This window comes from Xyrauchen texanus, chromosome 5 (genome assembly GCF_025860055.1).
Source record: "Xyrauchen texanus isolate HMW12.3.18 chromosome 5, RBS_HiC_50CHRs, whole genome shotgun sequence".
Lineage (NCBI taxonomy): Eukaryota > Metazoa > Chordata > Actinopteri > Cypriniformes > Catostomidae > Xyrauchen > Xyrauchen texanus.
This window is the reverse complement of record NC_068280.1, coordinates 46998621-47285956: the sequence shown is the minus strand read 5'-3', so window position 1 is coordinate 47285956 and position 287336 is coordinate 46998621. Positions and strand designations below refer to the sequence as shown.

The 287336-nt window shown below is 37.8% G+C and overlaps 1 protein-coding gene across 1 annotated transcript; it reads left to right on the top strand.

Annotated features, from left to right (window-relative positions):
* The first annotated feature begins 93420 nt into the window (after window positions 1-93420).
* Window positions 93421-220618, top strand: LOC127643565 (receptor tyrosine-protein kinase erbB-4-like). The gene is made up of 27 exons (XM_052126349.1): window positions 93421-93463; window positions 123946-124097; window positions 141056-141242; window positions 161078-161212; window positions 162783-162848; window positions 165617-165735; window positions 165960-166101; window positions 166344-166457; window positions 167252-167378; window positions 168899-168972; window positions 169667-169757; window positions 173638-173837; window positions 178480-178612; window positions 182543-182636; window positions 182849-183003; window positions 186291-186335; window positions 186759-186891; window positions 189957-190079; window positions 190548-190646; window positions 193496-193681; window positions 208198-208353; window positions 208639-208714; window positions 209914-210060; window positions 212155-212252; window positions 212369-212539; window positions 214913-215216; window positions 216967-220618. The coding sequence occupies exons 1-27, from the start codon at window positions 93421-93423 to the stop codon at window positions 217830-217832; spliced, it is 4236 nt and encodes a 1411-aa protein (XP_051982309.1). The 3' UTR covers window positions 217833-220618.
* The last annotated feature ends 66718 nt before the right edge of the window (window positions 220619-287336 follow it).

The following is a 287336-nucleotide window of genomic DNA, read 5'->3' as shown; positions in this document are numbered from 1 at the left end:
TAATATTAAGATGTCTCAAAGGTGATACACACATTCTATATTCATCCAAAGAATTCCCTTAAGTAATTATTCACTCATCTGGTAGTTTGATTAAAGGTATTAAAGATGTTATTTACACTGCAACTCTTGCTTTCAGGATAATTATATTTTAAACATGCATAAGACTCAAAATATTGGCATGAAATAGGACAAATGCAGTATATGTTGAGATTGATGCTGTCAGTCGATATTTTTTTTATAATCGTGATTAATCGCACAATTTTTGTAGTTAATTGCGATTAATCACAGATTTTAAAAGTGCTGAAATTTGACACTAATATATATATATATATATATATATATATATATATATATATAATTATTTTCCTTTCAAAATGCATTTATTTTCATCTTAGGAAAGAAAACAAAACAATATGTAACATTATAATGTTTATTAACATTTTCCAATCAAAGCCTTCCAACATAGAAATACCATAAAATAGCACCAATTCAAGTAACATTAAATGTTTCCCAAAGTCTAAATGGGAGCTTGACTAATTTAAAGAACTAGTCCCCACATAGGTTGCATATTCATTGCAATGTGCATTAAATCTCTTAAACTCTCATCATCCACAATATTAATCTGCCGGTAGACTGTGGCTATCCACTCTGTTACAGCAATCGTGAAGCTGCGTTCATGATTCGCACCAGAGCGTCACTTTGAACTCCACATGAAAAGCACTTGCGGACAAATTGTCTCATTCTGCATTTTGGTGATAATTAAGACTTGCTTCAGTGGTAATTTATATGTGCCTTACTTAAGCTGACAAATACTTGATTTCTATCACAATCCCATCGCATTTAAGTAATTCTGACAACTCTAGTTGAGATATATGAAGCAAAGTTCTGGGTAGATAAGTAAATACTTAACAGATAATTAATTTGCCTTAGTTTGTAAAAACTAGCAAAAATGCACATACAATGGAAATCTATGGGGCAAGACATTGTGGAGGGTTTAAAAAGGTGCTTGTGAAGTTTGTATTTTTGTTAAAGAGCTTTTATAAATGTTTCTTTAAAATTTTTTAATTGAGCTGTAAAGTTATCTAAATCACTCTTATGGAAGGGACTACTTTTCTAGGCTGTGTTACTAGTGTGATTGCTTTAAGTGGATTTGTCTCTTTGTAAATTGTACCTTTCTGTTAGGTTAGTAGTGATTTTATCATTCTAGTCCCATGTTAACACATACAATGTAAAATCTTGTGGCTATACTTGCAAAATCATGTGTTTTTTAATGGTTATCCTGGTGCAAGGCCTAGCCCCATCGACATATGTTGTAAGTGTATTACTGTAAACTGAAGTTTAGTTTGTTTTTATAGCTGAGGGATGAGTCTAATGTATTTTCTGCTAAACTTGAATTGAACCTGGAACATTCCTTCAGAAGTACGTTCTCTTTTTCTCATAAAAGCCAAGAAGACTTGAACTTGTTGTGTCCACTATTATATTAGACAACATTCACCTCTCTTTTCATCAGCGTTTGACTGTGGTGCCATTTTGGCCCCTGGCCAATGGGTCCAAAACAGTCAGAAAACGTATTCTTTTATTCAGCTGAACTCATGCTGTGCTCAGTCTCTCAGCCAAAGCAAATGGTTGACTGCTATTTTAACATCCTTTTTTCTCCCTGGCACTTAAGAAACAATGACATCTTGGACTTCCTGAATCTTGGGTGCGAAGTAAACCAATAAAGCTTGTTGTATTCCACAGACTCACCATTTTTTCTTTTAAGCAAAGGCAGAAAGGCATGGAAAGCTGATCGGATTTTCTTTTCAGTGGCTGTAGGGTTTGTTTCTCTACCACTTGTAATTCCTCTCAGAAAACAAATGCCTGCAGGCCTCTTTATGTAGGACAGGGTAGCCAATACCCCACAACTCCTCCCCTCTCTGAGTCTTTCAGGCTTGCTTTCACCCTCCCTCTGCTTTTCACCTGGCAATGTGCCCTCACAGTCAGCTGTAATTCTAGTCCTCTGCTCATCCTGTGTTTGTTGCAGTCGCACATTTCTTATTGCGCTTTATCTGAAAGCGTGTGATTGTTTGTTATACAGGTGTTTAGGCACATTAAGCAGGTTTATCATTGTCTTGCCAAGCACTGAATATCATAGAACCCGCTGGGAATTATTAAACAGAGATAAAGTATGTTGCATCGCCCTTGTGGTGTAATAGCTCTGCAATAACTACAGCTCTCCTATGGAATTATTTAAAGTTAAAGTTAGCTATATCTGTAATGCATTACTGATCCGTATGATGAAACTCTGCTTTAAATAGTTCCTTTTAGAAGAAAATGTGAGTGGTGCTTGCAGGTGAAAAACTTCCACGTGGTGCTTGGGTATTGTGGGTGCTTTCCAGGACGTTGATATGTGGTTGATATTGTTTATTAGAGCATTCTCATGCGGTTGCTACCTGTAGGTAGTTGCTAAAGGAGTTCAAGATGGCGCCGAGAATGGCTGCTGCATTGCGAGCTCCGACCCAATATAGCAGTTTTTTGTTTGTTTTGACTACAACGCTTATGTTGTTTTGTAGACAAAATAATTTTGGACATTGGTTTTGTAATAGCACACTAAAACTGGACTTTAAATACCTCAATGCCGACCCACTGTTTTCAAACACGACAGCTAAGCTTTGTCTGGGCAGCCCAGCCGCGGAACTGTAGCCAGAAAAGGGTAAGCAGAGCCGCTGTTCTCGTCAGACTAAGACGTCACGCAAATCAACCCCTGCTACCCAGCATTCTACTGGCAAATTTTCAGTCTCTGGACAACAAGCTCTGCAAGCTGAGAGCGCAGATCTCTTCCCAACAAGAGACGAGGGACTGCTGCATTATCTGCCTTACAGAAACTTGGATGTCTGCAGAGATTCCAGACTCAGCCATTGAACCCATGGGGTTCTCCGTGCACTGAGCGGACAGAGCGAAAGACCTTCTCAGGTAAAAGTTGAGGTGGTGGTGTATGTTTTATGATCAACCAATCCTGGTGTGATCAGAGGAACTTGTATTCTATCAAGTCTTTCTGCTCTCCTAATCTGGAATTTCTCATGCTTCTTTGTCGACCATACTGGCTACTGAGGGAATTTACAGCAGTCAATATCACAGCCATGTACATCACGCCACAAGCCGACACAGACCGGTGGATAAGAGTGGTGGTGGCGTAGTAAGCTAAAGCACACAACTGTTAATCAGAAGGTCGCTGGTTCGATCCCCACGGCCACCACCATTGTGTCCTTGAGCAAGGCACTTAACTCCAGGTTGCTCCGGGGGGGATTGTCCCTGTAATAAGTAAGTCACTTTGGAGAAAAGCTTCTGCCAAATGCATAAATGTAAAATGTAGACCGGGCACTCAAGGAACTGTGTGGGAGTATAAGTGAGCAGGAGACCACACACCCTGAGGCTGTGTTCATTGTGACCAGGGACTTCAACAAAGTCAACTTCAAGTCAATAGCACCGACATACTACGAGCACATCAGATTCAACACACGAGGGGACCAGGTTTTGGACCATTGCTACTCTCCCTTCCGGGATGGCTACAAATCCCTCCCCCACCCACCATTTGGCAAATCGGACCACTCTTCCATTCTGCTTCTACCCGCTTACAGGCAGAAACTGAAACAGGAAGCACCTGCCCTCAAAGCGATCCATTGCTGGTCGGACCAAACAGATTCTATGCTACAGGACTGTTTTGATCACAAGAACTGGGAGATTTTCCACCTCTGAGGACGACATAAGGGTCTACACTGAAACCGTAACGTGTTTAATCAGGAAGTGCATAGATGATATATTGCAGACCAAAATAATACTGATCTACCCTCGGCACTTAATGCACGAACCTCCGCTCTTAATTCCAGGAATGTGGAGGAGCATAAACAAGCCAGTTATGTCCTTCACAAAACTATTAGAGCAGCCAAACACTAGTACAGGGACAAGATTGAGGGACAGTTCAACATCACTGACTCTAGAAGCATGTGGCAGGGAATTAATACCATCACAGATTTCAAAGGGAATAAAAACTCTGCCATGAACACTGCTGCCTCTCTCCCGAATGACTTTAATAATTTGTATGCTTGTTTAGAGTGAAACAACACCACCCTCGCAGAGAGAGCTCTCACGGCTGAAGTTATAGAGGTTAGTTCACTCTCCGTCTCTGTAGCGGATTTAACCCATTTCTACCGACAGGTGAATTCTCGTAAAGCAGGGGGTCCAGATGGCATTCTGGGCCGCGTCATCAGAGTGTGCGTGAACCAACTGGCTGGTGTTTTTACGGACATTTTCAACCTTACCCTCTCCTTGTCTCTGGTCCCCACATACTTTAAAGTGTCCACCATTGTGCCTGTACCAAAGCAATCCAAAGTCACTTGCTTAAATGACTCGCGGCCTGTTGCTCTGACCCCCATCTTCAGCAAATGCTATGTGTTTGCAGACTACAGCTCAGCATTCAACACCACAGTGCCCTCCAAGCTTGATGTGAAACTCCGGGCTCTGGGCTTAAACTGCTCACTGTACAGCTGGAACCTGGACTTCCTGTCAAGCAGACACCAGGTGGTTAGAATGGGCAGCAACATCTCCTCATCACTGATCCTCAACACAGGAGCCCCACAGGGCTGTGTTCTCAGCCCACTGCTGTATTCTCTGTACACACATGACTGTTTGGCAACACATAGCTCCAATGCTATCATTAAGTTTGCTGATGATACAACTGTAGCGACAATGATGAAATAGCCTACAGAGAGGAGGTGCGCACTCTGACATGCTGGTGTCAGGAGCACAACCTCTCCTTCAACGTCAGTAAGACCAAGGAGCTTGTGGTGGACTTCAGGAGAAAAGACAGAGAACACAGCCCCATCACCATCAATGTAGCATCGGTGGAGAGAGTCAGCAGCTTCAAGTTCCTCTGTGTCCACATAGCTGAGGAACTCACATGATCGGTCCACACTAAGGCTGTTGTGAAGAAGGCTCTCAGCAGCTCTTCTTCCTGAGACAGCTGAGGAAGTTTGGAATGAACCACCACATCGGTTCTATACCAGCACTGTAGAGAGCATCATGAGTGGCTACATCACCTCTTGGTACGGCAACTGCACCACCCTCAACTGCAAAGCCCTGCAACGGGTGGTGTGAACTGCCAGACACATCTTCCCTCCCTCCAGGACATCTACCAGGCGGTGTGTGAAAAAAGCTCGGAGGATCATCAGAGACTATAGCTACCCAAGCCATGAGCTGCTCTCACTGCTACCATCAGGCAGGCGGTATTGAAGCATCAGGACCCGCACCAGCCGACTTCATGACAGCATCTTCCCCCAAGCAATCAGACTTTTGAACTCTTGATTGCTTATGCTATATATATCAGCACCGCACTTAATTAGCCTCAGACTGGACCCACATATATATTATATATTATATTTTTTTGTATACAGTCTTCTTATTTTGTGTATATCGTATATTACTGCAAGGAAGCAAAAGACTTCAGAGGGAGTTAAGGATGAAATAACAAAAAAAAGCAAACCAACTACTCAAAAGTACTAAAGATCCTAACAAAATAAATCAAACGGAAATACGGAAAACTTTCCTAACTCTTTAACTTACATAAACAGGAGAGAAAAACACTCACTAGAATGAGAGAGAGAGAGAGAGAGAGAGAGAGAGAGAGAGAGAGAGAGAGCAACCACAAAATCTACGTCCTCAGATGTAACACTATAAAAAAACAATTCTGGCAAAAACTATGGTTACTACAGCCAGTATTCAATATAACTATAGTAAAACCATAGTTAAACTATACTTATGTGTATAGTAAAACCATAATAACCACAAAATTATGAATTTTATTACCACAGATTTAGTTTTATCTGTATTATCTCTACAGTTTCACCATAAATATAATAGGTAAAATATGGTTACTGTAGTTAAACCATGGTAAATGTATGTGTATATATATATATATATATATATACACACACTCACCTAAAGGATTATTAGGAACACCTGTTCAATTTCTCATTAATGCAATTATCTAATCAACCAATCACATGGCAGTTGATTCAATGCATTTAGGGGTGTGGTCCTGGTCAAGACAATCTCTTGAACTCCAAACTGAATGTCAGAATGGGAAAGAAAGGTGATTTAAGCAATTTTGAGCGTGGCATGGTTGTTGGTGCCAGACGGGCCGGTTTGAGTATTTCACAATCTGCTCAGTTACTGGGATTTTCACACACAACCATTTCTAGGGTTTACAAAGAATGGTGTGAAAAGGGAAAACATCCAGTATGTGGCAGTCCTGTGGGCGAAAATGCCTTGTTGATGCTAGAGGTCAGAGGAGAATGGGCCGACTGATTCAAGCTGATAGAAGAGCAACTTTGCCTGAAATAACCACTTGTTACAACCGAGGTATGCAGCAAAGCATTTGTGAAGCCACAACACGCACAACCTTGAGGCGGATGGGCTACAACAGCAGAAGACCCCACCGGGTACCCCTCATCTCCACAACAAATAGAAAAAAAGGCTACAATTTGCAAGAGCTCACCAAAATTGGACAGTTGAAGACTGGAAAAATGTTGCCTGGTCTGATGAGTCTCGATTTCTGTTGAGACATTCAGATGGTAGAGTCAGAATTTGGCGTAAACAGAATGAGAACATGGATCCATCATGCCTTGTTACCACTGTGCAGGCTGGTGGTGGTGGTGTAATGGTGTGGGGGAGGTTTTCTTGGCACACTTTAGGCCCCTTAGTGCCAATTGGGCATCGTTTAAATGCCACGGCCTACCTGAGCATTGTTTCTGACCATGTCCATCCCTTTATGGCCACCATGTACCCATCCTCTGATGGCTACTTCCAGCAGGATAATGCACCATGTCACAAAGCTCGAATCATTTCAAATTGGTTTCTTGAACATGACAATGAGTTCACTGTACTAAAATGGCCCCCACAGTCACCAGATCTCAACCCAATAGAGCATCTTTGGGATGTGGTGGAACGGGAGCTTCGTGCCCTGGATGTGCATCCCACAAATCTCCATCAACTGCAAGATGCTATCCTATCAATATGGGCCAACATTTCTAAAGAATGCTTTCAGCACCTTGTTGAATCAATGCCACGTTCTGCAGTGCGAAAGGCGAAAGGGGGTCAAACACAGTATTAGTATGGTGTTCCTAATAATCCTTTAGGTGAGTGTGTGTGTATATATATATATATATATATATATTTACAATACTTCCAGTATGTCCAAGGTATGATGGTTATTTCAGTAGTTTGGAGAATAAGAATTGAAAGTAAAATAGAGTGAAGACACTGCACACTCTGAGATATTGCTTATCTCAGTTGCCCATGTGCAGTGGTTTATTTTGTAAGGTGTTTTTGTGTATTTCACTCTTTATGGCCTTGGGTTTGTCTGTGTAGGTGAGAAGGGGTGGATGTGGGGGCAATAGCCCGGTAAAGATATCACTGCTGTTTCCCTGACCTTGAAAAACTGAGAGACCATCACGTCAAATCTTTATGTTCTTAGAGGAGAGCTGATGTACATCTCCACTCGTTTCCCTCCCGAGCAGTAAATATCGCACTATATTTCAAGATGAGCATTACTATCATTTAAAGCAAGACAAAGGCAGACGTCACTAATTTTAATTTGATAAGCAGGCAATCGCTGGGGCAATCACTGTATTACTCTATTTAAATTTAAATCAGCAGAAATGAAAGGCATTACCAAAGGAGTACTATTATGAGGTAAAAATACTTTATAAAATGTTAATTATATATAATATATAATATAAAATATGTCATAAAATGTCACAATGTAAAATATCTTAATGGCCCTAAAAATTGGCTTCAATTTCTATGTGCTAAATATAATTTCTTATGTGATTTTGGATAATTTCTTTCTATAATTTCTTTTTGATTTTGGAGTAAAATATAGGGATTTCCTGATAGGTTCTTTTGAGAACCACCAATATTACAATGAAGTGATTTTGCTGGAAATTAAAAAAATAAATAAAAATAAAATAAAGGTTGACATAATCATCATATTAACGAGATAATGTCTGTTTTACATAAAACTGTGAATTAAATACTTTATAAATGAAACCATGAAACCAAAATGTTTCTTCGCCACATACATATCTTAATAATTTCCGATGTGTAAACGGTATAGTAAAATCTCTACCAGTTTTCACATTTCTACCGTTGCACCATTTAAATGGTCTTTTACTCACACAAATCTATCATATGTCTTCATAAGACTTGGAATATAGTACACAAGTCATATGGACTACTCATATAGACTGCCTGATACTTAAGAACTGCATGATTGAACATTAAAACTTCTTTATTTGTGTTGCATGGCGAAAACATATTCAGAACGACATAAGCGTGAGTAAATGGTGACAGAATTGTCATTTTTGGGGAAACTATTATTCTTTAAAGATGGAACAAACACTCTCCTATTCACATTTGATAAATCCAGTCCCTCTGTTCTTACTTTAATAACTCAAGCAGGGTTGAAAAACAATCCCTTGGGGCAAGGTGAAACAATGGTGGATCTGTTACAAAAGGAGAAACCGAGAGAGCGAGAGTGCGAAAGACTAATTTTAGCTGTCAAGATCAGGCAACAGGGAATATGGTGTCGGTGTGTGGCTGAGTTGACAGGGCAATGGTTGCCCACTCCCACCCCGCCGCATGTGAACCATCGTAACTTTCACAAGCACTAGTCAGGCCAATTAATCACATTGTCTCTGAGGATATGGTTTGTGTGGGTGTGTGCAGCATCAGGGTGTGTAAAGGATAAGAGAGAGTAAGAGAGTAATTTTCGAATAACTTGTGATGTGATTCGCTTTCTTTTTTGTTCTTTTCTCCCCAATTTGGAATGCCCAATTCCCAATGTGCGCTAAGTCCTTGTTGTGGCATAGGAAGTACAAATTTCTGTTGCCTCCACGCCTGAGACTGTCAATCCGGGCATCTTATCACGTGACTTGTTGAACGCATTCTCTGCGGCATCTGCGCACAACTCACTATGCACCCCACCGAGATCAAACCACATTATAGCAACCATGAGGAGGTTACCCCAAGTGACTTTACCCTCCCTAGCAACCGGGCCAATTTGGTTGCTTAGGAGACCTGGCTTGAGTATGTCCTGGATTCTAACTCGTGACTCCAGTGGGTGGTAGTCAGCATCTTTACTCGCTGAGCTACCCAGGCCCCTGTGATTCTCTTTCTTGAAAGAAACACTTTTTCAACAGTATATGACTCATAATGAGATTTATTTTTGGAAGACCAAATTGAGTTTTCTTATCCCTGCAAAAGTCGCTTCCACAATGCTAGGTTGTTGCGGGTGGTTGTCTTGCCATTGCTATGCAGTATTTTAGGAGTTATTTTAGCATGTTTCTTTGTGGTTGCTAGGGTGTTCTAGGTGGTTACTAGGATGTTGCCAGGGATTTTTAGGGTGTTATGGGTGGTTGCTATTGGGAGCCCCAATTCGCTTTAATATTTTGTTTCCTAGATGTGGCTCGGGTCCCTCCATCACTATAAGTTTTGCGGCTGAAGTCAGTCTGTGCTTTCAAATTCGAACTACTGCTACCAGTGGCTGAAGCATTAAGTGTTGTTGAAATTATGTGCAAGCGTGAGCTCCAGTTCCAGGGTGAAATGTCCACAGACTGCCAAAAGTGAGTTGTAGAGTATTTTTAGTTGTAAATGATATAATAAAGTCATTAGGAATGCATATTTTATGAAGTCCACCCACAAACCCAAACCCCAACCCTGAACCTAACCGTCATTGGAGTAAAAATGTTATTTAATAATGAAAACACAACCTCTGAATCGTGCTCACCATTGCTTATGTGAACGCGATTACATCCTAGTTCCCACAGAACCAAAACCCATGTCTCGGAGGTCCCACGTGCAACATGCTATCAGTAGCATGAGAGGGAAAAGTATTCACACTTGAACTGATGCAAAATTTCTGATGGGGTATGGCGCTTATCACTAATTTTGCTGAAAGTGGTTGATTTCAGGGTATGTGAACATTCGGAAGCAACATGTCGGTTTTCAGTGTATTGATGTCGATTTTTTTCACCCATTGAATTGTCTGAAAATCCAATTGCTTATAAAAGTTAAAACTCTCCTCAACTAGCCACATGATTTGAGGTATCATTCATGTCCATAGTACAAATAATGCGAGTTACTCTTGACTAGGCAAGCAACGCTAATTGTGTGTCCCCTCATTTGCAATATGCTGCACATTTATGCAAAAAAATCAAGGCCATTTTACTGCAAGAGATGAGTACTGTGAGGTGGGACTTCAAATGAGGTTTCTCATTTTAAATAGGACTATAAAGTCTCAAGACTTGTAAGCCCAGTCTTTTTTGATTTTCAGTTTAACTCCCTCACGTTTTCTCCGAACAGGCAAATGAACATACCGTCTCCTTTTACAACATTTAAAACCCTTATCTTTGATTATTCATTTTTCTTTAATGCATGAATCCAACAATAGCTGAACATAGACATTAAATAAATTTTTTTACACAGAGAAAGAACATCTTAACACATTTCCTGCACACTCTGACACATACCGTTTACTTTCTAATAATTAATTTACATTCTTAACCCAGTTGCTCACCTGTAGAAATAGAGAGAAATATCATAAAACGATAAGAGGGTGCAAGCTCTGGCAGTGTTTAATCGAATCTGGCCAGATCATGCAGCACCTCTTATACTCCATACATGCAGCCTAAGCGCCCTCTACAGGAGGCCATAATAATTTAAACTCAAACCTCTTAATTCATAATTTCTTTTTTGGATATAATTTCCAGTCTACTACAATTGCTTCATCACAATATTCACAAAAAATGTGTACAGTATTTAGACAGCTCAAACTTTCAAGGACATGTTCACTAAACTGTTGCCCTATTACTGCCTATAGAGTGTTTTAAGAGGGTTATTTAAAAGAGATGTTTGTGTTATATTTTCTACTGATCATGTGGCAGCAATTTTATCTACAGTAGGTGAAGATTTGTTGTATTTTTTCTTTCATGTGAGAACCTGTGCTGTTTAGGTTTTCCAGGCTAGTGACATCAGATCTTTTAATGCTGAAGTATGTATATTTTTCCGTGATAAAATAATTTCTCCTATCCCAGCTTAATATACAGGGACAACAATAAGTAAGCCATTCATAGATTCATTTTCTCTAAAACTGTAAACACTGTGTCTCTGTGGTGCTATAAATATTACTGGGTTTGTTTTGAGGGACCCGCTTTGAACCGCCCCAACAACGTTACTCAGCCAATGGTGTGAGTTGGGGTCGGGACTATCTGACTGTTTGAACAAAAGCAGACGAGGGGTGTATTCGTAAAGCTCTTTTGAAAACATTGTTTATTTCTTCAGTTCCATTCGATGGCCCCAGTGTTGCAGAATTTACATACCTCAGCTTTAAAGATATTCCAAATTTCTTTAGAGGCTTTTGGAAGCAAGTAAATTGGTTGCTTTTCATTCCACTCAATTGTCTTTCAGTTTCATGGCCAGGTTAAGATGTTAACTGGACCAGACTGTATGCTGATAGTCAAAAGTCTGGCTGTGCAATACTAACTATCCTAGACTCTGAAGTTATAATCATGTACAATTCTTATACCAGTTCTTCCTATCTGCCCTTGTGTTATATAATATTATTTTTTTTACCTTTAAATTCTTTGGTAAGCCTATTGTAATGATATGTCAGCTGAATTATATTTGTTTGTGAATGTGTTCCTTCACAACAGGAGGCATTTAAAGATGCCTCATCCTGTTTGTTCCAGGCGTTGATGTTACAAGCAAGAATGACTGTTTGATGTAGTTCATGATTGAGTTCCTTACATTTCCAGTGGAAGAAAAAGATTTTAGCATGTCCTGTATCCTACAATAGATTAAGACTGACGTAAATCAAAGCTCAGTGTGAGAGACATTATTCTGAAGATCTTTTCTGAAACTCTAGAGTCTTTTTGAGAAGCAGTTCAGCAAAAATCTTCATTTGCTCTACTTTTAAAGGCATTGCTGTGTATTAAAAAAAAATTGAGATATATTAAAGAAATCTCATTGGGTGATGTTTCTCTCCTATCTATCAAATGTTTGAGGCAGGATTTTTGCCTGGGGAATGAATGAACCCAGACAACCTAAAAAAGCCACAACACAGCTGCAACAAACCTTTGATTTCATCAGCAATGTGTGTGTGAGTAATATCTTGCTCCCTCTAAAACGGCTGTCATTTTCGGATAACATCACAAAGCCCTGTTATTTTTTCAACCCCTACTCTCTACACTGTAAACCCTAATATTGTCATTACTGGAAAAAATCAAGTTGTGTTAAATTAAACATTACTTGAAATGTCAAGTTTTGGGCTTATAACCATAGGCGGTGGGTGAACGAAATGCAGGGTAAGCCCCCACCCCAGCCTCGCCCAGCCTTACACCCGATGTGCCTATGCTTATAACTCAAATATCTATGCTCCTTGAACTTATTTATCTTAAAAATCCATAAACTGTGGACCCTGTTAATTCTATCTTTGTTCCCTTACAACTCTGTACACTTGACATTGCTTTGCTGACACATATTGGGAGTGTCCTTCCACACGACCTAGTTGAAACCTCTCTACAATAACACCAATATTTTAACCTTTAAGGTGTGAAGCTGTCTGTTATAAAAGCAGGCATGCAAACACTATTCCTCAGAATTTTCTTCCTTCAAGATAGCGATTCATCTCTTGTCTAGAAGCCCTCTACTGCTTTTCCATCGACTAGGCTTACATCTTTCAGTTGGCGGGATCTTTACAGCAACGAGAAGACTCTCCGTGCCGCTGCACTGTTCCAGCGAACATCACTCAGCCTCGCCTCTTGACGCTTCACTGGTGAATGGGCCGCTTCAGCATCCTGATTCCCAGCAGAGTTTCGGCAGGATTTGTGTATCCTTATAAGTATTGTAAATTGTTATATGTGTGCACGCAAGCAACGGAAGCAGCCGTATCATCGCACGCCCTGCGCCGGTGGATAAAAAAAAACACCACAAAGCAAAAGCGCTCTTGACGGGCACAGCCCTTTAATGCAGAATGCAGAGCTCGCTATTCCCTCTGGGTTTGCTCTGAAGAAGGCTCGATTGGAGACACACAACACTGTTATTTCCCCACTGTTGTTTGTTGGGAAAGGAATATTACTATTCACAATATTGTTCAAAATGTTGCTTCTGTGTCTCACATTCATATGAATGCAATACAAAATGCAATGAATACAAAAAAAGAATACAGCGCATGTTGCACATGCACAAGACGCTCACACATTCTCAATAAAGAGCTCTTTTCCTCTTCAAAGCCCACACATTGCGTATAACCGCTTCCCACTGGCGAGCGGCACGTTACATCATACAATGAATAAACCAAATTGCCCTCTGTCCAGTTAGGCTGACACATGGCAAGCCCTTATGGGTATTTCAGATTGGGTGCTAAAAACGATTGACCATCGGTATACGATCCAATTTGCCGCGTTCGGAATTTAACTGCGGCAGCAACAAGTGAACATTAAATTCTGATATGGCTTGTGTCCATTTCTGGGCTTCATAGACCACGTGAATCTCAATCAATAGCCGTCCAATGTCAGACCATCTGACTTCTCCTTCGAGTGGGACGTGTGACGGGGGGTGTCTTAAAACAAAAGTTAATTGGTTGCTCCCATGTGTCAACTGTCCAATGCTTTTTTTTATACTCGATTGTCAAATGGATAAAGAAAAGCCATTGGCAAACAGAAGAAGCAAAGCAACTTGCAAATGGATTAAGAAAATAAATAGCCAAATGCTTTTGTAAAATGCAAATTAAAAGGTACATTTAAAAATGACTTATTAATGTGCTATTTAATTGTTAGATTTAATTGCATTTTAAACATGAATTAAATACACCATTTATTAACGCACAATTTAATAGTTAAACATAATAAAAAAAGTTATGTGAATTAAATACATTTAAATGTGTCTATTTATTTGTCCATTTATAAACTGGTTAATTTATTCAAATGTTTAACTTCAATTAATAGATTGATCTATTTATTCATTCTTTTTAAATAGGCTCTTAAATAGTCCATAATCCTACACCTACTCAGGTACTTAAAACATTCCTTATCTGCTATCATTACACATTTTACACACTTACTCAGTAGATCCCTTGCCTCTGGGATAGTACCACTGGAACTAAAAATGGCTGTAGTTAAAGCTGTGCTCAAGAAACCATCTCTTTATTCATCAGTATTGAGTAACTACAGGCCAGTCTCAAACCTCTCTTTTGCAGCAAAAGTGCTGGAGAAGGTGGCTGCTTCTCAGTTAGAGGCATACCTAGTCAACAATAATCTTCACAAACCATTTCAATCTGGTTTTCGCCCACTCCACAGCACTTAGACTGCTATCTTCAGGGTAGTAAATGGCCTTCTAATGTCATCTGACTCAGGAGCCCTCAATATATTAGTCCTTCTCAACCTTATCGGTCTTTGACACAATCTATCACAATATACTCCTCTATAATTTATACACCATAGGTATCACAGGCACCGCCCTCCCATGGCTAGAGTCCTACCTTATGGATAGGCAGCAATTGGCAGAAACAGTTCCTGTTTCAAGAGGTGTACCTCAAGGTTCTGTTCTCGTTCCTCTTCTATTTTTAATTTATATGCTTTCCTTAGGTCCGATTATATGACAAAATGGCCTAAGGTTCCTTTGTTATGCTGATGACATGCAAATCTACATCAGTTCACGATCTATTTCTGTATTCTCACCTATCTCCATAACCCATTGCATTCATAGTCTAAAAAAGTGGATGGATTCAAACTTTTTGCAACTGAAACCTGATAAGAATGAAATCCTGCTATTTGTTCCCAAACATCTTATTTCTACTCAGTTTGATCTCTGTTCAGATATTGATGGTGTTTTGGTTAGGCCCTCATCTACTGTCTTTAATCTGGGAGTGATATTTGACTCTTACCTCTGTTTTGAACCCCAACATTTACCACCTTATCAAGTCCTGGTTTTTCCATCTACAAAATATTGCTGGTCTTCGCTCCTCCCTTATCTGTAAGGATGCAGAAACTGTTATCCATGCATTTATTACCTCCCACCTGTATTGCAACTTTCTTCTAATTGGTCTACCAACTAAATTACTTCAACTTTTACAGAACTCAGCTGCACATGTTTTTACACACACTAGCAAATCATCCCATATTACACCAATACTGCATCAACAGCACTTGCTCTCTGTTTTCTACCGCATACAGATTCAAATCCTTATTTTAGTTTTCAAAGCTTGTCACGGTTTAGCACCATCATATCTAAATGAGTTGCACAACCTCAGATCATCAGGTGCCAAATTACTTACAGTTCCTAAGTTTAGATTGTCATCTATGCGTGGGAGATCCTTTAGTGTCAGTGCCCCAAAACTCTGGAACATTCCACCAAATATCTGTGAAATTTCAACCCTTCAGATCTTTCAACTGAAATCGAATTTCTTTACACTCTGCTTTTCAAATGTTTCTTGCACTTAACACTATAGTAGCGTTTTCCTTCATCTCTTCTTCTCATAATCTAATTTCATTGTCTCATGTGCTCAGTTCAACATCTCATTCATATTTTTTATTTGTATTACTGTTTTTTGTTCTCCCTGTCTGTATTTTGGTTTATTTTTGTATTATTCCTTGTTTTATTTGGTTTGTTGATTTTGTACTTCTCTTTATATTTGTATTTGTGTCTGTTTCCTCTGCTTATCCCGTATGGTGTATTGCCACTGTTTGGTTTCCCCTGCGGTGAATGCTGTGAATTCCCCTCGGTGAGCTCCGCTCTGCCTCAGCCATTGTGGCTGTGTACCCGCTCCATAGATAGGGTCATCCCCAGGGGTTTCGTTCCATATGTGAGCTTCCTGGTCAGTAAGTCCATGTGAGGTATTCTCCACGTGTTAACCTCCCTCCGGTAGGATGTGGTCTCAGTTGTACTCTCCCTCCTGAGAGGGAAGATCACTTTGCCAGTGCTATTCTATCAGGAGATTGTGGGAAATTGCTCAATACAAAATCAGGAAAGGCCACCGGCTGTGCCTCCTTGGGTAAGTGCCTCCTCCCACCCTTAACGGGACCAGTGAGACGCCTCACCTAACTTGCTGGAAGGTTACAGCTTGCCCGTGTCCGCTCCCCCGTACTTTGTGACATAGTTCAGCGCCTGCTGTGTTTCGTATAGGAAACCCTAGTGTCACTACACCGACACAATGTCGAGTGAGTGACAGACAGGAAACGTCTTGGATACTGATGTAACCCCTGTTCCCTGATGGAGGGAACGAGACATTGTGTCCCTCCTGCTGCAGTGCTGAACTGACCACTGACATGGCCGGGACACTCTCTCGGCTCCTCAGCACAAATCTGAATGAGTGGTGCACGCAATCTCCTTTTATACCAGTATGTCCGGGCTGGACATATTGGTATAATCTCCAAATTCCACTTGCCAACTTTCATTGGCCTTCTCTGAATAAATCAAAGGTGATTGGGGCTCTCAAGAGCAAACCCCATGTGTCATTACATTGACACAACTTCTCGTTCCCTCCATCAGGGAACAGAGGTTACATCAGTAACCGCGACATTCATATATTTTTAATGATAGAACTGTATGAGTTACATTACATTACATTTGTTCGATTGCTGTTTAGTTGGAACGTTTGAATTGAACATGCTAGCTAACATACCGTAATACAACATGCATATCAGCAATTACTGAGCTAACAAAGGCAACATGATGAAACTCATATATAAAAGGTAACAGGCATCCAAATTGACAGAAAATTTAATAAGAGTAATAATTAATTAACACTTGAATGTAGTATTAAGCAGAACATTATGTCATATTTAAAATCATTTAAAATCATGAGTGTATTTTTTTACACAACCATGGATGCAAAAATGTCAAACAATGAACAATATTATTCTGCGTCACATTCAAACACTTGATGACAAACGAAGATCCTTGACACTTAAATCTTTTAAAATTCAATGCAGTATGATGCATGTTGTAACAGTAATTTGTATTTTGTAATATTGGGTTGATTTGAATTAAACTGTCCATTGAAGATGTGAAATGTACTTTCTGGTATTTGTCTTTCCTCTAATGTACAAATAATCTGTCTTTTCTATGTGCACAAATATATTTACAGTATGTGTGTGTGTGTGTAGTGTATTACAGAATGTGGATTGCTTAGGGGGCAAAACAAAAGTGAAGAAAATAACATAACAAGTGGCCCGAAAGAATTTCACTAATTAGTTAGGTGAATTAGCCGGAGAACAAAACAGAACAATAAAGAGAGCGCTCTTATGTGGCGTGACAGTTTTCACTGGTGGCAGCGTGCTGCCTCATTATAGGTGGTATTAACAATTTTCTGCCTTATCTGGCAGATTGCTCATGTTGACTGGTTGGTTTTATGAAAGCGGCAGAGCCCAGCTGAGTTCACAGCGCTTTATACTGTGTCTCTATCGCTGACGGTTCAGTGTGTGCATATGAAACCTGCACTGATAAGGAAATACAAACAGTTGCAGGCACATCAAATGTGCTTATTTGCAAGCACATACACAGACACACACATAGGATGCCTTTGAATTATGGCTTAATTAAGAATGTAATGAAATTCTCTGTTGGATTGTAGTTGCTGCTGTTACAGACCTGATTTGCTCTGTTTCCCCCCTTCCCATACACAGGTTTGTTTCACTATATTTGAGGACATCCATTGACTTCATAGACTTCCACTGATTTCATACCAGGCTAATGACATTTTCCATCCCCTAAACCTAACACTCCCAAAAACCTGTCCGTATCACTAGATTGAATGCTTAACATGATTTGGCCAATTTTGAGCCTTTTTAACAAGTGAGGATCACCTAAAATTTTCAAATTTGGACCTCACAAATATAGTGAAACTTGTTCACACACACGCATGCACAGACACATTTGTACTACATTTAGCTATCTACAGGACTACGTACCATAGTATTTTAAGTGTTTTTTGTATAAACCTAATTACAGAAAATCCCTAACCCAAACTTTTAGCATTTTTAGGACTTTTTTCAATTTTCTTAATGGTTTCGCTTTATATATTTATCGTTTACCCAATTCAGGATGTCCCTGAATGCCCAAAGTTCAATTAAATCAACATAAAATAAAAAAGAGAAAAATAAAGAGAAATAAAAAGTTATTGTTTCAAGAAAATGAAGCCTATACAAGACCGTTGTAGGATTTCTATTTGCATTTTTACGAAAGCCCTGTGAAAACAAAACACTAGCTGAAACTACACTTTTTAGTTGTCTTAAGGCCTTCCTGAGGCTTTTTTTTTTATCTCAAAAAATTCTCACATTTTCTTTCTTTCATTTTGAGAGAAAATATTTTTTTGTTTGTTTGATGAAAAAACTTGGCATCCCAACTGGAACCAACAATCATGCCACACTCCAAATCACTGAGATACATTTTTGCACCATTCTGAAGGTAGATGTGAAGCTCCCGCATCTGCTTGATTTTATGCACTGCACTGCTGCCACACTATTGGCTGATTAGATAATCGCATGGATGGTTGTTGGTATCAGATGGGCTGGTTTGAGTATTTCTGTAACTGATGATCTCCTGGGATTTTCCCACACAACAGTCTCTAGAATTGATTCAGAATGGTGCCAAAAACAAAAAGCATCTAGTGAGGGACAGTTCTGTGGATGGAAATGCCTTGTTGATGAGAGAGGTCAACAGAGAATGGCCAGACTGGTTCGAACTGACAAAGCCACTCTGTGCAATTGTGGTGAGAAGAATAGCATCTCAGAATGCTAGTCTGAGAAGCGTGTTGGCACTGGTTTGGTGGCACGAGGGGGACCTACAAAATATTAGGCAGGTGGTTTCAGTGGATCAGTGTGTATATACATATAAAAGATCCAAGCAGTGTTTATGGGTTAATGGTGTTGAGATGATTTTATACTACTGCTACTCCATGACTAAGAAGATTTATGGGGATATTTAGACTTGGTCACTTAATTAGTTTTTTCTGCTACAGGATAAAATGAAAAAATATTTGTCACAATACATAACTTCTTTTGAATGGGCATCAAAGAGGCTTTTTGCTCCCATAATGGTGCACTTACAGCATCTACCAGCAGGGGCTAACTAGATCATGGTATGCAAACCTTGACCCCTGGTCCATGAGTAGCAACAAAGAACTGCTCATGGAATTTCTCAATCGAACAATTGGAGGTATTTGAAAGAATGAGACATAGAAAAGAGGAGGACAGCCTGTGCCTCCTATCAGTCTCACATCATCTGTCAAGAAGACTTTTAGCACAGTGTCTTTTTTATAGACATGGGTGACCTTTGCTTTTATGCACTGTGTTCAGAAAGCATTCTCTCATATTATAGAAATGTGTGCGTTTATATGTGTGAGTATGAGATAAGAGAACAGAGCTGTGGTTAATTTTTATTGGGTCAAAAGAGTCAGTGTCAAAATGTTTTTTTTAAATACTTAATCTTTGTTTAAGTGTATGAAGTCATAATGAATGAAAACAGCTTGAAAACTGAACTTTGAAAATGTTAGGTTTTGTCCCTTCCCCTATACTGATAGGTCTATTGGTCAAAATCTCGATCCAGGTTGGGGATTCTGATCCTTAATTAGTTAGTAATAGCAGAGTCCCAGAAGCCCTCACCTCCATTTTGCTTAATTGGAAGTTTTGCATGTCCAGGAGGTAGTTATTGATTGTGTAGAGACCTGGAGGGAGAAGGTTAGAGGATTTTGCGAGTTTCCCTCATTACTGTTGGACCAGAGGAGGTTTCTTTCCTTAACTAGATTGTTCAAAGTTAGCCAGCCTTGTCCTAAAGAGACTACGTAGTTTTAGAAACATCTCAATTGCAAGTACAGTATACAAGCATATTGTGTTAAAATGATGATTGGCTTAGACTTGTCAAAGCATGCATTGACTAAATTTTGATTTGGATGATATTTAGTTTCTAGGTTAAATAGAGTAGCATTTAATGTGAGTTTCAATTTTAGTACATTTACATTTATGCATTTGGCAGACGCTTTTATCCAAAGTGACTTACAGTGCCCTTATTACAGGGACAATCCTCCCGGAGCAACCTGGAGTTAAGTGCCTTGCTCAAGGACACAATGGTGGTGGCTGTGGGGATCGAACCGACAACCTTCTGCTTACCAGTTTAGCACTCCAGTGGTAGTAGTAAATAGTAATAGTATAGTAAAATAGTAGTAAAAAGTAGTATTAGTAGTAAATCAAATTTTATATTTTATTAACTCTACCTCCTAACCCATAACCCAACCTTTAACCTATCTTTTGGAGGAGTAAAAATTTAAATTGTCAGCAAAAATGCATTCCCGGAATTGCACTCAACATTATTTATGTGAACGCAAATACTTCCTGGTTCCCAAGGGACCAGAACCTGTGTCTTGGAGGTTGCTCACATAGCGTGGTATCAGTAGCGCTAGAGGAAAATGTGATCACACTTACATTTATGCTAAAATCATTGTAAGGTCTGTTTGGTTTTGGCACTTGTCAGTAATTTGGGTGAATATGGTTGATTTTAGGGTACTTTAGAGTGTGATCATGTTGACATATTGCGCCTTTTAATATTCGGTGAAACTTTAATTCTATGGTTCATAGGGAAAATTACATTGATTGAGTATTCTTTATAGCAAATTATGTCTGATGTATTTACTTTAGAAAATATACATGCATAATTGCTAACACATTTGATCACAATATACTTGTAACTTGAGTCAGCCTTATTTTAGTGCAAATATTTATGCTCAGCTTTGTGTTTCCTATAATGCTGTAGCATATACTTTATTCTTACTTTTATGTATGTGTATATATATATGAATATTTTATGTATACATGTTTTAAGGATCCTTAAAAACCATTTTGGACATTTGTATCTCTGTGCACTATGCATCAATATTATTATTCAGCAGTCAACACATTGCATTAGCATAATTTTCAACACCCAATATAATATGTACATGTTGGAGTAAAAAGATCATTGTATGCTTTTCTGTGCATAAATGCAATATCATTGAATTTTGATGTATTCCAATAAGCACATGTGCATCACTGTGACATTTGTGAACGAGTGCATTGTCTGAAAAGCATTGCATTCTATTTTTAGGGTCACATTTGTGTGCCAATTGTCATTGCTAACATCCAGCAGCGAATGTTTATCGACATATTGCAGACAAGCAAGCGGTCTAAAAATGTAACAATTTCTAGATGAAAGCATGCACATCGAGTAGGAGACATGCGTATGCAACCAAGGCGCTACATACCATACGTTTCTGAAAATACACAGTCTGAAATGTGTGCTAGTTTCCATTTCATACAAATTTACAGATGCTAATTTTAATGCTCGCACATACCCAAACTCCAACACACAGATTTACCTCGAGAAAAGAGTCCCTTTTTTGTGTTGTAAGTGAACATATTCCCTGCTATCTAGTGTCTGACGAGTACACTTGCGTTTCAGTGAAGCTCAATGCTGTTAGCATTAAACATGCTCCTAATTGGACCTGTGTCGGCTAATTATGTCTGTGACGTACGGTCCTCTGGGTGGCAGGACTGCTAATTTTAATAGGAGTAAACAAGCACTAGGTCTTTACTGACATACACGTTTTTAATTAGAGGCAGAACCAACAATTGCGCTGACATAGCATTGCAGAAAGGGACAGGAAATCAACATTGTTAGCATGATATCTGTTTCTGTCAACCAGTCGCAAGAGCCGTTCTATCTCTCTTTATCATGTCCTTTAGCTCCCGCGCCATCTATTGAGCGAAACGTAGCTGCTTCCATTTTTTTCAGGCGCTGTTTGTCTATCGTCCTCTTGGGGTTCCATTGTATTTTAAAAAGGGCACCTCAACAGGATGTGCTCTCTATCATTGCAATACATTGCTAACAGGAGCTGAGTGAACCATAAAATGATCTCAGTTTGGGTGAAGCCTCTCAAAAACTGTCAAGAAATGTCCAGGTCATATTTCACCCCAAATTCAAAAGAAAATAATATGGATTTATATAATGCATAATTAAGCCTATTTTTTTAGGACCATTGAGATTTTGGTGCATGATAACAGTATTTGAACAAACCATGTAAAACCTATGATTTTTTTTTCTTTTTATTTTAGGGTGAAATATGACCCATACATTTCTTTGTGAGATCACATTTGAAGTAAAGGCTTGATTTTATGTCATTGTATGAAATAATGATTAGGGTCACCTTGAGGTTTAGAACCCAATCTAATCTTGACTGGTTTAGTATTAGCTCTCATTATTAGCATTTTACAACACCCCCCCACCCCCTTCTCTTTCTCTCTCTGCCTCTTTTACGAAGAGATGTTTTCTGTACAGTCATACTGGTTAAATCTCAGGGTTATAATCCAGTGCCCACTGTCATTTAATTAAAAAGTGGAGCACTGCACTTTTTTATTATGCCAGACCGGTGTTCAGCACACAAGACACTGATTTGGCCGTTAAGCACGGTGTCGGCCGCTCAGAGACTCATAAACCTTTTTAACATTTTCAGAGGAGTGCGGAGCTTTTTTTTTCACCCCTTCAAGATTAATGGAGTCATAGGGTGGCAATACGTAAGTGGCCTTTGCTCCAAGAACCCCCCCAAAGTTGCAATGTGACCCCAGCTAGGAAGTAATTAGATTTTTTTTACATAATAAGTATGTTCTGTATTTTCATCATTTCAGGATCACTGTTATCATGTTGTTACCATGTCTCATTCCGATGTTTTAGAAACCTTATTAGCACATCCAAAATGGTACCTATGATGCCGTCAAATGTTTTGCCACGTACATCTTTCAAAGTACAGTTTTTACAAATAACATAAACAGTATTAGTGACAAAAATTTAGAGGAATTGATATAAAGACTTCAGTATTCTTCACAATAATTCACCATTCTGAATTCACTGTATGATAAGGCTGTATGATTAATGTAAAAATAAATAACTGCCATTACCAGTGATCTAGTCGTAAGTCTGCTTTACATGTAGGAAACCTACACCTAAATGTTATTATGACATTAAAGGGATAGTTCACCCAAAAATTTACATTCTCTCATCATTTACTCACCTTCAAACCATCCCAGATGTTTATGAACTTTTTATTTATGCTGAACACAAACAGATTTTTTAGAAAAAAAATCTCTGCTTTGTTGGCCCATTCAATGCAAGTGAATGGTGGCCAGAACTTTGAAGGACCAAAAAGCACATAAAGGCAGCATACAAGTAATCCATTAGACTCCAGGGGTTAAATCCATGTCATCAGAATTGATATGATAGGTGTGAGTCAGAAACAGATCAATATTTAAGTATTTTTTTATTTAAATATACTGTACACTTTCACATTCTTCTATCCAAAAAGTTCTGCTTCTTTTGTTTTGGTGATGTGATTCTTCGTGCATATCGCCACCTACTGGGCAGGGAGGGGAATTTATAGTAAAAAATTACTTTAAATGAATCTGTTTCTCACCCACATCTATCATAAGCCATAGGTCTCTTTATTTTTTCTCCATTATAAAGAAGTTATATTAATATGTATAAAATGTTTATCACTTGTGGTAAATTGCACATTGTTGCCAGTGAAGTAAGTCTAAAAATATGTGAACGAGGAACATTCTGCTTCAGTCCATCTTTTGCTGGTAAAAACCAACACAAATGCAGATCACACTGGTTTGACCGTACCCCTCTGAGCCCATCCTAGTGTAATCACACCGGTTTGATTGTGCTTACGAAAGGTGTGGTCTAGTATTTTTTTAAAGCATTATACTGCGACGTTACAATACCTAACTGCAACCAAAATGCAACATTGTTAAATTTTCAAAAAATGTTTTGTGCTTGCTGAGAAGTGTAGGGCACCAAATGTTGAATATGGTGAATTTTACTGTAGCACTCATTTCTTGCACTTAAAAAATGTCCAGTCTCATATATTCGGAGAAGCAAGTATTAAACTGTGTATTCTCGATATTTTGAGACTGTATTAAACACCTGAGCTCCACAGGGAAGAAAGCAGTGCAATAAGTGAGCATGCAATTGTTTGTGTGTGTGCGGATCCGATTCAAGATTTATGGGCGTAATAATGGCGACTCAGTGGGTTCAGTGGAATACATCGACACGCTCCCTCTGTCATCATACATACTTTATGCGTCAAAGCCAGAGAGGGAGAGAAAGAGACTATGTGTGTTACCAAGTGTGTCCTGTCACTTCAACCAACAATCAATATAATGCTCTCAGTGTCTGCGTTTTGCCATATGCCACAGCTAGCAATGTTTTTGCATTGTAGCGTCATGAGACATTTCTTGAATAGCAAAATAGTAATTGATGTTTCCCTTTTGCTTGAACTGACTTTATTTGTCCTTTCAGCACCAGTCTCTCTTTCTCTTAGGCCTGAAATCGATAGCACATTGCGCAAGCATCCTCAGAGAGATGGGTTCTGATCCCCTGGAAACTAGGAAGTAATTGCATTTACATACTCAACGATGAGCGCGATTCGGAGATTGCATTTTTCCTCTAAAATGTTTATTCTTCTGACGTTTAGGTTGAGGTTGGGGTTTGGGTTAGGGTGTATGCTTAATAAAATATATGCATTTCTGTTGACTGTATTACATCATTTACAACTAATAACTTTCTTTCTTTTCAATTAATATTTTTTATTGATTCATAGATATATCAGAAAGTAAAAACACAACATATATAGATTGAATCACATTTAACTCCCACTATTACCCCTACCCCATCAGCCAAAGAGTCTGAGGCAAAGTGAAATTTGAGTGCCCAAAACATCATACGCAAAACTCATTCAAACAAAAGTCTTGGATCTTAACACACCCCCAAAAAACATGGGTTGTGTCTCCATCTTCTGATATGCATCGCCAGCAGGTGGGTGTGTCTTTAAGACCAAGCCTATACAATCTAGAGGGTGTCCAATAGAATCTATGTAAAATCTTGATTAGCATAAGGCGCACCCTTGCTTCTCTAGATGCAGACTTGATGTTTTTTAGAATCCTAGCCCACACTCCCTCCTCCAGTACCAAGTTTAAATCTTTCTCCCACAATCTCTTGAGAGAAGTTAAAGCTCTGACCCTCAGACTCTGAATTAGCATAATACACTGATGCATCATGACCTTTTGCAAAAGCAGTAATCACCTCTGCAAGAGTATCTGCCACTTTAGGGGTGTGTGTGCTACTCCCAAAAACAATAAGGAGCAGGTGGTGCAGCTGTAAATACCTATAGAACTGAAATCTGGGAATCCCAAAATGTTGAACCAAATTTTCAAAAGATCTCAACACTCCACTCTCATATAGGTTACTGAGTGTAGTAACCCCCCTTACAATCCACTCTGACCAGCAGAAAGGGGACTTATTAATACATAATTTAGGGTTCAGCCATATGCTTGAGGCAACATTTAAATAAATATCTGAATTAAACACTCTGGACACTTTTGTCCATACGAGTGCAAATGTGAGATAACGGGGTGTAACTTCTCCAATTAGATTGATAGAAAGGCTTTGCAATGGCAAAATAGGGGCAAGAACTTCCTGTTCAGTACAGAACCAGGTAGGGGCTCTCTCAGGTGGAAGCAACCAATGAGTCAAATGTCTGATACTGAATGCATAGTAATAAAAATCTTGGGTTAGCCTAGCCCATCTTTGCCAATCGGCCTATTTAACTTATTAAACTGTAATCTAGGATGCTTACCATTTCAAATGAAGGACTTCGCTATGCTATAAGATTGCTTGACATAAGAGAGGGGGACATCTACAGGGAGAGATTTTAAAAGGTAGTTACATTTTGGAATGCAACTCATTTTAATAACATTAACCTTCCCAATCATAGATAAATGTAATGAAGCACACCTGTCCACAGCGCTCGAAAACCTTTTATTAAGGGGTCAATATGAACTCTAACTAAATCAAACAAATGTGCTGGGAATAAAATGCCCAAATACTTAATGCCCTGTTTGGGCCACTGGAAGGCACCCGGCTGGAAAGCTGTTACTGGGCAGTATGCTGTCAGAGCCAAATTAGACCAAAAGATTGTGTATCCTGAGAATTTAGAAAAGGAATTATATGGAGGCAAGGCATAGATCTAATGGGGTTGGAGATGAATAATAAAATATAATTTGCGTAAAGCAAAATCTTATGTGCCACACCTCCCGCCACCACCCTGGAAAATCATCTTCCCTTCTTATTGCGGCTGCTAATGGTTCCAGGGCAAGACTGAACAATAATGGGGAAAGAGGGCAACCCTGCCAGGTGCCCCTATTCAGAGTAAAATAATCTGAAATGAATCCATTTGTTTGTACTGCCGCTACCGGTTGTCTATAAAGTAAATGAATCCATCCAATAAAAGTATTCCCGAACCCATATATTTTCAAAATCTTAAAAGGATAATCCCATTCTACCATATCAAATGCATTTTCGGCATCAAGTGAGATGGCCACGACCGGACTCTGATCATTCGCCACTGACCACATAATATTGATGAAACACCTAATGTTGTCAGAAGAGCTGCAGCCCCAAATAAACCCCACCTGATCTATATATATATATATATATATAAGAGAAGTCATAACTTTACTTTTTTACTTTTGACAATATTTTTACGTCTAGCTGGATTAGGGAAATTGGACGGTATCTCTTACAATCACTTGGATCTTTTTAATCCTTTTTAAGAATCAGACTGATCCGAGCTTGTGTCATGGTTGGCAGAAGCTTTCCATTCTTTAATGATTCCGTATAAACTTCTAACAAATGTGGAGCCAGTTCTGTAGCATAAAATATAAATAATTCAGCGAAAAAGCCATCAGGCCCTGGAGCCTTGCCTGTAGCCAAGGCCTTAATTACCTCGCCAAGCTCCTCCAAGTTTATCTCAGTATCAAGAGAATTTGTTTGCTCATTCATCAATTTAGGGAGTTTTAATGGTTCCACAAAGTTTCTAATCTCTTCATCAGTGGACAAATTCGTGAAGCTCTAGATATAATTCTTTAAAAGCATTATTAATATCAATGGCTGAGGTAAATATTTCACCACCAGCAGATTTCACTGAGGGAATGGTAGAAAAAGACTCTCTCTGCTTTATATATCTAGCCAAAAGCTTCCTTGCTTTGTCCCCCAACTCAAAACATGACTGTCTTGCCAAAACTCCACCTTCTGTGACAAAATAGTATTATATCTGTATTTCAATCGGGTCAAAAAATCGGGTCAATTATCTGAGGCCATCAGAAGACATTCGGCGCTTCAGTTCTGCCTCGGCACTTTTAATATTCCCTTCCAACTCCACAAGCGTTCATGCTTTGGATTTATTGATGAATGAGGCATACTGTATGATCCGGACCCTAAGAACTGCCTTAAATTTCTCCCAAGTCACACCCACAGAGGATACTGAGGACAAGTTGGTCTCCATATAGACATTGATTTCAGCCCTAAGCATTTGTTGGAATTCAGAATTTTACAAAAGGGATACATTAAAGTGCCAACTATATGATTTCTTTTTCTCCGTGTGTGGCAATACCTCTAAACTCACCAGGGCATGATTTGAGATTAAAATGTTTCCAATTGAACAATCAACAACAGATGAAATGAGGGACTTAGATATATAAAAAATCTGTTCTAGTATAAATCTTATGTACTGATGAAAAAACTTTTATAGTCCCTACCAGATGGGTTCAAAAGTCTACAAATATCTGTAAGACCAAGATTTTTACACATCTTGTGAAGCCTCACTGTTGCTTAGGGGGCATACTCACTTTTGCTTCACTATGATCAAGGAGTCCTGAGTCCATCAAAAGATTACAGTTTCCTCCCATGAGGGGTGCCAGCAGCTTGCAACATTCCTTCAAGATCTATAAAAAAGCCCTGATCATCAGCGTTGGTGCATAAATATTAGCCAAAATCAACCTTTGTCCCTGAATTTCTGCTAAAACAATAATGACTCTCCCTAATTTATCTTTAATCTGTTTGAGACATTTGAATTGTGGGTGCTTACTTATCAATGTAATGACTCCCCTACTCGGGAGTAGAGCAGCACTAAAGAAATCATGTCAACCCCATATCTTCCTACATTTTTCAGCTACCTGCGGGGAAAGATGCGTTTCTTGGAGAAACACTTTATCACATTTCTTACGTTTAAGAAAAGAAATATCCTTCCCTCTTTTTATGGGGAACTCATTCACATGTCACGTGGAGAGAGATAATCCGCTCATATTTAAATTTGACATTTTGACATATTAGAAAAAATTTATTGCATGTCAGAAAAAAACCTGAAAAAAGTGTGCATTAACCCGTGCACGACAGAGCTAACTGGTGTCCATCCCTCTAAACTCAAACAGTCCATGTATGCCTAAGAGAGGCCCCGCGACAACTTTGCCATCGGATTGCTCAAGTCCGATGATTCTATACAAAATTTGTGAGATAGAATTACACTAATTTATAACAATGATCTATAAAACAAACTCCACAAGGAGCATGTAGATCCACACAACTGTCCCAAAGGTTACAGTTTTCCACAAAACAAACTCCACCCGCTAGGCAGAACCAACACAAAAAAACAAAAACAAAGGTGCACTGCTTCCTCAGGCAGTCAAGTGAATGTTTAGTGAGTCAGGCCCACTCGGCTGTTACATGAGTGCAACAACTGACCTAATCACTCCAATGTCCTGCAAGAAATATAACACAAAACAAAATCCAGCCAATAGGAGACATAAGCACAAAGAACGTGCAGATTCATCCACAAACTGTCCCAAAGGAGTGTTATTCCACAAAACAAACTCCAGTTGCTAGGCAGAACCAGCACAAAAAGAAAAGGCGCTCAGCTTCCTCGGACAGTCAAGCGAATGTTCATAAAAATATATAAAAATATAGATCCCCTTTCACAGAATACATAAGCAGATGCAATACACGTTTACAAGTCTAGCTACCCATTATTTGTAATTGGCTTATAAGCTAACATTGCATTAGTGCTTCTGCTTTCTAAGCGCTTATCTGCAATATTTTGAAAGACTAAGGCAATGATGTATTTGCAAAATAATAAAAACCCACAGAAAGTCAAATTTACTGTTGTAAAACATTAATATATTACCTACAAATGTGGCCTGATCAATCATTTTGGGTTATTTTGACCCCAAAACACATTTTGATTAAACGAGAATAGTCTCAGCCATCAGATTAAAAAAATATATATAATTCACATATACAAATTATTGCACAAATGTAATATTATATTTAATATTTTGGCAATATACTCCTCTCAAATTTACTGTTTAAGTCAAATAAGGAACTATGGGCATTAGATGAGGTAAATGTTGTACGTTACATACAGTTGAAAAACAGATTTGGCATGCAGATTACACATTTTAGTAATGTATACTGTATCTTTTAAAATCTCTGATATTTTCCATTTTGTGCTACTTGTAATAATGTACATAAAATTATACACCCGTGGGCCACGAGTGTTGCTTAGTGATGCTGCTTGAACTTGAGACAAAAACAGTTATTGGTGGTCATGGCAAAGACTGTCAAAATAACATTTATGTTGTGAATTTCATGATTAAAAAAAAATTAAAATAAAATGAAAATCCTTATGTCTAATTTTGTTGGAGTAGGTCACAAATGTATCTTGTTTGGCTCAATTTGATTTCATAAACTTTTTAAAATTACATCCAGTAGTTACACTGCGAAAAATATTTTTCTCAAGATATATTAACTTGATTTCATTTACTCAATATAATATAATATTGTGTTTTCAGGGTAATTTATAAAAATTCAACAAGGTTTATACTTAAAACAACGCTCCAGTCTCAGCACAGAGAACATAAATATGCGTACTTTTTTGCATCACAACCTACCCTGACTTGTTATAGAGTATGAATCTGATTTGACATTTATTTTAAAATTTTCAATTATATTAAAAACCATTCTTGAATTTTTTAAACTTTTTCAAACTTGTTTTTATTATTATCTTATATTTATGTTTATGTCATCCTTAGTATCTTTTCTCAGTTTGGCCTGGAACATCAGTGCAACAGCGACCTTCCGTTGATGTAAGAATTTCTTGTATTCCATGAATCGATCACATTTCTCTCTTGTTGAGTTCGCAAAGTCTGGGAACAAGAAAATGCTGTGGTTTTTCCAAGAAAGCCTTCCTTTACTCCTCGCCGCACGTAACATGGGATCTTTATTGGATGATCTCAGAAATTTGGCCAGAATTGATCGGGCGTGTCTCCCTCTGCGGATCTCTGAGCCGGAACTCTGTGAGCTCACTCGATTTCCAGCTTATGGCCTGTCATGTCTAGCAGACTCGGGAAGAGCCCAACTAGGACTTTCACATTTATCTCAGCCTTCTTCGTCCACAGGAATTCCAAAAATTTGGACATTGTTTTGCCAGTTACGATTCTCCAAGTCTTCCAACTTTTCCCAGACAATCTCTAAGTCTGCCTTGGTCGCTAGCGGTTTAGCAGCTAATTCCCTCTCAGATGACTCCAGATAATCGATCAGTTTCTCAACATCCTCCACTCTTGTAACCAACTCAGTGAATTTCATCTCCATGGCAGTAATCAATCGACGTATTACAGCAAGATCCTCCAAATCAGCAATGACCTTCATCAGCATTGCCGACACATTCATCAATTTACACCAAATTTCCTTCACTTCACCTCAAAGTCCAAATTGAAACCCGGACTTGCGGCCTGCTGCTCAGGGGCTTCAGCTTGAGCACATAAGTGTCTTTTAATATCTCCAGAGCCTGAGGATTTTGAATTCTTTGACATATTGTCTTCCTAGAACAGTTAAGAATCAGGGTGTATCGAATCTAACCGGTTTATGACACAAAAAGTACCAAAACTAGCAAAGTGCGCACATGTGACTCTCTAAAACAACTCGCTTTTGGTGCCACTCTCCCTGAAACTCCTCACACATGCCCATACATTCAAAAACACCTCCAGCTTCAGCAACTGGGGCAGTGATTCGAATTTCGGTAAGCACCGATTGAAGCAGCAGAACTTTCGACATAATGTCGCCGAATTCACTGTGATCAGTCTGTAACAGCAGACTGTTCTGATTGTTGGTTTGAAAATGTAAGTATCTGCTAATACAGTTAAGAGGCATTCATGAGATGTAAAATGATACATTTTAAAAGTAACTCTACCAACTCTGTACACAGACTAGTTTAACAAATGAGGCTAGTTTGCAATAATACAACATGCAATAATCCCACTAATAATTTTCCTTATCTCATTATTCTTTAATCATCCTGTATAGAGTGATTTAACATTTTAATAACAGCCTGGAAATGTGTTATATACTGTAGATACTGACGAAAATATATCCGTCCTACAGCTATGGCACATAAACTTTAAGAAGCTAAAATGCTTGCATCAGAAATGATGGATTTGCTGTCAGCTGCAATATGAAAGACTGTTTGAGACATAAGCGCAAACATGTCTCTGACTCCATTGCTTGTCGTTTTAATAGATGGAGGAGTCTTTACAACTTTACATTCAGGGTTTTGACCTCCCAATGGCCCGGAAACATAATGCTGTTTCATTATCCCATCAAAGTCCTCTAACTCTGAAACATAAGATGGACGGCATTGTTTGCTCTCATTTCCTTTGTGTGTTGAGAGAAATTTTGGGAGCTTTGCCTTTTTAATAAAGGAGGATTAATTTAATTAGGCAGAGCTGCAGTCCGCCATGCAAGGTTTGATCCATTTCAAGAGTGGAAATCTGTTGAATTAGCATTAATACTTAAAGTTTATTGGGGAAACTTGGTAAATGTCCATGTTTCTTTATTAATATTTGCTTCTTTGTAGGGATTTGATGCTGTGATGCTCTAGCCAGTAAGTGCGGTTTATAAGGAATATTTTTTTATTACTGATACACACTAAAGCTAGGTTTGTTGCATAAAACAATCCTAGAGTGTCACTTTTAAGGTTCTATTTCAATTCGGTTGATTTCTCAGAAGGTAACTGACCATGTAGACAGCAATTCAGACCTTACAAAACAAATCTAAGCTAGCCGCATATTTGGCACTTATTATTTTTACATGCAAATGATTTTATTCGCTACAAATGTTTGTTAGAAGTTTGCAGCTCTTCACCGTTAGTGGTGAACCTCCAGAAAACCTCTGGTAACAATGGACAATTTTCCGCAAGTTTGCTGCAAAATTAATTTGCATGTGAAAATTATCAGTGGCGAATTAGCTGCAATTTTGCTGCAAATTTGCCACGAACTCTTGATTTTCATAAGGGAGCTCACAAGCCTTGCTGTCTACATAGTCAACTACTTTCAAACGCAGCGTCTGAACTGAAATAGAACTTCATAAGTAAAACACCCTAAAAAGTATACAACTTTGCTCAACTCACATTTGATTCCAATAGAGTTTGACGTTAGCATGTTGCTAAGCTAACACGCATAAAAATACATAGCACACAAAAGTATTGGGTATTTATACTGCATTTGAAAATAAATTGAACTTCTTTTGTTGATAATTTATTTGTATTTAAAGCAATGTTTCGGGTTCAGTATGCGTTAAGCTCAATCGACAACATTTGTTGCATAATGTTGATTCTTACAACGGAAGTGAATGGGGCCAATCCACACTGTTCAAAAGTATAGCCACAAGATGTAAACATTGCACATGTAAACTAAATCTCTTTAGTGTGACAGTGGCAATGAAGTTGTAACATTGGAAATAACTTCACACTAATAAGGTTAGTAAATTATTTTGTCGCACTAAAATCATGTTAACATAATGTTGTGGCTGTACGTTTGAAACGATGCATATTTTGACGTTAATGGACTGTCCCCATTCTCTTCCATTCTAAGTGCCTCACTGTAACTGCAATTTTTGCTTCTTTTTGTTTTAAATAACAGAGGGACAAGTTGAATTTTGTGTGTGTGTTGTGTGGTAATATACATTATGCCCCAAATGCTGTTGATTGAGCTTAACTTGGACTGTACACATCACACTCCTTTAAATGAGCTATAAGCTAAAATAAAAAGAAATAAAAAAACGTTTGAGGACCACTTTTACTTTTTTGTACTTTTTGTTAGGGAGAGTTACCAGTCCGTTCTCTTCACATAAAATGTCTTGCATTCAGCGGATCGTTAAGCAAACATTATATAAACCTGTACATTATCACTCTTAAACCTATAATACAGAAGAAAAAAAATGATTCAAAGCAAACTCCACTAGCTGCTTTTTCTTGCAGGTGCTTAAGCTTAAGATGTTAGCGTGTAGTATTGATCGGTCAGTGACCTTTGAGCCTTTCTTCTGAGTAACAAAATTACCTCCCAGTTGCAGCTGGGTCATGACTCTGAAAATGTCCACCACATTCCCCATGTCACCTTAAAATTGATCCACAGGGGCCCTTTGCCATAGTTGTAAAGGTAGAAAAGCTTTGAGAAAAGTTTTGAGCAGCTGCAGATAGAAAAAAAAGATATTTAGTTTTCCAAAAGGAGTTTTATTAAAATGGATGTCTTGATCCTCTCTTTGTTCATGAAAGCAATATTTTCTGCATACCGATAAAACATCATCCACATTTGTTAGCTGTTTTTACTTATTTAAGTTATTTCTAAACAACTATTTTTTTTTTTTCACTTTATTTAGAAGACGTGGTGGGAGGAAAAATATTTCGTGTGTTACAACATTTTTCCTCACAATACTCTTAATATTCTCAATTCTGTGATAGTTTTTCCATTGATCAAACAAACACATAGTAAGTAAAGGATTGCATCATATCACAGTTTTTAATCACAACCCTAATAACACAGGTACATCACCCAGACGTGTTTGTTTACATCTGGAAGTCTTTTTTTATGTTGTTTGCTCATCTAAACTAGGGCAGAAACTAACGATTATTTTAATAATCGATTAATCTAACGATTATTAGATCAATTATTTGACTACTCTGCGATTATTGCAACCATTAATCATTAGCTCTTAACCGATTATTCAACTTGTGCGCTGACTTAAAAGGTTGTATTAAATGTGCTTACTAAAAATAAAGAGAACAAAACCATCTTTTAAAAATACCTCCAAATGACATTCACTGACTTATTTATTTTAATTAAGTTTAATTCAATAAAAAAGTTCACTGCAAAAAATCATATTATTATCAAGTGTTTTTGTCTTGTTTTCCATTCAAAATTGTCTAAAAATCCTTAAAATAAGGTACATTTACTTGAAAAGCAACATATACTGTGGGGGAAATAAGTATTGAATGCATACATTTTTTTCAGTAAATATATTTTTAATGAGCTTATTCACATTATATTTTCAGCAAACATCAGTATTAACTCAAGAAATCCGCAAATGTAAAGAATTCACAACATTAAAGTCCATAAGTAAAGTTTTGTGTAATAAATAAAGTATTGAAGACACTAAGAAAAAGCAGTTCTTCAAGGCAAGGTAAGGAAAGGAACCAGCTGAAATCCATAAGTAGTTAGAAAGTAATTATACCTCCTATCTGTGCAATATAAATAGGCTTTTCATTACCAAGGTTTCACACAAGAAACATCTCATGATGGGTTAAAACAAAGAGCTCTCAAGACATAATCAAGAAACATATTGATGGAATCGGATACAGATGTATTTCAAAACTTCTGAATCTTCCATTAAGCACCATTAGGGCCATTATCCGCAAGTGGAAGCAACTCACTTCGTCATCAACTGGCCACGCACAGGAGCTCCTTGCAAGTTTTCTGACCAGGGAGGCAGAAGAATAGTCAGAAGAGTAGCCCAAGAGCCAAGGACCACTTGGAAAGAGCTCCAGAAACACTTGGAGGCAGCAGGTACCATCGTCACAAAGAAAACGTCATGGTAACTGTCGTAACCTCTGTTCCCCAAGGGAGAGAACGAGACGTTGTGTCGAATGAAGTGACACCAATCAACCGCATCCAGGAACTACACAGATGCGGAAAGACATCTTTAAAAAGACGCGTCCTGAAAAGGCCATTCAACGCCTGCTGTGTATTGTTCTTTTATGAGTGGGAACTCAAACTCTTTTAGAGGAAATGTACTCTTTTTAGGAGGAGAAACACTCTTTCAAGCAATGAAAGCGATGTCGAAGTGCCCAGGGGCGTGGACTGCACAGCGTGCAGAGAGAGAGAACGCCAGCTAGAAACGCGCCGTTGATCCAACAGCAGGGCTTCTTGCCAACAGATGTGGGTGGAACAGTGGTGAACTCAGCTTTGTTGTTGCACAACCGTTCGGCTCCAGAGAAAAATTCTGACTGACACTCGCTGCACCGCTTTCCTTTATACCTGTATGTCCGTGGCGGAGCATGTAAATTCTGTCTGCCATCTTGACATAGGCCTTTTCTCAAGTTCAGATGTACGTTTGGTGTCCCAGGAAGACCCCTTGTGTCACTTCATTTGACACAACTTCGAGTGAGTGACAGAAGGGGAACAATAGGCAATGCACTCCACCACCATGGTCTCTATGCACACTCACCCCGCAAGACTCCATTACTAAAGAAAAGGCATGTCGAAACTCGTTTAAAGTTTGCTAAAACTTATTTGGACAAGCCTATGAAATACTGGGAGAGTGTAGTCTGGTCAGACGAGAGCAAAATTAAACTTTTGGGCTGTCATACTACACACCATGTTTGGAGAAGAAATGGCACTGCACATCACCCTAAAAACACTATACCAACAGTGAAGTTTGGAGGTGGAAGCATCATGGTGTGGGGCTGTTTTTCATCGCATGGTACTGGCAGACTTAATATAAATGAAGGAACAATGAATGGAGCTCTTTACCGGGAGATTCTGGAGAAGAATCTGCTGCCATCCACCAGGATGATGAAGATGAGATGTGGGCGGACCTTCCAGCAGGACAACGATCCAAAGCATACAGCAGAGGAAACTCTCAACCGGTCTCAGAGAAAAAAATGAAGGTGTTAGAATGGCCCTGATTTGAATCCAATTGAACATTTGTGGAATGAGCTAAAGATCAAGGTTCACAAGAGGGCCGCCCTGGAATCTTCAAGATTTAAAGACAATATGTTTAGAAGAATGGGCCAAAATCACACCTAAATACTGCGGCCAATTAATTTCTTCATACAGGAAGCGTCTTGAAGCTGTCATTACAAACAAAGGCTTCTCCATCAAGTATTAAATACATTTCAGTTAGCGTGTCTAATACTTTTTTCCTGTGTCATTCCTCTTTATTACACATAACTTCATTTATGGACTTTAATGTTTGGATTTCTTTACATGTGTGGATTTCTTGAGTTAATACCAAAGTCTGGTAAAAAGTTAATGTGAATAGCCTCATTGGAAATATATTTACTGAAAAAAAAGTTGACCCATTCCTATGAAACAAGTATTCTCCTCCCGGCCCTCCACCAGGGGACGGAGTGGTCTTGGTTCCAGCTAAGGTGCGAACATCTGACTGCATGGGTCGCCCTTCTCAGGAGCGCTTTGGAGCTTTCCTGGTCCTAGAAGGGGTCTAGGAGATGGGGGGCGTACGCCGCCTGCGAGGTGCTCAATGCTGGGGCTGAGAGCTGGGCCTGGGTTGAGGTGGAGCTATCTGTTGTTTAGCCGCAGAAGGACGCCCTCGGTCCTGGAGATGGGGGCGTATGCCACCTGCGAGGTGCTCGACGCTGGGGCTGAGAGCTGGGCCCGGGTTTTGGCAGAGATACCTGTTGTTTAGCCGCAGGAGGATGCCATAGGCGAGCAGGCGGGGTGCGCTGGTTTGGCGGTTGCTGCGGCAATATGTGCGTGCCTTACACCCCATCTGCCGGCAGGTCATCCCCGTCTACCTGGATGAGGGAGGGGACATGGGGAGGGAAACAGAAATAATTAAATAGGGGGCTACTACCTGTAACAGTGTAGTACCCACCAAAAAACACTGTAAAATATAAAAGTGAGGGAAAAGGCCTACGCGGAGCGGCAGTGATAGAGAGAGAGAGGAGAGAGAGATGAAAAAAAAAGCCGGTTCTCTGATACACCGTTGCATGGTCCTCGATTACTCCTCCACCTTCTCAGGCGAACGACAGCCGCTCCTCCCCGGGCGGACCGGAGTCAGGCTTTTTTTTTTTAAAGGAATTTTTGATATTTAAAAATATTTGTATTTTTAATATTATATTCAATATTCTCAGATAAAAATAAAATTCTTCTGCATTATAGCTGCTAAAGAAAATGTTAATTGTTTTAATTGAGTTTTAGATATTTATACTGGAAAACAATTATGTAAAATGATCTCATGTTACATAAATGAGATCAAATTTTTGTCTACAATTTTTTATTGTCAACATTGTCGATAATGTTGACTAATCGTTTCAGCCATAATCTAAACACGTAATTTACCATATTATCAAGATATCGATAAAATCATATTGCTACATGCTAATTTCCGGTGCTAGTCATGAATTGTCACAAGCCAGATTTGAACTTGCGCTGCCCATTTAAGCACCACAGTGAAGGTTATGATAATGTACAATTTTATTTTGCTGCATTCATTTGGCTCAATTTCATAAATTAATGTAATAGTTTATTCATTACTTTTTCAGCAATCCCATCTGTTTACTACTACATATATTTCCTGGTTAGATCTGAAAGCGATATTCCGTCTATGTCACAACAGCTGTGACTAATACCTGTGTCCTTTTGCAAAATGTATCTGATTATTTGATGCGGCTGTTACATATTCAGTGTGCCTTTTGTTGCCGTTCCCATTTCCCCCTAGAGAACCATATTCATAATGTGATATTAGTCATACTTCATGTTAATAGGTTACCCCTGAACAAACAGATGTGTATCCATCACTGAATAAATACCTTATAGAATAAAGAATAAACCTTGACTAAGTTGATAAACAGATGTTTAGGTGAAACAGACTGGTTCTAACCAAAGTCAAGAAAGGTAATGGATTTGCAGTGTAAATATTTGCACAGAGATACCAAACCTCACACACTTTTACCATGGTTCAAGGAATATTTCAGGTTCAATACAAGTTAAGGTCAGTCGATAGCATTTGTGGCACAATGTTGATTACCTCGAAAAATTATTTAGACTCGTTCGTCATTTTCTTAAAAAAAAAGAAGCATAATCAAAGTTACCCTGAGGCACTTTCAGTGGAAGTGAATGGGGCCAACTTTTGGAGGGTTTAAAGGCAGAAATGTGAAGCTTATAATTTTGTAAAAGCACTTACAATAATTCTTCTGTTAAAAAACAATTTATTATTTGAGCTGTTAAGTTGTTTACACAGAACAACTTTTCCACAGAAAATTTAGTAAGCCATTTTATCACACTATATTCATATTAACACACATACTGCTATACTTTTTAAACAACTTTTTAACATTTACAGATTGGCCCCATTCACTTCTATTGTAAGTTCCTCACTGTAACCCAGATTTTAAAAGGAGGGGAAGGTATATATATATATATATATATATATATATATATATATATATATATATATATATATTATGGTAATCAATATTATGCCACAAATGCTCTCTGATGAGCTTAACTTGTACTGAACCTGGAATGTTCCTTTAAGGTGTGTAGTATAAGCTGTGTTCATAAGCATTGTATAATAGTCAATACTCACCATACATTAATTGCATTCTATATTTATATCCCAAGTTACTACAACCCAAACACAAACCTCGGCCACACATTCTATATTTATTCACCAAATTAAAACATGACTTGGCAACCTACAGTTAGACTAATGAACTACATTACAATGGCAAGATAATTGGTCTTTCCAGTCATTAATATTAATGAATGTGACTATTTATTGAACATGAGTGCTTTCACTTTGTTTCATACCTTAGAAAACACCATACCCTTTGTAAAATCACTGTAATGCACAACCTCTTGGACTTTTTTTACAGCACGCCCAACAACTGATAATGGATGAATACAGTATAATTAAGACTTTCAAACTGTGTTCAGACACATAACAAATTAATACATTCATACTGTATGTACATTATATACAGGTACTTATAATTATATTCACTTGTATCTCTAGACATGTGTGGTATCTAGCCATCTCCAGAGAGAGAAAGAGAGTATGAGCTATCACTATGAGTCATTGGAGACAGTCATGGCTAGACAAACTTCTTAAAGTCTGACATCACCACTGGGCTTTGCCTGCCTTTGCAACCCATTGGAAATGCTCTACAACTCAATCATACAAGGCTTTGTAAAATCTGTGATGTAGGGATGTAAGAAAAGATCTTGGAAAAGTGAACATCTAGATGATCTTTACCTTATCTTGACTCAAAGTTGGAGAGATGTGAGATGTGCTGGAGTTACGTCAGTGACTTTTGTTGGTGTCTATACTAGAACATGGTTAGAGGTCATAAGGCTGTGATTACAGGAAGTTTTCTACTCATGACCTTTCAGAACAAGGAATATCTGAGCTGCAGCAGTTGTGTAATGAATGAAAGGACAACTAGCTGAGATGTTAAATTGGAGAAACTCAAATGAAGGTGCTTAAACGCTTGTTTGCAGCACCTTAGGTGTTTCTTATAAAGATCCATTTTCCACTGTATAGGATTCTTGAGTTGGTTATATGGTTCTTTTGAGATTCAATTTGTTATTGAATTTACATTATAGGTTCTTCAGACCAACATATTATGCCATGTCCACACTAATACATTTTCATTAGAAAATGTTCTCTAATGAGACTCGACTCTTTTCTCCAGTGAAAACTAGGCTTTTCGAAAACACTCTCTCAAGTGGATAAACGTGCTTTCTAGGACAGGGAAAACAGAGATGTTTGTAAATGATGACATATTTGTTGTCATGTGACCCTTTCAACCAAAACAATCAAGATGGCGGCCAGTGTTGTAGCGGCATTGTTGTGCCTGATATTCACTTTGATAGCATTGTTAAAGTTACATTCAGACATTTTTTCCTCATTAAAAATGTATAAGACATGAATTTAAATTTTGAAATGTAGGAAATGTAGTTTTCAAATGTACTTGCTTTCCAGGTTCAATACAAGTTTAGCTCAATCCCTTTTAGTCCTGAAGAAGGCCATTGTGACAAAATGCGTTGGCAAATAAAGTTTTATTCCTTGTTATTCTCCATTCCACAAGTGTTGCTGGATTTGCTTTTTACTAGTGCTTCGTTTTTTCCATGCACCTTGCTGGTTTTGTGAAGTTGCACCTGAACAATCAACAGCATTTATGACGTAATGTTGATTACCACAAAAAAAAAAAAAAACATTTGGCGTTACATCATCAAGTCAAGTCGTGTGTATTTGTACAGCGCTTTTCACAACATAAATAGTTTCAAAGCAGCTTTACAGAAAATCATGCATTGACAGAAAATGAAACTGTTATATCTATAAAGTCTTAGAGTCATCATTGTGTAGTTTGATTAAATATAATTGTAAATTGTCTCTAAAAATAAATAATTAAATAATTATATTTAGAACCCCAGTGAGCAAGCAGAAGGCGAATGTGGCAAGGAACACAAAACTCCATAAGATGTTGGTAAATGGACAAAAAACCTTGGGAGAAACCAGGCTCACTGTGGGGGCCAGTTCCCCTCTGGCTAACCAGTATGAATATAATGCCAATATATGCAGTGCAGGTCATGGTTTAAAATTATCATCATGACAACAAAGTTGCTCAACATTTGACAAGAATTAATAGCATTTTTCTTTCAACATCAGAACTTCTGTATAAGTCTCTCTAATCTGTGTACAGTAGATAAATAACATCATAAGGTTTATTAATTGGTCTTACATTCTATTAGAGGTGTATTCTATGAAGGTATGTGAAGATTTTACTGCCTATCCATAATAATAAAAATAGAAATATCCATTTGTTTTTGCAATGAGATTATACATTTGGCCTGACAGTCTCATCTTACTTTAAAGAGATGCAATAGTATATATTCTTTTAGATTAGAATTTAGATTTCTTTTTCTTTTGGTGAATAAAGCATACACTATATTTCCATTTTTATTTGCGTCTGTATTTTCTTCGTGACTGTACTGTACATATGCACATTTTGCAGATGCTTTGTTCAAATTCAGTATGGAAGCATGCCAAACTGTTCTTTGTAGTGTTATGAAAGTCTCATTGTGGTGCTGAGAGGGAAGTGTCTCTGTTAGTCACAATAGATTAATGTATATCTCTTTAGATGTCAAAATTTGAACATTTGACAAGATATATGTATGACTCTAAATGGGCAGGAAGAGCTGGTGAGATCAAATTACTCGATTTTTTTTCTTATGATAAACGAATACAAAGTATATTTCAAAATATTCAGAAAGTTTGAGGGTATAGGGTGACCAAATTGGTGCGTCATGAAAGTGGGTGGTTGCTGCAGGTTGTTTGCATGATTCTTTGATTGATATTTTGGTGGGATTTTCCCCCTCAGGATCAGGGGTAGTGTTGTTCTTCACCAAGAATTCGGCTTTTAATCACTTTTTAAATTACGTTGAAATAATTCAGACTATTGGCTTCAACAGAAGCATATACCATTTATTAACCTCGGAGCTCATGATGCATCATTAATAATTCCCCTATATGGAAAAAATTTATGGATTTCTACTTCCAGAGCCAGATTTTTATTTTAATGAGCATGCATCAACGCTCCTCCTGTTATTCTTGGCTGATTAATGAGCAAAATATATCCAAAATTGTACCTAACTACCCAGAAGGGAGTGTTTGCTAAGCATATTGACTAACTTAACCCCCTGCTGGGTGTTAATGAACCACAAACAAGCACAATAGACGTAAGTCGATACTTGCGAGTAAACGAGTTTAAGAAGTGTTTAAGAACTTGTTTTCTATGCTGTTCATATTTGGGTAATGGGGATAAGTACTACATGCTACATGAGAGTGAGTCTTGTATACTTTTATCAAATGGTGTTGCCATGTGCTGCAGTTTTTGTGCACGAAAACAGCATTCATTGCTAATGCTGCATGGCTTTGTTCCCTCTACCCCATTAGAACAACATATTGTTCCATGACAACTGCAATAGCACCTCAACACAAACAAGATATTTGATATGCCATTGAGAGAGGATATTTACATCTCTAACAATAGTGCACAATAAATGGCCCTTCTTGAAGACAGGGGTATGATTGTCAAACTAATAACATGGGGTAGACAGGAATGTTTGATTTGCTTCACAGCAGGACATGAATATATATCATTCCCTAATAAATCTTTCAATAATACTACCAACAAATTGCTCTCGACTTGATATTGTGCAGCAAAATGAGTAAAACACTAGGACTTCATAGTGGTGGAGAAAGAATACAGTGTTTACGTGTTTTGCTAGCACACTGACTTTAGAGAAAGTAAAGTGTGGAACCACAATTGTTTTTCACTTTTGCCACATTAACTGCAGTCTCAGTGTATGGGGACACCTGTGGTTTGGGAAACTTAGCTCAGGCTCATACTGAGCCACTCTTTATGGATATGGTTATAAATAGTACTGTAGTAAGAAGCAAGTTGATTGCATATTGTTTCAGAGTGCCTATAACTAATTTAAACATCCTGTGGCAGGGCGGGGCCGGGTCATGATTCTACACACCCGGTCCCTTATCAGGCTAATCAAGCCTCCGAGAGGTATAAAGGCCAACTGCGGAGGATTGTGCGAGAGAGAGAGATAGTTTACGGACATGTGTGGGTTTGTGTCTTTTGTTTTTATTAAAGTTTATTATTCAAATATGATTTATATTATCAAGCCGGTTCTCGCCTCCTCCTTTAACCGACCAAACGTTACACATCCTTTTAGAGTATTGAATCACAGAGTTCAGAGATGATACGATTTTCATAACCCAGGTCTGTTCTGATATGGCCATGGACTGTGTGGAAAACAATGCTAAACGCCAATTGTTAAATGCAACTAACTATATAATTGTGCATAATTAGAATAGTAAAATAAATAGACTAATCAGCTTTTAAAGGACAGGTGTAAACACCTCTCATATCTTTTGTGTCGAAGTCAAAAGCTGAGTGTCCAATCAAACTCTGTATCATGCTGCAAAATTTCACTTCGTCACTTGGTAGAAGCAAGGCAAATTAGGCAGATGCCAATATCAGGTTACATGTCAAGCCCTCATCCCCAAAAACAGTGAGTAAATATTTACAATGCCACACTTACATTGAGGATGGTTTGAATCGATTTTGTTTTGTGCAATTAATTATTATTGGCTGCCGTAAAACATGAAACCATATACATTTTAACATGATCACGTGGGACGTTGGCATTTTGCACCGAATGTTCCAGTACCCTGACATTTACCCCATTCTGCCGAGTTACAGACATTTACATGTAGGTCTAGCTGCTGGCCAGAGATCTCCAAATGTAGGCGGAATCTCCAAAAGAGGGCTTGGTTACTCCAGAAGGGGTCGGGTTACTCCAAAAGAAGGTTGCATCGACTACAAAAGGGGGCATCAAGATTAGGGTTATGTTAGGTGCCCCCTGTATATTTGCTGCCGTTTTGGTGCTCCTGCCCCTTTTTGGAACTCTGCCTGCAGCTATATCCTTCTCAGTGTTTTTGCTTTAGGGCTGGAGTTTTGGTGGAGTTAATAAAATATGCATTTTTCTTCAATGTACTACATTTTTACAGCTAAAAACATGCTTTTGGCACGCTTCTTTGGGCATTTCACCTGGAAACTGGAGCTTACACGTGCCCTTACAATCAAAAACACTTCTGGCTTCGGCCAGTAGTGACAGTGCTTTAAAATTCGGTAAGCACAGACTGAGTTTAGCAGAAGAAATGTCAACCTGCTGATTCAGAATATAGTCGGTGAAATTTGACCTTTGAAAGAGACATTAAAATACCAAAATTGTAAATTTTCGTATTCAACCTATGTCATGTTTATTATTTTGCATATTGTTTGGCAACTAACCATATAATCATTCACATAATTAGAATAGTAAAATAAATTGGCCCATTAGCTTGTAAAGGGCAGAAAAAATGCTTTCGATATATTTTGTTGTTGACGTCAAAGACAGTCTATCCAATCAGAACCCTACCCTATTTTGCCATAAATTCCTTTAAAAAAATTTTTTTTTATTAATTGTTGGTTTTTTTATTCAGCTTATGTCATGTTAATAATTTTTCATATTCTGGGGCCTGTGCAGTTCATCATACTATTAATTAATTTCATTGTTTAATCTTAAGTAAATTGTTTTCTACTTTTGTACAATGAACAATTTTGGTACTGTGTTGGCTCGCCACTTGATGTCCTATGACAAATGTCTGTCCTTAGTTCAACCCACAATTTTAGCAAATGAAATTGATAATAACAACATTTCATCCATGTGTTACGTAACAAATATGTGTCAGCTGCCTTGTCAGGTGCTCTTTGTGATGTGGCAAATATATTGGGCTTGACTAACAATAGTTCACTCACAATGCCATTTTTATCTCGCTATGAAAATGCCCTTGACCAACCATCATTTAACATTCTTACAACTCCTGGCAACCTGTGTTTATAGACACAACAGCTCTATTTGCACTCCTTTAAAAAGGGCCATGTTAATCTGGGAAAGCATCTAAGGTTTCATACAAAATCTCTAACATTAACTATGAGATTGTAATGGCTGATGCTCAGTTTCACTATTGGCAGTACTATTAGAACTTGCTTTGTCCCATGAAGGACAAAAAAAAGCTAATTTTACCCATTTTTCCTCATTATGTATCCTGTTTCTCTTAGAAATCTTAGAAGTTTGAAAAGAGTTCTATATATCCCAGATTTAACTAAAACCCCTAAATAACCAGTTTAATTGCATTATAAAGCACTGTTAATTGCACTTAATTTAAGCTTTTCAGAAATATTGGATGTCTTGGATTAAATATTTAGTTTTATTTTGCTCCAGAACTGAAAAAGGATCCATTTCAGGACCACACTTGTAGCCTGGCGGCAAAGATACCAATGAAAGCTAGTGTTAGGTGGTTGAAATGAATGTTATGTACCTGAGTGGGCTAAAAAGATACGTTTTGGTTAAACAGTAGACTTTTGCTTAAACAGTGCCTTTAATAGTTCTCATTCTCACCTCCTCTGTGTAAATAGATAAATTATCTGGGCTCTAGCACAGGAGGTGAAGCATTAATAGAGGTTAAGTGTTCTCACTGCCAACAGCCATACAATAATGAAGTAAAATAGCTACAGACAGACAGAACCAGACATCACAAGGTTTGAATTGCTTTGGTAATGAAGGACCTGAATGGGGTGACTTTGACAAGGAAATGGGCTCCATCATTGCACTGCAAGCTGGTCGCTGTCTGTTAGGTCTGTAGGGAAAGAGAAAATTAAGGGAAAACCGTGGATGGACTGAACTCTGTTGGCCAGAGTTTTGTTCTACAAACTTTAAATGCAGATTTTTGCTGTTAGGATGAGTAAACATAACAATTTTTTCATTATACGGTATCTGGAATGTTGCTACAATTATTTCTGTCTAAATTTATAAACAAGTGCTGTTTGCCTCCTGTAGTTTGGCGTGTGCTGTCAGCAAGGCAGTTGGATGTTCATTTGATAATTTTGTGGTGATGGTGACGTGGCCAAGTGGTTTGCAGAGAGTGAGTCCGGGAGAGACAGAACGTAAGGATTGACACCTGTGGCAAATAAACTCTAACAGCTATTTTGTGTTTGTAGTAAGATTGGAGAGGGATAAAAGTGCAACCTCCATGACTTGTAATGGTGAGAGGTGGTCTCCACAAGTGACCGGGAGGAGCTCGGACCGGAGGTAAACTTAAAAGCCACCAATCAAGTCACCTCGGTCACTTGCGGAAACAAAACAAAAACACAAAACAGCTGTTAGAGGTGATTTCCCACAGGTGTCAATCCTTACCATTCTGTCTCTCCTGGTCTCACTCTCTGCAAACGTTGCTCGGCCACGCCACCGTCACCACAGATTTGTTCTTGGATGTTAGTAGTTTTGCTATAAATACAAACAAATCTTTTTCCAAAAGACTTTTTCCAAGTTTGTTTATTTTTTGGTGTTTTATGAGTCTTTTAAGCCAAGTGATTTTAAACTCGAGTGTTGTCTTAAGCCAAAATGCGCTGCCATTAATAGCGTATGATCGGCAAACTCCATTGAACATTACATTTCTGGTCGATGAGCAATCTCACTGGGTGTCGCTGGATGCTTATTGCACTCCACCACCGCTGCTGGCGGCCGTGCCTCCCTTTCTGCGGCACGTGCCGTGTTTGCCGACTGGAAGGAAACGCCAAAGGTGAAGAGGGAAAAGAGGTGGTGTTGCTGTTCAGATTAAGCTTACCCTTGCGAAAAACCGGGAGAGGTATACCTTTTGGAGTTCCTCTATCAACGAAATTGACTGCTGTCATTTCATAAGACGCCGTTCATTGGAACCATCATATGCTTGGAACATTCTGATCTCCCCGACCTCGTCTGGATTGGAGCAACTGTATCGCCCGCCTCGACTTCATCGTGGTGGTGTGAGATCGTGCAATATTAGACCTTTGCGCCGGATATCTCAAGTAAACAATGACCCGGTAAAACTGAGGATTGCCTTGATCAACGCAAGATCAGTGGTAAATAAGACCTTTTATTGAATGAATTCTTTACCGCGAGCGGTTTGGATTTTATGTTTATTACTGAAACGTGGATCACGCGTGGAGAAATAAGCCCTTTCTCTGAACTTCTACCACAGAAATGTAAGTTTTATAATACTCCTCGTTTATCTGGTCGAGGAGGAGTGTTGGCTTCTATTTTTAAAGAGAAGTTTAACTGTAGACAAATAGTGACCGAGGAATATCAGTCGTTCGAACTGCAGTTAATGATATTAGACATTGACAACCCAGTGGTAATAGCAGTCATATATAGGCCACCTAAACAACATAAGGACTTTACCAATGATTTTGGAGATTTTCTCGGAGGTTTGATATCAAAGTTTGATAGACTGCTTATTGTGGGTGATTTTAATATTCATCTGTGTTGTTCTGAAAATTCCCTGGCAAAGGATTTTTTAGGTTTGATTGACTCCTTTGGCCTAACTCAGGAAGTTAAAGGCCCAACCCACATGCATGGCCATACATTAGACCTGGTACTAACACATGGTTTTCTTGTTGAGGACTTAGAATTAAGTGATTACAGTATCTCTGATCATAAACCTGTTTTGTTTACTATTCCTGTTGTCTGCCATTTTAACAACCCTGTAAAATCTAGTCAGTATTTTCGTAAGTTTTCATCTACAACCTGTGCAGATTTTACTACAAGGTTCAGGGAGGTGTACAATGTGTCAGACAGTGGTCTTCAGGACAGGGGAGTGGATGATCAACTGCTACACTTAACCTGTCAAGAAGTGTTGGATGCAGTGGCTCCATTAAAAAGTAAATATTGTAAAAATAGGTCTGATCCCTGGTTGAATGATGATGAGATACGGCGCTGTAGACAAGCTTGCAGGCAGGCAGAAAGAAAATGGAAAAAGGATAAACTTCAAATCTTTTATAATATTTTTAAGAAAACTTTAACACAATTTCAGAGAGCTGTAAAATCAGCTAAATCTAGATACTTCACAGAACTTATAGAGAAAAACTCGAATAATCCGAAAACACTTTTTAATATTATTAATATTGTAGTAAATCCTTCGCCTAAGGTAAAATTAACTCCGTCCCCGTCAGTATGTGAGAACTTTCTTGATTATTTTATTTCTAAGATTGATGCAATTAGACTGGATTTCTCACCGATGATTTATAAACCATTAAGTCCTGTTCGGCATATTGCAGTTTTTGATCAATTTGAATTGGCTACATTTCAGTGGTTACAAAAGGTGGTAAGTAAATTAAAACCCACAGGCTCCGATGGAGATATGGTCCCTCCATGGTTTTTTAAGGAAACTATTGAGGTGATTGGGCCTGGTACCTTGCAAATTATAAATAACAGTTTAGATACTGGGATATTTCCAAACATGCTGAAACAGGCATGTGTGCAGCCTTTACTAAAGAAACCAAATCTGGACCCGACTGTCCTGGCTAACTTCAGACCAGTATCTCATCTTTCATTTTTATCCAAAATTTTAGAAAAAATTGTTTTTCATCAATTAAATAACTTTGTAGAAGAACATAAGATCGGTGAAGTCTACCAGTCTGGTTTCAAGAAACACCACTCAACTGAGACAACACTTGAAAAGTTTTTAATGATTTGTTGATGACTGTTGATGTTGGAAAGTCTGCTGTGTTAGTTTTATTAGATTTAACCGTGGCTTTTGATACAATTGATCACTCAGTGATGATCTCACGTTTGGAGGAGTATGTGGGGGTTCAAGGGAAGGTCCTGGAGTGGTTTAAATCCTATCTGACTGGTAGAAGTATGGTAGTGAAGATCGGGACATGTTCTTCTAGATCAGCACCGATCATGTGTGGTGTGCCGCAAGGCTCCATTCTTGCTCCTATTTTATTTTTTCTCTATATGATTTCGTTGGGAAATATTTTCAGGAAACATAACATTAAGTTTCACTGCTACGCTGATGACGTACAAGTGTATCTGCCACTGTCACATGAAAATGGTTTAGAACCACTTATGGCCTGTCTTAAAGATCTTAAAACATGGTTGACTTTGAATTTTTTACATTTAAATGAAACCAAGACTGAGATTATTGTCTGCAGTACTAGTGGAGCCAAGGGTATAGCAGAAATAGACTTTGGCCTTTTGTCACCTCATGTTAAAACATGTATTCGAAATCTAGGTGTAAATATGGACAGCTCTTTAAAACTAGACAAACAGATTAATTCTGTTGTAAAGTCAAGTTTTTTTCACTTACGCAATCTAGCAAAGATGAAATCATGCTTGACGTTTAAAGGCCTTGAAACCGCGATCCACTCTTTGATAACATCCAGACTTGATTATTGTAATGCGTTATATACGGGAATTAGTCAGTCATCTATTTCTCGTTTACAAAAAGTTCAAAATTCAGCTGCTAGACTTTTAATGGGGATTAAAAAATCGCGAACACATTACTCCTACCCTGATCTCCTTGCACTGGCTTCCGGTTTATTATAGGATTGATTTTAAACTTTTGTTACTGGTGTACAAATCTCTCCATGGACTCACACCGGCCTATCTGTCAGATCTTTTAACTGAATATCAGACTGAACGAAGTTTAAGATCAGCGACTCAGAAGCTACTCAAAATACCTAGGACACATCGAAATAAAAAAGGTGATCGTGCCTTTGCTGTAGCAGCGCCTAAACTTTGGAATAGTTTGCCTGAACATATTAGAGATGCCGCTAATGTGCAGGATTTTAAAAGACAACTTAAAACACATCTGTTTTCAATAGCTTTTAATCAGTGATAATTTTTTTTTTATTAAACGTGCTGCTGCTTATGTGATGCTTACTTTTAAGATTAGATCTTTTTTACCTACTGTGTTATGTGTTACAATGTAAAGCACTTTGGTCAACTTGTGTTGTTTTTTTAAATGTGCTATATAAATAAAGTTGCTATTGCTATTGCTATTAACATTAGCTGATCAGAGAGAAAGACCGACTGTAGACAGTTTATGCTAATGCCTACTATAGATCTCATATATGCCATATTGAATTTCATGTGGATGAAAATGAGGCTCTGAGAGAAATGGTGGATTCAAGTCATGTCGGAATGATAGTTGAGTGCACACGAACGCCACCACAAAGTCATAATTACCTGTTGGAAATTCAAGATATTCTTTGAGCCGACTTTCAAATACCAAAGCAAATTGGTATTGGTAATAATTCAGTTTTACATGTGGATTTTGACTGTACAGTTTGGATTGTATGCATTTGTTATACTGTTAATGAAGAATAGCGGTAAAGCCTGCGAGACAATAAGACTAATTTTGCTAGTTTATGAGGCGACAGGCCTAGTAATCAAAACTACATTGCTTATTGTTATATAGGCACGAGAATGATAAAATAGATAGATAAGGCATCAATTTCACACCTAATGTCTGGCTTTGCTCTTCATTATGTTGCATTGGTGCTAAAAAAGCTTCTTGTCTTTGACAGTAAGTGAACGAGAGAGAGAGATTTGAAATCGCAAAACGCATGAACGCATATCGAATCGTATAGTATTACAACTCAATCGGTTGGTGTAAAAGTCTTATGATTTCATACAAGCGAACTTGTAAGATTTCATTTGACTTCACCATCTTGTACGAATTGTCATGAGACTTTGTTGTGTATATACGACTTCTGACCACATAAGTACGAGCTTCCCAGGAGGACATGAATGCAGAAATTGACTAACAGTAATGTCTGTACAATGACATGCATTGTATAAATGTCCTAGATCACATTTAATTTTCAAAACCCGATCAATAGAATGTACTTTTATCCTTAACAGCCTCACAGTTTTCATTCTCATTAAAAATTCAACAAGATATTACTATGATGAAGGTCCACAGTGCCCCTTGTGGCAACACTGAGAATGCAGCATGTCTTGCGCTCTAAATTGTAGTCTTAGACATTTCAGAATGCAACGATGAATGAAATCAAGCTTGCATGAATCAAAATCTTTTTCATTCGAAAATTATACCTACAGCTAAAGTTAAATCATGATGGTTAAGGCATCTTAACTGTTCAGCGATCCGTGCGCGGTAATAAATGGCCATTTAGCTCACTACCGATTCTTAAGGCTGTTCTATTTGAATATAAATAATATGCCTAGTTCCACATATTTTCCTTCAGTTTTTTAAAGGGGGAAGGAGCTTTGCGCTCTATGAAGCCCTCCTCTGCATCGACGCATCAAAGTTTTATATTTTTTAGACTTTGCTTGGAATCAAATCTGTAACAGCTTGTGTTTAATTTCATGCCTCTGAGCTCTTCTTATAGCATGCGTGAGATACGAACTATGAGTGGGCGAGACAGAAGCCCTTATGGTCACCCCATGTGTCTGAACAGTAGTGCGTTGTGGATGTGAGCAGTGGTGTATATCCTCCCTTGGGTGTGCTCACCACTGGCGAGAACGCCTGGCCATTGGTAGTTTGCAGGAACTAATAGGGTTCTGAGCTCATTCGGACATAAAGCTGAACCAAGGTGTTGAAAATTGTCATCATGGCTTTTTTTATTGCATTGATTGTAACATCTATTTAAAGGTAAAGTGTGTCATTTTTTAAATTTTAAAATACTTCCTATTCCAGAGACCACAAAGACAAAAAAGTAAGCCATTTGTAGGTTCATTTCGCACAGTGTAAACACTCTGGTGTTTTTAAAACTCTTTGTTTGTAAATCAGTTCATTCTGGCTCAACCTTTCGGGCAGGACTTTCTTTTTGAAGTAACAAGAGAAAATGGAGGCATGGCAGAAGGGCCGGAAGCAGTGTTTTGGAAACCTTTTTGGAAACAATCGTTATTAGCTGTGCATGCTAACCCTAAGTTTGAGCACTAGTGATGTTGATGTTTGCCTTGTAAAGTACCACTAATAAAATGTATTCTATGGTATTACAAAATCCTATATGTCAAAACATCCTAAATGTCACACATGTGTTATTCTTACAATGCAGTCAAAGTATTATTTTGAAATTGGCATGTAACATTTTTTTAAAGACAAAAACTTGGCAGCTGTGTTTAATGCACACTGATAGGGCTTGTAATGTTGCTTGTAATGTATTTTTCACAAAGGGAGGTTGCCACAACTGCTATAAATCAACACCAACATACCACAGCCAAATCACACTAACATACATTCAGTTAACGGTCAACTGAATAATGAAGGCAGTTTTTTTGTTTATTTTTTAATGAAAAGTTGAACTGCGTTCTCAGGCCAATGGTATTTATTTATTTTTTGATAAATGTCCAGTTGTTACGGTGTTTAAATGTTATATATTTATGAATTACAATATTTGTTGGCCAAAATAATGGTTTGATATTTTTGTATGTTCTCTTTTGCAGTTTTATGAATTGACTTGTGTTTCATAATTGTGTTCATTATTTGAAAGCCTGTAATATGCTGCTTAATGACATATTACATATTATTGTGACAGTGTACCCCATATGCTGTGACAACCAGTGTCGGTTTGTCATTATTCACTGTAAACCATTTTTTACTGTAAACTAATTACTTTTTTTAAGTTTTAAGTTTTAAACTTTTTTAAATGATACTGTAAATGCATTGCATTTTAAATCTGTGTAATCAGATTACAGGTTCTAACTTTCAATTAAAGGGATAGTTCCTCCTAAAATTAAAATTGTCTCATCATTTACTCACCCTCATGTCATCCCAGATGTGGATTACTTTCTTTCTTATGCAGAACACAAACAACATTTTTTAGAAGAATATTTCAGCTTTGTAGGGCCATATAATTGTGAATGGTACCAACATTTTGAAGTTCAAAAATGCACATAAAGGCAGAATCAAAATAAATCATAAGATTCCAGTGGTTAAATCAATATAGTCTGAAGCGATATGATTGGTGTGGGTGAGAAACAGATAAATATTTAAGTTCTTTTTACTATAAGTTTCCCCCCTGCCCAGTAGGTGGCGATATGCACTAATAATGTGAATCACCACAAACAAAAGAAGAACGTGAAAGTAAAAGAAAATGTGAAATGAGGTTAATAGAGATTGAGATTAATGGTTTACGTGACAATTAACAAGGAGCAAATACAGACATTATTTAGAAATTTGTTAAACAGAAATAAAACTCGGCGTAAAGTGTGTTAGAAAGTTACTTGAAACAAACTTAAATCTAATTAGTAATGTGATGACTCACCAGTGAAGTAATGAGTAGTGTAAAATGATTAAAATTTTAGTATTGATATTAGTAATTTGTAGTGGAATTTGTATTGGGACATGTTGTCACAAAAGGTCAAAAGGTGCGTGTTCAGTGAACTTTGTCTTTTTAGCTGGGCAATAATGGTGAAATATTTCATAGCTTTTTGGTAGACATCACTTAAATGTATTGACTTAAAATAAACCTACCCTGAGAAATATTCACTGGAGTAAAAAGTGTGACAACCACCTGTTTCAGCATCACTGTAATAAAGAACAGTAAATTAAAACAGTAGATTATCTAAAGTTTAAAGGGCACATGCCACAAGACCTTCTAATCAAAACATCTCTATTTCGCCAACCGGTCATGCCACAGACGACAGTCTAATGTCTCGGCAAACCATGAACGGTGAGTTACAGCACAGCTCATCCCCTACTTTCTCAGAACGCCAGCGTAAAGCTTCATTCCACGGGCGCGATGAGGCCATATTAAAGGGCATGTCAGTTAACCTGCCCACTGGATTCTGTCAGAGTTACTGAGTAAAGGAGGGGCAAAATAGCCTTTGTATGACAGACAGCACTAAATTACCGGGTCTTGATGGGTTACACAGGGCAGCGGGACAGTTTGTGTGGTAGATAGCTGACAAGATATACACGATGAGGAAAACCCATTTCATCATGGGTGGAGATTGCTGAAAGCATCATTTAAAAAATAGACAGAGCAAATAAATTGGACAGATTCTGAACTCTGTATTTTTATCCACTGGCCTTTTAAAAAAGGAATAATTACAACAAAATGAGGCCAGTTGCTGTATGTATAAAAATATATGGTATCACACACACACACACACACACACACACACACACACATACAAAGAATTTGGCCTCTGATAAAAAGCATCTTGTACAGAAATACAACAGATAGACACAGAATTACAGGATGAAGCCTTTATTTATTTCTTTTTGTCACACATTATACATTTTCACATATACATTGACATTTTTTTTTTTTTTTTTTTTTGCATATCCCAGAGCGCAGGGTCAGCCATGATACAGCACCCCTGGAGCAGATAGGGTCAAGGGCCTTGCTCAAGGGCCCAACAGTGGCATCTTGGCAGTGTTGGGGTTTGACCCCCATGTCCTTCTGGTCAGTAACCCAGAGGCAAGTCACCACTGCCAGGGATAAGATGAATAGTATATGTAGAGTTTTTATACAGGAATGTGCAAAGGAATTTTTTTTCAAATGGACATGGGATTGTAGAGATAAAAGTATAAATATGCAAAACAAAATGTCAAAATTGTGATTTTTCATTTTGACCACATGGGTTTTTATAGGTAGCATGTATAAATATTGTATTGCACTATACTGTACCATGGCTTAGATAAACATAATTTGATTAGTATTTTAGATGATTTGTCTATGACAATATGCTCTGTCCATCTGGATGAATTGTTTTTTACCTTAAATGTAGCAAGCTACTTTTGGCTTGTAGTGTAAATAGCTACTTTCTCTGAGGTGTAGCTTTTAGCTTAGCTTAACAAATTTTTTTATTGAGTAGTTGGTAGCTTGGCTAGCTAAATTTTTTAAATAGCTTGCCCAACTCTGGCAGTATGTGCATGTGATTTAATCGGGTTTAAGCTGGCATGTTCACGGGAAAACAGATGCACGTGCAACACACCCAGAAGTGCAGCGCTGTTTACAACTGAGTAGGAGGAACCCTGTACATAACCTTTGTTGGTTTTGGTTTAGATCTGTATTTGTATATGTTTGTTTACTTACAATGGTAAGTTTGTGTGCTCGTCCTGGATATCTCAAGCGAGAGAAAAACATGAGATTACCTCCATAACATGCCAACGTGAATAATGAGAATATTTATATTTTTGGGTGAACTATCCCTTTAAGAAGCGTGATACAGCCAGTATCCCATGCTGGTATCCAGCTATGCCAATCTTTTAAGCTGGGTTTTATTTTATAAGTTTGATTTAATGTGCAATATCACCACAAAAGTTTAGTTGTTGGAACTTTTACTTTAAGATCGAACACAAGGATTGAGGATAAAGCGTTTAGGACAGCTGTGAGATGGGGAACTTTTTTTCCTAAATTCATTATTGCAAAGTGCCTGCAGCATTGACACAGATGTAGCTGCCAGTTGGTTTGCACCCCACGAAAGCTGTCTTCTATCTTCCTTGTCCCAGTATGAACCTATTTTTTTTGTATTTCAGCAACATGGTCCATTAGAAGGACAAAAAGTCTTGCTCAGCCTTTGTCTGGACAAATTATCAAATGACAGTACATTTTCCCATTACCTGGCAATGGCACAGTGTGTACACAATGAAGCCCATGGCAGGGTTTGGCTGTCTATGCCAGTTACCATAGTTTTAGAAAGGTCAGGACAAAATAGTTGCAGAGTGTGTTCTGAGTCTGTCGGTGGGATGAAGAGAAAATGTTGTTGGATATTTCTCTCTCTCTCTCTCTTTGTCACTTGTTTCACCTTTTACTATCTTTGATTTTGTGGGCAGGGAAAGATAGCCATGGAGACTGAGGACCAAAATGAGTGTTTGAATGATAATGTTTGGAAAAAAGTTTGTGGATCTTAATTTTAAGGGTTCTGGCTGATGTTGGTACATTTTATGTGATAAGCATATTCATGTTTAACCTTTCACAATGGTTGGTAAAGCTTCACATTACAGTTATATAGTTGCAATAGTTGGATAGTTCACCCAAAAAATAAAATTATCTGATCATTTACATGCCATCACAGATGTGTATGACTTTCTTCTGCAGAAAACAAATACAAATTATTAGAAGAATATCTCAGCTCTGTTGGTGTGATTTTTGGAATATCAATTATATTATATTTATATAAAATTATATTATATTTTTCGTGTTTTAGATTTTGTATTTATTGTTTTAATTATGTACTTATTTTATGTTGTATTATTTATACATTTTATAGATATTATATACTATGTATGTCATTTATAATTTGTACATATAATAGTTTAATAATTTATAAATATTATAAAATTTTTGAATAATTAATAACAATTATAATATTTATTATAAAATACTTTATTATTTTAGTAATTATATATATATATATCTATATATCTATATATCTATATATATCTATATATCTATATCTATATATATATATATATATATATATATATATATATATATATATATATATATATATATATATATATATATATATATATAGATAGATAGATAGATATACAACAGTTAGTTCCGGTCCTTGCATCTGATTGGACGAGAGACGTTCCATGAGCATTGATGGTCTGACACCATCAGCACTCTTTGCTTCACTGTGTGTGTGTATCACTCCGCTTGTGTTCGTGTCATTCTAAAGTGTAAGAGCAGTGCAGATCTGTTAAGAGCTACTGTTTGTCTTTTTTTGACATTACATATGTTAGCCAGCAGGTGGTGTCAAAAGATAATTTTTGTGTGTAATATGAGCCAGTTAGGTGAGCCAGTGTTTACATACAACAACTCTTCGTGATCGCTTACTACACTATACTACTAAAACTCGGAAATAGCTTTAAAAGGCTTTAAACGAACAACTTCAGCATTATGGCTCATCACAGCTGAGCGACACAACAGACTGATTATTTACACAATGGGTGCTCTTTAAAATGGCAGAGGACATTGGGGTTTCTATAGTGATCGACTCTTGCGCACTGGCTACCACGAAATAGGGAGAAATACCCCCGCTTGGACACTATTTTTCCACTGAGAAAGCTGATCTTCAGAAAGCTGACAGCATCACTGCTTGGGAGTGGCAACAGGTAATTGCCATTTTTGAATTACTAACAGAGGCTTGGACGCATCATTTGTTTTGAACCAGCAACGGCAGATTCTGTTCCGCCACGTAAGAAAGTAGTTCCATGCACAAATGCGTTTTTATGACCGTACTCAGTTTTTCTTAATTTTTTAAAATGTACTTGTTCAGTGAACTGTTGTATATAAGCAATATCACACTCGGAATCATGCTATATGGCCCTAAATCAGCACTGCTGTGATTAATTGCGGCACTCAGCCTGCGGCCGAATCACAGCAGTGCTGATGTAGGGCCATATCGCACTCTTGCTCGTGTGGTGTTGCTTCAATATATAGAGATTTAAAGGGTCCATAGGAGATACGTAATGTTTGGACCCCTTTCAATTTAAATTCTGTCATCATTACACATCATACACCCTCGTGTAGTTCCTCAGTTGTATAATTTTTTTTCTTCCATGGCAAAAAGGAAATGTATAGCGGAATCTTCACAGTGTTCTTTTCCATATGATAAAAGCAGGCTATCAAGCTCAAAAAATTATAATTACCATAAAAGTAGTCCATATGCTACATTCAAAGTCTTCTGAAGCAAAACAAAACAATAGTTTTGTGTGAGGAACACAAACATTGGTCAATAAAAATCCCTTTGCCGTAGCTCTCAAATATTATTTGCATTCTTGTGTATTCAGATATGCTGTGTGATGACACGTGTTGCCAACTTTGATGTCAGTGGGGCTAAACGCCATTGGTAGTCACACCATATTACTGATTGGGTCGCAGCATGTCTGATCTTTTGAGTGAAGCAACCTTTTCACACTTATGAAATTTGAAATTTGCTCGGCTCGTAGCTCACTCAGCGACTAGTAAGATATGACTGCCATTTTATATAAACATGGAGCTGTTCATATCTCTGGTCTAATATTAGATCATGGATTAACAATGTTAGGCAAAGTAAAACATTTAAATAAAAATACGAAAGGAAAGCGCACGCACACACGCACACACAAAAAATCTTTGAATGATGCTTTGAGAGTTGTGTGTGTGTGTGTGTTTGTGAAATGGGTGAAGTGCACCTTTCAGGCTGGTCAGACGGCAACAGCCTCCTCCATTTGTTCAGTGGGAATATGTTTGATCCTGTTCTCACAGACTTCTATACTACCGGTTCTTTTGATTCTGCCTTTTCATGGCTCCTTTGAGACCCAGCAAAGATTTAAGAGTATCTGTTTCTGATCTCAACCTCTATCATGGGCCAGCCAAACTGATATACTCATTGGTTTCTTAAACCGAGAGGCCAAACCAAGGGCTTCACTTGCATTTAGACTCTATATAGATATCTCGATTTTGAACTACATGCTACTCTGTTTTAGTCTCCCGTCCTATCTATTCCTCTATTTTTACATCTTTGTTGTATTCCCATCTATTTCTCTAGTATTTTTTGACTTCTGGAACTTTTATACTCTTTCAGTGCTTACCCTTGTATACAGAGTCTTTTCTTAAATTTTTCTATTTATCAGAATTGTACAGAATATTTACCCTGTTGACTTCCATTATAAGAGTTGACACAATTACATTGTATATGGATTACCTGAATGACTAGCGGACTTCAAGGGATCTTTTGGTTTGAATCCGTCAAGTTCCAAATATAATGAAAAAATAATTATTATTTATTATTTATAAATAATATTATAAAAAAATATTTATTGTGATATAAACTCAAACTGTGATTTTGGTCAGCCCCCCATAAACACATTATATTGCATATCAATACCAGAGTGTAAAATTGTAAACATACAGTCACAGCATGGTGCATTTTTTACATATAGCTAAGCTTGCATTATAGAGAGTTAATGCAATGTAAGCATTCTACATGTAGCTTTGCATCAGTGAACCACTACATCCTGTTCATTTCCCATTCTCTTTCAAAATCCCCCTTGCTGGTGGTCTTGATTTAGCACTTTTCTCTATTGATCTGTTATATTTTTTTTACCAGTCAAAGTGCTCTGTTTTACAGAAAGATATACACTGCTTTATATAATATCAGTATATTATTTAAGAGATATTATGTGAGCGCGTTCCCCAATAACAAATCATATTCTAGTGGCTGAGTAGCATACATGCACTGTTTATCATATAGTACTAACTGCAAACCATATGAGATTTTAAAATGCTTTGATAACCATAATTTTGTAGTGAATCAACACATATTTGCTATCTGCCATGCTGCGCACATATATATATATATATATATATATATATATATATATATATATATATATATATATATATATATATATAAATAAAATAGTAATGTTGGTGTCGTGGGACGCTGGAGTGGAACGAAACAATAAACTAAACATCACAACAAACCATTAAACATAACACATCATCAGCACAACATAAAACTTCAAGGACTGACAACTGAATGAACAAAACTAGAGGGAATATATACACAAGGCGCTAAATGAGGGAGTGGAATACAGGTGAGAATGATGAGAAGCAGTTGGAAGGGATAAGGACAGTGCACTATGGGAGATGTAGTCCGGAGGAAAACTTCAAAATAAGAGTCCTTGAAGAACATGAGGTAGACACACACACACACACACACACACACACACACACACACACACACACACACACACACTATATATATATATATATATATATATATATATATATATATATATATATATATATATATATCTCAAAATATTACGGATAGTTTTGAAGTTATGTCTGCATTAATTTACACCAAAGTAAGAAACTATGAAAAAACACTCATCTAGACATCACACATTCATATTCTATCAATGACCTTTCAATGCACAACACATAGTTTTAAATATTTCCATGATTGTACAAAATGTTGTACAAGCAAGAGTCTAAAATATGTTTATTATTTTGATATTTTGTAGCAATGTTTACCTTGCCAATAAATGCACCATGTACATATTTTATTAATGCTCCTTATTGACTTATTATCATGCTAAACTAAAATATATTTGGAAACACTGGTAGATATAGTTTCACTACAAATCTAAATGAAACAGTGTTACCAAAAACGTTCAAATATTGCCAGTTTTCTGACTAACATGGTTTTATATTTGTAGCTATTTATTAAATGTATAGTTCAACCGTAAATGAAAATTCTCTCATTCTTTACATCCCAGATGTGAATGATTTTCTTTCTTCTGCAGAATACAAACAAACATTTTTAGAAGAATATCTCAGCTCTGTAGGTCCTTACAATGCACGTAAATGGTGACCAGACCTTTTGAAACTCCAAAATGCACATACAGGCAGCATAAAATGTATTAATAAGACTCCAGTGGTTAAATGTGTGTCTTCAGAAATGATATAATAGTTGTGGGTGAGAAACAGATCATATTTAAGTCCTTTTTTACTGTAAAATGATGAGTAAATAATGAGAGAATTTTAATTTTCGGGTGAACTACCCCATAAACTATTTATTAAATGTTCAATTATTAAAATGAGAAATAAAAAATGCTATTTTAAATGCTTATTTAACGTAATCTGACACAATAAAGTGGCGGTCACACTAGATTTTAAGCATGCAAAATCATTTCGGACACAGCAATGGACAGGATATGATGTTTTTCACAAGGCCTTCTGGTTTTAATAAAAAATATTATAAAATAAAAGCAAAATAAACCACTTCAGGGTGATACAAGACCCCTCCACTTTGCCCTGTAGTCCTGACCACCCTGTTGGGATTTCCTTTGTGAAAAATTACTTACTTTTCTGTACACTATTCTGTACACTTACTGTACACCATTCCTTACACATTTCGTTCTGTTCTTCATACAAATCATATCACTCCAAATGACTTGTGTCTCATAAAATAAAGGTCTCACAAGTTTGGACATCATTAGGGTAAGTAAATACTGTTATAACATAAGTTTAGTTTTGTATGAACTATTCCTTTAAATGCAACCAATCTCATCACAAATGCTTGAAGTGCATCTTCTTAATACCAAATGTAAATTTAATAGGCCTCATTAAAACAAATGAATGAATCATAACATAAGACCGCAACAATGAGTATCTGTTTCCTCCCTTCGAACCTGGCGGCCTTGTGGCTGGAGCTCTGTAAAAAGCAAAACAAATATTAAAAGCACTCTGTTGAAGGTCATGTGCTGTGACTGTCTGCTCCATGGAGGAGAGAGAGACTAATCCCTTTTAATGATCAGATACAAATGCGGGCCTCTCTTGGCCCAAAGAAACCACGCAAGGCATTGATATGGTGAATGTCTCCACTAGTTAATACCTCTGAGACATTGTGTGGGCTGGTAATCTATATGATGAGTGAGAGAGAGGGGTTAGACTGATTAACAAAAGCCTTGTCACAAGATATTGTGTGCAAGTAATTTTTAATTTTTATGGATTAAAGTACACTCGAGTTTGTAAAAGGGTTTAGACGGGCAAGGAGAAGGCGAGAACCGGCTTGACAATATAAATAATATTTTAATGAAAAACTTAAACAAAAGACACAAACAGACACATGACGGACAGCTGCCGGTAAACGATCTCTTTCTCTATCGCACCACCGTCCGCAGTCAGCCTTTATCCATCTCAGAGGATTAATTAGCCTGATAAGGGGCCGGGTGTGTAAAATCACGACCCGGCCCCGCCCTCAGCCCTGTCACAGAGTTCTTCCCTCTTCACCAGTCAGTTATTTTATTCATTATAGAGTGTAGCTTGGGAGTAACTAACTATAAAAAGGGGCACTACTAACTTTAAATACTTTGTTCAGGTATTAAACTCCACATGGCCCAAGCTGATGTTGAACTTGTTATATTTTCGCCAATCAGCTCGCTCACATGACATAAGCTGATAGGTCCTTTGACATGTAATCGGGTTGTCAATCAACTTGCATACTTTCTCTTTGCCTAACTTTTACATTTGCTGCATCTGAAAGCCAGTTTCTCTGTGACATGCTGTGAGATTTTTCCCTGAAACCCTCCTCCACCCCAGCTCTACTTGTCTAGATCTGCTACAATGGGATTGCATTCATGTCTAATTGTGCAGCAGTATGTCATATATGCTTGATGCAGAATGTCTCATGTTTTTCTAATTGTACAACAGCAGCAGCATGTCCACATGCTTAACTCAGTATGTCTGTGTATGTTCTAGTAGTAGCAAGTCTCCGTAATTTGCAGAAGCAGTGGAGCAGATCTAGTCTGCCAATACCAATATCCTATCAATATGTTAATGTTAATAATATATTAACATGCTAAATCTTTCCAAGAGTTGTCATGACTGAACTAAATTATTTTAAGTTGCATGAAAATAGGTCAGCTGTTTTTCTTTTAACAGTAATGAGCTACTATTTACCATAGAGCGCAACATTCTGGAAGAAAAAATCCATTAATTTTCTCCATAGGGGAATAGATTTTTAACAATAACATATAATCGTTTGAAGACCAACCTACCTTGCACTCAGAGGTTCTTAGTCTATGATATATGCTTCTGTTGAAGCCATCAATCTGTGTTACTTCAACTTTATTTAAAAGTAAAGTTGTGTTTAAAAGTGCAATTTCTGGTGAATAACTTCACTACCCATAATACTAAATGAAAATGATCCACCAATCAGAGAATCACAACATACAAGCTCTGCAGCGAACGGCCACCTCTATGATGGACACAATTGAGTCTCTTTACGCTCTCAAAATACTTACAGTTAAAGTACATGTGTCTTTATCTGTTTCTGTGGCAAAAATATCTGGATCTGTATTTTGACTTAATCGGATGTGAGCGGGCTTAAACCGGAATTGAAAAACAAACTAAATGAAAGGTCAATTTTAAATGTAACTCTGTTCCATTTATAGTTTCGATGTAGCAAATATGCATTGTATAATTCATAATATTATTTCCTATTTTTATAATAATAGTAATTTTATAATAATCATTATTATTAATGTTATATTTAGGCTAATTATGTTATTTATTTTTCTTGTAAGATAATGCTGAATGTGTTGTCAACTGTGGATTGCTCTGCCTCATCATCCATACTGTCAAACAATCAAACAAAATAAGCTAAAAATATATTATATTAATAATAATAATACACTGTATAATATTATTATAATACCATAATAGTTTGTTTTTTTCCTCAAATCAAATCTTGTAAAGCCCTGTCATCTCATTTTCTGTGATATTATGTTTTCTTTATTTTTTTATATTTATATAATAACTTGTAGTGGTAATAAATGTTAGTAATTGTGCAAATGTGTAAAGCTGAAACCTTCACAGACCCACCATTACATTCTCAATTTAGATATGTTTATCTAAAATATTGCTCTTTCCCTGTGCTTGCTGGATAATCAGTCTAACTAAAAATAATACATTTTTGCCATTGTGTTTGGTCACTCTAGTGGGGCAGAAATTGAACACCTTAGTTTTAATGGGCCAGTTTAAGAACGGGGCAGACTACTTTACTGTGCACAGTCATTCTGTCTATGCAGCTTCCAAAATAGACCCTAAGGAGTTGAGTAAATTAAGCCGAGTGTAACGTTCCAGAATAGCTGAAAAGCTCTTTGCCTGTTGCCTAATTGATTGCAGCAGGTAAACGTAGTCAGTGTTACAAAACTAACTAAAAGTAATGGCACTACTAACTCAACTAAATTTTTTGTGACAGAAGCTCAGCTGCTTTCAAGCTTTTTCAGTGACATGCAACATAATCACACAGGAAATAACCACGTAGCTTCTGTATGTTCATGTACCCTGAAATCATCCCTGTGCTGCTGAATTATTGACAAATGCCATCCCCCACCAGACACATTTGCATCTTTTCACCCATGGTCACCTTTCCGTCTAGCGCCACTGGTAGTGTGTTGCCTAACAATGGTAAGTGCAAATCAGAGGTTTAATTTATGTTCTCTAAGTACATTTTCCTCCACTGGTTAGGTTTAGCGTTGCGGATGATGTCTAAAAATAAAACTCACTTTTGGCAATCAGCCTCTGAGACGTGAGATCTGGTCCTATGGGAACAAGGAAGTAATCAAGTTCACATAAACAATGTTGAGCGTGAGTCTCAACTGTTGCACTTTTTCTCTAAACTATTTTTTTTTACTCCACCTAAGACAACTCACTTTACCACTTGCTTTTGGCTCCACTCTGTGGAAGCACACACATGCCCATACATTCAACAACACTTCCAGCTTCATCCACTAGGGGCAGCAATTGGAATTTTGGTAAGCTCAGACCGATTTCATCTAAACAACTTTTGACCTACTGTTGCCAAATTCGCTGTGTGATCAGTCTGTAAACATAACGGTGTGACACAACACTACATTATTAGTTTTAAATGCTCATTTTATTGCGCATACAGCTCTACAGTGGAAGCAATAATCATATGGACGCTACAGAATCATGTCCTCAATTTCACTTTATATGGCACTTGAAAGTTCTATTTTTGCAAATCAGTTCAGTTGAACATAAACAATTTTTTACACAGCATTTTACGTCTTCTGTTTTGCAGTGAAATACTTATTAAAATACTGATTTCCAACACTATGTTTCCTGCTCATTTATAAAAACAATTGTGTACTGTATTCTAGTTATAGATTAGGTGTGTATAGTGTAAATGTACATATTCAGTTTTAAAGTTGTCACCCTACTTGACATCATCATTGTTTTTGAGCCATGTCAATATACAGTAAAAAAGAAATCCCATCATCTGCACTGAAAAAAAGTTTTGTTATGTTGAAATTTCTGTTGTCTTGGAGTCTTGGTGGTTACCATTATGGTGAAGAGTGGAGCTTGAGCTAACGATGAGGACAGGTAGATCTCTCACATTAAATTGATTGCGTAATTCACTGAGCAAATGCTATGCTAAAAACAGCATCGTTACTAAATTACACTCTGTAGTGTTTCTAACTAGCATGTATTTAGCATGCTAACATTCACTTTCGCTAGTTAGTATATAAATAAATAAAAGAGATTTATTTGATTTACATGGAAATGTCTAATTTTGTTTGGTTTTCCTAATTCAACTTGGTTCTTTCTATACAACGTGTTTGTGTTGGGATTACTTTATAATTTTAAGTTAAGAAAACTAGTTTTTTTTTTGTGTGATGGTTATATTTATTGTCCTTTTACATAGCTTCACAGCAGGTACTTTTTGTTAGTAACTTGTGGTGTAGTAAGCTACTTTTCAAAAGGGGTAGCAAGACTGTAGTTGAACTTCAATTAGCTTGTATTTTGGGAAACTACAGTTTCCCAAATGCTAAAAAGGAAAATTTAACCCAAAACAATTTTGTCATTATTTACTCTGTACGACTTTCTTTCTTCTGTGGAACACAAAATGTAATAAAAAAAAAAAAAAAAAAGGTTTTCACAGGGTTTAGGCCTATTTGCTGAAAATGACTAAAGCTACAGTAAAATAAATCAATATGTTTCATGAATTGTATTTCAAGCCATACATTCACAATTATATCATTAACAAAGCGTTTCAATTGAAAATGGCAGCTATATTGATAACGTCAAAACTCATTGGTTCTCATCGTATCTCGTGATGGAACGTGCAGCATGACACATCAAATCAAATTAAAGGCCTGGAATTAACTGTTGCGTTTTAGTCAATATCAACTCCAAAATAGACCATAAGGAGTTGAGTTAAAAGACAAAGCCAAGTATTACATTTCAGCGTAGCCGCAGAGCTCTTTACTCTAGCTAAATGGAGCACGGCATGGAAACTCGCTAACCTAGATGGATTTATAGCATCTAGCCCCATACACACACTCAACCACAAACAAACTGACCTCTTGAGTCAGAAACAGCAGCACTTGAAATTAGAGCAGGCCATCAAATACCATAGAGCCAACGTTTGTACTCCATGAATGTTCAGTTGTCCCCTTTAGAATGATGAACTAAGGCCTGACACTGATGTAGTTTGCCATGGGAGCACGTTTTAGAGGATATAACTCTTGTTAGTGCGAGTGTATCCCTTGTGCAGATGCTATCTTTAAATTGCTATTGTCTTCTCGCTGAGTGTGGATCGGGACCTTTGCAGGTGAGAATGGATGACGTAGGTTTTTTACCTACATGGTTACTCATCTGAAACCTCCACAGAACTGCACCGACCTTTGTTAATCAGGTGACAGATTTAGGCAATACAACAAAAGGAGTCTGCTACCTGCCTTAATTTTAACAATACACCTGAAAGAACATTGATAAATATCTTAATGGGATTGCGTCTTTACATTTTAAATCTCATTATTAGCTTAGCTTAGCTTAGCATGCTTGCTAAACTCATGCTAATGTTTAGGGATTTGAACAAACAGGTTAACCAGTAAAGTGTTAAAATGCACTACTATCAGATTTTTAATCCAGATCAACTTTAATTTCGGTTTGAAACAACAAAACTAGAAGCCTACAAGCTAAGAAATCTATTTACTTGAGGCTTGACCATGCACTTTTATTAAATTGAGCAGAGCACGCACCTGAACAGGATATGATTTTCATTTTGACACTTTAAAATAGGGGCTATCGTTGCCAAGACACTAATATTTCTTCTGTCACTATTGTGTTGAGCGATACTCTCAGTCTCTTTAGCTCAATAAACAGGCTTTGGCTCAATTTCATTTTGTTATTCTCCTTCTGTTTAATAAAATGCAACACTGTTTATTTCTTCTGCTGTGACAAGAGGCTCACTTGGTGGCTTTTGTATAACGCATAGTTTTCCCTCGGTCCTAAACACGAGGAGTTTTTGAAGAGCCATTGACATTGATTTCTAACAATGAAGAGTCTCTTATAGGCAAGGCCAAGAAAATAATCATAAATGGATGTGCTGGTTATTTACCATTCAGAATAAGGGACTGAGTGGGGAATTCACTAAGAACGAACTGCAAAATTTAAAAGCTCTGTTTATTTTCACAATTCACTAAAGAAATTACATGTATGTAAATCTGGTGACAAAGAAAACTGAGTTTTGGGCAGACTGGTAGACTAGTTTAAACCAGCTGAAGATCAATTTCAAACAAAAAGGGTAGTTAGTGTATAAAACCCTATACCATGTGCAAAAGTACCATAATGTTTCTCTCTTGATTGTCAGTGGTTTTGCGAGCATCAATGACTTGACTGAATGTTATTGACTGATTAGTGTTTCATAATGAACTGCTTCAAGCTTCTTATTGAAGTGATGTGCCCTCCAGGGCTTTAGTAGGGCTAAAAACCAGCACCATTCTGGAAGATTTATCTATACACTGGGTGGCTGCCAGGCGCAGGCACTCTGCAGTAAATTCTTTTATAGGTGGGCGTTCAACAAAAGTCACTTGTAATTCAGACTCAGTCCATCACATCAATGAGAAGTATGTTGAAATGTGATTTAGTACACTAATTAGAGATGCTAATTGTTTTCCTCCATCAGGCTTTGTTGATGGGTGACTGTGGAGTTGTCAAAGGTTGTTGTGTTGCCTCTAGGAGGTGGATGTTTCCGACAAGCTTTGGCTGTATCAGTGTTTTATCGTTTGGCAAAAACTGAAATTAAAACTAAATGAAAAATTTTTAAATGAAATAAAGAAATAATGAAACAATTAAATAAAAAACTAAAACTGAAAATACTAACAAAATACATTTTAAATTGTAAAAAAAAAAAACTGAAGCACAGAAAATTACTAAATTTGACATTTACAATCTGCCTTCATTAAGCATGAAAACGGCATTTGATCACAATAACACTTAAAGGGATAGTTCACCCCCAAATTTTTATCCTCTCATTGTTTACTCTGCCTTATGCAATCTCAAATGTGTGACTTTCTCCCTTCAACAGAACACATCTAAATATTTTAGATCAATATTTCAGCTCTGTAAATTCTCACAACCAGTGTTGAGTGTAATCCAATTACAAAATTCAAAAAAAAATCTTGTAATCAGATTACATTTACTGACTTTCATTTAATTGTATTACTTTTAAGTACATTATAGGGTAATGCTTATTTCTAATACATTATTTATGTAGAATACATGAATTATGGATCCGTAATGGGTCAATGTGAAGGTGAAAAGTGAGGTGCTGAGTGTGTGATGTGTGTAATAATGAACTAGAAAGAAATATTTACATAATTTTTTATTGATTACTTTTCCAATGAAGTAATCAATTAAGTAATCTGATTACAATTTTAGAGAAATAATTATTAATTTGTAGTGGATTACTATTTTTAAGTAATTTACCCAATACTGCTTACAATGCAAGTGAATGGTGACCAGAATTTGTATCTTTTATTATATGACGGTGGAATAAAAGTAATCCATACGACTCCAGTGGTTAAATCTATATCTTCAGAAGTGATATGATAGATGTGGGTGAGAAACATTTAAATCCTTTTTTTTTCTAATAATCTCCACCTGTGACCAGACCTGACCATTAGGTGGCGATATGCATTAAGAATGCGAATAGCCAAAAAGCAAATGAAGAAGAAAGTGAAAGAGGAGATTCATTGAAAAAATGAATGTTTCTCACCCACACCTATCATATTGCTTCTGAAGATATTAATTTAAACACTGGAGTCTTATGGATTACTTTTATGCTACCTTTAAGTGCTACCTAAAAATATTTGTCTGTGTTCAGAAGAGGAAAGAAAGTCATAAACATCTGGGATGGCTTTAGTGTGAGTAAATGATGAGAGAATTTTAATTTTTGGGTGAACAACCCCTTTAAGCATTTTGAAATGTTTAAATCCATGCCAGCATTTTATTTAAATGATAACGGCATACAAAACTAACATTAAAATACAAGCTAAATATACGGACAAATTTACAGTAAAATAAAACGAACAATCATCGAGGGAAGTCTAATGAAAATTAAACTAAATAGGGCAAGTTGAAAATAATTTATAATAACCTGTAACTGTAGGTTCAAAACACAAGATTTGCTGTGTTCTGGATGCGGTAAATCTGTATGGCTGATTTTTGCATACTGACTTTCATCCAGCAAACATTCATAAAATGGTATCAGTGTTTAGAGTTCATGTTGGAAATGAACTCTTTATTGTGTAATAACACTATGAAAGGCCTGTAGGACCGATTTCATGGTTTGGCGACTTGAATCGATTTTTCTATATGGAGCGTGATTTTGGACCAATGAGATTTCACAGTGGGCAGGGCTATAAAGTGTGACATTACAAAATGCAAACCAAACATTAATGTCATGTTACTTTATCATGATGTAACGATTTAGGCCACAGTGTCAGAATTCTGAACATCAGGGTAGATGTCTGCTAACCGACCCAAGCCCAACAGAATCTGACAAACTGGCCAAACATGCTCATGTTTAACTTTGGGTTTGTGTCAGATTTGTAATTAATGACAAATATTTGATGTATAACGTAGACATTTCTAAAAGTATCGCCCAATGTCCTTACCAGAAGTGATGCGACAAGTTTCAGACTCTGATGTCTTTCCACACTGAATGTGAAAATGCTGCGCAACGTGACACAATCACAAGGGATCAGAATGCTTTTGATGTTTAATGTACGGTTATGTGGAGATAAATATTGGACAAATGTGATTTCATGGGCCACCCTGTGCAACGCAATGCCCCAGAAATAGAAACTAAGCGATTGACAAAATGTCCTTTGATATGGCTGATTGGGACAAACACATATAAAACGTTTAACGCCCTGTCGCTTTATTGCATCATGCCTGGTTAGGACATGGTTATTTAATGATTGCTACTGTAGGCCCTTGCTAAAATCAACAACAACCTCTCGCTATGCTTTCAAATTTGTTCTCCTTTTCCTCAACATCGGCTGTCTTTTCAGACATTTTCAGACTTAGTCAAAACACTTTTATATTCCATTTAATAGTCTGTTTGTAAAAACAAAATCTTCCTTTTGTTAAAGAGCTCTACAATAATTAATATTAAATGTCATCATTGAAGAGGTTATCGTGCGTGCTTTAAAATTCCTCTTTTCTCATGATTAAAAACTAGCTTTTTGCATATTGCATGCTTGCACATAAGAAAATGCCCAGCAGGGGTGGCGAGACTGGATTTTGTTAAAGAAACATCACAAGAAAACCAAGCCAATTTGCAATTCTCACTGATGAACAACAAACAAAGCTTGCATGAACACATAATGTAGACTTTGAAAGCCGTAGCATTCTAAAAATATAACTAAACAATAAACCTCTCCAGAGCATTTTATTGAGCGCTATATCTCTTAGCGTAATTCTAGCAAAGGCTGTTCCTGAAATAGCTTGTGTTCAGCTTTGAATAAATTATTCAATTTCATTTTTCTTAATACATAAAGATTTCAGCTCTGCGAATGATTGATGAGCGTTGGATTAATAATTCAGAAATTTGGGAGTCATGTGGAGAGTCATGCTAACTGAACTAGGAGTTAAAAATGAAAAAAAAAGAAAAGGGGACCAACGCAAGAAATCTAAGAGAATATGCCCACATTTTAAAAGTTTTAAAAGGAAAAGGATTCTCTTGGGTGGAAGTGGATGACAGATACGGGTTTTTCAATGGCCGATGCGATACTGATTTCTAGAGAGCAGGATGGCCGATATTAATGCAAATAAACAGAAAACATTTTAACAATAGGAAATCATATGGACACACAATTTCTAAAGTGAAACAAAGACTTATCTTATGCCATTTTTACTACTGAAAGAAAAAAACTTTGAAAACAAAAAGTGTTGACAAGGGCCATTTCTGAGCATATGGGGGCCCTAAGCGACCCACAAGGGGGGCCCTAATATTTGTCAAATTGAGCCATAACAGCCGCCATAGACTTACTCAGTATATAAATATATAACAACAGTATATAAAACACTTTGCTTTGCAGGGGCTCGGGGGCAGTCGCTTATACCGCTTATGGCTTAAACAGCCCTGGTGTTTACTATCCATTGACAAATCTATTGGTAGGTTTTGACTAACTACCCTTTTTATTTGAAATTGATTTTCAGCTGGTTTAAACTGACAAATGGAAAAGTTAACACTGTTAATCAGTCTATCACTAAAACAAGGCTTGTGAGCAGCTTTTCTTTTTTCTTTTTTTAGCTGAAATTTAAATTACTGCCCTCTGGAGTAAACAGGTGGTACTACAACCTTGCATTTCTCAGGAATCTTCCTTATTACAATACGGGGGCATTGCAAATAATTTTTGTAATAAAATTAATCGCACAGAATTAACGCGTTAAATTGACAGCCCTAATATATATACATACATACACTCACCTAAAGTATTATTAGGAACACCATACTAATACTGCGTTTAACCCCCTTTCGCCTTCAGAACTGCCTTAATTCTACGTGGCATTGATTCAACAAGGTGCTGAAAGCATTCTTTAGAAATGTTGGCCCATATTGATAGGATAGCATCTTGCAGTTGATGGAGATTTGTGGGATGCACATCCAGGGCACGAAGCTCCCGTTCCACCACATCCCAAAGATGCTCAATTGGGTTGAGATCTGGTGACTGTGGGGGCCATTTTAGTACAGTGAACTCATTGTCATGTTCAAGAAACCAATTTGAAATGATTCGAGCTTTGTGACATGGTGCATTATCCTGCTGGAAGTAGCCATCAGAGGATGGGTACGTGGTGGCCATAAAGGGATGGACATGGTCAGAAACAATGCTCAGGTAGGCCGTGGCATTTAAACGATGCCCAATTGGCACTAAGGGGACTAAAGTGTGCCAAGAAAACATCCCCCACACCATTACACCACCACCACCACCAGCCTGCACAGTAGTAACAAGGCATGATGGATCCATGTTCTCATTCTGTTTACGCCAAATTCTGACTCTACCATCTGAATGTCTCAACAGAAATCGAGACTCATCAGACCAGGCAACATTTTTCCAGTCTTCAACTGTCCAATTTGGTGAGCTCATGCAAATTGTAGCCTCTTTTTCCAATTTGTAGTGGAGATGAGTGGTACCCGGTGGGGTCTTCTGCTGTTGTAGCCCATCCGCCTCAAGGTTGTGCGTGTTGTGGCTTCACAAATGCTTTGCTGCATACCTCGCTTGTAACGAGTGGTTATTTCAGGCAAAGTTGCTCTTCTATCAGCTTGAATCAGTCGGCCCATTCTCCTCTGACCCCTTTTCGCCCACAGGACTGCCGCATACTGGATGTTTTTCCCTTTTCACACCATTCTTTGTAAACCCTAGAAATGGTTGTGCGTGAAAATCCCAGTAACTGAGCAGATTGTGAAATACTCAGACCGGCCCGTCTGGCACCAACAACCATGCCACGCTCACAATTGCTTAAATCACCTTTCTTTCCCATTCTGACATTCAGTTTGGAGTTCAGGAGATTTTCTTGACCAGGACCACACCCCTAAATGCATTGAATCAACTGCCATGTGATTGGTTGATTAGATAATTGCATTAATGAGAAATTGAACAGGTGTTCCTAATAATCCTTTAGGTGAGTGTACATTTATACTTTAGATATTTTTATTGTAAATAAATAAATTCTTGAAAAAAGGTTTTTAAAGGGAATCTGTGGCACACACTACTGTTTATAATTACGTAGTTAACAGCTTAATGATTCTTGATAATTTCCTCATTACAACAATTATCCACACTGACAAAATATATTCAATATGTCATTAATCACTGTCTGTGCAAACTGCTCAAAATTCAAAGAGAGTGTATTTGAGCCATAAACTAGTGTATACATTTCAAAGTCAAAATGATTTTTTGATGTATTAGTCTACATTTATATTTCATCTTAAAGACCTAATAATATCGCTTAACAACAACAGTTGTATATCCTGTGTTGATACAGACTGCACATTTTAATGTGAATCTGGTAAAAGTGATTTTTGTCAACTTTTCGGAGTACACTAGAATATAGATGGATTTAAATCTACTAGACATGGACTATAGCCCCAGAATTCAAATTTTGGTCTCTAAGCACTTTGTACGTGCAAATGAGATTTCACATCTGCAAATAGCACTGTTTTGTATATCCTTGTAAGAGGAGAAATTACTTGAAATGTGACATCAGTGTCACAATTATGGACCATTTAGTGGGGAATATTGACTTAATAACTATCATTACCCTTGATAAGCAACAATAGACCTGGGAGTGATGTTGTGTACCATGCAGTGAGTGCAAACTGATTTGTAGACCCGTGAACACCTGTATTTACTCATAGATTTGTGCGTGGGTGCATGTTTGAAGTATAATCGCTGCACTTTTCAGATACGGAAACCCTGACTGTGTTAATCACAGCGGCGCTGAGCTGACATCAAACATTTTCATCAGTTCACCTGCGAGCCCCTGCAGGCCAAATCCCATTGTGAGGGGCCTGTGGACACACACACAAACACAGATGTACACACTTCCCAAGGGCACTTTCCCCTGTGCTCTCGCTGAATACTCCCACACTTGCATCCTTGGTGTACATACTGCAGACCAAACTAAGGAAGTGTAGACGGCTGTTGCCTTTGAATGCTCTGCTAGAGCACGAGTTATTGCATGAAAGGAGTACCAGTTGCAACCCTGTTACCATTCTGGTATAGTTTTTTATTTAATGGAAGTTAATTTCAAATTTTTAGCATTTTGAGCATTTAGACAGGACAAAAATTTTGGTAACATGTTAAAGTTGCAAACCTTATATATATATATATATATATATATATATATATATATATATATATATACAGTACAATTATAGATATAAAAAAACTGCATTTCTTTTGCTAGCTTTAGTGCAAAATGACCGTAAACACACACTTGTTTCTATATTTATACACACAAGATTCTATATTAATACATCATGGCAAGCGTGAACTGCCACAGTTGAACTAATAAACTATATTATTTAGTGAAATATTTTTTTATTCCGTTAATTATTAATTATACATTTATCTTTATATTCAGAATTGATATATTTTATTGAATTGCTCTTCTCGGAGATATAAAAGCAATAATCCACTTGAGTCTGTGCGTTATAGTGATTTTTACCTTTGTTACAATCACTGTAACACATGGCCGCTTGTGGCTTTATTGTACAAGAGTAAGCAAAAATGCCCTTAAAGGGATAGTTCACCCAAAAATAAAAATGATCACATCATTTACTCACCCTCATGCCATCCCAGATGTTTATGACTTTCTTTCTTCTGCAGAACACAAACAAAGATTTTTAGAAGAATATCTCAGCTCTCAAGGTCCATAAAATGCAAGTGAATGGTGACCAGATCTTTGAAGCTGCAAAAATCACATAAAGGCAGCATAAAGTCATATGACTCTAGTGGTTAAATATATGTCTTCAGAAGCAATATAATAGGTGTGGATGAGAAACAGATCAATATTTAAGTCCTTTTTTACAATGAATCTCAACATTCACTTTCAAAATGAATTAGTTAGACAGAAATCGTTCCAGTCTTTTTAACAGATTTTTGCGAAGTCGGAATAACAGACCTAGATAATGCGTTTTTTGCTCGGTTTTGTCCACCATAAATGTTAATTGAACCACAACTGGCCTTGATGTAATGCATTTGCTTCAAAAGACAGAAGTGCTAACTCTTCTATTTAATCTCGCAGTTGACGCAACACAAACAAGGAATGTACATTTTTTGAAATGCTAGGAACGTACATTTTTGGACGGGTGAATAAATTGCGATCGTGTTGTTGCACCTGAAGTAGCATTCTTTAATACATGAAAATAAATAAAAAGATGAATAAAAGTGTCTACTTCAATTCCTCAGCTGACGACCTTCCTTCAAATGTTCAACACAATCTGTAATGTATAGTTGGACAGACACTGTAGCTTGATTATAACTGCTCAAGTAAAAAAAGTTTTTTGGCTTGTGACAGATGAATTTGTGCCAAAATGACTTAAAATATGACAACAAACTCAAACAGCAAAAGATATGAGATATTTGTTTTCTTTCCTATCCATGACCCCTTGGAAACTGACATGCAACCCATTTTTTGGCAGCTACCCATCAGTTGAGAACCACTGCTGTAAACCTTATATTTTTCTGAGCAAAGGCCCACAATACATTTCGTGCAAAAGGACGTTTATCCTGTTTTGATCCTCGTACAGGTTGTAATTTTGTGCATTGCCATTGTGCAGCCCTGAGAACAAGATATCCCCACCAACATCAGAGTCTAGATGGAAATCTGGTTTTCTATAAAGAGTCGCAACAGTCTCTTTGTTTATTTATTACGATCTGACATTTTCTCTGTGTTTTTGAAAAAGTAATCTCTCAGACTCATCTCCATGTGCTCAGCACCATTATGCATGCGTTGTCACTATTGTGTTTTAAGATGCAAATGCGCCTGACTTCTCGGTGAGTCGACATTCTCTTATTTCCCTCTCATATCCTCTCTCTTAATGCACACGCACACTAAGCTGAAATGGAGCCTAATCACACAAGCAGAGCCTAATCTACTCATCCAAGTTAAATAGCTTTTTTTGGTTGGGATCAATTCCTAATAGATAAAATCAAGTCCAGCCCTACATTTGTTTCCCTCAGAAATATGCTAGATTAAGGAAGTAAAATGGGTTGCAAATTGCATTCCATGTTGACATGTGTTATTTTTTAATGTTAAAATACCTTCTTTCCCAGTTTAATGTGCAAAGACTCATACTGAATTGACAAGTAAGCAATTTATAGGTTCATTCCCCCAAAAAGTGTTAAACCTGTTTAAAAAAAGTCATAATTTTTCAGACTCTTCACATTGTGAATTTGATCTGAAATTGGTCTGTGCTTTTCAAACTTTAAATCACTGCCTCCAGTGGCAGAACCTGGAAGTGTTGAACATATAGGCACATTTAAGCTCCAGTTTCTGGCTGAAATTTACACATTTGTGATGCCAAAAGCAAGTAGTAAAGCGAGTTGTTTTTAATTTATTAGCTCTACCCCTTACTCAAACCCCAACCCTAAACCTAACCCTCAGTGAAGTAAAAATGTAATTTTAGAGCGAAAATGCAACAATCAACTAACACTCACCCTTGTTTATGTGAAAACGATTACGTCCTGGTCTCAATGGTTGGTGGCGCGAGAGGTAAAATAATCATGTTTGAGTTGATGCAAAAATGTCTGATGGTGGATGATGCTTGTCAATAATTCGTCAGAAATTGTTTGATTTCAGGGTTACATGAACTTTCGGAAGCAACATGTTGTTCCCCTTCTGTCACTCACTACTTCGTTGTGTCGAATAGTGACACTAGGGGTCACTCTTGGGAGCCCGATCCACCTTCAGATCTTTGAGAAAAGGCCAATGAGAAATTGGCGAGTTGAATTTGCATGCCACTCCCCCCAACATGTGGGTATAAAAGGGAAATCGGAATGCGGACTGACTTTTTGTTTGGAGCTGAGCGGTTGTATTACAGCCAGCTGAATAGGATGTCCCCCTGCGGTGACCCAAACCCCACAAGTGGCCTAGCCCGAGCCCAGCTCTAGGCCCTGGAATAGAGCTCCCCGCAAGAGAGGGATGCCCCCCGTTCTCGGCTGCTGCGAAGACCCCCAAGAGGGCTCCTAAGCGCCCCTGAGATGGGTGACTCGAGGATAGAGACGCATGTGGAAACGCCGGAGCTGGTGAACAGACCACTCCTTCCCCCGGTGGAGGGCTGGGAGGTAAATCCTTTGTTTCCTTCTTTTTTGTTCACCGCACCCCTTTTGGGCTGTGCACCCACATTGTCAAAAAAAGAGCAGTTTCCTCCTTTCTCGTGTCACAGCGCTGCCCCTGGACATGGTCCCACACCTTCGTGTGTCTTACTGCACCTCACAAACCACACCCCTGGCCAGCCGCTAGTTACGAGTCTCAAGGACAGCCCCAGAAGCCCTCCACATCAGTCGCCGGCCTGCATTACGCCGGACGCGCGGAGCCCCACCCCAGGAACATCGTGTCATGGTTATGACAGACCCTCGTTACGACGGATGCATCCAAGAGCGGCCGGGGTGCAACGGGCACGCAGCTGCTGGCTCCTGGACAGGACCTGCATTGGCAGTTCACGTGACCGTTCAGCATTTGTGGCATTTCATATAGGGAAACCTAGTGTCACTATTCGACACAACGTCTAAGTGAGTGACAGAAAGGGAACATCTTGGTTACTCTCGTAACCTCCGTACCCTGATGGAGGGAATGAGACATTGTGTCCTTCTTGCCACAGGCTGAACTGTACTGCTGTAATGTCTGGGACTTTGTCTCAGCTCCTCAGTGCAAAACCTGACTGAATCCGCATTAGGATCTACCTTTTATACCCGTATGTCGGGGGGAGTGGCTTGCAATTTCAACTTGCCAATTTCTCATTGTCCTTTTCTCAAAGATCTGAAGGTGGATCGGGCTTCCAAGAGCGACCCCTAGTGTCACTATTCTACTCAATGTCTCATTCCCTCCATCAGGGAACGGAGGTTACGACAGTAACCGAGATGATTTCCTGCTTAATCATGTTGAATTTTTGCAATTGCGTTGCAGAAATTTAACTCTCTTACCTTTGAAATAGAACACAATGCTTTCCAGATGATGCGTTCTTGGCAATGAACATGTGCTTACAGAATAGCTGCAATCCACAAATTCATCAGCTATGTGCGATTTCTGAGAATGCAGGCCTGCTCTCGGCTTGTGTGCACACTGAGTTTGGCTCATGGGCACTGTCTTTAGGTGCATTTTGGCAGCTGTGTGTCAGTCCCATTTGCATCTATAAGTCCCTGGCAGGCTGTCATATTACTCTTCGCCGTGGTTGTCCCCTTTATGCTTCCAAGCCAGATCCCAGATGTAGCAATTCCTAAGCAGTAATTTGTTTGGGACAGGGAGTTAATTAGTCTTGGTTTGCAAGTCATGTTGCCCTTGTGTGTCATCTGTTTATCTGTGTGTGTCTGTGTTTGTGGGATGTTACAAACATCCATTGGGGGGAAAAAGTTAGCCAAAATCTTGCATTATCCAAAAACTTTTAAACGACTCCCAAACCAAATAATATGTTTTGTTTTGTTTTTAGGAACTTCTCCAAGCTTTGCCTCTTGAGATGTTTTTAATGATCATATGTTTAGTTCCAAGTTGGAAATTGAAACATCACCCTTGGCTTCGTTATAAGTGGTAAACTAAATGCACCTGTGCTGACCGGTGTCTGGAGAAGTCTTTAAATATGTTCCAGAGATTAAACAAAAACTTGTAAAACTTTGCTGACTGTAAGTGAAATAAATAAATTATGGGCAAATATGAATTTTTAATCAGGTTTTCATGACTCCAGCCAGGTCTCCTAAGCAACCAAATTGGCCCGTGAGGGTAGAGTCACATGGGGTAACCTCCTCGTGGTCACTATAATGTGGTTTGCTCTCAGTGGGAGAATAGCGTGAAGCCTCCACACTTGCTATTTCTCTGCAGTAATGCGCTCAACAAGCCGGATGATAAGATGCGCGAATTGTCTCAGACGCGGAGTCAACTGAGTTTTGTCCTCCGCCACATGGATTGAGGCGAGCCACTATGCCACCACGAGGACTTAGAGCACATTGGGAATTGGGAATGCCAAATTGGGGAGAAAAAGGGGTCCAAAAAAAAAAAAAAGGTACTGTCAATCAGGTACAGATTGATTAATCAAATGAATCACAATTAAATGCATATAAAAATATTTGCTGAGAAAGCCTCTCAAATAAAAATAGTTCAATTTATAATGATGAAATTATTCAAAATACTTTTTGATTTATATATATATATATATATATATATATATATATATATATATATATATATATATATAAATAAAGATAGATAGATAGATAGATAGATAGATAGAGAGATAGAGAGACAGATGGATAGATTTAAGCAATATCACACGAGCAAGAGTGCGATATCAAATCAAATCAAATCAAATCACTTTATTGTCACACTACTGTGTACACAAGTGCAACAGTAGGTGAAAGTCTTGTGTGCAGTTCCGAATAACATAGCAGTACCATTTACAATAAACAACATAGTTACACAATAAAATGTACATAACAAATGTACACATACATACACAACACAATATACAATGTACAGTAAACAATACACACAATATAGAATACACATACAATAAAAATAAAAAATAAGGGTGAGGGTATATAAAATATATATATACAGTAGTTGAATTGGGGAGAATATATTTGACAGTCCAGTGTGAGATTATAGATTAATAAAGTGCAGTGCTAATTATTGATGCTGACAGATCAAGAGTTCAAAAGTCTGATTGCTTGGGGGAAGAAGCTATCTTGTAGTCGGCTGGTGCGGGTCCTGATGCTGCGATACCGCCTGCCTGATGGTAGCAGTGAGAGCAGCCCATGACTCGGGTGGCTGGAGTCTCTGATGATCCTCTGAGCTTTTTTCACACACCGCCTGTTATAGATGTCCTGGAGGGAGGGAAGCTCACCTCCGATGATGTTTCTGGCAGTTCGCACCACGCTTTGCAGGTCTTTGCGGTTGTGGGCGGTGCTATTGCCGTACCAGGCGGTGATGCAGCCAGTCAGGATGCTCTCTACAGTGCTGGTATAGAACCGTGTGAGGATGTGGTGGTTCATTCCAAACTTCCTCAGCCGTCTCAGGAAGAAGAGGCGCTGGTGAGCCTTCTTCACAACGGCCTCAGTGTGGACGGACCATGTGAGTTCCTCAGTGATGTGGACACCGAGGTACTTGAAACTGCTGACTCTCTCCACTGGTGCTCCATTAATGGTGATGGGGCTGTGTTCTCTGTCTTTCCTCCTGAAGTCCACTACAAGCTCCTTGGTTTTACTGACGTTGAGGGAGAGGTTGTGCTCCTGACACCAGCGTGTCAGAGTGTGCACCACCTCTCTGTATGCGGTTTCATCATTGTCAGTGATCAGACCTACCACCGTCGTATCGTCAGCAAACTTAATGATGGCATTGGAGCTATGTGTTGCCACACAGTCATGTGTGTACAGGGAATACAGGAGTGGGCTGAGAACACAGCCCTGCGGGGCTCCAGTGTTGAGGGTCAGTGATGAGGAGATGTTGCTGCCCATTCTAACCACCTGACGTCTGCCTGACAGGAAATCCAGGATCCAGCTGCACAGTGAGCTGTTTAAGCCCAGAGTTTCTCATCAAGCTTGGAGGGCACTATGGTGTTGAATGCTGAGCTGTAGTCTACAAACAGCATTCTCACATATGTGTTCCTTTTTTCCAGATGGGAGAAAGCAGTGTGTATTGTAGATGCAATGGCATCATCAGTGGAGCGGTTGTTGGTAGGCAAACTGCAATGTGTCCAAAGAGGGGGGCAGAACAGAGCAGATGTAATCTCTGATTAACCTCTCAAAGCATTTGCTGATGATGGGGGTCAGAGCAACAGGACGCCAGTCATTTAAGCAAGTGATTGTGGCTTGTTTTGGTACAGGCACAATGGTTGATGTTTTAAAGCATGTGGGGACTACAGACAGGGAGAGGGACAGATTGAAAATGTCCATAAAAACACCAGCCAGTTGGTTCGCGCACGTTCTGATGACGCGGCCCGGAATGCCGTCTGGACCCGCGGCTTTACGGATGTTCACCTGTCGGAAGGATCGGGTTACATCCGCAATAGAGACGGAGAGTGAACCATCCTCTGTAGCGTCATCCACGAATACTCTCTCCGCGAGGGCGGTGTTATTGTCCTCAAAACGAGCATAAAATGTATTAAGCTCATCCGGGAGAGAGGCAGCAGTGTTCATGGCGGAGTTTTTATTCTGTTTATAGTCCGTGATGATGTTAATTCCCTGCCACATACTTCTAGAGTCTGTGGTGTTGAACTGACCTTCAATTATGGCCCTACATCAGCACTGCTGTGATTTGGCCGCACAACATTCAGTAATCACAGCGGTGCTTATTTAGAGACATAGAGCATGATTGTGATAGTGATATTGCTTCTATACAACAGTTCAATGAACAAGTACATTTTTTAAAAGGAGGAAAAATTGAGTACGGTCATAAAAACGCATTTGGATCAGAATCTGCCGTTGCTGGTTCAAACCAAATGATGCGTCCAAGCCTCTGTTAGTAATTCAAAAATGTCACTTCAGAAATAGTATCATGGCTTGTGCTGTTTCTAACAAGTTATTGGATAAACTGTGTGTGTGTGTGAGAGAGAGAGAGAGAGAGAGAGACAGAGAAAGAGAGAGAGAGATGGTGCGTTTGCAATCACCTGTAGCCACACCCAAGTAGAGATGCTGTCAGCTTTCTGAAGGTCAGCTTTCTCAGTGGAAAAATAGTGTCCAAGTGCACACACGCAATGTCCTCCACCATTTTAAACAGCACTCATTGTGTAAATAATCAGTCTGTTGTGTCTCTCAGCTGTGATGAGCCATAATACTGAAGCTGTTAGTTTAAAGCCTTTTAAAGCTATTTCCGAGTGTAACGGGAGCCAGATGGTAGTTAGCTGTGCAGTGTGTAAACCTCACTCTCCTGACCTCAAGAGCTGCACTAGCGACTGACACTAGAGGCTGTAGCATTTAGCCTCCTCGTTAGTGCACCCGCCTCCCACGCCAGAGACATCGGTTCAAGTCCCCTTCAGAGTGGAGGCGAGAAGGACCGGTTACAATGGTGCCGTGACCCGGATGGGAGTGAGGTTTAGGGGGGTGAGTGTAACGGGAGCCAGCTGGTAGTTAGCTGTGCAGTGTGTAAACCTCACTCTCCTGACCACAAGAGCTGCACTAGCGACTGACGCTAGAGGCTGTAGCTTTTGCAGCATCTCACTTTGGTTGCATCACATCACATCATAAACATTACATTTTTAGGTCGCTGTGTCAAGTTAAACATAGTTTAATACTAGAAATACACGACTTGAGATCACTACATCTGGATTTATGATCCATCAAGCTGTGTTTTGCAAGATCGTGTCCTCATTTTGTGCTGTCTGCTGAAGGGTTGGTTTGTTCCCTGTATAAGCTGCACGTTGCCCATAAAGCTGAAGTTTTGCTTACTGCCCCCTGGAGAAAAAAAGTGGTACTTCAAGCTTGAATTGCTCAGTAATCTTCCTTATTACGGTCGAAGGACATGATTAATTGCCCTAAATAAAATGTATAATACTAATTGAAAAAAGTATCAGTAAAAGAGCATAAATAGAAAGCCAAAGCAAGATTCATCCACTTTTCCATAGTATAGGCTGACTTGGTTAACCATCAACTAACTAAGTGACCTAATGACTGCATTTAGTCACAATATTATATATTCTGTGATTGACCGCTGGAGGACTGCCCATCACAAACACATCCAACTAAGAGGCTTCTCCACAGGAGAGGTAGTTAAATATGACCTCTGCTTTCCCAGACTATGATCTGAAATGAATTACAGTGTGATACACTGTAACCTCATATCTCTCTCTCTCTCTCTCTCTCTCTCTCTCTCTCTGGATTAATTGACTAATTATGAAATCATCTGAATTGCATGGAAATGGTGGTTTGCTAGTGGGGAGCTCTTACCGGGTTATGTTAATGAAAGGGGTTGCCTTAAATTAAAAATTAAAGGTCTTTATTTGCCTACATTAGAGGCAGCAGTGGTCCTTCGGACACTCGGCGCATCATGTTCATATGTTTGAAATATCTATGGTGATATTACATTTAAATGTCAACAGGATGTCAAGTGAAAGTTCTCTTAGCCCCTGAGGGGAAGAGATGCATGAAGTGCAGTAATTGCAGTCTTTTTCTCCTGTGATGTGGATTAAGTCTGGTGCTGTTCAATGGAGGTCTATTAAATAGCTCACATTCTTCCGTCTTTAGACTGGAATGACAGCATGTGATGGCTGTGGAAATTAACTCTCAACCTCAGCCAGACACAATGGCTTTGTTCTACCTACCTAGACATCATTTTAAAGGAATATGTCATCCAAAATGTTTTTTTATTTTTTTATTTTGTCATTATTTATTCACCATCATGTTCCAAACCCATATACACTTATTTTCTCTGTGGAACACAAAAGAAGAAATTATGAAGAATCTTAACGCAGCTCTTTTGCATACTACAAAGTTTCCTCCCTGCAATATGCACAAATAACTGGATTCGCCAAAAACAAAAGAAGAATGTGAATGTGAAAGTGAAAGTGGAGATTTATAATAAAAAGGACTTAAATATTGATCTGTTTCTCACCCACACTTATCACATCACATCTGAAAATATTAACTTAACCACTGTAGTCATTTTGGATGACTTTTATGCTGCCTTTATGTGCTTTTTTGACCTTTAAAGGTCTGGTCATCATTTACTTCTATTGAAATGTCCTACAGAGCTAAAATATTCAAAAAGAAATCTTTGTTTGTGTTCAGCAGAAGAAAGAAAGCACTATACATCTGGGATGGCACGAGGGTGAGTAAATTATGAGAGAATTTCCATTTTTGGGTGAACTACCCCTTTAATTACGGCATTCAATACAAGTGCATAAAACAAATTTTTAGGTAATATTGCCAGTTAATAATTGACAAAAAACGATGAACAGTTGAAAACATTTCACAACCCTCAAGAAACAAGTCTTTACAGTGTTTAAGTAATGAAAACTGCCTTACATTATGCAGTACAAGTGTTATGCACTACTTTGAGTTTAATTTGTTTCGAGTGGGTGTTTATATATTTATTTGCCTCCTGTGTTTGTGCCCAAGGCGAGTCACATAATAAATATAGCAATGTGGTATATTTGTCCAAAATGATCACACTGAAGTCTGCATTTTGTTTCCAAGGTCACATCGGACACATTATTCCGACTCACTAACAAGTGCCATCTCCCACCAGACATTTTTGCATCGGCTCAAGCATGTTTGCATTCCCCTGTGGTGTGACCGGAAGCACGTTGTCCAGCAGCATGGGAGTCCCGTGTTCAAAACCCACATTGAAACCAGGAAATAATCCCGTTGGCATATTCAGTGACAAACGAGTTTTGGAGGGTGCATTTTTCCCACTAACATTAAATTTTTACTCCACTGGTGGTTAGGTTTAGGTTTGGTGTTTGGGGGGTTCTTCATTCTTCACTGTATTACATCCTGTACAGCTGACTTCACATCTCGCTTTGGCTAAAGGAATGTTACTATTTCTGAATTCACTGTAAGATCAGTCTGTTTTGTCACCCGAGGGGACAATTGTATTATGTCCACCTCTTCAACCCAAATGCTGATGTCTTAAAAGCTAATGCTTTGGAGACTCTGTGCTATCTTAGTCAGCAAGCTATAATAATATGACTTCAGTTAACAGCACCAGGGAAATGTCTCTGTAAATTCACCTTCGAATGTTTTCATGTGTAAATCAAAAACGTGCATCAGAACATTTTTAAAAGCTGTTTTTTTTTTTTGTAATGCTGACCACAGCCTAATTTATTGTATGACCAGAACTTAATTCTGCAATAGACAAAATAATTAATCTCATTATAATATTTATTATAATCTGTATAAAGAAATTATTTTTTTATATTCTATAATATATTTTTTTTTATACATAATATACACTACCAGTTACAATTGTGCACAGATCTACTAATTTTTAATATTACTTTGTTCTCACAGTTTAGATAGTAGAAGTCATCAAGTCATTTAAATTTTGGTTTGGATCTGTTGAAAAAGTTAATTTACTCAAAACAATTACTTGAATACAATACAGAGTTCAAAGTATTTTTTTTTCTATATCTTGAGACATAGAAAAATAAATTAATAAATAAGTAAAATAATAAAATATAAAAACAACAAAAATAATACAATAAAACATTTGTAATTTTTTTTTTTGCAAAAATAAATGTTGATATTCGTTTAAAAAAAATATATTTTATGATTATTTATTTTAAAAACTAAGCAGTGAAATAATTTTGTTTTAACGTTTGTCTTATATATATATATATATATATATATATATATATATATATATATATATATATATATATATATAAAACAAAAAAGATAAAACAGTGAGGACCCCTGTAGATCATAATTGTGTGTGAATTGTAGTGCTATGCATCTTGTTTATGGTGGATGTTTTTTTTTTACCCCCCATTGAGTTAGTGGCTAATTAACAAAATGTAATCCGCAAATTCATTTATTCACAGCTAAACCCCATGTACGAATGTGCTGTTATGTTCCTGCTACTTTTGGCACCATTTTGTCTGAGTGTGCCCTCACAGATTTTACTTGCGCCCAATTCAATATGTTTGACTGGGATTTGAAAGAGATGATACTCTGAAAGGCCTCTGTGTTGTGCACAACAGATTCATGTGTCATGAGAGAGAGAGAGAGAGAGAGAGAGAGAGAGAGAGAGAGAGAGAGAGAGAGAGAGAGAGAGAGAGAGAGAGAGAGAGAGAGAGAGAGAGAGACCCTTCAGTAATAGCTGAGATATCACCTCTGTAGGTCTCCATTATGAAGCATATCCTCTAAGCGGTTTATTGATTTCACACTATAGAGTTTACTCACTGTTTTGGCTCATCTGTCTCATGTCAGTAGGCTTGTGTGCTGCAGAGGGAGAAGAAAGGGGTTTATTCTGCATCATTTGTACGGTCGAGACAAAGCCACCTCTCCCCTTCTCTCTCTTGGTCTTTTTGTGTGTATGTGTGCCAAAGAAATAGAGTAACAGGATAGAATGAAGCAATTCTTGCTGTTATTCTGAATATCAACAAAACTGTGATTCGGCAATACTGAAGCATTATCACAGCCGTGTTGATATTCATACTATCAGCGCAAATGCATGTGATGTTGCTTTTGAACAACGGTTCATCAAAGTCAACATCCAAAAAATTCAATAAAATAAAAAAGTAAACAATGTTGAATTACTTAAATTTCAGACAGAAATTAGTCGATTGAATGAGTAATTTTTCATATCTCCAGAAATGGTCAGGAAACAAATTGAATGAATAATTCTGGTGAGCGGACTCAAAAGTACTGACGTTTTTAGACCGCCCCTTACCACACCCCCATCTAGAGTTTTAGCATGTTTTATCACATGTGTGAACTTTTCAGATGGTCCCTTACCCACCATAGGCATAATTTACAATGAATATCAAAGTTAAATTAACTTTAACCTGCTGGGGTGGTCCCTTTTGAATGATTTCACCATGACACCATCTGACCAGCATAAATATGGGACATATCTTGAATATGAGATGGGTGGCAACCCCAGCCGACACGATGCCAACATGCGTGTTTTCCAAGGTGGTTACCAGGGCCTTCTTAGGTGATGGCTACAATGTTTTGGGTGGTTGTGAGGATGTTTCTGTGTGTTTACTACACAAACTTGTGGTAGTACTGCCCAAATAACTTTGTAGCTACACTGGATCACTTCCATCATTTGTTTGAGAACAACACAAATGTAGCATCATAGTTAACAAAATTTCCAAAACATAAAGAAATCCCAAAAATGTTCCAGTCCTAAATACTGGAATGCCATGAGACGGAGACCAATGTGTGTGGAACTCAAGAAGCCATATTTTGACTGACACAACTAACATTTTAAAATACCCTTATGGATCAGGGCTAAATCTCAAAGCAGGCATGCATCTTTTGACCAGAAGAGATGGGAATGATTGACAGTTTCCAGGGTGACACAGTGAGAGTTGAGAAATGTACTCTGCTGTGCTCATGCATGTGTCACTTCCTTCATTAGCCTTTTCCTCTGACAGAAACCACGAGCACGCACAGTACCTCTTTAATTAGCATAAATATATCACGACTCTTACTGACAGAATAATGACTGGTCATTCTCAAGTATCCTCTTTAATCTTTAAAGTATCCTCTAATTTCTTTCTCATATGCTATAAATTTAAGCCCTCAAGCATTAAACTCTAGCAGCTCTGCTGAAAACGGTAAACATAGGCAGCTAGCCAGTTACCTTAAGAGGGCAGAATCAGAACTCTGGAAATAACAACCCAAAAAACAGCCTATAGTGGTTAGCTGATCTCCCAGCTTGGTGAAGCTGGTAAGGCTGGTCTGTTTTGCTGGTTTTGTAATGTTTTTTGTTTTTTGGCTCAGCTGAGCTGGTCAGGCTAGGAGATTAGCAACCTAGTCTCACAGCCTTCTTTTGGTCGAAACCTTTGTTTTAATTCCCCTGATGTTAAAGAATAAATAACTCTGATGAAGATATTTCAGAGTGCAGACCTTACTTTTATTTTTGTGATTTAAATTCTGGTCCTTGGCACCTGAGCTTTCTGGTAGAGCGTGGTGACAACATTTAGTTAGCAACCTAGCAATGCAAAGGCCATAGATTTGATTTCCAGAGAACATGCTGATACAGTGTATATCTCCAGGACATTTGGACAAATGTGTCTGCCTATTTGTTACAATCTCATGTTTTTGACAAGTATATAAGCAAGCAGCATCCTCAATTTTGTGCAAGAATGACAGCATTGTTGATGAGCAAATTAGGTGTGTTATTTTCTATTAGACGTGTGATTAATTAGGTTGCCTGAGTGATTCAGTAACACATTGGGCAGGGATATACTAGACTCTGCCCACATTCATTGTGAGAAGACAGCATGCACTGGGTAACAGGGTCTGGCAGGCCTGGATGCAATTTGGGCATGTAGTGCGCCCACAGATGGTTGGACTGCACAAGCCCTATGGAGTTGGCATGCATTATATATCTCCTTGTTTTGAGGCTCCTTAGAAGACAAAAACAACCTGCAATCCTCCATGTTTATGTTACACACACCATGCGCCCTTACAAAATAGTACTGTGACTGTACCATGGTATAATGATGCCATCTGTGGGTAGGACCTGTCACATCACGGCTCCGCCATGAACTATTGTCATTTCCTTTTTTTTAGGGCTCTGCTCCCTGAGTCTCCAGCGGACCCCTGAGATTCCTACATGCCACTGTCACATCACGTCATTCTTATGTTTTCCCCAAGGACTCTTATGTTGAAAGTTTGAAGAGACTCTTATTTTGAAGTTCTGTATCTTCATCTGTGTCTTCCTGTCCATTGCCCTAATTGTGTCCCAGGTTTTACTCATCTTGTTAGCGCATGTGTACAAATACCCTCTTGTTCTTGTTTCTGGACGGTTCTTGTTTGTACGTTATGAGCAAGCATATTGTTGTAGTGTTTGTGTTACTTTCTTCTTTGAAGTATTTACCTTCATAGTTGTATCCTCTTTTGTTTACTATTAAATTTCTGCATTTGGATCCCCATTCTCTGGCCTCTTCCCTGCACAAACCCTGACAGGACAGTGGTATTTTGATAAAACATGATACTGTATAATTACCATATTCATATCCATGGTACCATAGTTCTGTATGATTACCATATACCATATGTCTGCATGCTATTCCAAATTACTTAAAAAATACCATGGTATAACCATGTTACCATGAAAAAATTGCATAGTAATATATTGGTACTAATTTGTAATGATTATTTAATTATACATTTTTAAGTAACTTAAAGTAACTTATTAATACCATGATTCTTTTTTTCTAAATATATTATTAATGCATGTTGGTATTCCAAGTTACTTTAAAGAATAACATGGTATTACCATGGTACAATGTCCAAAACATTGTACCAACAAAATCAACCCTTGATACTTTTTTGTAATTATAATTTATTATACATTAATGTATTAATAATGTTGGTATTCCATGTTAAAATTGCATTTTGCAAAACATTAGGTCTCTATAATATTGTTTCTGTACTCTATTTTGTGAACTGAGAGCATTACATAGTGGCCTTACTCACTTCATCACTGTGGCTGACATAACCATAACATAGCTTGTTGTGCTCACTAAAGCGTTACCATCAGTTTTCTGGCTGCTTTGCGAGAGATCTGCTAGGCTCAGTCTTGGCTTTGTGGCCCACACAGGCTGTTTACAGCAGGGTCTCTGTGTGGCAGTCTTACTCTGAGAGAGGAGAAATGAATGGCAGGTGGACACGTTTACTCCCAGCATGCATGTTGCTGGCAAAGGATAGATACAGTCTCCCTACTGTTGTCCAAGCTGCTCTTGTTTCTCAGATATGATCTGATGCTGTTGGTTAATCAAAACCTTTTCCCCTGTAAGTAAACGAATCAAGACTGACACCAACTCTAGATAGAGCTCAGGAATAAACAAAAATCCATATGTGCTTTTACATCATATTTGAAACAAAGGCCCTAAAATCCCCTTTAAAATCAATCTTACAGAGCCTAGAATTGCTTATCACATTTACTGGTTAAAAGGTGGCAACAGTAGTATAATAAAATACACCAATGTTCAATTAATAATTATATTTATTATTAATAAAAATCCCAACTAAGTTTGTATTTCCTGAAGGAAATACCAATGCTTGGGCAAACGAATAACAATAGCTGGTTGTAAGGGAGTTAAGATGGGCAAGGAGGAGGCGATAACCGGCTTGACAATATAAATAATAATTTAATGGAAACTTAAACCAAAAGCACAAACATAAACACACACATGACGGACATGCCCATCTCTTGAACCATCGTCACCGGCCGCCTTTATCTCTCGCGCGCCCCATCAGGCCGATTGGGGACCGGGCGTGCAACATTATAGCCCGGCCCCGCCCCCCTCCGCTCCACACTCCTTTGGCGTTACCTCAGGCCGGGGTGCCACCGGCATGACCTACACCCTCCCCCTCTTTCCCTGGGGAGGGGCGTGCTTTGCGCCCCATCAGGTCATCCCCGCCTTACTCGACCTGAGAGGAGACAGGAGGGGAAAACAACAACAACAAAAAATAAGCGAGGGAAAAGACCAACACGGTGCGACAGAGAGAGAGATAGGAGAGAGAAGAAGCTCACTCACCGGTTCTCTGATGTACAGTCGCGTGGTCATTGAACACTCCGCCACACTCTCTGGCAGACGACAGCCGCTCCTCTCCGGGTGAACCGGAGTCAAACCTCTGACCCCCAGCGGACAGGACGCCCCTCCGCTTTTCTGGTGGCACCTGGGGACATTCCTCCGCCCCTGGCAGCGGCTCCATCGCTCCAGGAGATCGGGGAATCCAGTCCCCACTCGCCCCACGAACAACGGCCGTTCCCCGCGTCCGGGCGGTCGGGCTACTCCGTCACCCTGCAGATGGTAGCTGCGCTCCCTGGGTGGACGGTAGTGTCGACGAATCTACGACGTGCATCCCTCCTCCTTCCCGGGTTTTCGGCACCAATGTAAGGGAGTTAAGATGGGCAAGGAGGAGGCGAGAACCAGTTGTCAATATAAATAATAATTTAATGGAAACTTAAACCAAAAGCACAAACATAAACACACACATGACGGACATGCCTGTAATTCTCTCTCTCTCTCGAACCGTTGTCACTGGCCGCCTTTATCCCTCGCGAGCCCCATCAGGCCGATTGGGGACCGGGCGTGCGACATTCTAGCCCGGCCCTGCCCCCCTCCGCTCCACACTGGAAGCATGTAAGTAAAGACCAATTCAGTGAGCAGATAAATACAAGAAAAAAAACATTTCAGTATGCAAATTGGACTATGGCGCTGTTGCAGTTTGAATGAAGAACATTATAATTTAAGGCAATGACATTTTTAAACTTTAATCTTTAATTTCTTAATAACAATAAGGTTTACAAGACCTGAAAATAGCACACAAAATGCTGAAATTCTTCAAAAACAAAGATTTTACTCTAAATATCTTTAGGTCTAAATCAATTGCATGCGTTTAACACTTGGGGTTAGAGATTTAGTAAAACACCTTATCAGATAATATGAGTAAAAACAATGTATTGCTGCCTTGTAAACACTGTAAAAATTCTTGAAGGAAGTAATACATAAATACAGTTCATTACGATTACTTTTTGATGTGCTTCATGTGGTAACTTCTTAATTAACTGGTGGTAACAATTGCACTTTACCACTTTTAACAGTGTAGATATAATTGCTGGGTGTGTGACAGGTGCATCCACATTTGGGTATTTTACCATGCTATTGAATCAAGTAAGGTTTTTGAGGGCTGGATCTATCCGTTTTCAGTTCCAGATGATTTGTCAGTTCAGTTGTTGCTGCCAGCAAGATGTCTTGGCTTATTCATGGATTGTGAATGGTTAGCTAAAGCCCTTACCTCAATGGTTTTGAGGGTTGAGGTAAAATCCTCTTAGTATCTGCACTGGATTTAGCTTGAGCTCTTTTTGGGAAAAATTCTTGGTTTGTGTTCATCTATGGGCCAACAATTTGGCTGTTTGCGAGAAGTTTGTTATGAGAACTTGATCTTATCAGCTGTCCTAATTTTTTACTGTAGCTCATAAAAAATAGTCCTCCAACCATTGAATGTGTCAGCACTACCAATCAACATGAATGAATGAACATGATGAACAAAGACACCTCTACAGATGCACTCTGATGAGAAATATTGGACTTTTTATTTTTGGACCAGATGCTTGCTCTTGGATCTGTCGAAAATGAAAGATTGGAAGGATAAGGACATTTTCCAAGGACTGTTGGGGGACACCAAGCCAGGAGGTGCTGATGTCATCCACCAATTGACTGGATATTTGCACCTGTTTATCTCTAAAATCAAGGGAGGTGTTGCTAAGCTTTGGCTTTGTGAGATTATGAAAACATGGGTAAACGTACATCATCTCAGGTTTCTTTTGTGCTTTTTAACTTGATTGGTTAACATATTGCTAAAGTGCCAGTTATGTTGAATCCCTGGTGAGTCTTTATGCGCAATCATGGTGTGGGGCAAATTTCCAAGTAGGGGCCTAGCATTAATTTATTCTTGAAGGTTATACTGACAGACCTACATGGAGAAGCAAAGACTAAGTGGTTTGCAACAAGAGATTGGTGAAATATTCCATTCACTCATAGTTTAATACGTAAGCTTTAAAACAGAGCATGCTTGCAGGATTTAACACCATAGGTTTGATTACTTTGTCTGAACCCAAGTTGAACTATACCCTCCTGCCTCTGGCCTCACAGGTCTCTTTCCCATTGTGTTTTTTGGATCTGTATCACAGTAGATTTGCATCATCAACATGACCATTGTGAGTACTAGCAGTGGCTGTTTACCACTGTAAATTCAGTAACTGATGACTCAGGAGGAGAAGATGCCAGCTTGGGTATTTTTTCAAGTTTTTTTATCTCTGGTTTTACTACAAAAATTAATCACGCACAGTACAACATTTGCATTTGTCTGTTGCAAATGCATTGCAAGAGACAAACAATTCAAGCTCCTCATCTGAGCAAAAAATCAACCTCATCCCAAGCCAGTTTTTAAGTGGACTCGATTGTGGTTCATATTGGTTTTGGAAAACAGCTTTCACAAAAACCAAATGAAACAAACTCTGTTGTCAAACAGACCAACATAGTCTCAAGACAACTCGTAATAATTCGTACAAGATGGCGAAATCGAAAGATATTGAATGACTTGTTCATTGATTGATTGATTTTTCTCTATATTATTAAAATTCATACGTTTTTTTCAAGCCACCTCGTACTATTATTATGACTTGTCATGAGATTGGACTGAACAGACTCAGATCCACACCAAAAGATCTAGTGTTAAAGCGTTAATTGAGAGCTGTCCAAAAGAAGTGATATCATCTTGCTTTGGCCCATCCAGATAAATCTCGTTGGAGAGAATGAGATAAAATCATAGGACAGAATAAAGATACTGCATTTGTGTTACTTTGTCTTAACATGATCCTTATGTAATTAGAGAAATGCTTGCATTAATAGCACCAAAGCTTTTATTTAAACCATGTTCAAATGTGAAATGGTTTGTAATTGTTACCTGACAATATTTTGACGGCAAATTAAGAAAATGGAGAGGTCAACTAAGTACCACACAATCTGCGTTAATGCTTTGCAAATTATGGCCTGATGAAATTGGCCAGCGTAGTCTAGCACTGCTGTGCTGATGCCAATATGAGCTATCAGTGTATCTAGATGTGGGGTTCATTAAACTAGTGAGATGCCTTTGGCTCCACTTTATTCTCAGGTCGGAGCTTGACACTTTTTCTAGTGCTGAACTGTGAAAGAGTAATAACTAAGACCCCCTGATATCTAATTTGGAGACTTGTGGTTTTTAGTCCATGTCTGTTAGGTTTGAGGCCATCTGTTGCACTCTTTAAAGTTGACAAAATACATTTTAGCATATATACGCATTTTAAATATCAAGTCGTTCTCTTAAAAATTATTACTGTTATTGAGAGCTAATTAAGATATTTTTATTTAGTTTAATCTAATTATTTCATTTTTATTATTACAATATCTCCCCTTTTTCTTGATTACCAGATGGTCACTTTAAATGTTTGAGCGAAAGGGACTCGTGCTCCTGCAACCACCCTTTTGTGCACGCCACTAATCCTAACCTTAACCCCAACCCTAAACATAACCGTTAGTTGAGTCAAAATTTAATCTTAGAGGGAAATACAACCTCAGAGTTGCGCTCATCATTGTTTATATGAAATCAATTACTTCCTGGTTTTCATGAGACCAGAACCTGTGTCTCTGAGCCTGCTGGTGCCACACGGTATCAGTAGCGCCAAATGAAAAGGTGAACACATCTGAACTGATGAAACATTTCTGATTGGAGATTATATATACTTATATATAATTTGGGGATAATGGGGATAATGGATTTGAGGTAACCTACTTTAACTTACTTATAGTTTTCCTCTTCACATTAAACTGGGATAATTTAGCATATTTAAGATCAAAATATACATACTTTACAAGTTTACATGACAGTGGATTGAATTGGGTTGGTTAGCAGCATCAGGTAGAGACGTGATGGATAGTCGCATTATCTTTTTTGACACTACAGATGGCATGCTTACTACATAGCCTGCCTATTCACACATTTCCTCAGCTGTTAATTAGTTTAATTACAAGAGATGAGAAACACAGAATATATAAAAGCATAATGTATTCAGTGTCATAATATATTGTGGCAGAGTGAGCAAGAGACAGACAAAGGGGGTGTGGCATCAAGCCTCAAAATAAAGGGGGAATCTAGCATCCTTGCAGTGAATCGGGTCTCCGTGAAGGGCGGGGAAGTGTCCAAGGAATGGCCCATGCATGAGCGGGGTCTGACGGCCGCACACGCTCCCCTCCAAGGTCCTCAGCGCGTGAGATGGCGGCATCCTTGGTGGCCTGTTCTCCCAGGCCTGTGGCAGGTGAGAGGGGAAGGCGGCCCGGCCTCTAGCCCATCGGCCACGACCCGTGCTGTTCTCCCCTGGTGACACATCTAACCCGGCGATGCATCTAATTTGGCCGAACTCTCCGCACTCTGCTCCTGGTTGTGCAAGGATGCCAGTGTGTGCACACATGGAGATTTGAAGCCAGCTCCCCGAGAAGAGGAGCGCTCTGCATTTTAAAGACAGCGCTGATGAAGCATTATTCACATCAGGTGTGCTTCATCCACCCCTGTCAGAACAAGGCTTATTAATTATGCACCTCTTCTCGCTCTCCTGCCCAACTCAAGCCTGGCTGAAGGACGACACTTAGAGGCGGGGCGATGATGACGAGAGGGAGGGGCACATCATTCCGCCACAATATTCATTGAGCTCATAAAACATTAACACAAACAGGAGGCTATTCATGCTAATAGCCTATATTACCATCTCTAAGTATAATTAACACAGAGCAAACATTCCCAGAAAATTATTTCAAACTCAGCATGTACACACATGCAAATTGCATTCCCCTCAAGCTTTCCAGCAATAATAATTGTGCTAGTTATGCCCTGTACAGTGCAGCAATTAGAGATTGCATCTGTAAGGCATGCTGAACAATGCTAAGCTTCAGTATTAACGCAATGAGGAGACCAAACATTTAGTGAGGAATGAATAAAGTGAAACTTTTACTTCAAAATCACAAATTAAGCGGTATTTGAGCTTTGTTCAGGTGTTAGGATTTTAGGTAATATCTGTTTTTTCTAAAGTAACACAATACATACCATTTTTAGTGAAAAGAACTTTGATTGCATTAGTTTGTTGCTTCTATGTTGTCACCAGGTTTCAATGTCACTGTTTACTCTCAGCTTTGGCCCAACAGCCAAACTGCCATTACTTCAGTTCATAATGGAATCAGGGGATGAAAGTAAAATGATTTGATATGAGTGGCACTGACACCATGCACACAATATGTGTCCTAAATTAAATTAATGTATGGATGCATCTGGAGTCAGACGGGAGAAGGACATGGGGAAATCTTTTAACAGGTTCTGGTACTGCAACACCCAGAGCCATCTTGGCATTGTTGTCCACATCCAGTATAGTTTGTAGTTTATTTTTCTTAGTAAAACTATAATTGATATATACACTGGCAGCCAAAGGTTTGGAATAATGTACAGATTTTGCTCTTTTTTTAAGGAAATTGGTAATTTAATTCAGCATACAGCTGATCACAAAGTATTGTCAGGACATTATTGATGTAAAAAACTGCACCATCACTATTTGAAAAAAAAAAAAGAAGATGTTTTATCAAATCTAGGCAGACCCAACTTCCAGCAGCCATCAATCCAACACCTTATCCTTGAGTAATCATGCTAAATTGCAAATTTTTTACTAGAAAACCACTTGCCATTATATCAAACACAGCTAAAAGCTATTTGGTTCATTAAATGAAGCTTAACATTGTGTTTGTTTTTGTGCTGCCACAGTAATAGACTGGGCAATAGACTTGTCTTAAGGTCAATATTAGGTCAAAAATGGCAAAAAAGAAAAATATTTCTCTAGAAACTAATCAGCCAATCATTGTTTTGAGGAATGAGGCCTAAACAATGTTTGAAATTGCCCAAAAACTCAAGATTTCATACAAAGGTGTACACTACAGTCTTCAAAGACAAAGGGCAACTGGCTCTAACAAGGACAGAAAGAGATGTGGAAGGCCAAATGTACAACTAAACAAGAGGATAAGTACATCAGAGTCTCTAGTTTGAGAAATAGACTCCTCACATGTCCTCAGCTGACAGCTTCATTGAATTCTACCCGCTCAACACCAGTTTCATGTACAACAGTAAAGAGAAGACTCAGGGGTGCAGGCCTTATGGGAAGAACTGCAAAGATAAAGCCACTGTTGAAACAGAAAAACAAAAAGAAATGGTTAGAGTGGGCAAAGAAACACAGACATTGGACAACAGATAATTGGAAAAGAGTGTTATGGATCTTAAACCCATTGAGCTTTTGTGAAATCAGAGACCTTAATTTGCGTGAGAAATTACAGCCAACAAGACAGTCACATCTATGGCAAGTGCTACAGGAAGCATGGGGTGAAATGTCAGCTGAGTATCTGGACAAACTGACCGCTAGAATGACAAGGATCTGCAAAGCTGTCTTTGCTGCACGTGGAGAATTTTTTGATGAGAACTCTTTGAAGTAGTTTAAGAAGTTCTGAATGTTTTTTTTTTATTGTAATAGTAATTTGTCAGGTTATTAGTGTCCTGACTATACATTGTGATCAGTTGAATGCCACTATGGTGAATGAAAGTACCAATTTCTTTCTTTCCAATTTTGTTTTCCCAAAATTGCTCAGATCATCACACTCCCTCCGCCGGCTTGTCGTCTTCCCATAGTGCATCCTTGTACTATTATTTCCCCAGATAAATTGTGTGCATATACACATCTATCCACGTGATGTAAAAGAAAACAGGACTCATTGGACCAGGTGACCTTCTTCCACTGCTCCAAGGTACAGTTCCGATGCTCGCATGCCCATTGTAAGCACTTTCGACGGTGGACAGGGGTCATCAGGGCACATGTGTTGTGACACATTCCTCCCTTAACCATCCTTACCATCATACAGTAACCTTCTGTAGGTTCTGACCAGACAGGCCTTCGATTGCCTTCGTTGCCCTTATGTATATCAGAAGGGAGATTCTTTTGGTCACTTCTGTTGTCTACTTGTTATAATCATCTTCCCCGTCTCTCTCCCTTAATGTTCATATTCCCAATGATTAAGCCATTTAGACTCTATGCAGGTGTACCAGCAAGTCACTAGAGATAAAATACATCCCAGCATGAGTTGTGAAAAAGTATATTCTGTCATATTATAAGGAAACATGGGAGGATAAATCCAGATGTCTGGTTTAGATTCCTGAATCTTGGTATCTACCCCACTGTGGTACATGTGCACAGACTGTGTTGCCATCAGCTGGTTGTTTTTTTTTTATTAGCAGCTATCAAATCTCAGCGGTGCCTTTTTGTACATTACTTAAAAGAATAGTTCACCCAAAAATGTTAATTCTGTAATTTACTCACCTTTATGTTATTCCAAACCCATACGACTGTATTTCTTCCGTGGGAATATAAACTGAGAATACTGACACTTTTTTACAATTAGTTATTGTATATGTGTGAGATCATGATGCTATATACACATTTTACAAAAATAAGTTTCTGTGTTGAGGTCCATATTCTGAGTCCCAATTCTAGGTCCTCTCTCTATTCATCCATACTGGCAGGTCAGCAGCCTGGTGGTGCATATTCAAATTGAATCTGTCTGTTAATCCTAATCTATGTTGACAGGTGTGTTCAGTCGGGCTTGACTGGTGCTGGTACCAGTATTTCTGTGGCAGCCCCTCAACTGTGGCTGCCATATCCTGCATATGGGACCTCAGCTGGACCAAGTGTGTCACTGAACCCAACTTTATATATATATATATATATATATAAAGTTGGTTTCTCAAGCTCTAAAATCCTTAATAAAACCCTTTGAGCATCTCAGCATACACTTACTGTGCCAATGGCTCGAAAAATGTAATGGAAATTTTCATTTTCATGGCCTTAGCAAATAAATAGTGGCTATCTACCAAGGAAGTGGATACATTTTTATTCAGGAGATCAGTTAGACTAGTTAAATAAATAGATTCTGTAAATAAATACATGCAACTAACCATATTAGGCTCTATTTTCGTGAGCGTGCAAAGCGCAGTGCTAAGACCGTGCACAACGTCATATCCAATTTTTGTGCGAGCGCAAATTTTAAGTGCAACATCCGTGCCAGTGCAAAGCGCAAGTGGGTGTGGCTGGGAGTGTTTGCACTATCTGTGGGTGTATTGTAAGTTAATGAAGTAATGCAAAGCTAAATTTGCAATTTTTCTGAGAACTAGGTCATTGCGCTAAGATGTTTCAAAAGATCATCTGTTTTCAGCGCAAAGTCTAAATTCAGTTGCAGTTTGTCTAAAATCTGAAGATATAATGGAACATCAAACTATATCCCATTCTCTATAATCTAACAGATCTTAAATTCAAATCCTGACACAAACCATATTTTTCATGCATAAAAAATGAGTGTGTCACTGTTAAAAAAAATGTCTGACATTTAACAAGGTCGCAGTTAATATATAAATTACGTTAAGTCTGAATCTGAATGAGCTTTATTGCCACGTAGCCTATCCTTACACACATAAAGAATTTGCCATGGTGACAGAAGCTTCCAGTGCAAAGAGAATATATGTGTATATATATATATATATATATATATATATATATATATATATATATATATATATATATATATATACATATATCATATACAAACATACACATATAAACATATATAAGTAAACAGTGAAAAAGAATAAAAAATAAGATACCAAAGATAAATATTGAGGAAACTACAGTAGCGCAATAATGTTGTTCAAATATGTTACAGATATATGCAAGGTGATTTAATGTATTGTGTAGAAGAGGTAGGATATGTCAACTAAATATAAATGCAATATAAATATGAATAAATAGTTGAATATGCACATGATTGTATTTCCACAATGGAGAGTATTGGGGGCAGTTTTAACAGTTCATAAGTTGAATGGCCTGAGGGAAGGATCTGTTCTTGTGCCTGACTGTTCTGGTGCACAGAGCTCTGTTGCATTGGCAAGAGGGCAACATTTCAAAATGCTAGTGTGCTGGGTGAATGGGGTCCAAAGTGATTTTTCCAGTCCTTTTCCTCACTCTGGATGTGTGCAGTTCTTGGAGAATGGGAAGTCCATATTTCTATTCTTCTAATTCATTGCATTCAGTCCATTTACACTACCAACTTCTTATGAATGTGCTGCATTTTTATTTAGCTAGTGCTTGACAGCGAGTTAATTATATAATAAGATGCAGATGGTGGAATAACTGGAGAAGAACCTCAGAATTAAATTGCACTTGACCCAGCCCATTATTGCTTTGCACGCGTAATTTCACCAAAACCACTTGAGCCTAGATTTAGTGCATGCTTGCACGAAAATACCAAAACTTCATGGCCATGCCCATTGACTTTGTGTGCATGACTTAAAGCATAGTGCTGTGCCCTCATCCTCTAAAACCATGCAGAAACCAATGTTGGGTAAAATTAATTTGCATATTGGTTGGCCTGTTCAGTTAATGGCAATATTAGTATTAGGAAATCATGAAATGTTTGATGTTAAGGACATTTTTGTTGTACGATAAACTAGGGCTTGGTGAAAAAATTATATCGATATTTATTCAAAATAATTATTTTCGATATCGATGAAAACATTTTGAGTAATTATAGTTATTTAGCCTATGCTCTACATCTAGATGATCAAAGCATGTGTCTCACTAAAACGCAAGTAGTTCGGCAAAGTTATACATGCAGCTAGTAGCTAGCTATCTGGCTAATTTATTATCATTTTTTACCTAACAAGACATCACTGGCAATGCAATACAGCTATTGACTGAGTATACTTTAAAGGTAGCTTACCCTAAGGGGTATACTTGTAAACAAACAAGTTATGTTTAATTCATTCTTGAGGTCAAACAAACATGTAGAATGCAGTTCCGCCCCATTAATGGCATGAATTGTACATTGTGATAAATATCGATATTGAACGATATGAAAAAAATATCATGATAATTGTTTTGGCCATATCGCCCAGCCCTACGATAAACGATTTTGATACTGTGTTGGGTTATCAAAAGAAGTCCAATGTAAAACCAGGGTCTTGAAGCATTACTAGTTGAGAACCACTGGCAGACACTATGGCACCTCTCGACATGTACAAAAACTGCTACCGCTGTTGTCTGACCTTTTTCGACTTTTGAAAATAATTTGGCCGCCCCCTGCACAGAACAACCCTCAGGTGAGAAATTACCTTACCTTCGAGTACTGAATTAGCCATTTTATTCCATTAAACACATTACTTAAGAATGGTGTATTTGAAGGCTCTTTCAAGATAATGTCTCACATTTGGAGACCTCACACCTCCTGTTTGATGTTTGCTCCTCCTCGGTGGAAAACAAGGGGGCCTCAAATAGTCTCTAAGTATCAGGACCCAGCCTTGATCTTGTTTGTTGAGTTTTTTATCAGGGATTTCTGTGCAGATATGGAGAGGGTTGCTATGTCAACAGCGACGAGCTGTTCTTATTCACTCTACAAAACGTCACATTTCTACATCTAATTTTTCAAACAAAGCATAATGGTCTTTGTAGCAACTCCCAAAATGAGTGCTTCTTTTTTCTTGACACTTTGAATGTTTGAAGATCAGACACTTCCTGATAATTTAAATGACACATAACATTTGCAAACCAGTGGCACATACTCAACGTGCTTTGATATAAAAATATAAAAAAATCAAAAAAGACTTTAAACTCACAAATTGAAAAGATATATATAAACTCAGCAACTGATTTTATTTTCAGCAAACTCAACATATGTACATTTTTGTATGAACATAAAAAGATTTAACAACTAAGACATAAACTGAACAAGTTTCACAGACATGTGACTAACAGAAATGGAATACTGTGTCCATGAAAAAAAAAGGGGGGATCAAGTGTTGCTGTGAGATGTTACCCCACTCTTCCACCAAGGGACTTGCAAGATCCCGGACAATTCTGGGGGGAATGGCCCTAGCCCTCACACTCCGATCCAACAGGTCCCAGACGTGCTCAATAGGATTGAGGTCCGTGCTCTTCGCTGGCCATGGCAGAACACTTACATTCCTGCCTTTCAGGGAATCATGCACAGAATGAGCAGAATGGCTGGTGACATTGTCATGCTGGAGGGTCCTGTCAGGATGAGCCTGCAGGAAGGGTACCACATGAGGGAGGAGGGTGTCTTCCTTGTAACGTACCTCGTTGAGATTGCCCGCAATGGCAACAAGCTCAGTCCGATGATGCTGTGACACACCACCCCAGACCAAATCGATCCCACTCCACAGTAGCGTCGGTGTAATGCTCATTCCTTCAACGATAAACGTGAGTCCGACCATCACCCCTGGTGATCCGATCCTGTGCAGGTGTTGTTGCATGTGGTCTGCCACTGCGAGGATTGGCTGTCCTTCCTGTCTCCCTGTAGCGCTATCTTAGGTGTCTCACAGTACGGACATTGCAATGTTTTGCCCTGGCTACATCTGCAGTCCTCATGCCTCCATGCAACATTTACAGTATGCATTATGCATTTGGATGCTTTTATCCAAAGCAAATGTACAGTGCACTTATTACAGGGACAATCCCCCTGAAGCAACCTGGAGTTAAGTGCCTTGCTCAAGGACACAATGGTGGTGGCTGTGGGGATCGAACCGACAACCTTCTGCTTAACAGTTTAATGCTTTAGGCCACTACGCCACCACCACTCCATGCCTAAGGCACGTTCACGCAGATGAGCAGCGATCCTGGGCATCTTTCTTTTGGTGTTTGTCAGAGTCAGTAAAAAGGTCTCTTTAGTGTCCTAACTTTTTATAACTGTGACCTTACAACGTCTGTAAGCTGTTAGTGTTCATTAATTGTTTATGGTTCATTGAACAAGCATGGAAAACTTTGTTTAAACCCTTCACAATAAAGATCTGTAAAGTAATTTGGATTTTTACCAAATTATCTTTAAAATACTGTGTCCTGAAAAGGAAATGTTTCTTTTTGCTGAGTTTGTATATACAGTATATGAACATCTTTTCAATTTGTGAGTTTAAAATGTATTATTTTATATTTTATATATACAGGTGCATCTCAAAAAATTTGAAAATTATGGAAACGTTTTTATGATTATGGCTTACAGCTTATGGAAATCAATAATCCAGTATCTCAAAATATTAGAATAAAGAAGTTATAATACAGAAATGTCAACCTTCTGAAAAGTATGTTAATATATGCACTCAATATTTGGTCAGGGCTCCTTTTGCATGAATTATTGCAAATAATTTTTGCTCAGTGGTCCAAAGTCCTCTTTTCAGATGAAAGTAAATTTTGCATTTAATTTGGAAATCAAGTCACAGAGTCTGGAGGAAGTGTGGAGAGGCACAGAATCCAAGTTGCTTGAAGTCCAGTGTAAAGTTTCCACAGTCAGTGATGATTTGGGGTGCCATGTCATCTGCTAGGGTTGGTCTACTGTGTTTTCTCTAGTCGAGAGTCAATGCAGCCTTCTACCAGGAGATTTTAGAGCACTTCATGCTTCCATCTGCTGACAAGCTTTATGGAGATGTTGATTTCCTTTTCCAGCAGGACTTGGTACCTGCCCACAGTGCCAAACCTACTAGTAACTGGTTTGCTGACTATGGTTTTACTGTGCCTGATTGGCCAGCCATCTCGCCTGACCTGAACCTCATAGAGAATCTTTGGGGTATTGTCAAGAGGAAAATGAGAGACACCAGACCCAACAATAAAGACGAGCTGAAGGCCGCTATCAAAGCAACCTGGGCTTCCATAACACCTCAGCAATGCCACAGGCCGATTACCACCATGCCATGCTGCATTGATGCAGTAATGTATATACGTATATATATATATATATATATATATGTCTAAGTGGTGTAACTGTGTGAGAGATAGTAAGGAAAAAATTAAAACATACAATTCTTGAAAAAAGATATGTTGACATACGTTTTTCGGAATAACATTTTATTGTTGTTTCTTTAAAAAAAAAAAAAGAAGCAGTAAAACAATTTTGTTTTAAAATAGTATTAATATTTGGAAAAAAATGTGTCCACCAAATCAAAGTTAGTTGGTGCAGCCAACATGCAGCATAACATCTATAGCCACGATATCAAAAGCCACTAGCACATCTGAAAGAAAACAAGATGAGTACTGTGACAACGTCAGAGCAGATCTGATGTTGAACAGTTCATTTACACAGACTCAAACCCTAAAACCATAACACTATAATTTTGCTACTTTTCAGGGACTGGTATTTCTTTCAAGAAATGCAAACCTAGTTTCTTTTATTTTTCCAAGTAAGGACTTCAAAACGTGTTTAATGACAAGCATACGTTCCACTCAAAACCTTGAGAAGTGAATAGTACAGTAAAAACACCATATTCTTGACAGTTTCCTAACACTGTTGTACCCCAGCCCTGTTTATTGTTTTAATCTCAATGGCTTATTCGTTAATATTACCAATAATTGAAAGAGCTTATTATTGGCAAAGAATCCATTAATAATAGCCCCTCTCTTGCTTTCCCTCTTTTCATTGAAAAAGCAACACCAATTTCTATAACTACAACATTATTTTTTTAGTTTCAAAGATTTCCCTTTTCAAAAAACCCACACACATACACTAGGTAGTCCCCAAAGGAGGGTCTTACTGCTTTGGCATAAGATGTGTATCCAAGGTCAGAGTCAGAGCGGGGAGTCTCTGGGGAGTCATTACTGCAGTCTGTCTGCTGTGGGGAGAAAGATGAATGGAGCTCAGCTCAGTGTACTCAGCCTTGCCTTCATCACAGCTACATCAAGGACTTCTCTATCAGCGCTCATCTGTGTCTCTCAATACATATCTCTATATCTCACCATGGCACCCTTTTGTTTATTCAGCCTTTTCAGGAATTGTACATGGGATGATTGCAAGTTTTTCATTCTATTTTTTCACACTTTGTTTCTCGACTGCTCTTTCACTGGCTGTACGTTCTCCAGTGGAAATGTAGTAGGGATTGATGCTGCATTCTCTAGGGGTTACAGGATCTATGCTGCAGGAACCTTGCTTGACATTAGAAATTTAAGTTTTCCAAACAAAGGCTTAGATTTGGGATTCTTCATAAGAAACCACAGCAGCAACTCTGCAGGCTGTTGTAGACAACACAATATTGATTGCAATTTGGTTTTCACTGCTTAATAGAACAGTATGAATGTCCATGCTAGTCCAGGCTGGTTTATGTTGGTTACCTTATTGTCATTCTATAAGGAATTAAAGTATGACAATAAGGTGGCTAGGTTTGATTATAAGAACAAATGCCATGTTCAAAGAAATGAAAAGAGACCTGTTTAAGTAGAGGTACTGTACACGAGAGTCTCTGCAAAAAACCGTACGGTCTTTATCCCTGAGAGGATTATGCGTACATGGAAGACAAGATGAGGGATTGAGTTGCCTTGACAGTTCTTTATGAGTCAGATTTTAGGTGGTAAAGACTGGTTACTATGCCTCTTTTTCTCATTTAAATTATTACCCTTCTATTTTTGATGCAATAGAGAGCACATCTTTCTAGGGAGGCACAGTCTGATCTCGGGGCAAAGTTACATTAAGAATGACAAAGTGTAAAACACAAGGTAACATGTTTAAATTGTGGTTTAAGGATCTTACAGAATCAGTCAGTGACTGTTTGGCAAACAATTTATTATTTTATTTTTTTGAGTGCCAGATTTAAGAATGAATTTCATTCGGTCATAATGGAAAACTCTATGTGTAACTCTGTGATCTCTATTTATGGTTTGGGATCAGCTGTTAAAGGCAATGTTCACCCAAAAATGAAAATTCTCTTACACCCTTGTGCCATCCCTGATGTGTATGACTTTATTCTGCTGAACACAAATATTTTTTTAAGAATATCTTGGGTCCATACAATGCAAGTGAATGGGTACCAACACTTTTAAGGTGCAAAAGCACATAAAGGCAGCATAAAAGTAATCCATAAGACTACAGAGGTTATGTCCATATCTTCAGAATCCATATGACAGGTGTGGGTGAGAAACAGGTCAATATTTAAGTCCTTTTTTGCTCTTGATCTCCACTTTCACTTTCACATATGATCTCCACTTTCTACTTCTTTTGTATTTGGCGATTTTAATTATTTGTGCATATCGCCACCAACTGAGCAGGGAGGAGAATTTATATTAAATAAGGACTTAATTATAGATCTGTTTCTCACCCACACCTAACATTCAGCTTCTGAAAATACTGATGTAACCACTGGAGACATATGGATTACTTGTATACTGCCTTTATGTGCTTTTTGTATCTTCAAACTTTTGGTACCCATTCACTTGCATTGTGAAGACCAAGAGAGCTGAAATACTGTATTCTTCTAAAAAATCATTGTTTATGTTCAGCAGAAGAAAGAAAGTCACACACATCTAAGATGGCATGAGGTTGTGTAAATTATGAGAGAATTTTCATTTTTGGGTGAATCCCTTTAAAATTGTATCAAAAGCGTGCAAGATGATTTCAGACAAGCTATCATGTTCATGTAAACTGCTGTTGATGTTGAGTGGAATTGAAATTGGTGGGTTTTCCACTCAGAATTGCTACCGAACAGACCAGAAATGTTCTATTTAACTGCAGACATTAGAGTGACCTAAACGTTTGCCTATGAACTACTCTAACTATCCATAATAAAGGAAAAGTCTGCCCAAAAATGGAATTGAATGAGAGCCTTTTTGTCCCACAGAATTGAAGTGACTCAACTTAAGAGTTTACACCATGCTTTTGGGATCCATAATTTTTCTCAGTCCCCTAGGTATGAAGTATCCATCCACTTTTTTCTAAGCCCTCAAGAGAGCAGCATAGGAGAGGTGATGTCATTGTCTCTTAGTGTGTAATTAATTCTGACTTGTCAGATTTATTAGGTCTGTAGAAAGTTTTTGATGGGATGTTGGCTTTTGGGTAGTGCATTTTTCTCCTAAAGTGACCGTCAAGACTCTCTATGATACAATGGAAAGATCCCTGTACAAGCTTTAACTCAATGTGTTTGAGTTTGTAAGAAGACCTACAGTAAGTTTCTAGTCATTATAAGTCACTGTGCCTTGACATATGCCATTTTCAAATAAGATTACAGATGTGAAATGACATGATCTCCATATGGCACGAAGGGCAACACAAAAAAGTGCAGAATTAATTCTTCTGACAGTTTCATGCATGCAAACATCTGTTAGTGTCAAATCTGGAACAAGTGGTGTTACATAGGACACATATCCTTGGACAGAGTTCACCATTGGTAAAGCAGTAGATGATGCCAGTAGAAAATCTCCTGAATTGTATTCTGTCCAGATCGTCTCAAGACCTCATGAAACCAAAATTGGAGTATTGTAGCTTTTAGTCCATGTCTATTTTCTTTGAGGCCATCTATATGCTAGTGTACCCCAAAAAGTTGACAACTTTTAACAGATATGCACTTACAGTTTAGGAAAAGACACTAAAATAATGATAACATCATGTCCTGCCCTGGTGTGTATACAAGTCTTTTTACAATTAAATGCTGTCTAAAGTGAGAATGTCCCCTCCCCCTAATACTGTACCAATTGCCTCCGATTAGCATTAGCAAGTAGCAAACCAGTATTTGGAGGTGTGTCTTAAAGGTGAAATGTTTTCCAACCTGGCCTCATAGAATCACATCACTATTTTAAAATTTTTGGGACATTATTTTTACATGGCTCATTATAAGTATCAAGTAACACTACAGGCACTACAACAACATTTCCTTTCACTCAAATCATGAGTAAAATGGCAGATTATGAGTTCATAAACACTTACTTTCACCCTCTTCCTCAAACAATGCTATCTTGTGACATCAAAACACTTAATTTACTGCATAACTTTTAAGATGATACATTTTGTTGTTTGCATTACATAACTACATTTACAAGCTTATTCAAGTTGCACAGTAGTTCAACTGACAGAGTGTTGCAAAGGACTGCGGTATGGGACCAACCATGTTATTTGTTGTTGCTTCTGTGCCACTTTCTTCTCACTTGTCAGCTTGCGAGCTTGGCTGGCCTTGAACCTCAATCTTCTGAGTCTAAAGTCTGTCACTCTATCAGGTGTGCTTCCGCAGAATAATTGTAGATGGGTCTGTATTACAAGTGTTAAAATTTGTCATTTTTCAAATTATGCGTTATAGTAAAAAATGTTGATATCATAAGATTGCAGTATGTGAGTAATAGTGTGAAAAATAAGTGTCTGTAGTCATAATCAGCCGTTGTAGTTGTGATTTGTGTGAAAGTGATTAGATTATACAGTTGTTGTAGTGGCTTTAGAGTTCATTTCACTAGGAAACTGCAGTGAGTCAGTTTACAAAAAATGTGTTGTAGTTAAGTTACTTTTATGAGACTAGGTTGCAAAAACCTCATCTATTTGGGAGAACATTTTACTCGCTTATAGCACCACTCAAGTGAACATTGGCCTCAGTGGTACTATGGCCCATGTAATGAACCACGTCATTTTATTTTGCAAAAATGTCGCCATAGCCATATAATTTTTTATGAGAAACGGCTGTTATTTTCTGTGTAACTAGCGGCACCAAACAGAACTACAAAAATAATGATTTTGCAAAAAATCACCCCCTTCATGCATTGTTCAGTAATAGGTAGCCCTGCCCCAATCTCACTCCATTGGTTGAGCCAATAATATTTTTCTGCTCAAACAAACAGATTGCAAATATGTTTGCTGCCCCTAAAGGCATGCAAATTATACTCTTAACTTTTAAAGAAAAAAGACATTTGACAAATGACATAATAATATGTACGATATGTCCTGCCCCTATTTCAACTGGAAATACGTCAATACAGGAAAGAAAATTCTGACCAATGTTATATTAGGTGTCTTTAACTGCTATGAACTTAAGCATTTGATTCAATGTACTTATTATATACATACATGTTAGTAGTGGTTAGTACATTTAAAGTATCTTCATTTAATTACATTTGTAGTTACATTGTTAACCTTAACCCTAAACCAGTTACCCTTCATTTTACCGTGTCCTTGTTTCAGTGTAATTACACACAGAAGTACTGAGTAATATTAATTGACAACATGTGCTTAGGGTTTGGTTTAGGTTAGTTTCTTGCAATTATCCATAATTTACTGTTATTACTATAGTCATTACATGTAATATGTATAACAAGGACAATATAAAATAAAGTGTTACTCTTAAACCTAATCCTAGACCAACGCTTACCCTAAATCCTAACCCTAATCTAAACCCTAACCCTACCATTATCCGCACCTCAACCTCATAGCAGCAAGTGTGAATCTTTTTGAAGTGAGAAACATGTAGTTTCAAAATATGTACATTGTATGCTATGTATTTTAATTATAGCATATAGTATATAGTAGTTAAAGACACCTAATATAAAGTAAGAGTGGAAATTCAGTATTTATTGACATGGGGAAAAGTCCATCTGTGTTGCCCTAATAGCCTTCTGCATGAGTGCCATTGAAATGATATTATGTATGTTGTAATAAGATGGGCAGATGCCACACTACTTACTTCACTATCAAAATTGGGTGTGCTTAGAGATCTAGTCAACATTTGAGTACAGACGTGGTCCCTGGATTCTGGTACACTGCTACACACAATGTGTGGACAGCTGTCATGCATTTAATCAGCAGAAAGCAACCCTGCTACCACCTCAGTACCACTCCACCACACATAAACAAGCACACACTCACCCAGAGATGCGGAATCCCCCATGGAGCACCTGACAGCTCTGCCTTGAGCTTCTAATCCATCTCTGGGAGCCACAACACCCAGTGCAATTATTTTTTCTTGCTGACTTTACCTGGAAAACATAATTGAAAGTGGCTGGTTTTATTCGTACCACTTAAGTTACATCTTTAAAAAGGAAAAATTGAGGCTCGTACAAGCCAGTTTCCTAATGCTATAATGAAGCGAGAAATTAGTGGACTGTCGAGGGAAAAAACCTGTAATGGTGAAACTGGGCAACTGTGTTGCTTACTCTCAAACTAATAATAAACTTCTCTGATAAAACTATTAACTTCTTAGAAAAAGCAACAGTTATTAGTGATTGTAATGAGAAGGGGGTGTGTGATTTAGTGGTTCTTCGCCTCTTGTGGTACCAGTTAGAATTGTAAAATTTTATTTATTCCAAGATTGTAACCACTGCTTCACGATTGGGGAGGACCAAATTCATAATGGTCGCCATTAGTCTGAATATTCGGGGGACAAGTCTCCCTCAATGTCTAGATTTGTAACAGCCTTGATTGTTCCCAAACAGGTTTCTCAGACAGTCTTCCCACTATGTATGTTAATGATTAATCGATAATTGATTCATTGTTGTTAATAATTTGATCAATTAAGCTGATATGTCTTTGATTAATTTCAGGTGAAATTCGTTCAGTAATCATGCTAGCAGACATTGATGAGGCTGTCTATACAGTCACCTGCCTCTTAAGGATGCTTGCATGTTCGCTCCATGTCATTTCTTCTCCGCATCACAATAGGAGATGCACAGATGTATATGAAGTGGGATCATGTAATCAGTGTTGGGGAGTTTCTCTATAAATTAACATAATTTTTTCTTTTTACACTGCGATAGTGTGTTAAAATAGAACATGACAACAAGCACTTTTGATCTGCTGCTATCCTTGTTTCATCCCAGCCTACAATTACTGTGTCAGTGTGAGATGTATGCAAACAGGCTCAATTATTTGAAAGCTACATAGAGCAATAGTGCTTAAAGTCTCAGAGAAGTTAACCTACAAATGTCTTTCTTCTAGTTTGCCACATTAAACTGGGATGGGACAATTACAACCTCAAAATACTGCATATTTCACCTTTGAAGATCTGGGTTGTTAACCAGAATATTGCAGGGTCAAGGGTTGATCCATATCATTATTGTAACATTGAGACAACCCCAGGTTGCTCCAAGGGGATATTCTCTGTAATAAGTCATTCTGGATAAAAGCATAGACTAAATGACTAATTAGCAGTTAATTAGAAGGAGCTGAACATCTTTGGTTACTGAACTCATCACAACCAATCAACAAGTCATTATTTACAAGGAAAAGCCTAAATCTCTTTTTCTCCAATTTTCCTATCATACTGTATAATGTTGCACATTGTGTCAACTCCATTGTGGTCTTTCCAAGGTCTCCAGCTTCAAAAAGCCTCCACCAAACCATGCAGCAATGCCTTTTTCTTGTATTTTTCATCAGATTTTACTTTCTTCTTTCACTTGCCCTTTCTTTCTCTGGCCTCCTTTCAGTCCACTGAGGTTTGGAGCCCTTTAAAGGGTCGGTCAGATTTGGAGGGGGCTGTCATTAAACAGTTCCTCTCTTTCTCTTCTCAGTGTGACAGTGCTAGTGTGTGATGTTGTCCCATGATGCCTCCATTGTGTGTCTTCTTGACAAAGTTGCTGTCAGTCAATGATAACCCTAGATGAACAGGGGAACCCAAGAGAATTTGAGTAAGTACCAGAACCAGTAATGAGGATAAAGTCTGCAGAAATTATTTTGGTCTCACTTAAAATCAGGAGTCACTACTAAGTACAAACATCAAAATACATACAATACAATGTATTTGTTGTGTAACTACATGTTGTTCTGCAAAATTCTCACAAAACTCACATTTGCTGCTACTGAGGTTGAGCTATGGGTTGGTTTAGGAGTAGGTGTAGGGTTTAGGGTAAGGATTGAGTTAGGGTTAGGTGTAGGTTTAGGGGTTGGGTTAACAGTGTAACTACTACAGATGCAATTAAATGTAGGTACTTTAAATGTAAGTAAAATGCAACAACACATACAGTATGTACATAATAATTACATTTTGTCAAATGCTTAAGAACATAGTAGTTAAATACACCTAATATAAAGTATTTACTTTATAAAGTAAATTTTTATCGTGTGTACAAATCGGTTGACTAAATTGAAGGGGTATTTTGTAACTGTAATATCCCTTTACTGTAAAACAATGTTTTGTTAGTTAACCTGAAATAGGTTGGTACATGTTGTATCATCTAAATTAATTGGTTTTATTAATGTCAATGTACTTGTTTTTCAAAACCCATAACCCTAAGTATTAAACTTTGTTGCATAAAGGCAGTACATGCAGTATAGTGCGTCTTCATATTTAAATGCTCCTCTAAACACCTCTCCCAGTGGTGTGGACTGTGTTTGAATGTTTGCAAACAGTATACATTTGCTCAGCTGTTTTGAATTATTTTTGGCTCTGACTAAAGAACGAAGAAGAACTTTGCCATGTAGATACCGGGGCCTTAACTTGTCCCACACAATTTTTGCTACAGACGTTGATTATTACCCAAGAGGTGTGCAATTTAAGGTGCTGTAAGCGATTTCAACCTTTCTAATTCCACAAGACTGAGTCTTTGGATAAGCCACACCCCCTCTTTTCAAAACCCCAAACTCCAAGGGGATGCTGTCTCGGAGTACTCGACACTGCTGTCCACCCGGGGGAGCACCGCTGCCTTCCACCGGGGGAGGGAGTAGCCCGGACGCGGTAAACGGCCGCCGTCCGTGAGACGAGTGGGGACTGGACTCCCCGACCGCCTGGAGCGATGGAGCCGCTGCCAGGGGCGGAGGAGTCTTTTGACTTTTGTTTAAGTTATCATTAAAATATGATTTATATTGTCAAGCCGGTTCTCGCCTCCTCCTTTCCATTGAACTACGTTACAAGTACATTTCGTGACTCTAATCTCCAGATCTACTACAGAACTTTGCAAACGTCAAAGTAATTCATGAGGTGTAAAGTAGCATTATGTACACAGATGTGATGTATTTGAAGGAGAAAACACTTGTGAATTGCTTTCACACTTAGATGTATCAAATCCTTCCAGCTGAAGTGATTGTTTAGGATTAATGATGCAGTCTCCAGTGCAGCTTTCTATGGAAACTCAAGCAGTTGGAGACAGGCCCTTGTGTGCGGCTGTTAGTAAAGTCGACAGGAACACCAGAGCAGTGTGATGAATGGCCCAGCGCTGGCTCCCAATCTGTTCTGACAGCGACTCTCGCCGGCTGTGTTAGCAAGCATGAATCTACAGTATGTGTGTGAGTGAAACAGAAATGTTAAAACAGTCAGTACCATAGAATTCTTATTCACATGTCTCCAGCTCTTAGTTAATGAGAAGTAGACAGTGTTGGGTAGGCCTAAGTTACAAAAAATAATAATAATAATAAAGTAATCCACTACTGATTACTAATTACTTTTGTAAATTTGTAATTAGATTACTTTACTAATAACTTAATCTGTAAAGTAATTATATTTTTAATTAATTTACTTTAAGTTACTTTTCTAAAACTTAAAAACTAATAGCACTAATAGCTCTTTTAGTACTTTAATACTGATAGAATTATTAACCAAATTAGAGCAATATCAGATATCAGATCAAATAATAAGATTACAGTAAGGCTACAGTACTTTTAACACATTACACCCAACAGTGGAAGTAGATGCCTAATACAGAGTACAGAGTGGAAAATTCCAGTATCAAATTGCTTGACAAGCATGCTTTTCATTCCTGTGTTCATGTAATCTAAGCGCAGTGTAGTTCTAGCGGGAAGACGAGCAGCTTTACATCAACGCACCATTAGCTGGATAATTCCCAGCCAATCACATGTAAGCTGTCACATTATGAGTCTGCTCACAATCTATCACATTGCTGTTTCAGTGTGCTTACACAGCAACCTCCACCACCCCACCACCACCAGTTGAGTCCCGTCCTGCATGGAGGTAGGCTCCTCGCCCCTGCCTCCTATCTCCAGCAGGATATGACGGTTCCGAGTACAACTTCTTCGGACCACCAGACAGGGCCAAAGAAAGACATTACTTTTCTGTTTTATATTCATCAAATAAATGTCATCTTAAATCTCACTCAAGTCTGCAAGTCTTCCAGATAGAACTGTATTTCTTATTGCAACAGGAAGTTTGGGCAGGACATATCAAAGGGTTCATCCCTTTAAAGTAGGTAGGATCTGGGGCAGGAACATAGAGAGAGAGCATTTTATTAAACAAAATGTGTCATGGATATTTTTGGTCCATTTTCCCACATGAGAAGACTACATTTAAAATTGTAATATCTGTAAAAATAAACTTTTGTCAACTTTTAGGAATACACTAGCATATACACCAATGAGCCAAAACATTATGACCAGTCACAGGTGAAGCGATTAATGTTAATCATCTCCTGAAATGGCAAGGCTTGTGGGGTGCTGCTGGTCAGCAGTGGTGTGTACCTACCGACAGTGGTCCGAGAAGGCACAAACCACAAATGGGCGACAGGGTGTTGGGCGCCCAAGGCACATCGATGCGTGAGGGCAACGAAGGCTATCCAGTCTGGTCCGAACCGAAAGAAGGTCTACTGTGGCACAAGTCACAGAAAAGTTTAATGATGGCCCTGCTGCATATGGGTCTATGTAGCCGGTCAGTGTGCCCAAGATGATCCTTGGCTACCATTGAAAGTGCCTACAATTGGCACGAGATCATAAAAACTGGACGAGCAGTGGATTAAAGTCACCTGGTTCAATGAGTCCTGTGTTCTTTTTCTTCACCGGATGGCCGTCCGTACATGTGCGCCATTTACCGGGGGAAGTGATGGCACCAGGATGCACTGTGGGAAGACAACAAGCTAGTGGATGGATTGTGATGCTCTGTGCAATGTTCTGCTGGGAAACCCTGGGTCCAGCCATTCATGTGGATGTCAATTTGACACGTGCCACTTACCTAAACATAGTTGAAGCCAGGTACACCCCATCATGGCAATGCTATTCCCTATTCGCCGCTGTTTTTGTGGCACACGGTGGACCAACAGCATATTAGGCAGTTTTGGTTCATCAGTGTAGATGGCCTCAAAGCTAACAAACATGGACTAAAAGCCTCAAGACATAATTTTTTTTATGGGTTCTTTCTTTAAATGTTATATTAATAGCTATGTCTTATTAACATATTTCTTCTTAAGAAGAGCACAAACATGTTTGCTTTGTGACTCATCTGTCACCCACTTCAGGTTGCTGGATAAAGAAATCCACCCAAAATTACTGCTCAGACACGCAGTGCTTAACATACCTGACAGTGCTTAGCGTGTCACACCAAACATTTCAGCTTTAGCATGTCTGTCCCACTGATAAGGAAAATACAGTTTTTCTGTTACATTACATGGGGGAGTGCATTATAATTTTTCATATTGTTTAATATTTTTTTAGGTAAATGTTTTTTCAAATATTGATTTAAAGTTGTTGATTTTTAGTATAGAAACAAAATATGTATTTCAATAAATACAATTAATACATTTAATAAGTATATACAAATAACGATTGCTGCAAAGCTCTTTTGCCACGATTTCTATGCCGCAATTTCCTAGTGAAACACAATGTTTTAAAAATAAAGTTGAAGTAACGTGAACTAATGGCTTCAATAGGATCATATGTCATCGATTAACAACTTCATGGTAGGTCTGTCTTTAAAGATTTATAAATTATCATTGAAAATCAAATAGTCTATGACAAAAAATGAATGGGAGTGCACTCTATAGTAATGGTAAGTTTGTATGTTTGTTTTTTATCCCCTCCCCCTCCCCCCAAAAAAGTGATGTAATTTCTGGCCTCCTCAGAAGTTACATCACCGTTCCCTCTGCCCCTGGCCCCCTCATCACACACTCACACAATATCATAGATGAGCCGTTTGGCTTTTACAAGCAGCCACAGAGAAAAACAACAATGGGGTTCCTGTGGCATGCTGTGTGTGAAGAACAGTGTGATATGTTTGTGTTGTTGCATCTGATGTTTGGGTCTTTATCATTACTGTCACATGCCTTTGTCGGTCGGATCTAAGATGTGGCATGTGCTTACAGCCCGGTACTCTTGTATCAGATACCTGCTCCACTCACATCATCTATTGTATGGCAAAATATACAGTAGAGGAGCATATTTGCGTAAGATAATTTCAACCTACTGTATTATTGCAATAAAGAAACTAAGGAATATTAAAAAATGCCATTTTCAACTATGCTTTAAATGTTATTTCACGTTTTATTTCAGAATGTGGTACAGCAATTCCCTGAACTAACCATGAAATTTAGAAACCAAATATATTGGGTAGAGTAAAGTGCTATATTGCAAGATATGATATATATTGGAGAAATAAAAGAGAGCCCTTATTACAAAGCAACTACAAACAGAGCCAAAGGAAGCAATTTAGCCAGCATGCTGACACAAAATCTGGCCTCGCCAGATGGTTTTATTCACAAAACCAGATTGGTTAGTTGAATTGGAGTGACTTTAACGTACATTACCGGAGGCACATTTGCCAGCAATGATGCAACCATGATTCTTGAATCAGATTCAGTTCAGGCTATTCAAAATGAGCTCATATTTGCATCCATGTGAACAACAGGAAATAAACTCAATAAATATTTACATTAAATACACTAAGTGAGGTTTTTGCTAGGGATGTGCCAGTGTGGTCGACTAGTCGATTAGTGGGGTCGACAACTAACATTCATATTTTTAGTGGTGGTAGTTTTATCGAGAAACGCAATTCTTAATTAATTGAGAGGCGCAACTTTTTAGAGCGTTTTTGCGTGATCATAGCTTGCTGTGTTTAAAGGTGCACTCCTAAAGAAATTAATAGTAATTTTGAAACATAGCTATAAAATCATGAGCAATCACGTGAGATGAAGTCTCCAGTCATATCTGTCACCATATAAATGTTGTTTTGTTCTACATGGATAGGGTACCCACATGGGGGCCAGATACTACTCACTTAATCTCAGTAACCGCCTTGATATTGGACACTTTCACTCTTGTATTAAATTAATCATGGCTGACTGTGTGTAGTACATTTCTACAATGGCATCTGTAACTAAAATCTGTTGATTTTGAATCATGCTGCATCCAAGCAGCTAGGTGTCAGTGTAAGTCCAAGATGACACAAACGCAACATTTACTGAGTGCACCTTTAAAGGAATATTCCAGGTGCAATACAAGTTAAGCCCAATCGATAGCATTTGTGTACCACAAAAATGTATTTCAACTCGTCCCTTGTTTTCTTAAAAAAAAAAAAAAATTCTGGGTTACAGTAAGGCAGTTATAATGGAAGTGAATGAGTTCAATCAGTAAACATTAAAATACTCAATGTTTCAATGTATAGCCACAAGACATAAACAATATGCATGCTACCATGATTTAAATGTGATAAAATCACTTACCGGTACTAACCTTTTCTATGGAAAGTTATATCAAATTTTACAACTGCGTTGCCATGACAAAGTAACACTGTAAACACTTAAACCCTGAAACAACTGTAAAAACAACGATTTACAACTCAAAAAATGTATGTGAGTGGTTTTATAAAATTATAAGCTTCACATTTCTGCCTTTAAAGCCTCCAAAAATTGGCCCCATTCACTTCCATTGTAAGTGCCTCACTGTAACGAGGATCACCCTGAAGCAATCTGGCTACATTGAAACGTGTCATTCTGCATTCAGGGTGCACATAATTGGTTTTGTGCCACTTTGTATAAGTAGCCTTTCTAATTTCTTTCTTTGATAATTTTGTGCAAGAAGATGCTATTAAAATGCCTATTTATTTGTTGAATATCCGTAAATCACCATGTTGAATTGCTGCGATTAGCATCCTTATATTCCACTAAAAGGCATCTGATCGGGGTCACGTAACATAACAGAGCCTAATTATATATTTTAATCCGTATCACTGATTAGTAGACCAGTCGTTCAAACAACTGACCGAACATATGATAATTGGTATTTTTCTCTACCAATCTCTAGTTTCAACCTTTACAGATTATAAATAATGAAAATTTTTGGAAGATGCATTCTCGACTTGATTACAGCACATGGGCTAAATGGTTTTTTTTGGTGTGTAAAAACTGTAATACGTTATCTTTACACTCACTGACAAATTTATTAGGAACACTATGGTCCTAATAAATTTCCCAACGTGGTCTTACTGCTGTTGTAGCCCATCTGCCTCAAGGTTTGACGTGTTGTGCATTCTGAGATGCTATTCTGCTCACTACAATTGTACAAAGTGGTTATCTGAGTTACAGCAGCCTTTCTGTTAGCTTAAACCAGTCTGGCCATTCTCCGTTGGCCTCTCTCATCAACAATCCGTCCGCAGAACTGCCGCTCACTGGAATTTTTATTTTCTTTGCCACCATTTGAGTAAACTCTAGAGACTGTTGTGGGTGAAAATCCCAGGATATAAGTAGTTACAGAACTACTCAAACCAGCCCATCTGGTACCAACAATCATGCCATGGTCGAAATCACTTAGATCATATTTTTTTCCCATTCTGATGGTTGATGTGAACATTAACTGAAGCTCCTGACCCGTATCTGAATTGTTTTATACATTACACTGCTGCCAAACGATTGGCTGATTAGATAATTGCATGAATAAGCAGGTGTACAGGTGTTCCTAATAAAGTGCGCAGTGAATGTATAAAACATCAGAATGACCACAGGTTACCCCTGGTGGATTATGTTGAGTACCCCTGGCGTTGAGTTGTTTGACGTCTTGGTATTTACACTATATGACCAAAAGTATGTTGGCACCATTTTCTCATTAGTAAATTTGGCTATTAAGACCAATTGCTGGCAGGTGTTTAAATTAAAGCAATTATCTATTTCATCTCCTTGGATAAATATTAGCAGTAGAATGGTTTGTTATGGCTTGTGTTGTTATTATCTATTAAGAGCTGTTTCTACCTTATCTGAGCCTAAAAAAATAACTTTTGCTGGTGTAACCCTTTGCATATACTGTACGTGTTTCTGTCATATTCAGTTAAAATGTTACCACATAACTGACATTTTTAAGATTTACTGACAAAACATTTCCTACAATGCATCTTTTCTTGACAAATTATTCATATTTATAATAAGTGTAGCCTTTACAGCATATTTTAATGTTTCTATGCATGGAACAGGAAGTATCACATGCATAATGTTTAGCCATTTGAACTTGCCTCCCGAAACATTGTTTTAAAAATTTTAGGCTTCAATTATGTCCACAATTCCCAATAAGAAGCAAATACGAGAGCCGGGAACATGTCATGTTTTCTGCATATCACACATCAATGCCTGTTATTGCACTTGACAGAGTTCATTTCCAACAGGAAACAATCAAACAGCCATGCTCATCACTGGGGATATATTATGATCAATTTTTATATGAAGAGCCACACTGCAATGGGAACACATTATATGGGCAATCGTGTGATAGGGAAGCCCGGAATGCAAATTCATGATTATATCTATTACAAACATACATTTATATCACATTACTCAACCTGTTTCCAGTCAAATGAAAGCACTACCATATCTTTTTCTTTAAAGGGATAGTTAATCCAAAAACGTCAAGGAATATATCATTATTCACTGACCATAATGTTTCTCCAAACCTTTCTTCCGTGGAAGTCAAAAGGAGAAATTTCCAAATAATGCAAGTGAATGGTGACTTTGGGCTGTCAAGCCTCAAAAACTGTAAAAGCAGCCGACTTTCATTCATGTTTCTTTGTAGATTTGTTGCTTCATATCTTAGATACCAAGTTTGATAGATTGGGAACATAACACCTAACATGGTTTTCATGCTTCACTGACTCTCTACAATACCGGAGATATGACTTTTACTATATTACATTCTGCAACTGTAACTCTAAATAAGAATATGGATTACTCCATGAATCTGATTTATTGTCTCCTGATTATATATTGGCTGCCCGCATTGTGTAATGTCCCCTTGATGTCAAATTAATGCTATTTACAGCTCTTTTTTTGCTGTTTAAGCAGATAATTATTGATTCAGGGTATGGGGAACTGACAGAAGTTCATCTCATTAAAAAGGCTGCAAACACTGCTCAGGTCTTTGCCATTAGTCTTATAATGTATTACAGTAATAGCATCATATAACAGATAAAATGTCCTCAAATATTTAATTATACAGTATATCACGATTTCTTTGTTTTCCAGTTGCTTAGGAGACTAAAGTCCAGATTCTCAACATCTAGGGTAAACTCTTTGAAGTCATAGGTATTGGTATGTAAAGCCTGTATAGACAATGAAATATACAATATCAACGTACTGAGTGCATCTAAAATGTAAAGTATTTGACAGATCTATGTCTTTAGAGGTAATCTTTACACACACTCTAAAACTTGTGTGCAGGTGAGTGTGCCCAAGTTCAATGCTCAAACACATTTTATTTAGAACATTAACCTGACTTTATCTAGACCTTTTTGAAGGACTATTTATCTACAATTTAAAGTCAGATTGGACAAATAAAAGAAATGTCATTAGAACTCTGTATATGGCTGAATTTAATGATCATCAAAGCTGAATAAGGATAAAATCTAAGTCAAACACAATGAAAAGGTAATCATGTCAAAATAGTTACCTGCGTTGCATGAATGTGATGGCCTTTAACATATTTAATTAATCTAATTTATTCTTAATAAAATATATTCAATATAAATCAAGATGATGTAACTTTTTCAGTATCTCTTTTCCAGCTTAATATGCAGATACAACTACTGTAAAGTAAGTGTAGAGCAGAGGAGGGCGGGGCCAAGCTGGAACAATGCACGCCCGGTCCCCAATCAGTCTGATGGGGCGCACGAGGAATAAAGGCGGCCGGTTCGAGAGAGAGAGAATCACATGGAGCTGCTCTGTGTTTATGTTTGTGTGTTTTTCGTTTAGTTTATTATTAAAACTATTATTTATATTGCCAAGCCGGTTCTCGCCTCCTCCTTGCCTATTAACCGCTTTACAGTAAGCCACGGATTGTTTAATTTTCTCTAAATCTTTAAACACTGTGGGTTTTATTTTTGTGAGTGCTCAAGGCACAGCACTACGCGCTACAACCTTGCGTAACGTCTTATCCAAATTTTGCCAGCGCAAAGCGCAACTGGGCATGGGTGGGAATGTTTGCGCTACTGTGACTGTAGACGCGCAAAGTGTGGGTGTATTATATGTAAATGATGTGTCGCAAAGCACAATTTGCTATTTCCCTGAGAATGTGGTAGACGTGAAGACGTTTCAATACCACCTCTCAACTCAGCGCAAAGTCCAAATTCAGTTCCTGCATTTGCAAATTAGACATTTCGCCAGCAGGTGGTAATAAAGTTCATGCGCAAATTCTGAAAGTACGGAACATCAAATTATGTCCATAATGAAGCCATTTGTTGAAACAAAAAATTATGAGATTCGTGTTCAACTTTCTACAGGTCATGGTTTATTTTTTCAATTATTATTATTATTTTTATTTTATATTTATATGTATTATTATTCTTGTATAATTACATTTGTATTTATGATTTAATTTTGACTAGTAATTTTCTACCAGGTGTCGTAGAGTGATTTTTTAGTCACTGCAAAAAGCCGGTGGAAACATTTGGAGAGAGTAAAATGTTTGAATTTAAATTAAGTTTTTTAACCGCTTCGTTATTTTTACTATACATTTTAATTTCATTTGATGTGTAATTTGATCGTTCATTTTTCAAAATCAAAATTGACCGGTAGAAATAAATAATTTAATAATTCATAAAAAAAAAAAAAAACATGTTGAAAAGTCTGGTGGATGGAATGAATTCCCCCACTTTCTTTGTGAGAAATACCATTCACAAAAAACGGGGAAAAAAGTGTAGTGTTTCCAACATTACAATTAATTAAGTGCCCTCTGCAATACGAAGATAATCAAATAGAGAATTCAGTAATGCTTAAAGGTGCTAGAAGCAATTTTTTATGAAAAAGCATGAAGAAAAAGTCCCTATTTCCTGACAGAAATCACTGAAGCCATGTGATATTCTTTGTTTATCCAATCAGAATATATGGGATGCTGGAAGCTGAGGGCTTGGTAATCAAAGTGGATCATGCAAGTTTCACGCCATATTCAGCTTCATAAGCAGATGTCAGTTGTTGTTTGTTGGCTATTTTGCTAGAATACCATTATACGGCTGGGTTGAGCCATTAAAACATCACTTTACTGCAACTCCCTCTCCATGTAAAATTGTTCCCAAACTCATGCCTTTGGTTGACCTATTGCTGTGTTGGCCTGGGGTGCATTTCCCAAAAGCATCATTTGCCAACTGTAGTCGCAAATTCCTTTGTTATCAACACGGTTCAATGATTTAGTGTTTCCCGAAACGAAAGCTCCAACGAACATTCGAAAACATCCTACTAAAGCTCTCCACCTGTGGTTAGAACCATAGTTTCTTGTTAGTTTGCTGTGTGGACATCATGTGACTTCACAGATGCTTCCATATCTGGAAAATATTGACCTATTTATCTAATTAAGTTGACATTGTGACAGTGTTTACATCATTCTTATGCTGGAGTTATATATACCTTTTTTAAAAAAAAATTGTGGACACCCTAGACCCCAGTTTGAAAACCCCAGCTTTCACACACGTGGTTTCTGTCAGAGAACACGTCTTATTTGTCCATTCTAATGCATAAGTTCCGTTATTGTATGTTCTTTTTGAGTGCACATGTGCGTATGTGCTCAATTGCATCGGGGAGACCCCAAAGTATGATGTGATGGGAAACCCCACTATTGCAGTGCAATGCATCTGTCACATGACAAAGTGCACACTGCTTTTAACGGATTTCTGGTGTAGGTTTAAATGAGCTAATATAATTTTATATCCATTTGATCTCCGCAGAAGTTATAACTCCACCCCCTGCATAACGGAATTAACGACAGCTCTATATTGTTGAACAAACGTGGTTTGAATGATGGATGTGTGACATAAATACAACGGTTTCTGGAAACAGTCATGACTTGCTAGTTAATTTCTCCAACGATGCATCGTACTATGGTAGTTAGTATTGAGTTATGTTGTGGTACAGAAAACACACCCCTGGTCAGGATGCTCAAACAAACATAACATTGTTTTGAAAGTGCCAAGTGTTTATGTTTTTCTTTTCTTTTTTTATCAATCTACTAATGGCCTACTTATAGTTGTTTCTGCATAGTAACCTGGTTTGGAGAAAGTATTTTAACATCGAAAAATTGCACACTTTACCTTTAACTGAAATGGATTATGCTAAATGCTTTTCTCACCAGCAAAAGAAAACTGTATCCAAGATCATTAATGCTGTCCTTATGGGGCAACCAAAGTTGGGATCACTTGCTGATATTGGCTAAATCAATTGCAAATACTAAAGTATGTGACTGAGAATAATGATTCAGGGCAGACCCTGGGTTCTTCTTGAGGGAAGGGTGGCTCGCTTTGACTCAGTCAGGTAATGATGGATGAGGGACTGCTATAACTTCCTTGGTCGAGCTCTAAATTGTTAAACGATTACCATATTTCCAGAAAAACAGCCTCTTCTCTCATGCCACCAGGACGTAGGGTTTTATTTTGTGACAAAGATGACACTATTACTTCAAAAGACTTTTTGAACATCATTTTCAGCTCTTTTGCCATTTCTAGAATTTCTATGTGGGCTCTGAAGCTAAAGGCTGAGTTTCTGATGACAAACGAAACTGAAGTATGGAAAATAATCCCTCAGCGTTTAAACCGATCACATCAGTCAAATGCTTTTGTCTCTCAAGACATAGTAAATAAAATGGCAAAACGCAATAAGAAATTCATCATGATTTTTCCAAAGTTTGCATCTGACACAAACCCTAAACTTAACCATGATTTTAATAGGAAAAAAAATGTGTGGACCATGGAAGAAAGAAAAGTTCGAGGTTTGGAATGAGGGAAAAGAGAAGCGTATTACAGGTTGTTGGCATACATCAGTAAGTTGTATTGCATAAATAAATATGGAATGATTAACCAAATTTGTTCAATGATGTTTCCTTTCTTAAATAAAGTATTGTATAGGAGGCTAACTTAAATGTTATGCCTGTTTTGTATGGTTTAAAATTCGTATGGTTTGTTGATCGGTTGGTCTCTTTACTGTGTATATATCCTTGAAATATCATATTTGATCCAAAGCCAAAGTTACTGTCTGCACAATGTATAAAAGTGATTTTTCCTATTCAGCAGCAGATAAAAGAAACTGTGTGCTAGTATTTTACCCACACAGCTTTAATCTTACTACATACTGTTTGTATTCTCTGTATTAAACCCTAGTGAAAAGTGAAAATGGGACAGTCTTTGGAAATTAAGGTACTTTACGGTGCCAATTTCCACATTTAAAAAATGAAACCATGAGGAAAGAAAGAAAGGCGAGGGAAAAAAATTAGATTTATGTCTCACATTTTGCTCTATACTACACTTTCTCAGAAACAAATTAACTACACCAAGTAGCAGACCTCTATTTTCAAGATGCATTGATAGATGCATTGTTCTCTAGGCTGCTTTTTTCACCCATAGACGTGTCGTATTCAATACAGAAAGTTACTCTCCAGTTGTCCAGCAGAGGTCTAAATCTTGAGCTGTGTACACACTATGGCACTGCTGTGTCTCCTGGGACTCCCTAATTGTGACAGTGAATGAATTTAGTTGGGAAGGGCGTAATTTGTCCACAGCAATAATATAGAGCGGCCCACTCTGCAGGCAGCGGGCTGTAATATAGCTTGCTGTAATGTAGAGAAACAGTCGCCCTCCGGGGTTCAATAACTGCTTATTACTCCTGCCTGCACTTCAAACCCATCACCATCAGCCCAGTAGCCACCCACATTTTAACGCCAGCACAAGTGCCCCTGCTCCGCTATGCCTGTTGAGCAAATACCCTGTTTGTGGTCATGGTTCCACAGGTCCATGATCTAATAGATGATGTTTGGGAATTGTCCTTGCCAGTTCTCATTTGTCTTCATATAGAGGAGAAGGCAAAGCAGAACTGGTCAGTTTTTATAGCAACAGGTTTTACACAAAGTTAGATCTGTTCCACGGATTCGATTGGACAAAGGGCATTCCAAGAGCGATGGATAGCCAGGGCCCTATGAAATCTATTTGACATTTTACGAAATTCAATCCAAAACACAACATTGGACCAATGTATTTTTTTTTTTTTCAAACAGAGCCCTACACAACAGAGCATGTTAGTTAAGCTAGTAACATTTTATTTTGACGGAAAACTGAATGGATTTCAGTTTGAATGTTTTTGATGACATATTCACTATATGGCTTAATGTGCTCATAACCATAAAAGGCTGTGATTTAATTATATAAATATATGGTCTGATTGTGCTTTGCGCTTCAGGGTTAATGAGCCATATGCTCTCTGTCATCAATACTTACAGGCAGTGCGCATGATGCTCATGATGCAGCATATGAGTGGCCAGCATCCAAAAATGTAGGCAGCTTACTTAATCAATGAAACTCTTCTGGAAACTGGTCTCAGAACAGTTTATAAAGCACCTTATTTTCAACCTGCCTCTGTAGTCAGCATTTTCCAGTTTTCGGATGCAGCCATTCACTTTGAAGCACACAACACATACAGACTGTATATTTATTTAATTAAATCTCAGCCTTTTGTGGTTTTAGCATCACACTAGGACATATCATGATTTTACTTTAATTAACAGTGCATTCATACATTCATTTTATCCCAAATTTGTCAAATTCTTTAACATTCTGCATTTTATTGTTAATTCCATTTTTATGACTGGATCCTCCGATTCTGTCTGTGTTTTCAGCATCACAAAAATCACAAGGCCCTAGATAGCTAATTAGCTGGCTAGCTATCCAGCATCCTTGTTTTGTTTTATGATAAGACTTCCATCTTAATAATATCTTAGTCTCTATATCTGCAATATATCCCATTCTTTCTGCCTCTTTCTCCTACAGTGTGTCCTGGCACCGATAACAAGCTCAGTACACTGTCTGATTTGGACCAACAGTACAGAACTCTTCGCAAGTTCTACGAGAACTGTGAGGTGGTCATGGGTAATCTGGAGATCACCAGTATTGAACAGAACCGCAACCTGTCTTTCCTCAAGGTGAGTAACCACTGCTCAAGACAGACAGACAGACAGATTTTTTTTAAATATACCTGAAAATCTTTCTCAGAAATGGTTTGAATTTAGTTTTGCACCTTGGACAACTGTAACATTTTTACTAAAATTACATAAATTAACTAAATATAATGCACTGTTACTTGTGACTAACAACATAGAATAGGATATAAATATATACATTACAGATGATTAGTTGCGCTCAGTATGAGCCCTCTAATGACAACATTAGTGAGCTAGACATGATGCATTTCTGGATTTCAAAGGATGTTGGAGCTTTTAGCAGTGTTTTGTACAGGGACTTCAATTACAGGTAATACTGATGGCTAAATAGCTCTTTAAAATTTGCATTAATGGATATAACTCTTCTCACTGGTACCAAAGTTGGCTCATCTTTGCTTATATCTGCAGAAACAGAGCAACACACCTGTAAATGGATGGTTTGCACATTAAAACCAAGTGTGTTACTCATTTACAGAGAATTCTACCTGCTTTCGAGTCTCTAAATAGATTAATGCTTTTGTCACGAAAGTCAGTGCAAATGCATAATGTTCCTAATGCATAAGGATAATTAAATGGGGACTGCTAACATAGTATAGCGTGCATACAAAGCTTCAGATTCTCGTCAAAGTGTATAGTTTGAGGGAGGAATTAGTGCAATGTTTAAGGCAGGAAATAAGTATAATATGTTAAAGGTATAGTTGACTCCAACATTAAAATTATTTACTTAACATAATGTTGCTCTAAACTGGTATGACTCTTTTTTCTGTGGAACACAAGAGGTGATTTTTTTTGTCTTTACATTGTTTATGGTCCGTAATTTAAGGGAATAGTTATTTCAGTCAGTCAAACTGAAAAACAAAAACAAATAAAAACATACTAAAAGTAATCGAAACAAATCATATTACTTAAGTAATCTGCTTCAAATATGTTTGGTAGGTAGCTTTTGTATGCTAAATAGTCTCATTGTTTTAATATATTGATACCTGACATACAAATGGAAATCCACCTCAACAATCTCTCTAAAATGGTTTATAAATTTAATTTTCCAGTCATCACAAACAAATGATTGGTTCATCAGGATCAGGACAATGCAGTCTAATTGCTGCTTCACAAGCGATCTGGATGATATTTTATACCTGAGCATAGACGCTGAGAAACTTTAATAGAAACCATCCATATGCAAATATACTCTTAAAGGAATAGTTCACCCAAAAATGAATATTCTGTCATCATTTTCTCATCCTCGTGTTATTCCAAGCCTATAAGACAAAAAGGAGATGTTAGACAGAATTAACTCCTCAGAATCCATGAAAGAAAAGTCTTTAATACACAGAGGGTCACACCAAGACTTGTTTTCTTGCCTACGGGTCTCCATTGGGTAGCGAGGAGAGGTAGAAAGTGTTTCTTAATTGGAGATTGAAATGTGAGAAGAACTTTTACAAGGAAGAAAGATAAAATGACCTGAAAGATGTTGCTACACAGGTCTGTCTACCTCAGTGTGTACATAATGGATATATAAGTACTGCAGAGGCACAGCCACAAATGCAAGGAGGCAATTGTCTATGTCAGATCCTGATGTTAACATGACCTGGCAGCTCAGACATTGAGCCACTCTCGTATTCCCACTAAGCAGCCATGGAGGGAGCCAGCAGCCTGATTGATCAGATTTTAATGAAGAGTCAGTCAAACCCTGTAACATCATTAGCCGCTTCTGAAACGCTCAGGCCTTGACCAGGATACAACCTGACAGCCAACCATGGGTCTACTTGACAGGCCAAAGTGACACTACCTGCTGATACAAGCATTGATCTACAGATGCAGGTGTAGTATATTAGGTGCAGAAGAACAAACAATTAGGATACAATATGACTTGAATCTAGAAAACCCCACATTTCAACTCTGGAATTCCTCAACATCATAAATTAAAAGATTCAGCTAGGTGCCAGTGAGTCTAGTTGAGGCCTGCCTTTTAACATAAAATGTTCAAGGAGACTAAAACAGCATGATTTAAAACTAAAATGCCATTGGTCAGAGAGGACCCTCAACTCATGGGGCAGACTCAGCATGACTTTCGGAACTTTCACACAGAGCTAAAGGAGGTTTCCTTGTGAGTCCCTCCTGAATTACAATGAACAACACAATGACAGTTCTATGAATCTTTATTCTGGACAGTAACCAATTTTCTATGCTCCAACTTAATCATGAGACATCCTCTCTGTTCAGTATTCTGCAAACAGCAGCTAAAAAAGAAGTTCCTTTGTTTCATTCATTTAGTGACACATGAACACTTAAAAATTAGACATTTCCTGTGTCACATGCTAAAAAACTCATTACCAAGACACGTAGTTAAAGACCCTTGTGTTTGCACGATTCTAGTACTAAGACATCTCATCTTAATCCAGGAACATTTCACACAATGTCACAGTACTTTGCCGAGTTAACCTTATAAAATGCACGGATTGCATTAGGACCAAAATGTATACAATACCATGCCTTGCTAGATAATTCTCAAAATGATGTTATGACCTGTGATCTGTTTTATAAATGACAAATGAATGATTATAGCCTGATGTATGTGAAGTGATTTGTAATCACTTAAAACTGACAAATCGATGATTATAATCTTTAATCTTGTGTTACTCGTGTCATTTTAGTAAGAATGGTAAATATTCATGATAAAGCACATTATGTTTACTATCGTTGAGATTCTTTCTGCATTTCAGGAATGTTTGTTGATTAATCTGTGATATATTCAGCTGTATCCAAGATATAATATGCCTCTGATTGGCTTAGAGCCTCTATGGGTTGTGAACAAACCGAATGTGTTAAAAGGGAAGCCCGCAGCAACCCCCTCTAGTTCGGGCAGCTCCCTTCTGGGTAGATTAGATGGTAAGCAAACAATCAGTTCTCGAAGTCAGTGTGTTGAATGCAAGTGAAATGGACAAGAGCAAAGACTTGAGCAACCTTCTGGGATTGATTTGCACTTTTCACACCAAACTACATTCATCTCTAGAAGACAGAATTAGTCTCCTTCCTGTAGTATGATGGCTGCATGGTCTCATGGAGTTTATACTTGCATACTATTGTTTGTACAGATGAATGTGGTACCTTCAGGCATTTGTAAATTGCTCCTAAGGATGAACTAGGCTTGTGGAGGTGCACAATTATTTTTCTGGGGTCTTGACTGATTTATTTAGATTTTCTCATGATGTCAAGCAAAGAGGCTTGAAGATAGGCCTGAAAATACATCCACAGGTACATCTCCACTTCACACCTCACATCAAAAGATAATTGGCTAATTGTCTAAAGGCTTGACATAATTTTATGGAGTTTTCCAAGCTGCTTAAAGGCACAGTTAACTTAGTGTATGTACATTTCTGACCCACTGAATTTGTGATATAGTCAATTAAAAGTGAAACAATCTGTCTGAAAACAATTATTGGAAAAATTACTCATGACATGTACAAAGTAGATGTCTTTGTGGAGTGGTTAAAAAATGGGTTTTAATGACTTCAGCCAAAGTGTATGTAAACTTCTGACTTCAACTGTATATACTGTGTATATATATATATATATATATATATATATATATATATATATATATATATATATATATCAGGGTTTCCGTTGTCCGTAATTACCGGACATTGGCCGGTAAAAAATTAAATGTCTGACAAAATTAAATCTCTCCGGTCAAATTGTCCGATTAAAATTGCCTAATAATCCCGTCCCCCTAACACAATCTGAATTTGAGAATAAGCCTAAAATGTATAAAGCAAAAATACACCGATCTCTTGCTATGTTATAAAGGAACAGGCTCTATCGTTTGAAAGTTATGAAACAATATCGCATGCTGCATTTCAAATAAAGCGCACACCTAAAACGGCTGCAATATAGACCTAAACAACGAACGATTGAGTGAGACGTTTCAAATATGGCCAGGCCCAGGCAGACTAGCTTTAAAAGCTTTTTTCAGAGGCCAGACGATGGTGAATCAGGAACATCTCATTATAGATAGATCAGTGCTTCTAATCCGCGCATTCGTGCAGTTTTTTTTCTCTATCATCAAAACTGAATAGCCTATGTTCATCAGTGCATGGTTACAGTCTATATCAAGCAGGGACACGTTTGTGTGCATTTTATTTTGTGATTTCACCTGAATTAATAGAGAGTCTCCGCCATGGCGATAGATTGAAACACGCGTCCTAGTGGAGATTGCGCAACTCGTGCAGCGCGTCGTCCATGCAACTGATAGCAGCGGACACGAGCGCTCAGCTTGATTTCAAAAACAACAGATTTTAGCGCTAGATCTCTTATTTAATAACGGACTAAATGAATGATCTGCTAGTTAACTGGAGATGTTTTATTTATTTGTATTAGGTACATCCGTGCCTCAATGTTTCAAAAAGTGAATGTGTGTGAAACCACAGTAAAAAACAATTGCCGTTGATTGACGCCAATCGGACGTTCATGTTTTTTTTTTCGTCTATTTGAAAGTTAAGCTAATAATAATATGTTGCATTCTATACGGCCTGATTATGTCATTTTTTAAGTTACATAGACTGCCTCCAGTTTTCCTCAACTTGACTAATTAAGAGGCGATATATTTGACCGACATATCATCAAAATGTCCGTAAAACGAAACCTCTGCCGGTCACTTTGACTGGCACCATTTTTTTTCTAGCGGAAACTAATTGAATTAATAATTAATTAAATATTAACACGGTGTCCTGATTAATCGCGATTAAACACATATACAAATATTTGCAGAGAAAGAAAATAATCAGATAATTAAAATGCATTACATTCCTGTAGCAGAAGAGTTAATAATGATAAGGCAATACAAAAAGTGGCTTTAGAATTCAATGTATTGTTTACTACCATATTATTGATCATAAGTCAATCATTGGCATACAGTTCACAGCAATCCATTACACAAGTGAATTTGTCAATTAGTTGGAGATTTATTATGAGGGCTCGTTTAAGGGCCCGTCAATTTACACCTAAGTCAGACGTCTCGGGTGCATTGTGTCATAAACATAAAATGTTTAGGTCACTGTGTCAAGTTAAATATAGTTTAATACTCAATCTTTAAACACATCTTGAGATCCCTTAGATCCCATTTGCACTCCTTCGAGTGTTTTGAACTCAAGAATGTAACGCATGTTTGTTGTTGTGCCTACTGGAGTGTTTTCTTCACTGTATAAACTGCGCTTTGCTCATACAGCTGAAATTTCACTTACTGCCCTCTGGAGTAAACAGGTGGTACTACAAGCTTGTATTTCTCAGGAATCTTCCTTATTATTGTCCGTTGGCATGCGATTGTCCATTTGTAAAAAATTTTAACACGTTATTTTTTGTACACAAAAAAAAAATATTAATCGCACTGCATTAATGCGTTAAATCGACAGCCCTAATATATATATATATTTGTTTTTGTATATTATGTCTTTCAGCAGGACACTGTTGTTACTTTTATGCTGCAGCACTGCAACATAAAAACATGGCTGCGCACATAATGATAATCACATTTGCATCTTATCAACATAAGCAATCATTATAAACATATTATAATCACATTATATTTGTATAAACAAACTCTCCTCCAGTGCATCTGCTGTAAATATGCATTAAATACACATTAAATATGCTAGTGTTAGTCAGTAAAGTCTGAACGTACATGCAACAAGGTTGATTAATATATATATATATATATATATATATATATATATATATATATATATATATATATATATATGATATTAAAATGAAAAAAGAAGCAAAAAATGAACAAATAAAAAATATAAAACACTTAGTAGATTATGTCATTCAGCAGGACACTCTTGTCATTCACTGCTCACACCTTTTTGTATTTTTCTTCAATAAACCATTTATTTTCATTAAACTATTTTCTAGTTACATGCAACCATGTGCATGCTATATTGTTTTGATATTTCTATGTTGTGTAGGTTTTTCAGGTGATCCATACTCGTTGCATATGAATATTGAATTATGTTTCTGAATGCATTGCATATTCTGTGATAGCTTAGACACAGGACAACATTGCAGAATCCAGAAAGTGTGCTCACAGTGACAGCACTAGCAAGTGACTGACTCAACATAGTGAGGAAGTGACACAGATTGGAGTAGTGGGCAGCTTGGATCATGGAAACAGACATTGTACACAAATGAACCCATCTGTGGTGCAGCACTCTCTGTCTCCAACTTCCTACTACAGTAGTTGCTTTTCTAGTAGAAACATAATACTCAAAAAAAGTTGTCAAAAAGTCACCATTGGAGAGAAAAGATAACTGGTTCTGGGCTTGAAACATTATTTGTGGTTTTAGGCAGAAAAGCTAAGAAGTGATGAAGCAACTAATCGTGGATTTATACCTTTCCATTTTGTGCTGACATTACTAAGCCATTAAAAGAGAGAGACTGAGAAATATTGGTCAGAACCCACACACATGATTGATTGACACACACACACACACACACACACACACACACATACACACACACACACACATACACACACACACACACACGTTGCGTTTCCATGTTTTATGGGGACTTTCCATAGACATAATGGTTTTATACTGTACAAACTTTATATTCTATCCCCTAAACCTAACCCTACCCCTAAACCTAACCCTCACAGAAAACTTTCTGCATTTTTACATTTTCAAAAAACATAATTTAGTATGATTTATAAGCTGTTTTCCTCATGGGGACCGACAAAATGTCCCCACAAGGTCAAAAATTTCGGGTTTTACTATCCTTATGGGGACATTTGGTCCCCACAAAGTGATAAATACACGCTCACACACACACACACACACACACACACACACATGTTGGTCTACCTATCATTATGAGGACTTTCCATAGACATAATTATTTTTATACAGTACAAACTATAGATTCTATCCCCTAAACCAGGGGTGCATAATTATTTTGTTAAAGGGGCCACATCATGCTTTAAGTAAAGCATAAGGGGCCACATTGTATTAATTTTGAGATACAATGTTCTGCATTGATTTGTTTTTTGTATCTTTTAAGCCCAGAAATAGTTGACTAGCACAGATACACTTCAGAAAATTGCAATTGCCTAAAGTATTATATTGCTCTACAAAGTTTCTATCAGGCATTAAAAAACTGAAAGAAGGCTGAGCTTTTACCATCTCTACTTCCCTGTTAATGTATTATTCAATTTAACACTCTCTACATCAGGGGTCACTTTTAATAATAATAAAAAGACATTTATAGAACTTTTATGTTTAATGTTTGTGACAAAGCGGGCGAGTTTACCTCTTTTTTCTAAAACATTACCCGTTTACATGCTATAAGGGTCATGAGGCGGGTCTCCTCGATGGTTTGACTTTCAGCACACAACTGAATAACATAGGCTGCATGACTATGATAAATGATTACTGCAAGAGTAAGATTAACATACAGGTTTTGAAGGGACTTCAACATTTCTAAAATGCACAAATAAAAAATACATATACATATTTTTCTCTGGCTTTCTTTTGCTCGTATGTCAGTGATGCTGAGATCTACTTTTATATTTAATTTAATCACTGAGAAGGTTTACCTGCAAAATTAGTAGCACCAAACATCACAAGCAGCCTCAAGAATGGACACAGAGTAGCCGTGTAACACTTTTCCTTGAGCAGAATATCGCACTGCAGATCGCTAAGTTTGTTCAAAGGGGAAAGCGAGAGACAGAAAAAGTGCACTCGCGTACATGGTTCCCAGATTGCACAAAATAAGTATAACATTAGGTGGAATATTTCCAATTTGCACAAGTATAAATCTCAAACTGGGGGTGTTGCATCTCATATCTGGCAACCCTGAGCATGTTAAATGCTTGTGGAGACGCATTAGGTCCCAATGCATGTTAACTGAAATATCCAATGAAAAATGTTATACGATAAATGAGCCACGGGTCACATTAAACCATGTGGAGGGCCTGATCCAGCCCGCGGGCCGTAAATTGCCATTGACTTCCCTAAACCTAGCACAACCCCTAAACCTAACCCTCACAAAAAAGCTTTCTTTTTTTATTTTCAATAAAACATTGTTTAATATGTTTTTTAAGCTATTTAAATTATTGAGACACTAGAAATGTCCTCATAAACCACATTTATAGCATAGTACCCTTGTAATTACCAGTTGTAACCTAAAAAATTGTCCTCGTAAACCACATAAACCTGCCCACACACACACACAAACACACACACACACACACACACACACACACACACACACACACACACACACACACACACACACACACACACACACACACACACACATATATATCAGAAGATGTTATTCTAACTAATTGCCAGAGTGTCAAATTAAATTGGCATGGTATTTACATATGTCAGTGGAAGTGTGATGTCATTTGCTTTCATGAAGTGCTCAAAATGTGTTTATACCTGGTTGTACACACTTCAACGTCACCGGGTAGATGTCTCTTCATTTTTCCTCAACTATGTTTCCACAGCGCTGTTATCTTGTACTGTTTCCTCTTGGGGAGTGAGTTTAATAGTCCTGGCTATGCGATTATTTTATTAAAACGGCTGGCTTCTCTCCACCCATTTCCCTCTAATGCTGCATGAAATCCACTTGCTTTTCCTTTTAATTAGGATGTAATCAAAATCAGGGCCTGCCATTAATCAAAGCTGCTCGAACGGGAGGGGACTGTCCAGCTCACTAGTTTCATTACAGGTTTGTGTGTGTGTGTGTGTTTCAAGGTTGTGGCATTAAGCAAACTGAGACACAAGGAAGTCAGTCCTATTGGTTTGTCTGACACATTAGCACATTAGTTCACAACAAATTAATTGTATGGAAAATAAGTGCAGTGGAAATAACCTGTGAATGTATTGATATTTTACTGGAAAATGAAAGTAATGCATTTACATTCATTTTGCACTGCACTCATTTTTCTAATCAGTATTTTTGCCTTGTTTTCTTGCAAACATTTGTTTTTATACATTTTTAATTAAATATCTCAACACCTACAATTTAATTGTTTAAATGGATGCATTCATTTTCCTAATCATCATTTATGTCTCATTTTCCAATAAAATATATTAACATCTACAAATGAATTGCTTAAATGAACTGCACTAATTTTCTTTATCAGCATTTTAGTCTAATTTTCCAGTAAATATATCTTAACTCCCACAAAATAATTGTTTAAATGCACTGCACTCCTTTTTCTACTCAGCATTTATATCTCATTTTCCAGTAAAATATATTAACTTCCACACATGAATTGTTTGAATGCGCTGCACTCATTTTTCTAATTAGCAATTTTGTCTTATTTTCTTGTAGAAATATTGTTAAATGCACTGCACTCATTTTCCTACTATATTGTGTCATTTTGAACACAAAAATATATGAACATCCACAAATTGTTTGAATGCACTGCACTCAATTTACTAATCATAATTGTTTTTATCTAATTTTCTAGTAAAATACACTCACAAATTAATTGCACGCACTGCACTTATTTTTCTGATGTGTTTTTTGTCAAATTTTCTAGTAAAGATACCAATAAATAATATTACACCCACAAAAAAATATATATTTATTAAGAAGCAAAATTATTATAAAAGATATAAATGATAACATAAGATATAAAGCCTTGATTTGTAGCAAAATGTATTGAAGTTTCTGCTCTTTAAACAAAACAAATATATATATATATATATATATATATATATATATATATATATATATATATATATATATATATATATATATATATATAGCCTATATATGCATGCTTTCATGTTTATCTTGACTTAAGTTCTTATCTTCTATTATTGTATCCATTGTATTCCAGGGTAGTTATTGTGTCCTACTCCTCTCCATATCTATTTTCACCTACTAGATCTGTGCTGTACGGGCATGTCCTTTTCCAACAGGCAAATGAAACAGGGTGTAATTTAGAGATAATGCTACTTGACTTCTGTACCTCTCATTCACAGATGTAGATTTTCAGTACCTCCTCGCTTGCACTAAACTCTCTAAAAACACTTCAGGCTGACATAATGTCCCCGGTGAGAAAGAACAAGGGTTCAAGAGGGCTTATGGGAGAAAATGGTAATTGTGTCGGTGGGCTAATAGCACCGTCTTATTATCACGCTGCCCTGTCACTGTAACATTGTCAAAGTAGAGAGTTTTAATGTGGCCGCTAGTGCGCTAACATTAGCGTAATTACATCTTTTTTTTTATAGAAAATGAACACATTGCTAGATTAAATGTCTCTTTACCTTTTCGAAAAGCTACCAGAAGCTCAATTGTCTGTAGGCATATTAGTGTTTTCTAATTTCACTTTTTAACTTCCTTTTTGCTTGAAATGCTATGCAATAAAGGTCATTGTAATGGCTACTGTGGTCATATGTTCAAGTAACTTTCTTGTCATCACTTTTCTACCGAGGCATCTGGTGTCATTTTTAATGAAAGAAACGAGCCGAACGGTCAGCATTTCTGCAGAGCTCTATCTTTTACACTAGACAGTCAATTACTGTTTTCAAAGCCATTTTTCAAGGATCATACTGTATATCTGAGAGTAATGTTGCCATGATTTGAGTCAAACTTTGGAAAGATGTCTTAAATCATTTAAAGAAGGTAAAAGTTCTCATTTGTCTTCTGTGGATAGAATGGTTTTAAAGATTTCTGCCGTTTGGATTATCAACAAGAGGAAATTTAGTAGTGAATTACTTTTTCTTAATTCATTTAATTGCCAGTTATTATCTGAATAATAAGTAGTTTACATATTTTACTATAAAATGTATATACAAGCAAGAGTATTAACAGACATTTGATCTACTCTAACTACTGTACAGTACAACATAAACATGAGCGCCCATATTTTTTTATCTAGTCTCATTCAAACAATTAACCAAGCATGAAGCATTAACCTCTCTGATATCCTCATCTGTTTGGAAGAAAATGTAACCCACTTTTAGTGCCACACTATGGACATTTTGACTCAGAACTGCCTTTATACATATAAGGAACCACATAATGTAATATTGTAAAAAAAAATAATTCCCCATGAGATCATGCTCAAAAAATAAATCTCCTCTAAATCCATCTCAGATGGCAAAATTGGGGCCATAATCATACAGTGTGTACCAGGTTTCAGAAAGTGACTTGTGTCCTTTCAGGTTAACTGCTGTTATCTAAGTCTCATTATATCCAACAGTGGATTGGTAAGGTCTAAGAGGTGAAATAAATTCCTCACAGCGATTACAGACACCCGAAAATTATTATAGCTACATGAAAAGGTCTGACAATACCAACGACTATAATTGAATGCACAGCATTCGTTTGAATGATTCAACTGCGCATCTTAATCTGTCAAATTGGTCAGTATTGACCCTGACATTGATGAAGCTGATGTGTAATTAATGTACTAAATCAATTACACAATATCTAGAAGAAGCTTCTTGCTTGGGGAATTATTGTAGCACATATCTGATGTAGTATAGTCATTTCTAGGCAAACGATTAGTTCTTCAATGAATCACATTCAGTTTTTAATTTAATGCATTTAAATTTAAAGCTATATTCGGAACTGTATTTGTGGTTTGCATATTCAAAACTCTCTTCTGTGATTTGAGTGATTTGCCAATGTTTCTATAGATACCCGTAAAGGTCTTGATTGCCATTCAAATCAAGGTAATGATCGTCCGAAGCAGCATGCACTAGGCAAAATTCTATTATTTAAAATTCATGAGTTGTGGAAGGCCAAACTTTGCCTATAACATGCATTGTTATTGAAATGAGTATTCAATGCTGCTTAATTTGGCCCTCAAAATAGTTTTTTCATTTATGGATTTTTAATACTTTTAATAGTTTCGGAGCAAATATGCAGTGTCATGCCACTTGCCACATGGAGTGGAACAAACAGACTGCGTTTAACAATAGCGATTACATTTATATTGTTTTTCTTGGCCGCCCCTGCTCATAAAGACGCCTTCACCATATTCTGTCATCTAAAAAAATAGATGATTATGACCCTGAAACTGCTCTCGCTTCTCACTGCGCGGTGCTGTCGACTGCACTCCTCATTTACTGTCTCATATCTGCCTGTGAAAATGATTTCCTGCCACTAGTAACATCAGATGTTTTGTTTGTTCAAAATATTCTCCTGTTACTTTTCTCACTATCATAGGTGAAGATGTATTCAATAATGCTGTGTGCAAACTTTCATGATGTTTTTGGAATGTGACATCACACAGCCAATGAAACCCAAATCATAAAACCATTAGCACTCCAGATATTCACTGCTTGTTTACATTTAAAACATGCTTTTACTGAAACCCAGAGGAAAATTGCCACACTTTCATAACAATATGTCCCTAATAGCAACGTTATGCCTGCGCTATCATTTGATGGTATTTAGACTTAAAAATATAAAAATGCTAGATTTTTTAAATATAAAATAAGCAACATTTTTATTAATTTCACTTGTGAAAAAACATAAACTTCATTAATCTGACAAATTAAGAAAATATCAGATTGTGTCAGGCTTTTGAAGAAAATACATAACATGACATGAAATAACACTTATAGCAAGTAGGTGGCGATAGTGATCCATTGATATAGATGGACCTAGTCTCTGTAACTCAATGCTGAAACAAACTTATTTTCAAGATGTATTTAACAAGTTATAAATTTTGATATACTGTATACTTAGACAATATCAAAGACTATTATTTGTCAATTTTTATGCTTCTTTTTTAAACCACTTTTTTTTTTAAGTGAAAGTTCTTGCAATAATGCTACATTATGCTTTCATTCAAACTTGTGGTATTATGAAGAGAAGACATAAATCATTTTGTTTTTATAAATAATTATTTATTTGAGACATCAAACATCAAAATTCAACAACTTAATAGATTCAATTAATAAAAGTGTCAATAAAACAAATAGCAATATACAGATATGAACAACAATGAACAGTGATAATACAATTTGTGTACAAACAGGAGAGTTTGCAATTGCATACTTGCAATTGTTTACAAACATCAAAATTCAAATTGTTGACATGAGCAGAAATAATGTGGGGTCAGACTCTGACTTTGATCTGTATGTGCACGCGTGTGTGTATGTGCTGCAGTATGGCAGATTGATTGATTTTATTTTAGAAGTAAAATATAAAAAAGCTCTGTGTTATAGTCTCACCCATCCATTTTCTATGGCTGGCTAAATTTGACATGGAACAGTGTCATCAAATCAAGTCGATTTTGTGTGTGTGTGTGTGTGTGTGTGTGCAGTTATATTGCTATAACTGTATTTCTCCCCCAATATAAAAAAATAAATAATAAAAACTGGGTATTAATAATATAAAAAATAAGATATTGATATTTTATTTTATTTTGTGTGATACAAAAGTACTGACCTAGAAATATAAAGTTTGTCATAACTGTAAGTTGGTTTAACCAAACCTTGTCTGAAAGTTTAATGTAGTTTTAAATGCTTGAAGATAGAAATTTTGCATGTCTTGCTGTAAGAGAAAGAAGGAGAGCATCTTAAAGAAGATTAAAGGGGTTGTGTGTAAGTTTTGACTGTTGAAGTTTGGAATCATGAACATTCAAAAACAGACTCTTAGGTCATTTAAAAATGATGTTAATATAATCTAATCTAGGGGATTTGACTTACATGATGCCTTCACAGGTCTTTTCGATGGGAGAATAATAATGGTAGCCAAGCTGTTGAGTCATTGCAAACAGCATTTACGATAAAATGACCAAATGACCACTATTTATCTTTCAGCACTTTGCAGCTCTTACAATGGAGTGTAAGTCTTCAAAGGAGTCTTCAAAGGAAATAGGGATGATCACTTCTGAATGGAACGCACCTCATTACTCAGATGAGATAAATATTACATGGCAGCACGAGCCAAAACTGCCTAAACTTTCTATGAAAAGTCAAATGGGTCAAAATTACCCGAACAATAACGGAGGGTTAACTGGGCTCCGGTAGAAATAGCTCCTTAAAGAAACAAATTAGCATTTTTTACAGCGCAGTTTTTTAAAACATCTAGGTTTTTGATATATGACAGCATTTGGCAACTCCTACCAAATGTGTGGTCTTTTGAGTATCGGTATTCATGTATTCATAGTGTGTATGTCCTTTATAGATCACTGAACATTTACTACAGTTTACGTGCTTTCCTGTGACTTTTATGTTGGGAAGTGATTCAACAGAATATAGTCACTGTAGTGTGATAAAGGGAGCTGAGAAGAATAGTGAATAAGCTACTTTGCCCATTCCAAGTCTAGATCGCTCGAACATATGGCCGAGTCATTTCAGTGACTGCTATACCAATGTGACCCTCCACGCAGGCAGGATATGTAAGTTTTATGGTATAATTTGTTTCAAAAATTGCACAAAGTTGTACCATTTCGAATTTTCTTGCAAGGAAGTTATAAATACAGGGTCCACAATAATTAATATGACATGTTTATTTATATTTTTAAACTATATATACTATTTATAATATTTATATGACTTTTATAAACAGAGAATGGCCAGACAGGTTCAAACTGACAAAGTCTACAGTAACTCAGATAACTGCTCTGTACAATTGTTGGTGCTGTTTTTGCGGCATGAGGTGGACATAAACAACATTAGGCAGGTGCTTTTAATGTTGTGGATGATCAGTGTATATGCAAAATATGATTTCTTATCAATTATTCTTTGGATTTTGGAGGATAAATATTTTTAATCAGCTTTTGTAAGAATCCCACAATTGATTTGGTATGAATCTGCATTTTAGTCAAAATACAGCGTTATTGCTGACTACCACACCTGGAGTCGCAAGTTCAAATCCAGGGTGTTCTGAGTGACTCTAGTTGGGCTTCCTAAGCAACCAATTGGCCCGGTTGCTAGGGTGGGCAAAGTCACCTCCTCGTGGTCGCTATAATGTGGTTCTCGCTTTCGATAGGACACGTGGTGAGATGTGCGTGGATGCCGCGGAGAATTGCGTGAGCTTCCACACACGCTAGGTCTCCGCGGTAACACGCTCAACAAGCCACATGATAAGATGCGTGGATTGACTGTCTCAGACGTGGAGGGAACTGGAGGACCTAGAGTGCATTGGGAATTGGGCATCCCAAATTGAGGAGAAATGGTAAGAAAAACACAAAAAAATAAAACTAAGAATAAAACAACGTTATTAGTGTAATTTTAGTAAAACCATGGTGCAAATTAGTTTGTGAGTGTATGAGAACTTTAAAGCCTTAAGGGTTTCATTTTCAAGCCTTCTGCATTAGTTCAGCAAGGTAGACTCACAGAAATTAATTTGCTAAAGAAAACTCACAGCTGCTGTGCTTATGCATAATAGTTTGTGAAAGAGAGGTTTGCCAAAATCTTCACAGACATATAGTATAAACCAGCTTGGACTTAATTTAGAAATAAGTTGCTAATTGTTTACTTTGTGCTAATATGGCTCAAATCAATTATACATTGCAGTGGCGAAGTCCAATTGCAAATACAGAACAGAGTCATAATCATATTATACAAGGTTTATTTGAATAAGGCTGTTTTCTTAAGAAAGTCTATTAAAAAAAAATCACAAACAGGCTTGTACTGGGTTTTCTTTTTATTTCTTGTCAGCTAAGGCACTGGTCCGGTGAATTGTTTTAATACTAAAGAAGGGCAGGAAAACAAATTAGTGTCAAAGTAAACAGTGTTATGAGAGAAGGTTGCAAAAAGCAAAGTAATCCTCCTATAATTAAACAAAGTACATTAGAACTAAATTAGAAATTCTGTCTATGGCCTGGAGGCCTGTCTTCGATTTTGGAGGATAGTTGTTTTGTTGCAAGGTAACTGAAATTGGCGATGACAACAACAATGGTTGCAGACTCATTAGTGGTGTTTGCCAAGCCAAATTTCACTTTTGCTATTGCTCATACTTAGGGTTAGAGACTTGTACAAACACTTAACTCTAACTATTTAAGAACTTTCTACACCAATTTTAGCCATAACCTTTGAAGTCAGATGTCAGGTCAAGGTCTGACAGTGTCAAGGACTGACAGTACTGCTTTATCACATTCACTTCTATTGCATGAAATAGACCTGTCCTCGTGGCTGCTAATGATATGCAGTAAGAAAAAGAGATTGTATGTCAATATGACTGATGTGAGTGGAGAGGGAGGGTCCAGTGGTCTCTTGGGCCATTATCTCTTCAAATTATATCAAAGCTATCTGATGAGTCGACTAATAGGCTTGATGATGAAGTCATATATAGAGGACTAAAGATAGTAGTTAATGTCCTCAACAGAGAAATATGCTGAATCATAATAATAATAATAACTATTGTGTTTTCTGAAATGATTTATGTTTAAAAAACTAAATAAATTAATTAATGTTTTGATTAGATAAATCACATAAAACATGTGAATAATTGTCCCAATAAGATAAACATGTAGTTTATTTATCTTTGTAATAATTTATTTTATCCATTCAGTTTTTCTACCTGTATTAATTTATTATTATTTTAATAATCATATTTTATTTTAGATTTTAGATGTATTTCTGTAGTTACAAATTTATGCTCATGTTTATTTATTACCAGATTTATGTATTATTTTATTAATATATATATAATAAATATGGAAATTTAATTAAATTAACTGACTTAAAAAATTGATAAAAGAGCTAATTATTATAAATATTCTGTAAGGTTTGTAGAAAATGAATGACATTTACCTTTAAAAATTAAAAATTTATATAAACAATTTTGTAAAACATTTATTTTTGTTTCAAAATAATCATTGAAAGTAATTTCAATCTGTCATATTTTTTTGTTAATTAATTAATCAATTAATTAATTCCTAAATTAATTAATTGATTAATACATGTATTTATTTGTTTATTACATTTTTTGTCTTTGTATCTCTGCAGTCTATCCGGGAGGTGACAGGTTACGTGTTGGTGGCTCTGAACCAGTTTGACTATCTTCCACTGGAAAACCTGCGGATCATCCGCGGCACTAAACTCTATGAAGGACGTTACGCGCTGGCTATCTTTCTCAACTACAGACGAGATGGCTACTTTGGTCTTAGACAACTCGGACTCAAGAACTTGACAGGTATAGTTTGTTCAATTGTGTCTGCTTTGTTTGAAGCTGCAGATATAATAATGATGCGTTCATGACATGCTGGAATTACTGGAAGTATAACGTCTCCATTGAACTTGTAATCACAGGATGGAAACTTTTTTTATGAAATCTACGACTTCCGTTGTGGCATTATGTTAAAACAATATCTTTAAATAAACATTTTAAATAAATAAAAAATATCCTTTTTCAAATATATATATATATATATATATATATATATATATATATATATATATATATATATATATATATATATATATATACATATACATATTTTAGAATAAAGTGTAAACATTGCAGGAATATAGACTTTATTCTCAAACCATTACAAATTTTTGCTCATTATGTTGCTACTTTATTATCTATAAAAAACAAAAATAGTATTTTATTTTGACGTGGCACTAAAAAAACACTGTAATTTAAAGCCTGAGGTAATTAATTTCCGACACTGAAGGCAGCATTTTTCAGCAGGGTTGTTTGTCGATATGCCCATGTGATGAGGAGGAGGGCATGGCCAGGCATCCACCTTGAAGGCCCAGCCATGCCCTCCTCCTCATCACAGTCCCATAGAGGATATAATTAGTAAATAATCACCTTATGACATGGAAAATATAACCTTGCTAGTGGCATGGCTAGTTTAGCTATATGGCTAGTTAGCTTTGTATATAGTATTTTTTATTATGTTTTGATGATGACTATGCTGTATATATGCTATGCTCATATGTTGTATGTGACTATGTGCTGTGCTCTTAAAGTAGTTAAAAATATATTAGGGACTGTTATATGTGAACATATGTCTGGTAAGATTTGCACTAACAATGCCTCTCATGCTGTGCAGTGTGGGAGATATGCTAATCATGCTAATCATATCTCTTACAGTAGGCCTGTATAAATTAGCCACTCTTCATTATGTGACTGCTTAATTTTGTTTATCTTATCAGCTGATTATATGGATCATTTGAACATATTTTACAGGCATCTGGCCCACTAACATTTTTCCTTTTTTCCTGTCTTGCTAAGTTGCCTCATAGGGAAAGTTGCATTAGGAGCATAATATCCTACGCTCCATAATTTAGCAATAAAATCTTAGGACAATATGTCCATATCCCTGCTGGGATGTATAAAGATATATAGGGAAACAAAAACAGATATAGAATAAAAAAAATAAAATAAAAAAACAGCAGACAAAAGAGGATGTCTGTCTCAGAGGAAAATGGAAAATAGCCAGAGGCGTTATAGCCTAATGGTTGTGTGACTTCCTGATGACTCATGAAGGAGCTCAGCAGGTAGTACAGGGTCGCAGCAGGTGAGCGACAGGAAGTTAAGACCACGTATATTTAATCAGAAATATGGCTTTACCACCTTAATGGCTGATTAAATGATTAAATATCTCAGTATAGAGATAAATAGAACATTGGAACATCTTACTGTCTTCACTTATTTTATTCTGCACAAAATGTCCATGCAATGAATTTTAATTTTAATGACATTTTATTTTGGTGGAAACAAGGATAATTAATAAATATTACAAACAGCCCCCTAAGTGTTACTGCAATGGCATGGTGTGTTAAGGTGGTGTGGATGTGCTTTTTTTCGTTTCCGGTTCGTTTCCAACTTTTCTCCCACTTTTCCCCATCCTGTTTCCTGTTTTCACTCTTAATATTTCCAATAATACTACTTATAATAATCAATAAAAATGTATATAAATGTTGATTTGGTCATAGTGACAGTCGGGTAGTTGAAAGAAAGTTTTGATCTAGGTAAAATTAACCATGGTTTTTCTAGAGTAATATTGCAGTAACCATGTTTTTTGGCAGAAGCCAAAGTTTTAATACTACTAACTATAGTATTACTACAGATATATTCAGGGTTGGGGTGGGTTACTTGTAAATCTAATCTGTTACAAATATGGATTATTTAGTAAGAATGTAATCAGTAATGTAATCCAGTTACATCAACAATAAACTAATGTAATCAGATTATTTTTAGTTGCCTCAAGTTCGCATGTGAATAAAGTCAAGAGAAAAGCAATATGTCCTCGAAGACTTATAATCATGCCTTCTGAGTGCGAACAAACTCTGTTTTTATATACAAGACAAAAAACATGAAATACAGGGACACTGCCTCCTTATTAGGAAAACAGAATATGTTAGAACAGAACAGCTCAGCGTTTTTCACCAAATCAGGTGAGTCCTCTGTCTGTTACAGAAAATGGTTTATTTTCTCATCAAGCAAATACAGTTAGAACAGATGCACTGAATTATTCCTTGGTTAACATTAAATCAAATCAGGCAGGATATACCTCAGATTCAAAAACACTACCAAGTTCAATTCTGCAATGTGTTGCATTTTGCATGTAGAATAATTGGCACCAACCATTCATTAAATTCCGACTGCAATAGGTAGATCACAGGCTTTCTTCTTCATCATCATAATTATTATTATTAATGTAGCATATGTCCTCTACTTCCTCATGATCCACAGTCAAACATCAACAGCTAACGTTTATGGGTGGTTCTATGTTTAAAGAGGATTTTAATGACAATAATAATAATAATAAAGAAAGAAGGAAAATCGTGTTTTAAAGAATAGATCGAAATAGATTTAAACTAGTTTTGTGTCTTGATTTACCTATTCCTACTTTATATGAGTTTTAAAATGTTACATTTGCCAGTTATTCTCCATCACCCATACTTTTAAACTGTTCTTAACAATATATTTATAATAAGTATCAAAATCAAATAAATTATCCATTGTACTTTCCTCCTAAGAACTTAATAACATTCTCAATGCATTTAGTATTCATGTGTACAATCTGGATTTTTTTAACAAATAAAAAAATAAAAAATGCTGTCCCAATTACTGTTGTCATTACAACATGATCACATTTCAACAACATTTCAACAATTTTAGAGTTTCAACTGAAGTTAAGATGGAAATGAGAAGTCACACTAAAGTTTCGACAGTAGGCATCTTGTGTAGCCGCAATACTGGACGTTCGGGGTAGTGGTCGTTTATCCACTTCTGTTCCTGATCCTGCGAAAACGATCAACAGATGGTCGGACGGCGTAAATAGGAAATATGTATGACAAATTTGAGCTATCCTAGCTAATGTGATTTTCGTGTGGGTCGTACCTTTAAATGCTTCTTTAAATTATATGTTGGGTCCTTGGAAAATCACTACATCTTCACAATTGGAAGGTAGCCTCTAAATTGCACTGAACTGTAATGTTGTTTCCCTTTTCTCAATTGAAGAGATAAGAATGTTGGAACATATTTCTCTAGTGGCCATTGTGATGAAACTGCCCTTTAAGGTGCACTCAGCGATTCCTGAGAAACACTGATGATATTCAAACTCAACCGCCAAAACAAACACTCCCCTCCCCTTCAGTGCTCCTTTGGAAGCTCTGCCCCCCTTGCTACAAGGCAAATGCCATCCCCTCGCATCCCCCCTCAACTTCAGCAATGACTATGATTTACAAACTACCATGGTCATAGTATGGTTACTAAAACCATGATACATTTTTGTAAGGGAATTTTAGGGTTACGTTTTGGGGTAGGGGTTGGTGTAGGGTGTCTGTGGGACTCTACGTAAACCCAATAAACATGCTGCAGTGATGCCACTATAATTCTTGGAATGCATGGAATATTCTGAATAGATTCACTCTATTAAGAATTTATATCTCTATGGAGCATTAAAATATTTTTGGAATAAAGGATAAACCAGATAATTCCCTTAATCGTAAATGTACAAACTTAACATGCGCACACCAAGGTCGCCACACCTCTCCATCCCGGGTGCCATTGTATCCTCTCAACCCCCCGCCCCCACAGTCCGAAGATATAAAAATGCTGCCCGAACATTTATGTGCCACCACAGACTGACCGATTGCCCCTTCCTGGCCACCCCTTTGAAAAACTCCTGGCTCCTCCCCTGAGAAATGTGACAACCTAATAACTTTTCAAGCTTTAGGATTAGTTATTATAATAGACTACAAATAATGTATGTAAAGTCCTTAAGACTGTTCAAACATTGGATTATATACTGTATACTGTATCTTTTTTGCTTAAATATGTTTAAGTAATTACTTTGGGGGTCTTACTTTATATAAGGTGTCTTTAACAGCTATGTTCTAACTTTAATGGTTGGGATAGGGTTAGGTTTAGGTTAACAGTGTAACTACAGATTTAATTAAATGCAGGTACTGTAAGTACAATGCAGCAACGCACATGTACACAAGAAGTAGATTGCAGCAAGTGCTTAAGTACATAGTAGTTAAAGACACCTAATATAAATTGGGCAATTTTTTTATTCAGATGTTTTAGAAGTGTTCATTTGGGGTATTGTTTTCATTTTGCTGCAGTTATAAAAATATAAAGGCACTTAAAAAAAATCTACGAACATAATGTTCTAACTCAGAGTTTCAGAAAAAAATGTACACTATTTATGGTACTACAACAGAGTCCTTCATAAAACGAACTAAAATATATCATAACCTCATTTATAAGCACGAACATACAAGAGAAAGTTGGCGAAGGACTTTGGTCATGTAAGAATAAAGATGCAAATTTGTCTTCTTTAGGATTTTTCGGTGCAGTCTTTTAATCATTTATTTTAACATGTTATTTTTCGACCCCTCCAGCTTTCTTGGTTAAGTCTGATTCTTGAGGCAGCATTAGCTATGTTTGTGCAATTTCAGATATGAGTTTTAAGAGATGAAATTTCTCCTCTGCCCCTTGAGATTTTCGGCACATTGATGAAATATGGGCCCTTTGATTACAGCACCACTGTTGCCGTGTGCTCCCCTCTCAAGGTTCTCTTATACAGTTCCGAAGTATGATCAATAGCTTTCATAAGCAGCTTGATACAATTATGGACTTAATCTTATTTTCTGTGGTCTTCCTTTAAAATATTCCTCTGTTTTTTATGTGTGTCCTTTCAGATGACCTCTGCTGTAACCATCAGCTACATGAAGGACTTAGGCTGCATTCACACAGTCAGTGTTTGAAATTGACAACTGTATTTATAACAGCTGTGTCTTGTGAATTGTTCTGTTTATACAACAGCATTTGAGCAGCTCCAATACTCTTTGTAATAAACAAAGTCAAGCCCATTTTCTATAAAACCAGCTTCAAGCTGGTTTGATGGCCTTGGCCGGTTTAACCCCTTAAACCAAAGGAGGGTGCTATAATGCGAAAGAAATTACCTACTTATGCAAGTACTTATATAAGTCTACTTATATGTAACCCCACTTAAAAGTGAAGTCACTATATAGATGTCTACACACACTAATATATATGTTCAGGTACATTTAAACACATTCTGAGAATAATTCCCTTTTATTCTTATTTGTATACAGCTATATACACAGTAAAGAGAGTGCTTCAGTTAATACTCTTTTCCTTCATGTTTTTATAACTATTTATATGGGTTCAAAAGTAAAAATAAGCATAAGTATTTGCAAGAGTGTATGTTTCTTTAAGAAACCCCGTGCAGACATTAAGGCCGAAACATACTTCACGCATGTACACAAACGCAGACGCGAGTGCTTGGCCAACGCATGGTCTGGTTGTATGGAAAGCCAAGAGGGTCAGAATTCACCTGTTTTGTATCGCTGTATTAAGCTTTGAAACGCTGTTTTTAAAACGCCGTGATGCTTCAAGTAAATGGCATTAGGTGTTACATAAACGCCGTTCGCCGTCATGCGTTCAGTAAACGCCACATGCCGTTTGGTGTTATTGTAGTGCTTCATGTAACTTAAAAACCGCATTCATTTGCTCAACTCCACCTCTATCGCGTTTGAGCTTTCTACGGCAAGTCGGAGGATTCAAATCATTAACTGCAATTAACAGATTTATTTTGTTTCACAGTGCAAACACACTTTAAATGACTGCTCTCGACTTTTGTTGACTGAAATTCCAGTACCTGGTGTCCTTCTGTCATCACTTAATAGGTAAGAACTTTTGTCTCCGCTGCCAAAACTGTTTGTTTAACTATTCACACAGAATTTGACTCAGGGTTTGAGTTCAGGTTTAACTGCTAGGTGACTAACTAAGTTGGCTATTGGTTTTCACAAATTTTGTAAGCTAAATAAAGTATCAAATTCTTTCAAAACGTTAAAAAATATTATTAATGATTACAGACTTCTGAAAAGTTGTGTGTGTGTGTGTGTTGCAAGTATTGGAAAACCTTTGATGTACTCATTCTCATAATTATTTATACATTATATTTACATTTTCAGAATTTCAACCATGCAGAGGAGTCTGGAGTGGGCAAGGGGGAGGCATATAAATGCTCAGGCTGAAGATTAAATAATCCATGGGATAACAGAGTTTATTCAGATGGTTCAGAATTTAGACAGGAGAACACATGAAGGAAAATGACATCACACTAAAATTAAACTCATTCAAATATATATATAAAAAAGCTTTTGTTGTTGATGTTGTTCTGAATATTTATTATTGAGACAATCATAATATCGTTAAATAAATCATCCAGTTCATGGAATAATTGTTTCGTTTGCTTTGCTACTTAGTCAATAGTCTAAAACAAAGCATGGCAGAATAATATTTCTTCTGATGGATCTGGGTATCAGTATTGTAAGTAGTGTATCACAAGGTGCACCATCTAATACCATTACTCGGAGTCATGCTGCTATTTCTGAGGTATTGTCATTTTAGTTTTACCGTACCAGAGATGACAGATATTCTCCACTCATCTTTATCCACAGTCAATTAAAGTAAGTTGAGATTGTGTTACATACACTGTAAAAAGTGGTAACCTGCAATGTTTACTTGCTCTTTATTCATGATCTAACCTATACAATTTGTTCTGTTGGTGTAACCTAATGTATTGAGGCTGATTCAGTGATGTTAAGTCATATGTTTGAGTTTAATAAAACAAAACAAATTTAATTTTACTTCATGCACACTATTTAGGTTAACAATTTTTTTGTCAGTAAAAGACCGGAACTAGCTGTTGTATGAATATCTTTTAACTGACAAAAAAATGTTAACCTTGTAACCACTACTAACCAATGGCAGTCGATACTCAGATCCATCTGAAGAAATATTATGTGATGTAATTTTCCTTCATGTGTTCTCCTGTCTAAATTCTGAACCATCTGAATAAACTCACGGTTATCCCATGGATTATTTAATCTTCAGCCTGAGCATTTATATGCCTCCCCCTTGCCCACTCCAGACTCCTCTGCATGGTTGCAATTCTGAAAATGTAAATATAATGTACAAATAGTTATGAGAATGAGTACATCAAAGGTTTTCCAATACTTGCCACACACACACACACACACACACACACACACACACACACACACACACACACACACACACACACACACAACATTTCAGGAGTTTGAAATCACAAAAAAAAGTTTTTTTCCCATTTTGAAAGAATTTGCTACTTTAGTTAGCTTGCAAAGTTTTTGAAAACAAATAGACAGCTTAGATAGTCACCTAGCAGTTAAACCTGAACTCAAACCAAGTCAAATTCTGTGTGAGTAGGTGAATAAACCGTTTTAGACAGCGTAGACAAAATCCTTACCTATTAAGTGATGACAGAAGGACATCAGGTCCTGGATTATGTGTCAACAAAAATCGGGTGCAATCATTTAATGTGCGTTTGCACTGTGAAACAAAATATTTGCCGTTAATTTGAATCCTCCGACTTGCTGTAGATACCTCAAACGTGATAGAGGAGGAGTTATGTACATGAGCAAATTAATGAGCTAAATAAGTTATGTGAGGTGCTAAAATAACACCAAAAGAGTTTGCCGTTTACTGAATGTGTGATGTCATAAAGCGTTTATGTAACACCTAACTCTGTTTACTTAAAGCCTCACGGCGTTTAGAAAACTGCGTTTCAAAGCTTAATGCAACGATACAAAACCTTTTCTGACCCTCTCGGTTTTCCACAAGGTTGTACATACATTACATGTGCTCTTGCGTTGCTCTGGCAATTACAAACCTCAGCCCATAAGGGGGCAACAGATTTTTTTAGGCATGACCACGAAACCGGATGTGGTAGTTGAGTCGATAGTTGAGGAATGGGGAGAGACACAGAGAAAAAACAAGTTAATTTGAATCGACTGGGGATAAAAACTCAAAAATATTTTTCTAAAGATTAAACTCAAATTGCTGCGCGAGTCCGCCATGACAGTTGTTGATTGCAAGAAGAAAATCCGCTTTTGCGCCCCTTGAGGCAAAGCAGAGAACGCAGCGCATACTTGCGTTGGGTTATGAAATGAGTGCTGACACATTTCACATAACAACGATGCGTGAAATCGAGTGAAATAAGTTATTACGTTTTGTTTCATTATAAAAGTGTTTACATATTGTTTTTGTGTTAGAGTGAACATTTGTAAGTGGCAGACTTCGTTATTTGTCTGAGTATTTCTCTTCACCAGTGTTCGAGTGAAATCGCTGCTTAAAAGCTTCATCACAAACATTTACTGCTCTTTAACAGACAGATTGTGATAGTGATGGGTCGTTCATTAATGATTAGTTCATTTTGAACGAATCTTTTATGTGACTCAGAAGAACGACTAGTCTCAGACCGTGATTCGTTCATTTTGTGTTGGCCGCGCATGTGCATTGCGCAACCTCCGTTCCTTTGTTACGTGAAAACCGCATAGGCGCTGTACAGGAAACATGATTAGTTAATTGATTAGTTAACCTTTCAACTCTTTTGGTCCGAGTCGTTCGTTCTTTTGTCACATGACAGTCGTATACGCTGTCATGTACATGTATACGCGTATTGCTCACACAGGAAACAGAAATTATTCATTCATCTATCGAGTCTTCTGGTCCCAGTCAAAAAGAAGATTCCAGAGGTGAACTAATCATTTGTTTCTCATAAATTGTCCTTGGCTGCATTATCAGTTTTTCCTTATTGGGACTATAATCAAAGTTTGTAAAATGTAAAATTTTAATTTAATTCTGCTCAAATGAATGAAATGAACTAAATGACTTGAAAAAAGTTTTGTTCATTTTGCTGAACGAGACTCAAAGATTTAAGTCAGTAAAATTATCCAATCTTCCCATCACTTGTTTGTGAGCTGTGAGAATGGATCCCTGTACATATCAGCATGAATTGGTAGTCATCTGCTAATTTTCACTCAACAAGAGATGCAGAGGCATAACGAAGAGTGACACGACACTCCAGGTAGCGCCACAAGTCCCCGCGTGGCTCCTCTGCTAGCGAGGGAGAGAGACAGTTTTTTTGTTTCTTAGGCCACAACGCACACGTGGGGGTTTCGCTGTCCTTTTCTGCATATCATGCCGCCGTTATGTTGTCCATTCTACATAACGTGGTAGTTCATTTTAGCTTAGCGCGGTCCATTCGGCCCCAAAAGTGCGTCAGCCCACTGGGAAAATGCATGGTATGCCAGATTACCAGTCCAGCCCTGCTCTCAGCTTTCTAATGACACCTAAATTGAGCTTCTAGCCACTCAGATGCTGAGATATTCAATGAAATAACAAGGGTGGTGCTTGAACTGAAAATTAGACCGAATGTCTATGGACGAGCACATAGGCTAAAACGTGTTAGAGCACCACCTACATTTCAGATTTGTATATTTTAATGGAATGGGATAGAGGAATACAACTTTTTTCCTAGTGCTTTCTGACACCTATTGGGATAAAATTAGACTTTTCAAAGTGAGGTAGAGTGAACAGAACCAGAATTCCATGATTACAAATTTAGGACAACAAAAATGTTTTTTTTTTTTTATATTTGGTTTATCATAAGATCATAAACATACAATATTATTTTTTGTATTATTTGGGTGGTTCTCTGAAAAATTTGACACATTTTTTGCAATTAGTACTCATTATGTGTGAATGGTGAGCTTTTATATTTAAGTGTGAAAAATTGCGGTCGGCTGCCCAAATTTGTTTTGATTAAGATGGTCTCCCAAGTGCCCAAAACCAGTAGTGTAGCCTAGGGCATATGCATGCATATGCCTTATGCCCACCTATCTTTCTTAGAATTTTGCATATGCCCACCTGAAATAAGTGATATACGTATGGCCACCAGAGTAGTCTTTTGACCTGGCACTTTTTCAGTCTACTAGCACAATGCCACAGCACCGTTGTGTGAATGGAGTGTGTGTGTGTATATATATATATATATATATATATATATATATATATATATTTAAACAAATAACCATACATTTTTATGTAGTCTAAATATGGTAATACAAGATAACGTGTTAATGTGAACATTACTACACTCATATTAGCTTAAATGCTTAACATTTTATTTGCGTATTAAGATTAGTTTATTAGTAAGCGTAATAATAATGTATTAACAAGTTTCAGATTAGCCTAATAAAAGGAACATTAATGACACCTATTAATTTAAATACATATTTAACATCAAGTTACCGTACCATGGTTCTTAGCAATGTACGCTACACCATGCCAGCATGAAACTTACCCTGATATACATTTTCTAAGTTTATGTGGGACTATTTTTTTTTTTTTGCATAAATTTACAGTATTCCCACCTCTTTAGACACTACCACACCACTGTCTAAAATCCCTCTAAAACCAACCAACTGACCATGGCTGCATTTCCAAAAGCATTGTAGCATAAATAGATCGTAGAATCCATTGGCACCAATGGTCTCTATGATCAACTTAAGCTAGCAATGCTTTTAGGAAATGCAGCCCAGGCTGGGAGACTTTCCAAGGCCAGCCAACCAGCTTAGGCTGGTTCAAGTTTCTTTTATTTATTTTTTCTTCAGCAGGGTAAATGAGGGTTTGTGCCCTCATATGTATGCCTGTTCACATCCCTGGCAGTTGTATATTAATGCAGTAGCCTTGATGTACTGTACAGCATGCTGTGTCCACCCCCACAGAGCCTCTTGAGTGAGTCTGTCCAGCTCTCCTCCACTCAGCCTTGGTTCCTCAGTTAATGATATTTTTTTTTGCTTCTGAGTTGCTGCCCATGAATGGAGGACATGTTGTTTGCTCGTACAAGCACACTTGATCTCCTCAGATTTTTTGAGTTTTCTTTGGTTTTCAAGGCCAGTTATGCAAAGCTAATTACATCTATTAGCTTTGAAGCATCTATATGCTAGTGTACTCCTAAAAGTAGAAATTAAACAGATTATGCATATTCAATATGTGCAGTTCTTCTCTAAGAAAACAGAACAAAAATATTGATAACTCATGCAGCAATAAACAGACTTTTGTCCAATAAAATGCTCTCTAGATGAGAATGGCCCACCCCCAATACCTCCTGCAACCAACCTTTAAGAAGAAACTCATGGCTCATTTCTGTGGTATATTAAATGGTATTGGATATACAAAAAGGGACAATCCCTTCAATACAATAAAACATTTTTTACATAGTTTACATCACTTTATTTGTGATCTTGCCACCTCTTTTGTGCAGCTGTTTTCTATACAAGGCATGAGTGGTGGTGCAAAAGGCACCACCACAAATGCAACGATGCCCACAACTGAGAATGAAAACATGTAGCCAAATGAGGTAATTACTAGGGATGCACCGATGTGTCAGCTGTCCATATTTTTAGGCCAGTTATTGATCAAATTTAAACCATAAGCGGTAATAGGCATGAAAACACGGATTTGTGGAACTTATGTAATATTTAATATTTGTATATAATATTTAATATGATATATTTTGTGTTCTTTCTCATTCTCACGTTAATGTGGGAAAATTCATCTAAAACGGACGTGACGGTTGTGAAAGCGGCACTTACCTATAGGCTATATGATGAGGGAAACCATTCAAAACACTTTGAAACCAGCACACTTTGACATCTGAGGTGTTGAAAATTATATATATTGGAAACTATTTATTGTTCGAACAGTTAAAAGCTTTTGTACCTCTTTAGACATTTTTTATGCATTCCTAAAACAGTGATCTGATGACAAAATAAGGTAAGTGGCAAAATATCTATATCTGTATCGGCCTGTAGTTAAAAAAAAAGAAACTGGGATCAGCCAAAAGTATATACATTGGTGCATCCCTAGTAATAAATGTCTATACTGTATTCCATGTTCAGTAATAGTTAATAAAACGTAACTAATATTTCTCCTCGAGTGTTATTTTCTCCCATTGAAAATATGGAATCTGCGACTACAGAGGAACCATGTACATTTACATTACATTTACATTTATTCATTTGGCAGACGCTTTTATCCTTGTGACTTACAGTGCACTTAATACAGGGACAATCCCCCCAGAGCAACCTGGAGTTAAGTGCCTTGCTCAAGGACACAATGGTGGTGGCTGTGGGGATTGAACCAGCGACCTTCTGATTACCAGTTATGTGCTTTAGCCCACTACGCCACCACCACTCCATTGGTAAAACCGCCTTTGGTTACTCAGTTTTTATAATGACTGAAAATTAGAGGATTCTTACTGAAATAAGTTAATAAGCTGCTGTTTTCTTTATACATGAAGAAAAAAGTGTATAGATTCCACAAAACCTGTCAAATGCATTTAAGCACCAAAGGAAATCAACAGCGACTGATACACAAAAACATAGACATACCGATAATCTATTTTAGACAATGAAAAAAACTGACTGACATTTCCACAGAGATCAGACCCAGTTGGCAAATGTTATATTCACTCTAGTTGATGCAATAATTATATTTTATTAGCATAACACGTTCTCTTAGTGCGTGACCTTCCCTGTGAGTGCAATCCCCGAGTCAGTCACCTATAGCGGAATATGTGACTCAATTGGACTGACAAAATATAGACAGGTTAACAAAGAATCTCTCCACTGACTAATTGAATGTAATTATCGAAGATACTAATACATTATTGGAATTTCAAATAATCTATTCAAAATCCTCTTGGCTAAAAAATCTAAGGGGGCATGTGCCCCCTCAGTCTGAATAGGCATGACGCCTCTGATATTTTTACTTGTTTTTGTAATCTTTCATCAAAATGTAATCACTTGCCTCTCGAGGAGTGGTGGTGGTGTAGTGGACTAAAGCACATAACTGGTAATCAGACGGTTGCTGGTTCGATCCCCACAGCCACCACCATTGTGTCCTTGAGCGAGACACTTAATCCAGGTTGCTCTGGGGGGATTGTCCCTGTAATAAGTGCACTGTAAGTGGCTTTGGATAAAAGTGTCTGCCAAATGCATAAATGTAAATGTCCTCTGAAACGTAATAGTTGGGGGTGACATCACCATTCCCACATATTTGCTTGTCATTATCCAATTAATACCCAATCAAAAATTGTATTTTTGCCACTCTCAAATACATCACATTGTAAAATGGGTTGCAAATGCCTTAATAAGAGGAACTATATGGAGGAAACAGTTCAATTAATAGTGAATCCAGTGCTCACTAAGTAGGATAGAGGAATCGGATAGCTTTATATAAGTCTTTCTCTGCAAACAATCAATCAATCAATCAGTTAGTAAATACACCAAAACAGAAAGAAAACATGAAAATGTTCAGTGTTCCATCATATTTTTTTCTACTTTTTAATTATAAGATCTAAATCAATAAACTGTCGCTATTTTAGTCTTTAGGCTCGGCATAATACAATGCATAGCTGAAATAAAGCACAAACATATATTAGCTTTCCAAAGCTGTCAGTTGTCACCCGTAAAATGATATTTATAAGTACTTGGATTTTATTTCCAAAGCTATTGTAATAACGGTACTTCTTGAATATGAAATTATGTCTGCAAATTCTGTTTTTCCTGCCATCAGTCAAGAACAAAGAGGGGACAAGAAGAGTGCTTTGTGGGTAATAATTGGTTTGCCTCAAAAAACAAAGGCCGTTCATTGCAGCTGAATGTGATTAAAACAGCTCTCTGAGGACTTCCTGCAGTGGGGATATAAAGAGATCTCTTGACTCAATTCTGCTGGCAAATTGCATTCAGGGTGTTCTTTCTCTCAACAGCCTTTCTTGTTTCTTTTACACCCGACGCAATAGTTCCGCTGTTAAATATTTTACTCCAGAAGTTCATTTAAAAACTGAAGTGTGTAGTTTCTGTGCCACTAGCATCACCAAATTTGAACTGCACCAATAATCATTATTTTCCAAAAAGATTTCTGATCTCTCTCCTTTTGATTTTTTCCACCAAATGTCTATGAGATTAGAATTGATATGACTTGATATGTATAGTGATCGCCAAGAAAAACTTCAACCCTTTCTACGAACTAAGCAAATATGCAGTAATGCAGAAACCTAGTTTGTCTCTGTAGTAATTTTTAGAGGAAAATAACTGCATGTCTTTCCTAATGTACTGTGATCTACTGTGACAAGAGCTAATTAAATATTCCAAGAGATTGGTTGTTTTGCCAAAAGGGTTTGTGTGTTAGTAATTTGACACTGAGAAATGTCTTATTGGATATGTTTAGAATAAATTAATGCAATGGTTGTACATTTGTTAGTCAGTTTTGCTTTGAATTCTTCATGGTTTCCATAATCTACTTGAAATTCACTGTATCAAACTGTACACTGTAGACTAAAAAAATTAAGCGAGCTACACATCCTGCTTTCATTATCTTCACAAGACACTTATTTAGAAGTTGCAGTGCCAATGTCTTTGTGGAAAAACTTCACTAAGAATGAATTGTGACCACTGATTGCATCATTTATTTGCACATGCTGTCTGCGTTGTTTTAGTTCATGAGTCACTAAAGCAATCATGCAAATGAGGTGACAGAGCAAACAAGAACAAAACATTTGTTTTTAGAGCAGTTTGCATGCCACAGTTCCCCGTCTTGCATGCCAATTATGAGTGCTAAGTTGTGGAGGAAACTGTAGACACCCGTGATCAAGGCATACTCTACTGACACTGTATAGGATGGCTCCACCATTGCTATACAAGTACCTAAATTGGCTCTTTTCCTGAATTGCTAAAAGTACTCAAAACTACATCACGAAACTGGATATATGCCCATAACGGTCTTCTCCATCATGTGATCAACATTCAATGAATTAATGCAGCCGTAATCGCTAGAAAAACTGCACAGAATCTCTTTTTAAATAGAATTGCTTTCTACTTGTAGTATTAGTGCAGCGTTAATTGTAATATGTCTAACTAACTGACTCTGTCATGACTGTTCCTCCTCCTTGGTCTGTTTGTCCTGTGTTTGTGCATGTCTCTCTCCCTCTTGTGTTTAGCAGGTGTTATGTGGGGAATGCCAGCTCCGTTGCCCGCACAACAGATCATTCCCCAATTTGCTAATCATCTGCAGCACCTGCTCCGGATTGCCCTTTCCCTACTTAAGCTCTCCCTTGTGTTCTGTACCCTGTCAGATCGTTTTGTATTGTCTGTAAGTCATTGCTTGTAATGACTCACCCAGTCAGACCCAACACCAGCGGCCCCTGCCCAGTCAGACCCCACACTAGCAGCGGACTCCCAGACTGACCCCTTACCAATGGCTACCACCCATTTTAACGCTTGTATTATAGACCTACATTTACACACTTAATCCAATGTGATTAACTTCTGCGGTAGCTCACCTCACCTCAGAATGTTGGACTTTGGACTCGAAACCAGTCAAACACAAAATATGATATAGATTAGGTTTATAAATCAGAATATTTAATTTTTCATAATGTTGCTTTTGGACAGTTTGCATTGTGAATAGCACTAAATACAGTTTAATTTTTTATTTAATTGAATCACAAGTACCTTAATAGAACAATAGTTTTTGCTCCTCTGTGTGCTGTTTGGGTGTGTTAGTAATTTACAGCAATTTGTTTCTCTATGGAGATGAATCAGTATCAAAACATCTCACAAATGCACACGATAATCCACATATGCACTCAACAATCCATATTTTGGATTTAGATTTTCGAAATGCACACACCAGATCCACACATCTATATGGCAATCTACAAATGCACGCAACAGATCCACATGAGCACTCAATCCACAAATGCACACAACCGATCACCACATCTGATCAGTTGAATTCACAAATGCTTGCATCGGAATGCACAAACATAAGCTGTACAATGATTACTTTGATCAAAGTACAGTCCACAAATGCACACATAAATGCTAAGACTTTTTCCAAAGGCGTTCTGCTTCGAGGATGTCCGTGAAGGTGCTTTTGCCTTCGTGGATAATTTCGAGACTCTTGTTCCATGGCCTTGATTTAAAAATATGAGCAAGTTGATCTTCAACGTATTTGGATCTTCCTTCTTCCTTTTTTAACAGTGGATCTGAGCAGATGAGCGGATCTTTTTTGTGTATTTGTGGATTGAGCACGCATGTGGATCCGTTGCGTGCAATTGTGGATTGTTGTGTGCATTTGTAAGATGTTTTTATACTGTTTTATCTCCATATTTCTCTTGGTCGATTGAGTTGATTTGTTGTTGGTCGTATGCTTGGCACTTTTTAGTACTTATCTGTTCTGTTTATCATTTGTAAATAGCAATCATTGCATATCATATGTAATTTGTGTTGCACCAAAAAAGGTGCAAATCAAAAATGTTAATGTGTGTGCCAATCGAACATGCTGCTCTATTTATTAAGTCGCCATGAGTTGCATTTGGAAAAATGTTATCCTGATTTCCTGAGATATCGCGTATAAATGGATTGATTTATAGCTTCGCTAAATCTATTTGACCATTTAACTCTAAAGAGCAGATGCACAAATCTCAGTGCCTGCAAAAACTGTCACTATTTAAGACAACAAAAACAAAACAAATCAATCTTTTACAATGTTCAAGTTTTAACAGCTGTTATTTATTTATTTAGTTATTTCTTTGCATATTATTGCAACTATGAGGACAATGCATCACATTTGTCACTGTGATTCACTGTAAAAGAATAAGATGGCTGAAATTTAATCAGGAGCCTTCAACACAATTACGGCGCTCCTTGTGGAGAGGGCCTCCTCCACACAGTCTGCGCTCTCAGATACACTCACATTTGTCATGCAAAACAATCTCTTCACTGCTGTCAAAGAAACTAATGGAAAACACTGTGATTTCTTTACAAGTTGAATGTAGTGACAAATTCAGCCTCTTTTAGCCAAAGATGGATATTTTCTGTTGCATTAATTGGAAAAACGGGGTGCATTAGGAAACAAAACCATTTGTCATTCATATTTCAGTTTAATCCAATCTGTGAGAAAAAAAACAAAAAAACAAAACAATCAGTTTACAATTAAAATGCAAGTATGAGGTTTTTATGCAGGAGAGCTTTACAGTTTTTCATTTTCTTCCTCTCTTTTTGGTTACAAATATACGGAGCCCCTTATAGGACATGGAGGGAATTTATTTTGTGAAATAGATTTATGTTCCCTTGCAATTGTTTGCATTGCCTCGTGTAACGGGAGCCAGCTGGTAGATAGCTGTGCAGTGTGTAAACCTCACTCTCCTGACCTCAAGAGGTGCACTAGCGACTGTCGCTAGAAGCTGCAGCGTTTAGCCTCCTTGTTAGAGCACTCGCCTCCCACTCCGGAGAGCTAGGTTCGAGTCCCGTACGGAGCGGGTAGAACCAGAGCGTCACACTCGCAGTATCTTTTGCGCTCCCTCACAATGCGTTGCGTATTTCATCGCAATAGTTTTGTGTTCTTTTGCAATAGCTTTATCCATCCCTTGGGTAAAGTATGGTATTTGTAGTTAAACCATAGTAATAGGGGTGTGCAGTGAAGCCATTATCTGTATCTGTTGTTATGGCAAAATAATCTGTAACTGCATAAGGATATAACCTATGTGGGCAGGGCTTCAACCAGAAGTGCGTCAAAACTAAATGAAATATGGCTTGTGTAATTAATATACTTGTCTTATTTTTTATAATAAAATGTTAAATAAAAATAATAATTATTATTATTAGATATGTGTTTTTCATCGGACAGTGACAATGTAATATTTGAATGTTATTTCTTCCAGAATTTAAGCATACAATATGAAATGGATTGTCCCCAAAATAATAATATTAATAATAAAAATGTAATTATGTCATCATTTACTCACCATTAAATGAAAGTCAGCTTTCACTTTCATAGTATTTTTCATTTTAGAATAAAGATTCAATGAAAGTGAATGATGACTGAGACAAGTCCAATGCAGAGAAGAATAACAGCTATGTGTATTATTCTGTAGAGGTCCAACATATCCTATCTCCAAAGTGTGCTGGTGTGTGTTTGGATGTTTATCAAGCCTGATTTCCTTCCAGACTTATTAATTGTGTGTTTGGAAAACATGGCACAATACAATCAGCCAACCATGCAAGGTGTCCCAAACACCTTTTCAGGCTCTCAGAAGGGAGCTTGGCACCAGAGAGGAACAGACACGGACCACAGACTGATCTTGATAAAAGCTGAAGGCGTTTAAGGTCTTTACAGATGCCAATCATGGATACACTATATTTCCAAAAAAGAATTATATTCTTAATCACTATAATTAATTACACACTGAGAATCAGACTGTCTGGCCAATTATCTCTGCTCCTCAAACTCACACTTGCTCATCGGAACCAGTGTGACACTGTCCAACCAGCTAAATGATGGCAGGAGAGTAATAGAAACTGAACAATAGCTATTATCAAAAAATTATACACCTAGACAATATGAATGTTTGCCATTGTCAGCAATATATTATATAGCCTAGTGTGACAGGGCGGGGGCCGGGTCGTTATTTCCGCACACCTGGGATAAAGGGTGACTGGAAGCTGCAGTGCGACAGAGAGAGAGATTTACGGACAGCGGTCCGACACTTGTGTGTGTGTTTGTCTTTTGGTTCAGTTTTATATTAAACTATTATTTATATGGGCAAGCCAGTTCTCACCTCCTCCTTTCCATTAATCTGTTTACACCTAGTATTTGTTGCAGTATGGTCATGTTTATTAGAACACACAACAATTTTTCAGCTACTCTTAAAAACTCCAAAAACTATTAAGACACTTAAGCTACACTTAAAAATGTACAAATGCCATTGTGATAGATAACAAAGGATCAAAACAAGTGGCATATGCTAACAAAAGTGTATAGTGCTTTTCTCAAAACAAATTTTTTTTTAAAACATTTTTGTAATTTCTTTTAACCAACCGGCTCCAAAGTGATTTTTAGTGTATTTATCATAGACGATAAAAAAAGATGGATGATGTACATTCGCTCTTTTCCATTGGTGAGAACTGAAGCCGCTAGTGTCCCGATATGGCGCTGACATCTTGGGACTTGAGTCTGCGCAGTTGCGATTTCGGGACCAGACCTGCGCAGTAGTGAGCAGGAAGTAAAGCCGCGAAATCAAGGCCCTGCCCTCACTCTCGCTGAATCAATCGCAAGGACACGCCCCTGCACTTTTGAATTATGACGGTGTGAAATAAGTAATTATAGAAATTTCGATATTAAATTTAAAGCTCCAATCTCCTCAATCCGCTGAAGATCCCGAAAAAAAGTCTGTTGGTGCTTCAGTGACTACTTCGCTCAGAGAACCTGTCAATCACAGCTGTCAATCATGATATCACAGCACCGTTTTTATAGCATCAAATAACTAACTAAAAACAAACTTATTTTGAAAACAAACACTTGAAATTACATCAGCGTGATAGAAACTACAGTAAATGACAGAAACTATCTTTGGAAAAAAGATATGTGAAGTGTAATTTAATTGTTTAGTTGGTCTCACATCCCGTTGAATAACATGGGGAGGTAGGGTTTATGACCTATACTAGGACCAGTCACCGGGGGGCGATCGAGACGTTTTGGCTTCACTTCTGAGGGCTTGTGGGGCACACTTGGTATTTATGAAGTCAGTTGATGTTTATCCTGCAGCTTAAAATATTGATTTCTTCATTTTCACACAGAAATCCTGAATGGAGGTGTATATGTGGATCAGAACAAATTCTTGTGCCATGCTGACACAATCCACTGGCATGACATCATCAAGAACCCCCGTGCTGAACTTCTAGTTGTTCCTTCCAACAACAGTGGCAACACTTGTGAGTTAAACAGAATCCCTTGTTAGACAAATTATAATGAGTTATACACCAATCAGCCACAGGATTAAAATCACCTGCCTAATATTGTGTAGGTCCCCCTCGTTACACCAAATCAGCGCCGGGAGATCAGCAGTTAAGACATACTCACACTAGCCCATCTGGCACCAACAATCATGCCACTGTCCAAATCACTGAGATCACATTTTTCCCCATTCTGATGGTTGATGTGAACATGAATCTCCTGACCCATATCTGAATCATTTTATATACTGCACTGCTGCCAAATGATTGGCTGATTAGAGAATCGCATGGATGATTGTAGGTGCCAGATGGCTGGTATTTCTGTAACTGCTGATCTCTTGGGATTTTCACGCACAACAGTCTCTAGAATTTGCTCAGAATGGTGCCAAAATAAGAAAAACTTCCAGTGAGTGGCAGTTCTGTGGACAGAAACTCCTTGTTGATGAGAGAGGGCAACAGAGAATGGCCAGACTGGTCAAATACATTGAAGAATAGTATCTCAGAATGATATTCTGAAATGCTGGTTAGCGCTGATTTGGCGGGACGAGGAGGACCTACACAATATTAGGCAGGTAGTTTTAATGTTGTGGCTGATTGATGTATATTTAAGCATTCATAAGGTGGGAGCTAATCAAGTTTGTTATTTTTTTTTTTTCACCTTGAAATGTAGAAATGATTTGAGCACATGCATAATTGCATTATTTAGCAAGTTTGATGATTAATCATGAATTAATCATTTAATAACTGCTTTATATGGAAAAACTAAAACATAGAGCAATTCTGATATCATTATAAAAATAACAATAACACCAATAATAGTAATAATAATAATAATAATAGTAATTGTACACATATATTTTCTGAATACATTTTCATCATTTATTAATTATTTATAAATATTATTACATTTGTTAATAATTATTCTTGCATGTATAATTAATTGTTTATAAATGTGTTAATAACAACATTATAATAACATTATAGTAATACAAATAGAATACCAATAATAATAATTGTATGCATACTTTTTATGAATAAGTATGCATTATTAATTAATTCTTTATAAATAATAAAACGTATGAATAATAATATATGTATGAATATAATTATTATAAATAATATGAATAAATTATTATTATTATTCCCAATATTATTATAATGGTATTACTAACACCCTGAAGATGGAGCAGGTGGCCTTTCAGTTTTTCTCTCACTTTTTCGTATTGTAATAGTTACAAATTATATTCCATTCATTTATAGCCCGTCAAATGCAATTCAAAAATGAATATTACAGGACATATAAAATAGATAACTATTATGTGCAGGAAAAGAGAAGACATTATGTCAGTAGTACAATTCAAAGGCAGAAAAAATTATTTGAAATACTAGTAAATAATGGGCTATAACTAATAAAGATTTCTAAGCAATGCCAGAGTGGTACCAAATCAGACAATAATGCATGTGATCTTCAGTGATCCAAATGAAAAATACATTTTGATTGCATTGTAAATTGTATGGCATGCATGACTATACTGGATTCTCTCCACAGGCAGACGGTGTCATAGATCTTGTAATGGACGTTGCTGGGGCCACCAAGAATACCAGTGCCAAATCTGTGAGTATTCAACATTAAACAAATTCCAATCTATCTCACAGTTTTCCACATTGACCATAATACAATTGTTAATAGTTAAAAATTAAAATGTAAAATGGAGTGCTACTTGTGGTTCTAAATGCTTTTGACTATTGCACGCAGATCAGTTCTCATATTTGATTGTTTTTGAATATCACAGCTCATACAGTACTAGTCAAGAGTTTGGACACACCTACTCATTTATTATTGTTTTTATTTTACTTATTTAGAATAAGAGTAATGTCTTCAATACTATGAAATACTACTTATATCATAAATGGAAGTATGAGAATTATAAAACTGTATATTTATCCCTTTTTGCTCATATTTTTATGTCTTCAAAACAGTCACCCTTTGTCTAGACTCCAGCTCTACAAACTCTGTTCATGCTTTCAAGCTATATATTTTGTCCTGATGATCAGATATAAATAGGACTACCTGTAACTTGCATAGTTTTACATTAATGTCAACCCAAATCATTATCAAAGGACAAAGATTATTTACTGTAGCCATCAGAGTATGATATATTGTGTATATGCATCTTTCATAGAGACTACACAATGTATTTGCAGTTACAAGTATTTATTTTTGTGGTTTGATGGCTTGAATGAAACCTCTTCAAAGATATATACAGAGAAATTGCATAATAATTTCAAATCCTTCAGTTTTCGCAGTTAACTCTATTTCTTACACTAACCTGCAACTCATAGACATCACTTTCATTCTGGATGAAATAGAAAATCCTTTGTAACTTTTGTGTATCCTGTATTGTTGTGATACCTGTGCCTTGCGACCCGTTTCAGTAAATGTATCACTCCCTTGTGGTCTCCCAACATTATTACACCACACATTCAGCAGAAGGCCAACTGAGTGAATTGGAAAGCATGCAAATTAGGCTTCTAATTTAAATGTAGGCTAATGTTAGTATATATATGCTTCAAAATATATATATAAAATAGCATAGATTATTGATATATCGATATCAATAATCTATATATTGATATTTTATGGCATGCTTAATAGGCACTTAAAAGCATTGTAAGCATAAGACTTATATCAAATAATTTTCAAGATCATGAAAAAACTTCTATCTCTTTTTTCTCATCCTAGTTCTGGAGTTTATGAATTTTCAATCTGACACTCTAATAGTCTGGTATTGTCAGTTTCACAATATGGGCTGGTAGCTCTGATAATTAACTGGTTGGAGGGTCGTCTGTATGAAGGTAGATCTACAATACTGTCTGTAACCTGCTGGTGGTACAGCTCATAGTGTGGGTGGTAACTACAGAAAAAAGTTAAAAGAATACTGAGGGAGAGAGAGAGAAAGTCCTGGGTGTTTGAGTGAAGTACTTTAACTGTATAAGACATTTCAGATTCCAAACCGCATGTAGGGAGTGATGTGCTTAGCAATTTCTCATTGTCTGTTTCAAAGGAAAGTTATGCCTACTAATTTAACTGTCAGAAATTAATCTTCAGAGATAAAAAGGAAAATACTTCTATTAACCTCATATCAACTTGAAGTATGACCTTACTTTGTAGATATAGGTTAAAGAGAACTTTCAAAGTTAATTTAGATTCAGAGGAAAACCTACCAGAAACTAATTGTGAATAGTATACAACAGTCTGGCTTTGGAAGAAAAAATCACTTTCATTTCATAAAACTTTAAAAACGGACCTACTGTGGCCTGGGTAGCTCAGCGAGTATTGACGCTGACTACCACTGCTGGAGTCGTGAGTTCAAATGCAGGGCGTGCTGAGTGACTCCAGCCAGGTCTCCCAAGCAACCAAATTGGCCCGGTTGCTAGGGAGGGTTGAGTCACATGGCGTAACTTTCTTGTGGTTGCGATTAGTGATTCTCGCTCTCAATGGGGCATGTGGTAAGTTGTAGGTGGATCCTAGAGAGTAGCATGAGCCTCCACATGCTGTGAGTCTCCGCAGTGTCATGCACAATGAGCCACGTGATAAGATGCACGGATTGATGGTCTCAGAAGTGGAGGCAACTGAGACTTGTCCTCCGTCACCTGGATTGAGGTGAGTAACCGCGCCACTACGAGGACCTACTAAGTAGTGGGAATTGGGCATTCCACATTGGGAGAAATGGGGATTAAAAACAATTAACTCACCACTGCTTCCATTGAAGCCTTCAATCTACATTATTTCAACTATGTTTTTTAAAAACTGTGTTGAACAGTGTAATTTCTGGTAACAAACTACACTACCCATGAGTCCTGAGGTAGTTCCTCCAATCAGAGGCTCGCGGCATACAAAATGCGCTCTGCAGCGACCGCCCACTTCCTTAATGCACTGTGAATTATGCTATAGTGAACATATTCTTTCTGTTCTATTCTGTTATTTTCCTTTTTATTTTATGTTGATTATTCCCTTGCAGAGCTTCTTGGGATTTTAGTTCATCCACTTATGAAAGACATTATTTACACAGTCTTGTACCTTTGTCTTTTTGTCTGATTTTCAAATACTTTTTTGCTCCAAAACAAATTTTGTAATGTTGTGATTCACATCAGAGCTGGTTGATTTGGTTCATGGCTTCAAACTCTTTTATGAAGAATTTTATGAAATCCCTATGGAACAAATGAATGGGAAAAATACATCCAGAACCAAGACGACTGAGAAAGTGAGCGGGCAATGTTGCGCTCTTTTAACATGAATTAGTTTGCTCTCTGGACTGCTTGATTCTAATTTGTCAATCAACCAGTTGTCTCTCTTTTTCTGTCTCTTTTACAATCATACAGTGACAAAGACGGTTTGTGCAGAGCAGTGTGATGGTCGTTGTTTTGGTCCGTATGTCAGTAACTGCTGCCATCGTGAATGTGCAGGAGGCTGTTTTGGACCTAAAGACACGGACTGCTTCGTATGTCACATATTCCTTTCCATATTCCATATTCCTCATTCTCTATGATACTGTGAGATTTTAAAGTTTAGGTAATGATTAAAGCCTAATCGGATGGTAATACAGTGTATGTTACAAACTTCAGTCACATACAGTTGCCTCGAAAAGAGAGCTTCACTTTATTATAGTCATATTTTACCTTTATGATTTAGCACATACTTCCATAACATTTTCTTTGTTCTCAGGCTTGTACAAACTTTAATGACAGCGGGGCGTGTGTGACACAGTGTCCTCAGCCATTTGTCTACAATCCAACAACCTTCCAGCTCGAGCACAATCACAAAGCCAAATACACTTATGGAGCTTTCTGTGTCAAGAAATGCCCACGTGAGTAAGGTTGCCTGGAAAATGGCATCATTAGTATTATGCAGCAATTAAAAATACTTTCTTGTAGTAACTGTACTAATGTGTGAAAATGCTGACAAGAATGTGTACTACACTCTACTGAGGAAAAATAATGAATTGAGGTATTCAATAATTTCATGAGGTATTATCTATCTTCACCTCAGACTGTGATTATTTAGCTGTCTCATTAAAACTGTGATATTTTCTGCTGTCTGGCAACACAGACAACTTTGTGGTGGATCACAGCTCTTGTGTCAGAGCCTGTCCGAGCAACAAGATGGAGGTGGAGGAAAATCACATCAAGATGTGCATCCCGTGCACTGACATCTGTCCGAAAGGTCAGTGAAATTCACTCATGTTGTTGTTTCAAACCCGTATGGCTTTCGCCCTAACCCAGAACACAAAAGCAGCCAAAAGCATCATAAAACTGATCCATGTGACTTGTGCACCATATTCCATGTCTTCTGAAGGCATATGACAGGTTTTGGTAAGTAACAACTCAAAATGAGAGAAGTTTGTTCACAGTGACTTGTGTGTTCATTCGTGAACATGCATTGTTTAGCACTAAAAACAACCTAAGTTCTTGAGTTAACATGCAAACCACTAAGCTTCAGTAAGCATTTTGTTGGTTTAATGATGGCAGTGAGGTTTCATAACTGCAAATGCACCATTCTGTATTGATCATAATGAATGTTTCTCTGCATTTTAATAGAGGAAAGACTAATGAGGTATAACCACTTAATAAGCAGACATTACAATTGGCTGAGACACCAAACTGGGTCATATCAGTCAATCTTAATATAACTCACATTTGATCTTAATTAAGCTCAAAATGAGGAGGAATTGACTCAGTTGACATTTTTCTGTGAAATTAGATCGTCACTATTTCAGCTCAGTGGAGAAATACATTTGCAAATGTCTAATATATTTAAACATGTATCTAAAATCGTGTAGGCTTCTTCCAAATACCTTTTTCTAAAGGTAACTGAGAATAACTTTCTTTAGAGGTCTCGAAAGTCCTCACTGTTTTAGGCTTGTCATGTAGTACGTTTCAGTAGTTGTCATGTATTTATGCCTTAGTTGTGTTGTAAATGGTAAATGTTAAGTTGAATGGGTTGTATTTGGTGTTCAGTGTGTGATGGTATAGGTACTGGCAGTCTTCAGACAGCTCAAACTGTAGATTCCAGCAACATTGAGAAGTTTGTCAATTGCACCAAGATCAACGGCAACCTCATCTTCCTCATCACAGGCATCAAAGGGTAAGTCAACTTATTCATTACTGCTTCAGACGTGTCTCAGAGATGTCCCATTTGCTTAATTGCCATGCATATGTAATTTAATACAAGGCCTGTGTGTGGGTTTGAGGGACCAAGGGTGAAATCATGAAAATGGGTTCCACCATTGTAAAAATTACATGTTTAAATGCATATCAATTTGCTAAGAACTACCAAAAATAAGCTTATTCAGGAAAATCTGGCAATGCAAAAATGAGAAATGGACCAACTTTATATTAGGTGTCTTTAACTACTATGTAGTTAAGCATTTTCTACACCGTACTTCTTATGTACATACGTGTTCTTGTATTGTACTTGCATTTAAAATACCTACATTTAATTACATCTGAAGTTACACTTCAGCAGCAGCTGCATATATGAATCATTTGCAGAACAACATGTAGCTACACAATAAATACATTGTATTTAATGTTAGTACATAGTAGTTAACGACACCTAATATAAAGTGTGACCAAAAACATTTAAAGTGTTTTCACGACCTTACACTTTGTTGGCTTATTAAGGTTAACTGCTGTAAAACTTTGCGTAATTGTACTTAAGAGAAAGGAATAAATAAAATATGTATAGAAAATATTTGGCAAATATTTAATGCAATGGATTCAGTGTAAACAAACAACATATGGTGCTGAACAATGTGCAAAAGTGAGTAGGACATAGTGAGTAGTTTTTTGTAAACAAACAAAAGTGCGCAGTCAGTGAGAATCAGGTAATTAAAAAAATTGACATTATTAGGAAAAGAGTTTGATACACTGGAAGTATGTGTGTATATATATTATATATATATATATATATATATATATATATATATATATATATATATATATATATATATAAAGTGAAGTAAAAGAAAACACACAAACACACACACACATATATATATATAATTTGTATTAGGTGTGTTTCTATTGGTAGGCCTTAATTTTATTCTGTTCAGTTTTTTTTTAAGTGTTTTCTGTCTGAAAGAAATACATTTAAATAAAGAAAAAATATGGCCTATACATAGAAACATACACACACCTATCCTAATATATATACAGTATAAACCTGTATATATATATATATTAGGCTGTCAATCAATAAAAAAAAAACTATCAAATGAATTACATGGTATGCCGATTAATTAATCGCAATTAAACACATAATTTCTAATTATATAAGTATAACCATTTATAATTATTTATTATGTCTATGGAGAGTCCACATAAGGATAGCCGCACCAATGTGTGTGTGTGTGTGTGTGTGTGTTTGAGGTGTGTTTCTATGTATTGGCCCTATTTTATTTTTTTATTTTTTTACTTTACATTGTTTAAATAATAAGTCTCTTAATAAGGGACTTTAATGTGTTAGGAAATAAGTTAATAAAAGCTTGACCTAAAACTCTTTTAGGTCTTAAGCAAGAAAGGTCTAGATTTAAAAAAAAAATATATGCCCATATCACCTCTTTTACTAAAATCTGGCTTGTTTTTTTATCTTGTTTATAACAGGGATATGTTTCATGGTATCAAAGCCCTGGACCCTAATCGGCTAAATGTATTCCGCACAGTTAGAGAGATCACAGGTAAGCTACATTCCCCATCCATCATATGACAACCCATTAAACCTGTTTAGCCTTGTGTAAAACCATTACCTTTCTTTATTTCTTCATACATTGAGTTTTATCCATTTAGATCCATAATATTCTTTGTCTTGAATCCTTGTCTTTATGCGGTCTGCGAAATGTATTTGTTTATAAAGCCTCAAAGGAATGAACTATGACTCTTGTTAAAAGCCTTTTGTCATATTAAACATGGTCTTATTATTGTGCCAAATAGCTAATGGAGTGAAGCTGCAAAACAACATTTACATAATGAAAACTCGAGCAATAAGAAAACTGTGTTGACTGCTCTCTGGAGCACAATTGACGTAACCTCCGTTTACACATTTTTAACCGATCCGAGACAACAGAATTAATAATTAAAACATTGTGCATATTAAGAAATCATGCTTGATGATAATGAAACTCGTTCTTTTAATTACCACAATCATTTCCTTAATATACTTTCAATACAATTTAATGGCCTTGTTTTGATCTGTTAGATATGCAGTAAAATATTACAGTCCTCATTGGACTCATTGTATTATACCGACCCGTCTGCTGTCATAGTAACTATCTCTTCTTGTTTATAAGTTGGTACTCAATTTGGTAGTTAAATGCAAGTATGAACAGAGCAAAAGCTGAATATGTTTTTCCTATTCTTCAATTGTTCTTAAAGGTTTCTTGAACATCCAGTCTTGGCCGGAAAATATGACGGATCTTGGTGTTTTCTCAAATCTTGCCACCATCGGAGGACGAACACTTTACAGGTGAATTATCTCAAACTTTGTTAGGAATTCAAGATTGATTGTCATTGATTTAAATTCATTAACAGTTCCAACATCTCTGTTTGTTGGATGTAAAGCTATGACTCAGTGCCCTGTAAATTAGTCTATTTTGTTTGTTTGTTTTTTACTTCTTCATAATACATTGTAAACATTTACATGAACATATACTGTAAGTAGCTGCTCAGACCAAATATGTCCTTGCGCTAAATGGAGCAAGAGAAAGCACAACTAATAATAAACTTAACATGGGTGTCGCTAGACACGTTTTTAACAATTTAAGTTATTTTTAAGTTAAAATGACATGTAAAATAGCAATCCTACATGAGATAATGAGAACAGCAATTCAGGTGTCTTGAGACAGGTTTTAAAAGTTGAAGTTCTTTTATCTTGACGTGGTATCTTAACAAAATCATGATATCTTGCGAATGTTTACATAGAAAATCGCTTTAAAATGCATTCATATTCATGCAAAATTCAATACAATTTTGAAAAGAGGAATTGTTTATCATCCTCTGACAAGATTGTCGGTAGATTTTGGATTTAATCCAAGTATCAATCAACTGCTAATCAACTGCTTTTTCAACGGCTAGAGCCTCTTCGTAAGCAAAGACAGCGATGTGCTCATGTGTTTATGTTGTCATTTTGATCCGAAATGTATTGAGATCGCTGCTCAATTTCACCTATAACTAGCTTTGACTGGAGCAGCATGGTGGGAGGGGTGTGTGTGTCCACTGCCATTTATGTATCATTCACATCTGCTTCTGTTCCACTACGCAACACCCTTATTTTCACAATTCAATCAACAACCAATGGGTAAACTCAAATCCCTTAAATATTTTCTTAATAAATAAATATTTTCATCCTTTCATTCTCAATGACCTTTTTGCCTATGTATTTTAAATTTCTTTACACTCTTAATTAATCTACAAACAAATAGAGAAAAACTAAAAGTTTACCCAGTCAGAATTTATTCCTTGATAGTAGTAGAAGTGTGACAAATCACATCCCCGATGTTGGAAGGTATAATTATTACAGAAAAATGTATAACTGCTATCTTAGGACAATCTGTAAAAATTGTGCAGCTCCATCAGCCAAAAACAATTTCAAAATATGAATTTGGAAGAAACCTTTAAAATTGTGTCACCAATGAGATTTGTGAGGTCTTGTTTAAGATTATTCACAGGATTTACCCTGTTAAACAAGTCATTGCAAGATTTAGGAAAGATATTGATTTGAAATGTGCTTTTTGTAACTTTGAAATTGAAAGCATTGTACACCTTTTTTTTATTGTATCTATACAAAAAATGTTCTGGTGTGATTTAAAATATTTTATGAAGATGAATATGGGTATTGATATGCATTTAAGGAAAGAGGATATTTTGTTTTATTTTGGTGGTAAAATTGAACATATATCATGGTGTATTATACATTTATTATTGATTTATGGAATTTCTTTTTATTCATAAATGTAAACGGTCGTCACAGAAACCAAACTTCACACACTTCAAAATAGAAGTTAAATATGACTTTAATATGTTAACTGGAGTAAAAAACAGTTAAGCGCTAAAAAGTATTAACTTTTATAAAGCCTTGAATATTCCCTTTTGGATCTTAATATTATATGCATTGTATATTGTATAATGTATAGCCTTTTTGAATTCTGTATATTGTCGATGTAACTTTTTGTTAGTTTTCTAGTTATTTTTTATTTGATTTATTTCTTGTGCTTTCAGTTGGTTTGACTGTCATGTTATATTGATTAAAGCAAAAAAAAAAAAATAAATAATAAATAAAAAAAATCAAATCCCGAAGCAGCGTGTGAGTTTGAGCTCCACCACGTCAGGCCTTCAGAATTTCCACAGAATCCCTCAACAGTGCAAATAAATGGCAACTGAAGTCAGATTGTCAGATTCATCAGCCAATCAGATTGATTTATTTATTCTTGGTGGGTGTGATTTTAGGATATGTCCAGGTCAAGGCCTTCTAGCTGGCCTTGAGTGACGCAATCACGCTTTAAGTAATGTAATTTGCAAGCGAAGGGCACGAGCTTGTCATAACTGCCGCTATCACCATTGAGAAAGAGATCCTTGTGGATTTAAAAACACGAGATGTTCTGCATGACCTTGTGATTGCGTGATTTACTAATCATGAAAGGAGGACTGATTTTCACTTCAAGCTAATTGATAAGTGCAGATTTTCAGATTTTACAACTTCCTACCAGGAAAAGTGCAATGTAATGCAGCTTGAATTCAGAATTACAACTTGTAGGCCCGTGCATAAATTCTCAACTCAGATATCGGCATGATGTCACACAAACATGTCGACACTTAGGGAGATATACAAAGTAAGAGATAAACATTCACTTTATTAAGTAACATGACAGAAAGTCCACATGACAGAAATAGGTGGATAAAACATAAAACACACCTGAAGCACAAATGCGAGCGCTGCAGCATTGTTTATCAGTTGGGTTGCTAGGAGACATCTCTAATGAGAGTCAAACCCCTGCTAAGCTAACAGAAGCGTTGTAGTTCTGATTATCGGGGAATGGAATGCATTTATGGTCGGAGCTATCAAGTAGGAATATCCCACATCAAATTTGAATGGAACGCAGCATAATCGTGTACCCTGACGAAATGAAATTATTGCAAGCAAGATTTTTCCAGGTATTATAGACCTCCTTGGTAGATTAATATGAAAAATTATGATTTTTGAATGTCTGTTCGGGAGACGTTCATTTAAAAAAATAGTCATGCTGTAGTTAAAATTAGGCTTGCATGAGCATTAAGTGTCCTTTCAAGTTCTGGCTTTCGTGAGTTGACTTGTTTTTAAAATGTCAATTGGTATTATTAGTTAGCTGCGGCATAATATATGATGCCCAAAGGCATAGGGTGTCTTATTCATTCTTAATGGCATGAATCACACTGAAGGCCTAGACTTTTAATGCATGGCCCCTACTGAACAACACAAAATATTGTATAATAGACAGACCTTTTAGTGTTTTTGGTGTGAAATAATATTCCATTATCTACATAAATTTGCATCGTTTAAAAAAATGTGATCAAATGACCTCACAATCAACCTTTAGACACCACACTCAATGGTCTCATGGATCAGGAAAGTTTGCTGTGCAAGGTGACAAACAAGTGTTTATGAAAGTACTGTGGTAGTTTTTGTTGCTATTTAGCGTTTTGGGAAAAAATTAAATCAAAGGAGCCTTTTACCCCACAGGGCCTTTAGCCCCATTGTACCCTACTACCCATATACCCTTTATATATCCTCACCTTATACACAAAAATGAGGTTAAAATGAGGTCAGAAATCCTCTGCTCTAGTTAAAACTGAAAGGAATTGTGGCTTTGGTGTTTCAGAGAATAGGCAATGATATGTTATCCTCCCAAGCATACAGTACTTTCTCAAAGTCAATTTTTTGGGGGTTAAAGCTTATCACAGATTTACTTGTACTCTAAATGATTTTAAATATTCTTTTAGTAATAGATTCAGAAATGTCCTCATTTGAAACAAGGGGATACTTAGAAGTAGTTAATGAGGACATTTCTGAATGTTAAAAATTCTGAACCTTAAAATAGTACCTTTTAGATTTGTTGTCATTTCAGAGTGAAGTCTATTTCCTCACAGTGCATTAAAAATTTGAAGTTGAGAGCACAATTTGTTTTCCATAGAGTACATTTTGTTGATATACCTCGTATTAAAACCGATTTGGAGCAAATGTTTTGAGATTGGATCACTCAAACGCAATGTGTTCCTGCAAGAACTTGTGTTATTTTACAGCATGGAAATAATACCAAAAATAAACCGGGCCATCGACTAACTCTGAGAATTGTATCTTTTTGTTTTGTTAGTGGTATTTCTCTGCTGATCCTGAAACAGCGCTGGATCTCTTCACTGCAGTTCCAGTCTTTGAGAGAGATCAGCGCAGGTAACGTCTACATCACCAATAATAGTCAACTCTGCTTCTACAATACAGTGAACTGGACGGGCCTGTTTCGCACAAGCACCCAGAGAGTGCTCATCAAAAACAACAGAGACCCCAGAGAGTGTAGTAAGTGTCTTACAGTCATGGCTATCATTTCTGCCTCCATCTGTTCTGATTTGTTTTGAAAAAGATAGTGCCTCACTGTAACCGCAAATTTGTATTATTATTATTATTTATTTTTTTTCAATAAACAAGAGATCAAGTCATAATTCTTTTTTTAGGTAGTCAACATTATGCCACAAGTGCTGTCAATTCCACAATACACCCATTATAGACATAATACACAATAAACACTTCGTATATTGTACAGTATACAATGTACTCTAAACACAAATTACAACTGCGTAAGTACTTGCAGTGAAAAAAACAGTGCCAATTAAAACTGAATTATGTAACTTTTTTAGTGTTAAAATGCTTTCTTCTATCCCGTTTTGAGCGACTGACGTAAACAGGCCCCAACTACATTTCTTAACCAATGGTGTGAGTTAGGGGCAGGACTATCTGACTGTTTGGACAATAGCAGGTCAGGGGCGTATTCGGAAAGATGTTCTTAAAACATGTTTATTTTTGCAATTCTATTTGGTGGTGCTAGTGTTGCAGGAATTACATACTTCACATTTCATGCACATAATACACAGTAATGCAATTTGCACAAAGTGAGAATCTTAAACGCATAGGTGTAAATCTGTTTTATCATGTTCTTTGAGGTATCTTGCAGAAAAAAATCTTTGTAAATGTGTTTACTGGACTGTTCCCTGTGAAAAAGCTACACTTTGATGCTGCGCTGATTTAGCGCTTTGGGAACAACTTTAGGTGTGACCAGCTGTGAATATGTGTGCAACACGTCAATGAAATTGACCAGAATTTATAGCCTCTGCTGGTGACATCATTGCCCTCAGCAGCCCCCAAAGCAAGACCTCAGGGCAGTAATTTCTAAGAAGAAAAAACCCTGATGGTCTTGCGCCCAGCCTTGTGGGGGTAGCCCCCCTCGTGTAGGGGTGCGTGAAGCATTCACCTGTACCTTCCCGATACCCCCATGAAACCTCTCCATTCCCGACGCCTCTGGTGTTTCGGGAGTTAGAGGTTTCCAGCTAAATGTTGGGTGTTCCGTTGCTTCCTGCCTTAGTCCAGGACATGGAATACTCGACATTCCCTCAACAGGAAGTGTCAAAATTGATACCCATCTCAGAGAACCTGGCAGCGCGGAAGCTACTGCCAGGTGGTTCTATGTGGGTTCTAAGAACAGTAGAAAAAGGCTACAGAATTCAGTTTGATCGGCGTTCTCCATGTTTCAATGGCATGGTCTCCACTACCGTGAAACCAGAACAAGCATGTCTACTGTCTACTTCCTGGTTTCCAAGAAGGGTGGGGGGTTTCGTCCGGTTTTAGACCTTTGAGGATTGAATCGCTCAATCAGGGCGTTCAAGTTCAAGATGCTAACTGTCAAGACGGTCGTGTCTCAAATCCAACATCACGATTGGTTGGTCACAATAAATCTCGTGGATGCATATCTTCATACAGAAATTCTGCCACAACACAGGAAGTTCCTGAGGTTCGCTTTCGGTGGCAAAGCTTTCCAATATCGGGTTCTTCCATTCAGCCTAGCCCTATCACCGCACACATTCATGAAATGCATGGATGCAGCACTGGCTCCTTTGCGACTCCGGGGCATCCGCATTCTGAATTACATAGACGACTGGCTAATACTAGCACAGTCACAAGAACTGGCAGTTCAGCAAAGGGATATCGTCTTAGCTCACCTGTTTTCTCTGGGTCTGAGTCGCTTCTTACCTTTCTATGTGGTTCAGACCCCGGTTCCTCAGTTTGGGTCCCACTCTAGGTGCATCTTGCCATCACAAATTGTTAACGACAGACGCCTTCCTGATGGGCTGGGGTGTGGTCTTAAGTGGTTATCCAGCTCAAGGGGAATGGAAGGGTCATCAACTCGATTGGCACATCAACTGCCTCGAGTTGATGACGGTATTTCTGGCTCTGAAATACTTCCTCCAGTATTTGAGAGGCTGCCATGTCCTGGTGCTGGTGGGCAACACAGCAGTAGTCTCTTGCATAAACCATCAAGGAGGTCTACATTCACACCAGCTCAACAGACTGGCACAGCAGATTCTCCTTTGGGCCCAGGGCAAGCTCCTGTCAATCAGCACAGTTGGGAGCAGATTTACTGTCCAGACAGAAAATACAGACGTGGGAGTGGAAACTCCACCTCGAGGTAGTGGAACAAATCTGGGTGAGATATTACAAAGCGGAAGTGGACCTCTTTGCCTGCCAACAGACAGCACAATGTCCCCTCTATTTCCCCATGGGTCTGGACGCGATGGCACATACATAGCCCACAATGCGCCTGTATGCGTTTCCTCCGGTTTCTCTGCTCCCTGGAGTCTTGGCCAGAGTTCGCCAGCAAGGGTCTTGCCTCTTACTGATAGCACCGTGTTGGCCGAACAGGGTATGGTTCTCGGAGATAATGTCTCTCCTCGACGGCTTGCCTTGGGCGATTCCGGACAGGAGGGACCTTCTGTCCCAGATGCAGGGGACAATATTTAATCCCCGGCCTGAGCTGTGGAACCTTCATGTTTGGCCCCTGAAGGGTACCAACTGAGGGACACTGGGCTTTTACCAGAAGTTATCGAGACCATTCTAAGTGCTAGGGCTCCCTCTACTAGAAGAAGTTGCACCAATAAACGGGATATCTTTGAAAGATGGTGCAGTGCACATAATGCAGATCCAGTTAACTGCCAGATTGCTTCTGTTCTGGACTTTCTGCAGGAAAAATTGTCAGCAGGCACATGCCCCGCCACTCTCAGGGTTTACATGGCCTCTCTATCGGCTTGCCACGCCTTGATTGACGGGCTGCCATTGGGGAGACATCCTCTGCTCGCTCGCTTCATTCCTGGAGCCATGGAGACCTCCTGCTAGGACCACGATCCCTTCATGGGATTTAGCAATAGACCTTGAGGGTCTTGTTGAGACCCCCTTCGAACCTCTAGAGTCAGAGTCTGATAAAATTCTGTCTCTCAAGATGGTTTTTCTTACGGCAATTACTTCTCTAAAAAGAATTGGGGATATACAGGCTCTGTCTGTCTTGCCAGCCTGCTTAGATTTTGCCCCAGGAATGGCTAAAGCAATTTTTCCTTTCTCGACTGTACATCCAGTCACTCTCGAAGCCTTCTGCTCCCCGGCGTTTACAACGCCGGAGCAGGAAAGACTTCACGGACTTTGTCAAGTCTGTGCCCTTCAGACTTATGTCCACTGCACTAGCCAGTGGCGTAAGTCAGGGCAACTATTCTTTTACCATGGGGGCCGCAACAGGGGGCGGCCGCCACCAAGCAGACTGTGTCGCATTGGGTGAGGGATGCTATTGCCCTGGCCCTGGCCAGCAGGTATAAGGGCTCACTCTGCCAGAGGGGTCGCCTCCTCTAAAGCCTTGGCTAGAGTTGTCCCTCTGCAGCATGTTTATGATGCGGCAGGCTGGTGCTCTCCGCACACATTCATAAGATTTTATAGTTTGGATGTTCATGACACTCCGGGTGCTTGTGTCCTTGAGTCAACATCACAAGCTCATGTCTGAGACCTCTCGCGCTCTTGTGAGCACAACTACACAACCGTAAGGGTCCGGACATCCACAGTGCGGTGGTATGGATATTCTTGTTCCCAAAGCACTAAATCAGCGCAGCATTAAAATGTAGCTTTCTGACAGGGAACATCTCGGGTTATTTAACTGTAACCCCTGTTCCCTGATAAAAGTGGAATGAGTTGCTGTGCTTCATTGCCGCACTGGGATGCCCCAGGACTGCTCTTCAGACAAAATACCTGGCGATGCACCTGTGACGCATCTATTTATAGCCCTGCTACAGGTGCATCCAATGATGTCACCAGCAGAGGCTATAAATTCTGGTCAATTTAATTGACGTGTTGCACACATATTCACAGCTGGTCACACCTAAAGTTGTTCCCAAAGCGCTAAATCAGCGCAGCATCTTGTTCCGCTTTTATCAGGGAACAGGGGTTACAGTTAAGTAACCCGAGATGTTTTTCACCCTCTCTTTGACCCTTAACAAACAAATAATTTTTGCTACTGTACCTTTAAGACTTCTCTTTATAATATCCTCTGTGTATATAATGTAACTACCATAATAATTTCTGAATGAACATTTTTTTGCAGCTTAGTTTTAGTTATGTTGTGAATGTTAGACTTGTCTAGGGAATGTCAGAGTATGTCTGCAAAGTACATCAAACTCTTATTTTTTGAAGAGCAAGGAAAATCCTGTTTACCATGAAACGTCTTCTTAAAGGGATATTACACCCAAAAATAAAATTCTATCACCCTTTAGCATTTTTTCAAAACTTCAGATTAATTTAATACCTGTCCACAATTTTAACCCAACAGAGTTTTTTTGTCCTGATTGTAAAACACAGACAAATATTCAGAATCTATCATTGAAGATACCTGAAAACAGGGAAGAGGCTATTAGAATTAGATGTTTCCTGTGTCACATTTGTGAGGCTAATAAAGATTTTAACAGACAGAGAGCCTATTTTCAGCACTGGACTGCCAAGATGAATGTAATTAGTGTACATGCAAGGAACAATGCTTGCAGGATGGAGATATCCTAATTATGTGACTTATAATACATATGACTGATTATTATTTCAGTTCTTACCTTCTTTGTGTGTGTGTGGGGTTTTTTTGCAGTTAAAGAGCAGATGGTTTGTGATTCGTTGTGTTCAGAGGCAGGATGTTGGGGTCCGGGTCCAGACCAGTGTCTCTCATGTAAATACTTCAGCCGGGGAAGAACCTGCGTCAAGTTCTGTAACTTATATTATGGGTGAGTAAGTGTGCAAGATATGCAAAACGTACATTTGCATGCAGTGTAAGTTGGCTTACATACACAGCTTTTTATTCCAAGTATATTTAGTTTTAAGTTCATCTCCTTTTCATCTTCTTACTCTTCTTTCTCTTAAACCCCTTAAGTTTACAGTAGCCTCATTATAAATGTGTTTTTTTTTCCTTCATAAATGGAGAGTGGTTCAGATGAGTCCCAAGGTCTAAAGATATGTCTGCAATATGGCTACCGTGATCAGACTTTCAAGATCAAGGGATCAGAATGCTTTTAATGCTATTTATGACTCAAAAGAACAGAGCAACCCTCATGGTTTTCTGGCAGAATGAAAAGAAAAAAGTTTTTAGAGACATGAAAACAGGCTTTGAAAAGAACAGACAAAATTAATGTAGAACATCTCATGCTAGGCCTGTGTTTGCACATGGAAGTACATATATTTATTTTTCTTTTAAAAATCAGTTATAAATATGTGTCGAAATTAGTGTGCCAGAGTCTGATATGAAATTGTTTGTTTGCAGAGTGATGTGTGCAATCTGACGAGGGATCTCAGGACAACACAAAAGACATGTTAATGTTTTAATTACACAAATATCTAGTCAGCTTTAACACCTGTTAAAACTTATTTGGTAACACTTTACAGTAATATTAGATGCATTAGAAAACTTTCATGAACTACCATGTCATCTGGTAAATGCCTATTTTTAGTACACAAAAATCATGTTAACATGTATAATGTTTCCGTCTTGTGCTATGCGTTTAAAACGGTGTATATTTTAACGTTTATGGACTGGCCCCATGCACTTACATTGTAAGTGCCTTACAGTAACTTTGATTTTTGATTTAAAAAATAATGAGGGATGAGTCGAAATTACTACATTGTGGTAAGCCAAAAAATAGCAATTGATCTTAAACTGTGTTGAACCTGTAGCATTACTTTAATGTTATGTAAATGCAAGAAAAACAATATAATATATTACATATACGTATACTACAATATACATTTCTAGCAGTTTTCAGTCTATATGTTTTTTTGGAAGAAAATTGTTAAATACTCAGAAAGCAAAGAAATTAGTTAAGTATTTATTATTATTACTCATTCAAAAAAAAAATCATGGCACTGTTCTTAACTAATTTTAAAACCTAATTACAAAGGGTCACCAATGATTTCTTTGTCAAAAAAAGAGAAAAGCTAGCTACATGCTAACAATAGACATGTTAGGCTAATGAGTTAAGCGAACTGCTCATTCTGAATAAAAAGAAAATTAAATAATCATAAAATTGTCTGTATTACAATTAAATCATTGTAAATTATTAAATAATCATAAAATTGTCTGTAACATATTTAAAAAGGAACAGTAAAAAGATTAGCTTAAGGAAAATAGCTAGTTAGCTTGTTAAAATAGAAAAAACAATATGTGTGAAACAGGGGGAAAAAAATTCAAAGTAGGGACTTTTAAGGTTTAAGCCTGTAGACAACAACTTTATACACTAATAATTTATCTAAAAAGTCACACAATGACGGTTAAACTGATATTGATACATTAGCAATTTATGCTCATCCAACCAGTTCAAGTAGCAAATGTCGTCCATTAAGTTGTGTAGGTCTATAATATTTTTTTAGATGAACCAAAAAACAAGAAAAATGAATAAATAATAAACAAAAACAAAAAAAGATTAGAGACTAATTTATTGGCTAAGTGGAGTTCAGTGTGGGATAAACATTTGCATGTTGCGCTTTGATTCCACATACATGTATTGGCTAGAGGTTTGCTTTCTTTTATAGAAGCTTCTTTCTTTGGACTGGACAGACTATACTACTACTCTAATCATCAGCTGCTGTAGAAATTCAAGAAAGCAATAAATATAGCTCCTTAAATTGTTTCCACCCGCATGGATTTTCTTGTTTGTCTGTTTACTGTAGTTAAGGGAATAGTTATCCCAAAAATTAAAATTCTCTCATCATTTACTCACCCGCTTGTAAATGCGCATAAGAGGGATGTTTGAAAGTAGATTTATAGTAAAAAAGGACTATTGCTATGTTTCTCACCCACACCTATCGATTACTTTTATTCTGCCTGTATACAGTGCATTCAGAGAGTATCCAGACCCCTTCATTTTTATCACATTTTGTTATGTTGCAGCCTTATGCTAAAATGCTTTAAATTATAGTATTTTTCATATCATTTTACACTCCATACCTCATAATGACAAAGCAAAAACTAGATTTATTATAATTTTGCAAATGTATTAAAAATAAAAAACTGAAATATCACGTTGACATAAATATTCATACTCTTTGCTATGACACTTCTTTGCATGAAATTTAGCTCAAGTGCATCCCATTTTCCTGGATCATCTTTGAGATGTTTCTAAAATTTTTTTAGTCCATCTGTGGAAAATGCAATTGATTGGACATGATTTGGAAAGGCACAACCCTGTCTATATAAGGTCTCACTGCTGAAAATGCAAACTAAGCCATGAGGTCAAAGGAACTGCCTGCAGAGCTCAGAGATAGGATTCAGTGTTCTCCATAATTCTTAAATAAAAGATGTTTGGAACATCCAGGACTCTTCCTAGAGCTGGCCGCCTGGCCAAACTGAGCAATCGGGGGAGAAGAACCCAATGGTCACTCTGGTTGAGCTCCAGAGATCACGTGTTGAGATGGGACCATCACAGCAACACTCCACCGAGCTGGTCTTTATGGCAGAGTGGTCAGAAGGAAGCCTCTCCTCAGTGTAAGACACATGAAAGCCGAAAGGACTCTCAGACTGTGAGAAGCAAGATTATCTGATCTGTTTGGCATTAATTCGAAACGTCATGTCTGGAGGAAACAAAGCACCGCTAATCACCTGCGCATTACAATCCCAACGGTGAAGGATGGTGGTGGTAGCATCATGCTGTGGTTTTGTTTTTTTAGCAGCAGGGACTGGGGGACTGGTCAGGATTGAAAGAAAGCTGAATGCAGCAAAATGTAGAGATATCCTTAAAACCTGGTCCATATCGCTCAGGGCCTCAGATTGGGCTGAATGTTCACCTTCCAACAGGACAGTAACCCTAAGCACACAGCTAAGGCAACACAAGTGTGACTTAGGGATAACTCTGTGAATGTCCTTGAGTGCCCCAGCCAGAGCCCAGACTTGAACACAATCAAACATCTCTGGAGAGACCCGAAAATGACTGTCCCCATCCAACCTGACAGAGCTTGAGCAGATCTGCAGAGAAGAATGGCAGAAAATTCCAAAATCCAGGTGTGCAAAGCTTGTCGCATCATACCCAAAAAAGAGTTGAGGCTGTAATCACTACCAAAGGTGCTTCAACTAAGTACTGAGTTAAGGGTTTGAATACTTATGTCAATGTGATATTTCAGTTTTTTTCTTTTTAATAAAATAGTTTTTTGCTTTGTCGTTATGAGTGTAGATTAATGTGAAAAAAAAAAATTATTTAAATGATTTTAGCATAATGTTGCAACATATCAGAATGTGAGAAAAAATGAAGGTGTCTTTCGGAATGCACCTCAGTTTTGGACCCTGTTGACTTGCATTGTATGGACCTATAGAGCTTTTCTTTTAAAAATATATGTGTGTGTTCAACAGAAGAAAGATGCACATCTGGGATGGCATTATGGGTTAATAGTAATTTGGGATGGCAATAATAATAGAATTTTCATTTTTCATTGTACTATCCCTATTAATATTAATGGACCCAGATTTAGACTTAGAATAGCCACTAGTATGTATTTAGATATAGAAGATACAGTATTTGATGCCATGCAGACACACTCCTAAAATGGAAACATTCTAGGTATACAAAATGCGCACTCCCTGGGAATTAAGCCCATGACCTTGATGTTGCCATCACCAAACTCTACCAATTGAGCTACATGATCATAAAGCTGTTGTTGTCCATCCATTCTAGAGATGTTCGGGAGTTTGCCAATGGCTCTGTTTGTGTGGAGTGTGACAGCCAGTGTGAAAAGACAGGGGATAAAAGTTTGACCTGCCATGGCCCGGTAAGAGCTATATCAGTTGTACTGTACTTGCTTGTTTTGACTATTGGGGGTTACCTATCCCCCACTCCCAAAAATGAAATATGTGACTATACATGTTTAACAAAACAAATGTTTATATCCCACTTTCTGTAGTTATAGTGCTTTAAACATCATATGTGTCTTTAGCTTCACTGTCTTTCCTTTTCTGTTTCTTTCTCTCTGTCCTCTTATAGGGTCCAGACCACTGTACAAAGTGTCTGCATCTCAAAGATGGGCCCAACTGTGTGGATAAATGCCCTGATGGTCTTCAGGGAGCAAACAGCTTTATCTTCAAATATGCTGAGACCAACAATGAGTGTCATCCCTGCCACCCCAACTGCACCCAGGGGTAAGACTGTTTGATTGTGTTTGCACTTAAATGTATTTGCAAGATGCTTTTCCTCCTATAATTGTTTAAATCTATCAAGCACAATAGGCTCACAGTAGTAAACTAATTGCCCATGTGGGTAAAGCCATCTTGGTTACTGCATTCAGCCTTCGATGCATGAGCCAGAGGGATTTGAGAGCAAACAGAGTCACTCTACATATGTAGGTTTATAGTTATATGTACATTACTCACAAATCTGAAAAAAGGTAATCATTTTTTAGCTTAATAGTTCAATTTAATGTATTTAGTTTGATTTTCTCCATTATTCTAATCGTGTTCTGTCAGGGGGCAGTTATGCCTGATTTGAAATGAATGTTTAAGACTATTATTTACACCGATCAGCAACAACATTAAAGCCACTTGCCTAATATTGTGTAAGCCATCTTTGTGCCGCCAAAACAGTGCCAACCCGCATCTCAGAATAGTATCCTGAGATGCCTTTCTTCTCACCACAGTTGTACAGAGCGGTTATGTGAGTTACCGTAGACTTTATAAGTTTGAATCAGTCTGGCCATTCTCTGTTGATCTCTCTCATCAACAAGGCATTTCCACCCACAGAACTGCTGTTCACTGGATGTTTTGGATGCTCAGTTTTCGCTGTCAAAAACGTTGTCTCACTGTGGACGTAAGGCCAGAACATAGAGAAAAAGATGCGTTTTCAAATTAAACATGCTAGTGAGGATGTGGCCTGAATACGGCCAGAGATATTAATTGAAACATCTCCTTTTGTATGCTACATAAATAAGAAAGCCATATGGGTTTAGTACATCATGAAGGTGACTAGATTGTGAATTTACATTTTTGGGCGACCTTTTCCTTTAACTGTATATCTGTTTTGATATTTTTAAATGTTACACTTTTAAAGAAGTTTAAGATTAAAGTTTGATATCTCCCATAGACCAAATTTCATATGTAACTGACAGTGATGGCATTATTCCAATATTTGCATACTGATGATTGATCGGTCTTCTTTCCAACATCTATGTGCATACTAAATTGTGATTGGTCTTTTCTTTTTCTAATGTATGTAACCATATAGTATAAAGGCAGTATACAATGATGGCGCTGCGTATGGCCGCCTCGGTATAGAGCTTTCCAGTACTTTTGCTGTTTTTGTTTGTTTGTCCTGTGTTTAGACATTTGTTTCTGCTTAATATTCTGCACCACATGCCAGAAAATCTTTTCCCGTTTTTTTATTATTTGGATGTTCTGTTGGACATTTTAGTTGGAGGAGCAGGGGTGCTGTACAAGCGTGTTAGAAGATGCAAATGTGGGAAGTGAGTGACCAGGACATTTTTTTTTTGTTACCTAAAGTAATACAAAAATTACTACAAAAGATTTAGAAGTGAGTAGTTTTCTGTCAGGGGGCCTTGCACCTCTGAGTACGCTCCCATTTTCTCCTTGAATTAATCAAGTTGAGCATCAAGGAAATGAACTTTGAGGGACATCCTAAAGCCCATTTTGCTGTAGTTCTTCACCAGAGTCTCAACAAGCTCCACATAGTTTTTGGCTGATTGCCCAGGAAGCCCCAAACCACTGCGACAAAGCTGTTCCAAGCTGCTTTCTCCTTGCAATTGAGCTTGGGGAATTCATTGCACTCCAGGATTTTCTTTATCTGTAGTCCGACGAAGACACCGGCATTGACCTTTACATCAGACAGCTTATGTAAGAAGTTTTGAAGGTATTTGAAGGCTACTGACTCCTTATCTAGAGCTCTGACAAATTGTTTCATCTGACCCAATTTGATGTACAGTGGTCGCATCAGCACCTTCCGGGGGGCACTAGTGGCTCTCACTTGATGTTGTTTCTCCCCACAGAGAACTCGGTCCGCTGTGGCCAGTCCCACCTGTGGTAGTGCACCTTGTTGTCACTGCTGTCCCAAAGGAAACTATAGCAGGGAAACTTGGTTAAACCGCCTTGGAGACCCATCAGGAATACCACCATTTTTAAGTCTCCTATGACCTCCCAGCTGTACTCATCATACTTCAAGGAATCCAGCAAGGTCTTGATGCTGTTGTAATCCTCTTTGAGGTGCACCGATTGAGCCAGGGGAAGAGGCGGGTACTTGTTACCATCATGGAGCAGCACGGCTTTGAGGCTCCTGGATGAGCTGTCAATGAAGAGGCACCACTCATTCTGGTTACAGGCGATTTACAGGCCGATTACCTCAAACAGACTGGTCACATTGTGGCAGAAGCAGAGCCCATCTTGACAGGTGAAGAAGCTGGAAAAAGGTTGATAACGCTTCCTCTGATCTGAGACTTGCACACTTTCATCAAACAAGTTCCACTGCTTGAGCCTAGATGTCAAAACCTTGGCATTAGACTTGGTGAGACCAAGATCTCTAATCAAGTCGTTGAGGTCTTTTTGATTGGGGAAGTATGGGTTTCTTTCCTCAGCTCCACCTCTTAAATTGTCATCTAGATCTACAATGTCTTCCTCGCTCTCTGGCTTGCTGCTCTCTTCTAAAGACAGCTGCTCTCTATCCACAGGAGTGGATACGGGGAGCTCATGGAAGTGTGGCACCGGGGCGATGGATGAAGGAAGGTCCGTGATAGCAGGTGGATTCTTGCCAGTCCGACTTAGGGAAGGGTCCTCCATGCAGAAGTAGCAGTTGCTTGAGTGTTCAGTCGGTTCCCGCCAAAATCTTGGGATAGTTAACCTCTGGCCGGCGCTACAGAACAGGCACAGGAACAGTTTTTTTTCCCTCAGGTCATCCACCTCATGAACACTTAAAACTGCCCCCAAATACTTTCCTTTTTGTCAATAGAACAATGTGCAATGTTCAATCAATCCATTCCTACTTACAGTATATCCATATTTCATTTATATTATTTAACATATCCTACCTCTTCCTCAATACATTACATCACCTGCACATAACTGTATATCTGTATATAAAATATTCAAACAACATTATTGCTCTATTTTATATTTCACTTTTTTATCTGTTATATATTTTTTTATGTCACTCTACGCATACATGATTAAATGTTTATGTTTGTATGCACATTACGTATATATGGTTGTGTTCTCTTTGCACTGGAAGCCTCTGTCACAATGACAAATTCCTTGTCTGTGTAAGCATACTTGGCAATAAAGCTCATTCTGATTCAGATATAGCCGCCTTAAGAGTGCATAGGCATTCTCGCAATGTTGTGACCATAAACCGATAACTGCCTTGCAAACACTGATATTTTATTTGGGGAAATGCAAATCTAGCTTAGATGTGACTTTCTGTGTTATAGTTGCACTGGACCCCGAGTACAAGATTGTGTTGGTATGTTGGACAGGTAAGAGTCTACAATCTAAATCTAATACCCTGCCCCAGTCATTAAACATGTTGCATTTAAACTATCATACCTTGTCTTAACCAGATAGCCCCGACCACAGTGAAATCTCATTAGTCTAAAATCTTGCTCCACATGTATAGTTTATTAAACATCAAATATGTGCATTGTATATATAATATAATATTGTATATATAATATATGGCAGTGGTTCATTGTGGACAGACACATTATTTTTTAACTGGAAACACTTAATACCTAGATGTCCAAGGCAATCAAAGTAGGGTATAAAATTGAAAAAGACTTTATTAAATCATGGCTAATTAGGTTAAAAACATTCCACAAACAGTTGCGACTTATAAAATCAGTTATACAACCCTGATGACGGCTTTCTAACTACTTGTTAATCTATCACATATCATCCAGGACTCCTCTGATTGCTGCTGGGTTAATCGGGACTCTCTTTGTGATGGTTGTTATTGCTCTCGGTGTGGCCGTTTATGTCCGCCGAAAGAGCATTAAGAAAAAGAGAACTTTACGCCGCTTCCTGGAAACAGAGGTGAGAGCCGTTTGTACTCCTATACCTTATATACAGGTAACTATAACCTAAAACAGAAGCATTTCATACATTGTGATATCATATCTTACATTTTCATACATTTACATCTCATTGCATTCCTTACCTTCCCTCTGCTTTTCTATTAGTTTTGTTTTTTCGGTAAGTGTTGGACATCAAAATTCCCCAGCTCACAGCATATAAAGTATTCAGAGGAGGGCCTTCCTTAAATGCATGGAAGGTTTGTTGGGTTAATGCATAGCCCTGTTCCCCTGAATAACTGGGCAGCCTATTAAAAAAACATGGGCTGTCAATGCTGGTTTGGATAATTTGCAGGTGGAGCATCAGTGTTATAGACAGCTGTCAGCCTGAGAAGATGTCCTGTATCCAAAAACTGACAGAGGCAGTCACACACCAGAATCCTGAAAACAGTTTTAACAAACTTGAGGCCTCTGTTTAAGTAGAAAGTGATGTGATTGTGCCAACAAGAACAGGAGAAGGAGAGAGCTAGACCAGCGAGTGTTTCTCAAAAATCATGCATTAGTCGGATGCTGCTGTTTACCACTTAAAATAATTTATACTCATCGATTATTTAGTAAAAACAAACAAAAATAGTGTTCATAGTAATGCATTTACAATGGAAGTCTATGGGGAAAAACACTGCATTGAAGTAAATGGTTACACCTTTGATTAAGGTTGTATTTGTTAAAATACCAATACAATTTTAAAAGTTGCATATGTTAACATTAGTTAATGCATTATGTAACTTACAGGAACTAACAATAAACAATTGCATTTTTATAAATGAACATTAACCAAGATGAATAAATGCTGTTAAAATATATTGTTTGTGTGTGCAAAGTTATGTGCAGTTTTTCAACTCATGTCATAAACATGTAACTTTCGCATGATGCTTGCAAGATTACCAGAAAGGGACTGTTTACATCTAGACAAATTCATTCAGGTGAACCATGTTAATAACACACCAGAAGCTCATCCATCAAGAAAAGTAGTCCCACCACTAAAAGGATGATTTAGGCAATTTTAAAGCTTAAATAACACACATTTTTGTGTGGAAGAATTTATATAAGTGCCATAAAAATATGACCTGAGCATGTATGCTTTATGACCCTTCGAATTGCCTTGTCCCATTGACTTCCATTGTACTTTACAGTAAACTGTAAATGAGTTGAAATTCCACAGATACTGTTGATCAAGTTGTGATTAACACTGAGCATTCCATTAATTCCACTATAATCTCTATCAATACAGAACAGTACATTGTCCTTTTACACAAATCTGTTGTAAAAATTATATTCTATTTGATAGATGTTCCTCTGATGCGTTTCAGCACCACCTACATGGACAGCTCCCTCTAATGCTCAATCTAAATACTGAGTTTTAGCACCATAAAGACGGACAACTCCTTATTGCATCTGTTTAGTCTACATTTTCATAAAATTAAGTGCTAGTCTTTCATTTTGTGCTGTGATTGGTCACTTAACTTAACGGTTAGTAATAAATAACGGAAAACCAAATATACAAGTGTACTGATTGTTAAAATGTCACCATAAAACTGCCTGCTCCATTACCTAATATAGAAAATTCAGAGTGGGCTGGCTGTACTATATACAGTATATAGGGTGTTATATAAGATCACTTTTTTTTTTTCTTCTTTTTTCTTCTCATAAATGAGAACCATGTTTTTAGAGCCAAAAGAGTTTTTCCACAATTTAAACAACATTCTCAGCCATATTTGGAAGTATAAAAGGCAGGAATTTCCTAAAGAATACCATTGTATTAGAATGCACAGCAGAACATAACATTTGCTTTTTGTTTTGTTTAATTTTATGTCATTCATCAAACATTTTCACCCAAAGCAATTTATTTTAGTAAACGTATTACATGGAAAAACCCACCTCTGGTTACCTTATTATTTACTCATCCCATGTTGATCCAAACCAATATGATTTCTTTCTTCAATGGAACACATGATGAGAGGTTTAGCTGAATGCTCACTTGATGGCGTTTGGCTTTGAATGACATCAAACTTTGCACACTGAATCTTGACATTGTATCATATCTGTATATGCACAAACTTTTCTTTGAGAGCTATGATGGAGGGGAAGATTATCAGTGAATAATGGCTTGAATTTTGCTCTATTCCTCACACAAAGCTATCGTATGTCTTCAGAAGACTGAGAATTGCTTTTTTGTAAGTTTTGGAGCTTGACAGAATCAGTATTAGCTAAACTTCTCCTTTTTTGATCCTCAGAAGAAGCATTTCGGGGTGAACTAACCCTTTACATTCCTTTGTTACAATTAAAAAACAATTTACTAACTCACATAATGGCTGAAATACATTTGGTTCTTTCCTTACACAGTCTGCAATAACTGAATATGTCCAAGAATGCCACACACACAAACACAAACACAAACCTACACGCACTGTTTTTCTTTCAAGCCAGCTCTCCAGCCCTAATGAAACTACAAATGCCACATTGGATTTAGCAATTATGTCTCTATACATCCCTCTCAATCTTTCCCTCCTTTCTTCCACTCTCATCTTTTCCAGCTCGGCTCCCTTCCCAACTGTTTACTCTCAAAATGTCCAGAAACATCTAATAGCTTATTTTTTTTCCCATCCTTTCGGGGCTCTGAATTTCCTGCATTAACAGACTCCGTACCAAAAATCTGCCCATATGAATCTTTTATGAGCTTGGTTTGGATTTTTTGCAAGTTTTTTGATGTTTCTTTAAAGGGATAGTTGACCAAAAATAAAAATTCAGTCATCATTTGCTCACCCTTGTGTTGTTCCAAACCCATATGATTTTATTCTTCCATGGAACACAAAGGGAGTTGTTTGGCAGAATGACATCCTCATTCAATATTCACTTTCATTGTATGGAAGAAACATGCAATGAAAGTGAATGGGGACTGAGGCTGTCAGCATCTAACATTCTGTCTAACAACATATGGGTGAGTTAATAAAGACTTAATTTTCCTATTTGGGTCATCTGTCTTTTTTAAGGAGTTGTGACTGATCTAAGACTTGGTTGTTTAAGCAGTTGGTGGAGCCATTGACACCCAGTGGTACAGCACCTAACCAGGCTCAACTACGTATATTGAAGGAAACTGAGCTTAAGAGGGTCAAGATCCTGGGAACTGGTGCATTTGGTACTGTTTATAAGGTACTACATTCAGGCTGATTATTTGTGTGTGTGTGTGTGTGTGTGTGTGTGTGTGTGTGTGTGTGTGTGTGTGTGTGTGTGTGTGAGTGTGTATTTATCACTTTGTGGGGACCAAATGTCCCCATAAGGATAGTAAAACCTGAAATGTTTGACCTTGTGGGGACATTTTGTCGGTCCCCATGAGGAAAACAGCTTATAAATCATACTAAATTATGTTTTTTGAAAATGTAAAAATGCAGAAAGTTTTCTGTGAGGGTTAGGTTTAGGGGTAGGGTTAGGTTTAGGGGATAGAATATAAAGTTTGTACAGTATAAAAAACATTATGTCTATGGAAAGTCCCCATAAAACATGGAAACACAACGTGTGTGTGTGTGTGTGTGTGTGAGTGAGTGAATTTTATCTGTTTCCTAATAAATTATTTATATGATGTAGACTGTAATTGACTGCTTCCGATTACTTCGTTTTAAGGGAATCTGGGTTCCAGAAGGGGAAACTGTGAAGATTCCAGTGGCCATAAAGATACTCAATGAAAGCACAGGACGTAAAGCCAATGTGGAGTTTATGGATGTGAGTTAACCTTTTAAGCTCTGAAGGTGTTTTTTCCTGTTTCAGTGGCAAATTTAAAGGCTAATAACTCGACAACAAAAAACAAGGAGCGTCAAGTGTTTGGTATCATTGTAAAGAACACTTAAAAATTTTTGTAATGGTATAGATTATGATACATTCTGAGACTCTCATCCTAAAAAACTGGTTTGGTACGACAAAGCAATTAAAAGTTATAACATTACAAATATAATTTATCATAGTGTCCAGAAATGTCTCCATGTGTCCAAAAGCCACTCCAAACAAATAAAACATAATAATAAAACATATTTCTCCCATGCAAAAAGGAGACATTAGACATGCAGGCATTGTTAGGCAGAGTATTAGGCTGAAAGTTATGTTGTTAGAAAGCAAGTCATACAAGTTTGAAACAACATGGTGAGCAAATTATGGCAGAATTTTCATTTTTAAAAGAAAAAAAAAAATCTATTTGAAATCTTTGACGAATTAGGTTACACCAACGAAAGTAAATTTAATGAATCAGATCAAGTGGAGGCCTCAGGGTAGCTCGGCGAGTATTGATGCCGACTACCACCCCTGGAGTCGCAAGTTCGAATCCAGTGTGTGCTGAGTGACTCCAGCCAGGTCTCCTAAGCAACCAAATTGGCCCGGTTGCTAGGGAGGGTAGATTCACATGGAGTAACCTCCTCGTGGTTGTGATTTAGTGGTTCTCGCTCTTAATGGGGCGCGTGGTAAGTTGTGCGTGGATCACAGAGAGTAGCATGAGCCTCCACATGCTGTGAGTCTCCACGGTGTCATGCACAACGAGCCACCCGATAAGATGTGCGGACTGACTATCTCAGAAGCGGAGGCAACTGAGACAGTCAGTGAGTCAGATCAAGTTTTAAAGGAACAATTGCAGGTTACCATGTTATTCAGTGCTTGTTGACTTTAAATATGGTAATAAATCTAATAAAATACAGGAACAGGAAGCTACAAGCTGCAAAGGGAATCAACTAATAACAGTGAGTTGCCAAATAGCAGCATTGCTCCTTTTCTCTCTTTCGTTTTTTTCTCTCTCCCGAGCCACACAGAGAGGTCAGGCTCCTTTAAAATGCAGCCTCATATGCTAAATTTGATTGCCTAAGAATTCCTTTGTGCATGTACTGTATATCTAAAAGTGTGTGCATGTTGTGTATGCCTTTATCTATGCACATATATAAACCGGCGATTAAATGCAGGTCTATTAATGAAAGACTCGTATCCAAGTCTATCTCCGTTACACATAAATATGTATATCATATATGTGCATTTATGAATGCACGCTTCCTCGCTTTGACACATACAGCTAATTGAGTGAGGTAGTATAGCAGTGTTGTTGAGGTCAGTTTCACTAATGGAGTTTATCTCTACTATTGGGGGCAAAAGCATAGTGTTAGCAATACCTGTAATACTTTTCTGGTCTTATTTTGTTATTCCATTCATTCCATCCATACAGTATAGAGAGCTCTACATTTTTTCTCATTTAAAATCCAGTTTCCCTCAGAAATATGTCACATTACTAAAATAATATAGGTTGCAATGTTACTACTTCTGACTTGTTGACATATTGTCTATTACCAAATTAAATTAACACCAAAAACATTCAAATTTTGAATTGGAAAAAACAAAAAAAGTAATTTTTTTTATGATCACAGTACTCTAATATCTATATGGGTATATGGGTACTCATGCCCAACAGCTAACGTGCATGTTGCATTTTGTACAGGTGTGTTGGCATGTTCAATTCGAGCATGTCGAGTAAAGAGCAATCAAATGAATGCAATTCATAAAATACTCTTATTCTAAAAATCTTACACCATAATGTTATTGTATTCTATGTTTTTGTTATTGTTATAATTTGTTATATTCTACCTCCTTCAAACACGTGATAACATACAAAGGCCTCTATAACCGAGGCTTTAAATAAACCTCTAAAACTACATTTAAAACAGAAGCTGAGGCTTTGTTCACACTGCAGGGAAAATCAGATTTGTCTTAACTACAATTATTTAGGATGACTTTTCAAATTCCAAGATATATGTGGCTGGATCTCATTTTTGTCTTTTTTTTTCTTCAGACATCAGTTGTTTTCACGAGTTGCCCATCCACATTGATTGTAATAGTAACAATGCAAATTTGTGTAGGTTCACCATGTGGGAAAATTGTTTATGTTTGTCATGCAGGGATTATCAAAATCTGAGGACGTTTGTCACAGTCAGCAGCATACAAATGAGAAAGGATGGCATATGCATGACAAATTACATGTACTGACGTAACAATGTGTTGCACAACTAATGATGAAGAAAAAGCAAAGTGTTTCATGATGCTGCAGCAGTGAATAACTCTGCTTGAGTGACAGGCTGTGACAGCGCGTGCAGCTGTGTGAATTTCCGCTGTCATAAAATTCCCATTCAATAATCTCTCAATAAATTACGCATTAAATAAAATTAAACCCAACAAAGTAATGACAGGAATACTGCCCTATGTAACAAAATAAAAGTAATTTTTGTCATTAGAAATTTACTTGAGTGAGAGTAAAAAGGACCCACTTTTAAACCTACTCTAAAAGTAAATTTTCCCAAAAAAGTTACTCAAGTAAATGTAACGGAGTAAATCTAGCGCATTACTACCCACCTCTGATTAAATCCAGTCAGATTGTTCAGACTAATACGCATTAATAAAATGTAATGACTTAATGTAATAACATTTTAAAGTAAAGTAAAAAATAAAGTTTTTTTTGTTAGGCAACATATATATATAAAAAAAAAATCACAGTTTTAAAATAGTAGCGTTTACATGTGAGACTGAGCTATTCTGTCTCTGACTACCAGGAGGCGCTGATAATGGCCAGCGTGGAGCATCCTCATCTAGTTCGTCTGTTGGGGGTCTGTTTGAGTCCCACTATCCAGCTGGTCACTCAGCTCATGCCCCACGGCTGTCTGCTGGACTATGCTCATGAGCACCAGGAGAACATTGGCTCCCAGTTACTGCTCAACTGGTCTGTGCAAATCGCAAAGGTAAGGATCATTTCCTGTTTGTGATATAAGATGTCAGCAATAATTTTTCTGTACATGCCAATGATTTGGGTTGAATTTAATGGAAACTATGCGAGTTGCGCTCTCTGGAGTCGTAGCTGGGCACCGCCGACAGATGGCGAGTGGCAGTGCGCGTACCTTCCTTGTAAACAGTTTTTTAGAACACGCCATGTTGTCAGCCAGATGCGGCCGGTGTGTGACTCTCGTAACACTCTTAACTTGAACTGCTTGCTGATGCGTGGCACTGGAATCATCTGCGAGGTTCCCGCTTAGCTTCTCATACTTGAGTCCCGCCTTCATCAATTTGATTGGCTATCTCAAATTACATTGATGAGCGGTGTTAGACTACTGAGCATGCTGAAATTAAACTTTTTTTAAACCATTATGTTGTTCCTGCAACAATTTATTGACAATTAGATAGAGGTGCATAACGGACTGCATTGGAACAGCAACAAGGATATCTATTATTGAGGGGGACATTCTGGCCATATCTTTTTATTGGGGGGAGGGGGGGGGCTTGTCCCCATCAATGTATATTGTGGTTATGGCCTTGCAGGAATGCATATTTTATTAACTCTATCCACTAACCCAAACCCCAGCCCTAAACCTAGCCGTCATTGTAGTAAAATGTAATTTTAGTGCAAAAATGCAACCTTCGAATCATGCTCACCATTGTTTTTGAGAATGTGATTACTTTCACATTCTGGAAACAGATTCAATCTCTCCAAGGTTGCTAGAGTAGCGCTAGAGGGAAATGTGTTCACATTTAAATTGATGCAAAAATGTCCGTTTGTGGATGGCGCTTGGCAGTAATTTGGCTGAATGGGGTTGATTTCAGTGTACATAAACTTTCGGAAGCAACATATTGATTTCCAAAGTGATCATGTTGGACATTGTGGTTGTATTGTATGGAATTTGCACTGGATGGTCCAGTTGCAACAATGACATTACAATGCATTCTGAAACATTTCAGAGCAAAATTTAAGTTTAAAGAAAGAAAAAATGAAGAGAAGAAAAGAAGACTCATTGTCATCTCTTGTTCTGTCTTTGACCATGAGTCATTTCAGTTGAAAAACAAGAAGGCCCCTTATGGCACTACAATAGAGCGCAACAGTATGGTTGCAAAAGTCAAAGTCCTGTTTATTTTGTCCATAGGAGAATTGATTTTTAACAATACCTCATAAATCTTTAATGACAAACCTACCATGAGTTTCAAGGTTGGTAATCGATAGTTTATTCTTCTTTTGAAACCATCTGCCATTGTTATTTCAATGTATTCCTGTTATTTTTTTTTAATCAAAGAGAGATCCACTAATCAGAGAATCTCTGCAAACAAAGTGCAACAAAAATGCTCTGCAGTGACCACCCACTTCCATGACACATTGTGAATGACGCAATTAGGATCTTTCAAGCTTCTTATACATTTTTATACGTATGTCTTATTTTTTTCCAATATACCTTAAATAGATTCTATACTTAAAATCAATAACTTTATTTTTCATAAATGTTTAATTTGATTCAAATTATGTAATTCACATTTGATGTAATTCACAGTGCTTCATGGGATTGTGCCTCATTAAAGACTTTAAAGGGGTCATATCATGAGGAATCAAATTGTCCTTGATATTTTGAGATATAAGTGGTGTTTCTACTATAAAAACATATGGTAAATTTCAGAACTCAAAACGTAATCCCCAATGCAATAAAAGCATTTATTGAAACCAAGCTGCAAAAACGCCTCGTTTTTACATTCAATCTTTACAAAGGATCCGTTATTGATGGTTGGGGCAGTTAAAAACACTTGGACCCAAAGCAAAACAGTAAGTAAACAGTTCCATTCATGAATATTTCAAATATCATGACTGTTGTGATGGAGCGGCTTGAGGCTATCTTCTCCGGGTGCGTTGACATGAACTTTCAAAACCGTTTATTTGTTTTGTTGGCCGTAATAGCGCCAGCGCATGCAGCGTGAAATAGAATGGGACACCTATTTACTGTCGACGCAACGGACGATTCCACAGCATCATTGATTATAATGAGTTACAATATAACTATTGCTTTTGACGTGACGCAACTTTTGCGTCCGGTGTTGACAGGGTGTGAGTGTTAACAGGTGTGCTTGAGATTAACAGTTTAATATATTCATATGCAATCTGTTGGATGTGCGTTATGTGTAACCCCAGAAATTTAGTTTTATAATGTTGTGGAGCTTGTTCATTCTCTTCAGATTGAGTTTCAAAAATATCTACATTTGAAGGGCTGCACGATGTAAAGGCGTTTATGCCAAATTCAAGCGTTTCAGACAGAGGACCAGAGACAAGATGGAAAATGATCATACATTACTAAATTATGAGTTTTAGTGTAAAAAAATATGTTACTAACATTAACAGTGGACCTCATGGAAGATAATTAAACTATAAAAAACAGAGCCTTTCATGACCATTTAAGTAAACAGTCTTGTACTTTTGTATTTTTATCTGATTTTCAAAAACTTTTTGTAATGTTGTGATTCACCTAGGAGCTGGTTAGTTTGGTCGGCTTAAAACATTTTTATGAAGGGTTCTAGAAAATTTCTATGGAAAAAGGAATAGGAAAAATACTTCCTTAACCAGGATGGCTGAAAAAGTGGACAAGCACTGTTAATGTTAAAGAGGGTGTTGCTGCAAAAGAACGCAAATGTTAGAATTCATAATTTCTAGACAAATTATTACGGTGCTTGCAACAAACAAACAAAACATTGTGTTTTCTGAATTAGACATTCTATTTTTTATCTCCATTCTGTCTTGCATTTTGAGCCCATCTTTAATCAGAACATTTCCATTGTGATTCTTCTCATGGTGAAGTGGTCTTCTGCCAAGATTCACTCTTTTGCATACTTTATGCGTGTTCTCCAGAGAAGCAGGATTGGAAAACCGATGTACTCTGTGAGCACATCTGTGGCATTTCCAAACACAAATGGCTTTCTCTCACTGCAAGCATTTCTCCTTTGGCCTCATTAACAGCGCTTCAGGTCCCACAAACCTCTTATCCATTTCATCTTTCATTTCTCCATGAAGAATCCAAATGAGAATCCCTCAGCTACTGTATTACATATTTACCTTAGTGCTGTCTTTCAATTTTTTCAAAATTATTTTGCATATAATCGCAGTGAGAGCTTGACTAATTGAAAGAACTAGTCCTCCACATAGGTTGCATATTCATTGCAATGGGCATCTCTTAAACTCTCATCATCCACAATATTAATCTGCTGGTATACCGTGGCTATCCGCTTTCTTGCAGCAATCTTTAAGCTGCGTTCATGATAAGCGTCAGGGCAGCAACACCAGCATCGAACGCGGCTTTGAACTCACCATGCGCTTTACATGAAAATACTTGATTTCTGTCACAAGTCCCATCTGGGCTTGTTTTGTACATCAAATAGTGATAAGCTCCTTTCTCCATCATTTTAGCACTGACAGAGAAGTGCTGTCAGAGATAATTTTATTTAAAGAGATTAAAACCTCTATCAAAGGAGAGAGTGTAATGGTCAACTTTTGCATGTTCCGCCCATAGAACGTCTATAGGACCGACAGCATTATGCTATTTTATGCTAAGCTTGTAGGCTCTACTTGGTAGAAGGGCACTGGCACTGTGGTGTGTGCATCAGAGTAATTACTCCAGGTGGACGCATTACAAAGGTTCCACCCTTCACACCAGTGTTTATGCTGTATTAACAATAAATGCGTTAATCCTGATTAAGAAAAATTAACACGTTAAACTATTTAAATTAATCGCATGCGTTAATTCTCACAGCTCTAATTGACATAAATCCAAACTTTATGTTGTTGCTCTGTTTATAGAAAAATATCCAATGGTTTGCCAGAATGATTCTCTTATAGGAATAATCGAGTGGTGGTGGCGTAGTGGGCTAAAGCACATGACTGGTAATCAGAAGGTCACTGGTTCGATCCCCACAGTCACCACCATTGTGTCCTTGAGCAAGGCACTTAACTCCAAGTTGCTCCGGGGGGATTGTCCCTGTAATAAGTGCACTGTAAGTCGCTTTGGATAAAAGCGTCTGCCAAATGCATACATGTAAATGTAAATCTAGTGTAGTACATAAAGTAGCTGCACAATCAACATAATGATATTATGAAAAAATAAATCATTATTGTTGCATTCTTGTACTTTTTTCATGTTTTAGATATTTTTTTCTCATTGTCTAGCCAAACTGTTTTATTAGTAGCCTAATGATTTATTAATATATTTAAATGAATTTAAATGTATTTTAGAGTGTTAAAGGATCACAGTGGCAAATGTGCAGATGAATTCTGCTCATTTGAAGTAGACAAAGGTAATTTGGTTACTAACCGGTTAGTGGACCTGCTAAATGGGAGTTATTATTTGGTTCGCATGTGAGCCTTTTAAACACTCCCCATCTACATTAATGAGTATGTAAATGTGTGTTTGTCTATTAAACAGTGGGATTTCATGTGAAAGGTTTGTGGGTTGTAAGCTGTTGACACCACTAGTGGTACTGGGCTTAATTTGGAGATAATTGCAGTTTGTAATGTGAACAAAGAGCCAAGGCCATGTCAGCAAGAGTGTCATTAAAATTGTAGCCATTACCAGAAACAAAACATGGAAATTAATGGCATTCTGGTTTAATTTGCACCTTCATCTTTTCATGCCGTTTAATCCTGGCCTCTCTTTCGCTTGGGACTACAAGGGATGTGAGGGAGGTTCGAGAACCTTTCCTCAAAGCTCAGAATTACTCTCGCCAATATCTTTCTCAACTCAACTGTGATAATTTTTCTTACTCTATGTAAATCATGTTTGTGGTATATACTGAGAGAACAGCCATACATATGACATATAGGAATTATATACTGTATATTGCACTTGTTCGCCCTCCCGTCCAGCCCTGACTTTTAATGGCATTTTTGTAATTTATATTGAATATTATTTATTTTGCACCAGTCTATGGAAGGTGCCTATTATTCATTGACACCTCAGTTTGCCCTCATCTGTTTCAAACAGATTCCATTTCTTCTTACTTTGTTACTTTGTTTCATCCTTTGAAAACAAAATCGGGGTTACTTCCTGATATTTACTCTGTAAATATCAGAAAGATTTGTTGTTTTATTGCCTGAGTTTTGACATTTCATCAGAAGCCATGAGAAGGGGATAATGGAACACTCTGGGAATAGAAGATCTCACCTCTGCTCTTCAGATCTGGGTAATCTTCACTCTTTTGTCAAAATCTGGCCAGCTGTAATCCCGAGAGCCTTTTAATAAATAAATGCTGAATGTAATGAGGGTTCATAAGGATTGTTTCGTGCAACATTTTTTCCCCTGATTCAGTTTTGTGTCAGATACACTAAACATAAATGAGGTCTCATGCCTAGTGATATAATAGGAATCCACTATTCTGTATATGGGAATCCTAAATTAAATCATATATACTGGAATATCAGTGGCCAAAATGATTTGCGCACTTAAGTCACACTTAGTAAAATGTATGAACGTCATTGCATTTGATGACAAAATATCAAAAAGTGCCATTTATTTTAAAGAAAGATAGCACAACACACTTTCCAAACAAACCATTAGACAGACAGTTTAAAATAAAAAAACAATAGATATGCTTTTTAAAAGGTCAACAAAAAGTATTTGGTTGTCAAGCGTTAGTGGAACATGTCCATATTTAATGTGATGAACCACACCTGTGGTTACACTGCTAGGACATCTGTGTGAACTTGAGGGGATCTGATATTTCATATTTCCCCTAAAAATAAACTTGAGACCAGTTGGTTTAAAGAAGTTGCAAAAATGGCTCAGAAAATTGAAGTTTCAGATATTCACATCCTTTGATATTTTGTTATTTAATGCAATGAATATAATACCTTTATGTGTCCAAATCTGTTTGTTTTATAATATACTAATATGCTGTACTGTTTATTGTACTTTTTGGGCTACTGTGCAATACCAATTTTTTCATTATGCCTTTTCACTAAAAAAAATACTGTCTAACACTATTCCTTTCTGTACCAGCATCATTATAATTTTATGTAATGTTCAGTGAATCTGCACTACTGTATGTGCAGTGAATCTGTTTATCGCAAAGCTTGTTGTACAGTTGTAAACAAACCACCCTTTGGAAACTCCTGTCATTTGTGATGTGACACATGAGGAACATTCACAGTGCTGTGCACTCCCAGTTGGGGGTGGTGACATGGCTGATGAATATAAATCACTATGTATCTACAAAAAAATATGATTAGAGATTACTTCACCCCCATAGAATTTATTTCATAGTTTTTTCCCTGTTGCACACTTTTAGTATACAGTGCAGAATCTAGTACAGTTGCTGTAGTATAAGCCTATTATTCATGCATGTTTAGATGATACACTAGCTATTATTGATGTCTTTGCTTGTGGGATTTACACTTGTTTGTTTGTGAATGAATGTAAATGAAAAACTCTAAGAACACCGATGCTCAGTCAAGTGCAATTGTTGTTTTCAAAGTTTTCTAAAAGCCAGCAGTTAATATCCTATAGAGTGCAACAGAAAAATCCCACTCATGTTTTCCATAAAAAGTAGCTTTTTAACTTATAAACTTTCCAAGACCTACAATGAGCTCTGGGATTTTTAAGCGACTCTACCTACTTCTGTGTTTAAAATCTGTATTCCTTACGAAAAAATGCACTACCCACAATTCTAACTAAAAAGTTATGACTTTTGACATAACATTATGTAATATCAAGAAATAAAGTTAAAATTGTGGGATATAAAGTCGTAATTACGACAAAATAAAGTAAATATTATGAGAAAAAAAGTTTCAACTGTGAGATATAAAGACGCCTTGCGAGAATGTTGCAGTTGCAATTGTAAGAAGCAAAGTTGCAATTACAAAATACATTTGAAATTGCAAGGTATAAAGTCACAGTTGCGAGCAATAGTCACAATTGCGTCATATCCACCAATCAGAGATGTCGATGCATTGCAACTTAATATTATGTAATTTCAAGAAATAAAGTTTAAATTGTGAGTTACAAATTAGAAATTGCGAGAAATAATCAGTTACAACTAAATAACGTTGATATTGTGAAAAATAAAGTCTCAATAGTGAGAAATAAAGTTTAAACTGCGAGATATAAGGTCGCAATTGCAAGTTGAAATTCCAAGATATAAAGTCACAGGGGCGAGCAATAAAGCCACAATTGCGTGATATTCACCAATCAGAGATATCGCTGACTTGCGACTTAATGTCATGTAATTTCGAGAAAGACGTTTGAAATTGCAAGATATAAAAGTCATACTTGCGAAAAAAAATGTAAAGTTAATATTGCAAGAAATTGTTTAAAAAGTCTCAATTGAAGGTAATACTTTTCAAACTAAAAGCGATATAACATAACTAGGGGTGTGCAGTGAAGCCATTATCTGTATTTGCATCTGTATATGTTCATTTGACAAAATGTTGTGTATCTGTTTCTGTATTCGGATATAACCGGGTGTGGGTGGGGCTTAAAACTGAAACACCCATTTTTAGTGTTATTCTTACATTTATAGTTTCTATTAATACAATTTGCCTTGTATATGCCTTTTCTTAATAATAGCCTATTAATAATAATTATTATTACTGTTATTATTATAAAATTATTATTTAAAAAAATATTATTATTATTATTATTTTCTTCTTACCAGTTGAAGCTGAAATTGTAGGCTACATTAACAGTAGAATATGTTGTTAACTGTGGTTTCTCCTGGTATTTCTGATGTTATTATCTGCATGAAACAGAATTTTCATTTGTCTGTGCATGAATAAAAACATTATTCTGTAGGCAAGAGGTGTCAAGCAAAATGTGAAATGTCAAGCACACATTTTGCAGTGAATAATAAATAGAAATTCAAACATTAAAAGAAATTTAAAAAAAAAATCAATATAGCCTACAAAAGTCCCATAATTTATCAGGAATTTTTATGATATGACAAATTTATTTAGTCAAATAATAATAATAATAATAATGTAAATTTATATAGCACCTTTCCAGAGTTCAAGAACACTTAACATTTTCAAATTTAGCACAGCTAAATGTAGAAGAAAAAAAAAGATGTTTCAGATTCTTCATTCTTTATTTTCAGAATAAATTCTTAACCAGTTATTAACCTTAATCACTAATGTGGACATAAATGTGGTAAATTTTAAAAGATGGATAGACGAGCTCCAACATAAAATAAATACATGAGAATCACGCGTGAATCATGTGACACATTATTAACATAGACAGTCCAAGAACTGGAAAGTATAAATGATGTCATATCTTAGTTAATTTTACACTTGACAAGCTCTAAATGCACACAATTAACAGAGACCGCAAATGGAGTCGAGACCGCACCCATGCATCCGATCTGAAACCACAGCGTGTGTATTTTCATTCATACGGTTTATACTTTAGACATTTTGGATATTTTTATTCAAAATGTCGCTTTATCTATGTGCTTTTTGGATAATCAGTCATTTATTTCAGTCAAATATTTTTATTTTATTCTGATGAATCCGTTATTCATTTTGAAGTCATTATTTGTGCCTTTTCGAATAAGGTAGTCAGCTTCGGGCACATCCCTAAACGTAACAATTGCAAGAAAGTACAAATTGTGAGATACATTTGCAATTGTGAGAAGAAAAGTCGCAATTGCAAAATAAAATTGAAATCGCAAAGTGTAAAGTCACAGTTACGAGCAATAAAGTCACAATTGCATGATATAAACTCAAAATTGTGAAATAAAGTCACAATCGCACGATACAAACTTGCAGTGTACTTAAACTCGCAATTGTAAATTGTAAAATACATAGTCGTATTTATGACAAAATAAAGTTAATATTGCGAGAAATAAAGTTTTTTAAAATACATTTTAAATAGCGAGACAAAGTATCAATTGTGAGAAATTTATTTGAAACTGCGTGAAAGTTTAAATTGTGAGAAATAAATACACAAATGCGAAGTCGTAATTGCGTGATACAAACTTGTAATGGAGTTAAAATCGCAATTGCAAAAAATAAAGTTGCAGTTTTGAAAAATAGTCGCAATTGCGTGAAATAAAGTTGCATTGAAAAATAAACATTTAAATAACTTTTTATAGACTATATCCCACAATTGTGATTTTGCATATATCTTGCAATTATTACTCTATTTCTTGCAATTGTGACTTTATAACAAGCAATTGCGAAACATTTTCATGTCCCATTTTCATGGTGACTGTGGCTTCCTTTACATTCAACCCCTCTTCCTTTTTCCTAACTTCAACATACTATCCTATTTTTGTGTCTCTTCACTCTCTAATTAGTTCCAAAAAAATCAAGTGAGTCTAATTTTTGTTATTTTCATATCCAGAGGCAAGAATGTGTTGTAATAGGCCGCAAAGGGATCCTTTTCTATCTGTTCCACGGAAACTTTAACCTTTATTAATGCACACATAAAAGCTGGTGTGTAAAAGAGTGAGATCAGATGTTCTATAAATGCCTGCGAATGCACCTCATGCCTGCATTAAGTTGCGCTCCCTGGATCGGGAAGGAGATGGCTTGTTTTGCTAAATGCAGGCAGTGTTTTGATTGGGTTACTGCTTCTTTCATCTTGGCTTTACAAAAGACTGCTCTTTGCAGGCTGTTTTATCTCTGCGGTCTTCATTCTTTAAAAGTAGAGCTCAAGGTCTGAGGATGTACTTTAGCATGCTTAGGGCTTAGAACAGCAAGGGATGCTTTTTATTATCTTGAAACTGCATTGCAAAGCTATATAAATTCCCAAATCCAGTAATATTGGACAACTTTTTTCAGTGATGTGGAGTTGTGGTGGCGTAGTGGGCTAAAGCACTAAACTGGTAAGCAGAAGGTTGTCGGTTCGAGCCCCACAGCCACCACCATTGTGTCCTTGAGCAAGGCACATAACTCCAGGTTGCTCCGAGGGGATTGTCCCTGTAATAAGGGCTCTTTAAATCGCTTTGGATAAAAGCGTCTGCCAAATGCATAAATGTAAATGATCTAATCCTTTTGATAATCTTTGTTGGATATCCTTACATTGAGTATTTTAAAATCTGATTGTATTTATTTAATAAAGTATGTTACCTTTACAATGGCAACGCTGATTTATAACAATAGTCTCACCACTTATCAGGCAACATGAACTCAAAATTGACTCAGAAGTCAATACTGCCATACATGTATCATGTTTACGTACTACAGATGAGCTCTTTTATTTCAAAATATCAAGGAAATTCACTTTTATACAGTTATTCCATAAACAAATGCTTAAAATGGAAAGCACTTGGCTTTCCTTTGTCCATATCCCCATTCCTTACCATTATTCCACCATTTCGGCATGAATAATATGAACATTATGTCGTCACTTAATGCCAATAAAACATATGCAACCCCATCATTATTATGTCAACAGTAATGCAAGCCCAGCATCTCTCATAGGATAAATTTCACAGTAGGATGCTAAGTGAGCAGCAGTTTTCCATAGTCTTACTAACCATTCGTTTATTTTTATTAAACATTAAAAGAAAATGTATTCCCTAAGGCTTGTGCTTCCCATTGCCCATGACCATTGCTTTATCACTAAAGGATCAAGTATTTAATGTCTTACACGCTCCATGGATTTCTCATTCTTTTGAGGCAGATGCAGGATGAATAATACTTGGCTCAGGTATGCTGAGGTTTGTTGTAATCAACATTTCCATTGATTAACTGTCAAATCCCAGAAGTAATCTATTTTAAATACACTAGGAATATTGCGTTGGCGCATCTCCATACTGGCTATTAGAAAAGACATGGCGAACCCATTGCAGAGAAGGTAATTTTGTACGCAAATTTGTAATTTCATGTATTCAATCTCAAGTAGCCACATAAATAAATAAATAAATAATGGTGTTTACTTGTATTGATTTGGATGATTCATCTGCTAACCGCAACATGTATAGTTGAATTTTGCTGTATTTGTTTAGTAAAGTTAAGTATCTTTTAGTAAATGTTAATTAATATGTACACTTAAAAGTACTATTGCATTTATAAATTAATTTACTAATTAATAACTACACATATCGATGCATGCTCATTTAAAACCTCCATATTATGAATTAGTTAAGTAAATAAATATTAATTAATCTTAAAATTATTATAGTGCACAATGTGTATTGTTAGACTTAAAATGAATATGTACACTTCAGGTTATTATTCAACTTAGAAGTGTACATTTCTAGATTTATACAATTAATAATTGTATATATTAATAATACACATTCATTGATATGTGCAATTAATAAAAAATAAGTTAAATTCATATATGTAATTATATGATCAAATATTAAAGGAATAGTTCACCTAAAAATGAACATTTGCTGAAGAAAAAATCGCAATGGCATTGCTCCGAAATAAAGGATGCTTATTTACTGCAGTAATGTTTTCTTTATTATTATTTGGAAATTATTTTTATTTTATATTGTTTTGGACTGTTTTGATTTGTGAACGCCGCTTGGTCTTTGGTCTGTGCAAGTTTCTCTGGTAAACAATGATGCACTTCCTGACTCCTCCTCCACGTGACCTTACCAACAAGCCCTCTCATGAGTGCATATCACAGAGATGTACGGAAGCGAACATTTGTAGTTAAAAAGTATATAAGTATTGTTTTGTTTCTAAAAATAATCAATCGTTTGGGTTCAGAGAACTTTATTTGTCGACTGGAGCATTTTGGACCATCAAAAAATTGAGGATATTCACTTGCATTGTTTAAAGGAGGAGGCCTGAAATGAAATCTTAAAAATCTTCAATTCTGTTTTGATGAAGGAAGAAACTCAGATACATCTTGGATGGCCTGAGGGTGAGTAAATAATCAGCTAATTTCATTTTTGGGTGAATTTAAAGGATCAATGGAAAGGAGGGAGGCGAGAACCGGCTTGACAATATAAATAATAGTTTAATATAAAACTGAAACAATAAGACAAACACAAACACATACAGGACAGATGTCCGTAAATCTCTCTCTCTTGCACTGCAGCTTCCAGTCGGCCTTTATCCCTCTCTGAGGCTTGATTAGCCTGATTAGGAGCCGGGTGTGTGGAATCATGACCCGGCCCCGACCTCACATTCCTCCCTCATTCTCTCTGGCAGGGGAGCCCCCAGCATGACGTACACCCCCCTCCCCCCCTTTCCCTGGGGAGGGGCGTGACTTCCGCACCATCTGCTGGCAGGTCATCCCCGTCTACCTGGATGAGGGAGGGGACAAGGGGAGGGAAACACTAAAAAGTGTGGCCCCTACACGGCGTAATGCCGATTGTGCCAAATTAACAAAACATTTTAAAAAGAGAGGGAAAGGCCAACACGGAGCGGCAGTGGAAGAGAGAGAGGAGAGAGAGAGAAAAAAAAACACTTACTTCTCCGATACGCCTTAGCTTTGTCCTCAGCCACTCCTCCAACCTCCAATGGACTGCACCTCCCCGGAAGGATCTGAGGCAGTCTTCCGGCCCCTGGCAGATGGAACGCCCCGCCACGTTCTTTGGAAATGGAAGGGGTCTCCCCCACCACGGCAGCGGTTCTCCCGCTCCAGGCGGTCGGTCAGGAGCCCCTCACGGTCAGCGGTCTCATACCCTTGCTCAACAAGACGCTGACTACCACCCCTGGAGTTGCAATTTCGAATCCAGGGCGTGCTGAGTGACTCCAGTCAGGTCTCCTAAGCAACCAAATTGGCCCTGTTGCTAGGGAGGTTAGAGTCACATGGGATAACCTCCTCGTGGTCTCTATAATGTGGTTCTCGCTCTCAGTGGGGCACGTGGTGAGTTGTGCGTGAATGCCGTGGAGAATAGGTCTCCATGGTAATGTGCTCAACAAGCCATGTGATAAGATGCGTGGATTGACGGTCTCAGACACGGAGGCAACTGAGATTCATCCTCCACCTCCCTGATTGAGGCGAGTCACTACGCCACCACGAGGACTTAGAGTGCATTGGGAACTGGGCATGCCAAATTGGGGAGAAAATAGGGAGAGAAAAATATTAATACAGACAACATTTATAACTTAAAATGTGTTCCTTAATTTGTCCAAGGCAATCAGTTCCCTGATATTTTCAAGTCAACTAATTTAAATAAATAAATAATAATAATAGGAATAATAATAATAATAATACAAATGTTGCCAGCAAATAAGTTCTGTGGTACATATAGTGTGTGCGTGTGTGTGTATGGAACGATGTGGTTGTAAAAGCATCTAGATGATGGATCGGTCCATGACACTCTCTCTCAGTATGGGACGTCTGTTCCAGTGATTAATTCTCACATTTGTCTGTAATACTGAACAGGTTCAGGAAAAAAATGATTTTAACAAAATCTGCTGGACTCAGCTTTTCCCTTCCTTGTTTTCACATATATTTCTGTTGCTGTTGCCTTACTGATTTTAAGCAACACTTAAGCAGGAAAACAGATTGCCTGAAAAGTAAGGTATATCATAGTGGAATATAATTTCCATTTCTCTTCATTGAAGACAGTTACTTATGTAAATGCAGCCTGGTGGATGCTGTTGGGTTTTATTGAACGATTCATTATTAATACAAATATTTGAACCGGTCCAGTCTTTTAAATCCTTTTCATCCTTTTTATTTCTATAATATGGTGCACATTTGAAATGTTTTTGTTGTTCCTTGGGGTGTCATTTTGGACTTTTCGTTATTGTAAGATGTGAACAAAATGAAAGCAATTTTATGTCAGTGTGCCATTCAATCTTTTTTTTCTCCAGCAAAGGCAAGCAGCAAATGAAACACAACTTGCAGTATCATTCTGTTTAAAGTTCTCAAGCATGTCAACTTCACAGCTTTAATGTTGTTAGTATACTGTATTTGCTTCTTTCAAAGTTGTGTTGATACAGCAAGGAAAGTACTTTGGAAAGATCTGGAAAATATGCTCTGTCATACTAGATAAAACACAGGGCCAGACATTAATCCCAAGAGAAAATTGCAATCTTTAAGCAATAACTAAAGAAACACTGTAAAGCTTTTTACACCATCTTTGTATTTATTCATTTAGCTTGTTGCAATAATTTCAGTCATTCCTACTCAATCTTATGAGTATGTTATAGTAAGTATTCTGTGCCAGTTACTAAATTTAAAATGGTTTAAAAGTTCTGTCGGTAACGCTTAACAATAGGGTTCAATTTGTTAACATAATCGAATACGTAATGCATCATTGTTTATTACAACTAACAATAAAAAAAAGGATTGTTCATTGCTAGTTCATGTTAATTATTGTTAACTGATATTAGCAAATACAACCTTTTTATGACTTGTTAATGTTTGTTAATTAATCTTAAGCTTTCAGTTTTAGTGTGTTTATGTATTTATTTATTTATTCCACAGTGAATAACAATGAAGAATTATCTTAGGACCTCCACTGTTCCACTAACATCAACAGTAAAGTTCTGTTTTGATTGCTTTGGAGCTTTTAGAAAGGAAAACTCAGATATCTTCTATGGCAGGGTATGATGTATCTGGAGGAGAGGCGATTGGTGCACAGAGATCTGGCTGCCCGTAACGTCCTGGTGAAATCTCCAAACCACATTAAAATCACGGACTTTGGTCTTGCTCGATTGCTGGATGCTGATGAAAAGGAGTACAATTCAGATGGAGGCAAGGTCAGTGTTTAAAACCTGGGACACAACTCGTAGATCTTCAGTTTGGGATGTGAAAGGTTAGGATCCATTTAACTAATGTTTTAATGAATATGTATATAATATAGTGAGTTATCTTAATTAATCAGTGAGAATGAGAGTTACTTGATTGGATGAATTTCAAATTTGAGTGCTGAATCATTTTCATAATGGAGTCCTCTTATTTTAGAATTATATCAATGTATTTTAAATTACACACGGTTGCATAACTGTGTATTTCCATATGAATGAAAATTCTCTTTTATGCAGATGCCTATCAAGTGGATGGCCTTGGAGTGCATTCACTACAGGAAGTTCACACACCAGAGTGATGTATGGAGCTATGGTGAGTTATACTCTACTTTTTTAGGTTCTAATTCGCACTTTAACCAATTAGTATAATACACGGTATGTTGTATGACCTTAAACATGCAGCACAGGACTGTCTAATTATATCCATATCCATATATATATATATATATGGATATATATACATTGGTTTAAATTTGAATATAAAATATAAAATGAGTCCTTTAAGCTCTGAGGTTATTTTTAAATATTCCCTGTTTCAGTGGCATACCCATAATTAAAGGCAAGTTTTTGGTATCATTGTAAAGAAAACACATTTTTTTATTATATAGATAACATTATACATTATATTCTGAGAATCTCAGCCTAGAAAACTGCTGAAAAATCACATAAAAAAATGAGCCAAGTATTGACTTTTTTCTTATTTTACATTTTATACCTTAAGGTGTAAATAAGGTGGCTCAGAAAAACTGCTTTTGTTTTGTTCCCAATCATGTCAATTGTATCTTAGAATTATTTTGTGTTGATACGTTAAAGCAATCAAAAGTTAGAGCATTACAAAAAGGATTTATCATAGTGTCCAAAAACGTCTCCATGTGTCCAAAAGCCTCTCCACAAAAAAAAAAACAAACATAGCAATTGTACATCAGAACTACTTACACATGCAAACACAACAATGGCTAAAAGTTGTGCATAGAATGGAGACATGATTCTGATTTCACAGAATGAGTGCCTTTTGTGTCAATGAGTCGGCTTCATTGAGTCTGTGTCATTTACATGGCGCCAACTCTTGGTGGCCATATGTAACGTTGTGTTTCGGATTATCTAATGATCTATGCATCCGATTACCTTGTGTGACTTGATTGAAAGATAATCACCTCCTCTAAATAAAGGTATTTATGTTCCGTTTATTTTCTGTGAAGTAATAAGTGAAAACATGGCATATAAGCAAAACCAATATAACTTTGCTATTACTCACTATATTTTTGTCTCTGAGTAAAACAAATAGGCTGGTTGTATTCTACTCTTTGAGAGCTTTCCAACAACATATCATACATGGCATTTTGTTTTTGCATTTACATTTCTTTTTTTTTAATAAATTATCATAATGCTTGTATTGTAAAGTAGAGCTTCTAAGCTTTCAAATGATACATATTTTGTGTTGGTCAAGACTGTTGATTTAACACATCTATGTAAAATATACATGATATAATGTATTTATTAACTCTTATTCAGGGGTGACTATCTGGGAGCTGATGACGTTTGGTGGAAAGCCCTATGATGGGATTCCCACACGAGAAATTCCAGACATCTTAGAGAAGGGCGAGCGTTTGCCACAGCCACATATCTGCACTATAGACGTCTACATGGTGATGGTGAAATGTGAGTGGACGTGCAATGTACTCTACCTTGTTGATGCATTATGCAAGACCTTGTTGATGAGCGATTAAGAACATACTGTATATATATTGACAGAAAAGATAAGAAACGTACTTTTGGTGTACCACGTTATAATGATGGTAGTATATTGTAATCCTGTAATATTTTGAAATATACTGTTGTACTGTATGATTACCATATTCATATATACAACATTTTCTAATATTATTTCAAGAATCCCATGGTATTTCAATCATATAATGTCCAAAAACAAAACAAAAAAATGATTACCATGTATTGTGTATATATATATAATGCTAAACCATGGTGCTTTTGTAATGGATGCTCACACTGATGGATATAGTGGTTTTCATCCCAGATGCTTGCCGTGTTATCCAGACAATATTATTATGGACTGTGGAAATGGATGAATGGTTGGGTATCTTAGCTGGCTCAATCAAATAACACAGAGAAATAAAAAGAGATACAGATTGAACCTATTAATTCTAATTACATTTTGACTGTTAGCTGTTGATTGTGATTCTACTCGCTGTGACATCTGTAACCCCATGGACAATGAAATGCAAAATATTGATGGAGATTAGACGTGGTGTGATTCAGTGAGTAATTGCTGCTGATTTGGATAATGTGTTTGAGGGTGAGAAATGAAAGACAGTTAATTGGGAGGAAATAAGGAGCAGACTGCTGCAAGGTGAGGGCATGTTACTTCTTGTCAGAGATATAATAGGACTGTAACAAGTTCAGTCATTTGGGGCAATTTCTACACTGTATATAATGTCTGTAATTTTTATGGAAAAACAATGTAAAAATGCTACCGTAAGAAATAATAATAAAAAATAAGTCAACAACAATTGATGAACTTTACCTTAAACCCCATTGCATTTTTGGTCTGCTGCCCGCAATTTTTTTTACAATCAAATGTAAAAGCTCACCATTCACACACATTGTGGACTAACTGCAAAAAATTGGTCTAATTTTTCAGAAATTCATAAAATGTAAAAAAAAATATATATATATATTTTTCTCTATCACATTCCATCACAATATACAGATCTGAAATGTAGGTGGCGCTCTAACGAAATGTATTCCTCAAAGATGTGCTTAGACATTCAGTCTAATTTTCAGTTAATGCACCACCCTCGATATTTCATTGAATATCTTGGCTTCTGAGTGGACTAGAAGCTCAACCTAAGTGTCATTAGAAAGCTTAGAATAACATTTAATCATCAATTGTTGAAAACATATTTTCTGATGATTTGTTTAGCATGCGTTTCCTGCTGGACATCTAAGATATAACATTGGATTATTCAGCCAAGCAAGCTCACAGTCAAGTACAAATTTATTTTAGAAAACAACCTAAGGTAAAAGCAGATATAACGTTTTTAGCTATTTTGGGCTTACAGCAGCAGTGTTCGGTGCATAAAATAGACATTTGTATTTGATGACTTACAGAAATCTTTCGAACTGTGGTATTAGGACAACAAAATAAAGTATACAGTAGTATTTCTGAGAATGAGAGCTTTCACTTGATATATGACTTGCCAATTTAGGTGCTATGTGGAAAAACTTTTATTTTCATAGACATATTTCTACCCTATCTCTAGGGGGTGCTAATTTGCAATGTGAATTATCTGAGGCCTTATTTTGTTGTTTTATATAGCATAAATGCAGAAGTGATGATTATCTCTGAAAAGTTAAACATCTAAGCTTTCAAATTATACCTCGTATGCCTGACTTACGTATAAGAGTAAACATTTTTTCGCATTATAGCACCCACCTTTGGACCCGCCAGCAGTTCTAAAGAGTTCAACGGTTAAGTCATCATGTGGCCTTCTGTAGTTACTACAATTTAAATGCTGTACTACATTTACAACCTTTGTAATCAACAAATCTGTAACTATTTTTATAATACAATACATTACAAGCCTGAAAAGCCACTGGACTACAAGTTATATAACATTAGTAGTAAACTGTTTTTGTGCAATCTACATTGTGACCTAGTATAAAATTCTACCTAAATACTGCATAAAATTATGTGCATTTAGTAACTGGCATTTATTACTGTCTAACTTCCAGGCTGGATGATTGATGCTGATAGTCGGCCTAGATTTAAAGAACTTGCTGCAGAGTTCAGCCGAATGGCAAGAGACCCTCAGAGATACCTCGTCATACAGGTGAGAATACTGTTATTTTTGTATTACATCTCACCTTGAAAATCAATACTTTTGTCCTACACCACCCATTAAACTCAAGGTGATTGCAAAGCGTGATGGTGTCATTTTTGTCTCAGGGGGATGATCGCATGATGCTGCCCAGCCCCCACCACAGCAATTTCTTCCAGAGTCTTCTAGATGAGGAGGAGCTGGATGACCTGATGGATGCTGAGGAGTACCTGGTTCCTCAGACCTTGAATATCACTACCTCTTCTTACACATCAAGACCACAGATGGATACCAGTAGAGTAAGTTTTTCTTTTTCTCATTTAAAGTCAACATGAAATCCAAACTGACCATATTTACTGTTGTTCCTGGTCTTATTGTGCATGATTTATGGGTGCGTGTTATTTCATGGAGAGGGTCCCCTCATGGGGGCTACCATGTTAGGATCACATGACCAGCCGAATAGTACTCGCTAAATCTCAGTAACTGTCCTGTTATTGGAGACTTTCACTCAAGGATTTAATTAATCATGGCTGGCTGTGAATAGTGAATTTTTACAATGACATCAGTAACTGAAAACTATTGCGTTTGAATGATGCTGCATCCATGTCATTACGTGTCAGTGTCAGTCCAAGACAATGTCAACAAAAACATACTGAGTGCAAATTTAAGTTTTAAATCATCTGTCAATGTTCTTAAAATTCATAAAACAACATAACATTTTTGGGGTAGTGGAGCCTTTTGTTTTAGCTGGAGAAGGATGGGCATCCCTAGCTTGTTCCTTCCAAGGTTAGATTGCTGGTTCAAAATAAATGATGCGTCCAAGCCTTCAGTAGTAATTTGTCACTTCAGAAATAGTATCACGGCTTGTGGTGTTTCTAACAAGTTATTGGATAAACAAGGATAGACGTGTGGGTGTGTGTGTGTGTGAGAGAGAGAGAGAGAGAGAGCGAGAGAGAAAGAGAAAGAGAGATGGAGCGTGAGCGATCAACTATTACCACTCCCAAGCAGAGATGCTGTCAGCTTTCTGAAGATCAGCTCTCTCGTTGGAAAAGTAGCCATCCAAGCAGGGGTATTTCTCCCTATTTTGTGGTAGCCGGTGGACAAAAGACTTTCACTATAGAAACCGCAATCTCCTCCGCCATTTTAGACAGCACGTTCTCTCCATTGTGGAAAGTCTGGTAAGAGGTAAGTGCCTTGAGTTGTGTAATTAATCAGTCTGTTGTGTCTCTCGGCTGTGATGACCATAATGCTGAAGTTGTTCATTTAATGCCATTTAAAGCAATTTCCTAGCTTTAGTAGTGTATTAGTAATACAAGCGATCAAAGAGTGATGTTGTATGTAAACACTAGCTGATGCGGATTCACTTCGTGTCACCTAACTGGCTCATATTACACACAAAAATTATCTTTTGCAACCACCTGCTGGCTACAATATGTAATGTAAAAACAAAATTCATGGAAAGAGACACACATACAGTAGCTCTTAACACATATGCACAGCTCTTACACTTTAGTTTAGAATGGCACGAAAAAAAGTGGAGTGAAACACGCAATGAAGCGTCAGAGTGCTGATGGTGTGAGACCATCAGTACTCATGGGGCATCTCTCGTCCAATCAGATTCGAGGACCAGAACAAACTATTGTGTATATATATATATATATATATATATATATATATATATATATATATATATTTGTTTCCTTTTTTATCTACAGCAAATACTTTTCCTAAAAATGTATGTCCACATATAACAGTGGGGCTAAGTTGTGCTAAGCTTTTATTGTAATTCAAGTAATGGCCAGCATCATCCAGTCACTGCCAACCATGTTAAAATAATATTATCCATAATAAATTCTGAATGTATGTACTGATTACCATTGTTCCATGTCTGCCAACCATGTTGAGTGGTCCAAACATCATCTGCAGCCTGAAACTGAACTTTTAATAGGAAGATTTCATTGAATGCACTTCGCTTCAATGAAATCTATAGGATGCTCCCTATCTTCTCCCTGTCTGCAGTGATCTCAGAACAGTTCAAAATGCACTGTATTTTCATCCTAACTCCATATAGAGCCTCTGAAAGCATTATTATTTTCTCAATGTGAAAATGCACAGTAAATATCGGATTATAATTAAAACCTTGTGCCATTGTACACATTAAATACATTGTGTTTAGCAGCATGGAGTTTCACAATAAATCACTCAAATATTTAAAATTGAATATCGAATGATTCTTGAGACTCTAATATTTTGACTCAAACAGGTTTCAATATAAAAACTTTATTAGGTTTCTTACCAGATTTAATTGCATTGCTGTTTCTACCAAAGACAAACTCCGCTGTGATCGGCACCATGTTGTTTGGTCATTAAAAAATTCTATGCTTTACTGACACCCCAGAGTCTCCTAAACTGAGATCCATCAGTTTAAATTAAATTAAATAGTGCGTTTCATATCGCGAAGTCAAAATACAATGTCCATCATGTGTCTGTGAGGTCGCAAGAGGTTAAAGATATTTGTTTTTCTTTTCTAGGAGTAACATCCTTAAAAATTTCAACCCCAAATCTTTTCTTGTTATACTGTATCATTGTTTTAATAACAATTTAGACACTTAAATAATTGCATTAGGATAGGCATGGAGGCTGATCCCACCTTTTTTTCTACCCCCATATAGACTCAACTGCGGTGTCGTGATACAGTTGTTTGCCCAGAAGATGGAATGGGAGCCTGTTCCAGTGACACTGCTGGTTCAGCGAGTGGCGCCTTTGTTCCAGTAAGCACAGAAGGGACAGGTCTGGACTCTCTGGAAGAGCAACATTGTAATGGAAGCTTGAAGAAACAGCACGTGTCTGTCTCAAGGGAGGATTCTGATGGCCAGCGCTACAGTGCAGATCCCACTGTCTTTCTTGGAGAAAGTGGGCCTAAAACCAACCTTGATGAAGATGGTTACATGAGTCCCATGAATAAATTATCCTCAGGTAAATAAATAGCACAACCTAAAATGGTGCATGTGTACACAGTAAAAGTATAAATGAGTTTCAGTAACTAAGTTACTCTATTTACTTCATTTCATTTATCAGTAGCATGGCAATATTGCACTACAAAAGCAAAATTCAAAAAACTATTCACCTATTTGAGTCCCTGCGCAGGATTATGTTATTATTGTTATTATTTATTAATTTATTTTATAGCAAAATATTTAGGTAAATTCTGCTGATCTGCTGAACTATGTTTTTGACTCAAATAAATAAAGGTAATATATACAGTGAATTAGTTAACAGTACAGTAAATACAGTATTTTTTTGTATTTATTTAGTGTAAATATTTGTTTTATTTTAGTATTGAGTTAAGTACATACTTCTACTTTTGACATTCCTAATCTTTACAATTCACCTTTCTCAAGTTTATTGTAAATTCCTTCTGCCAATCTTTTATTACACATTCTCTCTGGCTGACTGACTGATAATATTACAGTCTCTCCTTTTCCACTTTAGATGGTTTAAAACAAAAGAGTGTCTGGAGTAAAACATTAATTTAATGTGGTGGGTTGAGTAGGATGATAAATCAATAGATTCTGAGTTCCTCCATTACAAATCTTGGCAGCAGTTATGAGTCTCATCCTTCACCTAAGAGACCTCAAAGCAAAAAGTGCCAATGAATTGTAGGTGGTGAGCTACAAGTTTTAACATTTGATCTGAGTGCTCACTGTTCTTTGATCATGTTTTAAGATCCAGTATCAGTGTTGGGGAAGATACTTTGAAACTGAAGCTTGCAATGCTACATGCTGCTTGTAATTTAAAGTAGTTCGATTAAAAAGAATCCTTTTGAAAGTGTATTAGACGACGCTATTTACTTACAACTTTTGTTAACTTTGAAACTGAAGCTACTTTAAAACTTTAGCTCGCAATGCTAAAAGCTACTTGTCATTTAAAGTAGTTAAAAACAGTCAAACTACCCTTTAAAAAAACTTGTTAGCGATGTTACAATTTACTAACAGACAAATGCTAACTTTACAAAAAATGTCAAGTGTTCTAAGTTTGCAGCTCTTCATCAGTAGTGGTGAACCTGCCACAGGTTTGCCGCAAAAGCTCATTTGCATGTGAAATGATCAGTGGCAAATCTTTGGTAAATTTGCCATGAACTCGTAATTTTTGTAAGGGTGAAGCTACAAAATGGTAGCCTGCCAAGATACAAGCTACTTGTCATTTAGTTAAAAACAGTCAAACCACCCTTCTAAAAAAGGAAGTTTAAGTTGATACAATTTACAAACAGACAATTGCTAATTTTGAAACTTAGGCTAGTTTGAAACTTAAGCTTGCCAAGCTACAAGTTACTTGTAATTTTCAGTAGTAAAAAAACTACTTTTAAACTTAAGGTTGCAAAGCTACAAGATAATTCACATTGAATGTAGTTAAAAAAAAAGTCAAGCTACCCTTTTAAAAGAAAGAATTAGCTTTTATTCATAAAACTAAATTAAACAAAACACCCTTTTAATAACTGAATACAGCAGAATTATGATATAACACTGTACAATTTAACTATTTCCCCCCTGACAGTGCAACATGATACAATTGTTAATTACATGTTTTAAGAGTTTACTTTTAGTATAAGTTACTCCCCAACACTGTGTAATGTAGATATATACAGTATATTGCATTTGTGGGTAAAAGTAATAAATCAAAATATTTAGGTCAACCACACAATGTTCCAATTTCTCTGTGTCTGCAGACCATCTCAGTCCTATTGAGGAGAATCCTTTTGTAACTCTACGGAAAAATAGAAATATTAATGCGCTGGACAACCCGGGTTACCATAGCACACCCAATAGGAAACTCAAGGTTGAGGATGAGTACATCAATGAACCCCTTTACCTCAACACATACAACAACACCAGTGGGACGAACCAGGAGATTCTGAGGAAAAATGGAGCTTCCATCCCACTGCAGATGACAACAGCAGCCAACACTACAAGTAGCCACGTTATCCTCACCACTCACACCGGGAAAGCCCATCACCACGGCCAGGGAACACACGTCCATTTCGCTGTTCCACCTGTTCAGCCTCCTCCAACAAGATCTTTGAGCCAAAATGGCCAGCATTTCCAGTCTCCACTTGGTGTTGAAGCCAATTCCTCGAGCAAGTCTGCCAATTCTTCCCTATTAACACAAATCTCACTCGTCAGCCAACAGATCCAACCTTGCCTGGCAAGTCAGCCTGGTTGTGCAACCCAACCCAGTTCAACCCAAGTGGCAAAGTCTGCAGTCATAAGTAAGTGTATCACTGACCTTCCGGGCCAGCTTATTTATCCAGGTAACATGCTTCAAACAGGTCATACTGGGACAGTAATGGTCAACAGGAAATTGAAGCAGAATTTTGATAATCCTGACTACTGGCAACACAGTCTACCCCCCAAGGTGACCCAACCAAACACTCAAGATCCTTCACAAGGCTCCAAAAGCAAACAGCTCTACAGGCACAGTATCCGAAGTCGAATTGCTATTGCTGAAAACCCAGAGTATATTTCCGAGTTTAACAAGAGACCAGGAATGGTTCTTCCACCCCCACCATATCGGCACAGGAATACAGTAGTGTAACACTGCAGTCTCCACTTTCTAGAGCGCCAGATTCCTCAACCAGCACCTATACCGACAGATTCTTAAAGGAATTGTTCAACCAAAAATGAAAGTTCTTTGATTTATTTACTCACCTTTTAATTTGTCTCCGAACCCGTTTGACTTTCTTTCTTCCGTGGATCACAAAAGGTTGATATAAGAAAGTCTTCAAAGGGTTTATTTTCTATTGAATGAAAATGAATAGTAACTCCGGTCTGTCAAGCTCGAAAAAGGACAAAACGAACACCAGAAACCACACTAACAATAATCTATACGACTCATGCACTGTATTCCAAGTCTTCTGAAGCCATACGATCACTTTATGTAATGAACAAAACGAAATTTAAAGCCTTATTCGCTCTCAAATCAAATAATTAATAAAGCGATGAAATTAAATATGGCGGCTACATCGCTAATATTAAACGTGATCTGTTCTTGAGACACAACATCATGACTCTTGGTCGTGATATGCAATGAGAAGCAATAGGTTTGATGTTTTCGATGTAGCCACTGTATTCAATAAAAAAATATGACTTAATTTGAGAGTGAACAATGGTATAAATATCATTCTGTTCATCATAGAAATCGATCATTTGTCTTTGGAAGACTTGGAATATAGTCTTTGATTTCTTTAAAGCTAGTTTTATTGTGTTTTTGTCTTCTTTGTTTAGCCTGACAGACTGGAATCAATATTTACTTTATATGTGAGGACTATTTAAAAAAATCACGTTTTGTGTTCTACTGAAGAAAGCAAGTCATTGGAGCAACATTTGTGTGAATTGTCATTTTTGGGAGAACTATTCCTTTACTCTTCTTTCATACTGTACATTAAAATGGAATGACAAAAAAACAGGAAAACTCTCAACTTCAAAGTTTTTTTTTAGCCAGAGGAATTTGAGACAGATATACAAGAGGAAATTGGACTTTAAAAGGGAATACTGATCAACCAAAGTGCCTCTAAACTATTCCAAAACTATTCCACTTTTCTGTTCTAATAATGAGAATGTAACCCAATGTAACTCAATTCATTCTCCCACAACTTGGAAGTGAAATGGGACATGGTCCAACTTGACAAGAAAGAAGAGTATTTCCTGCTGGAAATGGAAAGTTTATTTCTAGTGTCATACAGTATGTTTACACCAAGATAAAAACATGCTAACATGCTGTATGTCGACAGAGCAACTTCTCACTAGTAAATTGTCTTTTTGACCAATTTTCATCCATCCTGGATTTTTGCTGTTCGTATGTTGTTGGTTACGTTACTTGAGGCGAACAACACTGCTATTGTTCTCGCCTGTTTTAGCCTCATTAACTCTTGAAGCAAATGGTGGACACGGCTACATTACAGATCTAGTAGCCTACAGAGCCTGCAAGAACATTAGGTTAACTCTTGGATGTGAATCAGACAATGACATGGATTGTCTTGTAAAGTGGTGTAAATGGTGCATTCATCCAGTTATCATGAATTACTTAATGGACTAACAATTGTTGGATACTATTTATTTTCTTTCCTGTTGTTTTTCATCATCTTTTTTGAAAGATCTTACCAGTTTCCTCCAGTTTTGCTCTCAAAAGTAGGAACTATTAAAAAAACTGATTCAGACAGAGGGCATGGGGTGGACATACCACAGTCCTTCAAGTGCAGACAGGAAATAAGTGCCTTCCTCAATGGCACAAAAGGTTGGTGGAAGTGCCATGAGAGAGATATGAACTGGAATTTGAACAGCTGTATATACATGTATGTGTAACAAATTTGAATGTCCACTACTGAGCCACTTTTGTGCAAATAGACTCATCCAGGACTGAGAACTATGTATTAAAAAAATAAATGTTGAATTAAAAAGTAATGAATTTGATAATGAATATAATTTAACCACAAAACATATTATGGAAGGCAATATTACAGATTATTTAAACTCAACAAGGGCACAAAACAAACTAAAAGAAACTACTGATCTCCAATGGAGAAATTTTCATCGTACTGTGACAGAAAATACTTTTGTCTGAAATATATACCTGCTCTCAATGAGAGTGTGACTGTGTTGTGGCTGGGGAGACATTGTTCATATGTTTTGTAGACTGTAATATACTTCCGCCAAAGTGTCATAGTAAAGAGGTTGTGAGAAATATGTGCAAATCTGGTCCTAAATGTACCATGCTAATATTATGAAAAATGTATTTGCTTTCAACTGAACAGCCATCGGAGATGTAGCTAGATTTCTTTGGCTTTTCTTGTTTTGTTTTTCATTGTTGTTTTTTTTTTTGCCTTGTACTTTGATTTTTTTTTTTTTTGGGACTTTTCCAAAATATGAATCTCATCCTTGTTGTAATTCTATTTGATGGAATGACACAATAAAGGTCTTGTTTGAAATTTACCAACTAATGGTTCCTAAATTTCCAAATAGTCATTTATGGTATATGAGAACCTTTTGTTGTTGCAAGTACCACCTTGTTTGCCACTCTGTTCAGGTGTAATTGATAACTTATCTGTACTTCCCCTTGCAAAGACTGTGGTGGTACTATGGTATAGTGAATTGTATTCTATGGTACTTTGAAACATACCATGGTGCTGAATGTTTGCTAATATTCATGTATAAAACACTTCAAAAGCCTCAGAAATCTAATAGGAATTCAGCAAGTGAGTTACAATGAGTTATTTAAACATCTGATTATGTTTGGTCATTTTTGGCCAAAATAAATGTTTCCGATTTAATAAAAATGGGTTCGTTTATCGGAGCGGTACACTACTTTGTGACTTTTCCTCCACTAGCCATCTGAAAACACACACAAATTTTGTATTGATTCAATAAGCGTAAGTGTTCTGAAAAATAACGAAACCTTTGCTGTCCGTGGTCACACACACACACACACACACACACACACACACACACACACACACACACACACACACACACACACACACACACACACACACACACGTTGTGTTTACATGTTTTAAGGGGACTTTCCATAGACATAATGGTTTTTATACTGTACAAACTATATATTCTATCCCCTAACCATAAACCTACCCCTAAACCTAACCCTCACAGAAAACTTTCTGCATTTTTACATTTTCAAAAAACATAATTTAGTATGATTTATAAGCTGTTTTCCTCATGGGGACTGACAAAATGTCCCCACAAGGTAAAACATTTTGGGTTTTACTATTCTTATGGGGACATTTGGTCCCCACAATGTGATAAATACACGCACACGCATACACACACACACACATATAAACACACACACACACACACAAATGAACTGGTGACACTATAACACAGAGCATTTTTTTTTTGTCAAAATCTATAATCTGTATATCTATATATCAGGGGTAAGACGATAACACACACACGCACATATAAATAAATGGGTGAGACTAAAACAGCCAAAAGGAAAAACACAACACACACGGATGCACACACACACTCACGCATTAACACACTCCGATAAAAAAGAACAATGTCTGAGTCTTCTGTTTTATACACTAATTACATTTTCATAGTCCATTGCTGTTCATTTCTGTTTCTTACTGTTCATTTTCTTGGCATTTTTATTCATTGAATTAACATGATTAGTAACAAAATGATCATTTAATGTTTCCTCTTTGTAACACCAGATCAGGTTGTAGGCATAATGTGACATTATTGCAAAATCTGACACTTCAAAACAGTAAAAACAAAAAAGCTAATCTTTGACAAATACTAGTTTGATGATGTCTACAAATGTATCTAAATGCATAACTGCATAGAACATCTACAGGCTATTATTGTCATAACATGATTTTTAAGTCATGTAATTTTTCTATTTTTACCAGATGGCAGTAATCTGCCCTCAATTCAGGATACATTCTTATATTTTCTTCACTAGTTTTTACTGAAGTGAGGTTACATAAATTTACTAATTTGCATATGCAAATAAATGGTGAAATCTAGAAATGTAAATGTAAATAAATATGAATATAAAAACATAAAATTCCAAAAGAAGTCTATTATTTTATTGTTTTTACTTCAGGGAAGAAGAAATATTATAATTTATTAAAAATATATATATAATTACCCCTATACATTGTCAAAAATTACGCCAAAGAGCAAAGGAAGCGGATTTACTGGATAAGAATAGGAGGATTAAAGGAATTGTTCTCCAAAAAAAAAAAAAAAAATGTAAAAAATGAAAATGTACTTTCATCTTGTTCTAAACCAATTTAACTTTCTTACTTCCATAGAACACAAAATATGCCATGAAAAATAAATGCCACACATATAATTATTTTGAAAATGGTAAAAATGTAGTTGATACTACAATATGATTGTGATTACTTATGTTAGATACTGTTGTCCTCAAACAAAGAAATGTGAGCTTCCTACATGGTTTGAGAGCCTATATAAATTTATTATGATTTTATGGTATTCTGGTGGCAGCTATAGTTACTTGGCATGGTAAATGTTTGCAAAGGTACTTTTCTTCTACATGGATTCTAAACTGCCTCTTTATTTTACTCTTTCTTTGCAGACAACAATATGTATGATGTATGATACATTCACTTACAATGAAAAAAACAAAAAACATGCTACAATACTCCTGTGATGTATGTTTATATGACAGAATCAGCTAGTGATAGAGAATACTGTCTTGCTCAGTACATTGTGTATGATGATCTTCATGCACTGTGTGGCTGAGCCTCTTTGTCCTTTTAAATGTCTTCTTTTGTGTTGGTGACCTGTAATAAATGAGTCTGTATTTAAAAGTGGCAGCTGTGTGAAGTGATTAGGGAGGAAGGGAATTCCGAAGAGGATAAGAGAGAGATGGAGGCTGAAATCTGTGAAACACACTGGCCATCAGTAGTGTAGTCTAGGGCATATGCAGGCATATGCCGTACGCACATTTATCTTTCTTAGAATTTTGCGTATGCCCACCTAAAATAAGTGATGATATGTATGGCCTCCAGAACAACGACTAGGCTTTTGACCTGAATTTTTCAATCTACTAACGCAATGATGCAGCACCATTGAGTGAATGTTTTTTTTTATTATTATTATTTGTTTTATAAGTGTACGGAAATTCTGTCAAAATGTGCACAGAGCTGCAGGAACGCAACTGATGGCACGGGCAAGAAAGACTAATCTGATCCACCAATAAGAACGTTCATTTCAGACGTGATTGGATATTGCTAATCAATCATATTTTCCATTTAAGTAAGGGGTGGGACATTTCAAGTGTCTAATTCTGATGCACAAGCATCCCTGGGGTAACCATAATATGTGGTGTGACTATATATATATATGTGTGTGTGTGTTCGTGCTGTTCTAAACTAAAATGTAAGAGCAGTGCATACGTGTTAAGAGCTACTCTATGTGTCTTTTACATTAAATATGTTAGCCAGCAGGTGGTAGCAAAAGATAATTTTTGTGTGTAATATGAGCCAGTTAGGTGACATGAAGTGAATCCATGTACTACAGTATTAAAGCTAGAAAACAGCTTTAAATGGCTTTAAATGAACAATTTCAGCATTACGGCTCATCACAGCTCAGAGACAATACATACTGATTAATACACAACTCAAAGACACTTACCTTTTACCAGACTTTCCTCATTGGAGAGGACGTGCTGTTTAAAATGGTGGAGGACATTTCGGTTTCTATAGTGAAAGATTCTTGCCCACCAGCTACTGCGAAATAGGGACAAATACCTCCGCTTGGATGGCTATTTTTCCACTGAGAAAGCTGATCTTCAGAAAGCTGACAACATCTCTGCTTGGGTGTGGGTAGAGGTGATTGCAAACACTCCATCTCTCTCTCTCTCTCTCTCTCTCTCTCTCTCTCTCTCTCTCTCTCTCTCACACACACACAAACAAACACACACATACATCCTTATGGATTTAAGCAATATCACAAGAGCAAGAGTGTGATATGGCCCTACATCAACACTGCTGTGATTACCTATGGCACTCAGCCTGCGGCCAAATCACTGCAGTGCTGATGTAGGGCCCTATTGCACTCTTGCTCGTGTGATATTGCATATATATATATATATATATATATATATATATATATATATATATATAAATGTAGTTTTGCATACACACTCAGAAATGGGTAACTGTTCCAATTACTTTATATACATTTAAATTTAATGTTTAATATGCAATTAAACTAGATATTGCACCTGTGCTACATTTTGATGTTTTTTTCTCATCCATCCATCCATCCATCTTCAACCACTTATCCGAAGTCGGGTCGCAGGGGCAGCAGCTCCAGAAGGGGCCTCCAATCTTCCCTATCCCGAGCCACATTAACCAACTCTGACTGGGGGACTCCGAGGCATTCCCAAGCTAGTGTGAAGATGTAATCTCTCCATCTTGTCCTGGGTCTTCCCCGACACCTCCTCCCAGCTGAACGTGCCTGAACACCTCCCTAGGGAGGCACCCAGGCGGCATCCTTACCAAATGCCCAAACCACCTCAACTGGCTCCTTTCAATGCAAAGGAGCAGCGGTTCTACTCCGAGCTCCTCACAGATGACTGAGCATCTTCACCCTATCCCTAAGGGAGAAGCCTGCCACACTTCTGAGGAAACCCATTTCAGCCACTTGTACTCGCGACCTAGTTCTTTCAGTCATGGCACCTTTTTCTTATGATATCAAATAGTTTCAATTTATATTTCTAAGTAGGACAACAATTTCACTATACACAGAAAAGTACATTATAGTACACAAATAAAACAAATAAACAAGTTGTGGTAATACAAGACAACGTGTTTAAGTACTAACAATTTTCATAGTAGCCTATTGAAAAGAATATTAATGACACCTATTAATTTAAATACATATTGAACACCACGGTTTGTAGTCGTGTACTGTACACCATGCCAGCAAGAAACTTACCCTTATATTTGTGTATAAGCTTATATATGTATATGTATGTATGTTGAAATACAAATATGTTTTATACAGATAGCGCAAGGGGATGTAATAGCAGATGAGGTAGGACATGTTGGATAAATATCAATAGACTAAGCTGCGTATTGCACATAATTATTGGCAGATGTAACTGTTCATGAGATGGATAGCATGAGGGAAAATGTTTTTCTTGTGCCTGATGTTTCTGGTGCTCAGTGCTCTGTATTGCCAGCCAGAAGGCAACAGTTTAAAGAGGTAGTGGGCTGGGTGAGTGGGGTCCACTCAGCAGTCCAAACTGTCCTTTGTAGTCTTCTGATGTCTGTAGAACCAAACCAGACAGTTATTGAAGTGCAGAGGACAGACTCAATGACTGCTGAGTAGAACTGTATCAGTAGGGCCTGTGGCAGGTTGAACTTCTTCAACTGGCTAAGGAAGTACAACCTCTGCTGGGCCTTAATCACAATAGATTCAACGTGGGTCTCCCACTTCAGGTCCAGTGAGATGGTTGAGCCCAGGAACCTGAATGAATCCACTGCTGCCACAGTGCTGAAGGACATCACTGGGCACTTTCTGGATCCCCTTCAATTTGCTTATCGAGCAAAAAGGTCTGTGGATGGTGCTGACATGGGATTGCATAATATCCTGCAACATCTGGACAGATCAGGGACATATGCAAGGATCCTTTTTGTGGACTTCAGTTTGGCTTTCAACACCATCATCCCAGTTATTCTCTAGGCTATATTAAACCAACTCTCTGTTCCCACCTCTATCTTTCAGCTTTCTGAGTGATAGGCAGCAGCTAGTAAGCAGCTCTCCCCACTACTCTTCCCCCTGTACACAAATGACTGCACTGCCAAGGACCCCTCTGTCAAGCTCCTGAAGTTTGCAGACAACACTACTGTCCTCGGCTCATCCAGGATGACGATGAGTCTGCATACAGAAGGGAGGTTGAACAGCAGCTGGCTTCAAAACAGTAAAGATGATAGTGGACTTTAGGAGGAACCCCCCAACATTGACATTAAATAAGTCCTAGTAGGAATGCAAATATCCTCACAGAAACTGATATATTGTGTCACAGTATTTGCAAGCTTGTCCAGATTGGTGTCTGCAGCTTCAAAAACGCTCCAATTAGTGCAGTCAAAGGAGACTTATAGTTCCAGATCTGTTTCATTGGTCCTTCACTTTACAGTCCTTACTACAGGTTTAGCTGATTTTAGTTTCTGCCTGTAGGTCGGAAGAAGATGAACAGACAATGATCAGAGAATCCCAAAGCTGCTCTAGGAACAGAGCGATATGCATCCTTTAATGTTGTGTAGCAGTGATCCAGTATATTTCTGTCTCTGGTGGGGCATATAATGTGCTATCTGTATTTTGGCAGTTCACGGGTGAGGTTGGATTTGTTAAAATCGCAGAGAATAATAATAAGCATGTCCGGGGATTGTTGATCTGTGTCTGTGATCTGATCAGCCAGCTGTTGCAGAGCTGCACTCTCACTCACTTGTAGAGGAATATAAACACACCAAAATAAACAAAGAAATCTCCCGCGGTGAGAAGAAAGGCTTACAGTTGATGAAGAGTGCTTCCAAATAAGTACAGCGCTTCGTCTTTATGATTGTTACATCTGTACACCAACTTTCATTGATGTAAAATAATGTTCCACTGACTCTTGTTTTCCCTGTTAACTCTGCAATGCAATCTGCTCTGAACAGCTGAAATCCCGGTAGAGTCTGAAGCCATGCTGTAGCTTTATGTAAGGAAAAGACAGAAATTGAAATTTTCCTGAAATTCTCCATTTTGTCCAAGCCCTAAAATCTAGTTCTGCACATTCAAATTGGTTTAAATAGAGTCAATGATGACAGAAATTGTTTTTGGAGGTGAAAGATCCATTAAAACTACATTTTTAAAATATTGTTATACATGTCAAATTGAAAACTATTTAATTATAATTTAAATTTTATGGGCAATTTCATGCAATATTTGTATTTAATATATGTGTTCTTTGTGGGGTTTTTTAGTGAGAGACAATACGTCAGTTGTGTCCCTTACTGAATCAATATGCTACACAATTTATGGCAATTTTTACTTTAAATCATTCACAGGATATGAATTGTTGATATCAACAATTAAATTTTCACTAGTTAATGTGCTATTTTCACTAGTAGAATTTCATATTGATCTTAATGCTATTTAAAATGCTATTAAATATATGTTGTACTTGTAAGTACTTCTTACTAGTAAAATATATAACTGTTTTTATGTAATTAATAACATTGTAACAAGTACAACTATCCATTCCTGATAATATATATTACTTATATATTGAAAATGCAAATTTTTGATCTCTGAAAATTAATTTAAACGAGTTAGATTTGGTATTTCGGGCATCTGGAAATTGATTGGATATCAATAAATTGGAGTGTATTTAATTACATTACTAGTGCAAATGCAGTTACATATATCAAGAGATTTTACTAATGGAAATTCCATTTTTCATATTAAGAAGGTGTATTCATGCAAGTGATGACTTTTTATATCAAGGATAAATGTTTTTTTTTACAGTGCAAATGTAACAAACAATTAGTGATATAAAAAAATGTGCACATTCACTAGTAGTTGTTACATTTCTGATATGAACAATTAGCATTTTAAAAAGCGACATTTAATTGTTTTTTCTGTCCCCTTTTTCTCCCCAATATAGAATGCCCAACTCAGCAATGCACTCTATGTCCTCGCGGTGACTCGCCTCATTCCGGGTGGCGGAGGATGAATCTCAGTTGCCTCTGCATTACATTAATTACATTAATCAAGTTGTGTGTCCAGTATTTTCCGTCAGCTATTTAGAATCAGAAAACGTCACATGATTTGCAAATGAATCACTCTTTTGAATCGGCAAAATTGTCTGAATCGGTTTGCGATTCAGCCTGAATCATTCTGACACTTCACTAATGCAATGAATCATTTGGTGCGGTTTTCCCACTCAGTAAAACCAAAACGAGATACTTGAGAACTAAAAGAGTGTTGCATTAGTGTATACTTGCCTACTATTTATTGAAACAAAACCTGTAAATTAATCTTATGGTTTGCCAGTGATGAAGAATGTCTACATTAGGTTCATGCAGGTAAATATGCACTAATGCAGCTTGTGAACGACTAAGACTAACGTCACATTTCACATTGACAATTTCAGCAATCAAATCATGTCCATTTTTTCCGTTGGCTATTTACAATCAGAAACTAGTCAAATTATTCACAAATGAATCGGTGTCTTCAAATCATTCTTTTGAATTGGTCGAAAGATGGCTTAGCAAAATTAACTCAATCATTCATGATTCAGTTCGAATATTCAAACAGTTCACCAACGTTCTGAATTGTTTGGAGCAGGTTTCCTCTCAGGAGAACAAACATAGCACTGTACTAATAGGATATTTACCTTCAAACAATTGAAACCCAAAAAACTGCTAAGTCATCCTAACGTATACCTGGACCAATGAAGTTCTTCGTTAAGTTCAACAACACCTGCGTGAGCAGCTTGTGAACAACCCTGTTTATGTAAGATATTTTTCGGAATAGAACACGTAAACATCCAAATGTTTCTACATTAGCATGCTACCTTGGAAAGTAGCTGCCTAAGTACAGTAAACAGCAAGGGTTTGTTTATCTGCAACTGCAAGTACAATGCACTTTACTATAGGTGAATGTTAGAGCACAGCAGGTTCTTTGCAGCAGAAATATCGTCCCTGTTTCCCTGTGTTTAAAGGCGCATAAAACCCCCTGTGAGGACGTAGGGGTGATGAAGTGTGACCTTGGATTACTGGCTATTCAAAAAGAAACTTCTGAGAACCAATCATGTCTGCTTTATGCCCTCAGTAGGGAGTTTGATGTGCCGTTCTCTCACAATAGTAAGAAATTGGATTAGAGTGGGGAGCAAGCTGGAATATGTTTGAGAAGAGTAGGAATTTATGGTACTGAAAATATTGTAAAAGGTTAGACAAGCGTGTCATTTAAAGTGGCGTTGTCTGAGCAGAGGACTGAATCACACACAAAAAAGGTTTATGCTAATTTATTTGGCTTCAGGATTCTTTTACACAAAGAGTGATGTTTCAATCCACATACAATTGGGAACACTGTTCTTATAAGTAGTTTTTATAAGGGTGTGTTATTCAAACTATGGCTGTACCATCGTACAGTGCTGATATCAGATTGTATTACCATGGTACATTGATGTACCTTATAGTACTGAATGATTACTATACATATACCATGGTATTACCATGTTTATGTTGTAGTACAAAACATCTTGGTTAATGTTGTAACCTACGTTCCTTGATGGGGGCAACGAGACAATGTGTCGATTTATTGACACTATGGGTCGAACTTGGGAGCTCCAATCACCTCTGATATTTGAGAAAAGGCCACTGAGAATTGACGAGTGGGGTTTGCATGCCACTCCCCCGGACATACGAGTATAAAAGGAGATGGCTTGCATCCAATCATTCAGGTTTGTGCTGAGGAGCCGAGAGAGAGTCCCAGCCATTTCAGAAGGGTACTTCAGTGTTGTGGCAGGAGGAACACAATGTTGCTAACCAAGACTTTCACTATATCTCACTCACTCGATGTTGTGTCGATGTAGTGACACTAGGGGTCCCTAAACAACATGCCACAACCAGCTGAACTGTGTTACTTGCATTGGCGGTGCAGATGCAGGCAGGCTACCGCGTGTCTAGTAACAAGTGTACACAGCCCCATTGGTACCTTCCCAACGGGGGGTGTATGAAGAAAGAAATGGTCTGTGTCGAGGCAAAATGGAGACATGAAAGTATGTGTCCTTCAGGTCTACTGCCATGAACCAATCTAGATGCCGGACACAAGACAGAATGCACTTCTGTATCAGTATTTTGAACAGGAGCTTGTGCAGGGACCGATTGTGCAGGGAGTTTGCAGGTGTAAGACTGTCCGCATGATGAAGTAGGGGCTGTAAAACCCCTTCTTCATCTTGGCTGGAGGGACAGGCTCTATCGCGTCCTTCTATAGAAGGGTTGGAGAGCGCTAACCATGCCTCCAGACTCAAGGGGAACCAAGTGGACAATTGTTTTTGACATAACTGCGGATGGGGCCTCATGGCAGGGTGGAGTAGGAGCTGCCATGTCGAGATGCCTCGCGTCCCAAGCTCATGGCTGCGCTGAGAGAGATGTTAGGGCACTTCGCTCCATGTATCCACCATAGGACTGGTCTGCTTCAGGAGACGAGGCTGGGTGTCCTCGTGGTGAGTCACATATGCCTGATCGTGGGTATGTGTTGCAGCTGGGTGTGCGTAGGCAGAGGACTCGCGTCCTCAGCGCCCCTGCTGCGAGTGTTCAATGTACGGTTGTTATGACAACGATGGCCATAGACACTGATTGTGTGACCCAGAGAATGAGGAAACCGCTCTTTTTAAATAAATAATAGAAAACCACTTCAGCCCGATGCTCGTGGCAGCCCGGGCAAGCATGACTTTCAGTTCCGCACCCAGAGAAAATAACTCTTTTTGTGTTGCTGCTGAAGCGCCCAGGGGCGTTATCTGTGCAAGAAGGGAGAACCCGCTGTAAATGCGGAGTAATTCCAACAGCCTTTTCAACACTCGTAGAGGAGAATGGCATGCCAGTGGATTAGTGTTCAACACTGAATTAATCTGAATGAGTGGATGAAAGCCATCTCCCTTTATACCCGTATGTCTGGGGAAGTGGCATGCAAATTCCACACTGCAATTCTCATTGGCCTTTTCTGAGGTGATTGGGGCTCCCAAGTTCGACCCATAGTATCACTACATCGACACAACTTCAAGTGAGTAACAGATAGGGAACGTCCACATATCATCAAGTAATGTTTAACACAGAACTTATTTTACAATGAAGTTCAAAATTCCCATTATAAAAACCCATGGGAAAATCCATAGGGAAATGTCATATAAATTGACATTTTGGCTGAACAGCTCTATACACTTCTAAAAAGGAAACAATTACGTACTACACTACATATTGAAAGTTCAAGTTTGGAAACTCTGACCTGCAAAAAGAGGTTGCTTGACCAAAGGAACATTTAAATGTCACACGCTAACCTCTTGTCTCAAATTAAATAATACATATTTCAAAGCTGTGTGCTTTATTGTTGCAGAAAAGTGAGTAGACAATATATTTCAACACTTTGAATGTAATATTTACTTACACCTAGGGATGTCAGTTACTAATACTGGCTCTGATACCACACTTATGTGCTCGTACTTTAACAATGCTCCGATACCATTAACCAATACCATATGATTTGAGAATGTCATCACATAAACTTGCAGCACCAAAAAAAAAGTGTCATTATTTTACCACAAAATAAAAGCTCAGTTTAAATTAAAAAAGTATCACAGAAATGTAATATTCACTGTTATACAACTAAGTATACTAGTAATAAACTAACTATTGAAATAAACCATTGATATGCAGTTCATAAAAATAAAAACAGGTATCGGACTCTGTATCACTGAGTACCAAAAAAAAAAAAGTAACTGTACTCGTACTCGGTCTCAAAAAATGGTATTGGGACATCCCTACTTACACCAGAAGCCCTCCCACGTGACATCATATTCTGGTCCATTGTGTTGTCTGAAAAAAATGTAGTGTGACCCCCCCCCAAACTTGAACTCTTGTAAGCAGTGGAGTACAAAAAAGTCTTCGCATGAGCTTGCATTTTCAGTCTCCTGAGTTCTAATGCATTTGAATGGGAGTGACATACACACACACACACACACACACACATGTTGTGTTTCCATGTTTTATGGGGACTTTCCATAGACATAATGGTTTTTATACTGTACAAACTTTATATTCTATCCCCTAAACCTAACTCTACCCCTAAACCTAACCCTCACAGAAAACTTTCTGCATTTTTACCTTACCTAAAAACATAATTTAGTATGATTTATAAGCTGTTTTCCTCATGGGGACCGACAAAATGTCCCCACAAGGTCAAAAATTTCGGGTTTTACTATCCTTATGGGGACATTTGGTCCCCACAAAGTGATAAATACACACACACACACATACACACACCCAGAAAATACATTTACACTCCCCTGTGCCTTCCTTTACCACCACCACCCATTGTGATGAAACACTTTCCTCTTGGCAAGGTTAAACAGCTGAAGCTGTATTATTAATGAGAGATTTTTAGCAGTCAAGTCCAGGTAATGTTTGAAGGTAAGGTGTTTTTTTGCATGGATGTGTGTTTGAGTCAGCTACCTGGTCAGTGGTGTTTACTCCCTGGTGTGTGGTAACCACAACAACATTATCCAGACTTAGTCAATCTAATTAATCACATTCACTCTTAATGGATTCTCTCTCTCTCTCTCTCTCTCTCTCTCTCTCTCTCTGTGAGAGAGAGATAGGAACAGGGTACTTCCATACATCACTTTCACAGGTGAATCACAAAAGCAAAAAGATATTAAATATGAATTAGCATAGATAAAATTAAATAGTTTTAGGATCTTTAAGATTTGCTGTTTTCATGACAAATATGTTGCATGAACAAATGTTTAGTAAGATCAACATTTTATTGCTAGAAATATGATAGAATGTCCCTGTTGTAGTATCCAGATGTAGTTTTGTGTTTGTGTGTGTGTGTGTTTGTTTCTTTGTGCGTGCATCTTTCTGTCACTTAAAAAATTTATAAACAATTGAAAGGGCCCCTCAACACTGTAGAGATCAAGCAGGTTTAGTAGTCTGAAATTCTTAAATAAAATGAATTTATTTGGATTGACCTAGAATTTTCACTGTAATTTTCCAATTTTGCCCCTTGATGATAACATATATATATATATAAACTACCGGTCAAAACTTTTGAAACACCTGAAATTTTTCTCATGATCTTAAAAATCTTTTGTTCTGAAGGCGTATGCTTAAATGTTTGAAATTAGTTTTGTAGACAAAAATATATTTGTGCCACCATATTAATTTATTTCATTATAAAACGAAAATTTAATAAAAAAAAAAGGTTTTTGAAATTGGTGACTTGGACCATATAATACAGAAAAGCAGCCAATAAGTGCCCAACATAGATGGGAACTCCTTCAATACTGTTTAAAAAGCATCCCAGGGTGATAGTTCAAGAAGTTGGTTGAGAAAATGTCAAGAGTAAATGTCTGCAAATTCTAGGCAAAGGGTGACTACTTTGAAGATGCTAAAATATAACACAGTTATGATTTATTTTGGATTTTGTTTAGTCACAACATAATTCCCATAGTCCCATTTATGTTATTACAAAGTTTTAATGACTTTACTATTATTCTAAAATGTGAAAAAAAGAATAAGTGTTTCAAAACTTTGACCATTAGTGTGTATATATATATATATATATATATATATATATATATATATATATATATATACACACATACATACATACTGTACAGTATATATACATATGTATGGTCGATTCGGTAATAAGTTTTACTCTAAGAACTAACCTTGTCAAGTCATAAGGAACTGAGACAGCTGAAGGCTATTCATGAATAAAAAGTGATTCCACCGAGCTTTCTTCACAATTAATTTTGGCAGTGAGAGGAACTGGCATGAATAGATATCATCAGGTGCGTTCTCTCTGGAACAAAGCAGAGAAACCATGAGTAGCAGATACACAAACTGATTTTATTAAAACTTTATGCCTTTGGTGACCTGAGCTGAGACACTTCAAGTCACCATCTGATTAGAAATGGATATTAAAATCTATGTTTATCTATGTTAAGTTTATGATTGTGATCCAAGATAGAATGTTAACCAACGTTCTACCTATACTTTGAGAATTAATTTATGTACATTAAATAGCTAACTACATTAATTTGAAAGCAAAACGAATAAAATAATTTTAATGAAACATTTCGCTCAGTGAGTCTATAGAGTTTTTTGAGTTTATGAAATGAAATTATTTGAGGTTAATTATATGATACAAAACCAGTTGAGAACAGTTTGTTTTATAATACTGCTGTTGTTTCTGTTTTATAAAAACAATTCATCACTCAAGGCACTCAAAGACATACAAAGTTAAGCTAATATTTAATTTATAACAGTTGTTATGACATTGGGCCGGTTTGAGTATTTCTGTAACTGCTGATCTTCTGGGATCAGTCTCTAGAATTGACTCTGAATGGTGCCAAAAACAAAAAAACATCCAGTGAGCGTCAGTTCAGTAGATGGAAATGCATTGTTGATGAGAGAGGTCAACAGAGAATGGCCAGACTGGTTCGAACTGACAAAGTCTACGGTAACTCAGATAACCTCTCTGTACAATTGTGGTGAGAAGAATAGTATCTCAAAATGCTATTCTGAGATGCGGGTTGGCGCAGTATTGGCGGAACGAGGGGGACCTACACAATATTAGGCAGGTGAATTTAATGTTGTTGCTGAATGGTGTACATGCACAGCTAATCTAGGAACAAGGAAAACATAATTCGAGGTAAAAAGTACATTTCTCAGTTGATTCCAAGTCTTCATTGAAGTCTTCATTCTTCACCACACAGGAAAAAAATGGCTTTCTTTTGCTTATTTTGGCGAGGCAAGTGGCTTATTTTAGGCTTGATTTTCCAGACCATGTTGCTCGTTTCTTTTGCGAGATCTGGCAACACTGCAATTGGTATTTTAGCCACCCATTAGCACAGAGTACTCTCATTTTTCAAAGAACATTATTAACCGCTCTTTCATTTTGTTCTAAACTGTAACATTTTAGAATGGAGTCTGTGGAACTTCTGAACCAGAACAAGTAAATACAGCATTGCTCAGAATGAACCGAAATGAAACGCATTTGTTTTTAATTTCTGCGTTGCATATTTAAATATGATTATGCGCATTCCAAAAATGAAGGTTTGCACAGATGAACTGAATTTGGTCTCAAATCCACCCATGCATACAGCCCTTGAATAGCTACTTTCATTTTACTTTGCCTTTTCACATTAGGAAATTGCTCTTTGATTCTGTTATTAGTACATTCACTTGCACAGCTTTAAATTTCAGCTTAATTAAGAGCATAATATAATTCTCTGTTGTGCTTTAGCTGCCGCTGTGACATCCCTGATTTGCCCGCTTTCTACAGACTCCAAACCCTAGTCAATTAACGCAAATCCAGTTGAACAATAACTATTTAAGCGATTAATGGTTTGAAAGGCAGGATGGTGTCTTGCATGCTGGTTTATGTCATATGTTCTCTCTGATGTTTCTCCTGTGATCTCAATAGAGTCTCAGTCTGTGACAGAGTCTGGCAGCAGACCTCTGATTTGATATGGTGTTCTGTGCATCAGTTTCTGCAGAGCCAATTGAACACTTATTAGAGGTGCTTACCAAGCATCACTATAACTATTGGTTATAAATGGGGTTTGGGATTTGAACAAACCTCTAACCATAAGTTTTACACTTTAATGCATAACTCTGCCTGCACTGTTTGTTCCATACGGACATGAATCAATGATACCTCATATATAGAGACCAGATTACAACAGAGACTTGGGGGTGGGCTTCTTTGACTTGAGCCATTAAGTAACCACCTAACAACCACACAGAACACCTTAGTAACTAGATGGCAGTATGCTATCTACACACAATATATTGGAATATTGTAGTTTTGCACAAGCAAGCAATACTCACATTTTTGTGCAGTGTAAAAATCTAGTTTGTGATTGGGAATATTCTAGGATGAATCTGTACTTAATTCTGAATTCTGGATTATCCAATTATAAAAACAGCATTTAATTGACAATGTTTGAGTTTCTTGGCCAAAGTTGATTGTGAACTATAGGGATGTAGCACATCACGGGCCAAATTCTGTAAAGAGCTGTGCTACTTTTGCACGTGGTATTTCAGCGCATCTCAAAATCTATTTCAAGCACACTCAATCAGCACTGAAATAGAGCTGCGTCTTCAGTTTTTGACATTCCTTTCTTTGCAAATATGCCTCCTTTCAATGCAAATTAGACTTGTTACTTGTTGTACTTCATTCATGAAAATTGCTTGGCACAATTTACATTGCGCTATTATCTTTCAAAAGTCAGTCTTACAAAATTCTTGCTGACTGTCTACTGTATGTCGGTATGTAAAATATATACATTTACATTTATTCATTTGGCAGACGCTTTTATCCAAAGTGACTTACAGTGCACTTATTGCAGGGACAATCCCCCCGGAGCAACCTAGAGTTAAGTGCCTTACTCAAGGACACAATGGTGGTGGCTGTGGGGATCGAACCAGCTACCTTCTAATTAACAGTCATGTGCTTTAGCCCACTATGCCACTTAGCCCACTATGCCACCACCACTCCATATATATATATATATATAAAAATATATTTACATATAATACATATATTTTATATATATATATATATATATATATATATATATATATATATATATATATATATATATATATATATATATATGGAGTGGTGGTGGCATAGTGGGCTAAGTGGCGTAGTGGGCTAAAGCACATATAACTATTTATACTGTCATGTATTACCCTGTCGTGTTTCACCTTGCTCCTTAGTTTTCACTTTTGTCCTTTATTTAACTCCATAGTCTCCTTGTTAGCGTTCGTGTTCACTGTCATTGTTCTCACCTGTGTCTTGTTGGTAATCATCCTGCCTTGTGTGTATATAACCCTGCCCGTTCCTCCATTACCTTGTCGTTTGTTGAATGTTGATGTTCGCTCCCATGCCCGTGTTTCCAGTGTTCCAGCGTTTTGCTTTCATTTTACCCATCGTGGTTGTTTTGTTTGCCCCTGTTGTGTCTGTTCATTAATAAACCCGCATTTGGATCCTCAACCTTTGTCTGCCTCCGTCCTCATTCCTAACATATACTTTGTTTACCGCTATTTATACTTTTGTTCACTACAAATTAGTGAACTTTTAAAATGAGTAGGCCTAAACTTTAGCTTGTTGCGAAAGTTGTATAAATCTTTGATGAAAGTATGCTTACACACCTCAGAATCAGTGGACGTGCTGCAAAATCATCTGCCGTACTCCAGTAGACTTTTTAAAAATAGGATAAAATTGGCAGATTCAGTTTACATCAAGATTTATTAGCAAGATATGCAATTGTAGGTTACATTGGCAATGTGCTTTAAGGCACTATGCATATAAAAAAACTTTAAGATTAAGATTAATTTGCACAAGTTTAAAATATCAAAACTATTATTTTCTTTGGCTGTAGTTCAGTCTCTCTAGCACACGCTGGGTCTATCTTGCTCTGTTTTGTTTTTGACTCTGGTTCAGATGACAGTTAGTGAACTGCCCATATCTCTCCCACACCTGGCTCACTGCTTGTGGTTAAAGTCTCTATTCTCCATAGAGTTAATCCGCTCCCATGTTTATTATGCCCGGAACATGCGTTACATGCAATAAACAAGCATGCACTGCTCCACACAATCAGTTTCTGTGCTAGGATGTAGAGTTGAGTCGAGCATGTATCTCCTGGAAATTAATATTTTCTTATTTTAGCCACAGGAAGTGGGGAAAAAATTATGTTTAAAGAAGTGAAAAAAAGCTAATATTGCATTATTTGCCGGGGGAAAACTATTAATTGCAGAAATTTCCCAGCCATTATTGTTTTTAATAGCTTTGCAAAACTAAAGCTAATTCACTACAAACTTCAGATTGTGTTTGAAGGGCTTTGAAAGTGTAGAAGAACCCAAGTTAATAGATGTAAGTGTGGAGGAGTGTGATGAAAACAGAATTGAAGAAGAAAAGGTAGATGCACATAAATAGGCCGATTATACTGCACCTCTTAAGTTCCCAATAAATTTAGCTTTCAAACAGTGGGAGACCGGAGGGTTTTCACTTTGACTGGACTTCTAAGGGATGCAAAAAAGCAGGGATGGTACAGGCTGATCGGAATGCAAAGTAGCGACTTTTGTTCGGGTCAGCTTGATTGGGGGAGCTCACTGCGCCAGTGTAACTTGATAGCTGTGGAATCATTTCTTACAAAATTGGATAATTATACTTCTGGCAGAAAGTCCCAGGGATGGCTGGGGTGGCTAATTTCAATAAGGATAAACAACCGCTGGCACCTCTTTGACGGATATGTTTTAATTAGAAGCAAATCCAACACATGCGCTGACATTACTTTGGAGAAGGACGAGAGTATGAAAGCTTGCCTGAGGTTATTTTTGACTGCCAATTGGCACAAACACATGCAGACAAACAGCCCTGTTTCAAAATTGGTTTTGATGCATTATTTGTGCATGTGCAGTGTCAGACTAGTGTCTTGCTTGGAAGTCCTTAGTAGACCTGTTCTCATTGGAGTGATATGCACAGATCAGCTTAAAGGAACAGTTCACCCAAAAATATATCTTATAATACTCAGCCTCATGTCATTCCAAATCTATATAGTTTTCTTGTGTATGTTGAACACAAAATTAGTTCTGTTGCATAAAGTCCCATGTGCTTTTTGTCATACAATGAAAATGAATGGGGACAGGTTAGGTATGCGCAAAACAACCAATTTTCATAATTTTCTTTTTTAATTGTTTGAACGACTAGTCAGTGTTAAGGATAATGTATAGTTTAGCTCCATTATGGTCACGTGACCTGTTGACGTGCTTAGGAGGGATATATGGTTGCTACAACATGGTAACTAAAGAATATTCAACAAATAAAAGGGTAAATAAGTATAACATCTTATTGCACAAAATGTAATGTAAACAGAGAGCTTGAGAGTCTCAGGGTGATCCTCGCGGCACATTCAAAAGTGCAGAACGGTGATGTGTATGACTTTGTTTCTTCTGCAGAACACAAATGAAGATTGTTTGAAGAATATCTTCACTCTGTAGGTCCATACAATGCAAGTGAATGAAGATCAGCACTTTAAAGCTCATAGTAACATAGTAAAAGTAATTCAGATATGAACCAGTGGTTGATCATAGGTGTGTTCTCAAATCATAGTGTTTTCAGGTGTTGTTGGCTTCAACACCTTGCTCATCCTTGAGATTGGGCCATCACCCAGGGCAGCGACACTTGCCTATATAACTTCCAATCTAACCCCTTTTTTCTTCACCTCCTTCATTATTTATTTTCTTTGCCTGCTGTCAGGAAAGATGGGAACAGGCCTCGTCTTATGGGGCAGACATCTCTCTCTTTTATATAGAGACACTGGTTAATTCTCAGTGTCAGAATGCCCTCTTTCATTTAATGGAGGGTGTAGTTTTTGTGAAGCTACAGCATGAAACATACAGTGCAACCATTGTAGTATGATTCCCAAAAGAATGACTCTTATGAGCTGGTTCATTAGATTCTACTACACTAAAAAAATAGCGAGACCAGTGTAGCCCATTCCCCAAATAAATGACTCTCCTTAATGATTTCTTTTGATTCTACAGTGTGACTAGTATAACCTGATTCCCGAACCAATGACTCTTATCCTATTAGTCTGATTGCTGAATGAATAACTCTTATGAGCTGGTTAATTTTAATCTACAGCACTAAATATACAGCGAGACCAGTGTTATCTGATTCCCAAATGAATGACTCCACTTAGTCATTTTGATTCTACAGTGAAGCCAGAGTAGCCTGATTACCGCACTAATGACTCTTATCCAATAAGTCAGCTTGCTTTTTTGACTCTTATGAGCTAGTTCATTTAAATCGACATAACTAAATATACAGTGAGACCAGTGTAGTCTGATTCCTGAATGAATGACTTACTTTCTCAGTTCTTTTGATTCTACAGTACAACCAGTGTAGCCTGATTTCCAAACCAATGACTCTTATCCAATTAGTCTGATTGCTGAACGAATAACTCTTATGAGCACGTTCATTTGAATCCACAGCACTAAATATATAGCAAGACCAGTATAGCCTGATTCCTGAACCAATGACTCTTATCCAATAAGTCTGATTGAAGATCAAATAGCTCAAATTGCCAGTTCATTTTAATCTACAGCGTGAAACATACAGTGGGACCAGTGTCGTCCGATTCCTAAATTAATATCTCATCTTAGCTGGATCTTTTGAATCTAGAGCACGAAAAACATTTGTAGTCCGATTCTTTGAGCCAGTTCGTTTGAATCTACAGCATTAAATATACAGAAAGACCAGTGTAGTCTGATTCCCGAATGAATGACTCCACTTATATTTCTTCCTCTAAAGTTCTAAAAGAATCGTTAATGGAAACAATAAGGAACTGGAATCATTAGGAGGAATTACAATTGTTCAACAAGCGTTCATCAAATGGAAAATGGCCTGAAGGTTTTAATGGCATGTATTTCATATATTTCATTGTTCATATAAAGCTAGTTGTTCGTTCCTAAATACAAAAATCACTAAATAGAGAGTTTCAATATATTTCAAAGACAAGGTCCATCCATTACACCAGCACCAGAACAGCACTGACCAGCAAAATTCAAGCTGGTCTTTTCAGCAAGGATCATTATAACTATTATTGAGATTATTTGTTACATTTTATTTTTCTCTTTTGCAGTCCCTCAAGACTCCATCTTTTCTCTGTCCCACACTGTGTCCTCTATCAACATTAGATAAAAAGCTTCTTTCACACAGCTCCCTTCAGCATTATGAAGCACTCCATCCCTTCAACCAACTATCTTTCTTTCTCTCTTCTGTTCCTCCTTATTTTGTGTCTCTCTTCTCTTTTATTTGGCAGAGGGACTTTGGGACTCGGATTATGCCAATTACTGGCTACCCCAACTAATCCACACTCTGCAAAAACATATGGGTACAACCATTTATTTATTGACTGACTTATTGATGTATTTGCTGCTTCAGATAAAACAAACACTTCTAAATATAAAGGATCCTAAATGGTTCTATACATCGCCAATTTTAATGAACCTTCTTACAAAGAACCACTCTTGGTTGTATAGGGTTCTTGAGTTAATTGGATATATGCTATCTGAAGTTCTTGACATAACATTATGGGTTCTTTAGATCAGCGTTAAGTGTCTTAAAGAACCGTGTTGTTTCAAAATGATATGACTTGATTATTCTGTGCATTGCAGAAGATGCACTAAAAGTAAATGGTGACTGAGGCTACATCTCCTTTTGTGTTTCATGGAAGATAGAATGTCATAAGGGTTTGAAACAACATGAGGATTAGTAAATGACAGAATTATCATTTTTGGAACATTTGGAAATCTTTACAGTTTGCTCACATATCAAATAATTTGCGGATGTCACTGTCTTAGTATGTGTGTGTGTGTGGAAGAGCTTGTGATGATGTCACCATGCCACCTGCCTAAGGACTATCTACCGGACATTTGGTAAAAGAAGCTGATGAAATGACGGGAAATGAGCTGATTTTTGTGCAGTGGATGATGCATTTAGGAAGTAACATCCTTTTCTAAAAAATGGTACTACAGCACCTTTTTCTGTTACTGTAGCTTCACATCAAGATGGGTGGAGGTATTATAGTATGAAATCTATCTAGATGTCCATGCATTTCTGGAGAAACACACACACACACATATATAATATATAATTATATAATAAATTAATAACCACTTGCTTGATCTGAACAAAAAAGGTGTAAAGCTTAGAATTTTGCAATGCATATAACTAATCCTACCATTTCTTAACAAATGCTTTTTAATTTGGTGACAAATAAGAACGGTTTCATTCTCATCATTTGCAAATTTGTTATTGCAACAATTATAGAGTTAGAGTTGGTAAAACCATAAAAGAGATGAAATAGTCGATAGTTGATAATCATTATATAGTTGGAAAGGCCTCCATAACACATACATATAATTAACAGGAATGTATTTTTGTCACTGTAACTAGGTTGAAATGGGAAAGGAGGTGGCGGGAACCGGCTGAACAGTCAAAGTAATATTTAATAAAGCAAAAAGACACAACACAAACACACACACTGTTGCTCTCTCTCTCAAACTGCCAGCTGCACTTATCCCTCTCCTCGGCTGATTAGCCCAATTGGGGGCAGGGCATGCATAGTCACAGCCTGACCCCGCCTTCCTCCTCGTTTTTCCTAATTACGTCCTGAAACATACATATACAGTAACACAGACAATGATATATCGAAACTTACAGCAGACTATCCCCATTCAAACGAGCCCAAATACAACATAAAATAATAAGTAGATATTGAAATATTCCTCAAAGAGTGTATATGGAAAAACTATGCACTAAAGGGTGCTCAAAACATATTGTTGTGTGTGTGTGTGTGTGTGTGTGTGTGTGTGTGTACAGTAAGTGTAAGTTAAGTTCAATAGTAAGTGTAATTAGTGTGGATTGGTTAAGTGGTCACCAAACAGATTTGTTTTCAGCTGGTTCTTGAATATTGAGATGGTATCAGCAGATCGTGCTGATATTTCCCCACCAATGGTTAGATTAAGGCTTGGTGTTTGGTTAGGGGGTAGGGTTAATAAAATATGCATTTCTGTTGAATAATAAATCATTTATAATAGAAAATGCAACTGTGGTGGTGGGGACGTGGTTGAGCGCCAGCTTGTGAATGGAGAGCGAGATCAGGAGATGAGTACGGTAATGATCATTGCCTGTCAATGATTGTCTCTAACAGCTGGTTGTCATTTCATTGAGAGTTGGAGACAGATTTAAGAGCAAGCCAGTTGCCAGCGAGGTAGAGAGAGCGAGAGAGAGCTACCATAAACACCCTGTGACTGTGTTAAGCTGTGTGTGCTGAAAAGGGTGATTATTGAGTGAAGTGCTGAAAAGCCAATTTTGTGTTATAAAAGAAATACCGTTTGAGTTGGATTCGCCGTCTCCCGCTTCCTCCTTGCAACGAACATTGTCATAACAACTTCACCTGGAAACTGGAGCTCACACGTGTACATTCAACAACAATTTCAGCTTCAGCCACTGGGGGCAGTGATTTGAAATTTGGTAAGCATAGACCGATCTCGGCAGCAAAACTTTCGTCCTACTCTTGCCAAATTCACAGTTTTATCACGCTGGTTTTACAAGGGTGTTGTGCTTCTAAGAATGGCCATTTTGTAAGATCGAGTTTTACTTTTATTGATGTCATTTTAAAATGTTCCACCAAGTTTCTCTGAATAACATTTTCCATGCTAATTACCATAATTAGACTTCTGGTAAATGAGAAGTGTTCAAGTAAAGTGCTGCTGCATTATTCTTTCAGAGGTTCAACTCCTCTGATTATAAAGGGCTGTGGTGCTCGCAAAAAATGAGAATGATGCCTTGTAATTAACCCCAGCTTGTTCCTGGAGGGCAGATTCTGCACTTAAACTTTGAATAACACTATCTGCTAAATGGCCAATAAGCATAAAGTTCTAAAAGCAGCAGGTGATACTAAAAACATAATTGTACATTAACATATTTCTTGGAGAAATTATATGGTGTACAGTGGCCCCAAAAGGTATTTGGACACTTAAGCCACACTATTTCATAATGTATGAATTTTGTTGCATTAAATCACAAAATATAATCTTTTAATAGCCTATATCTACTATCGATAAAACAATTTTAAATTTTTTTTACAAATTATTTTACTGAAAGTCATGCTTGTGCTAATTTGAAATTAATCCATCATCAAGATTAAGTCAGTTAGAGCTTTCTGTTTGCTAGGTAACATCCTTGGCTTCTTCCCCTCTGTTGCTCTATTTTTATTTTATATTTTCCCTTAGCCCCCATATGTACTCTGACACAAATCCAATGGACAGGTTAACTGACAAGCCCTTTTGTATAGCTGCTGCAGTGACTAGGGAAATAGTCTTTACACCCCCGTTCTGAAATGACCAATGCTGTGTATTTCCAGCACTGTTCCATCGAAAGCTTCTATTTGAGCAACAGAACACTATATATACAAAAGCAAGATCTGTATTTGTTATAGCAGTAAATCAAATCAGTGTTGAAAAGTTATGTTTTTATTACAATTGTAACTTTGACTTTCATGTCCCAGATATAGAGTCTAGATGTTTTATTTTTGCATTTTAAAAAAAATGTTTGGACTGTCAATAGATTGGACTCATTAATCGCAATTTTGGCATTAACACGTTTATTTACTAAAGTTTGCCTCTAAATGCAGAATATACAGTGGGGTCCAAAATCTAAAACTGCACATTTTTTATTGATTAATTTATTTTCACAGTGGAAATAAATAACAGTGCGTTCACATCATGTTGGAATTACTGTAATTACGAGATGGCAACACGGAAATTTGAAACGCGAGGGGGTCTGACAAAATTGAGTGGGTGTGTGAATTAAGCAGTGTTTCTCAACTGGTGGGTAGCACGTCTATTTGGACTGGATCAGTGAAACTGAACCAGCTCGCACTAATGATCTGCTCTGCTCTCTGACACGCGCGTGCAACAACCGGGCTTCCCTCGATATTGCGGAGTGCAGACCTTAAAACTGATGTGGCCAATTTCAATTCAAGTGAGACTTTTCTAGTTTAAAGCATTACGGAGGAAGTCAAGTCGAACCTCTCAGACAGTAGGCAGCCCTGACATGCATTGAGGAGCAAAATACTTTTTTCATTATGCATCATCACCTTGTTTCACAATTTTACATGAGTAAAAGTTATAACAAAAAGTTTGATTTTGACAATGTGATAGTTTCTTATGATATTATCTAAAGGTAGAATCTATTAGACCTCATTTTATATCAACAGTGGCAGTTGTAGTTAAAGTTTCAAGATATGTTTGAGCTAGTATTTATTTTTTTCATAAATACTATAATTTGTTATTATAATTACTGTTATTTAAGACTAGCTAAACTGACCTAACCATGGTAATGAGGAGCCTTTCCTCCACTTAATGTGTATGTTCTGTTTGAATTATGTTTGAAATTAGGAAACAAATGGGATATTAATGGGCTCGTATGTAAATATGCTCTTACATTTTTAAAGAGGGAGAGAAAACTTCCAGTTTTGTTGTTGACATCAACAACAAAAATAATGTCACTTGATGCATCTCCTTTTACTTGAAAACCATGCAACATAAAAGGAAATGCGACCCAGGATACATTAATTACAGGTTACATTTTTACTATGGTTTTGGTTTTGGTTGCCACTTGATGTAAAATCTGGATCCTGAAGCAAAACCAGTTGAGAACCACTGAGTTAAAAGTCGCTAAAGAGGTCTGAAAAGTCTTTAAATCTAGCAAAAAAGTTGCTAAATGTGCAATCAGTATTTTTATTTCCTCATTAAAAAAGTTTTACTTCTAAAGGAATGGTAATTTTGAAATGTATCATGAAAAAAAATCATGACTACTCATTTGAGATGAAGAGTCAGTCATATCAGTAACCTAATAAATGCTCTTTTATTTTACATGGGGCATGGGCGCCTCATGGTGACAGCCATGTGTGCATCACATGACCAGCTGAACACTGCTGACTTAATCTCAGTAACTGCCTGTTATTGGACACTTTAATTCAAGGCTTTAATTAATGCTTACTGTGCATAGTGTATTTTTACAATGGCATTGGTAACTGAAAACTACTGTGTTTGAATGATGCATCATCCAGGCCACTAGGTGTCAGTGTAAGCCAATTTGAAACAGTGACACGTTCACATACTTAAAAAAAAAAATACTAAATTCACCTTTAAATCACCCCCTTTTCTCTTCTTATTGAAAATAACAGTTAATGTTAAAACATATTTAATCAACATATTAATTCATTATTTCACCCTTCTTGTGAAATGTTTAAGATCAAAGCACTCCAGATAACACTGGCTATAATAAAATGACATCAAATATGAGTAAACAACCTCTTTACTGTTGATTCCACTGCAATGTTGGTTCATTTACATGGTGTTACGACTATAAAGTTTGAGCATTCAAAGAATTTCGTGCGACGAAATATCGTAATTATAATTCTTCAACTAATAATTCTGAAACATGCATCACATGAGATTTAAAAAAATAAAAAATATTTTAGTAAAAAGAGAATTCCCACCACAGTGTCATTTCAATCACATCTCAAATTCTGCATTGTGTTTTATAGAATTATGTCACTATAAAAAAAAAAAAAACATAAAATGTACTGTAAATTACCAGCAACTGTGGTTGACAATCATATGATGACTAAAAATATGGTGACCATGTACAGACTTGATGTCTGTATATTTTTTGATTGATTACCTTTTATATTATTAAATGATATAAACTTGATACACTAACATTCTGAAATCATAAAGATCTGCTTTTCACTTTAATGTATTGTTAATCATTGTATTAATTGCAGGAAGGCAGATGATGACATAAAATTCATCAACAGTGTCCCAGCCATGAGTAATGACCAATTAACATGTAGAGACAGTGTGCACAGTGTTACTCATACAAACACAAAACATCATCAGGTTTATGCAAGTGAAATAAAAATAATGCAATAAACTACATTAAATATAACACAGAACACCTCAAAGTACATAACTGATATTAAAAATAAGAAGAAACATAACTATTCCCATAAAATATAAAGAAATGTGATGTGTCATGCAGGGAATTCTGGAAACGGTCGATTGCTTTTTTTTTTTTTATTTCTTGTAAAAAGTAAGCTCTCTCTTGTTAAACATATATATGTGTTTACCATTAATTACATGGTCAAATTTAACATTTAATTTTACAAATTAAAAATTTTTTTTACAACATTTAATCGTAAAACTACATGTATTGTTTTGTTAAATGTATTGTTGTTTTTTACCATATATTTTAAGGTAACAACCTGTTGACCAAATAATGTTTTTTTTACTGTAGCATTTATACAGACTTTTTCCATTAAAATTACAGACATTTTTTTAGTGTGCGAATGACATTGATGTAATTGAATTTTTTATGTTTTCAAATATAATGCTAACTGTTTTGTCTTGCGAAGGATGATTTCATGGCTTATATTTTATGTGTATGTAATACACATCTGATTAATATTTTCATACTTTTGCATAGTTTATATAATTTTTTCACATGTAAAATGTATGTGTTTGTGTGTATAAATATTGTGGCACCCTCCCCCCATCCCGGTTTAACAAAAAACGAATCTGCTCACCTTAACTATAATGCAATGGGTGAATGACATTAGAAGATGGTCAGAGGTGTCGTACGAGATATATTTTAGGACTTTTTGTTGTCTCTTGGAGTTTAATGAACACAAAGTCATACCAGTAGGTCCACAGCATGAAGGTATAACCTTGTGTATTTATGAATGAAGTACTTTGGTGGGGGTGTTTAACACCCCCACCCCCACCCGCTCTGCTTCCATTTGTTATGACACCCCTATACACTTTAAAATAGTCATGATAGCTTTTGACAACTCTATATCCTGTGAATACACTTTGCTAGCAAATTACTCTTTGACATCAACACCATAGACATCAATATAGAACCGCTAGAATGGACAAAAGTTCAAAGACAACATTTTCAAGATGGCTGCACGCTAGTTTCTCTGGCGCATAAGCTGAATACATATACAGTAAATGATGAAGGCCTGGTAAAAAGTTACTAAGTTTTAATGTGATCTTCAAATAACAAAAAAGAAAATGACTTGAAATATGTTAGTTCGAAATCAACACCTGTGACATGAAATTTCCAGAAGCTGAAGAAACACCCAATTACGGTACTTGCGACATGACACGAACGCTCCATAAGTCTTATGATTTTGAATGCTCCACAATGAATGCTGAGTCTGCTAGTGGACCAAAAAGATAATGGAATAATGATGAAGGTCCTCTCTCTCCTCTCTCTCTCTCTCTCTCTAACCCTAATGCACTAGAATAAAAACCATACAGTTCAACTAGTTCACTCAAAAATGAAAATTCTGTCATCATTTGTTGACCCCCATGTTATTCCAAACCTGTATGCTGTTAATTTTTCAGAGGAAAACAAAAATACCATTAAAGCTCCATAAAAGTAGTCCATTTGACTTGTAAATTCTATAATATTGTATAAAAAGCATGCAAGATCACCATCATTCATTAATGTATTCCAGTTAAACAGCTTTAGTTTTATTTTCATTGATAGGACATCCACAAAATCCATGACAACATGCTGGGGGGAGAAAGTGGAAGAGGTTGATCTGGTAAAAAAAAAAGAAAGAAAGAAAGAAAAAAGGCTCTTGGCTTAGAAATTCCCTCGATGAGCTTAGGCTTTGTGAAAGCATCACTTTTTGCTGACACTTCAAACGGTGGGGGGATGTGTCGCTGTTTTTGTACTAGCGCTCTAGTATGAGTGTGTGTTATGAAATGGGTGAATTGCGCCTTCCGGGCTGGTCAAATAGTGGCAGCCTCTTCCATTTCAAAGAGAGTGTTTTGATTTCACTCTCCCAGAACTCTTTCCTGCTGGTTCTTTTGATTCATCGTTTCAGGACTCCTCAGAGATCCGGCAAAGATTCTTGCAGATCTGTGTGTGATCTTTGTACGCATCATGGGCCAGGCAGCCTGATACATTCATCTATTTTTAGCCTGTTAGAAACTTATGGCAGATTTCTATGAAACAGAACGCTTTTCTGTTGCAACATCTCATCATTAGATTCAGTAAAGGTTCATTGAAGTTGATCCCCATTTTTTTGTTCTCCACACACTTTTACGTTACTTTCCCTAGCTGACAATATCCTTCTGATAACATATTTATCTTACACCCCCCCATTGTTTTCTGGAAAACTGTTAACTCCTAAACAAATTATTAGCTTTGCTTTTTGGAAAAAGACTCCTGGAGAGTATTGTATTCTTTAAGCATAAAAGCTCTGTTCAAAACGTTAGTGAGCTGCCGACTTACATCATCAGCACAGTATGTTTGACATTGACTGTGCTAAAAGAGTATCACATAACAGTCGTAGTGGGCATTTGTTGAACACGTCCATACAGGCTCGTGGTAAAAGCTACTTCTGAGCGCTTATCCTCAGCCTTTGGTAGACTTTTCAAGCCTCATATATAGCAAAATTATGATGTTTCAATACCTTGTATTAACCAAAATCTAAGACAGCATAACTTGTGTCCTATTTAAACAGAAAAGTTTTGCACATGTGTTCCGGTTCATTAACAAGGTAGGAGTTTTGTATTTTTTATTTATTTTTTTTTGTGCATCCGTGCTATTTGTAATTAAAATGAATATTTATTTTTAGTTTCTTAATTGACTGTAAAGAATAGAAAGGCTTTTAAATACACATTATTTAATGAAAGCAGAGTGCAGGATCTCATCTTTGATGGACACACATTACATGGAGGAAATGTTCTGTTCTCTTACGAGAGGTTCTCTCGTATTGCGTAAGCTAGCTTACGCTACGGGAAAGATTAATCTTTTCTGAGATATTGAAGCCAAAAAATTATCCTTAATTTTGTATCCATTGTCAACGCAGTGCGGCAGCTGCAGACCTTGAGCGGGCTAGCTAGCGAGCTCATTGGTTGCTCTGCGGCAACTGCTGCAGCCTATAGACGAGCTTGGGCGAACTCTCATCCAATCAGAGGCGTCCGCGCTCACTGCATCAAAGCCCGCCAAAAGGGCGTGACTAGAGTGCATATAAGCGTAGTTCGTAGGCTGGAACCCTGATTTTCATCTCTTCAGCGAAGCTCTTCACATCTCTGAACTGGAAGCCGCGTGCGCCGTTCGAGCGGCATCTAGCAAGCGTGGACAGCGCCGAAGAAGCCGGCCGTCTTCGCCACCTTCAGCCATCCTGCAAGCTACGCCATCCGGCGACGTATCCTTTTTAGAGCAAGCTAAGTTCCTCAGCGAACTTCACAAAAGAGTATCGAGCGTCTTTTAAAGATGCCTCGCACTTCCTGCGGCTCATGCCGCGCTCCTCTCAGCCCGGAGACCGACACATCATCTGCGCTCTCTGCCTGGGACTGGGGCATGCAGAGCTCGCCCTGCTGACGGCGGATGCGACCTCTGCGAGGAGCTTCCGATGTGGACCCTGCGGGCTCGACTCGAAGTATGCAAAACCGAGCTGCCGCACGCCTTCTGTTTCGCCGCGCGAAGAAGCGCCGCTCCCAAAGGCTGCCGGAACCGGTTTTAGAAGCGACTGTCTCGCCGGAGCCCCTCCCTCGAGCATCGCGTTCACCCTCCCCGCCCCGGACGCCGCGAGTTGCCGCCGAGCGTCGCGACTGCTGCCACCTCGAGAGCGAGGCGGAGGACAAAGGCTGCTGTTCCATCATGGCTTCGGACAGCGAGGAGTGGTCACAAGCCTCCTCAACGGCCCAGGAATCCAGCAGGACCCGCGCCGAGTCGAAGGGGAACTGATACGCCTCCTCACACAGGCCGCCGACCGCCTCGGGCTCGAGTGGTCACCGCCCCTGAGCAGGCTCCCAACAGACTCGACGGCTGTTTTCTTCAAAGCCGTCACCGCTGGCGCCAGCGTCCGGCCGCTCCCTTCCTGCCGGAACTCCACGCCGAGCTCTCTAAATCGTGGAACGCGCCTCTCTCGGACAGGACTCGATCCCATGTCTCCACCGCTCTCACTTCAGTGGACGGCGCCGCCGAGAAGGGCTACTCTTCCATCCCCCCGGTCGAGGATTCGGTAGCAGCACACCTTTGCCCGCCCTCCGCGAGATGGCGGTCTAAACCAGTGCTCCCGTCTAAGGCCTGCAGAACTACTTCCGCCAGTGTTGGCCGCGCCTATTCCGCCGCTGGCCAAGCCGCATCTGCTCTGCATTCCATGGCCGTCTTGCAGATCCTCCAAGTGGACCTTCTTCGGGAGTGGGAGCAGGCACCCAGAGGCTGTTACAGATCTAAGGAGCGCGACGGACCTCGCCCTTCGCGCCACCAAAGCTGCAGCCCAAGCTATAGGGAAGTGCATGGCCTCGCTGACTGTAACCGAGAGACACCTGTGGCTAACGCTAGCCGACATGGGAGAAACTGAGCGCTCCACGTTCCTCAACGCGCCGCTCTCTCCGTCCGGTCTCTTCGGTTCCGCGGTAAGTGGCATTGTTGACCATTTTTCGGAAGTCCAGAAAGCCACCCAAGCCATGAATCTCTTCCTGCCTCGCCGCTCTAGCTCCTCTGCAGGCCATCCACGTAACCAGCCTCCTGCATGAGCATCTTCACAGCGCCCAGCACAACAAAGCCAGACTTCCCAGCGCCGACAGGGCGGCCGCCCCAGATCGTGCTCAGACAGCCGCCGTAGACCACCGCCCCCCCGCAGGCCTCGACCTAAGATTGCGCTGAAACCTGAACAACCGAAGTCCTCCTAGCTTTGTTGAACAAACGACAGCTCAGCCCCGCCGCGGCCGGACCACCGTCAAAGCTTCGCCCCCTGTCAGTCCCCTTCTCTCAGGCTACTGCAGTGGTGAATTTAGCAGCCAACAAGCCGGTGACACTGCCCGCTTGCCTGCACTCAAACGCCGCTTTCACGGCGATCCAAATAAATCTTGTAAAGAGCAAACATGTCTTATGTGTAGAAAATGTGCCCACAACCCTGTGTTCAGCCCCTACACACAAGCATAACACATCCCGTGCCCCTATCAGAGCACGCTCTCATAAAGCGGTTACTGAACTGCTCGAGCGTCAGAGTCAATGAAGGCACCCACAAATGCGTGCAGCGCTCCATTCTCTGGCCGCTCTGTCACACGACCAGCCCTATTTGTAGAAAACGTGCCCACAATCCAGTGTTCACTTCTGCACACAAGCACTGCATGTCTCGTGTCCCCACCAGAGCACGCTCACATAAAGCGGTTACTGAACCGCTCGAGCGCTAGAGTCAATAAATGCGCCCACGAATACGTGCGCGCTCCATTCTCTGCCCGCTCTGTTACACGGCCAGCAAACATTCCTCTGTGTGTAAGTCCCGTGCCCATGACTATGCTTGCGCATCACGTAACAGATGTGACTCTTTCCCCATTCATTCCAATCGGAAGTCACTCACAAAACAGCCTGTTCATGCTGTCTGCGAGCAATCATGCATAAACACACTAAACGCGCTCACACATTTTGTTCAGCTCTGTGTGCGGCAATCAGAGCGAATTGGCCATTCACCCTCTAGCGTTACGCTTCAAAGCGTGGGAAGCTATTCCAGGGATATCCAAGTGGGTGTTAAGCACAATACAACAGGGCTATTTGCTACAGTTCGATCGCCGCCCTCCTCGCTTCAGAGCGCTGCTCGAAACCACTGTGAACACGGAAGCAGCCTGCATGCTTCGTTCAGAAATAGCAAGCCTTCTGTGCAAAAGGGCCATAGAGAAAGTGCCACCCTCTCTGAGCGAAGTCGAGGCTTTACAGCCGTTATTTTCTTGTTCCCAAGAAAGACGGCGGCCTCAGACCCATATTAGATCTCAGGGTTTTGAACAAGGTGCTTGCAAAAAGACCGTTCAAAATGCTTACAATCAGGAAACTCCTCGCGCATGTGCGCCAGGGGACTGGTTTATTTCTCTCGATCTGAAAGATGCATACTTTCAGATTCAGATAAATCCCGTCACAGGCCATTCTTGAGATTCAGCTCGACGGCCAGGTTTATCAATACACTGTCCTTCCGTTCGGCCTGTCCTTAGCACCCCGTGCTTTCACGAAGTGCATGGATGCGCCGCTCGCACCCCTGCGGAGTCAGGGTTTGCGAATTCTGAACTATTTGGATGACTGGCTGATTATGGCTCAGTCACATATGGAGCTTCTGTCTCACAGAGCAGTTCTCCTCAGCCATCTGAACAGTTTGGGTCTTGCAGTCAATTGGACCAAGAGCTCACTACAGCCCAGTCAGACAATTTCCTTTCTTGGGATAGAACAAGACTCCGTGGCAATGACGGCTCGCTTATCTACACAGCGCGCGCGCCGTGTTCAACGACTAGCCGCATCTTTTCAGATGAACAGCCTCACGCCTCTGAAGAAATTCCAGAGAGTGCTAGGTTACATGGCCTCAGCCACAGCAGTACTTCAGCTGGGTTTACTGCACATGCGCCCGCTTCAGCATTGGCTAAGCACCCGCGCGTCTCGCTGGGCTTAGGCCACAGGCCGCCAGCCCATCAAGGTGACTCAGACCTGTATTTCAGCTCTGCAGCCTTGGACAGTGGCCGAGTGGAATCTGCGAGGAGTGACAATGGGAGCTGTATTTCGCCGAAAAGTCATCTCGACAGACGCGTCCAACACGAGTTGGGGCGCGGTCTGCGAGGGCTCTCCGGTTTTCGGCCTATGGTCAGTTCAGGAAAAGCTCCTTCACATAAATTGTCTGGAAATGATAGCGGTCGAGTACGCGCTCGTGCGCTTTCTCCCGGTCATTCAGGGTCACCACGTCCTGGTCCGTTCGGACAACAGATCTGTGGTATCCTACTTAAACCGTCAGGGCGGTGTCAGATCCAGGAACCTTTTCCATCTGACGGAACGCATACTGAGTTGGTCCCAGTGCCACCTGCGCTCGCTGAGGGCGACGCGACGTGCCAGGCCACCTGAACGACGGCCCGGACAGACTGTCCAGAGACAATATTCCCCAGGGAATGGTCCCTGCACGCTCAAACAGTCCAGATGTTATGGCACCTATTCGGCAGAGCAGAGATAGACCTCTTTGCGTCAGAAGAGAACTCTCACTGCCCGATATTTTTCTCGAAGCGAGGACGCGCTGGCCCAGGACTGGCCCAGGCGCCCGCTTTACGCCTTCCCCCCATCTCGCTATTGCCACAGGTAATGCAGAGGATCAGGGAAACGTGTCACTCGGTGCTCCTCATAGCCCCGCGTTGGGAGAATCAGACATGGTTCCCGGAGCTTACGCAGCTGTCACTGACAGCGCCGTGGCCCATCCCAGTGAGAGCAGATCTCCTCTCTCAAGCTCGCGGCACAATCTGGCATCCCCACCCAGAGCTGGGCTGCATGCGTGGGTGATCAATGACTACCCGTCGCTCTGCCAGAAGGAGTAATAAATACCATTATACACGCTAGAGCCCCTTCCACAAGAAGACTCTATGCGTCAAAATGGTCTGTGTTCTCAAAATGGTGCACCGACAGAGACCTGGACCCGTGGACATGTGGGGTGTCGTCTCTTCTCGTATTTCTACAAGAGCTGCTGGATAAGGGCAGATCCCCATCCACGCTCAAAGTGTATGTGGCAGCCGTTGCAGCGTTCGCTGAACCCCTGCATGGCTAGTCATGGGGAAAAAACAAGCTGGTCATCCGCTTCCTTAGGGGAGCTAGAAGGATGAACCCCCCGCGCCCCCCCATCGGTTCCTATTTGGGATCTTTCTATAGTTCTCGAAACTATGAAAGCCCCCCCTTTCGAACCACTTCAATCCGTGGATTTGAAATACCTTTCACTCAAATCCGTTTTTCTGACTGCCCTGTCATCAGTCAAACGTGTGGGAGACCTTCACGCGCTGTCTGTCAGCGCTGCATGTCTTGAGTTTGGACCAATTGACTCCAAGGTCATTTTAAAACCTAGACACGGCTATGTTCCCAAGGTGATCGGTACTCCTTTCAGAGCACAGGTCATTTCCCTATCGGCGCTGCCAGCATCCGATAGCGAACGCGACGCCAATCTCCTTTGCCCAGTCAAAGCACTGAGATTGTATACCGCGCTCATAAGGGCTCCCCCGGGTTCCCCCTTAATTCCCTGGGGCTCATACAGTGGATGCTTGGCGCGCACGGCGTTGACAATGGGTTCCCGTAGCGTAAGCTACCTTACGCAATACGAGAGAACCTCTCGTAAGAGAACATATTAGCACACATCTTAGCAGATGCTTCACAGAGTACTTTTTTGCTCTTATCTTGATAAATTGGTCGCAGACATAACGAAATGCGTCTGAACTGGTGGGCTCCATTATTTACACTACTATTTATATTACTGGAAGGTTCTAGAAAGTTCTAGAAGTTACTCCAAGTTTACTCGGCACTGAATCTATCTGGAATATTCTGGAAAATACGTACATTTCAAAATATTACAGTCCTGGTCACAAAAGCAAAGTTTGTGGGGAAAAATAGCCATTTTCTATACTTTTGAGGCATAAGCAATTAGGAAATAACACTTACTACCTAGGAACAAAAATGTTAATAAAAAAGTCTGAATGGACCATATTTACATTGTCATTAAAGTGAGAAAGACTAGGCTACAAACTAGTAATTGTATTGTCTTTCCTTATCATCCATGCCAGAGATGATGACATCTGATTAATTTCACAAAATTAGAACGGAAATCTATTTGTTTATATTTAAAGTCTCGTAACATGCTGTTAAAAAAGCTAAATTTAAACTATAAAGGAAAAAAGCTTTATGTTCCAAAGGCGCTCTGGAACCACGTTCACTTACACAGCGCCTCACGTCTACTCACTTGTGGGAAAAAGATGCAATGCATGCAGAGCAGCACAGGGCATAAATGAAGCGTGTTCGGTGCTAGAGAAAACTATTCAAGAATACAGTGCAGAAAGATCAGGTCTTGTGTGCTCACTAGAGATGATGAGAGGGCCGTTCTCATGAGGTCTTGTGCCAGTCACCACCGTCTAGGTCCAGACCTGGATTGATGCCATCCAGACTGCAGTGACTGTCAAAGCAAGGCAGCTTACGTTAGCAACTTCATACAGTCTGAGAAAGCCGAACTGCTTTTGTTTTTAGCGACACGCACCTGATCATTTAGATGTGGAACACAGGTTAAATATAGACAATTACTCAAAAGCTTGAGATCGTTATTGTGGATTTTTGTATCGCGATAGATATCAAGATCATTTTATCGCCCAAACCTATTGTCCCCTCATAAATTTTAACATTTGCATTACATAACCATATGTATTTACAAGCTTGTTTGTGAGTGATCAAATTCTGTACTAGCTCAACTGATTAAGCATTACACTTGTAATACAAGAGTCCAGAAGACCAATTCGACATGTTAGCCGAAAGTATCATAAAGCACTACAAAATTATGTGGTTGCTTTAGCAATTGTGTTTTCATGTCACATTTGCTTTTTATTACACTCTCGGATAGATTTAGGTTAAAGGTTTAGGGTAGGGAGGTTGTGTTGATTTAAAAGTTAAAGCTAGGGTGCGTAATCCAGAGAAGCTAGCATTTAGCAAGCTAGCTTTGAAAGCATAGAGCCCACCCTCGCTTCAGAGGTGTCTCCAAAGCCACACCTTCTCTATCACACATGAACACACACACAGAGCAGAGTCTAAGCGCCAGGAGGCGAGACGTGTTGGTGGAATCGATTACAACGGTTTCAGATTACCTCATGTCTCATTCACTGGTTAGACATTACAATAATAATGAATGTAATTCTTGCGCTCGCTCTGCACAGCATCAAGGAACCGCGCTGATGACGTGTGATTGTCTGCGTGAACAATTAGCGCAGCGGATGGCAAATATAGATAGACAGACAGGAAGGACATCCTATCATTACATTCGGACCAAATTTGTTAGTCCTATCCGTTCCACAGAAGATATATATTTTCTTTTTGACATTTAGATCACTTAAATTATTGATTGCTATCAGGATGTGAAGAGACTTTGCACGCACTAGCTTTAAAAGAGCATTAACCTTTAAAACATTTAATTCACCACTCATTTCAACTCAGAACTGTGATGCATGTAAGGAATCAAGTTATTCAAGTTTGCAAATATTTTGCTACAGTAACTTTCATGTGATCAGGCTGCAAATATCAGCTTTTTCTGGCAAACAGTATTGGTCAGTGGCAACAATAATCAGTCGGTCACTGCTTTTAAACTGTTAACAAACTTTTGAAGCAACATAAAATGCCTTATAAGGGGTTTCTTGATAGTACTTTATGTCTGTATATCCCTATAATAATCGGGTTTTTTAAGCGTGGAAGTGTGAAGTGCTTGGAACATCAATGTAACATCAAAACAGTTACTGGGGCTCCATTTCAGTTATGCTGCCTTAGAAGGTAGCTGCCTGGGACAGTAGACAGTGAGCCATCTTATACATAATGCATACATTTTTCTCTCTCTCTATAGAGCCAATCCCCTTGAGCTAGCATTTGCTGCATCAGCAGAGGTAATCCCAAGAAAGTCCAAAGCGGCTGTAACTAATTGGACAAAATGTCACAGAATTTACAACACCTTAAATTAGGGACCTAAAAGAGAAACTGAATTTAGTAGCTTGCTCTTTCTCGAATTATACCCTATTACTGGCTTTAAAACACTTTTTTGTGAAGTTCTAAATTACTTATTTTCTCTCTAAATGGGACATTTTCTTTATCCTTTGCTGATGTTAGATGAGGCGTGTGTCTGCTGCTCTACTAGATCGGTTACATTCCAGTGGCAGTTATGCACTAAGGAGAAGCAATACTGCCATTTTCATTTTGGATTTAATCTGTGTGAAATCTTTGTTTCAGAGTTATAAGATAATATTTTCAGTTATTAAAATAGATTTTCCAGGTTCAATAATAGTTAGGCTCTGTCAATAGCATCTGTGGTATAATGTGGATTACCAGTCTTGAGTTCATGAGAAAATGTGTCCAAACCTTTGAATTTGTATGTATGTTGATTTATTTTTTCACGATTCTCTCTCAAAATATTTTATTTCCCCAATCATTGCTCTGAGACCTCACTGATCATTATGAACTGATCAGAATGTACAAATTATATTATAGAGGGTTAATGTATCAGATACATCTTCTGGCCTGCATAAGACAAAATATGACTGCCGTCCACATATTTTGGAGTTATTATTTATATGCTGTGCAGCTGCCAGGCTTCTTTGCAGTAAACTTTTTATGGGTCGTTATGCAACTGCAGGCCATCACACCTCAAAACTCAGACTGATGCATCAATGGGGTGTTCACTGCATTGTGATTTAAGGTGGTGGTTAGAGATGTCCGTCTTTTATCATTACTCACTTTTTACTTATGGGCATCTGTGCCATTCTCATAAGGTGCTTTTGTGATTGTCTGGAGAAAACAGACTGCCCCATACAGCCATAGACAGGTTTCTAATGGCCAGGAACATTTATCTCCTGCGTTTGCCATTTTGAGTCATTCAGAGGAACATTTTTGGAATGTTTCATTACATTTCTGGCTGTGACTGATGTAGAGGCACTTTTTTGAAAGTGGACCAGGGGGATTTGTGTTTAGTGCTCAACAAGGCAATGAGAGTAGTCAAACTGTGCATTATTTAGCACTTCCCTGTTGAAAAGACCTATGCAGTTGTGATTGTGTTTTGGATACTCGGCATGCTGGTGTCCCCATCAGGCTTCTAAGATAACCAGCAAGTCCTCCTTGGTTAACCTTCTTCATAAAAAAGATCATCATTTTATGTTGCTTTCGAACAGAATGCTATTAGATGTTGCACTAACTAATCATTTCAGAGTTGGTTCTGCTACAACACAAGGTGTACTTGTTCTTTACATGGTGAAAACAGGACTAAAATTCCTGTTCACAAACTCTGTGAAGATTGCCAACCACCTCACTGTATGATCCTATATTTAATTTAATTTAATAAAAAGTTGGCTGGTCTTAGCCTCCAGCTTGGTTAGGCTGGTTAATTGTCTGGTTTTAGAAGAGTTTTAGGCACATAGGTTCTATGCTGGCCTCTCAGTTAAACCAGCATAGAACCAGCTTGGCCAGGCTGGGAGAACAGCTGGATGAACTTTGCCAGACTTGGTACCAGCTTAAACCAGCTAATACCGGCCAAACATCCTAGATTGGTTTTAGCTGTTTTTTCCCCCTCCAGCAGAGAAAACTCTGGCAAACTGAGCTGGTGATTTCTATGGTTCTGTGAATGACATATCAACTGCGAGTTTATCTAAACTGGCCCCCAACATTTTGCATCATGCACCTTCTATACAATGGGGTGAATAGAGAGTGGCAATCACAATGAAATGTAACTTTTCATGCTCTGGTACCCTGAGTGGGACAAATGAGGGTGACATTGAAGACAACCAGTTTCTAAGCTTCATTAAGCTGAAATGTTTGTTCTGAATCCCAGAGCACTGGACCAGGTCCTGCTTTTCCTCATCCAATACAATATTTTATTATAATTCCATTTTGATGCAATCCTCACAATGTCCCCTCCCCAACCCCCAAATATGCTTTGATTGCGGAGTGAATTATACTACCAAATCATTTGTGTAGGTTTTCTAGATTTTTCTCGATTGTGTGTTTTCAAATCATTTCACATTGCATTTGCAAAATTTTTTAATTGGTAGTCTTGTTGTTCTCTTACGAGAGGTTCTCTCGTATTGCGTAAGCTAGCTTACACTACGGGACATATTCATCTTTTCTGAGATATTGAAGCCAAAAAATTATCCTTAATTTTGTATCATTTGTCAACGCAGTGCAGCAACTGCAGACCTTGAGCAGGCTAGCTAGCGAGCTCATTGGTTGCTCTGCGGCAACTGCTGCAGCCTATAGACGAACTTGGGCGAACCCGCGTCCAATGAGAGGCGTCCAGCGCTACTGCATCAAAGCCCGCCAAAATGGGCGTGGCTAGAGTGCATATCAGCGTAGTTCGTAGGCTGGAACCCTGATTTTCATCTCTTCAGCGAAGCTCTTCGCATCTCTGAACTGGAAGCCGCGTTGCCGTTCGAGGAGCATCTAGCAAGCTTGGACAGCGCTGAAGAAGCCGGCCGTCTCCGCCACCTTCAGCCATCCTGCGAGCTACGCCATCCGGCGACGTATCCTTTTTAGAGCAAGCTAGTTCTTAACGAACTTCACAAAAGAGTAACGAGCGTCTTTTTAAGATGCCTCGCACCACTTGCGCTTCATGCCGCGCCCCTCTCAGCGCCGGAGACCGACACATCATCTGCGCTCTCTGCCTGGGACTGGGGCATGCAGAGCTCGCCCTCGCTGAAGGCGGATGCGACCTCTGCGAGGAGCTTCCGATGTCGACCCTGCGGGCTCGACTCGAGCGCTCAGGACCGAGCCGCCGCGCGCCTTCCGTTCCGCCACGCAGGAAAAGCGCCGCTCCCAAAGGCTGCCAGAACCGGTGATAGAAGCGACTGCCTCGCCGGAGCCTCTCCCTCGAGCATCGCTCTCACCCTCCCCGCCCCCGGGACGCGCAGTTGCCGCCCAGCGGCCGCGACTGCGGCCATCTCGGAGGACGAGGCGGAGGATAAGGGCTGTTCCATCATGGCTTCGGACAGCGAGGAGTGGTCAGGCTCCCACGCCTCCTCCTCGGCCCAGGAATCCAGCAGGACCCGCGCCGAGTCGAAGGGGAACTAACACGCCTCCTCACACAGGCCGTCGATCGTCTCGGGCTCGAGTGGTCACCGCCCCTGAGCAGGCTCCCAACAGACTCGACGGCTGCTTTCTTCAGAGCCGTCGCCGCGCAACACCCGCGGCCCAGGCCGCTCCCTTCCTGCCGAACTCCACACTGAGCTTGCAAAGTCGTGGAACGCGCTTTCTCGGCCAGGATCCGTTCCCACGTCTCCACCCTCTCGCTTCGGTGGACGGCGCCACCGAGAAGGGCTACTCCTCCATCCCCCCGGTCGAGGATTCGGTAGCAGCACACCTTTGCCCGCCCTCCGCGAGATGGCGGTCTAAGCCAGTGCTCCCGTCTAAGGCCTGCAGAGCGACTTCCGCCTATGTTGGCCGCACCTATTCCGCCGCCGGCCAAGCCGCTTCTGCTCTGCACTCCATGGCCGTCTTACAGATCCTCCAAGCGGACCTTCTTCGGGAGTGGGATGAGAAAGGCAGGCACCCAGAGGCTGTTACAGATCTAAGAAGCATGACGGACCTCGCCCTTCGCGCCACCAAAGCTGCAGCCCAAGCTCTAGGGAAGTGCATGGCCTCGCTGACTGTGACCGAGAGACACCTGTGGCTAACGCTAGCCGACATGGGAGAAGCAGAGCGCTCCACGTTCCTCAACGCACCGCTCTCTCCGACCGGTCTCTTCGGCTCCGCGGTGAGTGGCATTGTTGACTGCTTTTCAGAAGTCCAGAAAGCCACCCAAGCCATGAACCTCTTCCTGCCGCGTCGCGCTAGCTCCTCTGCAGGCCGCCCACGTGACCAGCCTCCTGCGCGAGCCTCTTTACAGCACCCAGCTCAACAAAGTCAGACTTCTCAGCGTCGACAGGGCGGCCGCCCTCGATCACGCTCAGACAGGCGCCGCAGACCGCCGCCCCCCGCGGGCCTCGGTCTAAGGTTGCGCTGAAACCTGAGCAACCGAATTCCTCCTAGCCTTGTTGAAAAAACGACGGCTCAGTCCCGCCGCGGCCGGACCACCGTCAAAGCTTCGCCCCCTGTCAGTCCCCCTCTCTCAGGCTACTACAGTGGTGGATTCAGCAGCCAACAATACTGCCCGCCGGTGATACTGCCCGCTTGCCTGCACTCAAACGCCGTTTTCACAGCGACCCAAAGAAATCTTGTAAAAAGCAAACATGCCTTATGTGTAGAAAATGTGCCCACAATCCAGTGTTCACCCCTACACACAAGCATTACACTTCCCGTGTTCCTATCACAGCCCACTCACATAAAGCGGACACAGCCCGCCGAGTGTTAGAGTCAATAAGCGCTCACCGAATCCGTCTGCGGCGCCCTTCTCTGGCCACTCTGTCACACGACCAGCCTTATGTGTAGAAAATGTGCCCACAATCCAGTGTTCACCTCTACACACAAGCATTACACTTCCCGTGTCCCGATCAGAGCCCGCTCAAGTGTTTTAGTCAATAAACGCGCTCACGAATACGTGCGCGCGCCCATTCTCTGCCCGCTCTGTCACACGGCCAGCAAACACTTCTCTGTATGTAAGTCCCGTGCCCGTGACTATGCTCGCGCATCACTTAACAGATGTGACTCTTTCCCCATTCACCTCAATCGGGAAGTCACTCACAGAACAGCCTGTCCCTGCTGTCTGCGAGCAGTCATGCACAAGCACAGTAAGTGCGCTCACACATTCTGTTCAGCGCGCTGTGTGCAGCAATCAGGGCGATTAGGCCCAGGGATATCCAAATGGGTGCAGCAGTACTTCAGCTGGGTTTACTGCGCATGCGCCCGCTTCAGCATTGGCTAAACACCCGCGCGTCTCGCCGGGCTTGGGCCACAGGCCGCCAGCCGATCAAGGTGACTCAGACCTGTATTTCAGCTCTGCAGCCCTGGACAGTGGCCGAATGGTATCAGCGGGGAGTGACGATGGGAGCTGTATCTCGCCGAAAAGTCATCTCGACAGACGCCGTCCAACACAGGTTGGAGCGGTCTCGCGAGGGCTCTCCGTTTTTTGCCTATGGTCAGTTCAGGAAAAGCTCCTTCAAATAAATTGTCTGGAAATGATAGCGGTCGAGTACGCGCAGCGCTTTCTCCCGGTCATTCAGGGTCACCACGTCCTGGTCCGTTCAGACAACAGATCTGTGGTATCCTACCTAAACCGTCAGAGCGGTGTCAGATCCAGGAACCTCTTCCATCTGACGCAAACGCATACTGAGTTGGTCCCAGTGCCACCTGCGCTCGCTGAGGGCGACGCACGTGCCAGGCCACCTGAATGACGGCCCAGACAGACTGTCCAGAGACAATATTCCTCCAGGGAATGGTCCCTGCACGCTCAAACAGTCCAGAAGTTATGGCGCATATTCGGCAGAGCAGAGATAGACCTCTTTAGCGTCAGAAGAGAACTCTCACTGCCCAATATTTTTCTCGAAGCGAGGACGCAGCTGGCCCAGGACTGGCCCAGCCGCCCGCTTACGCCTTCCCTCCCGTCTTGCTATTGCCACAGGTAATGCAGAGGATCAGGGAAACGCGTCACTCGGTGCTCCTCATAGCCCCGCGTTGGGAGAATCAGACATGGTTCCCGGAGCTTACGCAGCTGTCACTGACAGCGCCGTGGCCCATCCCAGTGAGAGCAGATCTCCTCTCTTAAGCTCGCGGCACGATCTGGCATCCCCACCCAGAGCGCTGAGCGCTGGGCGCTGCACGCGTGGGTGATCAACGACTACCCGTCGCTCTGCCAGAAGGGGTAATAAACACCATCATACACGCTAGAGCCCCTTCCACGAGAAGACTATGCGTCAAAATGATCTGTGTTTTCAAAATGGTGCACCGACAGAGACCTGGACCCACGGACATGTGGGGTGTCGTCGCTGCTTGTGTTTTTACAAGAGCTGCTGGATAAGGGCAGATCCCCATCCACGCTCAAAGTGTATGTGGCGGCCGTCGCGGCGTTCGCCGAACCCCTGCACGGCCAGTCACTGGGAAAAAACGAGCTGGTCATCCGCTTCCTCAAGGGAGCTAGAAGGATGAACCCCCGCGCCTCCATCGGTTCCTATCTGGGATCTTTCTATAGTTCTCGAAACTATGAAAGCCCCCCCTTTCGAACCGCTTCAATCCGTGGATTTGAAATACCTTTCACTCAAAACCGTTTTTCTGACTGCCCTGTCATCAGTCAAACGTGTGGGAGACCTTCACGCGCTGTCTGTCAGCGCTGCATGTCTTGAGTTCGGACCAAGTGACTCCAAGGTCATTTTAAAGCCTAGACACGGCTATGTTCCCAAGGTGATCGGTACTCCTTTCAGAGCACAGGTCATTTCCCTATCGGCGCTGCCAGCATCCGATAGCGAACGCGACGCCAATCTCCTTTGCCCAGTCAGAGCACTGAGATTGTATACTGCGCGCTCCGCCTCTTTCAGATGCTCTGAGCAGCTTTTCGTTTCGTTCGGAGGGCGCACCAAAGGTCTCGCCGCCTCGAAACAGACACTGTCTAGATGGATAGTGGACGCTATTGCTGCCGCATACGCGTCAAAAGACCTGCCATGCCCGTTGGGCATTAGGGCTCACTCCACTAGAGGCATGAATCTTTCCCGTAGCGTAAGCTAGCTTACGCAATACTCGTTCCCTCATCTAGAGAGAACCGAGGTTACGTTAGGTAACCGATTCGTTTAGGTGGCCAATGGTTTTCATGTAAACCTTTTGAAATGTTTAACATGTTCCTCTGGTGTCTGAAATGTAACACCACTCTATTACTTTTATGATTAGTTATGCTGTCAATGGGATATTCTGACATTATAATATTGACAAATATTTCCTAATTATCAATGGGAAAATTGGATGCCAGATGTTTGTTCTCCGTTTCTTTGACACTCTTGTCTGCTTTTGGCAAATGAGGTTAAAATGAAAATGAAAGCTAGGGGCTGCATGTTGGCACTGAAGCCTACAGCACACTTGATTCTATTTGCTACTAGTTACTCACAACACTTGTCAGCTCTCTACAGTTAATATGAATGGAGTGGAAGACACTTAATGATTATGCTGTTTTCAGTTTTTAATTGTGTAATTCACAGATTGCATCTGGGTCATTTTTATCCAAGTGTGTCAATTAACTAAAAGGCACTTTATTAAGGAATCCATTCAAATGGAAAACCCTATGATTAAGACAACATTTGTAGCCGTATTTGGAGACTTTAGCTTATAAAGACATGAGCTTTGCCAGTCCAACTGCTAAGCAGCTTTCAGAAGCAAAGCTCCTATATAAAACCTTTACTAAGTTTAACTATTTTATGAGCAACAGGTGATAAGAAGGGCTTATAGCATCATGGGAGATGAAACACATCCCTTGCACTCTCAGTTCGAGCTTTTGCCCCTTGGGAGGTGTCTACGTGGTGTAAGGTGCCTTACAAATCAATAGAAATTTACCTTTGTGCCTGTGGCTATTGGGCTATGCAATGGGTGAAATCAAAGTTTCTTATCATTATTATTGGATTTTTTCAATGTGTTATGTGGTTTGCTGTATTCTTGTCTAGTTATTGTATTGTTGTGTGAAGCACTGCTGTACCCCTATATTAATTGCCCTGCGGGGATTAATAAAAATCTAGACTTAAACTTAGAATCATGGAATTGTTTTCCTTACGTTATTGGGTGTTTTTGGGTTTATAGCTTTGGGTGCTTTTTTAGCACTCTGGGTTTATAGAATTGTTCAAGTCTTAAAACATTCTTCACACTCAGTATATGTATATACTGTTTATACTCACTAAGCAATTTATTAGGAAGACCTTTTGTAGTTTGTACATGCATCACAGTAGATTGACGTTTTTGTCATTTTTCGGAAAGTCATGAAAATTCCCACCGCAGTGTTGTTTCCACCACATCTCAAATTTTGTATTGGGTGTGTAAAATCTGCGACACTTGTGCCACTGAAAGAAACTGCAAAAATAATGTTTTTAAAACAACTTTCCGGGGCATAGACTATACAAGACCCCTGAAGGTGTCCTGTGCTATCTGGCACCAAGACATTAGCAGCAAATCCTTCAAGTCCTTTAAGTTGCGAGGTGGAGCCCCCATGGATCAGACTTGTTGGTCCAGCACATCCCACAGATAGATGCTCAATCGGATTGAGATCTGGGGAATTTGTAGTCCAGGGCAACACCATGAAATATTTGTTCCTCAAATAATTCCCGAACATCGTGTGCGTGCACACGTACACACCCATCCACATGAAGTAAAAGAAAAAAGAAGTTTTTCTTCAACTGCGACAAGGTCCAGTTCTGATGCTTGTGTGCCCCTTGTAGGTGCTTTTGACAGTGGATGTGCAATCTGAACGGTCTATGGCTACGCAGCCCCATACGCAGCAGGGTGCAATGCACTGTGTGTTGTGACACATTCCTGCTGTAATCATCATTAACATTTTCTGTGACTTTTGCCACAGTAGACCGGCTGTCAATTCGGACCAGACGGGATAGCCTTTGTTGCCCACGTGCATCGATGAGCCTTGGGCACCCTACACCCTGTTGCTGGTTTGTGGTTTGTCCCTCCTCAGACCACTGTTGGTAGGTACTACCACTGCTGAATGGGAGCACCGCACAAGCCTTGCTGTTTCAGAGATGCTCTGACCCAGTCGTTTGGCCATCACAATTTGGCCCTTGTCAAAGCTGATTAGGTCTTTAATCATGCCCGTTTCTCCTGTATTCAACAGGTTGACTACGAGACGTGATTGTTCGCTTACCATCTAGTCTTTCCTGAACTTGACATGTAGCCATGTTAGGAGATAATCAATGTTATGCACTTCATCTGTGAGTGGTCATTAACCCTTGGGACATGAGAGTGTCTGAAGTTGAAGAAACACCAATTCATTTAAAACATTTTTTTTTATCCTTCATCAAATTAAATAACTTCCTCTACCTCTGAAACTACTTTCTTTTTTGGTTGACATCACCTTGGCCACCCACGTTCCAAACAATAACTCCATTCTGGAATGAAATGCCCAATTTTAATGGTCCAATCAATTCTAGATGGATAAAATCATGTTCCGCCTCTTTTCTCATTGAATATCCTGTGCCGCTCTCAAATACGTCACATCTCTTAAGTAAAACAGGTTGTGACCACTGTTTCATGTTGATTGTGGCTTATCCATTAAAATTTCAGAATAAAGATATATATATATATATATAGTAGAATTAATAAACCTCTTTTAAATCCCTACCTTTCATGTGTCTTTAAAATAAGAATAATACTTTTTAGTACTTCAATTTTATAGACTACTATAGCATTTTCCACTTTTTCACAAAATTGACTCTTTTAGAATGTGTTAATACTACCATGGTGCATAATATAATGTTTAGAGGGCATTTCTCCATCAGAGTGAACCTGAGTGCAACAGAGTTTTGGGTTCCTGTGGGAGACATTTGGAGGACAGAGGTGTATTCTTGCTTGCGAAAGCAAACAGGGGAACGAGGTCTCTAGGCTGTTCTCCGGTGATAAACTGCCTAAGGGTCTGTATAGAGGAGATTGAGACATTGAAAGCAAAGGAACAGGGAACCTGAAATAGCACTCACAGTTAAATATGTATGAATTAAAGAGATTTCTTTTGATTCTAATCATTAGCATGCACTGTGGCAACATTTGAGCAAAATTACTTTACGTGGTTACTTACACGTATCACAGCAGTTCCGAGGTGAAATGTCCACTTTAGTGTTGCTAAAAGTAAGTACATATCTCACAAGCAGATAATGTTAATGCTCCATCAATTTTTAAAGGGATAGCTCACCCAAACAAAAACAAAAAAGAAGAAGATTCATGCCATAGCAGGTGTGTAGGATATCTTAGCTCAATAGGTCCTTAAAATGGAAGTGGATGGTTTTGAAGCATAAAGTCATCCATACGATTCCACTGGTTAAATGAATGTCTTCTAAAGCAAAGCGATCACTTTTGGTGTGAAAATGATCAATATTTAAGTACTTTTTAACAATAAATCATCGCTTCTGGTTAGCAGCAGTACACACTTGTGACGTAATCACATTGGCTGGTTTACCAGCTTTACAAAGTCATGACAGGAGTTCACATTGGATATAAATTTGCAAAGTAAATTTCAATTAGAGTAGTGTTTTTATCACACTCATAATCTCATGTTAACACATTTAATGTTTAAATCTAAAATACACTTTGTATTGTGTTTTGTAATGCTTATTCTGGTGCAATGCCTTTCCCCATATACTTTTATTGTAAGTGACTGTATATATTAAGGTTAATCTGTATCAATTCATACAAATCCTCACTACAGTAGCTTGAACACTTGAACACGGTTATGATGATAAATTCTATACACTGACCTGTCTATGTCAGGCCCTCAGACATTTTCAGTAAATGAGGGCTGAAACAGTGATGTGAAAAGTTCACGTTCTCCCACTGAGAGAAAAAGAGAGCTCATACAGGGTTGATTTGTTAGTCACAGTAGGGCACAACCCAATCAGCTATGCATAGACAGCAGGTCCTCTTGGTTTGGCATTTGAAAACATGGATTTTGCTTGCACAGTCAGTCCTATTGCCTCTTACCTGTTTGACTGATTTCTAAAAATGATTACCATCTCTCATCCTACTACCCTCGTTGCTATTATGCTCGGCTAAAGCAATAACCTCATTGTTATGTCACATGGTTTCTTCCCTTCTTGTTTAAACAACAGCAACAGTCAATGATTCTTTAATTATCCAGCATTATATAATTTCCCCACTGGTCACTTGTTAAAGTTTGTGCTCACAAGATCATTTGCAAAACTACATTGTGCCATTATGCGTGAACACTAAACGGTGTTTAGACTGTGAGCTGGCACTGCCTGGCATCACTACAGGAGAGGTACTTCAGACTGAACTCTGCTATTGTCACAATCATACTTCAAACTAATGAAAGTCATTATAACCAAGGCTAGAGCCAATATTGCTATGTAGTTGTTAAGGATTTTAGTGCATTGCCGGGTGGTTGCTAGGGTGCACCGTGTATGCACCTTTTTTATTTTGCAAGTTTCTGCACATAGTTTTTTAAAGTAAATATTAATGGTATAAGACAAGGTAAAATCTACAGGGGCCGGAGGTCTGCCTCCGATCCGCCCGGGGTGGCACTGCTGTTGTCCATTAGAGGGTGGAGGAGTGACCGAGGACCAAGCTACGGCGTATCGGAAAACTGGCGAGTAAGTGTTTTTTTATTCTCTCTCCTCTCTCTCTGCTGCTCCGTGTTGGCCTTTCCCTCTCTTTTTTTAAATGTTTTGTTAATTTGGCACGATGGCCGTTATGGCATGTAGGTGCCAATTTGTTTTTATTTTTTTTCCTCCCCTTATCCCCTCCCTCATCCAGGTAGACGGGGCTGAAGACATGCCCCCGCCCAGGGAAAGGGGGTGTACGTTATGCCGGGAGCTCCCCGGCCTGAGAGAACGATGGAGGAATGTGGCCGTGCGGAAGGCAATATATACATATATATATATTTTATTATTTTATATTTGTTTTTTTCAGTGTTTAGGAATGGGTATCAATATAGATTTTGCAGTTTGAATAATGATGACCAAATTTGATTAAACTGAATTCAATTCAGATTAATTTGGGTTTATTTCAGTTATAATGCAAATTTTTGCTTGCATATGAAAGCAATGTGGCAATTCTACCAATTTCGATACCACAACTAATTTGATAAAAAAAAAAAAATCTCAAACAATTATTCACTAAAAGAAAATAAAGTAGTAATAAAGTCAGTAATAAACTAAAGACAATGAAACAAATTACAGGCAATAGAATTAAACAAAAACAGTAGAACAATGAAACGTATTAAGAAATTAGTGCTTCAAGGTTTTAACATCAGTATCAAGAATTTAAGTAAACATTCTGATATTGAAAAAAGTAATGAAATGTAACACACATCCAGTTAAATGACGACTTCACTGTATGATCACAATTCATTAATACTTTTTAAAGCTACTTAAGTTGTCTAGCCAACACCACTGTTTTTTTTCCTTCTTGTTCTTCGTTTTACATTTGTTCATAGCTAAAAGATACAAACAGTCTATTAGAGAGAGGAATAAAGGGATTTCAAAGAAAATCTCTTAAAAAAAAAAACACTCTTTATTCGCTCTTAAATGGATTACTCCTCAGGGCCTGACTCTTCACGGCTGGAATGGTGGATAAGCTTGGTGCAGATTTGATGTAACACACACACAAAATCTAAGGATTATTTTAATAATGTGCACCGGTTGGAAGTATACTTTTACAGGAAAGCATCCTATTCAGTGTCACGGCAATCCCTCTTGTTTTATCGTTATGGTTACACTGACCAGTGGCCAATCAATTAGCTTGCACAACAAAAACATTCACAATCAGTCAGCCCCAGATTTTGCCTTTACCGGCTGCTGAGCTGAAAGAGATGGGACAATTCAGAGAGGAAGAGAGTGCTTTGGGACTGCAGTCATCTACTCTGCCTGCTCTTCTTTTTTTCTTCTCTGCCTTTCATTTTATTGCATGTCTGTTCTGCGTGTTTTCTTTCCCCCAGGCCCCCTCCTCTTCCTCCGAGCTACTGTTGTCTTAAAGTCAATTCGTGACAGGTTCGCTCTTGGTTCATTTAGCAAGTCCTTGCAATCGCAGGCTCTGATAAACTGAACTAAACTGACTTCTTAAAGGAATAGTTTACCCAAAAACGATAACTCTCTTCTTAGTATTTACGTACCCTTAAGTCTTCTCAAACTTGTATAACTTTCTTTATTCCACGGAACACAAATGGAGAAAGCTAATCTATCAGACTCCAGTGGTTTAATCCATGTCTTGAGAAGCGATCCAATTGGTTTTGGGTGAGAACAGACAAAAATGTAACTCCTTTTTCACTACAAACTTCAAATTACAGTCTCTAGGCACAATTACAATTTCAAGGTCTATTACACTTCCCTGCACTTGACACATGCAAAGCAAAGGAGATTCATGATTCTAGTGAAAAATGTGTTACGTTTTGTTCTGTTCTCACCTAAAACCAATTGGATCACTTCAGAAATCCACGGAAGTTGTATGGATTACCTTTTATGCTACGTGTATGCACTTTTTGGAGCTTGAAAAATGTGGACCTCATGGACTTGCATTGTAGGACCGATTAATTAATCAAATGTATCACAGTTGCACACATAAATATTTGCTTCGTACAGTATAAAAACCATTATGTCTATGGAGAGTCCTCATAAGCATAGCCGCACCAACGTGTGTGTGTGTGTGTGGAAACAAATAAATGAGTTGGGCTTTGGCAGCAAAGCCCTGAAGTGTTTAGTCAGATGAGTGGGAATGATTATATTATTGAATTTGACAGAGAGGCAAAACAGAGTAGTAGAGAGTGATTCTTACACTGAAGGGAATCTTGGTGTATGGAGTGTAGACTTACAAGGAAAAACACTCAAAATTAGGAATGGGCATGTGTATTCGAGTAATTGGGAGTGACAGCAATGATTGATAATCATCATGATTGATAATAGTGATCAGAGGCATTTCCAGCATTGAAGGACATCCGGGGCTTAGCCCAGACAATTTTATTTTCACACTAGCAACCACTTCCCTGTAGTCCAAAGCTGGTGAGAGGGTATTCTTTGAGTTTTGCTCTGGCTGGGCCTGTTTCTACAGTTCCTAAATCTTCCACTCTAGTGCTATCCTCAACATCCTCTCTCCTCCCTGAATCATCTGTGATGCAAAAGAACAGATACAGCACATAACTTATTGCAAATCAGCTTCAAACAACTAATTCATCAAGTGTTACATATTTCAAATTGTAGATCAATACCATTGAAGAAAATGTATTGGGAAGAGCAGATCAGTGGGATTGCCCTTAGATCTATCATGATTCTTGAATTTTCATGTACATTACCATAAAGTCATCACAAAAGAGTTATATTATAGTGAGTAAAGTGAGGTAAAAAAAATATTGAATGTAAATAATTTATATTTTTTGACATAAATAGTCAAAATGATGTATAAGACCCTAAGTTAAAAGCAATACATGAATGACTTTAGTCTAAGTTCATTGACACACCATGGCATCGACCTGTATATAATTCTCCATGTTCATCTGTCAAAATCCTTTCATTAGGATCATTGAGATAAACAATGTTTCACTTTTAACTTTCTCTAAAGTAAAGTGACTTATTAATTGTAACCAGTTTCCATGCCTGATTCTGGCACAGCTGCTGCTGCTGCTCCTCAGTCTGTAGCTCATCTTTGCAACCCTCTACAAAACAATTTAATCAAACCAAAGTGTATATTTACTACAAACTAATATCACAAAACAAGTCACAAATACATTTTATGTTAATGCTTGTTGGTTATCCTTAGAGAAAACAACACCTGATAAACAAGAAAAGTACACTCCGAACGGGACTCGAACCGACGTCTCTGGCATGAGAGGCGTATGCGCCAGTCGCTAGTGCACCTGTTGAGGTCAGGAGAGTGAGGTTTACACACTGCACAGCTATCTACCTGCTGGCTCTCGTTACAAGTGCAGTGTGATAAAACTAGTGTTCACTGACTTCTTTCGGAAAAATCCCCATAGCCTCATTTGCTTCATTTTTTCTGTCTTTCCTGCTAACGGCTGTTAACTCGCCAATAAGTAACGTTAGTTGATGTCAACTCCTCCCCTACCTGCTGCATATTCAACAGAGAGGAAGAAACGGAGTAGCCCATAGGCTATCGTCAGCAAAGAAACTTATTCTATAGGCTAGATTATTTTTAAGACCTATGTCTATTTTTACAGGCTGTATGCAGTATGTGCAAAGCCAAAGCACAATGAAATAAGGCAATTTATGATTACGGGGGTTTACATATGCTATTGTCCGGTTTCATATTTGTCAGTCAACATTTCAAAATACATTCAGGGCTACACTCAAAACATTCGGGGCTGAAGCTCCTGCAAAATCGTCTGATGCCGCATCTGATAGTGATGTGACTCATGGGCACCTACAGAATTTAATCTGAGGGTATGCGCAGAAATCTGCCTAGAGGTCTGCATGGGCCTTAAAGTTAACCCCAAACCTGAGACCGCGTGGCCCAACCCTACACGGCTTGGACGATACCGTCAGATTTCCTCTCTTGAACCAGACCCGAAATTGCTTACCATCTAATCTCTTCTCCTAGTATAGCTGTATTTTTTGTAAGCATATAGGCAACATTCATAACAGATACATACAACATACACAGTTTTAACAGGGCTCTGCAGCCCCTTAGTACTCTAGAGCAGAAGGGGAAAAAGCATTGACATAACTGTTTTTGCTGAAACTTCACCTGGTGCACCAACAATCTGGATATGATTATGAAACAATGCATGAAACAATGCAACCGTCCCCTCTATGCAGCCTGAACTTGTTCAGATTGTTGAATCTTTGTGACAACTGCACTAAACATAATCTAGATGCAGTGCAAAGAACGAAACAGTGTGCAGGTGTCTCAACAGGCGTTTTTGAAAACGTGTATTTCTTTTTACCGTGACATGGTGTTTAAACAGTGCCGGTCATGAACGAGAGGCTGAAGAAAAAGCTAGACATGCTGCAAATGTCAAAAACATTCGTCCAGCACGTGTTTAAACAATGGGAAAACAGAATAGACATGCGCAAAAACACCTTCGGTGTGAACGGCCCCTAACTCATCCATTGGCGTATGTCTATGAGTGAAAGCGCATGCGTGAAACAAGATCGGGTAGGCCTGTTTATTTTTTTATTATTATTTCATCATTAGGTTTTTTAATAACAAACCCGATCCCAACCCGAAACCTATCGGGTTCTCGAGTCCTGTCGGGTTGCAGACCTCTAAATCTTCATAATAAACAGTATATTTAGGGGGACCATGGGCATGCTCCCTCTTGAAATTCTTTTGTTTTGTTTTGGGGTTTTTTGCAAAATAAACCAAAAATATAAAGGGATAAAGGTCGACTGCGGAGGATTGTGCGAGAGAGAGAGAGATAGTTTACGGACATGATTGAATGATTGAAAAACGGCGCGAGCGGATGCAAAAACACTTTCTGTTTGAACATCCCCTTGTTCACATGACACAGCACTAGCTGAAGTTTCTCAAAGTTACCTTTTGGTGAATATCCTGATACTGTTTTACTGTGCGAGAAACCCCTCCAAATGATTCAGTGAGAGAGAGCGCTCTAAACGAATTGAACTGAATCACGAATCGATTCAGACTATTCTGCAAGCACGTTTGGATAGTTCACTGAAAAGAACCGACTCAAAAGAATTATTCATTTGCAAATAAGGCAACATTGGTTCTTTTAAACAGCCAACAGGAATTCGGGACACATTTCTGGTGAAATATTCTGAGAGTAAATATGTCTCAGGGCAGTCGGAGCGCTCATGGCACACACAGTGTGTACGGCCATTAAAGCTGCAGGCATCCCTGATGTGACTTTCCACTGAATATGAAATCCAGTAACAACTATACACAAACATGATGTCGTTGTACAGTGTGCTTGAGCTATTAGTTAGTCTTGTGTTGCCAGACCTTTGACAATAGCCAAGGGCGTAGATTTGATTTAAAAGTGGGTAGGGATATAGGCCTATAGCATGGATATTATTAAACAGTTTCAGTTGAGATTCAGGCTGATATAGGACGAATAACATTATTACCTCATATAACAAGTCTAATTTCTTAAATTGAATTTATTTCATATTTCTCTTTCCCACCATATTAAATAGAAACTTTTTCTTTTTTAAGAATTTCTTAAGGATAAAAAGATTAAGAAGTGACCACAGGCTTCACGTTTATGAGGAAAAATATGATATGCAATAAACTTGAATAGTGTGACAGCATTATGCGATGCAATGAAATCAAATGTTATCTTTTTCAAGAAGATTTACCATGAGAAAATGATATAAAAGGGACATGAAGTGACTTTTTGTTAAATGTATTACCATGCATTAAACAAATGGAAATTTAAACAAAGGGTAGGGTAATTTAACAATGTACATGTGTAAAATGACATCAAAAAATATATAAACACATACTATTTTATCATATTGCTTATTTACTTACATTTTTATCTGCAAAAGTATGCCTCCTGAACAAAGTATGCTTTAAGTTTAGCTAATTCGATCACATTTTAAGGTGTCTTTCTCAACAGGGCACTTACTGGCCGTAAAGTGGAATCCTTCATTGGGCTGAATGCAAACCTCAGAAAGGGTTTTACTAAATGTTTTCTATTCAATGATGGGACGTATGATACCAACGGTAATCCGCCCGTGTATCTTTATAATTTGTATTTTTTTAAATCTTGCAAACTACTGTGATTGGTGCATCCTGAACAGTGCTGAGAAAGGTAACAGAAGAGGTAGAACAATAATTTACACATACATAATTATACTAAACCACCTTTTAATAGTTGTTAAATTTTAAATAAAATACAAAGTAAAAAGTTTAAGAATTTTCTGTGTGGTAAAATTGGCCAAATGTTGGTTTGGAAGTTTCCCAACTTTCAAAGTAACAGTAATTTTAGTACAATTTAGTAAAAGTGCTTTGTACATTATTTGATCCCCTGTGTCATATTTGTTTTGTTTTAGTTTTGCATTGCTGTTTTCCTTTATTCCCAGACAAATTTTTTGATGAGCATATATCTTCAAATCTCAGGTTTATTAAATCATATTTTATCTTGACTGTCTAAAAATTGTAAACATCCAGTTCTTGATTTCCCAGAATCTACATTAAGCAGGCTTTCCACATTTTCTATAACATAAACAGCATATGAGTCTATGTCTCTTTAGCGTAGGAATTAACTCCTCCCCAGCTGCAGGAGGCTTTATTTTGACTGACAGCTGCTCTAGCTGCACAGCCAGTGGTGGGATCTGTACACTGCTGTGCTTGTTCTTGGGTAAATGGGCAATACAGCAGTAGTCTCTTTCATTAGGTGACTCCTTTGAGAGAGAGAGACCCATGCACAAACCTTCATTAATTAGTGCAAAGCCCATCACTAGCATCAGCCACAGAATGACAACGAGCTCTAGCTCAAGGAACAAGAGTACCATCTGAATCGAAATTATTATTTTTTTTCATAAACATTTTGAAAATTGAACGATTTGAAATCTTTAATTTGATGGAGATTTTTGGAGATTCAGTTAAACTTCACAAAACATGAATAAGATTAAAATTCTTGTCATCTATTTTGTCCTTAATTTCTGACTTCATTTTAGAAATATTTTGTATTCCATTCTCATCACCTAAGAACATTTACACATAAATGAACTGTGTTTTTGTGAATAGTGACTTGTACACCATGGGTATTCAATTCAAGTTCCAGAGGTCTCTACATTTCCAAGATAAGGTCAAGATAATAATACGTAGCTTACATGGTGTCAGCAGTCATATGTCTATGAAATTATATAATATATATTTTTGAATAGTTTTAAGAACTTGCCACATTGGTAGATAGGCTAGATAGTACTTTGTAGTACTTCAAAACTGGACAACGATGAGGACATTGTGGGCCCAGAGACAGCCAAAGCTGGGGTATGGGGGATCATCTACCAAAGGATTAAAATATTTCACAAAGACTTCATCAGTCGAGGGCACTTGGACATGAATATTAAAGATAAGATCAACAGTTCATTTTGCGCAGACATTTGCACAGTACTGTATCATTCAAAACTATTAGTATATCCTACACAAACAAAGCAACACATTTAAATCAATAGATAATATTTGTATTAATAGTACTTTTTGAATTTGGTTAGAAGAAAAAAAAAGAAAAATAGTAATATTAAGATATAGTTAATTTATAAGTAATTGCTAAAGATCCTGATTACATTCCAAATAGATGAGATAATACATTATTATTGGAAGGAAGTGATTAGACAGGATAATTTCATATTTAACTGAGCTATAGAAATACATCCAGAAAACCTTATTTTGGGTAAAATGCCATTGCCCTTAAGAAATACAACTGAACAAAATGTATTTAGGGTAAACAAAATTGCAGCTTTGAAATGGATTACAAAACACTGGGTTAAACTAGAACCCCCACAGTTTCAAAGATGGTGATAAATTATTTTGGAAATATACCAAATGGAGAAAGTAACATTTAAAATGAATAACAAAAGTCTGGAATGTGAACATAAAAGGGATTTGCTTAAAAATATATATTATATATACATTTAGATAGATTGTTTCCTTCAGATTCTTGATTTTTGAACAAAATGAGTTAAAATATGAGGTATGATGTCCCATCTCATTTAATATAAAAAAGGTGGTAATGCCTAACTTTCCACTTTATTTGAAATAAAATATAAAATGTACATTAATTATTTACATTCATGTTATTTATAGAGTTGTGAATGGTTATTCAAAATAACATTGCGGTTCTGTATTTCTCTTTTTGTATATTGTATTTAGTATAAAACAAATGCAAATATAAAAAAGCATAACAAAAAGACTAATATTGATTCATTAAAGAGTGAGCTCTTGGAATACTGTATGCAAAAAATTGGTATGCAATAATAAGAAGTATTTGTTCCTTTTATAAAATAAATTTTTGTGGTATCATATTAAGGGTATCATATTAATCCATCTCACTGGCTGTTTTATAGTTGGCTTTATATATTATGTTTATTCATTTGATGTTAATTATTATGTTTTTGCTATGGCTAAAGAGGGTATATGAAAAGCAATACATTTGAAATAAAATGCTACACTATCTGCTGAAAACCAACATTTCATTTCTCAATTAAATTATTTATCATAAAGAGTCGATTTTGTGGATTTCTAATATTTAATTTGTAAAGTGTACTTTAAGAGACATGTGGGAGTGACATGATTGTGTCAGAGACATCATTTTACTCATCATTTGGTTCAGCATCTCTGCGATTCAAGATGAGCTGAAGAAAAAATAGTTCCGGTGCCATGCAACTATTCGCTAATATTATTATTGTTTTTCCACGTCGAAGCTTATGAGATGCATCAGTATTCATGCTATCTAAATAATAAGATCACTAGTTTAAAAAAATGTCAGAATCGATATTTTTATGTGAGGATCGATATTCTTGATACCAAATCAGTAACGGAAGTATCGATACTTTAGAATCTCAAACTCAATTAATATGCCAATAATTCACATTAATAAAGATGATATATTATGCTTTTTGCCAGCATATGACATTGAACAAAATGTATTTATGTTGGCATTTAGTATAATCCAAGGCTTCATATAAATAGTTGGTCAGACCTGTAGATTCATTTTCTAAATGTGATGAACCAATACCATTGAACATTGATGTAGTACAATATTCAAGGTCAGCCTGGTCTCATGCTACATGTGATATCCCAAAGCACAGCAATGGGCAGTTGTTATGTATCCTAATGTTTATTTAATACGCCCCGTAAATACGTCTCATGCCAATGATGTTTGTTACTGGAGTAGCTGACATTAATTTCAATGAAAGTTCATCTATTCCTTTAAAAAAAAATGTGATATAGTTTTAGGTCAAAAATGCATTTATTTTGCTACAATTATGGCACTCTTCCACAGTGGAACACATCAACGAAAACAAAGACTTTCGAAAACGCTCTCTTATACCACATACTTCGAAGTACGATGACGTTAGGATACATCAAACTGAGTTTTCCATCGAAAACTCTTCGATGGAAAGAGTTATTTTTCTTCACCATAGCTCTCAAATCTCATTTGCGTTTATGTAAATATGTTGTGTAAATATGTCTTGCACCATTGATTTTGACATCAATGATTTTTACTGGAAGAGCTGACAAAACATTTTATTTGAGGTCAGCTAATCCTTTAAAAATGCCTGTTTTGATACCTAAAATTCTGATAATGAAGTGCAACCTCACGGCCTGGCCACACCCTCCTCCTAGTCACAAACGTTTAAGGACAGACCCTGACTATGAGGTTTTCTGTTAACATTGCATTTATTTTGTGACATGCACACCTTTCATCCACACTGGAACAGTGTTATCAAAAACAAGGACTTTTTAAAATGCTTTCTTGTACCATATATTTTGTTAAATTATAATGTTTGGAAATGAGTTTTCAACTGAAACGTGGCCTTATTGATAATCGTTCCATCAGCTCTCAAATTTCATCTGTGTTAATTAAAATAAGTTGCATGAATACGTCTCGCACCAGTGATTTTGTCTTCAGTAATTTTTACTGGCATAGCTGGCATAAGAATTTTCAGTGTAAGGTTCTTATCCACACTAATACGTTTTTGATTACAAATCCAAAAATGGTCCCCACTGGTATGGCATTATGGGAAACTTCAAAAACTTTGGAAAAGGCTTTAAAGTGCCACATACTGTGTTTTAGAAAACTACAATGTTAGAAAACAGAAACGTTTTCAGCCGAAAATGTATTAGTTTGGACGTAACCTAGGAGGCATAAAAAAATAATTACAACAAAAATTCTTCTTTATTAGCCTTTTTTAAAAAACATGTTGAAAAACTGATTTGTGGTTTTAGTTTAGGATATTGTTCATATGATGCCAAAATGGATGACTTCATTGCCATGTTCTCATAGAGATGGCAACATGTTTCAGTGCAAACAGGTCTGGCATACACAGCCATGATTTGGGCTCTCAGCATGTGCACAGATGGCTGAGAAGAGAATGTAGAGAATGACCATGTGTATGGCCTATGGTGTTGGCACGGAGCAAAACTTGGGTATTTCCATCTACGTATGTGCAAGACTACATATGGGCAACTAGTGGTCTTCATGAACTTTTTTCTCCATGTAAATATTACACATAATACACTGTATCCTCAGGACAATTTCAGGACCCTGGTTGTCATGCTCACAGCATCTTCCTCATTAGTGCCCAAGCTGAATAACGATGTGCCTTGATGAGCACTGACTCTTGCCTTTGGTGGTCTGTTTGCTGAGATGCTTTTTGACTGTAATACAACAATTGAGATGAATGGCAGGTGGGCACGTTTACTCCCAGCATGCATGTTGATGGCATACGGCGGATGCGGTCTCCCTACTGTTGTGCAAGCTGCTCTTATTTCTAAGACATGGTCAAAGCGTGTCAGAGGAAAGTTTTTTTTTTAACCTTTTGCAAAACAGTAAGGTCACATTTAATGAAAAAGGAGTACATAGATTTGTTCATTCATTCAATTTCTACACAGATTTTTTTAGCGATAATGTGTACATCTTCAAGACAGACCTGCCATGAGCACCAAGATTAAGCAATGATAGATTCTTATGTAGAAGTCAGTATGATTTCTTTACACTTCAGCATCATTTTTTTAATTCAAATTTAATTGCAAAATTCTCATTTGAAGTTCTGTACTACACTACCCATAATTCTTGAGCGAGATCCACCAATCAGAGAAGCAGATGTTACAACGGTAATAAAGGAAGTTCCGTAGTGACAGCCCACTCATTTAAAGCATTAAGAATGACATAACTGTCCTCCTACACTCTCAACTAATATATACATTGGTATATTTTAACATACAACATTTAATACAATGGACATATCACTTTATTTACTTAGAATAAATGACTTAAATTTATAGTGCATTTTTTAACATTGTACATTTATGAATGGACATATTCAAGGTCAGCCTGGTCTCATGCTACATATGATATCCCAAAAGCACAGCAATGGGCAGTTGTTATGTATCCTAATGTTTAATCAAATATGTCGTGGAAAGATGCAGCAATGATTTTGAATGATTTTTATTTAATATTTTACTGGAAAAGCTGATATAACTTTCAATTCAAGGTCATCTATTCCTTTAAAAAAAAATGCTTGTTTTGATACCCAATAACCTGATAATGACGTTTTAGGCCACTGCCCCACTATTCCTTTTTTTTTTGGCTCTCATCCATACTGGACATCAAATTAATTCTGGTAGACACTCACATTCAACGTAATGAGGTCATGTGACCACAACAAAGGGTACTAGTGTTAATCTTGGAATAATGCCAAACGTTTCACTTACTATTTAAAAAAAATAGTAGGCAGTATTCAGTACGAAGTAAGCAAGTATGGCATCTTTTCATCTTTCCATGTTTGGAATACAAAAGTAAACAATAGTCAAGTCAAGTCAAGTGGTTTTTATTGTCGTTTCAACCATATACAGTTAGTACAGTACACAGCAAAACGAGACAACGTTCCTCCAGGACCATGGTGCTACATAAAAACAACAAAGGACCAACATAGGACCACGTGAGACTACACAACGAAATAAAATACCTATATAAACTACCTATATATACCTATATAAAGTGCACGTGCAAACATGTGCAAAAAGTACAGGACAGTACAACAAATTACTGACAATGAACAGGACAATAGACAGTGCAGCGCCGACTAGTACTCAGTAGTGCAAAAAGATGACAGTTTCTAAAAATGTAAACATAACATACTATGAGATAATGTTCTATGCACATAGCAGTTATTGAGGTAGCAGACAGTTATAAAGTGACAGTAATTAAAGTGCAACTCAGGACACGTGTGTGTCAAACCAGTCTCTGAGTATTGAGGAGTCTGATGGCTTGGGGAAGAAGCTGTTACACAGTCTGGCCGTGAGGGCCCGAATGCTTCGGTACCTCTTGCCAGACGGGAGGAGGGTAAAGAGTTTGTGTGAGGGGTGTGTGGGGTCGTCCACAATGCTGGTTGCTTTGTGGATACAGTGTTTTTTGTAAATGTCTTTGATGGAGGGAAGAGAGACCCCAATGATCTTCTCAGCTGTCCTCACTATCCTCTGCAGGGCTTTGCGGTCCGAAACGGTGCAAGTCCCAAACCAGGCAGTGATGCAGCTGCTCAGGATGCTCTCAATAGTCCCTCTATAGAATGTAGTGAGGATGGGGGTTGGGAGATGTGCTTTCCTCAGCCTTCGAAGAAAGTAGAGACACTGCTGGGCTTTCTTGGTGATAGAGCTGGTGTTGAGGGACCAGGTGAGGTTCTCCGCCAAGTGAACACCAAGGAATTTGGTGCTTTTGACGATCTCCACAGAGGAGCCGTCGATGTTCAGCGGAGTGTGTTCACCTTGTGCTCTCCTAAAGTCAACAACCATCTCTTTTGTTTTGTCGACATTCAGGGACAGGTTGTTGGCTCTACACCAGTTCGTCAGCCGCTGCACCTCCTCTCTGTATGCTGACTCGTTGTTCTTGCTGATGAGACCCACCACGGTCGTGTCATCGGCGAACTTGATGATGTGATTCGAGCTGTGCATTGCTGCACAGTCGTGAGTCAGCAGAGTGAACAGCAGTGGACTGAGCACACAGCCCTGGGGGCCCCAGTGCTCAGTGTGGTGGTGGTGGAGATGCTGTTCCCGATCCGGACTGACTGAGGTCTCCCAGTCAGGAAGTCCAGGATCCAGTTGCAGAGGGAGGTGTCCAGGCCCAGCAGGTTCAGCTTTCCAATCAGGTGCTGGGGAATGATTGTGTTGAATGCTGAGCTGAAATCTATGAACAGCATTCGAACGCATGAGTCCTTATTGTCTAGGTGGGTGAGGGCCAGATGGAGGGTTGTGGTGATGGCATCGTCCGTTGAACGGTTTGAACGATACGCAAACTGCAGTGGGTCTAGTGAGGGGGGCAGCTGGGTCTTAATCTGCCTCATGACGAGCCTCTCGAAGCACTTCATGATGATGGGTGTAAGTGCGACTGGACGGTAGTCGTTGAGGCAGCGTATGCCTATAAAAAACATTTTTTATATTAAAAGTAAAACAGTGATCTGATGACAAAATAAGGTAAGTTGCATAATATCATTATTGTCCTATAGATTTTTTTGTAAAAATAGGCATCGTACCGGCCAAAAAAGTTTCATATCGGTGCATCCCTGATTGCGACAGTCTGAAGAGTTCAAGATGACAGTAAAAATGTACATAAAATGTACGATTTAGCCTACTAAATGCAGGCAGGAATGTGTCATCGAAGTCTGTGTAAAGCAGGGGTGCCCACACTTTTTTGTGTGATGATCTACTTTTAAATGACCAACTCAATAAGATCTACCAACTAAAAAAAACACAGTTTCATTAAAAAAAAAGAAAATGCTTGTTGGGACTACTGCATGTATCACTAAATGGAATTCATCTACTAATTAATAAAAATATATATAATGATGTTAAATGTTGATATCATTCAGTTTTAAAACTAAACCCAAAACACCTACAGCACAATAGATTACAATAGCCAGAGCGCGAAATTGTGATGCTACTGCCCGGATTAGGCAAAACTGTCTGATTCCATTCAGTTTTGCCTAATCTGGGCAGTAGCATCGCAATTTCGCTCTCTGTTCTCAGAAGTCCTTGGAAGGCGTGTATGCGCAAACCTAGTTGTCATGGCAACTGAATAAACAAAACCTCGCCTGGTCAATATTTACTCGTCAAGTGCAAGTCAGACAGAAACTGAAAGAAGGAAAGACATTATATTTATTTTTATTAAAATTTAACGAAAGTACATTTAAATTTTGTGCGATCTACCAGCATTGCCTTTGCAATCGACTGGTAGATCACGATCAAAGTATTAGGCACCCCTGGTGTAAAGGGTTCATTGCATATGAACATATTTGGCTCATACAGAAAAACTGCAAAAACGTGCAAAATAAAATCTAAATCTTATTCATTTTATTCCAAGTAAATTTAATTGGTATATAATTAAGTGAAATCTACTTAACTTGAAATAATATTTACTGAAGTGAGACATTTGTACTAAACCATTTAAGTTAATAAAGTAATTTTACTTACACATCTGATGTGCATGGTACTTAAACTGGCATTACTGGGTTTGGAAACAATACGGAGAGCTGCACATGCAGACCTCAACACTTGCACAAAACAACAACACTTGGTGCACAAAAACAAGATGGTGGTAAACAATGAACATTTTTATTATAATTTTATTTTATCATGAACTGTAAGTTTAAGTAGAAAATTAACCCAAGACTGCACAAATAAGTACTAAATCTTTTCTGCTATATTTACTTCACCACATTTTTCTCCTTTTTTTTTTTTAAACAAACAAATAAGCAACCCTTTGATTTCTCTGGGTGGTCTTGTGGTTCGTCTAAGGTCAGTTAGGGCAAACGATAATGTAGTACATGGCATTTCATTGTGCAAGTTGGCTTTGTCTAACTGTCAGTGGACTCATAGTTAGCTAAAACAGATGGTCTGTGCTTACACGACTGAGTGTCAGTCCTGCTGTTCAGCGAAGAATTATTGTAAGCCGAACCATCGGTGCCATAACATGCAAATGGATGATTTTGGTTTGATATTTGATATCACTTTGGCTTTGTAGGAGCTAGTGAAGGAAAATTCTGTTTGGTGACGCTAGTGCCTCAGAAATTACACCTTTAAGTGGAAGGTTTTTTTCCCAAAAACCTTATTTTAAGTTATATTGAAGAGCTTAGATATTCATCTGTCCACAGTTAGACAAATTGTCTATAAATTAAGACGATTTAGTACTGTGGCTACTCTCCCTCGACGTGAACGTCCCGCCAAGATGCCTCAGAGCACACCGCAGAATGCTCGAATAGGGTAAAAAGAAACCTTGAGTGACAGATAAAGACTTGACATAATCATTGGAACTGGTTAACATCTCTGTTCATGAGGCGCTATACCGAAAACATTAATAAACATCAACTAAATAAATTAAATTAAATTCAAAGTTTATTCAGACCATTTTAATTTGAGCATAGCAATTCATGTCAATGCTCTGTCAGCGTCTTGTGCCATGAATGTGCTGTTTTAAAGATGCCGTTTCAATCAAAGGGCCATTCACACAGAACTCATTCTTGTGTTAAAAAAGCTAGATGCTTTTGGTGGTGGGGTAGTGGTCTAAACCACATAACTGGTAATCAGAAGGTCGCTGGTTCGATCCCCACAGCCACCACCATTGTGTTCTTGAGCAAGGCACTTAACTCCAGGTTGCTCCGGGGGGGATTGTCCCTGTAATAAGGGCTCTGTAAGTCGCTTTGGATAAAAGCGTCAACCAAATGCGTAAATGTAAATGTAGATGCAGAGGAATGAATGGAACAAAATGCAGGTGTGTCAAGATATACTTTTAAAAGTTGAATTGCATTTAACTCTACATGCTGCGGTTTTCGCACGAGGCACTGAAAAAGCATTGAGAAGCTAGATCAAAGACACTTGTCTAGAGAATGTTTACATAGAAAAACAATTGAAAACAGTGCAGATGAACTCAAAAATGCATCCTGAGTGAACGGCCCCTTTTTAAAAACAACTTTGTTCCTTTACATTCATTGCACTGCGTCTAGCTTTTTATAGTATAAGATGTTTTGCTCTGTGATCGCACTGATCTCTTACATGATACTCCAATAATGCGGTCTTAAAAGTAGACATTTAACATTTTGCTTCAGGTTAAGGTCTGAGCCCCCCAAAAAACAAAGATAAAACAATTGGGAAAGATAGGATTGAAATGAAAATGTACAGTTTACAAGACCTTTCTTGTTAAGGACATATAGTATAATAGCATTATGCATATGCTTATAAAATCATGTAAAAAATGTTTTTAAAACATTAAATTAAAAACTGCTTGAAGTTTCACTGAAAATGATAAACTCATAACACAAATAATTTGTTGACATTTACTGTGAGTATAATTGCATGTAAGTAATTATGGGCAAACTGAGCAAGTAAAATGAGGGGAGTTCAGTTTATCCATGCAGAATGCACATATACCTCAGAGATCTGGGAGAACGGCTATTTATTTACATATGGAAATTATGAAAACTATTTATTTGCATATGGAAATGATAATTAATCAGTCCACAAGTATACACACTGTTTATTCTCACCATGTACAGTGAGCCTCCTCGGCACAATTTAGCATGCGTTACTTATATTTTTGCAGTTAATTATGTCTCTGTGTCATTAAGTGACATGTTGAATATGTAGTTCTGTGGCAGACTGACCTGCAAGTGAATACATTAAAGAAAGAAATACAGAAATACACTTGCTTTTTGAGCTATGCAATACATTTGAATTCTATAGCTCTATACTCAACTGTATCCAACAGTTATCTATATTTTATTTTATTTCTAAAGGAATTTTAGGAGAAACATTTAAGACAACGTTGATACCTAAGTGAAGTGAATGAAACCTCTATTAAGTTTGTGGAACTTCAAGAGTGCAACTCTGAGCAATCAAACGTTCCTTCTCTTTGTTACACTTTCTCATGTTCTGATATGATGATGTCATAACCATGCTATTATATACCATTATTAGATAGTACTGAATAGGTACTATATGCTCTAGGTGAACATTGTTCTGATCATTTAAAAAGGTGTAGCAATTAATTTAATGGATGCTAAAGACACCCAAGCCAATTAGAGCCCAATATTTTAGCACTGCATTGAAATACCTCTTCATAATTTTCAGCAATTACGTCATTTATTAACTCATACCATACAATCTACAATTTTGTGTTGTAGATTGTTTCAGATGAAGTAGCGGTACAGCATAGTCATCACTGAATAGCGTCACAGGACACACATTCAGAATATTCATGATATTACGTCTTCATTGGAAAAATAATTCAGATATGCAAGAAAGTTATGAAAATCATTTGTTATCATTTATTATCATTTTATTTTTTTAAACAGAACTAGTTCTAAATAGGAAATGCTAGCCAAGATTCAACCCTTTGATGATGAGCTTGGGATTCTTTTGCTGCTTTGCAGCTGCTGGCATGCCCTTCAGAAAATGCAAATTTACATTAAAAAAAATTATAATAATTGAAAAGATTTACACATTTTAATTTCATCTCAAAATTCCATCAAATTGAATAGAGTAATCTTTAAAAAATTTTTTATAGAAAATAGAAATATATATATATTTTAAGATTTATTATTTAATTGTTTGATGACATTTTGTTATGAAATTATAATGCGTAAATCTTAAAAATAGGTTACAATATTTTTTGAGCATAGATAATAATACAGTACATAATAATAAAGTTGAGAAAATTACAAGACACTAGTCACCAGAAGATAGCACAGTGGCAAGTAAAAGTATGTGAACCCTTTGGAATTAGCTGGTTTTCTGCATTAATTGGTCATAAAATGTATCTCATCTTCATCAAGACACGAGTATAGACAAAAACAATGTGCTCAAGCTAACAACACACAAACAATAATCATCTTGATTTTTGATGTCTTTATTGAATACATCCCATTAAAATTTCTCTATGCTGTAGAAAAATTAAGTGATCCCTTGGATTCAATAACTGGTTGATCCTCCTTTGACAGCATTAACTTAACCAAGCGTTGTTCAGAAGACCTGCACAATGTTCAGAAGGAATTTCTTTACAGTTCTTTACAGAACTGCTTCAGTTCAGCCATGTGTGACCAGCGTTGTGAAGTGTCAAGCTGGTCTTTGGCAAACTTTAAGTGCACAGCAATGTTTTTGTTGTAAAGCATAGGCTTCCTATGTGGTGCACTGCCATGGACGCCATGCCTATTTGATGTTCTCAGTATAGCAGACTCGTGAACAGAGATGTTAACCAGTTCCACTGCTTCCTTCCAGTCTTTAGCTCTCACTCTAGGATTCTTTTACCCTATTTGAGCATTCTGTAACTTGCCCTTTGTGTCATCTTGGCTAGACCGCCACTTCTAGGGAGAGTAGCCATAGTACTAACTTGTCTCTGTTTATAGAAAATCTAACTAACTGTGGAAAGTTAGACAGATGAATATCTAAGCTCTTCAAGATAACTTTGTAACCCTTTCCAGCTTTATGCAAAGCAACCATTCATGATCGGAGGTGTTCTTAGATCTCATTTTTGCAAGGCATGGCCTACGTCAACATCCAGATGCTTTCTGTAAATAGCAAACTCAAAATGTTTGAGTTCATTTTATAAGTCAAAGTAGCTCAAACCCACACCTCACCTTCTGCGCCACTTTTTTCTAAAAGCCACTTTCTCTTCTGCTATGCTCTGCATTCCAAACAAATAAGCCTTGCATTGCATAAAAGAGACATTACAGGACATGCTAGCTACTGTACAACACTCATGTTAAAACAACATGGTAAACAAAAATATATTTAGAAAGTAGGTCTTGACATCATATTTATAATAATCAATAATATTATTGCATATTGCATATATGCATTATTTGGTTTTCCATCAACATGGCAGCCAATATGAATAATGAAGAATAACCTCTGTCTTACCTAAAGCAGCAAAGTCCAGCACTTGAACCTGCATCACATTTCATCATATGCTGTGCCCATGGACAATGTAAGAGTCAACTTAAGATGTTTTACAGATGTCAGGATAAAATTCAGTTGGGAATGCCAGTGTAGCATTCAAGGAATAAGTCTAATGAATAAATGAATATTTTTCACTAATGTCATCTCAGTGCACGCTTGTTTTGAGTTAATCCACAGAGTACAGACGTCGCAACTTCAAAGGCGCATGTTGATACAACTTGAATGGAATCGTTTACTACCAAAATGTCATAAAAACAAGTTTTTTTTTAACTTTTTAGAAACTAAAAAAGATGTCTAAACTCTATTAAATACTCATTAAACATGCACACTGCATCTAAAGGGTAATTGGCTCTTTTAATTGCAAGGCGGGACTTCCTTTCTACATTCATTGACTGTTGGGTGCTAGAGC

Excerpts from the sequence above, each read along its gene's own strand:
- LOC127643565 (XM_052126349.1), top strand. The coding sequence starts at position 93,421 with ATGGCGGCATCCTTGGTGGCCTGTTCTCCCAGGCCTGTGGCAG. Across the intron at positions 178,613-182,542 it reads TTCTGTAACTTATATTATGG|AGATGTTCGGGAGTTTGCCA; the intron begins GTGAGTAAGTGT and ends CATCCATTCTAG. Across the intron at positions 186,336-186,758 it reads TGTGTTGGTATGTTGGACAG|GACTCCTCTGATTGCTGCTG; the intron begins GTAAGAGTCTAC and ends CATATCATCCAG.